The sequence below is a fragment of the Prunus mume genome, linkage group LG5, assembly GCF_029339155.1.
Source record: "Prunus mume cultivar Tortuosa linkage group LG5, ASM2933915v1, whole genome shotgun sequence".
In the NCBI taxonomy this organism is placed as follows: Eukaryota; Viridiplantae; Streptophyta; class Magnoliopsida; order Rosales; family Rosaceae; genus Prunus; species Prunus mume.
This window is the reverse complement of record NC_142702.1, coordinates 26,049,725-26,317,883: the sequence shown is the minus strand read 5'-3', so window position 1 is coordinate 26,317,883 and position 268,159 is coordinate 26,049,725. Positions and strand designations below refer to the sequence as shown.

At 38.0% G+C, this 268,159-nt stretch overlaps 51 protein-coding genes, 1 long non-coding RNA gene, 2 other non-coding genes and 4 pseudogenes across 74 annotated transcripts; 26 read left to right on the top strand and 32 right to left on the bottom strand.

Moving 5' to 3' along the window:
- Positions 1 to 4,487: 4,487 nt before the first annotated feature.
- On the bottom strand, positions 4,488 to 7,669 carry SYP31 (syntaxin of plants 31). The gene is made up of 6 exons (XM_008235510.3): positions 6,936 to 7,669; positions 6,144 to 6,394; positions 5,903 to 6,048; positions 5,730 to 5,768; positions 4,979 to 5,176; positions 4,488 to 4,860 (listed from the first exon to the last, which is right to left on the bottom strand). The coding sequence occupies exons 1-6, from the start codon at positions 7,153 to 7,155 to the stop codon at positions 4,701 to 4,703; spliced, it is 1,014 nt and encodes a 337-aa protein (XP_008233732.1). The 5' UTR covers positions 7,156 to 7,669; the 3' UTR covers positions 4,488 to 4,700.
- A 5,585-nt stretch (positions 7,670 to 13,254) lies between these two features.
- Positions 13,255 to 15,018, top strand: LOC103332756 (nematode resistance protein-like HSPRO2). The gene has a single exon (XM_008235509.3). It carries the CDS (start codon positions 13,351 to 13,353, stop codon positions 14,791 to 14,793), a length of 1,443 nt encoding a protein of 480 aa, XP_008233731.2. The 5' UTR covers positions 13,255 to 13,350; the 3' UTR covers positions 14,794 to 15,018.
- Positions 15,019 to 15,718: 700 nt separating this feature from the next.
- LOC103332755 (uncharacterized) lies at positions 15,719 to 18,729 on the top strand. Of its 4 annotated transcripts, none has more exons than XM_089053658.1 (3): positions 15,719 to 15,859; positions 16,260 to 17,928; positions 18,249 to 18,729. In XM_089053658.1, the coding sequence occupies exons 2-3, from the start codon at positions 16,514 to 16,516 to the stop codon at positions 18,502 to 18,504; spliced, it is 1,671 nt and encodes a 556-aa protein (XP_088909784.1). In that variant the 5' UTR covers positions 15,719 to 15,859; positions 16,260 to 16,513; the 3' UTR covers positions 18,505 to 18,729. The 4 variants fall into 4 exon arrangements, with proteins under 4 accessions (XP_088909784.1, XP_008233730.2, XP_016650080.2 ...); XM_008235508.3 differs by having other exon boundaries at positions 15,846 to 16,161; XM_016794594.2 differs by lacking the exon at positions 15,719 to 15,859 and adding an exon at positions 15,878 to 16,013.
- Positions 18,730 to 18,970: 241 nt separating this feature from the next.
- On the bottom strand, positions 18,971 to 22,563 carry EPC1 (Nucleotide-diphospho-sugar transferases superfamily protein). Its single transcript, XM_008235507.3, has 5 exons — positions 21,740 to 22,563; positions 20,750 to 21,146; positions 20,271 to 20,434; positions 20,068 to 20,138; positions 18,971 to 19,437 (listed from the first exon to the last, which is right to left on the bottom strand). The coding sequence occupies exons 1-5, from the start codon at positions 21,934 to 21,936 to the stop codon at positions 19,277 to 19,279; spliced, it is 990 nt and encodes a 329-aa protein (XP_008233729.2). The 5' UTR covers positions 21,937 to 22,563; the 3' UTR covers positions 18,971 to 19,276.
- A 4,814-nt stretch (positions 22,564 to 27,377) lies between these two features.
- Positions 27,378 to 29,164, top strand: LOC103332753 (aquaporin PIP1-2-like). The gene is made up of 4 exons (XM_008235506.3): positions 27,378 to 27,831; positions 27,968 to 28,266; positions 28,354 to 28,494; positions 28,744 to 29,164. The coding sequence occupies exons 1-4, from the start codon at positions 27,495 to 27,497 to the stop codon at positions 28,837 to 28,839; spliced, it is 873 nt and encodes a 290-aa protein (XP_008233728.1). The 5' UTR covers positions 27,378 to 27,494; the 3' UTR covers positions 28,840 to 29,164.
- A 3,108-nt stretch (positions 29,165 to 32,272) lies between these two features.
- EIF2 (eukaryotic translation initiation factor 2) lies at positions 32,273 to 35,172 on the top strand. Its single transcript, XM_008235505.2, has 6 exons — positions 32,273 to 32,603; positions 32,744 to 32,823; positions 33,315 to 33,544; positions 34,333 to 34,454; positions 34,532 to 34,645; positions 34,850 to 35,172. Exons 1-6 carry the CDS (start codon positions 32,379 to 32,381, stop codon positions 34,937 to 34,939), a joined length of 861 nt encoding a protein of 286 aa, XP_008233727.1. The 5' UTR covers positions 32,273 to 32,378; the 3' UTR covers positions 34,940 to 35,172.
- Positions 35,173 to 39,892: 4,720 nt separating this feature from the next.
- On the top strand, positions 39,893 to 40,848 carry WOX7 (WUSCHEL related homeobox 7). Its single transcript, XM_008235504.3, is given in 3 exon segments — positions 39,893 to 40,268; positions 40,429 to 40,455; positions 40,458 to 40,848. Coding segments are annotated over 3 exon segments (540 nt in total). The 5' UTR covers positions 39,893 to 39,922; the 3' UTR covers positions 40,625 to 40,848.
- A 675-nt stretch (positions 40,849 to 41,523) lies between these two features.
- Positions 41,524 to 45,507, top strand: RPN8A (RP non-ATPase subunit 8A). The gene is made up of 10 exons (XM_008235503.3): positions 41,524 to 41,951; positions 42,834 to 42,926; positions 43,007 to 43,088; positions 43,633 to 43,729; positions 43,875 to 43,950; positions 44,100 to 44,158; positions 44,242 to 44,364; positions 44,521 to 44,578; positions 44,715 to 44,800; positions 45,092 to 45,507. Exons 1-10 carry the CDS (start codon positions 41,765 to 41,767, stop codon positions 45,161 to 45,163), a joined length of 933 nt encoding a protein of 310 aa, XP_008233725.1. The 5' UTR covers positions 41,524 to 41,764; the 3' UTR covers positions 45,164 to 45,507.
- A 75-nt stretch (positions 45,508 to 45,582) lies between these two features.
- On the bottom strand, positions 45,583 to 46,394 carry LOC103332749 (Fasciclin-like arabinogalactan family protein). The gene has a single exon (XM_008235501.3). The coding sequence runs from the start codon at positions 46,248 to 46,250 to the stop codon at positions 45,660 to 45,662; it is 591 nt and encodes a 196-aa protein (XP_008233723.2). The 5' UTR covers positions 46,251 to 46,394; the 3' UTR covers positions 45,583 to 45,659.
- Positions 46,395 to 47,808: 1,414 nt separating this feature from the next.
- On the bottom strand, positions 47,809 to 49,639 carry LOC103332748 (HXXXD-type acyl-transferase family protein). The gene has a single exon (XM_008235500.2). The coding sequence runs from the start codon at positions 49,552 to 49,554 to the stop codon at positions 48,061 to 48,063; it is 1,494 nt and encodes a 497-aa protein (XP_008233722.2). The 5' UTR covers positions 49,555 to 49,639; the 3' UTR covers positions 47,809 to 48,060.
- A 10,224-nt stretch (positions 49,640 to 59,863) lies between these two features.
- Positions 59,864 to 61,164, bottom strand: LOC103333036 (Calcium-dependent lipid-binding (CaLB domain) family protein). The gene has a single exon (XM_089052725.1). It carries the CDS (start codon positions 61,147 to 61,149, stop codon positions 60,088 to 60,090), a length of 1,062 nt encoding a protein of 353 aa, XP_088908851.1. The 5' UTR covers positions 61,150 to 61,164; the 3' UTR covers positions 59,864 to 60,087.
- Positions 61,165 to 65,021: 3,857 nt separating this feature from the next.
- On the top strand, positions 65,022 to 69,881 carry PXN (Mitochondrial substrate carrier family protein). Its single transcript, XM_008235499.3, has 11 exons — positions 65,022 to 65,325; positions 65,414 to 65,491; positions 65,601 to 65,675; positions 66,599 to 66,729; positions 66,979 to 67,033; positions 67,348 to 67,458; positions 68,236 to 68,304; positions 68,372 to 68,479; positions 68,622 to 68,690; positions 69,223 to 69,277; positions 69,406 to 69,881. The coding sequence occupies exons 1-11, from the start codon at positions 65,245 to 65,247 to the stop codon at positions 69,585 to 69,587; spliced, it is 1,014 nt and encodes a 337-aa protein (XP_008233721.2). The 5' UTR covers positions 65,022 to 65,244; the 3' UTR covers positions 69,588 to 69,881.
- A 232-nt stretch (positions 69,882 to 70,113) lies between these two features.
- Positions 70,114 to 72,854, top strand: LOC103332746 (Microsomal signal peptidase 25 kDa subunit (SPC25)). The gene is made up of 5 exons (XM_008235498.3): positions 70,114 to 70,343; positions 70,428 to 70,579; positions 70,805 to 70,886; positions 72,187 to 72,329; positions 72,479 to 72,854. Exons 1-5 carry the CDS (start codon positions 70,242 to 70,244, stop codon positions 72,573 to 72,575), a joined length of 576 nt encoding a protein of 191 aa, XP_008233720.2. The 5' UTR covers positions 70,114 to 70,241; the 3' UTR covers positions 72,576 to 72,854.
- Positions 72,855 to 73,691: 837 nt separating this feature from the next.
- Positions 73,692 to 79,423, top strand: LOC103332745 (flocculation protein). Its single transcript, XM_008235497.2, has 4 exons — positions 73,692 to 74,366; positions 74,648 to 74,763; positions 77,461 to 77,704; positions 77,792 to 79,423. The coding sequence occupies exons 1-4, from the start codon at positions 73,992 to 73,994 to the stop codon at positions 79,163 to 79,165; spliced, it is 2,109 nt and encodes a 702-aa protein (XP_008233719.2). The 5' UTR covers positions 73,692 to 73,991; the 3' UTR covers positions 79,166 to 79,423.
- Positions 79,424 to 89,132: 9,709 nt separating this feature from the next.
- COI1 (RNI-like superfamily protein) lies at positions 89,133 to 92,802 on the top strand. The gene is made up of 3 exons (XM_008235496.3): positions 89,133 to 90,384; positions 91,056 to 91,527; positions 91,731 to 92,802. The coding sequence occupies exons 1-3, from the start codon at positions 89,912 to 89,914 to the stop codon at positions 92,541 to 92,543; spliced, it is 1,758 nt and encodes a 585-aa protein (XP_008233718.2). The 5' UTR covers positions 89,133 to 89,911; the 3' UTR covers positions 92,544 to 92,802.
- A 3,587-nt stretch (positions 92,803 to 96,389) lies between these two features.
- Positions 96,390 to 98,692, bottom strand: LOC103332743 (transcription factor DIVARICATA-like). The gene is made up of 2 exons (XM_008235494.2): positions 97,481 to 98,692; positions 96,390 to 97,094 (listed from the first exon to the last, which is right to left on the bottom strand). Exons 1-2 carry the CDS (start codon positions 97,870 to 97,872, stop codon positions 96,614 to 96,616), a joined length of 873 nt encoding a protein of 290 aa, XP_008233716.1. The 5' UTR covers positions 97,873 to 98,692; the 3' UTR covers positions 96,390 to 96,613.
- Positions 98,693 to 99,518: 826 nt separating this feature from the next.
- TRNAR-CCU (transfer RNA arginine (anticodon CCU)) lies at positions 99,519 to 99,591 on the top strand. The gene has a single exon. It is a non-coding gene; the product is annotated as a tRNA-Arg (tRNA).
- Positions 99,592 to 99,711: 120 nt separating this feature from the next.
- On the bottom strand, positions 99,712 to 102,789 carry LOC103332742 (laccase-4-like). The gene is made up of 6 exons (XM_008235493.2): positions 102,543 to 102,789; positions 102,194 to 102,345; positions 101,641 to 101,885; positions 101,421 to 101,549; positions 100,303 to 101,223; positions 99,712 to 100,189 (listed from the first exon to the last, which is right to left on the bottom strand). Exons 1-6 carry the CDS (start codon positions 102,639 to 102,641, stop codon positions 100,059 to 100,061), a joined length of 1,677 nt encoding a protein of 558 aa, XP_008233715.2. The 5' UTR covers positions 102,642 to 102,789; the 3' UTR covers positions 99,712 to 100,058.
- Positions 102,790 to 104,041: 1,252 nt separating this feature from the next.
- Positions 104,042 to 105,014, bottom strand: LOC103333034 (lachrymatory-factor synthase-like). Its single transcript, XM_089052440.1, has 2 exons — positions 104,965 to 105,014; positions 104,042 to 104,620 (listed from the first exon to the last, which is right to left on the bottom strand). The coding sequence occupies exons 1-2, from the start codon at positions 105,012 to 105,014 to the stop codon at positions 104,110 to 104,112; spliced, it is 561 nt and encodes a 186-aa protein (XP_088908566.1). The 3' UTR covers positions 104,042 to 104,109.
- Positions 105,015 to 105,432: 418 nt separating this feature from the next.
- On the bottom strand, positions 105,433 to 108,136 carry SBPASE (sedoheptulose-bisphosphatase). The gene is made up of 8 exons (XM_008235831.3): positions 107,791 to 108,136; positions 107,469 to 107,588; positions 107,188 to 107,373; positions 106,915 to 106,996; positions 106,558 to 106,779; positions 106,293 to 106,393; positions 106,105 to 106,176; positions 105,433 to 105,982 (listed from the first exon to the last, which is right to left on the bottom strand). Exons 1-8 carry the CDS (start codon positions 107,905 to 107,907, stop codon positions 105,701 to 105,703), a joined length of 1,182 nt encoding a protein of 393 aa, XP_008234053.2. The 5' UTR covers positions 107,908 to 108,136; the 3' UTR covers positions 105,433 to 105,700.
- A 1,464-nt stretch (positions 108,137 to 109,600) lies between these two features.
- Positions 109,601 to 110,799, bottom strand: SWEET9 (Nodulin MtN3 family protein). Its single transcript, XM_008235830.3, has 6 exons — positions 110,757 to 110,799; positions 110,606 to 110,642; positions 110,274 to 110,484; positions 109,985 to 110,146; positions 109,779 to 109,898; positions 109,601 to 109,669 (listed from the first exon to the last, which is right to left on the bottom strand). The coding sequence occupies exons 1-6, from the start codon at positions 110,797 to 110,799 to the stop codon at positions 109,601 to 109,603; spliced, it is 642 nt and encodes a 213-aa protein (XP_008234052.3).
- A 3,275-nt stretch (positions 110,800 to 114,074) lies between these two features.
- Positions 114,075 to 116,704, top strand: LOC103332739 (HAD superfamily, subfamily IIIB acid phosphatase). Of its 3 annotated transcripts, none has more exons than XM_008235488.3 (5): positions 114,075 to 114,230; positions 114,901 to 115,055; positions 115,377 to 115,821; positions 115,943 to 116,143; positions 116,315 to 116,704. In XM_008235488.3, exons 2-5 carry the CDS (start codon positions 114,989 to 114,991, stop codon positions 116,490 to 116,492), a joined length of 891 nt encoding a protein of 296 aa, XP_008233710.1. In that variant the 5' UTR covers positions 114,075 to 114,230; positions 114,901 to 114,988; the 3' UTR covers positions 116,493 to 116,704. The 3 variants fall into 3 exon arrangements, with proteins under 3 accessions (XP_008233710.1, XP_008233711.1, XP_088909214.1); XM_008235489.3 differs by having other exon boundaries at positions 116,320 to 116,535; XM_089053088.1 differs by lacking the exon at positions 114,075 to 114,230 and adding an exon at positions 114,492 to 114,619.
- An 86-nt stretch (positions 116,705 to 116,790) lies between these two features.
- LOC103332740 (Myb/SANT-like DNA-binding domain protein) lies at positions 116,791 to 119,583 on the bottom strand. Of its 5 annotated transcripts, none has more exons than XM_008235491.3 (5): positions 119,476 to 119,583; positions 118,657 to 118,703; positions 118,109 to 118,448; positions 117,435 to 118,031; positions 116,791 to 117,331 (listed from the first exon to the last, which is right to left on the bottom strand). In XM_008235491.3, exons 3-5 carry the CDS (start codon positions 118,424 to 118,426, stop codon positions 116,900 to 116,902), a joined length of 1,347 nt encoding a protein of 448 aa, XP_008233713.2. In that variant the 5' UTR covers positions 118,427 to 118,448; positions 118,657 to 118,703; positions 119,476 to 119,583; the 3' UTR covers positions 116,791 to 116,899. The 5 variants fall into 5 exon arrangements, with proteins under 5 accessions (XP_008233713.2, XP_008233714.2, XP_016650074.2 ...); XM_008235492.3 differs by lacking the exon at positions 119,476 to 119,583 and adding an exon at positions 119,016 to 119,452; XM_016794588.2 differs by lacking the exon at positions 118,657 to 118,703 and having other exon boundaries at positions 119,476 to 119,559.
- Positions 119,584 to 120,535: 952 nt separating this feature from the next.
- On the bottom strand, positions 120,536 to 122,292 carry LOC103333031 (Glycosyl hydrolase superfamily protein). The gene has a single exon (XM_089052937.1). The coding sequence runs from the start codon at positions 122,163 to 122,165 to the stop codon at positions 120,999 to 121,001; it is 1,167 nt and encodes a 388-aa protein (XP_088909063.1). The 5' UTR covers positions 122,166 to 122,292; the 3' UTR covers positions 120,536 to 120,998.
- Positions 122,293 to 122,861: 569 nt separating this feature from the next.
- On the bottom strand, positions 122,862 to 126,418 carry LOC103332738 (ARM repeat superfamily protein). The gene is made up of 9 exons (XM_008235487.2): positions 126,191 to 126,418; positions 125,581 to 126,115; positions 125,400 to 125,486; positions 125,070 to 125,260; positions 124,407 to 124,602; positions 124,031 to 124,095; positions 123,524 to 123,625; positions 123,330 to 123,429; positions 122,862 to 123,039 (listed from the first exon to the last, which is right to left on the bottom strand). Exons 1-9 carry the CDS (start codon positions 126,229 to 126,231, stop codon positions 123,028 to 123,030), a joined length of 1,329 nt encoding a protein of 442 aa, XP_008233709.2. The 5' UTR covers positions 126,232 to 126,418; the 3' UTR covers positions 122,862 to 123,027.
- Positions 126,419 to 130,129: 3,711 nt separating this feature from the next.
- LOC103332737 (LIM domain-containing protein WLIM2b) lies at positions 130,130 to 133,210 on the top strand. 2 transcript variants are annotated; one of them, XM_008235485.3, is made up of 6 exons: positions 130,130 to 130,271; positions 130,889 to 131,115; positions 131,596 to 131,695; positions 131,780 to 131,814; positions 131,933 to 132,022; positions 132,710 to 133,210. In XM_008235485.3, the coding sequence occupies exons 2-6, from the start codon at positions 130,981 to 130,983 to the stop codon at positions 132,926 to 132,928; spliced, it is 579 nt and encodes a 192-aa protein (XP_008233707.1). In that variant the 5' UTR covers positions 130,130 to 130,271; positions 130,889 to 130,980; the 3' UTR covers positions 132,929 to 133,210. The 2 variants fall into 2 exon arrangements, with proteins under 2 accessions (XP_008233707.1, XP_008233708.1); XM_008235486.3 differs by having other exon boundaries at positions 130,175 to 130,418.
- A 1,805-nt stretch (positions 133,211 to 135,015) lies between these two features.
- Positions 135,016 to 140,112, bottom strand: LOC103332736 (putative sugar phosphate/phosphate translocator At3g11320). 2 transcript variants are annotated; one of them, XM_089051661.1, is made up of 6 exons: positions 139,966 to 140,112; positions 139,219 to 139,436; positions 137,283 to 137,750; positions 136,568 to 136,671; positions 136,223 to 136,451; positions 135,016 to 135,542 (listed from the first exon to the last, which is right to left on the bottom strand). In XM_089051661.1, the coding sequence occupies exons 3-6, from the start codon at positions 137,721 to 137,723 to the stop codon at positions 135,396 to 135,398; spliced, it is 921 nt and encodes a 306-aa protein (XP_088907787.1). In that variant the 5' UTR covers positions 137,724 to 137,750; positions 139,219 to 139,436; positions 139,966 to 140,112; the 3' UTR covers positions 135,016 to 135,395. The 2 variants fall into 2 exon arrangements, with proteins under 2 accessions (XP_088907787.1, XP_008233705.2); XM_008235483.3 differs by having other exon boundaries at positions 139,729 to 140,063.
- Positions 140,113 to 142,789: 2,677 nt separating this feature from the next.
- LOC103332735 (large ribosomal subunit protein eL33w) lies at positions 142,790 to 144,804 on the bottom strand. The gene is made up of 5 exons (XM_008235481.3): positions 144,658 to 144,804; positions 144,514 to 144,549; positions 144,135 to 144,363; positions 143,992 to 144,034; positions 142,790 to 143,053 (listed from the first exon to the last, which is right to left on the bottom strand). The coding sequence occupies exons 1-4, from the start codon at positions 144,687 to 144,689 to the stop codon at positions 143,993 to 143,995; spliced, it is 339 nt and encodes a 112-aa protein (XP_008233703.1). The 5' UTR covers positions 144,690 to 144,804; the 3' UTR covers positions 142,790 to 143,053; position 143,992.
- Positions 144,805 to 145,659: 855 nt separating this feature from the next.
- On the top strand, positions 145,660 to 148,547 carry LOC103332734 (O-fucosyltransferase 28-like). The gene is made up of 8 exons (XM_089052530.1): positions 145,660 to 146,158; positions 146,305 to 146,381; positions 146,499 to 146,569; positions 146,657 to 146,745; positions 146,849 to 146,981; positions 147,063 to 147,292; positions 147,401 to 147,877; positions 147,959 to 148,547. The coding sequence occupies exons 1-8, from the start codon at positions 145,791 to 145,793 to the stop codon at positions 148,230 to 148,232; spliced, it is 1,719 nt and encodes a 572-aa protein (XP_088908656.1). The 5' UTR covers positions 145,660 to 145,790; the 3' UTR covers positions 148,233 to 148,547.
- A 138-nt stretch (positions 148,548 to 148,685) lies between these two features.
- LOC103332732 (uncharacterized) lies at positions 148,686 to 150,967 on the top strand. Of its 2 annotated transcripts, XR_016127040.1 has the most exons (4): positions 148,686 to 148,820; positions 149,883 to 150,131; positions 150,265 to 150,304; positions 150,789 to 150,967. XR_016127040.1 is itself a non-coding variant. In XM_008235478.3 (3 exons), the coding sequence occupies exon 2, from the start codon at positions 149,887 to 149,889 to the stop codon at positions 150,118 to 150,120; it is 234 nt and encodes a 77-aa protein (XP_008233700.1). In that variant the 5' UTR covers positions 148,686 to 148,820; positions 149,883 to 149,886; the 3' UTR covers positions 150,121 to 150,131; positions 150,789 to 150,967. The 2 variants fall into 2 exon arrangements, 1 of the variants encoding a protein (XP_008233700.1); XM_008235478.3 differs by lacking the exon at positions 150,265 to 150,304.
- A 310-nt stretch (positions 150,968 to 151,277) lies between these two features.
- Positions 151,278 to 154,243, bottom strand: LOC103332731 (proline transporter 1-like). 2 transcript variants are annotated; one of them, XM_008235476.3, is made up of 8 exons: positions 154,061 to 154,243; positions 153,671 to 153,926; positions 153,029 to 153,253; positions 152,830 to 152,924; positions 152,452 to 152,641; positions 152,182 to 152,306; positions 151,861 to 152,076; positions 151,278 to 151,774 (listed from the first exon to the last, which is right to left on the bottom strand). In XM_008235476.3, exons 2-8 carry the CDS (start codon positions 153,762 to 153,764, stop codon positions 151,397 to 151,399), a joined length of 1,323 nt encoding a protein of 440 aa, XP_008233698.1. In that variant the 5' UTR covers positions 153,765 to 153,926; positions 154,061 to 154,243; the 3' UTR covers positions 151,278 to 151,396. The 2 variants fall into 2 exon arrangements, with proteins under 2 accessions (XP_008233698.1, XP_008233699.1); XM_008235477.3 differs by having other exon boundaries at positions 154,044 to 154,215.
- A 2,247-nt stretch (positions 154,244 to 156,490) lies between these two features.
- LOC103332730 (lectin-like protein LEC) lies at positions 156,491 to 157,893 on the bottom strand. The gene has a single exon (XM_008235475.3). It carries the CDS (start codon positions 157,784 to 157,786, stop codon positions 156,722 to 156,724), a length of 1,065 nt encoding a protein of 354 aa, XP_008233697.2. The 5' UTR covers positions 157,787 to 157,893; the 3' UTR covers positions 156,491 to 156,721.
- Positions 157,894 to 159,558: 1,665 nt separating this feature from the next.
- On the bottom strand, positions 159,559 to 161,712 carry LOC103332729 (uncharacterized). Its single transcript, XR_514174.2, has 2 exons — positions 161,188 to 161,712; positions 159,559 to 160,068 (listed from the first exon to the last, which is right to left on the bottom strand). It is a non-coding gene; the product is annotated as an uncharacterized LOC103332729 (long non-coding RNA).
- A 6,326-nt stretch (positions 161,713 to 168,038) lies between these two features.
- On the bottom strand, positions 168,039 to 169,111 carry LOC103332728 (uncharacterized). Its single transcript, XM_008235474.3, has one exon. The coding sequence runs from the start codon at positions 168,986 to 168,988 to the stop codon at positions 168,221 to 168,223; it is 768 nt and encodes a 255-aa protein (XP_008233696.2). The 5' UTR covers positions 168,989 to 169,111; the 3' UTR covers positions 168,039 to 168,220.
- Positions 169,112 to 170,874: 1,763 nt separating this feature from the next.
- Positions 170,875 to 173,392, top strand: LOC103332727 (transcription factor MYB25-like). The gene is made up of 2 exons (XM_008235473.3): positions 170,875 to 171,310; positions 172,193 to 173,392. The coding sequence occupies exon 2, from the start codon at positions 172,360 to 172,362 to the stop codon at positions 173,176 to 173,178; it is 819 nt and encodes a 272-aa protein (XP_008233695.2). The 5' UTR covers positions 170,875 to 171,310; positions 172,193 to 172,359; the 3' UTR covers positions 173,179 to 173,392.
- A 1,178-nt stretch (positions 173,393 to 174,570) lies between these two features.
- On the top strand, positions 174,571 to 177,879 carry LOC103332726 (uncharacterized). The gene is made up of 2 exons (XM_008235472.2): positions 174,571 to 175,188; positions 177,262 to 177,879. Exons 1-2 carry the CDS (start codon positions 174,821 to 174,823, stop codon positions 177,497 to 177,499), a joined length of 606 nt encoding a protein of 201 aa, XP_008233694.1. The 5' UTR covers positions 174,571 to 174,820; the 3' UTR covers positions 177,500 to 177,879.
- Positions 177,880 to 180,757: 2,878 nt separating this feature from the next.
- Positions 180,758 to 183,480, top strand: LOC103332725 (replication factor C subunit, putative (DUF620)). The gene is made up of 3 exons (XM_008235470.2): positions 180,758 to 181,436; positions 181,690 to 182,064; positions 182,696 to 183,480. The coding sequence occupies exons 1-3, from the start codon at positions 181,137 to 181,139 to the stop codon at positions 183,353 to 183,355; spliced, it is 1,335 nt and encodes a 444-aa protein (XP_008233692.2). The 5' UTR covers positions 180,758 to 181,136; the 3' UTR covers positions 183,356 to 183,480.
- Positions 183,481 to 184,487: 1,007 nt separating this feature from the next.
- Positions 184,488 to 185,309, bottom strand: LOC103332724 (18.1 kDa class I heat shock protein-like). Its single transcript, XM_008235469.2, has one exon. The coding sequence runs from the start codon at positions 185,175 to 185,177 to the stop codon at positions 184,713 to 184,715; it is 465 nt and encodes a 154-aa protein (XP_008233691.2). The 5' UTR covers positions 185,178 to 185,309; the 3' UTR covers positions 184,488 to 184,712.
- A 2,309-nt stretch (positions 185,310 to 187,618) lies between these two features.
- On the bottom strand, positions 187,619 to 189,782 carry LOC103332723 (UDP-glycosyltransferase 76F1-like). Of its 2 annotated transcripts, XM_089052840.1 has the most exons (3): positions 189,219 to 189,782; positions 188,247 to 189,071; positions 187,619 to 187,978 (listed from the first exon to the last, which is right to left on the bottom strand). In XM_089052840.1, exons 1-3 carry the CDS (start codon positions 189,688 to 189,690, stop codon positions 187,965 to 187,967), a joined length of 1,311 nt encoding a protein of 436 aa, XP_088908966.1. In that variant the 5' UTR covers positions 189,691 to 189,782; the 3' UTR covers positions 187,619 to 187,964. The 2 variants fall into 2 exon arrangements, with proteins under 2 accessions (XP_088908966.1, XP_008233690.2); XM_008235468.2 differs by having other exon boundaries at positions 187,619 to 189,071; positions 189,219 to 189,781.
- A 776-nt stretch (positions 189,783 to 190,558) lies between these two features.
- On the bottom strand, positions 190,559 to 192,244 carry LOC103333028 (UDP-glycosyltransferase 76B1 pseudogene; annotated as a pseudogene). Its single transcript, XR_016127008.1, has 2 exons — positions 191,733 to 192,244; positions 190,559 to 191,633 (listed from the first exon to the last, which is right to left on the bottom strand). The product of XR_016127008.1 is annotated as a UDP-glycosyltransferase 76B1 pseudogene (transcript).
- A 942-nt stretch (positions 192,245 to 193,186) lies between these two features.
- Positions 193,187 to 195,193, bottom strand: LOC103332721 (UDP-glycosyltransferase 76F1-like). The gene is made up of 2 exons (XM_008235467.3): positions 194,402 to 195,193; positions 193,187 to 194,275 (listed from the first exon to the last, which is right to left on the bottom strand). The coding sequence occupies exons 1-2, from the start codon at positions 194,871 to 194,873 to the stop codon at positions 193,362 to 193,364; spliced, it is 1,386 nt and encodes a 461-aa protein (XP_008233689.2). The 5' UTR covers positions 194,874 to 195,193; the 3' UTR covers positions 193,187 to 193,361.
- A 3,916-nt stretch (positions 195,194 to 199,109) lies between these two features.
- On the bottom strand, positions 199,110 to 201,201 carry LOC148917439 (UDP-glycosyltransferase 76B1-like). The gene is made up of 2 exons (XM_089051771.1): positions 200,241 to 201,201; positions 199,110 to 200,136 (listed from the first exon to the last, which is right to left on the bottom strand). Exons 1-2 carry the CDS (start codon positions 200,698 to 200,700, stop codon positions 199,226 to 199,228), a joined length of 1,371 nt encoding a protein of 456 aa, XP_088907897.1. The 5' UTR covers positions 200,701 to 201,201; the 3' UTR covers positions 199,110 to 199,225.
- A 22-nt stretch (positions 201,202 to 201,223) lies between these two features.
- LOC103333027 (17.8 kDa class I heat shock protein-like) lies at positions 201,224 to 202,152 on the top strand. Its single transcript, XM_089051772.1, has one exon. It carries the CDS (start codon positions 201,448 to 201,450, stop codon positions 201,943 to 201,945), a length of 498 nt encoding a protein of 165 aa, XP_088907898.1. The 5' UTR covers positions 201,224 to 201,447; the 3' UTR covers positions 201,946 to 202,152.
- A 583-nt stretch (positions 202,153 to 202,735) lies between these two features.
- Positions 202,736 to 204,376, top strand: LOC103332719 (uncharacterized). Its single transcript, XM_008235465.3, has 2 exons — positions 202,736 to 203,136; positions 203,836 to 204,376. Exons 1-2 carry the CDS (start codon positions 202,863 to 202,865, stop codon positions 204,111 to 204,113), a joined length of 552 nt encoding a protein of 183 aa, XP_008233687.3. The 5' UTR covers positions 202,736 to 202,862; the 3' UTR covers positions 204,114 to 204,376.
- A 2,819-nt stretch (positions 204,377 to 207,195) lies between these two features.
- On the bottom strand, positions 207,196 to 209,565 carry LOC103332718 (uncharacterized; annotated as a pseudogene). Its single transcript, XR_016126935.1, has 5 exons — positions 208,976 to 209,565; positions 208,542 to 208,862; positions 208,094 to 208,451; positions 207,861 to 207,973; positions 207,196 to 207,771 (listed from the first exon to the last, which is right to left on the bottom strand). The product of XR_016126935.1 is annotated as an uncharacterized LOC103332718 (transcript).
- An 8,167-nt stretch (positions 209,566 to 217,732) lies between these two features.
- LOC103332717 (guanylyl cyclase 1) lies at positions 217,733 to 222,540 on the bottom strand. The gene is given in 11 exon segments (XM_008235463.3): positions 217,733 to 218,096; positions 218,469 to 218,544; positions 219,225 to 219,297; positions 219,683 to 219,744; positions 219,865 to 219,920; positions 219,922 to 219,954; positions 220,089 to 220,163; positions 220,602 to 220,713; positions 221,252 to 221,376; positions 221,510 to 221,810; positions 222,260 to 222,540. Coding segments are annotated over 10 exon segments (852 nt in total). The 5' UTR covers positions 221,672 to 221,810; positions 222,260 to 222,540; the 3' UTR covers positions 217,733 to 218,018.
- Positions 222,541 to 225,571: 3,031 nt separating this feature from the next.
- On the top strand, positions 225,572 to 229,258 carry ROPGEF5 (ROP guanine nucleotide exchange factor 5). The gene is made up of 7 exons (XM_008235461.3): positions 225,572 to 226,323; positions 226,600 to 226,716; positions 226,834 to 226,988; positions 227,301 to 227,375; positions 227,471 to 227,761; positions 228,049 to 228,405; positions 228,503 to 229,258. The coding sequence occupies exons 1-7, from the start codon at positions 226,002 to 226,004 to the stop codon at positions 229,058 to 229,060; spliced, it is 1,875 nt and encodes a 624-aa protein (XP_008233683.2). The 5' UTR covers positions 225,572 to 226,001; the 3' UTR covers positions 229,061 to 229,258.
- A 590-nt stretch (positions 229,259 to 229,848) lies between these two features.
- Positions 229,849 to 229,920, top strand: TRNAD-GUC (transfer RNA aspartic acid (anticodon GUC)). Its single transcript has one exon. It is a non-coding gene; the product is annotated as a tRNA-Asp (tRNA).
- Positions 229,921 to 230,080: 160 nt separating this feature from the next.
- Positions 230,081 to 230,787, top strand: MEE60 (maternal effect embryo arrest 60). Its single transcript, XM_008235459.2, has one exon. It carries the CDS (start codon positions 230,192 to 230,194, stop codon positions 230,723 to 230,725), a length of 534 nt encoding a protein of 177 aa, XP_008233681.1. The 5' UTR covers positions 230,081 to 230,191; the 3' UTR covers positions 230,726 to 230,787.
- Positions 230,788 to 230,924: 137 nt separating this feature from the next.
- Positions 230,925 to 232,137, top strand: LOC103332714 (uncharacterized). The gene is made up of 2 exons (XM_008235458.3): positions 230,925 to 231,872; positions 231,978 to 232,137. Exons 1-2 carry the CDS (start codon positions 231,533 to 231,535, stop codon positions 231,992 to 231,994), a joined length of 357 nt encoding a protein of 118 aa, XP_008233680.1. The 5' UTR covers positions 230,925 to 231,532; the 3' UTR covers positions 231,995 to 232,137.
- Positions 232,138 to 234,508: 2,371 nt separating this feature from the next.
- LOC103332713 (uncharacterized) lies at positions 234,509 to 235,269 on the top strand. The gene is made up of 2 exons (XM_008235457.3): positions 234,509 to 234,921; positions 235,084 to 235,269. The coding sequence occupies exons 1-2, from the start codon at positions 234,573 to 234,575 to the stop codon at positions 235,101 to 235,103; spliced, it is 369 nt and encodes a 122-aa protein (XP_008233679.1). The 5' UTR covers positions 234,509 to 234,572; the 3' UTR covers positions 235,104 to 235,269.
- A 3,079-nt stretch (positions 235,270 to 238,348) lies between these two features.
- On the top strand, positions 238,349 to 239,095 carry LOC103332711 (uncharacterized). Its single transcript, XM_008235456.3, has 2 exons — positions 238,349 to 238,729; positions 238,908 to 239,095. The coding sequence occupies exons 1-2, from the start codon at positions 238,381 to 238,383 to the stop codon at positions 238,925 to 238,927; spliced, it is 369 nt and encodes a 122-aa protein (XP_008233678.1). The 5' UTR covers positions 238,349 to 238,380; the 3' UTR covers positions 238,928 to 239,095.
- Positions 239,096 to 239,234: 139 nt separating this feature from the next.
- On the bottom strand, positions 239,235 to 240,748 carry LOC103332710 (uncharacterized). Its single transcript, XM_008235455.3, has 5 exons — positions 240,303 to 240,748; positions 239,975 to 240,217; positions 239,802 to 239,877; positions 239,641 to 239,702; positions 239,235 to 239,501 (listed from the first exon to the last, which is right to left on the bottom strand). Exons 1-4 carry the CDS (start codon positions 240,453 to 240,455, stop codon positions 239,686 to 239,688), a joined length of 489 nt encoding a protein of 162 aa, XP_008233677.2. The 5' UTR covers positions 240,456 to 240,748; the 3' UTR covers positions 239,235 to 239,501; positions 239,641 to 239,685.
- Positions 240,749 to 249,137: 8,389 nt separating this feature from the next.
- Positions 249,138 to 249,827, bottom strand: LOC148917438 (cucumisin pseudogene; annotated as a pseudogene). The gene has a single exon (XR_016126734.1). The product of XR_016126734.1 is annotated as a cucumisin pseudogene (transcript).
- On the bottom strand, positions 249,138 to 252,901 carry LOC103333026 (cucumisin-like). Of its 2 annotated transcripts, XM_089051740.1 has the most exons (9): positions 252,729 to 252,901; positions 252,190 to 252,290; positions 251,910 to 252,007; positions 251,565 to 251,808; positions 250,947 to 251,460; positions 250,755 to 250,858; positions 250,457 to 250,672; positions 250,256 to 250,367; positions 249,138 to 250,145 (listed from the first exon to the last, which is right to left on the bottom strand). In XM_089051740.1, the coding sequence occupies exons 1-9, from the start codon at positions 252,849 to 252,851 to the stop codon at positions 249,897 to 249,899; spliced, it is 1,761 nt and encodes a 586-aa protein (XP_088907866.1). In that variant the 5' UTR covers positions 252,852 to 252,901; the 3' UTR covers positions 249,138 to 249,896. The 2 variants fall into 2 exon arrangements, with proteins under 2 accessions (XP_088907866.1, XP_088907867.1); XM_089051741.1 differs by lacking the exon at positions 250,457 to 250,672 and having other exon boundaries at positions 249,882 to 250,145.
- A 2,468-nt stretch (positions 252,902 to 255,369) lies between these two features.
- On the bottom strand, positions 255,370 to 256,111 carry LOC148917437 (cucumisin pseudogene; annotated as a pseudogene). Its single transcript, XR_016127007.1, has one exon. The product of XR_016127007.1 is annotated as a cucumisin pseudogene (transcript).
- On the bottom strand, positions 255,370 to 259,172 carry LOC103333025 (cucumisin-like). 2 transcript variants are annotated; one of them, XM_089051738.1, is made up of 9 exons: positions 259,000 to 259,171; positions 258,461 to 258,561; positions 258,181 to 258,278; positions 257,832 to 258,075; positions 257,217 to 257,727; positions 257,025 to 257,128; positions 256,727 to 256,942; positions 256,526 to 256,637; positions 255,370 to 256,405 (listed from the first exon to the last, which is right to left on the bottom strand). In XM_089051738.1, exons 1-9 carry the CDS (start codon positions 259,117 to 259,119, stop codon positions 256,124 to 256,126), a joined length of 1,788 nt encoding a protein of 595 aa, XP_088907864.1. In that variant the 5' UTR covers positions 259,120 to 259,171; the 3' UTR covers positions 255,370 to 256,123. The 2 variants fall into 2 exon arrangements, with proteins under 2 accessions (XP_088907864.1, XP_088907865.1); XM_089051739.1 differs by lacking the exon at positions 256,727 to 256,942 and having other exon boundaries at positions 256,095 to 256,405; positions 259,000 to 259,172.
- Positions 259,173 to 261,316: 2,144 nt separating this feature from the next.
- LOC103344096 (cucumisin-like) lies at positions 261,317 to 265,100 on the bottom strand. Its single transcript, XM_008247724.3, has 10 exons — positions 264,932 to 265,100; positions 264,396 to 264,496; positions 264,147 to 264,244; positions 263,802 to 264,045; positions 263,183 to 263,696; positions 262,987 to 263,090; positions 262,676 to 262,891; positions 262,463 to 262,574; positions 262,139 to 262,352; positions 261,317 to 262,023 (listed from the first exon to the last, which is right to left on the bottom strand). Exons 1-10 carry the CDS (start codon positions 265,052 to 265,054, stop codon positions 261,485 to 261,487), a joined length of 2,265 nt encoding a protein of 754 aa, XP_008245946.3. The 5' UTR covers positions 265,055 to 265,100; the 3' UTR covers positions 261,317 to 261,484.
- Between the last annotated feature and the right edge of the window lie 3,059 nt (positions 265,101 to 268,159).

The window sequence follows — 268,159 nt, the reverse complement described above, 5'->3', positions numbered from 1 at the left end:
GGGAGGATGGCTTCACTTTTCCCCAACTCTTTACAATATATAGATTTATGTGTGAGTGGAATACACGTGGCATAAAGTGAATGGAAGAGGCAATAAGGAAAAAGTAAGAGAAAAGATAGCTCGCATTCCTCTTATTTAAGAAATAGAGAAGACAATTTAATTACCACAACACCATATTTATACTCTTCTCTCGATGTCTCAGTCTCTATGTTTCTATTAACTGTTGCATAAATCTTAGCTTCAATCAGTGTACTTACTGAGATTCATTTTTAGGGTTCACATGTTGCAAGCAAAATATTTATACCATGAACCGACAAATGTGCTGGTAATAAGTCCTAATTAAATTCAAATGCAAGGTGATTACAATCATTTTAGGGTTTGCTTAATCTCTTAAGAAAGCTCTAAGGGGCCCTCTGCAAGTCACTTGCTCAAGAGTAAAGAAGACTGAAAATTGTACTTATTTCTATTAAATTACACCTAATATTATTTAGTACGCAATCGTCCATCTCAGCGTTTCGTTTACTGTATATAACGTACCCTTATAACAAACTTCAATAAACTTTTGCAGATTGGTAACCATAATTTTCTTTTTTGAAATTGGTTTGAAGAGATTTGATTTTGATGATTGAAATATTTTGTCGAGAAAGTCTCGTTCTTTGAGAATTTGGTGAACTACTCTTTTAACATGCAGTCAAAAAGTTGGCAGAATCCAACCTTTTATTAGAGACTTTCATCTTCCTCTATCAATATCACAATTCATTAACGTCTTTTTTTCTTCTTCCTTTGTTTTTTTCTCCCTTCCTTATCATGAGATTAAATAATAAGCATGCTTAGTGGGTGGAGGGGCCTCCTCCTCACTTGGTTCCTCATCTTTACTTAGCTTTTCCATAATATGCTCCCTGTCTCCCTTTTCTCATCTGACTGATCTGACTCATAATTCATGTTAATTTACTTGCATGGCTCATTAATTTATTTTTTTAGCAACATTATCCTACCCTAATCCAATAGTGCCTATCAAATCAATTGCATGACCAAACTCACACATCTTTGCCATCTTATAGACTAAAAAGAGAATCATGAGGAGCTAATCCAGCTCTTGTTAACTTCTTGTTATCAAAGTAACCCTACCTTGTGTAGCTTTGCGAATACTAAAGCATATATATTGCACATCACGCGTGCCCAACAGTTCGAAAAGAAAAAAAACGTATTAATTTTGGGATTAGGGGAAGAATTAAGTTAATGATTAAAAAGGAGAGTTTAGTACACATCTGGTACAGTAAAGACAACTTTCAAAACAATGCCAGCTAGGACTTTATATATACTCACACTCGGCTCAGTGGGTATTTCATTCATTATTTGGTTGACTAGCATCCACACATGGAGAATATATACACTATTATTCCACGAATCTAGCACTGAATATATAACAACAAGATGGTGAATTGAAAAGGAAACCATTTTATCTCAAATCCAGGACAAATATCTAGATTCAACTTACCCTTTTGTTTAGTAATAGTTGTCTCGATTTGGTTAGAGAACGCCAGACAAGTTCAATTCACTAGTCATCCTGTTATAATGGTGAAGCTTTGTTGTGAATGTGCTGACCCGTTGAAAACAAGGATCAACACTAACGCACAAAGGAATCTTTTTTTTATCTTCTCGCATAATTCAAAATAAAAATATTAGGTCCAGCACTTATACAATCTTTGCAAATTGCACCCACCACTACATCTCTAATCATATCAGTATGACAATTTTGGGGGATGAAGTGGATGTTATTTGCCAAACTCATACGTAAGAGAAAGGGTCCAACCATACCATAATGATCAGAAGGAATTTATGGGGTTACCCCACAATAAAAGAATATTTCTTGAAATAAGACTGAAAAGGAAGAGATTGGATTTATTTGGCTTTTTTCCATATCAGCAAAAGCTTCTATTAGGATTTATTTCAGAATAGAAAAATATTTAAGCTCCAAGCTTTGCTCTTTATATCTTATTATTTTTGGTATTTTCCGTCACTTCTTTTTCCCTTCAGAATCTGTCTTATAGTTTACAAAGCATCCTAGGACATAATTTTTTAACCCCAAAAAAGGATCTTTAAAAAAAAAATTTGTACAAGATCCATTGCATTTCACATGTGTATATATATATATATATATACGCCAACCTTTTTAATACAATTACATCAATGGGAATTAATTATTAATTGTTAATGTAGGACCGAAAACTATTAATGCTGACTAAAACTTCCATCATTTCTAAACACATTTTAGAGTGCCTCACCGGGCCACACCACAAATCCATTGGTTTTATTTAAGAGTGCAACACACAACATTTTAATACAAAATCAATCATTGGTTTGGAATAATGCTAGATGTTTAATATTTCATTATGTTTAAGCTGCTACTCACACATTATGAGTGCTATTCTATATAAAATGTCTACAATAATAATAACAATTCCTCGAGGGAAAAGACATAGACGTTATAAGAAATTGGCTCATCTCATTCATGTAATATGTTTGGGAGTGCTTTTGGAAATGTTAAAAGCGCATCTGACAACATTTGATAGAAAAATTTAGAAGTGCTTATGGGTCATAAAAGTGCATTCTGATTCACAAGTGCTTTTCCACTAAGTATTTCGATTTCTTATGAAAATTTCAACGTATTTATAATAAAAGCGCTTATAAGCATAAGTACTTGCTAGAGAAAGTCACAAACTATCATTTATTAGAAGTAGGCGTGAAAATCTAGTAATCTTTGTTCTAATTTTCAGGTTAATTTAGATGAATAAATATTAATTATTAGGCCGACAATTTGTGCAAATAATTAGTGATGTTGGAACATTATTATACTTAATTACACATGTTTTTGTTAGATCATGATGATAATCATACACACTTACATACACACTAATCTTCTGCTCTGCGTAAACTTTGATTATGCTTATTTTATACTTGATTATTTCGTTTACCAACAAAAAGAAGATGATTAGTGAGCCTTTGGAAGCATATACTTTAATACCTATATAAAAGTTCCATACGAAACTCAACAATCCCATCTCAGTTATGCAACAAAATCAAGGAAAGATTTACATCAAACTAGGTTGGGGAAATCAAAGCAGACAAAGACATCAAAATGATTCCAAAAACTTCAAATCATAGTCAATAAGACCATCATGTCCTCTGCACTACAAGCAAAATCGATATTTTTCAGCCCTGAATATTTTTTTTTCTTTTTTGCACCACACTTGACACTACCATATTATGTATATTGTGTATGGTTTATCTCTATATGTCTGCCATGAATGAGCCTACTGCTGTTGTAGGCAGCTAGGCAATTAGGTCCACGAGTGTCAAATTCCACAGTTCATGTGTTAGTTTTTGCATGAGTCTTTTCAATGGGCACCTTCCACCACCTACCAAATCTCAATATATCGCGGCCTTCCAGACTTGACGACTTGATTGTTGGACTTGTGTCTGCCATTAATGGCTCCGTTGGTTTTGCAACTAACGCTCGCCGAAAATGCGCAGCAACAACTCACTTACCTCTGTCCTTTTTCTAGTTTTCTCTCTCTTCATTTGTTAGGCTGTAACTTCTGTTACTGTTCTTACTTCAGAAAAAAAAAACGCAATCAAAGTCTCAAAAAGAAGCAAAGGATTCACTAGTGTAGTGTAATGGTTTGAAGCAATTGCTTCTTTAAAAGGGTTCTGAGTTCGAGTTCTAACATTCATGTAATGTGTGTGAATTTAGTATTATATCGTCTCTCTTAATAAGAAAGGTCTTCAAAAAAAAATTATTCTCAAAGAGAAGTTCTTATAATATAGTATTTAAAAAAAAAAGAGGAAGAATCATTTCATTAGAACAACATTCAATTAAAAAGAGACGGATAGATGCATTAAACCTTTGGAAATGTAACCGCCCATTGAGACATACGTTACTATAATAGAGTTTTATAAGTGATTTTTTGGAAATGTAATCGCCCATTGAGACATATGTTACTATAATAGAGTTTTATAAGTGATTTGTAGTTCAAGTGATTAAAATCGTTCATAAATTGTTAAAAGGACCCAACTCTCAATTCTAATAGTTAACAGGTTAAGATTCAAATTGGGTAAACCCGTGAGTTTGCTAGGTGGGGAGGACTTGACTTGGACGAAAGCTAGACCATTGCTGAAGGTCATCGCTTCGCAGTGCAGCTAGTACCTAGCAACCCTTTTGACTATGGGGGAATTAAAGTTGCACATCCAACACCAAATTTTCAAGGATTTGGTAGAGAAGGATCTATCAATACAGCGAGTTCATCAATCTTAGTCGCATGTCAAGGGTTAGGTTGGTGGGCCAAAGTTAAGATTTAACCAATTCTTAATTTTGGTCCATTTTTCTTCTTTCCGATCTTCTTAGTTTAATCACACTCGCAAAGTTCAAATCACTTGTGCTTGTATATGCGCGTGTATTCCGGGCCAATTGGGGAAAGCAGAGCAAAGAAGACAACCAGAGCTTCATATCAATTTATCACGCAGGCAAACATACGCATGCTATAAAGAATGCTAATACTTGAGAACTGAAAAATGGGCATGCCCATTAAATATACAGAACAAAGAACCCTTTTCTACTTTCAATGATCAGCTTTGGGGAGGAAGAAGCCTGAATACACCATGCAGCAAGAATTCTACTGCTGGGTTTTCGATACCAAAATTTAAGCCACAAAGAAGATGAAGACAATCAAGAAAAATACCAAAATGGCAAATATCTTGATTATAAGCCACCTATTTGATGATATTCGGTTGAGATTCCTTAGTAAAGCGTTGTGTGCTCCCTCAACATTTGCCAGTGATTCTTCCATGTTGTCATCAATCCTGCTCACGACAACCAGCTTAGTAAAAGTGCATCCAGTATTCTATGATCCAACTTTCATCACACTAAGAGACTGAATAATAAAACATCACAAATTTACAAGCAGCAAAAAGAGAAAACCTGATAGCCAGTTCCCCTTGCTGTGCAACCATTGTAGCCAAATGTGTAAAGATGCCACTCAATTCGGAAATTGTAGATTCTACATTGTGTAGAGCAACAGCCCGGCTTTGTGTATAATTTTCTTGCCTTGGAACTACCTGCTGTAACATGGACATTTCCATTTGCTGCGATGGAGGGTTATCCACAGCTAACCTTCGTCTGTCTTGGCAATGTTTAAAACAAGCAGTTATTTTCCATCAACATACATCTATATACAGATATCAGAAAACCAAATCATTTAACACCTTATTTCTGGCAACTAAATAAAATATATCATCAGACATGTACCAGCACTAAAACATTCAGAATGGATAAATGAAAATTGACAAGTGCATCATCTAGTTTTTGTTGAGGGCTGACAATATGAAATATGAGTTCGATTGTAATAGCTGCATTCCAGATAATCATCCAAGTTGATGAAGGCCCTATGCGGCCTTCTTAGATGCTTTCCGGAAGTAAAGCAGACAGTGGTGCACTTCTAATTAAAAGGAGGGTGGTTGAAAGTATTGGTTATGGCCTATGTAGCAGATACAAGCATTTCAGGCACGAATAAAAGATGAATAAAACTAATACTGAAAGAACGTGTGCTTGTCATATTTATGATTGGAAGTATGTGCACATATGCATGCATAGTGTATGCAGCAGGTATTTGTAGGGAAATGACAAAAGGAGATGAATAAGAAATTTCCATTTTCTTTTGGAGCTAACATACCTCAGTTGGCTGCCAGCTTGAACTTCATTTGATGGCAATCTGGTGTGAGAGAGAGAGATGAAACGATAAATAAATTACTGGTACATGAACAGTGGAAGGCCTAATATACTACTAATTGACAAACATCAGAACATAAACAGACTTAGTAGATCTCTTTAATACAAAATACTCACGGTGACGGTTGCAAATTTCCAGGTGCACTAGTTGTAGTTGACCAGGGAGCAGGTTCGGTCACACTTTTTGCAGGTTGCCGGAAAGGGTTATCTCTTGATGCATTTGTAGAAAATATCTGTTTCCTATTCTCGTGAGCCTTGATATTCTGAGGGGACAAAAAACGTAGAGTTGTAAGGAAACAACCAGAGACATGGCCAAAAAAGACTTTTACCAAATGTACAAATCAAAACAAGCACTGACCTCTGTTCTAGTGGTTAATACATCTTGGAGCTGTTTGGTAGCCCTCATAAGTTTGCTTTTCAAGTCATCACAGACGGCTGTTGAATGAACAACTTTGTCCTGGGAATAACTTCCATCAGCTATTTCCATGCTTTGAATGGTTTGCAAATCGGTAAGAGCCACATTCAGTGCTGTAATGTCATTCTTTACTAAAACAGTTAATTCCTGAATTTCCATTATCGGATCATCAAACATAGACGACCTCTTTGCCACTGCAGATTAACACATGGCAAGCACAAGCTTTAGGTCGACATAACCTCACCCACCCAATAAAATTCTGAGGAGAATTCGAACTCAGTAGGAAAAGTGAACTCACAAATTACAATACTACGTTTTGTGAGCAAAATTTTAGGCCATGCAATACAATCAGTTGGAAACGTAAGTAATAATCTGAACACAAGTATAAGAAATCATATGTGACGCTTATTTTCTCCAATCATCGTCAATTATCAGCAACAACAAAAATCAGTAAATCAATCAGTATTTCAGAACTCTAAAACAGCTCCTTAGCAATATCAAAGATTTAGCTTTCATATGGCTCTCGTACTGAAATGCTTGAACAAAGCTCAGCTGAACTGTTAACAGTTTAAAGTAAACAAATGCATCACATTCGAACTTCAATTTTGTAATTTTCCTACATTTTCGCAGCCACCAAACAGCTAGGCATAAATACACAAATACAAGCACATACGTATATAGAGCACGGAAGATTCAATTTTGGAAATGAAAAGGAGAGGAGCAAATGCAAAATACACTGGGTAAGCCTTGAGATCTTCTGAGAGGTTTCCTGTATCCCCAACCCGATTCGGGAAGCCTTCTTGTTGAATTCGGATCCAGAAGAGGCGGGTCCCGGAGGTTTGGACGGAGATGAGACATTCTGAGGTTGATGAACGGCTTTGATTCCTCCGATTTTCTGGAGGGTCTCCGAGAGTGATCGGAACTCCGAGGTCCGATCACGGTACGTGAAGGCCATTGGAAACGACAAGCCTCAGATGGAAAATGGTCGAGAGAGAGAGAGGGAGATATAGGTATTGGTTGTTCGTCGGTGGATGGATCACCTGCAAACCGGAGGTCAGCAGCAACAGATTGCTTGCTTCCTAGACCTTGGAGTTGGGTCCTCTGACGCTCTAGGCCCAATCAACTTCCGCCGTGACAGCCACAAATGCGTGAAATTGTGGCAATAATTTTAATATTGAAAATGAAATTGGTTTTTATATTTTCCTCTTTTGCATCTTCACATTTTCAAATTTCATACATGAATTTGAGTAGAAAATTTCGTCTTAATTAATGATTTAAAATTTGTAGTAGAGGTGGGTATTTTAGTTGGATAAACCTACTAATCCAAGTTCAATCTCCATCTTAGATGGGACTAAGATATCTTAGTTCAAACCCGATAATTTGCACAAAGATGAAGAAATCTTCAACTCGAACAGCAACCTGAAGAGTTTAAGGGTATTGAACGCGCATGTAAATGAGATGGACACTGTACTTTAATCAACTAATCTAACCTACATATGCAAAGAGTTTATATGTTTAGTCACTCAACATTATATCTTATCAAAATCATATCCTTTACAATTGTTGCTCAATCCCTCGAATAGCTATTGGGTTAAATTTTTGTGTCCAACATGTTCAAGTCACTATGAATTTGGGCAAATTTGAGTTTCCAACCAGCCCATGCTCATTCGACCAAAAAAGAAAAAGAAAAACCAGCCCATGCTCATACCTCCTCTTGGGTCAAGCCTAATTTGTTTTCACAAATGCATTATCCTATACGCCTGTACAGCCCAGTTTCAATCTCTCTTAGATCACAGCCATCGGATCCAAAAACAACAAGAAAGGAAACCGTCAGATCTAGGTCTTCACAAAAACCCAAACTCTCTCTCCCTCTCCTCCACCCTACTCTATAAATCTCACCATCAGCCATTTTCATCTTCTACACCGATGATGCCCGAGTCCTTATGTGTAAAGATGCTCACCTAATGCTCTTAACCTTAGTCATATCTTTTTTTCACTTGTTCTCTTCCTCAATAAAATTTTATCGCTTCTCATAAATAAATAAAAATAATAATATTCATAACATCCGAGCATACTCTGAAACATGTTGACCTTAAAATGGTTCAAAACAGCATGCTCTTATTTTATATCTAAAGCGGCTCTATAAGTAAAACCAAGCTCATGCATCCCATGTTGTCCTTAACAAATAAAACCACACCACACAAACATATCATTTCACATTCATATTCTTGTCCGAAACAAACATAATCTGATAAAAACTCATAAAGTAGGTTAAGCTGCTCCTTTCATGCCTCAATATTTCCCACGATTTGGTCCCCCTGGTTCCCTTGGGCCCGGACTTAACAAGATTTATTGAGTATTTTAATGTCCTTTTGACTTGCAAAAGAGAGGCAAAACGGTGGCAAGCCTTTGAGTCGTCGCACGTAATGTCTATCCACTAAAACATCAAACTATATACAGGGGAGGCACGCTGGTCTTTGTTTTTGTTTAATTTAATGTTTTTATTAGTCTGCATGACTGTTTCTGAGTGTATTAAAAGAGCCATGAACCTTAATTAGTGCTAATATTTTATAAACTTTCCAAACTTGTGGTGGGGTAGGTACGTACGTTTTGGTTTCTTCAAGTTATTATCTCCCACCACAACTGATGCGCATGTCTAATTAGGTTTGTTCACAAGTCATGCGTCATGACGCAAGAATGGCCGACGAAATTATGTTGAGGCAACAAAACTCATTCTTAACCAAATCATGTTTGTTCTCTTAATCTCGGATTTGAGTGATTGATTACGTTGGCCTCCCATTTCTCTAACCTCAGATGAGTTTGAGTAGTGCACGTACGGTGTACAAAATATAATGTTCTTCTCTTGTTTTTTTATTTTATATTTTTCGGGGATTTTTTTGTGGTTTGCTTCTAGTGCAGTGCACTATCTGTGATGATTGATGGATAAGAGAAGCACCTGGAGAGGAAAATGAAATGGCTTGTGACGAGGGTTTGGAATAAATTATTATTCCCGGGAAATATCATCCAAACACGGCAAGAACAGAACAAACATACATTTTGTTTTGTAATTGGGGGGCGGGAGATGCTTTGATTGGTTTTCAGCCATCAGTTTCAGATAATGATGTCGTATGGTAATTCCAATATTGATTTCAAAGCAAATATTCTTCTCATCCCGACGATCAAAATGGCTGCACGATCGGCTTAAAAAATGGCACGTAATTGAATGGTGGTCCGTTCTTCTTTTTGAGTTGATTTCTAACAGTGCTAACTATATAATGGTATGGGTAGAATTCAAGTCACAAAACGCGAACTCGGCCAAATTCATAGAACATTGGTGGACCTAATCTTATATTCCCGTTACGTTTGGTAGTCTAATCACTTGTTAAAAGAAGATCAGCACAAAAACAATAGAATAGGGTTGATCGACAATGGTTTATGAGTGGTTCATAACCATTCATATTTTGTAACACTTATTTATATATATTAAGAATTGACAGTCGTTCGTGTGCGTCATTATATATTATTCAAGCTAACTTTTGAAGTTTACCCTCAATTTATCCAAAAACATTTCACAATTTTCTTACCATCTTATTAATTTTTTTCTAACGCATTTTGTTTTATATCTGAAAAGATTTTTTCTATCTAAACCCTTTGTTTGTTTTTATTTATTTTTTTTTAAAAGGACATTTCCTCTTAAAAGCCGATGGTAAGAAAGTTGTGAAATGTTTTTGGATAAATTGAATACATTTAATAAGTAAACCAAAGTTAACGAATCAACAAGTGAGATAAAATCGTGGTGCGAACAGAGACTCAATAGCATATATCTGAAAAGATACCGATTCAATCCTATCAACAAGTGGATAAAATCGTGGGAAAAAGGCAAGAACAAGTTGGGGCCAATCTATGGCATCCGGTGCATGATAGCCAATAATGCCCCACTTTCTGCCTCAAAACATGCTTCCTTGCTAGGAAACCACTCCTAGCCCACAATTGACTTTTCTCCAAAGTCAAATAAAGCAACAGACGGCCTTTCTTCCCCGGTCAAGTTTAATAAAAATCCTTCAAAGAAAGAAAGAAAGAAATGGGGTTACATGCGTCCACGACTGTAACCAATCAATCAGTTCATACCTGGTTTTTGTTCATCCCCGTCAAATATTTATTTTCTCATTAAAAACGATTTAAAAATAAGTTGAGTGCAAAATAAAAAGTACCCAATTTTACTTTCTCAAAAAGAAAAGAAAATAAAAAATAAAGCACCAAACTTTTTTATTTGGATTGCTTTTGCTTTGATGAGTCGGCATACGAATATATCCATACTACCATACACCTGCACGATAATTTACGGCTAAGCCAACTAACTGTTACCATCCCAACTGTCTCTAACTCTCCAAATGTAACAGTGTTTGTGAAACATGGCAGCATCGTGGTGGCTTGTTAGGCACCACCGGCGGAACAGTGATAAGCCCACGTGTAAACGGGGACATGTGAAGTAGATGGCGCACGTGATGCGCACGCCACGTGTTGGGAGGTGGGGGCATGTCACATGGTACCCCGCGTGATTCGTTGGCCAGAAAAGGGACGCCGTGTTGGAGGGCACTTAGATCGAGTCCCTTGCTTCGGTTGGGCAATGGAAGGAAGACACGTGTGGCAGTTAAAGGCGGTGGGATTGGCGGATGTTTGTTGCGGTAAACGCGGGAGTGGATTGAGTCCAATCCTCCTCCAACAACAAAAACGAGTTTTTTGGTTTGGGGTTCGGACGCCAACGACGTCGTTTCGAAAGAAGGCGAGTGAGTTGAGTGGGTGACAACGAGGACTTAAAAAGTTAAAAGAAGAGGCTTCTTCTTATCCAAAGCCAACGGAACCTGTACAGCGAGCAGTGCAGTGCCCATAATTTGAATGGAATGGAACGATGAAATGAAATGGCCGCTTGGGTTTGGTTCGATTAAATTATTGTTGTTATTGTCTGTCCGTCTGTCATATGGATAATGTAAATGCGAATGTAAAAGTCCGCCCCCATTTTGCTGCTTTTGTGCAAATCTTGGAAGGCAACAATGTATGAAATAACAACTTTTATTGCAAAGATCTAGCATATAATAACAAATTGGTTTTGAATGTTTCGCTAAAAGATAAAGCTCCGAAAAATCACCTTTCTCGTAAATAACATTCCTAGCCTTTTGAATATATATAGTATGGCTGAGTGAAACAAAACACATTAAGAACCAATTTGGGGCCTTATCTAGTTGCGAGGGTATGAGAGCTTGCTCCACATTTACGGCTTCACTTTGACTATAGTCATTTTCGTCTCTTGGTTTAATTTTGACTCGCGTTTAAATTGTGTGTTGAAACTTTCATTATTTGATAAATACTACTTTACAAATTTCATACAAATTAATGAAAGACGAAATGACGAATACCTGTATTATCCATACTATCGAATGTTTTCCTGTACAATATTCGATTGAAATAGCAACAAACTTATTCAATTTATTCCTCAAAAACATAATTAGCACCCCAACAAACAATACATTCAAAAATCAGGCATCCGTTTTGCCCTCGTATACTTGGAAAGAGAATCGTGGCCTTTTGGACTTGAGCAGCAAGTAATTATAAAAACAAACCTATAAACCCAATCAAGTTGCCTTATTTTATCATTGCATATCCAATATCAATGAGCCTTCGATGGCTCAAACACAAGATGAAACATTTGCAAGCTGTACAATCCTATCCAAATAACAATACCCAGTTGGCATTACTTGTTTTTTTCTGTTTGAGAGTAGCTAGTTTGGCTTCAATCAAATCTTTGAGGAGCTGATTATGAGTTGAGTATTGTTTTCCCGTGATGGATAATCGTAGAAAATTAGTTGTAATTTTGTATCTTCCATGTACTAAAAAATGCCATGTTTCGGTCGTTTTCGTACCCTAAAATGCCTGGACAGATTTTTGAGTCTCCTAATTCTAACCCTAGTTTACCGACAATGCCATGCTTCATAACTCATGTCACCTTCTTTATATTTTGACCGATTGAGAATTATACACAAACCGTTAGCTTCTCTAAATAAAGAAACACAAAATTATAAAAATGAATAAGAACGGATTTGAGAAGGGACAAAACGTGGAAAACCCAAGAAGCATCCTAGGCAAGCACACCAATAATTTGTCATTAAAAATAAACTACGACAACTATTGACCGCTCAAATTTTAATAAAAATTAAACTTTTAGAATTTTTGGATATTTTGAATTTGTATTTTGTTTTATATATGTATACATAGATGCATGGTCTTATCGAAGAGGTTTGGTAAAGAAAATTATAAGATTAGGAGAAACTTTCTTCTCTCCTCATTTGAGAAAGTAAAATTCTATGATGCAACATCAAAATATACGTAATTTTATTGTCGTTGTCCCTACAATTCATGAAAATTATATTTCAATTTACCGGTTGATAAATCCGTGTGAGCTGTTTAAATAATATTTAATTGCGAGACATATCCAAATTCTGCCAACTTTTTAGGATACACATCCAAGCATCAATCAGAGAAAGAAAAAGAAGAAGATATATGTCACCGTAAATTAAGAATGTAATTATAATCATTGATAGATTAAGTAAAGGGATTATCTATATAATTAGGAAGCTGGCTTTAACGTTTTATTTCCGTAGAAAAAAGTAAAAAAGAAAAGTCAGATGGAATGGAAGGCGGTATAGAAGATGGTAGATGGATGTGCTTGGTTGACCGCGGTCAAACTTCAATGGCTCTACTATTTAAGATTCCATTTCAAACAAAGGCAGTTTCCTACTTACGAAGCTACGTACAGTACATATACGACACGCCGTATTGATAACAGGCTAGTCGTTAGGTGATATGGATAAGCTTTGTGTGTCCATAAACTTCTATTATATAAAAATGAAAAGAAAGGAAAAATAACGTTTCTTTTTTTGAAAAAAATTTAATTTTTTTCAAAACCACGACTTTCAAATTCCTCGCTCTTCATGCCTATATTCCACACGCCTTTTCTTCTTTTTGAAATTTCCGTTGCCCTATAAATACCCCTCTCTCTCTTCCTTCCTTTGTTCAAAATATAAACAAAATCCAATTCACAAAGAAAACAGCCCTTATTCAAATTCAGTCATCATTTCATTTCTCTGCTAAAAACATGGTTGATTTGGATTGGAAAGCCAAGATGGTCTCCTCTGACATACCCAGTAAATCCCCAAAGCTCTCCAACAAGCTCCACGTTTCGATACCCGGTTCGTTTCGCGCCGCACAAGTCCAAACTGATATTTCGGAGGCTTCCGAAATGGCTTGCTCCACTTACGAGCACTACCTTCGCCTCCCGGAGCTCCGAAACCTCTGGAACTCCAACGACTTCCCGTGCTGGAGAAACGAGTCCGTTCTAAAACCGGCCTTGCAAGCTCTCGAAATTTCGTTCCGGTTCATCTCGACCGTTTTGTCCGACCCGAGACCGTATTCGAACCGGCGCGAGTGGAAGCGCCGGCTGGACTCGCTCACCACCAGCCAGATACAACTCATCGCGATGCTGATCGAGGACGACGAAGAAGACAGCGAGACACGTGGAGCCGCTCCCATCGTCGATCTGAGCACGTCGTACGGCGAGCTCGCTCGGAACGGGAGCTTAGCCGAGGTGTGGAGTTCGGGTGAGACGACGGTGGTGAGCCGCACCAGCGAGGCCAGCTTGCTTCCGCGGCTCGCCACGTGGCAGAAATCCGAAGGCATGGCGCAGAAGATCTTGTACTCGATCGAATGCGAGATGAGGAGCTGTCCGTACACGCTAGGTTTGGGAGAGCCGAACCTAGCCGGAAAGCCGAACCTGGATTACGACGCCGTTTGCAGGCCGAGCGAGCTGCATTCGCTGAAGAAGAGCCCGTACGATCACATCGACAACTACGAGAACCAGACGGTGTACACCACGCACCAGGTCCTCGAGTCGTGGGTGTTCGTCTGCCAGGAGCTTCTCAAGCGCGTTACGAGCCGAATCGAGGCGAGAGACTTCGAAAAAGCCGCCAGTGATTGTTACCTGATCGAACGGATATGGAAGCTTCTGGCGGAGATCGAAGATCTCCACCTTCTAATGGACCCGGACGATTTTCTGAGGCTGAAGAACCAGCTCAGCATCAAGACGGTGGACGATACGGAGTCGTTTTGCTTCAGATCGAAGGGGCTGGTGGACGTGACGAAGCTTTGTAAGGAGTTGAGGCACAGGGTGCCGTACATCTTGGATGTTGAGGTGGACCCCAAGGGTGGGCCCAGGATTCAGGAGGCGGCGATGAGGTTGTATTCGGAGAAGAAGATCGGGTCAGATTCGGACTCGGAGAAGATCCACGTGCTGCAGGCGCTTCAGGCGATTGAGTCGGCGCTGAAGCGGTTCTACTACGCGTACAAACAGGTGCTGGTGGTTTTGATGGGTAGCTTGGAAGCGAAGGGGAACCGAGTCGTGGTGAGTACGGAGATATGTGACTCACTGAGTCAGATATTCTTGGAGCCGACTTATTTTCCGAGTTTGGACGCGGCGAAGACGTTTTTGGGCGACAGTTTGAATCACGAACATGGAGGAGGAGGAGTCAGGAGGAAGCAGTGAGTACTGTTTGGCGCGTTGACTGGTTGGGTTAGGAGGTTGACTGGGTCTCCTCTTCTTAAATTGTGTGTGACGGAGACTTATAATTAAGAGATAAATTTTTTTGTACTTGTTATTTTGAATGTTTCCCTGGTGAATTTTTGTTATATGTTTGTAGGTCTTCATGTATGATTAAATCCTGTAAAATATTACCATTCTTATAAAATATTTAATTTGTTATTTATCCAAGGAGAATTGGAACAGCAGCACATGATTCTTTTCTCTTCCTCCTATGCTACATAACTGGACTTGATTGGTTCTCATGGTTCAACTTGTGGTCTGATTACGGAGAAAGGAATGCTTCTAGAGAGGAGCTGGTTCAAGGGAAACTTGAGCGCTCATATGCAAGCTCCAGGCCTGATATCCGAGAAGCACTTGTGTGAAACGAGAATATCATTGTTTTGTTAGCGGCGCATGAGTCTCCAGCAGTTAAGGGCTGCCAATGTGCTGTGTTGGGCTATGTTATCCGAACCCAGGCTTTTATCTCACCATTGTTTGTGAATTGGGCTCTCAAAAAGAAAATGGAACTTTCTAAACTAATGGGAGGAGAGAGAGAGAGAGGGAGAGTTCTCCTCAACAACATTCCACCTGCACAGTTACACGTGTCGATAGAAATAGACGACAGGTGTGTGAGCGAGTCCGCCAAGTGTCAACTTCAATAGTAATAGGAGAAAAAGGCGGTTCGTAGTTCGCATGTGACTCGGTACTACAACGACGTAGTAGTCCCACGATTTCAGAAACCTTAATCGTTGCGAACAAAATCTGATTTTATTTACCAAGCGAAAGAGAATTTGATTTTCTTTGTGATTAATACAATACAAATGGGGGTCTAGTGGACAGACGGTCCAATGGGGTCAAGTAGGAAGGCGAATTCATACACGGAAAGAAGTATAATTAGCGGAAGAAATGCTAATCGTGGCAGTGGATCGGTAGCATTTCTCCACGTGTGGTGCAAGTATCTCACCTGAAAATACCAAAACCGAAAATTTCTACCATTCTACGGCCTACAAACAAGCAAAGACCCTGAAAGGTTCTTATTCTTAACTTGCGTTGTATCTTTTTGCTCTGTCTCATTACAGTTTTCAAATTCGGGTCTCTCTCTCAATTTCCGGAGAAAGAGAATAACTCCAAATTTCAGCTGAATATTCTCTCCTCCATGGTAAAGGACTTTGTCACGTAAAATGGTGAGGGTGGGAACCCATTCAAGCCATGGTCATCAGCAATGCAGATCATTTCATGATTTCACACTTTTTTTTTTTTTATCCGATCACTCTCCTCTCTTTTTAGAAACAAAAGGGTTTTGTTTTGCAAAGATTTGAGGCGGTGGGTTGGGTGAGATATTGTCATGTATATATATGTCTTTATATGTATGGATTGGAGATTATGAATTTTTTACTGATTAAACGTGTTTGCCTTTTTACCCATTTCAGGTTGGATTGAAAGGGACTTCTAGAACCCAGTTAGTCTTTTGCTGCATCCAAAATCCAAAAACTTTGCAGTCCTTCGTATGAATATGATATGACACCCTTCTAGACTTTTTAGGCGCACGGGATTCGTGGGAGTGACTGCTTTTTCTCTATTCTACTCTTTATTTTCTTCAATTGTCAGTTGCTGCATCTGTGCCTCTGTTTTTGGGTTTTCTCTGTTTCTCATCGTGTAGCTTTTTTAGGGTTGATTATTAGATATGGGATCCGGGGTCGTTCATTGTTCTAAGAGTTTGGAAAGCATACTTCAGGTTTCAGTACCGCATCCACTTTTTTCTTCTTCTTCGAAATCATCGCATTCAATTTCTTTTCCTTCGCTGACAAAACCCAGTGGAAGCAGTGGAGCTTTGGCTGATGGGTTCGTTCATCGTTTGGTCTCTTCTGGGTCGAGTAGTTTGAAAGGTCGTAACTCGAAGCAACGTTGTAGGGCCAATTTTGATGATTTCTCCTACGAAGAATTATCGAAGCAGATTGAAGATTTGGCACAAAATTTCAACCTTTCTGAAGAAGATGATGAGGAAAGTGAAGAGGAACCACCTTTGGTTGTATCGAAAATCTCGAAAACGTCTCCGGTTTCCATGTTCCCAGAAGGTGAAAACAGCAAATCTAATGGCTTTTCATTGCAATCTTCGAGCTTGAAGCTCAATGCTTTAGAACCTTCTCTTCTTGGTATTCATCCAGAGCCACCAGACTGGCCAGAAAGAAATGAAATTGTTAGAGCCACCATTGAAAGAAAGGCCAACAGCCTTGAGTTTCCTATGTCTCTTAGGCTAATAAAGAAGAAGCATCGCCAATGGGAAGGGAGCCCCAGAGGAGAAGCAGGGGAGTTTACTTCTTGCTCTTTGAACAAGGCATTCTCTTCCATGGTGTTCATCGTACGCGAGCTTCATAGCAGCGCTTTAAGTATAAGGGAAAGTCTTTACTCTGAAGACTTGCAAGAGATCGTAGCTAAGGTGCAGAAGAGAGAAATGAACATGTCATTTGTGTGGTTGTTTCAGCAGGTTTTCTCGAAATCACCGACTCTCATGGTCTATGTGATGGTCTTGCTAGCAAATTTCTCAGTGTACTCGATGAATAATAATGCTGCTGTTGCAGCTATACCTTTGCCAGTTATCACCGAGATTTTGACTGTGACTGAGAAAAAGGAACAGCCCAATTCAAAATCCCATGATGCTTCCGAAGTCGACATATTTTCTGTGACTGATTCTAATGGAGTTGTGAAAAGGAGCTCGAATGAAGGCGTAAATGGTGGTGGTGGTGACAAAGTGAGCCCGATAAGTTCAATCAAGAATGCCATTGTTGATCCTGAAAAGATGTATGGTATTTCGTTGTTCAATCATGAGGAGTTCACAACCGAGGAGGAGGTGAAATTGTGGAACTCTGTGGTGGAGGAAGCTTCAAGGATGCAAGCAGAATTGAGGGATGAGGCCCTTGATCATGAAACCCTGCAACAATTTGTGTCGCCGGTGACGGTGAATGTCGAACCAGATTATTATGACGAATACTTTAGAACTGATGTTTTGTACCAGATAGGTTTAGCTAAGGAGCCAGATAATGCACTCCTACTCTCCAACTATGCACAGTTCCTCTATGTCGTGATGCGTGATCATGATAGGTGAGTATCATATTATCTTCTCCAATATGCTTACTGTTTACACTAATTCATATTTGTTTGTTGCCTTGTTTGCTTGTCTGAATCTAACTTTTACCAAGGAAATAAACCTAACCCATCATTTTGGTGAAGATGAGTAACACTAGCCAGCCATAGATGTTTAGGAATAATACATGTCCTTGTTTTGCAAGGTTGGACCATGGAGGAATTAATAGATGACTTAGATTTGGTTCTGTTTTCCGATATGAAAGCTATGGCAAGTGTCTGATGAGAGGACTTAATTATGTGGTCCAGTGTGTGATCTGTGTTTTTTGGGTTTGCAGGGCTGAGCAGTGCTTCAGGCGCGCCGTGCAAGGGGAGAAACCAGATGCCGAGGCCGTGAGTCGATATGCAGACTTCTTGTGGATAGTAAGGAAAGACCTCTGGGGTGCAGAAGAGAGATACCAGCAAGCAATGGCAACTGAACCCTGCAACCCCTACTATGCCTCCAAGTATGCCAACTTCCTCTGGAGCACTGGCGGCGAAGACACCTGCTTCCCCCTCGATACATCCTATGATAACTACAACCAAGTTTTGTAATTTGATAAATAAGTATGAGCTACCATTACCATCCGGCAGTGCCAGGGACGTGTTACTGCTCCAATTAAATTAAGTATCTATAGGAAAGAATTTGACCAAGAATGTAAATAAAAACCTGTCATTCTCATTCTAGACCAGATTGACTGCAGAGTTATAGCATATACCTAGTTTTGTACTCCAGTTTGATCGCAATAAGAAATGAGTTTGACATTGAGTTTTGACCAAGTTTCGGTTGTCTTTTTTTGCTTCTCTGTGTTTTTTTCAAGGAAATCAATTCAATTCCAAAAGATTGATTTACTTTATAGCGTCTAGTCCAAATTGAAATTCAAAAATATTACCATTAATTATCTGTTACCTACCAACATACACGATCATCTCCATATGAAGAAAAAAAAGTTACAAGGCCAAATCATATAAGGAGATTCAAAATAGAATCATCCGGACTGGAGGTATAATTTCTGGAATGTGGTAAATTCCTTGCGTGTCATTTAACCATAGATGCCAAAAACACAACACCGTACGTTTCTACAACCACCTGATACTAGATTTGGAAAAGACCTATCTCATTACTCATATAGCAACTGCCTGCCTCGTGTTACAAGGTAAGAATACAAGAAAATAAATCTATATATGGGCGTGCTAAATTAGTTGCTGTCACAAAATGGCATACATTTCCTAGAATCCAATATTATACAACTCAGGAACAAAGAAGTACCAGAATAACTCTAACAGGACTGAAGCAATTTGATTGATGGAAATGTAAGCTCCGGAATCACCAAAACCAGATGTTGCGACTGTCAACAGCCTTCACAGACGTCGGTACCAATGGCATTCGTCCAAACTCAGCAACAAATCTGTCGATGCAGTGGGTTCTTTTTTCACTGTGACCTCCTAAGCTACTGATTCCAGTTGAACCAATCTCAAATATCTTACCTGAAGAAAAGCACAGCAATACATAAGTACCAGAAAAGAAAATAACTGAGACAGAATAATGCGGTAGTGTATTGCAAAGCACTTCCTGATATACATCAAGCAAGGTGACAATTTGCTTTGGTTACAATGTTTACGAAAGTAAAAGGCTATGGGAGCAAGAGTTTGCCTTCCTCCCCAAAATCACAAGAGAAATTTATGGCATTTCCATCATTGTTATATTACTATTGGTGAAAGCTGTAGTTCACATATAAATGTTTATATTGGACTCAATTTAGCAGGGGTGTCCTTGACCAAGGCACTTAGAAGTTATAACAGGTATCATCTCAACATTTAAATGCTCTGAACCGTCATTCTAAGTTTCATCATTCCTGCTGCATTATTCAATTAAAACTTTATTTATGATCCAGAACTCATTATGGCTTGTCTGCAACTCTTGTAACATCTTTCAGTAGAAACAAAAAGTTATTTTTTTAAATCTCATTTCAATCTTATTCAGATTATAAGGACCCATAAATAAGCAAAATACCCATTCATTGCATGGCATATAATAAAACTACAATGCCGAACACAAAGATGCAAGGAAACAAAATTAAAACCAAGTATGTAAATTAGCATAGGATATGTGATTACCTTTCACCCACATTGGAGGAGCACCAGTTGCATTTGCTACGAGAAAAGACATCGCAATGTCTTCACAGTTCCTGGTGAAATCCAACCCAATATTGAGTTCTTTTGTACATTTATAAAACAAACATATGCACACAAACACAGCTCAATCGATGAATGCACAAAAACAAAGGTAAGCGACAAATGAACAAAGAAATAGTGAAAACCTGTTCTTGGTTATAAATTCTCTGATTGATGCTGGCATTTCATTTGTGTACAGACTTAGGTACTTTTTGTGGAAGAAGGCTGCCTTAGACAGTACCATACTGTATGAACCAGTCCACCAAACTGACCACCATCCACCATAAATGTAGCGATTCTTATCACCTTTCTGCACAGAGAGCATATTTTTATAAGACAGCTGACCAAGTGTGCCATAAAGAGTTTTCAACATTATGAATAAGAAATGAGTTTTCTTCACTAAATGGTAATGGTCTTGTTGTAAAGGTTGTCTAGCCTAAAAAGTATAATTTCGAGCTTAAATGGATCAATAAGAACTTGAAACATAAAACATAAATTAAGAACAATATTCCAACCAAGAAGCTTGAAGTATAGGGAAGACGGCAAGAACTCTGGTAATACTATCTCTACATGTGGACAAAATTTTAGAATAACTATTGCAGCAACAGGAGAAAATGAGACATACAGTCGGATCAACCCAGTGCATGCGAGGCACGAATCCAACCATCGTATCTGATGCACTTTGCCAAACATCGAAAGCAAATTCTACTGAAGGGCAAGGGAATATAACATCATCGTCAATTGAGAAAATGGCATCTGTTCTCAGATCCTTAATTTCTTTAAATCTGTTGTTCAAGCTGTCTTCGGTATTGATATCAAATTTCAGTTCAACTTGTCGCCCATCTCTAGTATTCAATTGTACAATGTGGTATAGAAATTTTCTCAGAGAATCTGAAGGAGGACTTGGCTCACTCCACACAATATGTATCGAATCAAGCCGAGGGCATCTAGAATAGTGAGAAATTGACTGCTTCAAAAGATCATATCTCTTCCAAGTGTTCATTACAATAGAATATCCTTTCCTGCATAGAGGTTGCACATTTCATTTCAGCATGAATACACAGCAACTGGTATCTCCAAGTAAGTAACAATACGCCAATCAATAGCATCCAGCAAATGATAATCTCTGTAAACACATTAAAAACAGTCTAAGAGTGTAAAATTTAGAGACGCATATGAGGGCAATACAGAGCCAACACTATCTTCCCAATCTTTCAATAGCTAATTTTCAGTTTCCATCGGAGTCATACCTGTTCCTAAGAATGATCTGATATGGAAATATTCTCAACAATCGAAAATTAGATTCATCAATTCATTTATCTCCATTAGACCATATAACAACTCAATTTCATCTTATATACTCCAAATCCAACAAGTTCTAGAGAAGTTTGGGATTTTATTGAATCTTTCCTAAAAAAAAAGTCGAAAAGAAAAATAAGTTTATTCACCAAACATCAAATATAAACCCCGAGCTTAATTATTTTCCAAAAAAAGAATAACTATCAGTGTGATGTGCAAGTGGATAGCTGCCTAATCCGATACTTAAATCTATAATTAGCGACTAACGCGGGAAGGATATGTGGAGCTGTGGAAATATCTAAACAACAGTACGAACCGTGAATCAGAGAACCGCTCCAGAGCAGCAGTGTGATTGGTCCATCCCATGAAGTCCGAAGCTCGGCTGGCGAGCGCGATGAGCGTGAAACCGATACAACAGCAGAGCAGAAGCTTGATCTTCATGGATCCAACGGTCGAGATCAACGCCTGCCGCAGCCTCTGTACCGTTCGACGGTTCCACAAGCTCCCTCTCATCACCGCGTGGCTTGGCGAACTCGGCTGTCGCGAGCTCGCGCGCCAAGCCCAACCCGATTTGCTTGCCCGAGTAAGAAAGAGTGTTTCAAGCACGAGTTTCGAACTCAGTCTCCGCCCTTCTGCAACTTCTCATTAATTAAAATCTCCCCGTTTTTGTGACTCGCCGGCAGAGATAGAGAGATTGTTATGGTGCGACGCGGGTGTAAGTACTATGGGGCAAAGCCCGTGCGACGACGAGAGATGGACGGCTGTGATGAGATTAAAGTTGGAGACGAGTAGCTGGTGCCGTTGATCTTATCATCCGCGCTCTAATTGACGTCGAAGCAACGTCCGTACTCACATTTTGGTCTCAGATCGGAGGGGCCGATGGGAGATAACTTGTTGTTTAGGCTCCTGTGAGGGGGCCGGAGGTCGGTTAGGGTGTGAGGTGGTAGACGGAAAGTTTGGTGCAAATGAACGTGTACGACATCAAATAGGTTGGCGTAACGGATTGTGTTCAGGTGATTGCTTCTGATTGATGAAAAAAGAGACTACCATCTTTGAAGGGAAAAATATTTATCCTTTCCGGCCGTTAAAGTGGACTAGGAGAACGAACCTCTTTGTCAATTTTCAGTGGGCTTGACGACGTCGTTTCTCGTCTCTTTGGGGGTGGATCTGCATGTATGAGGATTTTTTATTTTTTATTTTTTTTGGGTAAATGAGGTAACTGTATAATGTTGTTAGGCAAAAGAAATAAAAAAAGAAGGTAGCTATATGATGTTACTATCATTGAGCCACAAGTTAGGTTTGAGTCTTTTCTTTTTCCTTTTACTTTTCCGTTTGTAAGAGTCAATGATCATACAGGGAATTAGCCTAATGTCAAAAGCATTGTACATTTGGAACCAAAACAAATCCGATATTCAACTACTACATTTGAACAACAATAAGATTGATCATGATCATCGTTGATGCCTTTAAAACCCACCTACCATACTGGTCAAATTAAACTCACATATGCGTGTCATTAATTCTAACGTGACAATAACCGATGTAGATGTCTAATTCTAATATGCCAATTCATGTATTATGTGGTTTCGATTGACCACATATATAAAAGCATATAAGTTTTTGAGAATTATATTACACGTGTCGGAGGAAATAAAACACTTGTGATCCAAAATTGACAAATGAACTCTTTCTGTTCTTTCTTGGACAAATGGCAATCAAATTGGATCGATGACTCAGTCAATTTTAATATTTTTCCTAAAACGGGCACCCGAAGTCCAAAGGGGCTTAATTCTTTGGAGTCAATGGAAGCAAAGGTTTCGTAATTCACTTTGGTTTTTGCACAGGTTACTGTCTAGATCTCAATTGATTTGTGAATATATAGGGACACTTTGCGCAACGCTAATGGACATCTCACTTTCAAACTTCACGCTGACCCAATTCCAATTCGTGATCGTCAAGGCCCATGAAAAGGACTTATTAAATTATGGTCCAAAGTCCAAACTCGTGCTATTTTTGTATCTAGTATCTCGGTTCAATCAACTACTTGGGCCTCGTAGCAACTTAAACTGCTTCCGATTAAAAACCTTCATTATTTAGCCCATAAATTAAAAATAAAAACTACTCTCATTTTTTTGGGAGTACAAGCTAAAGTGATAATCTCCAAACTTGCACATACTTACGATGGTGTCATAGAGATAGAAGTTTGAATTTAAAATCACTAATCTGTAGAATTAATGTCATTTTTCACTGAGCTAAACCTCATTGACCATGCAATACAAAAACTCGCTCTGGTTGAATTTAACACAAATTAGCTTCCTTGTTTACAAAGTGCACTAATCACACGTCCCCACATGCACAACAAATTAATATCGCATTCGTGGGATAAAAATTGAAAGTCCTTGTGTTTTTGTTTCTTATTTTCTAGAATTTGTCGGCTATACGATCGGTGCTGTTAATGTCATATGTCGTTGTCGTATGGCAGAAAATCTAATTTTCTTTGTGCAATTTGTTACGTCGAAGGCAACAAACTCACGAAGAAGCTAAAGAAGATTTGGTCAAATTTGTCGTCACCTTTCGTCAGTGCTATATACAGTAGGAGCACTCAATAATGCATTTTAAAAACATGAACAATGCGCATCACAAGAAGAAATTATGAAACTGGGCGGTGAAAGTCGGTTGTCTTTAATTGCATTATTGCTCCTGGGATTTTCTTTTTCTTCTTCTTGTGAGTCGGTAAATTAAATTTATCATGGGAAGAGAAAAGAGACAGAAAGCCTCATTGATATAGACATCACAGAGTACAGAGAACCAAGTACATAATGAAAAAAAGCGCACCTAATACATTCTCTTGCCAGTCCCAAGGATGGATTGCGGGCAATGAGCCAATTAATAATCAAATTAAATATCTACATACGGTTAGCGAAAATGCTGAAATAGCTAGGCCGGTAAAATATAAAATTTGACCGTGCATCCAAGTTACCTATGCTATACATTCTCTTAATGTCGCTTATATTAAAAAGTTAGACCTTTACAAATCTAGGGTTGGATGTGAAATTTCAATGGTCTCCTTTTGATAAATGAATATATCATTTATTTGGTTACCAAATATTTACCTCTCTTTCACACCTCCGGGAGATGTAAATGTCATTTTTCCTCAAAGAGGATAGATGTAAATTGAAGATGTTAAAAAACATGAAAGGAAGTGATTTTATATCAAGTTGAAGCAAAAATATATTTAATGTATTTTGGTAACTATCTCACTTTTTATATGTTTGGAGCCCACCATTTTTGCATTATCTATCGTCCTTTTCAGTATGCGTGACCCAACAAATGAAGATGATAAATGTCCATTTTTTTTAAAAAAATTCAGCCCAAATGCTATATTTGCATTCATTTGCACCTCACCACTTGAGCAACTTTGGGCAAGGTGTAAGTGTCCTTTACATCTCCCCTTACCCTTGCAATGGAGATGCTCTTAATTTTAATGTTGACTTGGTTCATGCATGCGTTTTATCCGTGTTAGTATAGATATTAAAAAAATAAAAAATTTAAAAAAAGTTATTGTAGGAGGGAGAGGAGGCCAAAGTTTATTTCTAAGGAAAAAAATTAATTATCTGCAAGTTTCTTTCCTTCATTTGCTAAGAACAACTAGGATATGTTTTTAAAAAAAAAATTAAAAAAATAAATGAGATAAAGTATGAGCAAAAGCAATTTTATCTCGGTTGATATTACCTGGGTTCAGATTTAAAGAGCATGCTTTGATTATAATGTCTGCCACAACGGGAGTCATTTAATCTGTTGCTTGCAGCCAAAGTTTAAGTTCACAATCATCATTATATTGAAGAGTTATTTCTTCTCTTGTCTTTGTATATATATTGATCCCAGTGGATTGGTTGCTAGATAACTCCAAAACTGGTTTAATTATTATTTTTTGCGTTAATCCCTCTGTGTTAATTTAATAAATTATCCTTGACCCTTGCTAATGTTTGTTTAATGGGGCCTGATAGAAGCTAATTACCTAACCACCTGTTCATCATATTTCATCCGAATATGACAGAGCATCTCACTTTTTGGTTGCAGCTTTTTAGAATTATTTTTCTGTTTCTAGGGTTTTAAATACTAATCCATCTGGTTTATTGTATATTTAAATGCAGCAAAATATAAAGACGACCTGGTCAAGCTTGCTCCAGGAACATCATGTGCTGCCAAATCAGCAACGAGCAAAGCAGTGGCCCTAATCCACCGGGCGGCTGCAGCTACCAAATTATTAGAATCAAATATGCGATAAGCGGTTTGTCACCACTTAATAAAAGATTAACAACCATAATATTTGTTTATGGTTTTAAGTTGGGAATAATTGTCTCTTGTGTGTGTGTGAGTGTTATCCCACATGGTCTTCATTTAAACAGAAATTACGATTTTCCAGCCACTAAGTATTTTAGGTTAGGTATGGCAATTTACAGGTTAAAACTTTTGCTCATATCAATTTGTGAGTCCACTTGTAAAGCTGACTAGCGACTACCATGGTGCCCATGTGGTCCAGATGGCTCCACGACCCCATTGTAGTTTTCCTTTAATAATTTTGATGCCGACTCAATATAATCATTTTATGATACAAGTAATATTGACGGAGGAAGAAATTTAAGATTTGAATGTAAAGATAAATACGACATAAAAACTCCAGACAAGTATTTAAGTTAAAAAAGAAATGATGGCGTGGCGGGCCAGGCCATCCAAAGAGTCCCAAGTTCTATGTGGCCTATAATTCTGAGCCAGAACAAAACGAGGGAACATTTATCTCATAAAGAATTGGAGATGATGAAATACAACAGCGACGTGAAACATTATTTATCATTATCCAGAAATGTCATTGCAATTACAGATAACTATACTATAGTCTATTACAAATGCATTGACAAATTTAATTAATATATGCATGAATAAAAAAAATCCTATGATTCCATTACAACCCTTGTTAATTGTTTTCTAAGCAAAGCGGCAGCTGTCGGCATACAGAACAGCTCGATCCTGCGAGTGTTATTTGCACATTGAAGACGTGATTGTTCATGGGATAGGCTATAAAATTCTCATAATCAACCAAAAAAGAATCAAACTCATCATCACAGGATAAATGATTGAAGGTTTCTTAACCACCTGCCACCTAGCAATTAGCATAAAGCTCAATTCATTAAAATCACTAGCCAAACATGATCAGCTCTGCTGGAGCAGACTTATCATTGATCATGGTCCAGTCCTAGTTAATTGAAATTTTTTGGTGAGATAGTCTAACCACATTATCCGTGCAATCACTTCGATAAGAAAGAAAGGCAATCCGACCGCATTACATGTGCGATCACTTCTCATGAAAAATAAAGATTCTCAATCTTGAAGTCCAACTCAACTCTACACTGGTCCAATAGAGTTGGTTGCATAATATTATAGCATCATAAAAAACCTTACATGTAGCGAGTGCATATTTATGATAGCGTCACAAAAAGGAAAAGAAAAACATACATGTAAGTTGTATCGGGCCCAAATCTCTTTTCCATGTACACAGTATGTAAGCTTTTTCCTCATCCAACGCACATTCTTCAGCTCGCTGGAACCAGAACTCATGAAATGGACCCATTTCTTTGTTTAGTTCTGTCTCATCTCAGCACTGTGGCGGATGTGATTGGACGGTGCACACTATGCAGTATTATCTCATACATTCGTGAACACAATCGCGCCACGTGGAAAATAGTGGAAAATAATTTATTTTCCTTACGTATGACCCATTTCTATGAAAATAATTGAAATGCCTAGAAAATGATTGGTCGGCCACATGACAATAAACTATAATCAAATTAAAACACCCGTTGGGTCCCGCCACCACCCGCCCTCACTCCATCAGCTTCAAACACCGGCGCTACACTTTGCTATATATAATCGCACGCCATAACCCACTCTCCACTCAAACACCCACTGCTCTCTCTCTCTCTCTCTCTCTCTCTCTCTCTCTCTCTCTCTCTCTCACATCAAATAGATCAAACGGTCTCTGTGCTTGGTTTAGTTCTGTAATTAAAGCGAAAATGGAGGGCAAGGAAGAGGATGTCAAGTTGGGGGCCAACAAGTTTTCGGAGAGGCAGCCGATTGGGACGTCGGCTCAGACCCAAGATGAAGGCAAGGACTACAAGGAGCCGCCACCGGCTCCGCTGTTCGAGCCCGGTGAGCTGACGTCATGGTCGTTTTACAGGGCTGGGATCGCCGAGTTCATCGCCACCTTCCTTTTCCTGTACATCACCATTTTGACGGTGATGGGCGTCGTCAAGTCTCCGTCAAAGTGCTCGACGGTCGGGATTCAAGGGATCGCTTGGGCTTTCGGCGGTACCATCTTCGCCCTAGTCTACAGCACCGCCGGCATCTCAGGTAACTACACTCCCCAAAATGCACCGAACTGAGTTGCAAGTCAAGGTCTTTTTCACTGAGTCAAACTCCGTTGGCACCACCATGTGTGAGTTATTTTTTCATGATTAAGTTAATTAATGGTTGTTTAATTCGGCAGGGGGTCACATAAACCCGGCGGTGACGTTCGGGCTGTTTTTGGCCCGGAAGCTGTCGCTGACAAGGGCGGTTTTCTACATCGTCATGCAGACGCTTGGGGCTATCGCCGGTGCGGCGGTGGTGAAGGGCTTCGAGAAGAGCCGCACCTTCGAGATGCTTGGTGGCGGGGCCAACTCTGTAGCCCATGGCTACACCAAGGGATCAGGGCTTGGTGCTGAGATCGTTGGCACCTTTGTTCTTGTCTACACAGTTTTCTCGGCCACTGACGCCAAGCGCAGCGCCAGAGACTCCCATGTTCCGGTATGTATGCTAATTAAGTGTTTGATCATTTTCTAGCTGGATCTTGTTAATTGGTTGTTAATTTGAATTATTGGGTTTGATTAACAGATTTTGGCACCTTTGCCTATTGGGTTCGCTGTGTTCTTGGTGCACTTGGCTACCATCCCCATCACTGGAACTGGTATCAACCCAGCTAGGAGTCTTGGTGCTGCCATCATCTACAACAAGAAGCATGCATGGGATGACCAGGTAAGCCTTTCTGATTGATCCATTTTTCTTTTTAAAATACAAGCCGTAGCATAAACGGCTCAAAATTAAGGAGAGGAAACTCGAATTTGAGTGCAAGCCGACGCATTCACTACCCTAGTGCTAGATTCAAACTTAGATCCAATAGTCTTTAATTTCACTTTCCGGGAGGAGGGTCCATCTAAAAATTTGAGAGCAATTTAATAATTTTTTTTAAATGCTAATTTTTTGTATTTTAAAATAATGTTGCAGTGGATTTTCTGGGTTGGACCATTCATTGGGGCAGCACTTGCAGCTTTGTACCACGTGGTTGTGATCAGAGCCATCCCCTTCAAGTCCAAGTCTTAAATTTCTGTGTTAATGGTTTATGATGATCGTCAACATGATGCGTACGTGTACTTATCGAGCTCTCTCAAGAAGCCGATCGATCGAGTTTGTTTATTTACTTTTCTGTGTATGGTTGTTAAGTGTATTTGGTGGTATTTTGTACGTATTTCAGCAAGGGTTAATGAGCTGCAAAGCATGTGTTTGATTTGATCTGCTTCAAGAATCAACGGCCCTGGTTTCCTTTCTTTTTTAGGCGAAGGCCCCCATCTGATGTGAGTGCTCATTGTATGTAATTTGGCAGTGAAATGTGTCCTTTTCAATTCAGAAATAACACCGACCATTCCTACTCTCATCTCCACCACACACAAGCAAACAAATTGAAATTCTTTCTTTTTAAATTTTGAAAAAACCAAAAGAGAAAATGACAGACAGAGAGAGAGAGAGTTATTGAAGTTAGGTGGCCACCTAGCAACGGATGAAGATGTGGTTTGCTCTCTCTGCTAGGTTCTTTGACTTTGAGAAGCTCCAGTTCTCTCATCATCCTGTGCTGCATGTCAGCAATTTGCATAATTGTGAGACAGATTAAAAGAAATGAAATGTGCTTAATTATATATCTCAATAATTAATTAGTCTGGAAAAAGAAAACCCACATTTCATCTAACCATAGAGTTACAGGACCACTGACCTAATATCATTTAGACACGCCAAACTTTTGTTGAAGGTGTTGAAGAAAATTGAGGGTTGGAAACAATGCATTCTCTCCTTGGCAGGGAAAGAGGTCCTAATTAAAGCTACAACAGCTGTACCAACTTATTCCATGATGTGTTTTTCTTTTTCCCAAAGCTACTTGCAGTGATATTTGCAGTGATTTAGCAAAATTTTGGTGGGGAAAACCTGACAGTGACTCGAAAATTCATTGGAAATCATGGAAAGCTATGAGCCTAGCTAAATCTGAAGGGGGTTTGGGGTTTAGAAACTTACACGATTTCAACTTAGCCTTACTTGCTAAGCAAAGCTGGAGAATCCTCAACAACCCACATGCTTTATGGGTTTGGAAAGCAATCTGGTAGATTAGCACTCTGCCAAAAATCCAGTTGTTCATGTGGAGAATTGTCTCGAATGCGGTTCCAACTAGAATGAATTTATTTCGAAAAAATATTTGTGGCTCTCCTATCTGCTCTTTGTGTGATCAGTTTGAAGAAACGATCGAACACTTTGCTTTTTCTCTGCACCTAGACTCAGGTAGTATGGTTTGGGTCCCCTTTGTCATTTCGAATTGGTCAACAACGTTTGAGAACTTTTGATGGTGTGGTTTAATGAAATTTTGAGTATTCAATCGGGGTCTGCGCAAGACAAATCGGATATGCTTACCCTTTTAAGTTTTTTCCTTTGGGAGATTTGGAAAACCAAGTGCAAGGCTGTCATTGAAGGGAGTACCATTGACTCGGCCAAGGTTATTGAGAATGCACTAAGAGCTCAAATGGAGTTTACTGAAATTCGAAGGGTTCCTAGTGATGAAGTGGCCGTGAACAACATTTTCAATGTCCATCCTGCTTCATGGAACGCACCTTCAGGTGATTTTGTGAAAATAAATGTGGATGGAGGATGGATTGGTGACACTCTGAAAGGTGGCGTTGGTGTTGTTATTATAAATACTGATGGTCAATTTGTTGGGGGTTTAGCTGGTCCTATTTGCTGTGATTAAGCACTAGCTGCGGAAGCTCATTCAACAATTAGGGCTTGCTTTGTCAGCTAACCTTGGATTTAGAGATGTCAATGTGGAAACTGACTCAAAATTGCTTATCAATAGGATAAATGGTGACTTTAGAAACAAGGTGTGGTCCATTATGCCCCTTATTAAGGAGCTTCACAGAATCTGTGGGTCTATGCAAGAGGTTCGATGGAGCTGGGTGCATGGAGATTTAAATCGGGCGGCTCATGAAGCAGCCATGATTGGAGTTAGAGCTATGGAGCTGGAAAGCTGGGTCTCACGACCACCATTATCTCTGGTGCAAGTTCTGGTCTTAGATGGACTCCCATGTCCTCCTTAAGTTTATTTTTGCTTTGGGTTGAAAGTTTTTCTTTGCTGGGTTGTATGGATTCAGTTGAAAGGCTTTCAGTTTTGCTTTCTTTCCTTTATTATAAGCTCTTTTGCTGATTTTTCGGCCTTGGAATGAAGTAGACTCGACAAAAAAAACAAGGAGTGAAGGAAAAACTCTCAATTTGCATCTATCATTATTGTCTAACGTCTTATCATAGGAGCTAATAGAATCTAACCCAATAAAAAAAGACTTGAACTTACAAATTATAATCTCAAGTTCGATTCTCCATGACATCATAGCAATCACCTCAAGTTTTGCTTCTTTGGCAGCCTTCATGTGACTTCAAATTTGATAACCATTCATGCAATAAGCTAGTTTTCTTAATAGAAAATCCTAAACACATCCAAACTCATTTGCCTTTAGAGCTAATTATTCATCATTCTTTATACGCTTTTTGGAGTTAGTGTATTTTTTTCCGGATTTTTGGAGTTAGTGTTGGCAGCTGACACATCAACATGGGGGAAATTTGAAAAGGGAAATGGGCAGGTTGCAATGGAGATGGAGGGGAAAATAAAAAGGAATATAACGACAAACGCGTAGTTGGGATTGGACTGGTGAGCATACTTTTTGTTTTACTAATTTTCTTACAAAGCAACTTGAGCTAGAGCCTGTTTCGTGAGGTTGACAGAAAGTAATAAGGAAGAAGATGAAATATCTAATCAGTTCGCCCAAAGTTTAGTAACGGAAATTGTTGTTGACATTCAAAAATGGTAATAATGTAACTTCTCCTTTATTATTTAATAACTTAACTTTTTCACAATTCAAAGCTACAAGACTAGTAGATGATCATTTTGAAAAGAGTTAACATTATTATGCTATGAGCAAATGATCGTTGATATTTAATAAGTTTGATGTAATATTGGATTTGACACCACTAACTCCAGTCCGTATAAAAGTAATAGTATTTTTTTTGGTCGGAGTATAAAAGTAACTCTCTTTATTTTTGGGCATGTTTGATGAATTGGAGAACTTAAGAATTTGGGAATATGAAATTGAAATTGAATCAACTATTCCCCTAATTAATCTGATTCCTAGTTTTAAGAGTATTTGATTACAAATTTTGCTATAAAACTCCTATAATTTCTTTTATTATTCCGCACGTGTAAGTAACAAAAGAAAAGAAATTATAGGAGTTTCATGGTAAAATTATAGTTGGCCATATTTCTCTAGTTATCTTCTGTCTCTGGGCCTCTACTTACGTATTTGTTCATGTATGAATATGGCCCATTAGACATATGGTGACATGCTAAGCATTGGGCTTAAGTCAGCCTATTCACTGTTTACAGTTGAAAGGCCCACATACAAATTCTTTTCAAAAAAGGAAAAGGTAAAGTCCAATATCTCCTCTCATCTCTTCTCTATCCACCAAAACCCTAGTTGCTCGCGCCATCCTTGTGCTCCTTCTCTCGCAAACTCTCTTAGCCCCAAGCAAACCAGATCCATCAACGCTGAGAGAGAATGGCGGTGATCGAGCACACAGTGTTGCAGTTCTCCACGTCGTCGTCATCGAGCTTGTCGGCGAAGGTTCATCCTCTCGTCATCTTCAACATCTGCGATTGCTATGTCAGGCGTCCTGACCAAGCCGAGCGCGTTATTGGCACGCTCCTCGGCTCTATCCTGCCTGATGGCACAGTCGATATTAGAAACTCTTACGCCGTTCCTCATAACGAGAGCGCGGACCAGGTCCCCTGCTTTCCCTGATGTCTTTGTTTTTAATTTTGATTCGTGCTTGGTTGATGTGATAATTGTAGTTAATTAACCTAATTTTCTTCAAGATCAGCTGACTGATTTAGTAATTTTTTTGTGTGATGTCTACTTTGCAGGTTGCTTTAGATATCGATTACCATCACAATATGCTCATATCCCAGCAAAAGGTTAATCCAAAGGAAGTCATTGTTGGATGGTAAATGTCATGATGCCTTTTCTCTTATTTTAGTTTTCTTAGTTTGATATGCAAATTTTCAGGCAATTTTTGTTGGGAATTCTAACTATTTCGCGGGTAATAATAAAACTCATTCTGACTGAATGTTTCTTCATTAGTGTGATTTGTGTTATAATTCAGTGCGTAACACATAACTTATTGACATTTGTGGAGTAGAATAACTTTAGAAATTTATCAAGTTTTCTAACTCTTCCAATGGGATTTTCTTTAACTAGTGGTTAAGCTCGTTGCCAAATATTAAGAACTTGTAAAAACGAAAAAGGTTGTGGTGGAAAATTTGTTTAGTACATTTGTGGTGATAGCATGAAATCAATGGTCCCCGTGTTAGTTTCGTGAAATTTGAACATCTATTTTAACCTTATATATGCTAGTATAAACTTATGTGATGGAGATTTGTAATATTTCCAAGTTGGTTAACATGTTTATTGTTGTGGCTCTATGAATGCTTGTAGGTATTCTACTGGTTTTGGAGTTACTGGGGGTAGCGCATTGATCCATGAATTCTATTCTAGGGAGGCTCCCAACCCAGTTCATTTGACTGTTGATACTGGATTTAGAAATGGGGAGGGTACCATTAAAGCCTATGTTTCAGTGAATTTGTCTCTTGGAGATCGGCAACTTGCAGCACAGTTTCAAGAAATTCCTCTCGATCTTCGCATGGTTGAAGCTGAGAGAGTTGGATGTAATCTTCTAATCCCTCATTGTTTTTGGTATCATAGTTGATCCATGTTTTCTCTCATACACACACAACACCTTCACTTCAGAATCCTTGAATAATTTTTCTGAATTGAGTGAACAAAAGTAACTTGTTCACTAAGCTTTGGAGGAAACTCGAAAGAACTTGTTATTCTGAGCATTAGTACAAATACGTGATTACATGTTTCAACAACAGTTTGCTGACTTTGTGAAAATATGGGGGTTCTACTTGTCAAAAAGGAGCAGTTTGTTTGTGGTTGACTAACATTCTGTCAAGCATTGCGTTCTGAACGGTTATTATAGATAGATACACATGCATGTATAGAACCCATTCACACACAAAATTCTCTCTCTCCCATCCGTTGGATCAAATATGGCAAGCTGAAATGTATTTAGATGGATATGACTCCCCGTGCATCTGAGATATCTAGATTTGATTTGACAGTCGAAATACATGACATTGCTTGTGGAGTTCAGCAGAGAAGAATTGTGTGTATTTGTATATATATTAGATTACAATACTGATGAAAATGAAGGTGTGGTATAAAATAGGCGCTGCAGTGTTGCTTGTTTCTTTTAAGTCTGTTATATTTCCGTACTGCTATGTGCTTTTCTCATCAATCAGAAATCGCTTATGTGTCATGTTTGTCTTAGCTTTTATTCAGTTTGTTGGTTGAACTCAAGCTTTCTACTAAATTTTTTGCATATGATTGTTTGGGCATTTAAGCATGATGCTAGTCTGGTTTGAAATCATATGTTTTTCCATGATGGCAGATGATATTCTAAAGACCACAATGGTTGACAAACTCCCTACTGATTTGGAAGGAATGGAAGCCTCAATGGAGCGACTCCTAGCTTTAATTGATGATGTTTACAAATATGTTGACAATGTTGTGGTTAGTAAGGAGGTTTAACCTTTTTGAGTCAGTCTTGCTTGATTTTTCTTAAATTTGATAATGGATCTTGATTTCAGGAAAGTCGTGTTGAACCCGATAACAACATAGGGAGATTTCTCTTAGATGCAGTTGCATCTCTTCCGAAATTATCTCCTACAGCTTTTGATAAGCTTGTGAATGACAGCCTGCAGGTACTAGTATAGTCTGGTTCATTTTGTTGCATCAGGAAGGATTAAGTTTTAGTATATTTGTTGACTTTCTTCAATATGTTTCCAATTGATGTTCTTATATTTCAATCTTATAGAACCTGGAGTGGGTCTAGTTACTAATTTTGCTACCTGGTTTGCGGGAGATTGTCTGACATGAAACTTGTCCTTTTCTTTTGTTCCTTACAGGACAATTTGCTCTTGCTCTATTTGTCAAGCATCACCAGGACACAGCTCACCCTAGCCGAAAAGTTGAACACTGCTGCGCAGGTTCTGTAATTCCTATTTGCTTACAGAATCTACTGTCAAGACAATTCTACTTTTAAGAAGTCATCTGTTAGGGATATATGGCCAAGTGTGAGAACGTGGCCTTTGTTTCCAGAGAAGGTTGTAATTTCATTGAAAGTATAGGTAGGATTTTTCAATCATTTCAAGATTGCTTTTAACTGTCGGCTAGAAACATGATCATTTTTGGAGCTAATGTTATGGTTCATATCTCTTGTCTCTGTGCATTGGCGTGTGACGATTCTGCTTTATCTTTGTACCTTTACTACATCTAGAATAGGATGTTACCTTTTTGCTGCCGCTGGTCTTTCTGAATCCGTTATCCATACTTTGCTTTTTAGTAGCAGAACAGTAAACTGATCTGGGATTCCTACTTGGCTTGGTCTTGTATCCCGTAGAATGAGAAAGCATATGCCTTTATTTTCTTCCAATACAAATTCTCCACGGAAGCCTTCCCCGAACTGCTCGTGATTTTCAACTTTATGAAGGTGAAATCCGGAATATGAACGATGGCTGTTGTATTCCGTAAGCAATATGATAATCCTCATGTTTGGGAGAAACGAGTGGAAAACTTGAAAGTTAATTACTGTCAAATTAACTTATCACGGGGCATCTACAACTATATTACTTGCATTTGATAGTCGTACGCGATTTTTAATAAAGTGTTCTTGGGGACAACTCCAGTGTTTCCCGATGAATCTGTTGAAATTACCGGATGGGAAAATGTCACAGATCCTGGTAGTTACATAAAAAATCGATGCTATAGTAGAGTATTCGAACTTGAAAATGTTTTTGAAATTGTGAAGAGAATTAACTCTACTAAAAAAGATTTAGTGAGCAAATGCGTCTGGCCTAATGGAAAAGCGCCTTGACTTATGGTGTGTGTGAGAGAACAGAAGTGGCTACAATGAGGAGTTTAAAGTGATGAGGTTAATTCCACCATCAAAATATTTAAAATGTTTTAAGTCCCATAATTTCTTCACATTTGTTGATGGTGAGATTGACCTCCTCAGATAGCCTCTTCGCTTTAAACTCCTCATTATAGCATTCCCGGTGAGGAAACCCCTTCCCCCAACATCGCTTGTGTAAAAAAAAAAAAAATAATAAATAAAAAATCTAGTTGGTTATCAGTGGTAGCAACAAACAGAAAGGATGCTAAGTACATATGCAATTAACAAGTGGAATTATTATGATTATAGTGGGTTGAAGTAAGTGAGTTTGGCCTTTGCCCATTAATGAGATGCCAGCAGGCAGCAGCAGCAGCCAAGTATGATTGGATATCCACAACGTCTTAATCCCCCAAAATCATATTCTCTGCTCTCTTATAAAATATGAACGGTAAGTAAGTGGGGTGGCTTTTGGCCTTTTTCTCTGGATGATGGCGGTGAACCTTCCACTGCTGCTTAGTGCTTAATTATAAGCAGCAATGGAGACAAGAAAGTCGAAAAAGGAGGGAGATTTTTAGGGGGCGGCCTGGATTTCACGCGTGCCCTAATTCTAGCTAAGCCTTCTCGAATCTCACGTTTTCCGCATTCACCCTCTCCATACGCATAATAAACACATCTTTCTCGTTTCTCTCTCTCTCTCTCTCTCTCAAATCTCATGTCTCTCAAACTCATCTCATATATATATATATATATATATATATATATTTAGATTCACAGTCTGATATGAGTCTGGATCAAATACAGATTCTGAGTGTAGGAATGCGTTTAAAAACCTAGAACAGCTGAGTGTATGGAAGCAAAGCATTGCCTAATTCTAAGTTTTTTGACATGCCAAACAGTTTATTCTTTGACAGCGATTATTCTTATACGGCTTCCTTACTCTATTTAATCCTCTCTGGTTCTAGACCCCTTTTGGTAATCTCCCCTTGGTCTGAAAGTGGTTTGAGTTTTCTTGGTTTTCTTCCTTAAGGTTGACCCGTGAGTCCTTTTTCCAGAGTCCGTGGTAGGGCACGCATAGGTGGGCAGGAGACAGAAAATTAGGAAGATCACTGATAGGTTTCTTTCAGGATAAACAGTAAGTTTTAGAAGTTACTATTTATCTTCATTCTCCAGTCGCCTCTTTAGAACAAATGTAGTTCGAGCAGCTTCTTAGTACCGAGATATTATGCATTCATCGATTGGAATATACCTAAAGACCTGATAAAATTATATAAAAAAAATGGTCATGCTTTTAATACTACTACACATGTTCTGTAGAACATTAGCTGCTGGCTTGTCTTTCCAGCCTGCATATTGCTACAAGTTGCTGCTATGATATTTGCAAGCTATTCTGATGCTTAATGCAATCAAGTATTCAATCATCTTTGCAAACATTCATCTAAGTTTGACAAAACAAAATATTAAAACTTCTGGTTATAATGTTTTGCATGTTCCTCAAATATGAATTTTCAAGTAATGCCGTACACCTGATGCTAATATAAGTATCCCTGCTTCCTAGAGATTGGACAAAGTCTCAACCTGCAGCGTAGACATGTATTTAGATGGTACCGTTAAGATGGTATGTCTAATGTACAATTACAGCAACTGCCTACTCCAAGGCGTCATGGCCTGTAGAAATTCATCTGGCACTAACGAGCTCTTAGCAAAGTTAGAATCCCTAGTGCGCTTGTCTCCCCCTACGTCTCCTACTCAATCTGATTTCTATATCATATGTGATAATCAGTTAAAAGTCGTCACCACTCCAGCCTCGTAGAGATATATATCTCACTCAGGGTGTAGATGGACAATCACTCACTTTTACCACCTGCATAACATGTTCACATAATTATTAGCTGTTTAGCCTATATAGTTTATGTACAATCATTTCAATCATCTTAAAATTCATCTAAACAAAACAAAAGAATTAATTTCTGCTTCCAGTGTTCAAAGCTAGTGCCTTGTACTATATCATATGTGATCATCGTCACCACTCACTCACTCACTCACTCACTCACCTGCATAACATGTTCGCTAATTAGGTTTAATTAGTTTAGTACAAATGAATTAATTAGTTAAAGCTCCCAGGAGTTAGCCAGACCACATTCACAGACAGCAGTTAGCTAACTATTGTGCCAAGTGCAAACAGACAAATATTTTGCTCGTGAATACAAACATATCCTCGGGAATTGTTGAAAGTGCGCAACACAACTTGGGACTGCGCTACTGCCCTTCTCTTGACTACCTAATTACCAGATTTACTATTCAAATTCTTGAGAGACCAAACCAAACCATGCATGCTCCAAGACTTTTCTTGGGATTTTGTCACACGCTAAATATAACTATAATAAATCAAATGGATCAAGACCATTTTCAGATTCACAAGCAAGCATTCACAACATTTATTATGTTAGGAGAGATGTCGAGTTCGAATTCCACCTTTTCACGATAATACAATAACATGAATTGATGTTGTTTCCAATTTCAGATCTATAACGGATACTATATGCAAAGTCTCAATACCAAACCATGCACTAAACTAAAATATATCAAGACCCTTTTCTTCGTTTTGAAGGTATGTTTCAAGTTACTATCAAGTATATTAATGTTACATGTTATATTACAAGAGATTTCAAGTTCAAATTTCACTTGTTCATGATAATACGATAACATGCACCGATGTTATTTCCAATTCCAGATCTAAAATGGAAACTGCATGCAAAGTATCTTGACATGGCTATGCATTCAACCATTTATGATATATTCCCTATGTAGGGACAAACCCAATACAACAAAATATCACCTAGACTTTTGATCACTCCCAGAATCGTGTACCTACAAGCAAATGATAAGTGTGTTTAAAATTTGTTGTATATATATTTGAAGCTAAGGATGAAGCAACCAAGTGACTGGAAAAGGGGCATGTAGTTGCTTACGACAGGAGGCACATGACATAAGAAAATCCAATTTGTCTCCCTCTTTTGGCTGGTCATGAGTTGTCCCTCTCCCATATTTCAATTTGGTGGCTTTATTGTCGCTTTGTTTATGTTCCCACACACCCTTAAAAGGAGATTCAACCCCACACTATTTGACTGAGATGTACTTAGTCTTAGGGTCAACCTAACTCGGTATCTTTGTCAGTCTGTTGCGATCACAACCGTCCAATTTGGATCAGACAATGTGAAATTTTGACTTTCACTTGCATCGATCTTTCTTTTGCAAAATTACCCAATTAAGATAATCCATCAAATTGCACTCTTCTATATGATCTTTAGCAACACACCAACATAATTAAAAATGATGCTTGGCTTTAGTCACATGTCCTGGTGGCCTTGGACGTACTAAATTAGTCCACTATTCTAGAGCATGAGAATTACAAAACTAAACATCTTAGAATATGCATATGTATGAAAATTGGTAAATAAGTATTTATGTTAAAGACTAGCTATATATTTTTATTGTCGATAGTTGGATTGTATATATGTTGCATATTAAATCTACTAACACATTTAGTGAAAATAATCCAACAGCCGAGATTAGAAATACATAATAAATCATTACCTTAAATACTTATAGAAGAATCTCCCCGAATATATATTTTATTGCAAAGCACAAAAACCTTAAAGAAAATTATATATATATATGCATATGAACTCAAGGAAATAAAAAATGCTGTTAGTGAAAACTTACATATTGTCTGCTCGGCGACCAATGTTGAACAGTGGCAGCTTTCGCGCATGTCTCTCTATTTATATTTCTTAGCACAAAAAACTGGGAAAAGATAATTGAAACGAACAAATCCACATAATTCAATCTCAAATTCCCTAAAATCAAAGCAGATTAATATATAAACAAAGGGTTGATTTCAATAAAACAAAAACCTACTCCGCAAATAAAAAATGTAACACAAAAGATTAATAAACCAAAGTATCCACTTTATGGTATTATATATGCACACGGGTTCACACTGTTTTGAGTTCAGAAGCTCAGAAAGGAAGTTCTGAGGCAGCAGAGACTTGTTTCGTTTCTAGGCATTTGAAGCTGAAAATCAAATATGGATGAGGGCATGTCAGGGTTTTGCATTAAAGCTGCGAGTTTTCGCGGCAGTGGTGGTGGTGCCGGCAATGGCAATAATGGAACCAAGTGCGGGCGTTGGAATCCAACAACCGAACAGGTTAAAGTTCTAACTGACCTGTTCAGGTCTGGACTCCGAACGCCGAGCACTGATCAGATTCAGAAAATCTCTTCTCAGCTAAGCTTTTATGGAAAGATCGAAAGCAAGAACGTTTTCTATTGGTTTCAGAATCACAAAGCCAGAGAAAGGCAGAAACGCCGCAAAGTTTCCATCGATGACAAGGATTTCACTCGTCGAGATCAAGACAAGATTTCTTCTCCAAAACGTACGTTATTAATGGCTGTCAAAATATATTTTCTCTTTTGAAGTAACTGTTTTTTTATCTCTCAGATCACTTTCTCAAAAAACAAAAAGAAACTTTTCTTTTTACTCTTCTTTGTTTTTTCTGCTCTTTAGAATGTTTGATTTTCTGGTCGTCTTTGCAGAACTAAATCAAGTTTCAGAGCCGGCGAGGTGATAGAGACCCTTCAACTTTTCCCAGTAAACTCCTACGACGACTCTGAAGCGGAGAAGACGAGATTTCATGCAAACGAATACTTCAAAGAGGCTACAGCTTTTGCTTACAGGGTTGGGACAGAAATGGACCATCCACCATTGGATCTGCGCTTAAGCTTCCTTTAAATTACATGCTTCAAATGTTATAAGAAAAAGAAAAAACTTCTAGCTAGCCAGCTATATAGTGTAGAGCCATGGCTGTCATTTGTAGAATTTAGGGTTTAGCTGGTGGCAGGAAGAAGGGTGAACAGAAAGGGAGGGTGTGGGAGATAGCTAGGAGTGGAAAACTTTGTAGCTGAAAATTTTACGTAGTAGTGAAATTAATTTTAAAGTTGGTTTAAAATATTGGAAATTCTTGGACATTCTCCTCTGCATGTGCTCAGAAAACTTTGTTGTTATTAATTTCTCTGTGATTTACTCTGTTGGGTTCTTGTTTTCCACATGAATGCTTGGAATTTGGAATTTTTGCTTCCTCACATGAGAAGTGTCTCCTTGGGCTGCATAAATTGTCCATGCTATGCTTACACTTGGCCTTGGGTCTGCTTCCAGCTTTGAATTTCATGTCCTAATCTACTTCCCCACTTCCCCACTTCCCCACAGCCCTCATTTATCCTTTTACAAAGTAAAACTCATCCACTACCAAAACTATTATTAAGTAATTTCATTTTGAGATTCTAAACCTGCCCTTTCATAGTGTTGTAAAGTGATTATTCTTAAAAGGGCATCTTGAATCTGAGGGATGGAATGGAATAATTGTGATAGGAGCCAGGTATATGCTTTGCCTGTTGAATTAGAGAGGGGAGAAATCGAACACTAATTTTTAAGTGTATTAATGACTGCTCGTAATCACTTGAGTTATAAGCTTATAGCTTGCTTTTGGATCGAAGATTCTTCATAAAAGGTCCCAAAGAAAAAAAGTAACATATTTTCAACATGTTATCCTAATCCCCATTTTGACCCAGGCTCAAGCCAGTTAAGCGGGCCCAAAGGTAATATAGCTGTCCAGAACAAGGCCCATTAAGATTGAGCCCCTTTTTTCATAACTTGGGCTTTGATGCCCAACTAAGAATCCAGAAACGAACAAAGCTTTTCATAATATAAAAATGTATTGTTCGGTGAAAGCCGAGGGGAAAGCGAAACTGAGGAAGAGCAGCAAAGCAAGCAAGTTGAGTGGGAACACACCAGCTGAGGTTTCCTGGAGAAGAAGCTAACTCAAAATTCAAGCACAGAAAGAAAGAGTTCAGTTCAAGAAGAAGAAATTAGGAAATGGATGTGATAAAAACGCAGCAAATCTCAGCGAGGCCGATCGAGAAGGTGATAGTTCACCCTCTGGTTTTGCTCAGCATCGTCGACAACTACAACAGGGTCGCCAAGGACACTCGCAAGCGCGTCGTCGGCGTTCTGCTTGGCTCCTCTTTCAAGGGCACCGTTGACGTCACCAACAGCTATGCCGGTTCGTATATTTCTCTCCGTCTTTTAGTCCATCTGCTTCTCTTTCGGTTCCTCGGCTCTGTTTGGATCTCATTCCTTATTTACTTTTGAAATATGTTTATTTTATCTGGAGATGAATTTTTCCTATTTTGATCTGATTATGGTGGTTTTGATTTTGAATTTTGCTCCAATTGTGGTGGATAATTCATTGTTTCTATATAAAATTTTGTCTTTAGGTTATGACATTGTGAAAAATAAGGTGTATTTTTCTTAATTATTCAAAAAAATAAGTGTGCTGTTGCTGCTATGAGCTTAAACTTGGAATTGGCTTAACAAAGTTAAGTTACATTTTGAATTGTATGCTGCTATATGAATTACTACTTGTGTCAAATTTCAAATTTGCGATGTAGAAAAGTTAAAGTGATAACAACTGGTTGTGGCATTCTAGGCATGCTATTTGATCAGGCATTTATAATTTTAACTCAAGAGGTACTGAGGTTGTTGTAAATATGCAAATTTTGTGCTTTTATTTTCTTTCCAATTGTATAGACCTGCGCAGTTTGAAAGTGTATTAGTTTATTTACGGTACGGTGCACTTTGTATGTTAATTTCCTGTTGCATTGTAGGTGCTCTGGTTGTTAGTATCTACCACTTGTATTCATGTACTATTTTAAGTTTCTTGTTTATTGGTTTTCCAACAGAAAGTTAGGCAGTCTCAGCCTCAAATTCCATGATTGTGTCCTTAAATTTGACGAATTAGTTTAGATTTTGTGTTTGTCAGGTTTTTGTTATACTAAAATATTTTCTTATTTGGCCTTTTCTATGTTCTTGATTTTAAAACCTTTATGTTTCCAGATCAAGTGCATTACTTTTTACACAAATAATATTTGATCTCTATTCACAGTGCCCTTTGAAGAAGATGACAGGGACCCTAGTATTTGGTTTCTTGATCACAACTACCATGAGGCCATGTATGCCATGGCGAAGAGAATAAATGGTATTAGTCAAGAAAATTCTCTTATTTCCACATATGTACATTGTCGGTTATGATGAAAAATTGACAAATATTTTTTCCAGCAAAGGAGCATGTTGTGGGATGGTACAGCACGGGTCCAAAATTGCGAGAAAATGACTTGGACATTCACGCTTTATTTAATGAGTAAGTCAACCAACCCAATGCAAACCATCGCTCCTTGTACTTGAGATTGCATAGAAATATCGTGAATGTTTCTAACATCTAGTCTGTTTAACAAAATTATGTGGATGGATAACATTGAAATAATTTGAGTATTCTAAGGTTGACATTGTTCAAATTGAGATTAGAGAAACCATATTAAGTTTTTAACTAACTAAAAGGAGCAGAAGTGTACCTCTTTCTTTCTTTTCTCCGATATGCACTGTGGTATACCATTTTGCTGATCTAACTTGAAGAAATAGAAAAACAAGAACTAAGATGTCTGGGAATTTGGAAACCTTGTGGTTGCGTGTCAGTTTTCTACAAAATAGTGATGGTTGGTTATAAGGAAGCACTGTACCTTTAAGTGATATTCTTGTGCAGTGGTACAAAATGCTGCCTTTATGCCCCCCTTTTTGGTTTTCTAACATGGGGAAGCCTGCAGCCAACATGAATCTCTGTTTCCTTTCTTTGTCCTTTAAGTTTTCATTAATATTTCTTCCTTTCTCCATTCCGTTTGATTTTGCAGCTATGTCCCAAATCCTGTCTTGGTCATAATTGATGTCCAACCAAAGGAGCTGGGTATACCCACAAAAGCTTACTGTACTGTTGAAGAGGTTAAAGAGGTAGAATCACCATTTTTTTAATTAAAAAACTCCATTTTCTATTGTTCTTGTGTACTATTAGAAATGAAGCTCTATGGTTAGTGTTTCTTTTAACTTGAAATCCAGTTTCATGCAAATTTGAATTAACATTTTAGTTTGATTACAGAATGCTACCCAGAAAAGCCAGAAGGTGTTCGTTCATGTGCCTTCTGAAATTGCTGCCCATGAAGTTGAGGAAATTGGTATGCCGATGGGATGAATAACCGGTGCTATTAGCATTGAATCAAAACAACTCCCAACTTATTGCATGCACACATCAATTTCTTTCTTTCTTTCTTTTGTGGTTTGGTGAGAGTATCTAGTTTTGAGTTACCATGTTACCCTTTAACAGGAGTGGAACACTTGCTTAGAGATGTGAAGGATACAACCATCAGCACTCTCGCAACAGAGGTTTGGTTTTTACTTCTTATTCACACAGACACATGACAAGTCTAACATGAATACAACAAACTTAGTTTCCAAGTCTTGTACAGGTTACAGGGAAACTCACAGCCTTGAAAGGATTGGAAGCAAGACTTCGAGAGATTCGGGGTTATCTTGACCTTGTTATTGATGGAAAGCTCCCTTTAAACCACGAGATTTTGTACCATCTACAGGTTTGGTTTTGGCCTAACCTATATATAGTATAAGCTAGAATTGTAATGTCTCTGCCTTTTCTGAGGTTTTGAGTTCTTTCTAATTTTTGCCTAGTCTTAATATTTTCACCATACCACCTGTACGTTTTCTTATTTCTCTCTTCAAAATCCTTGTAGGATGTGTTCAATCTACTTCCAAATCTTAATGTTTCCGAGTTGATCAAGGCTTTTTCAGGTAAATAAACCTACTGTGTTTATTCTGCCTCTGTAGATATTTCATTGTTTAAACTTCTTTACGGTTAGATTTTTGATCCATGCTCAAGTGCCTATTCTGCTAAAATGTTGAATCATGTCCTTGTTGTTATGTGCAGTGAAAACAAATGATATGATGCTGGTTATCTATCTTTCTTCTCTCATCCGAAGTGTTATTGCTCTTCACAACTTGATTAACAACAAGGTGAGATGCATTTCCTTGAATGTGTAATTCTAATATTAGGATTCCTCGCCTTAGCAATTATTCCTTCGGTGTTTGAGGGTGAATGAGAAAACAAAAGGAGCATGAAAAGGCCACTATTCATTCTTGTTCTGTCCATTATGGTTCTAGCTTTTCCCCCGTTTCATTGAGCCTGGCTTGTCAAGCAATATGCATGGTGCTATAATATATTGTCACAAATATTTGGATCTTCCTTGGCTTTCTTTACAAACTTCACATAATGTATTCTGATTTGAAAATTTTGGAATATTTCAGATGCACAATAAGGAGCATGAAAAGGCAGAAGACTCGAAACAAGTTGCTGTACCAGCTGCAGCTGGAAGCTAAGAAGTATCTATATACGGTTTGGAGCTTTGAGGGGCGTCATCTGTTGACTAAGATAACTAAAATGCGTAGTCTCACTTCTTTCCAGCCTCCATGAATTTCAAGTTGGAATTGGAGGGATGCATAGGACATGGCCGATTTAATAATTACCCCTAATTTTTTGCCATGTCCCAGATGATGCTCAGTTTCTTTTTGAACATATAATTTACGGATTGTCAAGTGATGACGGACATAATCATTTTGTACTCTAAAACTTGGGTTGCTTTGCTTCCCATCTTACTTTGTAGACCCATTTCATCTGTTTTATTAACTTTATGACTCATTTATGCGATGTTGCAATTCTACCATTCTTGATTGTGTAAACAAAAAACAAATTCCCTTGCCTAAGAACTTTATTAGTATAATTGTGTAATAAAAATATCTAGAAAGAATTATAACATCTCATATATGTGTTTCTCCAGTAATCCAAGTACAATGTTACAAAAATTCACGAGTGCATTCAATCTTGTTCCTCAGGCTGAACTGATTGTTGGAACTCAGCATCCATGATCGCTCCATCCATGATATGCACAACGCTTCCCTTCTTCCTCAGATCCACTCTTTTGGATCGAACCCTGTTGACCGTCAACGCTCCATCTTCCTCTTTCGAGATATACAACACAAACCCAGATATCGAATCATACGACAGCTCCTTGTCAATCGGTACATTGACTGAAGCGAGCCTCCGAGGCACAGCCGAGAACCCCAATACTCGAGAGATTATTGCATACGTGTCGTCATTCATCTTCTCCCCCACTAAACTTTTATTTGGGCTGAGCCTCAGCTCGCGCTCGAAAGCTTCCTCTGAAGGAACAAACACAGTGAAGGCAAGATCTTCAGGCAACATTTCAAGCATCATCTTCCCAAACTTCCCTATCGATAAATTGTCATCCTCTGAAGTTTGTTTACTGGTTTTTGTCGTGGGATATTGCAACCCAAGCGGGATCTCTGGAAGCCTCAGCATTGAGATTGTAACAATTAAAAAGCAACAAACCAACACAACCCACCAAAAGAACGCAATCGGATTTCTCAGAATCCGGCTTCTGCTCATCGTCTTTGACGATCCTGAATCGCAGGCGAGCTTTCCTGCGCTCGGGATCTTCCCACGTGGCTCTTCTGCAGGCGTTGGAGCTTCACACTGGCGTGTTCAAGCACCTAGCGAGCCAGTTGAGGGAGCCTATGATTTGGGATACGTAACAGAGTTTCTTGCATTGCATCCAGGTTGGAACGACGTCGAATGGTTTCTGGGTTTCTGGACTCATTGAAGAGGCTAAGATGACCGCGGCCCAAAAAGTGGGCCTCTCAAGGTGGACAATATTATTTCAGTAGGCTAGGAATAAGCTTAATCTCAATTCATAATGTTTGTGAAAGGCCCAAATGAACATTATATTTTGCCTTTGTGTTTTGTGGTGCATATTCCAATATTAAACACATAATTTTGTTGGAATTTTTAAAGTCCTATATACTTGTTACATCTCCAGAAAAATTTCAACCCAAAAAATGATTAAGTTCCTCAACTTTTTTGAAATTTTTATAATCTCATTTCTATCTTTCAAAATCATAGGACACTCGAATATGAGAAAGATATGGGTTAAGACATGCTTGTACAACCTCATGAATCCTTGTAGGTTTCCTTACCATATGATAAGATAGGTCCATTTGGATTTTGACATCATAGGTCTCTTGTTTGGCTTTTCAAACTTAGAGATTTCAAGCATAAATTTGAGAATTTTCGAGTTCAAGTATAAAGTTAGCATTTTTTGGAGTCCGAGTATGAACTAAGCATTTTTTGGGGTTTCATGTAAAATTTTGTGGTTTTGATGTTAGATTTAGCTTTTTTGTCATTTTTGGGGTTTCATGTATGATTTAGTTTTTTTTTATTTTTTTTATTATTTAAGTGTTTTAAGTATGAATCAGGATCAGGGAACACACATTATAACACACATTTTAGAGTGTTAGATTAACGCACACTCAATGATTGAGATTGCATATATATATATATATATATATATACAAAACTCTAAAAAAAAAAAGCTTCATTCATAAAGAAAATGCCAAGATTTATACTCGATACAGCAAAATGTTATATGAAACCTTAAAAATACTAAATTCATACATGATGCCTCAACAAGCCAAAATCTATACTCAAAAAGGTCAAAATACTAAATTCATACATGAAACCTCCAAATGCCAAGATCTATAACTGAAACCTAAATATTCTAAAATCTACGCATTAAATCATAACAAATGCTAAGTTGATACGCAAAACTCCGAGAATTCCAAAATCTACCATTGGAACCCCCAATTGATCAAATCAAGACACGAATCCGAAAAAATACTAAACTAAGACACAAAACTCCAAAAATACCAAAATCTTACTCGAAACCAAAAAATGCTACACGAACCCATAAAAAATGCTAAATTCGTATATGAAGCCCCAAAATGACAAAACCTATATGCAAAAAAGCCTCGTAAATGCTAATGCATTATGCATACACGAAACCAAACCAGGTGACAAGACTAATTAATTTTGTTAGAGCGTTGGCCCCACAAAATCAGAAGAAAAGAAAATAGAGCTCTCAGCGAAAAAGAAGAAAACAAAAGAAATATACTTGAAAAAACAAAAGTCAATAAAATTATAATTCATATCTAAACCACACACACACTAGTAAAAACAAATACACAGATCAACATCCTCCCATATCCATTGGCCTCCGTTCAACCCAAGGACCCATACAATACAACGGTCAACACCAGAGTGCAGACATAAAAATAGGGACCTTGATCAACCGCACCCAACCATTTCCCCTTCGTCCACATCCCTTTTTCTTCTTACACAAAGTATGACATCATCCATAGGCTCAGCTCGACACGTATTGCATGAACTCAGAGTCCGTTTCAAGCAGAGCCATAGTGTCAGGCGCCAAAACCACCTCAAGATCAACGCTCCCAGCTCCTTCCCTCCCCGGAAACGCCGATATCTTTCCGTCAAATTTATTCGCCCTCCCGCTCCGAATTGCTAACGGTCTCCCCCACCCGAAATCGTTGTCGTACATCGGAAATCTCGGTGAGCTCCCCATCGTCATCGTCGCACCGTCCAAGTTGCCAAGCGGAAACACCCGCGGGTCCCTCTCCCAATCCTTTACGACACCTCGCACCTTGTCGTTGTCGTGCGCCTTCACGTTCTTGTTCAGCTGCTCCGCGCACCACCTTGTGTCGTTCGACAGCACCTCTCCCGCCGTCGCGTACGTCGGGATGCTCTGGATTGCGTTCCCGAAATAGTACGCGTCCAGCTTGGGCTCCAGCCTGTGACGGCAATTCACAGCCATTCTGAATGTCGTCGTTTTCGAGGAAGGCAATTTCCTCGCGCGCGTCACGGATCGCCAGAGGAGAGCGCAGAGCGACTGAAACGACGAAATTTCGGGTGTCGTTTTGGCGTTGGAGTTCTTAAACCAGTTTTCGATAATTGACGTCACTCTGGCGCCGTTTGAGTTGTTAATCTCGTAAGGGTCGTTGCTCTGCTTCCCGAGAATCTCAACGGCGCTTACTAAAGCGTCGTCGTTTTGGAATTCGGCCCATTTTTTACTGTTGGTTCGGGATTTGAGGTCTTGAATGGCTTCTCTGCTGAAGCTGAAAATTCGCTCGCGCAAAGGCTCGGTGAGGGAGAAGGTGACTTTAGGACCTCCTTCCGGGAACCGGAGCACGGCCGGCGATATGATAACGGAGCTCCGGCTGAAGTCGGGCTGCTTCGCGATGGTAAGTTTCTTGTTCTCATTAGATGATGATGATGACAGTCTGCAGAGCTCGGCGAAGGTGTTGAAGAAGTTCCAGAAGGAGGTGCCGTCTGTGACGGCGTGATTGACAGCGCAGCCGATGAAAACAGCGTCGCTGAGCTCGGTGACCTGGACGGCCAGGATTGAGTTGTGGTGGCCGGTGTAGCTGACGGTGCGGTCAAAGGGGAACAAGTCCTTGACGCAATTGGGGACGTCAGTGGGGCCCAAAATGTCTCGGGTGGAGAGACTGGGGGCGGATGCGTGGATGAAGTCGACGCCCGCGTCGTTGCAGGTGATGTGAACGTGACCGTCGGAGTAAGTGGTCAAGCGGCCGGCCAAGGGAGGGAAACGAGAGAGGCTTTGGGAGAGAGAGGCCTTGAGGAGGGGGACGAGAGAGTGTTGGATGGGGAAAGGAGGAAGAGGGAAGAGGAGGCCCTTCTGGATGTAGTGGCAGGAGAGCATGGGGAGGTCGGAGACTGAGAGCTTGAGGTCACCGAGTGTGGAAGGCTGGTTGGGGAATACGGTGGACTTGGCCACCACTTGAGTTTGAGTTAGAGACGTTGGCGAGTTTGAAGAAGGCATTTTGATTGAATGATGGGCCCTCTAATGGGTGTGGAGGAGGGTTGGAAATGTGAGTAGACACTGAGGAGGAGGAGTGAGGAAGGTGCGAGAGTTGGGAGTGGTATTTATAGGGGTTGGGTTGGGGATTTGGATGCATGAATGTGCTGGCGGGGGCTGGTTTGTTTCTTAATTTAGTAATTTATTGCTGATTTGGTTGTCATCGTTTATTTAATTACTTTAATTCTCTATTTATTAACGTTTCATGAAGAATATGCGGATGGATGGGTCGTGGGTTTGTATCTGATGATACATTCACTCTCTCTCTCTCTCTCTCTCTCTCTCTCTCTCTCTCTCTCTCTCTCTCTCTCTTCTGTCTGCATATGATTTCCTAATCATAATCATCATCAGCATCACAAATCGTAGCTCCGATTGGAAGCCGCGTGTTAGATTTCCTGGCTAGTTATGACATGCAAACTAATGAAATTACAACGATTGTAGTTTTATTAGTGGAAAACTAAAACTAATTAAGAGGCTAGGGTTTTTTTTAAGTAAATACATGATGAAAATTTGAGAGAAACTTGACGGAACAAGAGAAAACGAAAATTTCCAACCCCGGTTTGGGGGGGAGAACAATACGTCTGACCCCGACTCAATCAATCACATAATAGGCGTCCCAAATAAGAAATTTACATAAAAGCCAATGAGCTAAGCTCAGCATGCGGATATTTCAGATGGTTCTCAAAAGTCCTTTATCAAAGATAATATGAAGTCTAAGCACCACCATGCCAACTAAAAAATATTAAGCGTGTTGACGGTCGACAAGTTAAGCTACAAATTAATTATTAATTATTAGAGTTATTTACAATAACACCCTCTAAGAATTTCGGTTTTTTCCCAAAACTCCTTGAGGTTTTAGAAATTCCACGAACACCCCTAAGGTTTTAAATTGTTTTCACAAAACTCACTTTCAGTGATTTTTCATCCAAATATTGATAATTTTATACAAAAAAAATTCTCCAAATGACAAAGTTGGACCTGATATTATATTACATATACTTCATTGAGGTTAATTTTGGCATTTGGATAAGTTTTTTTTTCCAATGAAATCATCAATTTTTGGACAAACAATCAATGAAAAGGGATTTTGTGAAAATAATAATAATAATAATAATAACTGAAACCTCAAGAGGTATTCGTGTAATTTTTGAGACTTGAGGCAATTTTGTGAAAACATAAAAAATCTCAAAGGGTGGTCAGTATAAATAACTCTAAAAATTATCCTATAATTAAGGAATGAATATTGAAACGGCAGCGATGCATATTGGATTTCAGAGATTTTACTCACTCCAACAAGAATCTGTGAGATTTCCTCTCATATATTCAGAATCTGTGGAGATGAGATTTTCTAGTTGAAATCTCTCACAGGTAGCAGTAGACCCTCCAGCAGTATCCAATGGAGTCCGCCTTGAATTACACAATTCCCATACATAACAAGATACTCATGCCTCCCCCCACGCATCCAATTAAACACATTTATACTACTCGCACTCCTTTCCATCAATATACTGCACAATTTTCACTCAAATCAAATCATGACCATAAATCATATTTACACACGTGCAAAATTATCTTTTTCTTTGTAATTTTAATAATTTAATTATTCATGTGTGTTGGACTGTGATTGATATGACTCTTACTTATTAAGAGCCAAGGAATATTCATATATAATGACAATTGAGTGAAAATAACAATTTTAGTCAACGAGGGTTGGTTGAGTTGGTAAGGATCGTTTTCTTCGCTATCCAAGCCTAAGTTGGAGTTCCGCGACTAATAATTTCTCTTGATGGGTAATATGTAAAAATAAAATAAAAAGACTAAGACCCCCCATAATAAGGTAGCCTCCCCTCTCTCTAAACTTTTTATCATTAAAAAAAATAAAGATAACAATTTGGTTTTTCTTTTTTGTCCACTTGAACTCTATCTGATTGCATCCAAAGGGAGACAGGTTGGTTTTGTTTCTTCATCCCAAGTTGTCAACTAGCTAGGCTAGGGTGATTGATGTTTAATTTACTATATATTATTATTTTCTTATTATTATTTCGCTAGGAGCCTATGGTAATATATCTATCTTCTAATTAATAATATTGCCACAAAGTTTGCTTAAACAGCACTCACTCGGCAGTTAGCGTGCTATGAGATAAACTTTGTGAAGATTCCACGATAATCATTTTTTTTCTTCGTGCAAAAACTTAATTAAGTAATTAATTATCCATGTAATTAAGAATAGCGCCGACTATTTTCATTCTGTAGGTTGGCTGTCATTCTTCCGATCCCTAGAAAGGTCGGCCCCCCCCCCAAGAATCTCAACTGTTTAGTCAGCTAACCTTGAACTGTCCTCTGCAAAATTAATTAAGCTTTATTTGCCATATTAGTATTAATTATGTTGTCATAAGTATATTTATTTTTATTTATTTGTTTATTTATTTATATAGCATATGTTTGAGATTACCTGATAGAAATATGGTCGGTTAATTAAGTTATATGCAAGATTCTTCTAAACTAAAACCGTCAATTCTGATTTGTCGGCGTGTGCCAGGTTTTAATTGCTAATTACTATTTAAATGCTAATTAATCATAATTAATTGTATGTATGTGGCTTAATTAATTGTTTGACTTAGACCCCTTTTCTTATTTGGGTTTTAATTCTTGGGATCCATGTAGTTTTGGTTGCAGCCCCCGCTGATGTCTGCCACGTGTATGACAGACAGATCAAGAATGCCAATCACCAAGTCGACGTTGCAAGTGAACCTTGACTTCTGCCAGTTAGAACCCAGCTGCCACGCGAGCAAGTTGTTCAATGGCAAATTGGCCATGCTACTGCTTGCTTGTGGATTTGCCCCAAAACCACCATCATCGGGTGCCACGGTCCTTTCAATCTGAGACATTTTTATTTCAGTTTTGTTTCTTCTGGAATAAAAGTAAACGGTAAAATTTTGGTATAATTAGTTCTTAATTTAGTGGTTATTTTCTTCATAATATTAGAAACTCGAATGGAATTGGGTAGCATTATCTACTAATCTTTTAAAGAAAATATAATTGTTTTTTATATGATGGGTGGTGTAATTTGAAATAAAAATTTATACCCAATTGCAGTTGAAACTAAAATGCTCTCACTTAACTCCTAGAATATCTAGAAACTGCTAAAACTTTCTCACTTTACTATTTCTGTCCATTTTCGTCACTTAACCCCCATCGCACCTCCATTGCACCCCACCTACTCCCCTTCTCTTTCCTCTCTCTCTCTCTCTCTCTCTCTCTCTCTCTGTGCATCTGTTTCATGAGTAAAACAGTAATTAAGTCTATTGGGAAATACCCAACATGTCAAACTAGCATTTCTATTATTAAAAATTAGATATATATATATATATATATGTTCCTACCAACATAATTATTATTTTTTTTAAAATTTTTGTTTTGTTATGGGAAGAGGAATTCGACTCAAGTACAGAGTGGGGAGCACATTTAATTTAGTCAATTTTGTAACTTTTTAAAACTATTAAAATAAGGAGTTTCCTCCATTTCTTCAATAGAAAAAACGTATTGTGCATTGGGCAATATCATGGCCGTATAACGTTTGTGTTCCATTGAACTTTACGGATGATGACAAATGTGTCCACTAAATGTTTTTGGCGTTTCCAAGCAAGACATCCAGATTATGCTAATCAGTTTTTTTGTGGTTCAGATAATTTAACAACCCTCACAATCACAATGAGCAAAGGTCAAGTTTTGTCATATATTAATGTGCCAAAATTAAAAAATGGCGACTTCCATTAGAACCGTTGACTATATTATAAGAAGCTTTGATCAAAGTATTTAAAACATGTTTACTGTGCACCTTTTTTTTTCTTCTTCTTTCCTAACCTTCCTACTTTGTAGTTGTTACAATAGCCATTTTCTTCTTTACTCGTGTAACACCACATTAATTTTTTGGTTTTGGTGTTGCCCCGTCGTTCCATTGGTCACCGACTTTGTTTACATTGGCAAAATTTACTGTCCACCGACTTTGTTTACATTGACAAAAATTATTGGCAACACCATGTAATGAACACAATGATGTAATATGTGACTTATATGTGAGTAGTGACGAATCTATTTTTTACTACCGGTACATTATGGCCTTTGCTATTACAGGCCTCAGATCATCCGTCACTCGTTTTGAAGTTTTCTAGTAATGTATATATACATGTTCTCTTTATGTTGTTATGCAAACAAATGAAATTAAAACAATCGTGAAGCACAAACTGAGAACAAACCTAGGTATTTTCATCTATATTATAGGTATGTCATTTTATTTATTTATAACTTTTAGTACATGCATTTGACCAATGTAAAATGAAAGAGCAATAGACGTTGCGTTATTTAAGTGCACTTCCACATATGGTGTCACACTAAAGGATAACGGCAAGTAAAGGCAGATACTATTTACGTGAATAGTGCTTGGCTTAGCAATATTTTTTCCGCTTTTCCACTCATTGTCATGATAGTAACCCAAAGGCAATTACTATTCACATAGGATTAATTTTATTTTTATCTATGAGATTAATAATAATAAAATTGCTAGGTATGTATAAAAAAAAGATTCTGAATTTTTTGTTAAATTTTTTTTATAAAAAATTCAATTTGTTTTTAAAAGAAAATTTCTTCTCTGACATCAACGCCCTTAGGCAACAACTTGAGTTGTTCTTGTCTTCGGGCCTCTCCAATCTTTGTGGAGCCCACCATTTGCCCAGGCTAGATTTGTACGATAGAGTGAATTTCTTCGACCTTTGAAGGGACCTTTTGTCGAGACTAGACTATGCGGTGAAAGTGCTCTAACAACTCATGCCACCGACCTATTGGCATTTCACATGATGAAGAAATGAAGGTACATTTTTCTACAAAGAATCTATTAATGGCCCTTTTTTATGCTCAGTGACGTGACCTACTTCTTAGGTTTACTTTTTGTTTTTTATGCATGAGAATGACACATTGACAAAGGTCAAAATGTTGACAATACAGAATATATGAATATTATCATGTAGTGAGTAGTGAGCGTTCATGTATCTGGGTTTTGGACGACGGACAATGCAGCAGTCTGCATGAATATATTCGCGTTGACGTTCTTTGAATTAGGGCATAGCCTCCCAGGCCGGCCAAGCAGCGCCCATATTCTGAAAGGTTCAGCCCACCAAACTAATCCTGCCATGAAAAGTATTTTGTTATGATTGACGTTACGTTGTTTATATTTTTTTTACGACTATTATTATGCCGATCAGTGTATTTCTAAATCGATATGCTCTAATTCAAACAACGTCAATCATAATGAATTTATCTAGTTTGTCTAGATCCGTCTAGCGTCTTAAGTAGCATACAAAATGTAGAAAAAATGAATTGCCCATTTCCTTTTTATTCTTGATAATATATAACAAGGTCCTGTTGATGAGCAAATCCTCAGAGTTAGTGCATAAAAATGATAATATTGTTCTCACATGAAAGGTTTTGGGTTCGAGTTCTATTATCTGTGTAGTCACTAGTAGATCCATGATTTTTTTTAGCAAAGATGCAATTTTGGCCAAGATTTTAATAAAACAACAAGAAGAACGCTGCGCAACACAACACAGCGCATCAACAGACTAACTTCGTTTAGGATTTTCATCGAACACCTAGAGTGCACCTCCTAGGTTGAGCAGAGGTGCAATATGCAACACCTATAATGGCTTTTCCGGCAAGGGGAGGCACCTTAATAGGCCCTCAATGCGTGTAGTGTATGTGAGTTTAGTATGTCATATCTCATCTCAATAGGAAATGTCCTCAAAAAAAGTAAACATGAGCGATACCATATTATGAGACCTCATTAATCAGACTACTTGCAAGCCAAATTGTGAATTAATGTCCATAACTACAATTAAAATGTTAATTATGATAGAAAATGATTAGCTAGGTTGGTTGAAGAAGGTGGTTAGCTTAGGTAGTTTGGATATATATGATGATGAATATGGTGACCCGGGTTTGTAGGACAGCTTGTCCTATAACTCTAATTAAAAGACAAATTCATTTATTAATTGGCATTCGAAGCATAAATACGTACCCACGCTCTGCAGGCCGTGTAAGAGAGAGAAACCACAAAAAAAAGGTAATCAAATATTGATGCTCTAGACGTGGTCATTTTCTGTCACATTGCTACCTCCCTCCCATCAACTACTACTACAACTGCTGCATCCCGACAATCAAAACCAACCGCGCCTCAGCTTTGCCTTCGACATCAAAATATGTATGTATATTTTCTTATTGCCTTCATTATTACATCGTAGAAGAAACGAAGCATGATGTTTGTCCAAATCAAAAATATACATGTATCCACTTTCATGGGCAATAAATTTGTAGGGTTGGCGCACCACAACTATAATGGACCACCAAAATTTGTCTCGAGCTCCAATTTGTACAAAATTCATGTATAGTGATAGCCATGATAGTTTATACAGATATGGTTATTATGCCTGACCCAAATGCATGCACAGGGATAGGGGTAGGGCTATCTAGCTAGCATGCAGTGCTGGTGGTCCAAAACTAAGTAGGATGCTCTATTTGATAGAATGGTAACTTTTCCTCCTTGTCATCTGGTGGTAATTATTCAGAGCTCCAACTTTGCTTTTCTTGCAGCTATAACAGTGCTGGTTCGAGCTGCATGTTGTGCCTTTTTCCCTTGTCGTATCTTGTTTTTGTTGTAGTGTAACTCAGAGTTAATTACGCGTTAAAACTAGCGAGAAATATGGAATTACGTTCAGAAAAGAAGGAAAATTGAAATTCCAAATGCTAACATGTTTTGTTGGTGGGAGTGGTAGCTAGTAGGGCATTGTTCTATTGGAGAAGAATCAATTGCAGGAAGAATGTAATGAGAACCATTCCCTTCCACCCTAGCTAGGGTTTGATATATTTCCCCCTTTCACTTAATGTCCACCAAGAATGATGGTAAGTAGCTGTAGCCTGTGACATCTGCGCAAAAACCATTATAGTTTGGTGCTTGCCAACAAAATTATACTAGACAAGTTAAAAAGAAAAGAGAACAAAATTATTCTAGGCGTGCGTTGCTGCAGTTTACCCTCCTCTAGTTGCTGATTGCCCAATTTTAGTACCCTATATGTCACGTCAAATGTATATATATAGCCTCCTAATCTTTGTTTGATTCTTAATCATGATTTTCTTTTTTTGTTTTGTTTCCTGCTGCATTTCATGTTATATGGACTTGGTGCTTGCTCGAATATCTCTGCTTTCTGTGGATACCAAAATGTTCGAATTAAGAACAGATTACGAGTGTTGTGTTTCCTAACTATGAATTAATTGTTTTGTACCATATATATCTTTGTTTTCAAATTATGATTGCATTCAACTTGTTTTTTTTCCTAACTTGTATCGATTCACACCATGTAACTTGATTTGTGTTAAATTTCAGAGAGATGGGGCAACGATCCACTACTAGCAACACATATATTGTTCCAAACTTAACCACATACAAAGTCAGTATGTATAGGATTTTATCACAAAATACCTCGGTTATATTAGCTGTGGAACCATTCAGGACTTATCAACAATTTGTCATTCTTCTTGGCTCTAAAGTTGTCTCTGTCTTGGTCACAAACAACCACTCAAAGTCAAAGAAAAACCCAGCAATTGAAAATGAATCTTACGTATGTATATACATTGAAAGAGGCCAGAAGATGTTCTCATCACTCCGAGTGGATAAGCTAAATTTATTTAGTTATTGGTAATAATGCCTCTAATCTATTGGGATTTGTTTTTTTTTTTTTTCCAATTAACCTATTCATGTTTAACATCATTCATCCAATAATTTAGGGGGAAAAGTGAGATAAGTTCTTGACATCAAAGTGGATTGAAATCCAAATCCAAATCCAATTGAGCTTCCCTCCTAAGATGGATCCATGTCTATGTCCTTTGGGAGAAGTACGTACATTGGACATCATGATTGGATTTGTGCAAATGGTCCTGTCTCGTAATCCGTGCTCCACTCCTTTGGAATGAATAATTGTGTTGTGGTAGTCAAATTGAGTTCATTAGGGGCACCATGTTTCATTTTATAATTATTTTTTCTTTCCTAAAAAGCCTTGGTGCAAATCCAAATCATGTGGAAATATAGGGTTTTGGCACTTATTTGTGTTTGTTTGACGTATTTGTTTTTCTGTTTGTCGCTTTGCTTGGGTGCTTGTGCTTTTCCAGCGCTTGTAAACAAGGACAACACAAAAGTGGAGGCAGAGCCATGTAGAAATCAAAAGTTCAGTGTTTGTGATGATGAGCTTCTAATTTGGCAAGCGTGGGAAGAACAGTACCATTGAAGGCAGTAGAGGTTTCAAATTTGAACTATAAGACGTGGACAACATATTAGGTAACATGAGAGCACTTATGATCGTTGAGTTCAATACGTAAATAACCTTGATATGATACTACGAAGAAAGTTGTGATTTCAAGAAACTCAAACTCATTATAAACTCAAACTAAGTCCCTTAATTTTTAATATGAGACAAATAATCTCAACAACAACCATACCAATACAAATTTCAAGAAACCATTGGTCTGGTGTTCAGTCGGCTTCAATTTTAAAATGAGAAAAAAGAAAAGAAAAGAAAAAGTGTTTGTTTAGGTTGGATGGATATTGGGTTTGGGCTTTAGCAACGTATTGAGTGATAAGGCTAGATTGGACCAGTCAGTCTCAGATGGTTTCTGAGAGATCCATGGGTTATTGTTTGAGGAGTCTGCCTTCCATTGCAGTTCGTCTGCTTGCTAGTGATCAAGCCCATTTGAGAGGCCTCTGCTTAAACCCGTAGGAGTCTTCGGAGAGTAAGTAAAGATCCTCAAGCTTTTTTCTCCTTTAAGTAAGAGGATTTGAATACAACAGAAAACAGCACAAATTTTTAAAAAATAATATATATTGCCTTCTAAGATTGATGGATCTCCCAGTTCATCTATATCACTTTTGGTTTCATTCCACTCATTAAACTTTTGTCAAAAAACCAAGATCCCTTCAAGCTATCCAATCTTTTATTACTCGACTCCACTCCGACAAAGATAATAGAAAAGTACAAAACTGTGATTTCCCGGTCCTTCTCCATGAGTTTCATGTGCTAAGTAACCAGATGGCTATTTAACACATGAAACTCATGGAAACGGCTGGAACTATTCCTGTCGAGTTATACAAAACAAACGGTCTTGTTGCTTCTTCATTGTCTCCTCTATCGCCACACAAACCACTTTAAACATAGCAAAAATCATCATTTCATTCCTCAGAGTATCAATGACAGATATGACTCAGGTATGGAGGTATTGATTGGACTCCATAGGGTTGAAGCTTGGTAGGTTTTTACAGTTCCAGGGCAGCTCCTGGTTCAGTTCCAACAGTCTTAAGCATTGGGAAAATCCTTGTTGCATTGGAAGAGAATAAGGAAAGGCTTCCTAAAACCTTGAAACACACATCACTGTCTAATATAAAAAAGCATAGGAAAACCCTTGCTGCACCACACACAAGACAGAGGTAGAGAAGGCGAATACCTAAGATAACCTTTGAACCATACACACCAGTCTAGAATCACAGCAAAGATTGCAAGATACATTTAGCTGCAGTACAATCATCGTCGGATTACAGATATCCAACTTCCATAGTTGTGAATGTGAGCTAGACTCAAAGTTCAAACACAAAACCCGTTTCCCCAATTCGAAATTTCTTCTGCTCTCAATCATATCTACTAAAAAGAAAGCCTAAACTCAGAGCATGAATTCCCATCCCAGGAGTACACAACTCTCCGGCTATACAAGGTTGCTTTGAAGGGTACACAAAACCTTCCATCAGTCAAAAGCTCAAGTTGAGCTGCTCAACCATCCATTCATCTAAAAACTGCTTCAATAAAATCTATGCTTCTTTCTACCATTTACCAACTAACTCTCTTAAACAATCCAAAGAACCATATCCAGTTTGCTACATTAAAATGATGCCAAAACATATGGACTAACTTTCAACATCCTCAATGCTATTGAAACAAAACTCTTTAGCTCAAAACATCACCAGTAAACCAATCAATCAAACTCTGTTACTGTACCAAGTATTTGAGATCAAACATATGGACTAACTTTCAACATCCTCAATGCTCTTGAAACAAAACTCTTTAGCTCAAAATATCACCAGTAAACCAATCAATCAAACCCTGTTACTGTACCAAGTATTTGAGATCAATCATACAATTCATTCCAAGAAAACATATGCATTCGACAAAAGCGAACAAACACATTACAAGCTCCACATGAAATTCATTAATAACAAACCAATATTTATTCCATAATAAAACACTGATTTAACATTAAACTCTTGTCTTACTTCAACCAAACATCCATAAGCGCCAAGCTTAGATCAAATTCCACATAAAATATATATACATATACACCGATAAACCGCAAATTAACATTGCGCTTTAGTCATTAAACCATACCTCAACCTCCGATTGAATCAATCAATCAATAATCGGCACGATAGTTGCTGTAATCGTCACGCTCACGCAAGTCATTCTCAACCCTCTCCGCAATCTTATCTTCTTCGTACCTCAATCCCTCATCCAATGCCAGTCCACCTATACCTCCTGCCACTGCGCCCACAGCCAATCCCGTGCCCAGCCCCATCTTCCCACTCTTGGGCTTCTGATCATAATTCGAGTAGTCCAGTGGTGCGGAAGGCCCGCCAGGCCCGCCAGGACCACCCGGCCCACTGTAACCTGGTGGCCAAGGCCTCGGTGGAGGCGGAGGTGGGGCGCTGGAGTAGTACGCCGGATAGTAACTCGAGTAGGGATCGGAATACGAGCTGTAATGGTACGGCGGCGGCGGCGGTGGGGAAGCCGATGGAGTCGGAGCCGAAGCTTGTAGAGAAGAGTACGGCGACGGCGAGTATGACCTGTAGTCACGAACAGAGGGGGGAGGCATAGGGGCGCCTGAGTAAAAATAGCTGGGCGGAGGGGTCATATGGTAATCTGGCGGCAGAGGTCGTTCTCGAACGGCGAGCTTTACGCGGATCTTACCCTGTGGACGGCCCGAGGGGCGGACGAGCTGGAAGGTGCGGATTCGGGTGGCGTCGTCCGGGTCGGGCAGGTCCTTGAGTGGGACCCGTAGGGTGCCGACTAAGGGCTTGGGAGTGTCGGAGGGTTTGGAGTGGAAGATTTCGAGGGTGAGGAAGGAGTCCTGGAGGGGGAGTGTGAGTGGGACGGTGAACCGCTCGTTCCAGACCGGGCGGGTTGAGCCGGAGTCGTCAGATTTGGTGGCGAGTCGGCGGTCTGAGTCGACCCAGAAGACCGCGTAGGGCTTGAGGTCGCCGTTTTTCCAGTTGACGTTCTTTAGATGCTTGGCTGAGACGATCGTAAGGTCGAGATCGAGATGCTTCGGCGGTGGAGGGCGAGAGGTGGCCATCGGGGTTGGGCTCTCTGTGCTAACGTGCGCTGGTGGGGGTGCGGAGGGTGCGTATGATAATGGACAAGAAGGAGAGATGGAATTATTGTTGTGTTGGGGGAAGAAGGTAACGTTGGGCCGCATGTGAAATGACGATAATACCCTCTCTGTAGTAAATTACTGAAAGAGAAAGGGTAAGCTTTCCACGTCGGTTCAAATCCTTTGTGAAGGATAGTTTTACCTAATCACGGAGAGATTGACGATATTTATATTTGGTTTGTGTTGTGTAAAGTCCTTGTAGGTTATGGATTGTGAAATTGGTAATTCCTCAGAAGATTAGGAATCTAATTTTGGGTGACATAACATTCCTAATTTTCTTTTCGATTTGACCACACAAGAAGTGTTGATTTCCAGGGTCGGACCTCTAAAACCCGATTGGATTAGGAAATGTCCGATTTGAGTCATGGGATGTGGGCTTGTTATGGTGACTTCACTAGGCCCACCCAAATTTAATAAACCCAAGGATGTATGAGTGGAGTTTTTTTTTTTTTTTTTTTTTGGCCAGAACAAACGATAGTATATTTACAAGATATTTTTATAACGGTCAATATACCAACGCAACGCAATAGTCTAATACTCACAATAAAGCTACATTACAATTAAGTATTGAACTTATAACGAATTAATTTGAGACTTTTTTCAGCTAAGAGAAGACAAATATCATTAGACCGAAGACTAATTGGGTGTGTGGATTTTATATTGACTTTGTTATCGCTGCAAAACAGACGCATTATGCCCAACATAAAAACTCTCTTGAGTGAAGGTTGTCTCTAACAATAATATCGTTGATTAAATATTGCCGCAAGCAACAACCCGTTCCGCACCCAGTCTTGAAAGTTCTTTTTTTTTTTTTTTATGACGTCTTGAAAGTTCTTTGATGCAGTAAGTAATCTATATTCTAACCTGTTATGAAGAAAATTGATTAATTAGCATAAGTACTTAAGATGGAACTGAAAACAATTACTAATATATAAATCAATTGCATCTCATCAGAGACTTCCTAAATTATATTTAGAACAATCTAATGGTACCAAACAAAAACTGGGTGAAGAAATAAACAAAGAAAGAAACCAGGACCTAGTTAGGTCGTCTATAGTCTAATGATCAGCGTTCCCTCACTTTCATAGACAAAATTATGTGGCCTTCAGCCTTGACCAGTCCAGGCCCTTCATTCCTCACGAGTCCAAACCGGCCTTCCTTTTTCTGATTCATCTTCTTTGGCAGAGGGATTCTAGCCCTGCTCACGCTGGCTATGCCATCAGAGGTTCCTGGCTCGGTGTCGTTACTCCCCCTCAAGACCTCCACGTTCAGGTGCCCCCAACCCAAAAGGCTGGTCCTCAACGGAATTTCGCATTTTCCGTCCCATCTAGGGTCTGGTAAGGCACGAACAAAAGGAGTCCGGTACTCTCTGCCGGGTTCAACCCACACAAGAGCTCTGTAAATCCGATCGGAAGCACAGATGGTACTGCTACTTGGGTCGTCAACGCCGTCCGCATGGTATATGGTGACATTCAAAACAACTTGATGGTCTAAGTCACGTTGAAGCAATAAGCTTTTTCCTGCAGGTATTCTCGTGTTCCTCATCAGGGCTTTGCTCCGATGACCACCATTCTTCATGTTAGAATGGTCATGTGCCAATGCCATCCTCCCCATATATAGCTACCTATACCGGATACGAGAGAGAGAGAGAGAGAGAGAGAGAGAGAGAGAACCTTATGCAGTTAGAAGAGAGTTGCTGTGTTGAATCCTTATCGTAATAGGTGAGGATGCATGCTTAGACGTTGGCTAGGATTTATATAGGAAAGAGGCACCGGGAAGAGAGAGAAAACCCAAGCAAAGCTTTCCTATCCTATATAGGAACTACTTGCCTATTTTCTCTTCCACAAATCTAACACTATTATAATACAATTATTCGTATTAATTGCTATCTGTAAAACATCTATTAGTATTATCACTTTAAAAATATTTTAATAATTTATCGCTTTTCTTAGAATATATAAATATATATAATAAATAGTGTTGAACATTCATGGTCGACCATGATATGTCAAAAAACTAAAAACAAAAAACAAAAACAAAAAATTACAACGGAACAAGTAAAAAACAAACAAACAAAAAACACTTAACAAAGAACATTTCGGATTAATGCCTACTTAATCTTTACCATCATTCAAAATAGGAGCCGAAAAATAAAGAAGACATCAAAACTATGCAAACCCAAACATAAATTGTGGGCCGTAACAGCAAGATGTTCAACATCGCAATATTTATAAGTTAATGAAGTTACCAAAAAAAAGATGGACAATTAGATATTATAAGAACGTATTTGTGTTCCTTCACACAACTTTGAGAACTCGCTAACTCAGTTTGGGCAAGAGCAAAGGTAGAGTTGAGATTGGATTAAACAAACTTTAAAGGACAAATGGTACGCCAATGAGCATCCTTATTTTGATATGGCCTCATCACTTCTCCTCTCATTCAATATATCAGGTTAGTTTCCAATATTACCCTTTAAAATTAAAATCGCTAAAATAATTTATTTTCCTTCGCTTTATTGTTTGTCATTTTATGTAAATGAATCTTTCATCCAATTTATTTATTTATTTTTAGAATTTAGAGAGTTATTTCTGCTCAGACCAGAGACACATACAACCTGTTAGATGAAATGTGCAAGAGACCTGGTGCTGTGTTACTGTCTACTCACAGCGTGCGTTTTTATTTATTTATAAATATTTTATTTAAATGAAGCTTGGCCAAAACAACGTCATTTTGGATCAGGATTTTTTTAAAAAAAAAAAGAAAAAAAGAAAAAAAAAGCATAGAAACAGCTGGGCCATTTCATGGACTTCTATAGGGTTTTAGTTGGGTTTTTATAATTCCTTACTTAATTGGATTTTTATAATTTCTTACTTAATTGGGTTTTAATTAAGAGTTTTCCTTATTTAATTGGGTTTTGAGAATTCATTATCATCACCCAATTTCATCAAAGTGTGTATGCATCAAAGTCAGATGCATATATATATATATATCTTTTCTTAAGCAAACGCCAATTTTGTTCAATTTTTTTTTTAGCTTTTAGCTTTTAAAAATTGTACATCCGCTGAAAAATTCATGGGTCCGCAGCTGGGTGATGAGTTTTATATATTATAATTTGACTCTTAGGGCCAGTTTGGCATTCTTGTGATGTGAAAATAATTGTTGTCGATTTGCTGTGAGAGAAATTAGCTGTGAGAGAAAGTAGTTTGGCGTTTGGTAAATTTTTTGTTAAAAGTGTTGTTGGTATGGATTCCCATATAATTAAAAAATGATTGTTGCATAATCATTCAACCCAGCACCTCTTCGAAACTGATTCATGCATAATCAGAAAATGAAAGCACCTTATTAGCTGCTTTCTCTTATAACTTTCTATCACAGTAATTTTTAACAATAAGTAATTTTTTCATAGTTTACCAAAATGGTTGGCTTTCTCAAAAATTTTAAAAAATCACTTATCACCCTAAATAAGCAATACCAAACGGGCATCTAATAATGTTAAAAGTGTCCAAGGCGGAGTCCATTTTATCAAAGTCTTTATTTAAGAGTTTATTTATTTATTGCGATTTCTCACTCACCCACCATTGAAATGGAATTTAAAAATAAAAAGATTTTTATTATTTTTATTTAAGAAAAACACATTTGAAACCACAAGGTGTGGTGCGATTGGCAAACCGCCACCTCCAACGGGTGAGCTATCTAGTGCCTCAATAGTAAGGGTTCAAAACCCGTTGAAAGACTTTCAGAATCGCATGCCCAAACCCTGCGAATATTAATCTCACTCTTCGAGTGTGAGGACACCTAGTGATACTTACCAAAAAAGAAAAACGCACTTCACTAAATGGTGGATTGGAAGGACAAAAGGGTCCTAAAGCGAAAGCACCTACGAACGTCATATGCTTTCTTGAACGGAACAACTAAACCGAGGCAAAGTTATGGGACTTCTGATAGCGAGTGCCATCAGCGTGACTGCTCCCCGTTGATTGGTTTCGATAAGGCCAAAGTCAGAGATAGCCTTCTTCTCTCCCTTCCTCTCCAAAAAAAGTAAAAAGAAAAAAAAAAAAGGAAAGTAGATCTGTGATCCCTCATGGCTCCCTACACTTTGCCGAGAAAATAAGAAACCCCTGTATCTTTTCTCGAGAAAATATGTCGGACGCTTTGATCAATGGCCTGGCCGGAGCTGGCGGCGGAATCATCGCCCAGCTCATCACATATCCTCTTCAGACTGTATGAAAATTTATAGTCTGTTTTAATTGTTTCTCTTGAGCTTTTATTTTATTTGATTTTTGTTTAAATTTTGGGTCGTGATCTGTAGGTTAATACTCGACAACAAACAGAACGTGGATTGAAGAAGGAAAAGAGCAAGCTCGGAACTATTGAACAAATGCTTCAGGTATATATATAAATGTTCGCCGCGTTTGGTTGCTGAGAAAATGGACACATTTCTCTGTTAATTTCCATATATCTTATTATTAGGCGTGTGCGTGGTAATTGATGTGCAGGTTATAAATCATGAAGGATGGGAACGGTTGTACGGAGGTTTGGCGCCATCATTAGTGGGCACAGCAGCATCTCAGGTGAGCAAAGCTTAGCTTCTCATTCTTATTGTTACTAATACTATGATTATAAAATAGGAGGGAGGGAATGTGAAAAATATTTATGTGCTTCCGTAAAATTCAAATTCAGTGTTGTTAGCTGAGAAATTAAAGAAAAACAGAAAATTTGGAATCTTACAGCTTTTAACAGAACAGGAACTAATTTAATAAAGGAGTTTGGCCGTATATACAGATGTCTTTTATAATATCTCAGCGACACCTTGATTTGTGTTCTACATTGGCCAAAACCCTGAAGGAAAAAATGACAGAGAGCGGTGGTTGCTGGGTTTTTTTCTGTTACATTTTATTGGCACCCTTTTGCATTGATTTGATACAGTTATTCTCTTGATTAGTAACGGCTAGTGACTGCTATAGTGATATCCCAAAATTATCTGGCCTCCATTGTTAGGCTGTCTGCATGAAGCAGGCATGGCTGGCTTTTGACTCATGTATCAGATCACCTAATCAAAATACGTTGTGTGTATTGGCCCAGTTATCTTCTATTTTGTTAGAATTTTTAATTTGGATCCAGTCCATAAATCATGTGTTTTAGTTCAGAATTTAGATCATCTAAGAAGTCAACATTCACAGATCAATGCTTTCGTTACCTACATTGATCTGTACCATCAATGAAAAGTGAAACGAAGTATTTTGTTAATGTATATGCAGCCCTTTGAATAAAAAGTGAAACAAGGATGCCAGCTGCAATGTGCTTAATACTGTCTACCTAAACTTTAATGCTCTTCATAGTGCCTTTTTAGCCAGAACTTCCATGGTGTTACATGATGTAGGGCATCTTACATCCTTTTAGCTCAGAACTATAAACCTGTATTGCATAAATTTGCATCATATTTGTTTTAATTGGTTGTTTGGTTTCTTATGTAATTGCTATTTTATTGGTACAGGGTGTTTACTATTATTTCTATCAAATATTCAGGAACAAGGCTGAAGCTGCTGCACTTGAACGTAGGAAGATAGGGGTTGGTGATGGATCTGTTGGAATGCTATCTTCACTAGTGGTTGCTGCGTTATCTGGGTATTTTCTTATGCATTTGATTATGGCCTTAAGACATTCATTGTTTCATAATATATTCAAAGCTATAAATCATCATTTACTTAAATAGCTGCATTGGATTTTTCTGAGAACTCTTAATAAAATGCAAATATAGCTAACAAAAAAGATTTCTCAGCACTTACGGTAGTATTATTTTTTTTCATTATTAGTTCTCTTTCCTTGTTCATGTGATTTGCTGCTGAAAATCTCACCACAATTTTATTCTTGCAGGTGTGTGAATGTGCTGTTCACAAATCCTATATGGGTAATTGTTACACGCATGCAGGTAAAGATGAAATTCATTGAATCTCCAAATGTGAAAGTGACACCAAACTTTGTCTTTGCTGTCTTATTTGCGTATTTCTCCTTTTATTGTATCTATGTTTTATGCTAAAAGTGACCTTTGAAGAGCACTGTATTCCAGGATTTAGAACTTATCTCGGAATTTTGAAGTACCTATGATGTTGTTACCAATTTAACCAAATATTCTCTTCTTCTTATGTGTAGCTAATTTCATAAACTGTGCTTAAGCATCTCTGTTACTAAGTGTACAAATTTGATGTTATTAATTTATCGTTTGCTCTCTTTTTACACTGTTAGACGTATAAGAAAAATTCGAAGAAGTCCGAGCCTGGTCCGGAGCTATTAACTGCTCAAGATGAAGCAGTCCTTGCTGCAGCTGAGCCTCCTCCCTTTGGGACAACTCATGCGGTTGGTATTATGTTTTGTGGTACTCTTAATTCTTTGGCCTCCACCCAGGTGGGGGTATTGGGGTATTCATTTACTGATGAGTAACTCTTATATGGTTGCATATTACTGAATAAGTTGGCTTGAAATGTTATCAAATTTGTGCATTAAACATTATATGATTGCATGATGTATCTCTTTTCAAAAAAGAAATGATTGCACGATGCATCACTTGAATGAAAAATATTTTCACCACAGTGGAGGACTTTTACGTAGATGATAATATTAGGTTGATATATTGTGGATTAGCAATACTGTTCAGGTCCAACAGACTATCAATTGATCTGCAAATTGATTGATCACCCGATTGGTAACAAAATGGAACATTTGCATAAACTACCAACTAATTGTAAATTCAAATGTTTGAATTTTGAAACTAAACTGGTTGTGGAGCACGGTTTTTCCAAGAGATGGTAAACATGATTGGTCCTTCATCTAATACTACTGAAGGAAGAGCAACTGTGCATGATTGATAGTAAAGTGGGGTAAAATCAGACGGCGAAATATATACCAGGATAAATACAGTTCGGAATGCTGCTAATTAGCTTATTTTTATATGATGATGTTGTCATTGTTTAGACAATTCACAACAACTTAATTATTGAGTGGGCTGGATAGTTGTATCTCTATTGATTTCAATATTGAGTTTAGTTTTCTGATTCATGCTAGTTTGGCTTCAGTGCCAGATAATATTTTTCTTTTCCAATATTATTTCCTTAACTTTGTAAGGAATGTGTACAGATCCAGGAAGTTTATGATGAAGCTGGAGTTTTGGGTTTCTGGAGAGGTGTATTCCCGACATTGATCATGGTATGTAAGAAGTGTGTCTTATACAGGCTAAGGGGGTATGACTAATTGTTTCTGCTTTTGACCACAGGTGAGTAATCCTTCCATACAATTTATGCTGTATGAAACTATGTTGAAGAAGCTGAAGCAAAGACGTGCTTTGAGTAAGAAGGATAACAGTGGGGTTACTGCTTTAGAGGTTAGTTTCATGTAGATCTTAAACTTTTAAGCATCCCTAACCTAATGTAAAATTTTCATGATATATACCTTTTATTAGAGTACTTACAGTACGAGTACTATGTTTCTCCCCCTTGAGCTAATAAATTGCCTAATTCTGGTAGATATTTCTTCTTGGTGCTTTGGCGAAACTTGGGGCTACGGTCGTGACTTATCCTCTTTTAGTTGTGAAGGTGATTGACGTGACCTTATACAGATCTGTATTTGTGAAGCAATGCATACTTGAGTTGTTATGTGAATGGATTGCTATTGAAATGTGAAATGCTTGATCTAGGTCAAGGCATTTGAAGTTAACTTAGTGAACTGGAGTAAATGTCTAGAACTTTTAAGCTCCTCTGGATTGAAAAGACATGGATATGTGCCACCGTTTTAAATTTTGGCTGCTTGTTAGTTTTGATTTGAGCAATACACTCCCCCACACACCCAAAAAAAAAAAAAAAAAAATTGTGTAAAGAAAGGATTGGAGGACTTGGGTTGAGCTTCTGGCTAAGATTTGGTTAATGAGGGGAAACGAATAGTAAAAGATTGAGGAGATGACACTGGGAAGAGACAAGATAGTCTCGGTTCTGTATTGGATTTGGTGTCATTAAACTTATAAGTATATAAAGAAAGACTTTTAAAGTATATTGTGATCTCATCCATATAAATACTAGTGTTTTAGTGTAATTTCTTTTCAGCTTCTTATTGATTCTCTTGCTGATGCAGTCGCGGCTTCAAGCAAAACAGGTTACAACTGGTGACAGAAGGCATCATTATAAAGGTTTGAATATGACTATTTATTCATACATTGAGAAACTAAAATATCAAAACAACAATTCTGTATATTTGCAGATGAAAATATCTTGTTTGTGAATTATGATGTTTCATTACTTTTGGTTTTACGTTCAGGCACGTCAGACGCTATACTAAAGATGATTCGCTATGAAGGATTATATGGGTTTTACAAAGGGATGGGAACAAAAATAGTACAAAGTGTACTTGCGGCTGCTGTTCTGTTCATGATTAAGGAAGAGCTTGTTAGGGGTGCTCGGTTCTTGCTCACTAACAAAGTGAAATCAAAGCCTCCATAGTTGTGAACCTAACCTCTCTTTTTCGGCCACGCCTTCACCTCCCCATTCCCAATTGGTTTATTTCATAGTGTTATCGTTGCAAGATCAAATATTTATTCGAAATGTATTCGTCATTGTTGGCAAAGTGGTACATTGAATATAAGGGATTTAGGGGGATCAATTTGGGGTAATCTGGTAAGTTTACCCCTATTTTATTTTTAGACTTAATTCACCATGTGTATATTATACTGGAGACCCTAATTACCATGGGATAAGATCAACTAATAACATCAATAAGTTTGTTTTCAATAGAAAGTTTTGTCACTATGCCATTTTTCATATTACTGCATTTTGTAGTATGTTCGAATAATTTCACTATTTAACTCAGGAACAAATTTTTGTTTTTGTTTTCAAAATGGAAATGATTATTAGTACTTACAAATTACAATGCTTATGTGAATAAGACGATCATTTCAAACATCTATGAAATTAACCATAAAATACATGCAAAGGCAAGTATTTATCAAGAATTTTCTTAAGAAAAAAAAGAGCCTTCATTACTCCCACTGAAGCTGTGAAGCGTTCCCCGCTCTCTCTCTCTCTCTCTCTCTCTCTCTCGGAGCCATTTTCAGACAAAAGCCGTCAAACCCAGTTCTCCAAATCCCCACCAAAAAAATGCAAGACAAAAACTCAGAGTCGGCCAACAAAAACCCTAAGAAGGCCAATCTCTTAGACCATCACTCCATCAAACACATCCTCGACGAGTCTGTTACTGAGGTCAGTAGGAATTCCCTCGATCCGTTTCGGTTTCCAGGTTTTCCATTTTGTTCTATTTATTTATTGTTTTTGTAATTCGAATAGATCGTGACGAGCCGTGGATATGTGGAAGACGTGAGGATGAGCAATATAAGATTGTTTCTCGGAACAATTATAATCGTAATTGCTCTCTTCGCTCAGTTTTACAAGAAGAAGTTCCCTGAGAACCGAGACTTTCTCATCCTCTGCATCGTCTTATATCCTCAAAATTCATGACATTATGCTTTTGCTTGTGTTTATCTTCGTTTAATTACTGTTAATTTCTGTTTAATTGATGAGAAAACAGTTATTAGATTATTTAATATGATTTGATGCTCTTTTTGCTTGCTTTCATGGCTTAAAATTTAATGTGTATTTTACTGCTGTCGCATAGTTTTGGATTGATGTTAGCTTCAAGTGTGTTTGATCTTTGACTCTGGCAAGTATATAGTCTTCAATGGACTATTGCAGCTTATCATATACACAAAGGAGAAGAATGCCATCCTCTTTACGTATCCTCCAGCGGTACGTTTCTCTTCGGGATTGAAAATGTAGCTACGATGATTGATTACATGCTGATATTTTACTTGTAGGTTACTGAATTTTAAGGTGTTCTCACGCTGATATATGTCTTTTCTACTATATGCTGATAACCAAATCGCACGTAGGGGTGTGATTTGATAAACTCTGATATCAGTATATATACTAGGACTTACCATGCTTTCGATTCCTCATGTCTAGCTTCCTTTGTTATATCTACTATTGAATACATCCATACTCTAGTTTCAATATAAAATATTTTGTATCCTTGTCTTATATCCCATTCAAGGGTTAATTTTCAAAGTTTTGCCTTATGCTACTGAATAGTGGCTTTGTCACCTGCAATTTGGATTAGGGTGTTTGCTTGGTATTGTTGACTGGAGTTGAGTGATGACTTATCAAAGTCCGGGGGTTCTCGGGAACATTTTAGCTTTATACATGTCTACGTGTCTCTATTCATATGTACATATTAAGCTACTATACTGTAACATAAGTGATAAGCTACAGTCATCTCAGTTACTCTAGTAGAAAGTCTAAAGAACCCGAATAATTATATCTCCTTCTTCTGTGATTAGATGTATCCTCCCTCTTGTATATGCATTATGCAATTGGGACATGTCTTAGACATTAAGCTCAATCTTGTATTCCCAGTAGGGTGGAACATGAAGAGTTCTCTGTTGAAATGCCCATTAAGGGTTTCTTGTTCCTTCTTCGCGCCACCCCCCGGTTGACTGTTTTTGCCAAGCTGCCTATCCATGGTTGTTAGGTCACATGCGTTATGTGTGCAGAATGATGATTGCTTGATAATGGGGAGATTTTGACTTTTATTTTCTCTAGTTGAGACAACATGTTTATCCTTGTTAGGAGCAAGAATTAAAATAGTAAAATCCCTTTTGGAATTTTGTGACTCTCTTTTGACAGGTTTAAAGTAAAACAGAATTACTCTTTCTTTTATCAGACATGTGTTACACCCCATCTTTGTTTACCCGGTTGGTTTATAGGATCCCATTATTATTTTTTTCTTGTTTATTCTTACTATTTGGAACCTAACCCTATATATCAGCCATCTGCAGTACTCTTTCATGAAGAACTTTTATATTGAACCACAGATGCTGCACTAGAATTTTATGAGTATATAAAATATGATTGTTCCTACAAGTTTATAAGTTAGAATGATCAATATATATTGGTGAAACTTTGTCATTCTTATGACATAGTTCACACATCTAAATTTTTAACTCGTAAAATATTGCAAGTTTTATACAAAAGAGGATTATTCACGCAGGATTCCTTCACAAGCACTGGATTGGCGGTCTCTTCCCAATTGCCAAGATTCTCTGATATGTACACACTTGTGATAGCAAGTGCAGACCCCAAATCTATTTCCGCAAATCAACCAGTAAAGTTTACCAAGAGTGTTACTCAGTGGTCTCTCTCTCTCTCTCTCTCTCTCTCTCTCACACACACACACACACACACACACACACACACACACACACACACGCATGCACACACACGCACAAGAAGAAAATATGCACATGCATAATCAATTTTGGCAACATTTTGGAACATTTCAGGTTCACAAAGGATGGGATTTTGGTGGAGGGCCTCTTCTGGAAAGATGTTGAAGCTTTAATAAATGAATACCAGAAAGAACCAAAGAAGAGCAAGTGACAGGAAAACTGCTGAATAGCACATTTGATGGGGACGCTGATTGGAAGAGAGAGTTTCATTTAGAGCTGTCGTGTGATTATAGATGTTGCTCTTTGACAATGTGACTTTTTGCTCTTTAGAACCAAACCAGTGTCCATTATATTCCATCATTTAGAAAACAACCGACCGGATGAATTGATGAATCTTGAACAGTTAGCTTCTTATGTTACCCAACTTTATAAAGTCAAAGTTCTAGGACTGCCTAAGTCTGAATATATATTCAGTTCGGTGTTATTTGTCTCCCGTGACCTGTTTTTTTCTTCTGTTTTATGAAACTTTACTTTGTTTAATTGGAATCATTGCATTGGAATCTTAGCATCCCCTAACCCCAATCAACGGCCTAAAAAGGTAAAAGTAAGAACAGCGAAAAGTAATTGCCTCAATAAATACAAAGGCACCTACAATGAAAGACCTTTTTTCATGAGCTAACAAATGACATATTTACTTACTAGCAATCGATATCCAAAGATATATAATTTTTCCAATTATTGAACTAAATCCTAAATCCTTATGTTGATTATATATAATTAGTAAACAACGTAACGAGAATGACTTCATATACCAATTTCTTACTTTCCATATATATCATTTTCTTACTTTCCATATTCCTAAGTTTCTTTATGCCTTACTTTCTCATTATAAATAAATAAACATATCAAGTCCTCACAACCAATCTTTGGCCAGAAAAAAAAAAAAAAAGTTAAAGCGCCAATCAAATATACATTGTTTAGTGGATTAATTGTACTTTGCTTTGTTCGGTTGTTCCTCAACCATCAGCCTCCTTTTGTCCAAAAAAATTAAAAAGAAGCCCTCAGCCTCCAATGCGTGTGTACGGTACCAGCCAATCTCTTATCGGGGGGAACCCGTGGTGTGGTCCGTTGAGCGACTGACGTGGCACCTCCTTCAATGTTTGGCTTGACGGATAGTCGGGTCCCACAAAGAGATTGATGAGCTGACGTGGTGCCTATGCAGTCACGCCTCGGATCTGAAGACCAACACAGAATCGCATTTTATAGGCGGTTTTCAAGTCCGCCTCATATTTCATTAGTCTAGTCCCTTCCCAGGCCCAGCTGTATTATAAAAACCGACCCCAGGTACCATCCTTCCTCTTCCATTTTCGCAACAGAGACCAATTATTACCTGTGTGAGATATTTTCTTCTCTCTCTGAAAACCTCTTATCTCCTTCTCTCTATCCTCACCCACGCAATTCAATCTTCGTTCTCCGACTCGATCTCAATCTCAATCAGGTTCTGGGGCTTCAGATTCAGATTTGGAAACCACAATTTAAAAAAATAAAAAAATAAAAACGAATTAAATCGAATTAGGGTTTCGAATCTATCAAAGGCGATTTAACGGAAAATTCCCAAGTATTCGCGATGACTAGCCCTAGAAACCAAGATTTACATACGAATGACGAGATTGACGGCGTCGATCGCATTGCGGATCAATCAAACGGTGAAGAATTGGAGAACTCGTCGTCCTCGAATGGCGCTGAGAGCTTCGGCGTTGGACCAGCGTCGAGGAGTGAGATTGGGCTCGAAGAGCGATTGACGGACATACTTGTTGATGAAGGGGATGGAGATCTGTTGCTCCAGCAGAGCAATCGAGAGGACCGTGTTTTGCAGTGGCTACAAGCGCTCGATATGCAGGTTATGGGTGCGTGTCGTGCCGACGAGAGGTTGAAGCCCTTATTGAAGATGAATGCCTCGAACGACGTCGCAGAAGGTCGATTGTTAGCTCAATTAAGCCAGGTATGTTATAACCATGATCTCAAAGAAGTCAATGTAGAAATTCACTGCTTAAGCAACTTGATTTGAAGCTCTGTGTTGCCATTTACAATATTTGTTGGGGGTGCGGTTTCAAAAATTGGCATTGAGGCTACAAATAATTGCTAGATGCTTTGTGAATAGGCCGAATTGTTGTTGAACATCGGTCGAGTCGAAGTAGGGGATAATTTTTGGGATTGTGGTTTTTATTTATTTATTTCTGGTTTTGCAAAATGATGATCTTACACGTTGTGTTTGATGAACAGCATTTCGAGCCAGCAGAAGTTGGAATGCTAGCGAGGTGCTTCTGTATACCTCTTGTTTCTATTCGTGTGGGAAAGATCAACAAGCAAGGGACTCTCTTGTGCCCCACTGCTGCTAGGTAAATATCAGATTACTATATCTCTTGATGCACTTGTTTGTTATCTTCGTTTGTTTGAAAAGTTGTTTGTAATTAGCATTAACTCTAAAATCTCTTTTCATGTCTTGCTCTTTTGCATAGTTGAATAAGAAATGAACATAGCCTATCACTTAGAACAAGTAGTCTGTGCATTTAGATAGCTTTTCTGAAATCACCGACTTTCAAATTAATGGGTGTGCTTCTTTTTGCCCTCTGTATCCCCCTTTCATTTTACTGACAAATTCATGTGTGGCAATACCTTTTCACATGATGATGCTGCATTGGCGTTTATATCAATAAGTTTTGACAGAAAAGGAGAATAAATAATGTTTTTCATCATGTTTCCAAATTATTGAAGTGCTATTGTGCCAGATATTTCTAGTCTGGTCCCTTCCACTTAACGCTTTATTTTATATTGGGGGAGGTTATATTGATATGAAACAATCAATTACCATTCTAGCCTGATTACTAGGATTTTCCGGAATCACACTGGAATCTATTGTGCTAATGCATAAATTTACCTCCCTGCATTCCATGTATATATGTAATTCAAGCATGTCTTGGATGTGTTACTTGATTGCACTATACAGTCTTGCTTTTGAAATTTCATGCAGGCAGCTGGTTTAAAATATACCTGATGTTAGTAATGTTCTGATGTTTCGCAGTTAATCAAACATATTAATTTATGCCTGTAAGTTCATATTTGTCAATATTAATTTCCAGGTCCCCGTGTATGTAAGTATTGGTTGTTTGCTTGTGGATGTTTAATTTTTGTTCAAATCATTCGTCTAGCATTTGGAAGACTGGACTGCATTTCCATGTTGATTATAAATTTAAGAAAGTGATTTTCATCTTTATAGAATTTTTTTGAAAGGTTCACTTAAGATATTCCTGAATTTTTTATTGGGATTCATAATCGAGTAAGCTCTCTCTCGTATGGGTAGTGACATACTGTAGGTACTTGAAACACAGTTTGTTATGGCTTGACGAATGGGAATGGGAATGTGGTACGTCACCTTACTCTGAACATGGAACAATAAGGTTTGAGTGAAAAAGACTTGGTGTTCAGTTAGAAGTTTGCATTGAGAAGACAATCTTAGGTCAGATCTCTTTTTTGGTTTTGGCCTCTTCCGTAAGAAAACATCATAGTCACTAAAGTGTTACTTATCATGTTTTATTTCAGAATTATAAACAAGAGTGGTAGATGCTTGGGATCACCAGTCTTAGCATGTAATTGAAGTGTAATAAGAAGTTTGGAATGACTAATATTGTGGATTGTGAGAGTAGTAGCATATTATGGTAGCGATGGAAACACCCATTCATATGAATCATGTTTGACTAGTAGATTGTATTTGTTTGTTGTAAACATTACCACATCTTGATGTCACTTTGCACTGCATGGCGGTTTTTTGCAGTCAGACATTGGGAAGACGTTTTTGAGGTTAGTTAAATGATATCAGTTTATGAAAAGAATAGGACATTCATTTACCATATTTAAGCAGAATGATTTCAGCTGAAGCATACAGTTAACCTTGAATGCTCTTTGCTCAGTGTTTGTTTCTACTTATCTTTTACTTATTATTAGTCTTTTGTTCATAAAATGATTTATAGCTATTCTGATACTCTTTGTTGCTTTTCTATTATTAGTATCATTGACATTACTGTCATTAACTCGTGGGGGAGCATGAGTTCAGTGGGTAGAAAACTAAAAAAGTTAGTGGAGAGAGTTTCGATCTAGTATTGAGTTTGTGAACAAATGTAATGTTCTGGGGAGTGTATTGCGTGATTAATGTTTTTTGTAGGTCGTAGGAGTCCATTTTAGCTTATTAATGGTGACAATGTTCATTCTTCCAAGTAAATATGTCTTTTGACTTGTAGGTAATGTGGGCGTATTCTATTATGATCTCTGAATTAAGAGGAAGTAAAGGTAGTTTCATGATCCTATATTATATAGTTTGCTACTGCTTTTTAGCTATAAATGATTGGCATTATAATAGAAATTAAAATGGAGTGTGACAAGTTATTGTGTTTCTGAGTTATGTCATTGTCTGCCTACTGTCTTCCCGAAGTTTGTTTGATTGTACAAGCTGATTTTTATGTTATTAACATCTAGTTATTCTTTCCTTAATTGGAATTATTTTGCTACTCATATATCTAACTTTCTTCCAATTATATGGTGTATAGACATCCTGTCACTTGATTCTTTATGTTTGCTTCTACATCCATAGAAAAGAGAATCTTTGAGCATTGTTTGTATACCTTTCATTTATGCTGATCACTGGATGAGCCCAAATGTTGGAGGCAACTGTTTAGTTGTCATGTTTTATGATTGTTGAGTCAAAATTAGCGTTAGTTCAACTCTGAATAATAGTGTGTGGTCCTGCTTTGGTGATTTGTTCTCTTAAAATGGAAAACAGATATACAGAAGTTAGAGAGGGTTGTTGTGACCTTTGTCTCTGACCTTGTACTTAGTAAATTACTTGCTTGAATTTAGTTTTGATTACTGTCAACGGAAAAACCAGAAGAAAAAAGAATAATAAGGAAATACCTGTGGTTAGCGTAGAAAGAACAATTAGATTAACATTAAGTGATTGGGCCTCTTCAGTCGTTGAAAGTCACTTAGGTTTCTTGTGCTTTTTTCTCTTTCTAAGCTTTCGTTATCTTTTCACGTTGTCTCAGGGGTAATTTAAATCTTACAGTCTTGCCAACATCTAATTTACGCCTTTCATTCGTTGGGGATGATGGTCATACAGATAGACTTTTCACTTTAAGTAGCAAATCTCAGTGTTCTGCTGTAGAAGTCAATGAGATTCCAACGGACAATTCTGGCCGGTCTTTCCTTATTAAAATGCCAGGTGGCCGGGTTTTTTACTTTTGGTGCTCTGAGACATCCCGACTTTTGGGAATTGAATTGCTTGCAAAGGTATGTATGACTTACATAATTAACCTGTCTGGACGGAGCACTTGTTTGCTATTATAATTGCTAACTGATTCTTCACCCCTGTAACAGATGAAGGATCTGATCAAGAGGAAGCCCTCCATAGCTGAGTTAACTGGAATCAGTGAATCACGCCTTGGTTGCTTTGCAACTCACCTTCGTGCCTATCTGGTGGGATCAACAGTGGGTGGTAATGCAGGAAGTTCTGCAGGCTCCACATCTGATGGGGATACCACCACAGAGCTATCTGATACAGCTCAAGATGGACAATTCTCATCCGCATCATCAAAATCCTTGCGTTCACGGCATAGCGTCAATCAGGCAACGAAGGCAAATTCATCATTTCAGGGTAGCCTGAGCCCAAGACCAAGTTCCTTCAAAGAGGGCCTACCCAGAACCTTGTCTTCTTTGAGGAACATATCCAGGGAAAGGTTGAGGAGGCGAGGAGACATGTACCTTTCAGGCATTGACATCCCAACAATTGCTTCATCAATCACGGTTGATGCATCTTGTCCAAATAATACTGAAATTGACAAATGTCCGGCAGTTATTAGAAGTTGCTCTTTATCTTCTTCAGGTTTCCTAGAGTCACTAGGAAAATTGGCAGTCCCATCAACCCTGAACCCGGCATCACAAGTTCCTTACATAGTTACTCCTCTTTTATCTCCTTACTATTGTTGGTGCCCTCCAGGTTCATCAGATTTGCAGTTCTCACCAGAACCTCCTGAGCTTCCTGGCTCATCAATTGAATCAGCTTTGCTTCCACCACTTTCTTCTTTATTACAGGCCAATGTGCCCTCAAGCATGTTGACAACAAATCCACCACTCAATTTGGCTGATGCTCCCTTGGTCGATTTCCCTGCTTTTCTCCCAGACCCATTGGTCAGGTTACCAAGGCCAACTTCCCAGCAGATCCCAACTTTCACACCGTTGATGTGTGACCCAATTGTTCACATTCCAGTTATTGATATTTGCTCTTCGGGCCAAGGGTACTTAGTTAGTGCTGGTCCTGCTATTTCAACTGCCATTTCTCCTTTGCACCCGAAACTTGTGAGTATTCCCGAAACTGATACTATGGTGGAGAAGGGTGCAAGAGAGACACTGCGGCGACTGCTAATGAGTGGTTCGACCCAGAGTGGCTCACAACTGATAGATGTATTGCCTGCCATGCTGTCAAATGCACATGAGAATCGAAATATGCTGGTTGGTGGGAGCCGGGGTCTGTATAGTGGAACCAGGGACGTTGATGTAATTGCAAACAGCATTGCAGCCATGGGTCTGGTTTCACTGTCTGGGATATCTACCAGGGGAACTGGTTTAGATAATTGTAGTATCCACGGAAATTTTGATATGCAGGAAGAGGGATCCAGTGGATTGGATGGATCTTGTTCGGAAGATAAGGGTACCTTTTGTTCGGATTTTAGGGTAAAAAGGGCAGATGAATAAGAAGAAGAAGAAGAAGAAGAAGAAGAAGAATAATAGAATGGTGTCCGTTTGTTTTTTGTGTGTTGTTGTCCCAGGCAAGTAGGTATGTGTTTTTGGTTCTACTTACAAATGTAGATGATGATATAGGCGGCCGTAGTTTAGGACCTTTGGAATTGTAATTAGTGCTGCTGATCCCATCCTGAGGCTGTGTTCCATATTGTGCCGCCTCCATTGTTCTTGTTCATGATTAGAAGAAGATGAATGAAATTTGTTTTCGAATCGTGTTGTCGACATCCTTTGTCTACTTATGACTACTTCCAAATTCCGATCTTGATTATAGCAATTGACTGTTAAAATCCATTATTTTCACCTCCATAACCATCGAAATCAACACTTGTTTGTGGAAAGATAGGAGACTTCGAACTCATAATTAAATTAATCTAGTAAAGTTGAATCTGCCCAAATCAAATGAAGCAGCTTGAGAACAACACATACGAGCACGACGACACAGGCAAAGAGTCTTAGATCTAGATCCCTGACCCTGATGAGTATTTGAAGTAATGGACCAATATCATTTGAGGTGGTTAAAATTTAATAATTGATTTCTCATCTCCAAGCCTTCTTTTAGACTTTCCTATGGTACAAACGAGACTTTAGTAGTGTGTGAGTAAAGCTTAAGATATACGTTCTTTTTTTATATTTATTTAAATATATGGATTAGTGTGTTCCCTTGGAGGGTTCTGACACAATTACTCTTAGATTAATTCATTCGAATTTGAGTGGAGGAGAGGATTAATTAATTTAACAAACAGGATTAAACCATAGCTGAGCACAACAACAAAGTACATTGGCTGATAAATAAAAGGATTTGAATGAATCACCCAGTTGAGTTGTGACTAAAGAATAGCTGAGCCTCAGGTGCTGACCAGCAGACAAGTTGCTAGGCATCTAGGCATGAGAGAGTGGGGCCTAAATAGTTAGTTGTATTTTAATTCTTTATTATTATTATATGGTATTATTTAAAATGGAATTCCAATTAGGAGGAGCATGCCTGAGCATCTTCATGTCATGCCATGCCGACTCATAAAAGAACAACCAATGAGTCACAGAGTCAGTGACCAGTCGAGGAGATACATCTACGGCCACATCACCACCCTCACACTCAAAACCCTAATTTAATTTGGTAGCTGTCATCAGGTCGATATACTATAAACTAGATGGTTCAGACTATTGAAATACAGTGTCTATGATGCTTTTCAAATTACCGTACTTAAGAAATCGTTCAATCGAAGCTCTATGTATAATAATATATATTATAATTATATAGTACCAGGATATTTTTCACATAAGTGAACCGAAGCTGGTACTATCACTACTACAGACAATTACCAACTACTACAACTACTAGATTTTAAAATATTAATTTTTGAATTATGTATACGACATTATTTTTGGGCAGATTATATATATGACATTTACATGCAGATTTCAAATTGATTCTTCTTTTATTGGAGAAAAATATGTGATTACTAGACCGACTACGTACATACACCAAGAACCTTCCCTTTTTCTTTTAGGTTTTTTAGGTTTTAGACATAAAAAAAAATTTACTTTTGGAAAAAGCAACTGTCAACAAATCCATGCAAAATTTTCTCTCTCTTTGTTTCTTTTAAAAATTTTCTCTCAAAATGTCCCATTTTTCTTTTTTTGAACTTAAAACTATAATTTTATAGTTAAGTGTCCCCAGAAACCATCATCGTCGATCTCACATTTGAATTTGATAGATCCTAATTTTTATAGTTCCATTCACTGGCAGACTCAAATTTTTATTTTTATAGTAAATGTGTAATTTTGAAAGGTTAAAAGTTTTATTAAAAATACAAAAATGAGGGAAAGTACATCTGCTTCTTATTTCTCCTATGTATGAAGTTATATTTTCTTTCTTTCTATTATTAAAAGAAAAGGATGTGCTAATTAAGTCATGTTCTTTCATTATAAAAATAATTTACTGAGGAAAAAAAGAAAAAGAGTGTCTGCATTTGAGAAAAGCTGTTGAATTGCCGTCTTGAGAAAGAATGTTCATATTGGAAACTATCTCCATCCCATTAATTTAAGCCAAATGATTAATTTGAAAAGAAGAAAAAGAAAGCTTGTTAAAAGTTTTTTTTATAGTCCTTTATTATTTTTTAAGTAGCCCATACATAAGAGCTTGTTAAAGTCCACAAATTGCTTTTTTTTTTTCTTTTTCTTTTAAATCCTGGTCGACTTCGTTTTGGCCAAGATGTTTTTATAAAATTTTATAAAAAAATTGCTGCCCGCAACAACAGCCAAGGGTGCATCAATAGCAGCTCCTGCAAGCCTTGATTGAGGCAATTCGTCGAACACCTGGACCACACCACGAAACCTCAGCAGAGAGGCAATATGCAGCGCTTGAAAGAGACTTTTCTGGAAAACCTTTAATAGTTCCGCCAATGGTTCCATTAATATATTTCAGCTTTTTGGTCAAGGACTCATCATTTACGTTAGAAGAAAGCAAAGGAAAAAAAAAAGTTGAAAACGAAGCCCTTAAAACCAGAGGCGGCCCATGGGGTGTGCGAGGTGTGCGACCGCACATGGCCCCCCAAATTTAGGGGCCTCCAAATTTTTTCAAGTCAACCCATTAAATTAACTAAAACATGAAAATAAAAATGAAATATTAAATATCACCCCAAAACACCTCATGCAATGCACTAAAACCAAAATTGAATTGAATATTAATTATTAACAAATGCTACAACTTAGAGTTGAGGCCCTAATTTAATTCATTTTCCTCTTCCCAACTCTCACACTGCAACTCTTCTTTTTATTTATTTATTATGGTTTGAAAATTGTGTTTTCCTCTTCCCAACTCTTAAGTTGCAAAATCATTCTAATATTCTTTTCTCTTTCAGTAAGTTTTTCTCACTCTCCTCCATCAAAATTAAGTCATTTCTCTTTAATACCAGTGTACCACCCTCTTCCATCAAATTTGGGATTGTAAAAACTCAAGCTTTAGCCCTTTGCCCAAAATCACAGTTCTTTTCTCCCTCTCTTATTCACATGAGAATTCACCAAGCATTGATATTGGAAAATCAATTTATCAGCTCTGTGATTTAGAAGGGTGACTAAAGAAATTTTTCTGAGAAGCTCTTTCCGAATGTGTTCTTCCCGTGTCAGAAATTTTTGTTTCTATATGGATTTTTTTTCCTACTTGTATATATAGGGTCTCGACATCCATATTTGCACAGTGCCTCCAAAATCAATGGACCGGCTTTGCTTAAAACCTTAGTGCCGTGAACTTAAAGATCCATCCATGCCCACCAAAGTTTTGCTTACGTGTGTCAAAACCACAAGCTTTGTAAAGGAGGCCTTAATTCTTCGTTCAATTATTGGCCCCCATGATCTGGATTTTTCAATAATAATGGTGATGAGGGAAGGAGGATGACAACGACTAATTCCATTGTGTTGTTGATTTCCAAGTACACAACTGGACTGTTAAAGTCGCAGCAAACTCCTGCTTCCTCTCTCATCCACACTTCAAACAATTAAGCCATTTGTGTTTGTGAGGCCTGCGATAACTTGCTTCTCTAAACCACCCAACCATAATTTGTCGCTTCTATCCACCAGAACTAAAAAGTTGATGCATTAGTCAATGAGGTCTAACTTAATGAAAAATGATTTTGACTTAATTTCCGTCCTTCGGACTTATAAAACTTAATTGTTTTGTGACTTTAAATGGCTAGAGCAACTTCTCTTGCCTTAGATTATCGATATTATCAATATTTTAATTCTTACCAACGACACATTGATAGTATTCGGGTGAGAAACCTCGCTCCTTAAACTATGCTCACCAAAATATATAATCAACTGCTAATTTTTCTTTCAATTAGTCGCGTTAATCATGAATGTGCCAAAGAAAAGTAATTGCATCATACCTATAAAGCCTACTTGCTTTCGTGACTTAAATTGGCACCACTAAATGTTCCATCTTTGAATAGGGTTCTACATAGGGGTGCACAAACAAGAAAGCTTGCCACATAATTTGCAAACCCTTGTATGAACTGCAAAAACTAATTAGACTAATTAATTTCCATGGCAATAATTAATTAAATATGGAAAACCGTTAGGGTGTTTAATTTGGTGGTAGACCATCGACCACGACGACAAACTAGTGCAGCAAATAGGCTAATTAAGTAGCTTGGCATTATTAGTCATGAAGGGAAGTCACTGTCCTCTACATAGGTAAAAAAAGAGATTAATATATATATATATATATATATATATATATTTGGACTAAGATGCCTCATCCGAAAGAAATATAAACATATAGTATAATGCCCCATGGGACATGGATGATGAGAAATATATTCTCTACTTCAAATAATAATATTATTCTATCAATAATCACATACTCTGCACCATTGGTTAAGACATCTCACGGGTCAAACCTTTTAAGCACTGACTGCCCTCCGATTAGCATCTGCTTAATTCAAACACGAATGATCATCAGATTAATGGGTGCATGTACACCAACCAAGATTAATTACTTAAACAAGGGATTAGTTGACCACAACCAACATATATATTTTTTAATACAAGTGATCGTTCTAAACTATAAGAATGTTTGAATTTGAGATCTCTTATTTGTAAGTAAAGGCCCCTTCTCCATGAATTAGACCTTATTACCCATCCGACATATTATTTTTGTGGGGGATTAAGTTTTAGACGATACTGCAAGTTGTGTGTTGGATATTCGTATATTCTTGAAATGATCAATTACTTAAGATTAACACTGCTTTTTTGGTTTTCAACGGATCGAGTGCCTATTAAATCCAAAATGGAGATCATTGCCAAAACTATGGGCCATATATATATATATATATATATATATATATAATAATACTAGTCTTATCACATTTTTTATACCATATGAGCTGATGTGTATATACCACATCATGTAAAATATTAGTTTTTGTTTTTCTAATTTTATTTATTAAAATACACTTCATTTATTTAATTGATGTGACATATGCCACATTATATGGTATAGAAATGTAGGATAATAATGTGGTAAGTGTAGCATTACATATATATATATATATATATATATATCCTTTGCAAATTGCAATTAAAATATAAGATATAATAGTGTGTTTGCTCAAAATCTTTGGTGGAATGGAAATAAATTAGAGATTTTGTATTTAAACCCTACACTTCTCTTTATTTATTCCAATACTTAAATCATTAAGCTATAAGTTTTATTATTGTGTAAAAAGACAAAAAAAAGTCATCCAACTTAACACTTAACCCTAGTACATCTATACACACACCACACATACCTCACCACTCTTCATATTAAGTTTTAGAAAAATACAAACGCCTCTACATCGTATTGCCAGAGACGTAGAACATTGATGAACATGCCTCTTTAAAATCTGCGTGGGAGCTTATGGAAAAACTTGTTGATTGTTTGGCTGTAATAATCTTATTCTCTTCCCTTTGTTGATTGCTTGACTGTTCATTGCTTTTCTTTTTTGCACTCTTGGTTGTTTTTATTTTTTATTTCAAATTTATTGGTAAAGTTGTTCTCTTTCTCTACATATAAAACAGTTTAGCTCCTTTATCAGCAGATTCCCATGGCGACTAGAATGGTTGCAGATTAAACCTTGCAAGTTGTTCTCCACCCCAGATGCAATTTCTGCAAGGTGACAGGCATCCCGTATATGAGGACTTGTTTGAGCTCTTAAAACTTGTAGCATATCCAGAAACAAAGTAACTAAAACCTGTAAATATTGTGACATTGTTTTTCTTGAAACAGGATTTAGGAACCAAATGCAGGATGCATTAAAAATTCTCAATATCCGATCAAAATGGGATGTTGATAAATTCATGTGATGTTCATAAGTCATTGTTGATTCCTTTGGTTGTTGATTGCTTTTTTGTTTTTTTTTTGCACTCTTGGTGTTTTATTCCGACCAAAGTGCATTAAAACAATTCTCAAATCCAACCAAAGTGCCTAAAGTTTCAGTACATAATGTTTCAATGATTGAAAATTCTAGATGGCATTCGAGATACATAGTGCTTTAGTACATATGAAACTTCCCTTTGCAACCTCTTAATCCCATGTGTGTTTACGAAAAACTAATTTAACTACTTACTATTTCTCATGCGCGGAACATATCTCCGCCTCTAAGGGTAGCTTGTGGGGTTTGAATATAAAATTTATTTTATTTCTTATTTTTTCAGCTTGGAGTGTATTTAAGGATAGTTTGGGAAGATAGTGGGGTTTTATTAGAAATTGTAAAAATTTAAATTAAAAGTTAGGGTGAACTTAAAATATGGGGTGAACTAAGAGAAGTGTAGGGTTTAAATAGAAAATCTCATAAATTATTGTTCAGGGGAAAACTGCACGCATAGCATAGGAGGAGATTCTGTTGTTCCATTCATTGACAAATATTTGATGTGATTGACTAAATATTTTCTTGAATTCATATTTTCCACTCGAAAATAAACGATTCTTACCCTTTTTTTTCTTTTAATTAAAAAGTATTAAATTTGACGTTTTCACATGCAATGGAACTTCTTAGAGCAATTCCACCACTTTAGTTTGGCCTGAGCAAGAGGGGGCCCAAGCCCCAGGTCGCGCTTCTAGCGGGCTTCAGCAGCTGGACAAGAGGTGAGTCCTCAAACCGGGCAAGCCCAAAGGCAAAATGAGCCCAAGCTCGTGCTGGGGTTCTTGATGTCAGCAACAAAAACCAAAATTTTCAGAATTTTTTTGAAAATAAATACATAACCATATTCTTCATTTTCCACACCAAAACTATATACAAATTCATCTCCTCATATCTCATGTAAATAGTGATTATCCTTGGGTTGTCATGGCAATGGGTGAAAACACAACAAGCCTTTTGCAAAGGCTACTACTATTCACGTAAATAGTAGCATATATTGCCTTACCCTTATCCTTTGCCATGACAAATGAGTGGAAGTGCTCTTAAACAATACTAATAAACCAGTTGTTGTTCATATTTGTATAGTAATTAACAATAACAACAAGAATTAGAAAGAAATTGCTTTTCTTTCTCTCTTTTTTTTCCAGCTGATAAAGAGATGTTTGCAACTTGTTAAATAAATTATTATTAATTCACATTTGTCACATTCACTCCTACTACGCAAAAAAGAAAAAAGAAAAATAGGACTTAGACTTGGACTTGGCTACACAACTATCTTTTAAAAAATAAAGAAAAAAAGAATTGTGTAGCTAATATGGGAATTCATATTCATGGTCCATATATGACATTCTCATCATAAAACGACTTTAGAGAAGCATCCACATCTTCTTCTCCCTCGATCATCTAATAACAATAATAATACTTGAAAATTAGGCCCAGCAAAATACTACAGTGATTTGACATCGTCCTTTTTAGCTATCGGACACCCACGTCATGCTCAACTCCATCTAGACAACTCTTGGACCTAGCGCTACAATTTTGTCCAACACCATCTTTACATTAATCAATATCCTTGTAATTTCGTTCAACATTATACTATATAGTAATTACAAAAAAAGAAAAAGAAAAAGAAAAAGGGACATTATGCTATAATATTGTAACAATCAATTGTTCACGTGCATATGAGTGGTTTTTCAATCGTTTATGAATGTATTATACATGTGGGTGTAAGTATTATCATTAGCATCTCTTCATGTTGATAAGTAGTTAATGAACATTAAGCGTTTGTGGATGTGGTACATATCCGTGCGCAAACGATTGTAAACAACACCACTTTTTTCGTTTTGTATCACACCAACCACGCTAAGCAAAAATGAACATAACATGTTTATGATGTGTCACTTGTGTATACGTTAGTGATTGCCAATAACATTTTTATTGTTGTATCATGTGTAATGACGATAAATAGAAGATGGGATGTTACACTATAGGTTAAATTGAGGTGGTAAATACAAAAATTTACAATACAATGTAAATGTATTTTGTTTTAAAATAAAATAGCTAGTCTTTGACCCCAAAAAAAAACAAAAAACAAAACAGATGGAGAGCGTCGGCTAGTGCATACCAACAAGAAGTCAAGAGAGCGAGGTAAAACGCTGCGGATAGATGAGGCAACAGCGCAGACAAACCTCCAATCCCTTTCGCCACGTCATAATAATATTTCCATTTATTGACTTGGACACAGAAATCATCCTTTGCGGCACAGCTGTCCAACAAGATCAGGTTGCTGTGGCACAACCCCTTGCCACGTGGCCTCCCTCTCATAATTCCAAGGTTACTGCACTACACCATAACGTGGCTGTATTTTTTTGTAAGGAAAATACTGGCTCATTGTTTTAGAAAATATCCATGATTACTTTTATATTAATTACAGTTATTTAATAATTTATTTTTATGTTTGTGTCAAATAGGGCAAGTAAGGATAGGGTTTAAGCGTATAATCCATATATTTTCTAAATAAAACTAATGAATTGATGCGGGTTTAACGACTAAACATGATATTAACACTGCTTAAAGTTACACTATTCAGATGATTAGAATATAGTGCATGCATATCTCGACTTGTTCAACACTTTTAATTGCGTTGTTACCTACATAATAATGGTGGTTTCCCGATTTGATGCTAATGATCTATTGGGCTTGGATGGGCACAAAAACAAGACAAATAAAGAAAGAGAAAAGTTCTTCTACGACAGGTTTCATCTTTATAAAGATTGCCCACTTTATCCTTTCTGGATTTTTTCATGTAACAAAATCTAAAAAGTATATTGTTCTTTCAAATTATACTGGATTATGAACGTCATTATCAACCTATAAACTAATAAAATGATGAAAGCAACATGCTTGAACAAATGGAGAACAAACAAAGCAAAAACTTTTGCTTAATGCTAATGCAGATTTCCTAAAAGCAAAACAGAGTGCATATATATAAAGCTAAAAAACATTATGATTAAATTTCAAATGACCTTCAAATTGTCCTCATTTAAGGTAAATTTTCAAAACATAATAATTTCGGGACAAATATGTTAATAGTAATCTCTCTCTTTTTTTCTTTTCTTATAATACAAATGATATTCTATTTTTAACACGATGTGAAACCTTCATGAAAAATTAAAGGTTCAACCCGCACGATTAAATTTTCGGGTCAACTCACCATGAACCCGTTTAATAAACGAGTGAATTTTGAGTCAACTTACTAAAATTCCTATGTAACCCGCAAACTCTCTAAAAGACCCTTGTAACCCGCTAACCCGTTTCTTTGTTTATTCTTCATTTTTCTAATTGTTTTAGTTGCTATCACTTAGCGGGTTAACCCGATACACAACTCGAAACCCGCACAGAAATTTAGCAAGTTAACCCAACACCACGTTTATTAAAAGGGTAAGGTTTGGATTAAGTATTCTTGACACATATATGATCTTAGCACGACACGAACATGACACGACATGACCCATTGCCAATCCTAAACTATGGAGAGAGAGATTTGAACTCGGATGCATAGGGAGAGCGCATTCACTTTAGCAAAATTAACTAATCTCATGTTAATAATAACCTATTAGAAAATTCTTCAATAAGTATTTTATGTTAATGATTAGTTACATATTTATAATCTCGACCGTTTAATCATATATATATTGCATGTTAAATCTAACATGTCTAATGAATGTAATCCAAATCTAAAACTAGAAATATATAACTAATCATTAACTTAAATACCTATTAAAAAATCTCCCATAATCTGTTAACAACTCTTTGTATGTAAATATGAAATTAAAAAATTAAATAAAAAAAACTTTTTCCAACCATAGGAAAAAACAGAGTAGTCTGTATTTTTTTATCCTTCCCACTTACCTCACAGTTTTTTTGGTCAAACTTACCTCACAGTTTAACCACTATCCTAGACAGCATCTCCTGCAGTGACAGAGCTATTTGCATCACCTGACACCAACCTATTACACGGCGCCACGGTGCCAACTTTCTACTCCTCCCATCACTTTTCAAACGACGACGTTCGTTGGTTGCTTACATTTTCTTTTGTCGTTTTCTCTTCATCTTTTCCGTCTCCTGCCCGCTTTCCTTCACTACTCCCCTTTCGTTTTTTATGAGGCGCATAAAATTGAAGACCCCTAACTGAGTTCTGATCCAATCCCCCATCACTGTTCCAGCCGTCGCCGCCCGATTCCTTCCAGGAAGATCCCCACTGTCCGCTTCCTTCCCGGACGATCCTCACAGATCTTTCTTCTCAGATCATGTGTTTCGCGTCCACGCTATCTCCATGTTCCCTCGCTCCTCCATTGGTCGCAACCCTGCTCCGTCCTCGATCCGCTTGGTTCGTGTTCCGTGCAAACACCACTTCAGTCCCAACGAGCTCCTCGTAGATCGTGCCAGACCCGCGTTTCTTTTCTCTATTTCTGTCACTTGTCGCCGCTCGTTTCGCGACACGTTTCGGCGTTTCGTCTGAGATTTCGGATTTTGTAACGGCGGTGTGGCGTTGTCGTTTTGATTTTTGGATTGGATTAGGAAACTTAACGGTTTTGGGTCTGTTGGTTGGAAGCCATAGTTTCTATTTTTGGTTTTCGCTATTTTTGGAAATATTTCGAGCTGAAAGAGTTGGAGCTCCGAATTTCAACCCGATCTTCACAAAAGAGATTTAAATCTTCCACTCTACTCTGAAATTTTTGCCTTTGGTCACTAGTGTCCCAGTGGAGTATTTTCATTCTCTACGTTTCATTTGGCGATGGAGGATCGAAACGTGCGAAGTGGAATGTCCGATGTGGTGATAGGCTGCGTGATGCCGTATCTTCACGACGCTAAGGACCGCGACGCAGTGTCGTTGGTGTGCCGGCGATGGTACGAGCTCGACGCTCTCACGCGCAAGCACGTGACCATTGCTCTCTGCTACACCACGAGCCCCGATCGGCTGCGGAGGCGGTTTCAGCACCTCGAGTCCCTGAAGCTGAAAGGGAAGCCGAGAGCGGCGATGTTCAATCTGATACCGGAGGATTGGGGAGGCTTTGTGACGCCGTGGGTGAAGGAGATCGCTGAGTCCTTCAATCGCTTGAAGTCTCTGCACTTTCGGCGAATGATTGTTAAGGATTCGGACTTGGAGCTCTTGGCTCAGTCCCGTGGGCGCGTGCTACAGGCGCTCAAGCTTGACAAGTGCTCTGGCTTCTCCACCGATGGCCTTTTGCACATCGGCCGCTCCTGCAGGTATCAAAGTTTACAACTTTGGCTGAATAAACTTTACTTGCGTTGAATTTAGTTGTGGACTTTCATCAGAAATGATGGCTGCATTCATTGTTTTGCTAAAATTTGGGGAACAAGTTATGTTCTTTCCATTAGTTTTCGTTTGAGTATTGAATGATTGACATACATAGAGAAACCATTAAGTAAAAAACCAAAAAAGCAAAATCTTTATTGCTGTTCTCTTGACTTAGCCTGAGTGCAGCTGTCTGGTTTGCGTTTCTGATTAAAACTTTATTTATAGGGATTGATTCTGTTTCTTTCATTATATCTCATACAATTCATCACACTGTTTCCTGTGTTATTTGATCAGTGGAAAAGTTTTTGTTTCGGACAGCTCTTAGTACTAATTACCATATATGGTCCCAATCAACCTGAAAAATTAGACTTGTGGATAGCTTTTAATGTAGATATGGTTTTATGTAACTCTTATTTCTATTCAGAAGTAATTTCTGCAAGTTAGGGGTGGAAACTGTATTTTGGTTGTTTTGTATATGCAATTCTTATAGGAAAATTTATATGCTGTCTTTGGGAACTTTTGGGGGCATTCATGTTTGCAATCATTCTAAGCTATTGGTTCTGTATCTTTGATGCGGAGAGACATTATTGATGTTGTTTATCATTATATGTTTTCTTAGGAATTTGAGAACCTTGTTTTTGGAAGAGAGCTCCATAGATGAGAATGATGGTCAATGGCTACACGAGCTTGCTTTGAACAACTCTGTGTTGGAGACTTTGAATTTTTATATGACAGATCTTATCAAAGTCAAATTTGAAGACCTTGAACTCATTGCAAAAAGCTGTCGCTCCTTAACCTCTGTGAAAACTAGCGATTGCGAAATCTTGGAACTCGTGGGCTTCTTCCGTTCTGCAAGCGTATTAGAAGAATTTTGTGGCGGTTTCTTCAACGAGCAATCAGAGAGGTATTCTGTTGTATCGTTACCCCAAAAATTATGCCGTTTGGGTCTAACGTACATGGGAAAGAATGAAATGCCAATAGTATTCCCATATGCAACCCTTCTCAAAAAGCTGGATCTCCTTTATGCATTGCTCGACACTGAGGACCATTGCACACTAATTCAAAGGTGCCCCAACCTAGAAGTGCTTGAGGTAGTATTACAAAACCATTCTGTGTGCTTTTAATTTGTTGTTGTCATGTGTGCGTGCAAATGCACATGAGTGTGTGTCTGTGTTTGTGTGTACAACAATTACATATTAACTTTAATTTGTCATGTCTTTAATGCTTTTGTTTTGGAGTGGGAATAGTATTTGGAACTTACATATGAACTTTAATTTGTTTCTGTCATGGACAGACAAGGAATGTTATTGGAGATAGAGGACTAGAAGTTCTTGCTCGGAGTTGCAAGAGATTGAGGAGGCTCCGAATTGAGCGAGGTGCAGATGAACAAGGCATGGAGGATGAAGAAGGTGTTGTTTCACAAAGGGGTTTGATAGCATTGGCACAGGGCTGCCTGGAACTTGAGTACTTGGCTGTGTATGTGTCAGATATCACAAACGCATCTCTGGAATACATTGGGACTTACTCTAAGAATCTTTGTGATTTTCGACTTGTCTTGCTTGACCGAGAAGAGACGATAACTGATTTACCACTTGACAATGGGGTTCGAGCTCTTTTGAGGGGCTGTGATAAGCTCAGAAGGTTTGCTCTGTATCTCCGTGCTGGGGGCTTGACCAATTTGGGACTTAGTTATGTTGGCCAGTATAGTCAAAATGTGAGATGGATGCTTCTGGGTTATGTTGGGGAATCTGATGCAGGGCTTTTGGAGTTCTCTAAAGGTTGCCCTAGCCTGCAAAAATTGGAAATGAGGGGCTGTTGCTTCAGTGAGCGTGCACTGGCTGATGCAGTAATGCAGCTGACTTCCCTTAGGTACTTGTGGGTGCAGGGATACAGAGGATCTGCGTCGGGTCGTGATGTTTTGGCAATGACTCGGCCATATTGGAATATTGAGTTAATTCCCCCGAGACGAGTTGATGATCAGCAGGGGGAGGGAGTAGTGACGGAGCATCCAGCCCATATACTTGCATACTACTCACTTGCTGGACAAAGAACAGATTTTCCAGATACTGTTATCCCCGTGGATCCAGCATCTTTTATTACCTCCTAGAGTTCTGTATATACAAACCTTCTTACTTTTTTTTTTGTTTTTTTGTTTTTCTAAAGCAGTCCTTTTCTTGCCACGCCTTGTTTATAAATCAATGTAACTTATTTCTTTTTTATCAGAGGGTTTCAGTTTCAAATTTCATTTCTAGACTTTAGTTCTGTAATAAGTTGGTGTTTCCCTTCCCTGTGTAACTTAAAAGCACTTGCACTCTTTGAAGCGGTATTGTATCAGAGTGCCCTCTTTCCAGGGCAGTTAGCCTAAACTTCAACTCTCTGGTGGTGACTTGTATTAGCTAGTCTGCTGAGTCAATTTGCTGCAAACTATATTCTAGTTTTGGGAGCATTTTGTAGGGGATGCTGCAAGTTTTTGAATAAAATTGAAGAGTGATTTTGCTTGCGTTCTGTTAATGTTAAGTTGAGATTCTGATGATATGTTGTTCTTGCAAAATATATGATTTTGGCTAAACATCGAATGCCTTGGGACATACTTCCAAGTCCGATATGAAAGATAAAGATTCGGGGTCCTTTTGTCTCTGTGGCTTCTCGATATTGAGACTTGGTCCCGATGATTGGACCAACAAAAGCCCCTGAGGAGGAAAAATGGTTGTCAATGGGTCCCGATTATTGGACCAACAACAGCCCCAAACTCCATCAGTGCCCAAGAACGGGCCCTTTTGGAGTTAATCGGAGCCGAGCCCGGGCCCTTTTGGAGTTAATGGAAGCCGAGCCAGGGTGACTGCTATTGCGGCACATGTTTTAAACTTGAATACAAGAAGACGGACATATTGTCTTGACTAGTGACCTGATTCATGTTGGCATATCACTCCCGATCTCATCATAAGAAAAACCAACTTAAACATTGATCTAAATTCATAAAGAAACAAGTTTTGGACTATGATCAAGCTATTAGTCTTGAGGTCATAGACTAGCCCCAGTCATTCGATTTTCTATTAGTCTTGCGGTCATAGACCTAGCCTTATCATTCTCTAAAGTAGTAGAAATCATTCTCTAAAGTTTAGCTTATCATTCTCTAAAGTACTGGGAAATAATACTATTTTGCGTTATTTATCGGGAATAACAAAAAGTGCTATCCGCATTACATTACAATAGAAACTGAGAACATGTTTACGTGAAATGAGTATGTGGCGCATGACGGCAGTGGTTCTATGATGCTGACATGTGTACACGGTACTGGTAGGAATTCGAATATAATGCATTATTATTATTATGTCAAGAGCAAAACACAAGAGAATAAGAGAAAATCAGTACTCGAAAACTGTCAACGTATCAATTCAATACGAACATCATTATATGACTTTATGGCCAAGAAATAAAGAAAACCATAGAAGAACTTTTTATAGTCTTTCATCGAAAGGTGGCACTAGTAGTGGGTGGCTATCCTCCATTAAGATCAAGTCAATTCCAATTGATAATGGAAGAACAACTTCTCATATAACCTACTGCATTAGTTGAATTTGATAATGGAAGAATGAAAATACTTGCCTCCTCTCTCGGAAGTAGGAGCTCCTTTTATGCTAATTACAATTTTACACATAAATTTTTCTTTTTGTATTTTTTAGGAATTATTTATGCAAATATATATATATATATATATGTCAAACTTTGATTTGCAGGAAGTAGAAATACCTCCTTACTTGCAGTATCCATTGAAGAAGCAAATTCTCACAAATTTTTTTTTTCCAAGTTTTCTTGGCCGTTCACTTTAGACCAACCACAGCTTCTTCTCTTGGCACAAAAGATGGTGGCACTAGGTGCATCAAATTCTCCATTAAAATGGGAATGTTCTAATATAGACTTGTTTGACTTTATTTTTTTAACTTTTTGGCTTCGTTTTGGCTTTGATACAGTAGCTTAGTGTACTTTGTTGGGGTTAGTCTTTGCTGATATAATTTGGCAAATTGCAAAACTATAATTATGTTTAAGAATGGCACAGTGACCTAGTTTTATCCCCTCATACCATATTTATATATTATACTCTTATACCGCATTATGTGGTAGATAAAGTGTACAACAAGATTAATTATAAAGTGTCAATAAATTATAAAAAAAAAAATTAATTTAATTTAAATTAATGTGGTTGTACACATCATCTGTCACATAAGGTGGTACGAGAATGTAGTTTATAAACATGAGGAGAGTAGCATTAGATACGTGAGAACAAAAAGCTTTCTTGGCAGATTATCCTAAGATCCATGTGGACCAATGAAGACGTCATCAAAATTGGAGCCTAGTGCATGTGCCTTTGCTACACCAGAAGGATTTGATGTGAAAGATAATCAGAAAATTTAAGTAGTAAATTAATTGTTAAAAAGACAAAAAAAAAAAAAGAGAGCAAGGTGGTACGGTTTAGCCTTCTCAAAGGTTTGATTCAAATTAGAATAAAGCAGCTAGAATGCTTTCTCATGCAAGTTGCTGAAAGATGACTGATATTAGAAGAAAAAAAGAAGATTAAAGTTGATGGTTTATGTCACATACCGAAAGAAAAGAAAGTTCATGAGGATAATCATATTGCTCATGTTGCTTTGGAACTTTTTAATGCTCAGTGTGTGGTTTACAAAATGATATGTGCAAAGTGACAGTAACCCGCACTCAGTGTTTTTCACCAACAGTCCCAAGCAGCACACACAGCAATGGTTGGCAGAACACCAACCTAAAATAATACAAACACAGTGACAAAGCGCAGTAAATATCATAATTATTTATTATTTATGAAAAGCTGAGGAGGATGAGAGTTTGAGACCAAACAAAAGGAAGAATCCAAAAACCCATCAGAGTTCTAAGTTGAAGAATTCATTCTGCTTAATTTGCTCTGCAGTCTTGAAAATCCGTTGTTGGGTTTTTAGAAAAGCTTCAATCAAAGTAAAAGTATGATGCTTGCGAAGACTTAAAAAAATGGCACTATGCTGATGCAAAAGTCTGGCCACCATTAGCAGTGGTATTGGATGAAACAGGAAAAAATATCAGAGCACAGGCCAAGTTGGATTGGTAGAGGGAGGAAACGATGGTTTGAAAATTGTAAAATGCATTGGCATTTCCTTACGTGGATGATCCTACATCCTACGATGGAATGAAGCAGAGGATGCTTATCAAGTGGAATGCAAACTCAGCATCTACTAGTGGATGTGGAGAGTCACTCGGTCAATTTGGCCAAATTGGATGCATAAAGCAAATAATGGCGGAAAGTTTTTTTAAGAGAGAAAAAAAAAGGTGAAGCAATTAGATACTGTGGAATTTCTAAAAGAGTGCCAAGTGAGTCATCAGCCTGTTTAGCCACATCATCCAATGACATGGCTACTTTTCCCCAGTGGTTGCAAGATCATTCCACGTGCGAAACAACCATAATCAACCTCAGCCATTCCAAGTGCAAATCCATAGGGTGTAAATAAGACCACGCACCACTAGGAAACTGCCAAAAAAAATAATCTTAAATTCTCTCACCTGTAGATCTTTATAACTTTATTCTTGGTCTATGGTTATGCAGAAGTTTTGGATTCTTCTCAGAAACTAAATAAAACAGAGAAAATGATACTAAAATTAAGATCATGTGCCTGCCCGAAATGTACATAATAGTATGTTATATATGCACACATACAATCAAGGAAAATACTTTGACAAAAGAAAAAACAAAAGATCATTTCAGTCAGTTCAGTGCGTGCATGTGTGTGTGTCCACCCGAAGTTTCTTACAGTTGTCTGAGATATTTGTCCTCAAACTTCAAGCAGCTTGCTTCACTGATGTATGCATGTTAATTTCCCAGCTCAAAACTGCAGTTACTTTGTAATGCTTTCACAGCTAAACCATCCTGGGGGATTTGGACAAACTCAATTCCTGAGGGGAAGAGCAGATTTACCATTCATTTCAACTTTACAATTCAGACATTACAGTTTGAGGCTTTATGGGATTTTATCATAATGTAATGTTCAAGAACTATGTACGAAATCAAATCCTTATTACGCTACTCACACACAACCGTGATAAAGAGCCAACATTGAAATTCTGCAGAAAGTCATTTGCTTGGATTTTCAATCCAGGAGTACAACAAAAGGGGATGTTTTAACCATGTATCTGATGTCTTGAGGTCTGCATTAGATACATCGAATTTTGGGGTTTGGCATGAGCAGCAAAATTAGCACTGCTGTAGAGTTTTTGCAACTGTAGCTTAATCCCTTCTGCAGCTACATCATACGGAGACGACTCTAAAAGACTGCCATGAGTAGAGCCAAAAACCATGCCTCCTCCATCATCACAAGCATTCCAGTCAAGTAATGCTTTTGGTGATTCAGTGGACTTCTGCTCTGGTGGAGACTGGTCTAAAGGAGGCCTATTATTTTCTGATGGAGTAGTGCTTGTGAGGTTGACAGTCGTTATGTCGTGGATGCTTGGTCTTCTTTTATCCTTCCCTCCTGAGTGCTGCCTCATAAAGTATTTTTGAGCATGGCTTGCCACTTGTGTGGGAGTTTTTGAGATTACAAAATTCCTGGAAATATTTCTCCAGTCCCCTTTCCCATATTTTAGAAGTCCCATCAGAAACCGCCTGCAGGTCATTACCACACATTCATGTCAATAAAAATATCAAGAACACAGAGAGAGATCAAACTTATCAAGAGAGAGATCAAACCATTGGGTTTCATAACAAAAAGTTGGAAATTAAAGAAAACAACAGTTCATCTACATATTTTCCTCTGCTTCCAAAGGAAACGAAATGATAGGTATTGGACATAGTGATTTCCACAAATTGAACTAGACCTTTCATATCTAATAACCATCTTTTTCCTTAGCTATTATTTTTTCTCTTTACTGCAATTCAAGACCTACTCTACTTGATCACATATAAATCCAAAAAGATATTCGAAATAGTCTAACCATTTGAACTAGCAAACAATTATAGACTATCTAAGAAAAACAATGAAGGGAAGTCACCTGTGCTCCTCTTCTGTCCATGGAATTCCCTTCTTCCTTTCCTGATCAGAACCTCGAGCTGCAGAAGGCCTCTTTCTATTGGCATCAAAATTTCGATCATCTCCCAAGTCCAATGTGAAAGAAGATGTAAGGTACCCTGGAATTGGAAACCTCCCAGATTCTATTTCACTAACATCTTCTTCCAGCTCCTGATACTGCTTGATCACATCGATAACCGTCTTCCCCGGTATCATTGAAGCCACCTTCAGCCACCTGTCAGGCGTTTTCTCATCAAACATAGCCAGAGCACTCTCAAACTTCTTGTTCTCTTCTTTAGTCCATTCTGAGCTCTGGCTGTCTTGGATGAACCAGTTAGAATCAGCCATATATGAAGCTGGATACAAAGTCTCCATGCTTACAAGTCCTAATATCTGCAATAACTGCTTAAAAGTTCATGTCAAAGTTACTGAAGTAAAGCTTCAAGTTTCAGAAGTGATGGGAGACTGAGAAACAGAGAGCAGAGGCAGAGAGATTTTGAAGTCTTACAATGGCTTAAAAAGGCAATCAATTCAGAATATTTTACTGGGAATCAAGAATCTCCTTTTCTTAACAGCATAAACTAAAGAATCTTAAAAAGACCCACTTTTGGGAATCGAAGAGAATCTTAGAAAAACCTGAGAAATCTGATTTGGTTCCTGAAGGTGTAATCCTAGAAGGAGAGAGGCAAAACCCAGAGGAAATTTCGGAATTTGTATCAGAGAAGTGGAGGCTTTCAAAGAAATTAAGCGCAAATAAGCTCAAAGGTGAGGCCTTTATAGCACTCTGATAGCAACCCTTGGTTTAAAGAAGTAAAATTTTAGAAAAATTACCAAAAAGGAGACTGAAACATGAAGGACCCAACCCAAGAGCAAGAGGGTCGGCGAAGGTGGACAAAGCAAGACCCAGTTGAGGAAAAAGAGAGATTCTAGAGAATCACGGCTGAGAAAAGCGGGAAAACATTTACTAGCTTCGTTTCTTTGAGGAGAAGTAAGAGAAAAGATAAATGTATATATAGATGTATATATAGACTAGGAAAAGAGAGGGCCAAGCCAATGTGAGCAATCAAAGTATGAATCAGAACCACTTCACCAGTGTTCTCTATGGTGGCTGAGTATATGGAGAGTTCCTGAGAGAGAGAGAGAGAGAGAGAGAGAGAGAGGATGCGTGATAGGTGGCATATCCGGACTGGACCGTGGTAAGATGACTAGTCCACAGGTTCCCTCTTAATTCTAGAGAATTTTCTCACACCCGAAAAGAGAAATAAAATTAAACAGATCTTGGGTGTTTTTCTTTTATTTTTTCCTTTCATGGTGGGGAATAAAATCTTGGATGTTTACTTTTTCTTCTATGGGCAAAACTAAAGCTGTTTGTTATATTTATCTCCTAAGGTTTTGCCGAGTCTCTGGTTTTTTCTTTGATTAAAGGTGTCGGTCAGTGGTTAAGAAATGGGCTAGTGTTGTGTTGTGACTTTTATAAAACAATTTACGAATATGGTATTTATTTGTTCCATACTCATGTTGGTTTTATGAGTAAATTCCACAAATAAGATCCACACCTAGAGAGAGTTTAAGTCCCTTCCAAAAGGAAAAAATAGAATTAGAAAGTATTTTCTGTTAAAAATTGTTATTTCCGATCCAATAACGTTAAAACAAACGTAACATAATATTATTGAATAAAAAAATAATACATTGCAACTAAGTTTTTCTCTATTTGAACTTCAGGTAGCTGAGCTGCTGAAGTGTTTCGACAAAATAAATAAAAACTTCTGATCTGAATTTGTAAGTAGGTTAATATCAAGACATTGGCTTTAACTTAACTTTTTTCTCCGCAATACTTTCCCTATTTACAAGATGGAAGCCACGTAGTAGTTTTGGGTAAAAAATGATGCCGCGTATAATTGGTCCAAGATTGCGTCAATAGTTTGATCATTTGTCGCTCGTGCAATTTTTTATCATAGTTCTTTGGCCTTTTTCCACTTTCCTTTAGTTAAATAATTTTCAACCGCATACGTTATCAACAAGCGCCTGTAGCTCAGTGGATAGAGCGTCTGTTTCCTAAGCAGAAGGTCATAGGTTCGACCCCTATCTGGCGCGATAGTTTTTTTTTTTTCCTTTCTTTGTCATTTTATGCCCTAAACGTGTTTATCTTTTGGGCATAAGTCAAAAGTAGTTCAATGTTTACAGTGATTAAAGGGATAAAGAAGAATCTAATCATTTTGAAATCCAACAACTTGTTTAGATTAAGCACATACCAACAATTCATACACGACAAATCCTATGGTGTGTGTGTGTGTGTGATGCTGCTTTTACTTTCAACCCAAAAAATGACAAAGTAGGTGAAATTGAAATTATACAGTGCATTGAGTTTACCCTTTTTTATTCACTTCTTTTGAGAGCAGCTGTTTCTATTTGCTCCTCAAACCAACCAGAACCAGCCAACCATTTTCTTTGTTTTTTGCTCCTCAACTCAACTCAAATTCTCTAGATACCATGCACACTCTTCTCATGCCTTGAGCCTCAAGCATCCATTTTTAATTTTATAGCCGTTTGGATTGGAAATTCTAGCAGGTTGGAAGGTCAGCAGGAGGTGGTCGCAGAGTCTCATTTGGGCCTTTCCCATTTTCCACTAGAAATGGCATCTTAAGCCCCCAGGTTGTGTGAACTTCCAGGTGGCAATGCAAAAACCAAATGCCTGCATTCATTCACCACCACAAACAACAACAAATTTCCAATCAATTATAAAATTGTTAGCACATAATTTAGTTTTAAAGAAAAAGAAAATATGTGGCTGTAGAAATTTATTACCTGGGTTATCTGCCCTGAATCTGATTGCAGTCCATCCACCAGTTGGCACTGAGATTGTGTTCCTCTCAACAGGATCAACAAGATTGAATGTTTTTGGGTCCTTCGTTGGATCGAAGTTACCAATTCCTTTCCCAACCACAAAGAAATTAAAGCCATGCAGATGGGTTGGATGGCTCTCTGGTGCTATGACAGCAGTGCCTTGTAGCACAATCTGAACCGTTGAGTTGTACCCCAGCCTATATAGTCTTGTCCCATTTGTGGTCTGCATGTTAGCCGTAGTGTTGCCGGTATAGTTGAAAGGAATTGGTGGGTTTGCCGGGAAATCAAGTGTGTACACTCCCTTTATGTTATAGTAATATGCTTGAAGGAGGGCTATAGTTGGCATCACAAAGCTAACGTTGTTAAAAGCAGCCACTAGCTTGCTCCCATTGACACATGTAGCACATGGATTTACACCAACTGCAATGGTGAAAAAGAGTGAATGGTCTATAGTTAATGGGACATTAGCAGGGTACTGTTTCGAATTAAGGCTTCGAAGGGAGTCCATGAAAGTGTTTGTTACTGGCGTTGCATTTTGAGGAGGAATGCTGGTTAAGAAGGCTTTGGGGTTTGCAGGGGTTCCCTTGTAGCGCAATGAAGCAATTGAAGTCAAGTTGTCAAAGCCAACTGGCGCATCCATGAAAGGAGAGGCTGCTATTAAGTATTTGCCAATTCTCCGATTTGCAGTTAAAATTGCATTTGTAGTTTGGCCTGGACTGATGAATATGGTGTCAGTTTGGAATGGCTTGGTGTAGGAGGCATCAACTTCAACAACGGTTAGATTGTGCCCCGCAATCTTGAAGAACAAGTCATCGTTCAGCGCTGCGTTTATGATGCGTAGCAGGTAGGTCTTGCCACTTTCAACATGTAAAGTGTAACCCCCTGCAGATGTGCAAAACACACAACTATTTACATCCCATAACTTCACTTATATACAGGCAACTTACATGTAATTATAAGGTTAATTTTGGAACATCACATGTGTTTTGTATTCTTTTTCCCATGCAATGAAGCAAAACAAAAGGCCTATTAGGATTTTGAAAACAAAAAACAAAATTAAGTATACCCCATATCAGTACCCTGAGAAGAGCAACCAGGAACTGGTCCTGCATGGCCATTGATAGTGTGCGCATCTGAGATATTTGGTGGCAGGCCAGACTTTATAGACTGATTGACCACAGCTTCAACATCTGATTTCCACCATTCAGCTGCAATTCAAATAATAAAGTCAAATTACCAGTTTACCAATTTACCAAGCTGCAATTACCAAAAGCACCTCATTGAAAATTATCAATTTACCTAATATGACAGTTTTTTCCTCATCAGGTGTAGGAAAAGGGTAAGGAGTGCCTCTTTTAGGTAAGATGACAATGGCACCATGTAGAGTGGCCCTTAGCCAAGAGGTATGTGCATGCCAGAGAAGTGTGCCCCTTTGGCCTGTGAGTGTGAAATTGTAGATAAAGTTTTGCCCAGGCTGTATGGGGCATTGTGTGATGTATGCTGGTCCATCCGCCCAAGCTGTTCCAAGTTGCTTGACTCCATGCCTGCCATTACAGAATCATATGATCATTATTTATTAGTATTTTCTGCATAGTATGAGATTAAATGTGACAGAAGCCACATCAACGAAAAATAATACACCATATGGTATGCCATGTTGATGTAGTGTGTCGAATCCACCAAGTTGGGTTTAGGATTTGCGTATTAATAATAATAGTACACGTGTTATAAATTGGGTGAATTTGATGTACCACATCGGCATGTATCAGGTGGTGTCTCGGTTACACACAATAATCACTAGCTACAATTTCTTTTGGAAGTAACTAGGGTATGGGAGTAGAATAATTCTCACCAGTGAATTGTGAGATTGTGATTTACATGGTTGATGACCCTTACAATTACAGTATCATCTTCCCTTGCATACAAGGTTGGTCCAGGGAACTTTCCATTTACGGTGATGGTGGGCTTAGATGAACAAAGCTTTGTTGTATTTTTGAAGACCACCTGCACATGTAACCCAGCCATTTTAATGTACTAGTTGTTCATGGGTTTTTCAGTTATCTGTTGAAAGCAAAAGGCAGGCAGAAGGCCCTCTCCCCTCCTAACTTATGCTATCATAGATGACAATCGCTATTCTAAGGTCAAGTAATATGAGCTTAATTTGAAACAAAGATGGATATATATGTCCAGAATGTACTTACACTAAACTTATAGTGTCGAACCAAGGACTGAACGAATGCCGGGTGCAAGAAAACAACCAACAACAACATTGCTCGAAGGTGAAGCCTGCAGGACTCCATGTTTGCCAGATATGTGAGTTAATTGTTGTTGTGTTTTGAGCTTGGTCGGGCTGGATATGGATTATGCAGTAGTAACATATGAATGACTGACCACCTTAATCTTATAAAGAAGCAAATGATATGTGATATAATGTTATTTTAGGCCCCGTGGTAGGAGGTAGTGAATGAGAAATGTGAGCCAAATATCATATATATATATTTATGTATTATTCTACTGAAGTTTTCTTGCATGTTACACAATTGAAGTAGTAACCTGTCTACGTTGAAGCAATTTCCAGCACTTGTTGCCACTTTCATTGAAGGCAACCCGTGGGAGAGTTGAAACCTACTGCTCAGCTGCACAAACACAATCCTACAGCTCAGCTGCACAAACACTCTCTCTCTCTCTCTCTCTCTCTCTCTCTCTGTTTCTGCTCTGTTTCTCGAAGGTTTGAGGGCTTTTTACTTATCCCAAATATTTGGGCATGTATTACTAATATACTCGAACACCACTCCTAATTTTCTAATAATTTCTATTTGTATTGCTAGACTATTGCTGCTTATTAACTTTGCTATTTCTAAGTTTTTATATATGTTCTTTTGGTATATTGGATATCATGGAATGGAACCCATAACCTCTTGTAATCTTCTAGTCTTTTTTCCCATTTCCCCTCACCATCGGTGCTAGCCGGCCCTTGGTGGATTCTTCAAACTTGAATTGGAAGAATTTAACTATGTAAATTTTGTCTTTTGAAAATGAAACCTTTTTGTCAATGTACACCAGAGATCTAGACAAAAATGAATGAAACACATAGTCCATTCCATGATAGAACGTCCCACCCTTTTCTTGATTTTCTAATTAAAGCCTTGAAGACACAAATAGAATTTAGGGTTACGAATAATTTAGTGTATTCTATTCTTCTCACAGGGAGGTAGCACAACCCCGGTCAATCCGGTATTCCTATAATTACACATAAATACAAAATCAATTACAATAAAGAATAATATTGAATTGATTCACGCCAACATGAAGAAGCCAAGTCAAGCTTTTTAAGTAGATGTAGTGGAGTCTTGTACCTTTCCAGAATGGTATAGGATAAGTGTGGTGTGGAAAATGAACCATAAGTATATCTGCGTTTACAAAAACCGGAAAGAAACTAGTGGAAAATGGTTGAGGAATGGTTTTCATGGACTGCGACGGTATCTTGTCCTGTCCAGAAGCTTAAAAATATGGAAACTACAGATGGGATTTGTAGTAACAGCTCAACTTCCCCATCAATTTTAAAGATCACATCTTCTTCAGTATGGATTCCCAAACCCCTCTTTTTTCTCATTATGGCAGTCTCTCTCTTTCTCACCCTCTTCATAATTAGTGATTACCATGAGAATCTTACGTGCAATTCAAAATAGGTCTATCAAAATGAAAAGAAAAATAACAGATTGATTAATGAGTAAACACTTTTAACTAACACATGTAAAATAATGCTACTTAAACTTTCTTGGATGCTGCTTCTATAGCAGCCTCAATCCGGTTAATGCAAGATTTATAGAGAAATCCTAGATAATCTATAATGCTGTCCTCACATGTACCTTCCAAGGGGTTTACCTCAAATGACCAGTCAACTAGTGTTGAATCATTCCCATAATCTACAAGCTTTACTGAATTCACAGACCCATCTAAACCTACATTGCTGGCTTCCAATTTGTACACATAATTATGTCTTGATGAATCTATGGACACCAGCTTCTCCTTGATCCATGACCTGTCTCCATCTTCTTGTGGGAACATGAAGCCAGAGACTAACCGAACATAGCCCGGAACACCTTCATCTCCAGCTAAATCAGTGCAGCGCTCAACCATTGGCATCCATTCTGTTAGTCTTTTAGTTTGAGAAACCATACTCCAGACTTGGTCTATAGGTGCATCAACAATGCCACCGACTGATCCACGCCATTTTGCAATTCCGGCCTCAGATGCCTGAAGAAAATGGTAACTTTGACTTATATGATTTCACCAATAGTTTAAAGAGTTTCAAAAATGGCATTGGAATAAAATGATCTTAGGTTAGTATGTCGAAAAATGACATATTATGACGGAGACATAAAAATCGCCTTGCCTTTCATTTATCGAGAAAATTGAAAAGAAAATGTGGAATTCATACCATGCTTATCAGTGTCACGTTTACCACAATTGCAAACTAAGTCTGCAGATTCACCAAGATTACAAACAATTTGATTGCAGGAACTACCCTTCTAGGCATGAAATCATCCACAAGATGCCCAGCCCATCAGAAGGTTTCTCAATCAAGAATCCTATGTTATACAATAAATGTTTTGGATTTACCTATGGAAGACATAGGGGTTGGAGCTTAACCAGGGGATACTCCAAGGCATAACTTAGGAATTTACAACATTTGGGATTAATAATACCACCTTAAATTATATCTGTTTATCTAATTATTTAATTAAGTTCTCACTTTCTTGTTCCATAAATTACTGATTAATATATATCTGCCATTGAGAAAGATTTATCTTGTACTAAAAGATGTGCAACATGAACTTTGCTCTACAAACCATCTTGCCTAGACTAACTTTTTTAACCTTTGACAGCTGATTTAGACAACATCAGTTTAGTTAAGGGCATTGATTGAGCGGCTACAGCTAAGGAACATTAAAAACATGTTTGATGAGAACAACATGACTTGTTCAAACTGAAGCAGGGGTCAAAAGCCAGCAAATGGACTAACATACTTAACAGGATATTAATCATATGGAAAACATTTCTACTAGAGACAATTTAAAAACCTTGGGATGCTTTGTAAACACGCACCTACTTGCTATAATATTACGAATAAGGTGCACAATCTGCACATATACCTAACACAACTTTAACAAGTAAGCCTTTGAATCTGATTGTAATTTGAAAACCATAAATACACATGTGAACTAAAGATTAACTATAAACCAACTTGATTGGTCCATTCCATTGACAGACTTTTAACCTTGTAATTCTTCCCCACCATATTGGAAAATTTATGCACCATTATACAAACTTTTGTATGAATAGCAAACTGCATAGCTTAGGCTGCAGCTCCGACAGGCACCCCTGCCTTGAGCCTGGATGATCCGTATAGAATTTCTTCGAACCGGATTATCTCATTTTTGGATCCATAAGCAACTTGTGTTCTGTCATCCAGATTAACGATCACTTTGTCTAACACAGACTGGTGACCATCACTACTATAACCTCCAGCGTTCTCAATTAATAACCCCAATGGAGCTACCTCAAATAACAGCCTGAGCTTGGCTTTGGTAGTTGGAGATATCACATTTGTGAAAACTCCTTTCTCTTTTACAAGTATCTGCAGGTAAAGAAATCATAAACTTTTTAACTTCTTAAGAGTGCCAACCACAAAATATCGATTTTGGGTGGATGCCAATCTCACTAAAACTAGGAGACTGATTAAGGAGAAGTTGAGAGGACCTGATTGACATCTGGCACCATTCCTCCGGTGTATCTCAACGTGTATTTCTCTTTTACATAGTAGTTGATCAACTGTTGTTCATAAACAGAAGAAGTTCACAAAAATTAATGGAACTACTTGGTGGTAAATAATTTACTGATATAAGTACTGCAGTAGTAATGCAGTATTGCTTTAGAGGAAATCAAACCTTGTCATAGTCCGGGTTGTCAAATGTGGCTCTCAAATTTCCTGGGGAGAATAATTTCCCTTCACCAATCTCTGTTGTCTCCTTGACATGTTGCCACTTACCTGACCAAGACAGTGTGAGACATTGATTCATTCTAGGGTTAGCAGAATTGAGTACCTCATACTTATGATGAACTTTTTTTTTTGGGGGTTCATAGAAGGTTACAATGGCATACGAAGAACATTGGTTGCTTAAAGAAAACTTGATGACATTGTTACAATCTCACCTTCATCTAGAAGAAGAAATTCGTGGGTTCCAGGGAAGCCCTTGATAGCAAGAACATATGTAGTCCTAGGACCATAAATTCCCATGGCTGCAGCAACTTGGTCTCTCCCTGTTATCCCAGTTAACTTATCTCCTGGCCACACACCAAAGATAGTGCCTACAGTGAAGTTTGTGTCAACAATGCTGGAGCCGTCGAGTGGATCAAAAGCAACACTAAATCCACCTATTCAAATTGCAAAAAGTCCGATAATTAGGTCATCCTTTCGATCATCCTTCTTAAGAAGATATAAATTTTAAGATCATAGAGCAATTCATTATAAAATATGAAGTTTAATTGCATATGATAGGACTTGCGGACCTTCAACTGGGCCTCCCATGTCTTGGAGTTCTGGAACCTCTTCAGAGCAAGCATATTTGCAGAAATGTGAGTAGCTTAAGGCCTAAGCACCAAATATAACAGGCATTAATTTTATTGCTGACCCTGAAAATAAGGTTGTATTCTGATACATTTGAGGAAGAATGACTATCAAAGTTATGATATATATATGTGTGTGTGTGTTGTCATCTAAATTTCATCCAACCATAAGCATAAGCAGGATCAAAACTCATGGTTTGCTTGTTTGGTCTTTACCTCGAATAAAAGCTTGTCAGCGAGCATGTCCACCGCGAGCTGCTCATCCCCAAAGGAATTAATACAGGCCGTTCCTCCACAGGCAGCTGTTCTCACCTTGAAGGAAATAGTCCTTAATGCTTCTCCCATACTTATCAGCAACCTAATCAGTCCCTTATCTGGGGTTGCCTTTGCAAGGAACACTTCCTACAGCCACAATTCCATTTACAACTTCAGTGCTGCTTAGACAGATTAACTCTTAAGTTATGTGGAACAAAGCTGGTTTTTGTTATGTAACTCACCAGACTCTCACCAATTGCACATCTGGTGACAAGGGAAGACTGTTTTGTTTTTGAAACCTTGAGTGATGATCTTGGCACTTGTCGTAATGGTTCTCCGAAGAGGGAGCTTGATTTCAGGCTCTGCAGCAATCAGAAGGGTCCAATAACACCATGTAATAATTCAACTCACTCAGAGAAAATTCTAAAGAGAGCTCTCTTTGATTGGTAACATATTTTCTGTGTGCATATAATCATCAACATCTATAAGTGGTGAAAGCCTGGAGGTTTCATGATGTAAGTTTATATATTTGTAGAAATGAAATGGTGAGTCTAAATTACAGACCTTGGAGCTGAAGGATGGAGAGATGGAGGGTGGAGCCACAAGTGCAGTGGAATGCTGATGGGTTGAAACACCAGGCAGGAATGCCCTGGGTGAGCAGCAACCTATGCTGGCCTCCATGCTTCAGGCAACACAAAAAAAAATGTACTCAAAAGGAAGAAGTTAATTTATTAAGCGCAAAATAAAGCAAGAGCTAGCTGCTTTCTCTGAAAAGATTTGGTTCTGATCAACAACAACTGTCTTGTTTTGGGTGATACTAGATAAGCAGTAAATGGTGTTTTGCCAAGTGGTGGCTGCTGACAAAAGTGTTTCTGTTTTACGAGGTGAGGTTGATTAGGCATAGGCATGGCTCTCAATCTCAAATGTGTGGCTCTCTCTGCTCTGCTCTGCTCCTCCCAAGAGATAGATATATCAGATATGAAAAGGAGTCCCACTGTTTGTAAGTTTGTGCCCAACGGCCTTTGTTCTGCTTACGTACTTTTGCCATCTCGTCTGTTATTATTCATATAGGACCTCAGTGAAAGCGGATCCCGCCATATAATCACTACAATAGTGAGTATAAGCAACCACGTAATTTTAAACACGCACTACCAACACAGAAAATATAAGCACGCTATGCAACCCCTAATCAACAAATATGAACCTAAAAAGAACTCGATTTGCTTAAAAATATATATCATTTTAGCTAAAATACTTTTTAAATTAAAATATACATATAAGTTTCAAACATTCTCAGAACCGATATGCAATCGATATATTTTATTGATGAGAATAATGATATCGAAACATTGTGGATAACGAACCAACAATCTGCTCTTTATGTCCGAACTTCATAATTTTAACCACACCTCTAGAACAACCTCACTTAGATCATGATTGAATTGCACTAATTAATTTTATTTCTAGTTGTTTTTGGAAAGCAAACCTTTGGAATATTATTTATTTCGTCCTTTTTTTTTTTGTGGAACGGAAGAAACTGTGCCTTTCCCCCCCAATTAGACTCTTCGTTAAGCTCTTGGGTAAAAAAACAAAAGATGAAGATATTTTGCTTTTTAAGTTCTTCAACGAACGGTTTCTCTTTTTGTTTGTTAGTGAACGTGTACCCATCCCTTTGCAAAAAAATAAAATTAATTAAATAAATAAAACGTTTCCTTCCCTCTCAATGGGAACTATAATTCTTCTTCTGCAAAAAGATCGCGATCTCTCTTTTATTTTCCGTCATCTTCTTAATTTAATTGAAAATTTGTTTTTCTCCAGTCTGTATATCATACATTATTGTGATGATGGTATTATTGAATTGAATTCTGTATCTTAGCTTGGCTTCATTTATACGTACGTAATGTATAGATGAATTAGAATTTTGTATCTCATCTTGGATACGTTTTGACTAAGAAAATAAATTTGGGATTTTGACAGAAAACTGGAAGACTAAGCAGGTGCAACGAAGGTTTGCGGACTTCGTACTCATGGTGTAATGTACAGTACAGTGTATAACATGCACAATCACATTCACTAAAATTATTTTATGCAATTGAAAATTTGGGAGGATTATTGAGTGCCATGGTGACAGACACAATTATATATTGTTTGTATTACACACTATCGATATTCATATTATATCAGCAATAAAAAATAAAATTATAAGTTTCTTGAGCTTAATTATGCAGTAGGAACCATACGCGGCCGTCCGATTCCTGCTGCTGCTTGTTGCAGACATACGTAGGCTGCATCAATGTATTATCTGGTCTGGCAGTTGGTGATGCTCATGAACTTCTTCACCTATCTTGACTGCCTTATTTTCTCTCCATCATCTTTAATCCTTGTATTTGAAGTATAGGATCATCTGAGCGATGCCTAATAAGAATCCCAACACATTTGGAAACTTCCCGGCCATACAATGAGCACGTCAGATTAATATAGGATATGAAGTTAGTGACATATCAAAGACAAACCCAAGAAATGAAATTAGAAATTGGTACTGGTTTACTTACTGCAATGTAATAATCCTTTACGAAGAGCCCGTACAAGAACCACAAGGTGGCACAAATTGTCAGGGAAAATGACAAATAAAATGGCATGTATTCTACACTTTTAGTTTGTATCACTATTCTCTGCAATAATGAAAAATACATGTCAGCTGAGCTGATTAATTTACCGTAATGCAAAAATTTTGGAAATTAATTTGGACAAAAATTACCATGATGAGTAAAGGAGCAGCAAAGACAGCAACGCCAAACACAGCACATATCCATCCAACGGTGCTAACGCGCTTGTCTTCTCCTACAAGAAGGAATGTGACCGCCACCACCAACCCAAAGACCGCTACGTTCAACACCAGTATCTGTATCATTGTAGTAATCTGCATATGGTGTAGAAGCAGAGAATCTCCATCAAAATAGCCCTCGAATTGCAAAACATATTATTATCGATAACATCTCAACAACAAAATGTACAAGCGGAAAATCCGTCATTTTAAAGGCAGTGACCTTGTCCTTCTTGGATGCATATACAAAGTAGAATATGAGGTAAGTAATTTCTATAACGCATCCGATGACATTGATGCTGATGATCAAGGCAGCATTGGTCTTGAGGACACCATAAAACAATAACAGCATTGCACTAAGAAGGGCAACCACATAAGGTGTGGATTGGAAGCCTTCTGATGATTTGTTCTTGTATATTTTGTAAAACGTTGGTCTGAGAGAGAGAGAGAGAGAGAGAGAGAGACGAAAGAGTTAGCCTATAATGCAATTTATTCATAGAGATATGTGAAGTGCAATAACATTTAAGTAGCTTTTAAATTTCAAAAGGGTCTTACATTGGAGCCAAGAACACCATGACTGACACGATGTTACCTATGAATAATCCCAGGTTGGGTCAGAATCAGATAACAGGAATCTAAAATAAACCAACTTATAACTAAAATCACAAAAAACGGTTTACAACAAATTTAGATATACATATTATACCTATGAGACCAAATATGAAAGCCAGTTGTTCATTACTCTTCATTCTGCTGGTGATGATGACTTATCTCCTTTTCCTTCTTTTTTTGTTGAAGCTCTTTTCAGCGTCTATGTAGTAATTTTGAAGCTGAAAAAAGTTTTAAGCAATTAATCTCTCAGATACCTTCATTTTATAAGCAAGATAAATTGACTACGTAATATTAAGTGTGACAAATTAAACCCGATTTTATTATATTATTGTTAGTCTCTTTTGCATGTGCTCTTGCGCATGCGACAATCATTTATTTGTATCACTCATGCTATGCTACACGTGACTTAAATATGTGCATCAACAATAATAAATTACACCTCAAGAAGCATGCTCAACATGTTAAATCTACAAAAACAATATAGGCAGCACTAAAAACCAACATGTATCTATCTAACTCAAGGCACGTACGTCTTTGCTTCGCCTTCTTCAGCATATATATATAGTTCCATTTCATGCAGCATAATTTGTATGGAGAAGGATTACTCACCTCCCTTAGCCTCAATCAATAGACAAAGATCGTTGGATTGGACCAACAGTATTGCTAATCATCTAAGTCCAAGTCCTCCACTATGGTGAAAATATTATTCATTCAAGTGATGCATCCTGCAATCATATAATGTTTAATGCGCAAATTTGACAACGTTGTCGAGGTCAAAGAATTAAGAGTAACACAAAACATAACCGACGGCATTATGAGTCGTCCTAAAGGGGAGGCTCAGCAGGGATTGCCTCATCTTGAGCACTTGATATTGCTCCTGACCAGGTTGGGACTTGTTCGAGTTTTTTATGCGTCTAAATTAATAACATCAAAATTTGTATACTTAGTGAGAGATGCTCAAGCACATTTTGTGAAATTAGCTACACATGTACAGAATAAGAAGAGAATATATTTGGTTAAATTGTCATGATATTTTCAGCAAGAATAAAATTGTGATGAGATTTTCAGCACCAACTCACAATATATATATAACTAGGAATGAAAAAAGAAATACTTGAGATAGCTTAGATTTGCATTTTATTAGGAGTTTTCAGAAAAATCCAATGCAACTATTGAAGTAAATGATGCCCTAAAGATAGCATTCTGTTGAAAAATAATGCCCATTTGTGTAGTTCTAGAACAATCTTGAATATAAGAATGGCCCTGGAGTTGTGGAGAACATTACCAAGACTACGTCAACTAGACAATGATATTGAAGTTGGAAACTCTCTGAGCAAGAACACTCATGTTGCTAGACTACGGCGGTGGAGCATGATGGCTAATAGCCACAAAATAATATTATACAATATAGAAGTTTCTAGTAAAAGCCACATTAAAAGGGACTAGAAAAAGAAGTCCAAGTCGGCGGACTTGGTGATGTCGGCAAAGAATGCCTATAAATAGGCATGCAATGTAACATAGAAAGGTGGAGTGAACTAATAAACTCCCAAACTAAATGGGGAGTAAATAAGGCAACTCCCAAACTAAGGGAGCGAATAAGCTCACCAAGCTAAGAGAGAAAGAGGGTCAATAAGCCTATATAACAAGGAAGAAGGCCAAGAAGCCTAAACACTATTCATCACAGAAACCAACAATGGTATCAGAGAGCAACACCACTCATCACACACCTCCTAAAATCCAACACATTCCAACACATATCCATCACCAACCCCTACTACCTACGTTCAAGTGCAGCATCTTCAGCCTTGTTCCTGAAATTTTAAGCTTAATGAGAGATATTGATGACTTATGGACCTCTTGAGGTGGGACATAGCTAGTGTCATGCAAGCTTATTATTGCGCTCTTCTGAGTGAACTACTTTGCTTGTTTTGCAGATCGAGACTCTGACTCATGGCTATATATGTCAAAACCTTTTAATGTGAACATTGAGTTTACGGATTTTCTCTTATACAAGAAAAGTAATAATTTATTTTCTCTTATACAGGAAATGTAATAATTTATTGTTCATGGTTGCAGGGCATCAAGACTTCAGCTTCGGGCAGTTGGCGGTGCTCATGAACTTCTTCATCTCTGGACTGCCTTATTTTTTTCTCCATCATCTTTCCCTGTATTCTTGTATCTGAGGTATAGGATCATCTGAGCGATGCCTAATAAGAATCCCAACACATTAGGAGATGAAGTTAGTGACATAATTAGGCTCAAAGTCAAACTCAAGAAATGAAATCAGAAATCTGGCTTTACTACTTTACTTACTGCAATGTAATAATCCTTTGTGAAGAGGCCGTAGAAAGTGTCAGGAAAAATAATGACAAAGAAAATGGCAAGAAAAAGGATATAAGTCATCATCACCAGCAGAATGAAGAGTAATGAACAACTGGCTTTCATTCTGCTGTGCTGGTGATGATGACTTATCTCTTTTTTCTGTTGATAAACCAGGATCTCATCTTTTAAAATTTGTTATTTCTTTATTCACGAAAAAGGGGTGATAGAAAATTAGTGTATTTTAGTCAAAATTGGTAAGCCATTGCTGTGAACGCCTCCTATCTACCCCACTTTGATTACCTCCGAGTGTGTACGAGTGACCTACCTAGTACCCAGTACCTAGTATACCCCTCTTGGGGCATCAAGACTGTGGGTGCTCGCAGAAAAAGCGCTTATTGTGGCTGATTAGATAATCAGATATTGGCTCAATTCCTATTGAATTGAAGAGGAGTTTTTTGCGTGTGATCAATGATTATCCCAGCTTGTCTCTACAGATTATGACAACGGACAATTCTCACTACAAGAATATTCATGTTGACCTGTATATATATATGTAATATATTATCAATGATCATCCCAGCTTGTGTCTACAGATTATGACAAACGGCTCTCACAAGAAGAATATTCATGTTGACCTGTATATACCAGACAGTTGTCATACAATAATGTTTCTAAGCCGATAAGGTTTTCACGTTGTAATATCATCAATGCATCTTTTTTTATCTATATATCTATATATAAAACAAAATGTAGAGATTGATAAAACATTTAAAATATCAAAAAAGGTCATTGGTTAATATAAACACGTGAGATACAAATTTCTTAATCACTTAAGATACAAATTTCTTGACTTTTTTTTATGAGTTCAAAAGAGATTATGACTCAATTGGTCCACAAGAGATTACAGAGTTCAATTTCTTATAATAGTTGTCAACCCGTTGCTATAGAAAGGAATAAGAATTTCCATATTTTACGGGAAGATTTAACTTACTTTTACCATAAGTTTTTTTTTTCTTGTCAATAAAATCACATCGCTTTTTTTGGACAACAACGAAAATCATAAGTGGCCTCAACAGAAATTTGGGTTTTTGACCAAACTACCCTTGATTTTTGTAATCATGATGATATGGGTACTTTGTAGAAAGGAAGCTTCTTTACGAGAATTCGAGAAAGAGAGAGCTGGATAATCTACTCCTTGTTTGAAGACAACTCTCCTCCATCTTTCCAATGTATCTCTCCCGCTCAGGTATTCTCCATTTCCAATCTCTCTCTCTCTCTCTCTCTCTGTAGCTTTTGTTGTTAAAAAGCCATCTGATTTGACTTTGATTGTTTGTTGAGATTGACAAGATGATCGTCAGCTTGTATTATTGGTTTCATGACTTTAATTGTGTGGGGTTAAAATTCGAAATCACGGAAAAAGAAATAATATTGGATAAGATGATACTGGCAATTTTGTCAACCATTTGGTACTTATACTGTAAATGGATCGGATAGCCATTAATGATTTATCTTATTAGATGTGATTCTAATCTAATCAGTTGATGATCTTGTTGACCCAGCTCATGGTTTTATGTATTTTCATGGAATTAGGTCATCAGAAGGTTTAGATTTGCTTAAATTGATGCTGTTTATTGGGTATGGCTTAACTGGAGATGGTTATGATTTGAGTGGTAAATTTTTGAGTGATAGAATCAGCTGAACAAGCTGCACGCTTAAGTGGATCATGGATGCCTCTCAAAATTGAAATATTATATATCTATGGATTCTTGGGTGTTCTGGATCATTTACCTGTAGAAAATTGCGATTTCTTTTGAAACTTTTGTTCAGCATAATGTTGTAGGCATAAAATTTGAGAATCTGATATGTGCGTTTGGTAGCCGTTTACATGATGTTTGATGTCACTTTGTAAATTGCAGGTGACCCTTCTATTTCTATGGACTGGGAGGGGAGCTGGAGTTCTTTTGCAGACTAATTGAGCTGGTGATTGCTACTTGGATTATAACCATGTCTGCTTATGGCCATCAAATGGAGCAGCAATACTCTGCTCACAGTCTTTCAAGCAGAGGTTCTGGTATGTGATACCGTCTTGCAGGATTTTCCAACTTAATTAGGCTGTCCTAAACTACTGGTGGTGGTGTGGATTTGTTGAGAAATATTTAAAACCTTTTATCTGTGATCAGAAAATGGAAAGCTAGTATTAGCGCTTCTGTACAATGCTTGTGTTATTTGCTTCAAAAATAAACCTCTTGCTAAAATTATGCATATTGTCTTTAAACATGTTGCTCTTGAGCTCTTCTGCATGTTCTTGCGTGTTATACCTTCAGGCCATATAATCAAAGCATGTTGAGCTTAATTAATCAGCTGTGATCTTGTTCCGTTTTCTTGGACACAGGGAGGAGGCAAAGCAGTTATGTAATGGACTCAGGGTTCTACATGTCGTCTTTTGCTTCCACAATCTTCATTGGTGCACTTGTAACTGTTGGGGTAATATTAATCACATTGCTGATTGCGTTGACCGTAATGCTGCAGTCTTGCCAAAGTAGGAGCCATGGAGTCATTGAGATTGAAAAACCCAGTTATGATTACAATTACTGCCAGATCGTCTCTCTGCATGTGGAACTCAACAAAGTTGAAGCAGATCACTTCCCTTCAATTTGCAGGGTTGTTGCCCTTCAATACATCAAAGAAGGCCAATATGCAAGAGATTTAAATTCTACCGTGTGGATGATTCAGAATTATTTCAGTACCCTAAAACGTGATGGTGTGGATGTGGTCTTGATGGACATAGACGACGTTCTTTCTTCAAGTCCCCAGTACATTAAATTGTTAGTGGACCGGTAATTTTCCGTTTAGTCTCTGAGCACCTGTTCTTCTTATATGAATTTTCTTTCACATGTTAAAGTAGTTAGTTCAGGTTTTTCATGTACCTTTTTCATTACAAATTGTCTTTTTGCACAGAGATGATCAACATGGTTCTAGTGATTGTGTGGAAGAGGCAAAGCAGCTGAAGCACATATATATTTTGAGACTGTACATGAAACTTCATGCTAGCGGGTGGCCTTTGATTTTGCTATCAAGAAAGCCAGAGACGCAACTGAATTCCTCCATAGAGTATCTTATATCTGCAGGATTTAGAGCTTGGTCTTCATTGATTATGAGGTATTGTTATGTACGACCCCTTCTTTCTTTTATCTCTGTATATAAACTACTTACTGAGAGGCTTCAGATTCCTTGGAACTCCATTTGCCTTGTGCCAGTGATGTATGAATGAAGATTATTGTATTCAATATTTTGATGTCAACTGCGTTGATTGATATGGTTGGCTGGCAGATCAGAAGATGATTTGCAAATGGATAGTTGTGACTACTTCTCTAAACAAAGGGCTGCAATGCAGAGAAAAGGCATGCGCATAATAGGCACTGTAAGCAGTCACATGGATGCTCTAACAGGCACATCCTTAGAAGAGCGTATTTTTAAGCTTCCAAACCCAATTTATTACAGTTTTTGAACATCAAAGTTGAGGACACGCAAGTTGTTATATTTGTAGTTCATATAGATTCGTCTAGAGATTTTGATTTTGAAATCAATCCAGCCATGTAAATAGCATCGGTTCTGCTTTGGGTGTTCTGTAGAAAAAAAAAACATTATTCGTGTTATAATTGTTGTAATTATTCTTCATGACTTGCACAAGAGGCAGTAAATTGCCTCAGTTTTACTTCATTTTTACTTTTCTTCTGATCATATTACTTCACTGGTTAATACGATAAACGATATTTTAATCCGGGGGAGATAAACAATAGCTATGATAAAATCCACAATCACTTTGCCTTTGGCTTCCATTGAAAAGCAACTCTACTTGCTACCTACATAATAGCTGTCTAAAATTACAAGAGAAATCCAAGAGCTACAAGCACCCTAGAACAAAGGAGGACCAACAGATTGCAGCCGCTGCAACCATGCAATCCTTACGCTCGGCTTTTTCAGTTGAAGAAATATTTCCCTGTATTCCTTTTTCAGAAATACATCTAATGCAAACAAATAGAGCTCACTTCCTTGTTCTACGTCCTCCATGGCATCAAGACAGGCAATGCACTCCCCAATACTATAAGTTTGCTTGCCAGGCATAAAAGAAACTGTTACAGCATCAAGATGCTCAACGTCCCTCTCTCGGTTCACTGTGCCTGCTTCTTCTATATGTAAAAGAGATGCACTCAGATCATGATTATACTTCCTACGCCTAGCAGGGGGCTCTGTCTCTCCTGTAACTGTTGTTCCATCAAATATGGTTTCCAACTTGTCGGTGGATTGAGGTTCCTTAAAGCGGAATGGTGCAGCTTCTGGGTCTGTCTGTAACAAAACAAAACCAATACGATTTACCAACCCAAAAATCATTAAGAACTCCCTGGTTTTCAAATAGATAGAAACAGTTACTGTCAGTTGTATACAATACCTCTAAGTAGTTGGCCCAATCTTCATCATTTGCTGAAAATCTCCTGCTGTTTGGATTCCAACCCATACTAATTGTGCCAATTAGCTTACACCAGACTTTCCATTGTTCCTTGGTGATATCCCAGTGGTTCTTCAACTGTAACCTATTATACATAAGGCCAGTTTTTTGTTGAAAGGATTCAAGAATAGTCCTCCAACCGTCCTTGGTAAAATGTGTCCCAGGTTTATTCCCCTTTAATGCCTCTTCTAGACATAGATCAAGAAATACTTCATGGGTTGCAGGCATCCAAATGGCCTTTGTCTTTGGCTGGGATGAGCTAGATATACTCTGCTCACTTGCAGTTGTTCTACGGTGTTTAGACTGACCCATTTCATAACTCCTTAAGGGAATGGCATTCGAAAGATGCTCATCTCCCCCCTCCACAGTCACTAACTCTTGTTCTTCAGAGTGCAGAAGGGAGGTGTCTGAGCTATTACTTTGCCTCCGAGAATTAGAAGGTTCCATATCTTCAGAATCCATAGTTCCAGCAAAAACGATTTCCAGTATGTCAGGGCATGGGAGTTCTTTATACTGAAACTGTGCAGCTTCTGGGTTTACCTGTGACAAAGCACTTGCAATCACTAATCTAAAATTCATGAAGAACCTCCCTAGTATCTTTCTTCAATATAGCATACCTGTATGTAGTTAGCCCAATCTTCTGCACTAGCACCAAATCCATTGGTACTTGGATCCCATTTCATAGTAACTTCAGCAATTAGCTTAACCCAGACTTTCCACTGCTTCTTGGTGAAATCCCAATGATTCTTCATTTGTCTCTTACTATACCTTATACCTGTCTTTTCATAGAATGATTCAATAAGATTCCTCCAACCCTCCTTAGTGAAATGCGTCCCTGGCTTATTCCCTTTTGACATCTCTTCCAGGCAAAGATCAAAAAATATTTTGCGGTGCCCCGGCGTCCAAGTGGCTTTTGGGGTTGATGGGCTAAGCATCCTTCACTCAATTCCAATTCTCCTGCCATTTTTCATAGGCGTGATAGAATGCAAGATTAGTTGTTCATTATTATAGCACAATTGAAAACAAAAGTGTAGACTTCCTTGAACTCAAAACAAAAACACAAGAACACAAGGAGGTATTTAATATGAACTTCAAAAAATGGGGAAAACATCGAAAATAAATAAGAAGATGAACAAGAATTCTATATTGCAAGACAGCTAGAGACCTTGTTATTTTCCTGTTAAGTGTCCAACTGTCAACATCAAAGCACCACTGTAAGAAGGGCAGAAAACAAATGTCAAAAACCTTTGAATCATCAAGTTAACTTTGCAGTCCAAACATAAAATAAAAACCTTTTTACAATTACTACCGATTTGATATTGTTGTTGATCACTTGCTTGAGTAGAAGGATTAAAAGAGATGATCTGTATTGCCCCTTAAATTAATGATGCAAGTTTCTAACTTTATGTTGAGAAGATAGTAAATGAAACGTCCCAAATGCAATGCAATAAGCAGAAAACCAAAATGAACCCCCGACTCAAAATGCAATAACAATTCAAGAAAATAAACTACAAAGAAAAATACTTGAAATGAAAGGCTAGGCCTCTAAAACATAGGCGAGGAGGTTGCAGGTCGCGGGTGGCCGAGCGGGTGGGGGTCGCGGGTCGAGGCCTGGTGGTGGTGCTCTGTCGTGCCACAGAGAGAGAGAGAGAGAGAGAGGCAGCGTGAGGTAGGTTTTCAGTAGAGTCAGGAAAAAAAAGGACCCGACCCGCCCATAACTGCCCAGGCCGCCTAGGCGGGCGCTCTTCTGATTTTTCGAACACAAAAAATAAATAATACCCATTTGAGGCACAGGCCATAGACGAAAGCAGAGCCTCGGAAGGGGCTTCAAAAGCTCTTCTCAAGTCACATATAATTTACCATAATTCAGAGGCATATGCACAATTCGCATGTGAAAACAATCTCTGTAAATCTAATATAAAATTCAGCCATATAAATTACATAAATAATAAAAGGAAATTGAAACGAGGAGATATCCCCATACCTGGGATTTAAAAAGGGCCGGAATTGTACTTTCGCAGCAGAGTCCCCTCGAGAAGAAGACGACAGCAGGTCCCCTGGAGTCGAGACTCTGAGTGTCTCTGAAACGTAAAATAGACGGCCCACTACTAAGCCCAACTACATTAGAAAATCTTTTTATTTTTCTGGGTTTTGCAATAGGCCCAAGCCCATGTATATGGTCATCAAACAATTTTCCCAGTCCGCCCACCATTTTTTTTTCAAGTACAAACGATACAAATTACGATGAAGATTTCTACACACAGTCTAAATTACGGGATGAGGATTTCTACACACAACTATAATGCAGTGGGATTCGAACCTAGACCTTGGTCTAATCTGTAAGTCAACGTCCCTTTTCAACTAAGCTAGACCCCGTTGGCGCCCACCGATTATTAACACATGATAGGCTTTCATCTTTTTCAGTTTTCTGTTTTTGGGATCTTGTTTTTTTACTTATGAAAATAGCTTTTTTATTTTTCCTTATTGCTTAATTTTTACTACACTTGTAAATTTGTCTTGCTTGAACTGGCTAAATTATGTAGCAACCAAGATCCATGGTAAACAAGGCAACTTCAACTTTTGCTGGCATTCATTTAAAATGTGATATGTTTTGCTGCATTTCTCAAGTTTCTTGCACATCATGAGTTTGTAATATTGCATAGATTATAATTACCAACAAGTTTGCTTTCAACAACCACAGTGGCACTGAAAAAAAATAACCAATTTTTGCACTTGCAGAAGGAACCAAATCTTGTTCAGGTCTTTCAATTAATATTTTCATCGCTGGTCAAATGGTTAATTGTAGAAGGTGCATGAGTGGATCCTCCATTTATTTATTGATTCATCATGCCAAGGTGCATGAGTGTTTCTCAGTTTTGGTCTTTCTAAACTACAGAAAGAACAATTTTTGGAGGCAGCAAAAGCAACACACACACACACACACAAACAACAAACCTCAAATTAAACATTTCAGCCAAGCAAGATGCCAATTTTCAATTTTGAGCTCATCATTCAGACCATCCAGATAGGCAGTAAGTGAAACTCAAAGTAAACCATCTAACTGTATTTTCATAAAATTTTCTCTGCAAAAAACATGCACTGAAATCTGTTCACACCTCAAGGAGAATGGAAGTTCAATTGACTACATCACAGAGACTATTTCCTTTACAAAATACCCCTAATGACAGAGAACAAAAAGTAATTCCATTGGCAAAGCAGCAGCCCAAATTGAACATTTATGAAGCCCCAACACCATCTTCAAAAGGCTCATACAAGAAATTAACAACACTTTCTCCATAAACCCAATTGACAAAGGAGCCTCCAAATCCGACTGCTACTTTCTTGGCAATGACAGTAAGCAACTGAACCTAAATCACAGTCTAAGAGCAAAGACCGAGAAGTGCCCAACTTCCATGATCAGCATCTCAAAGAAACTTCCAAGAATAAAAAAACAGAGCTACCCAAATAATGAAACAAAGTAGCTGAAGCTTAATCACAGTCCACAATCTAGAGTAGAGAAAAGGATCCATTACCACGCAAGAAAGCAAAGACCAAGAATTGGCCAACCGCCATGATCAACATGTCAAAGAAACCTCTGCAATAGGACCCAGAGAACTGAATGTGCTTGTACTTGGCGGTCAGATTGGGGTAGAGTATCCCCCAATTGCGCCCCTTCCTCATTTGCTTATCAAGCAGCTCATATATGTACGTCTCGGACACCCCTTCTTTCCTTAACGGCGTGCCTTTCCCGGACCTCAGATGACACAGCAGACCCTTGAGGTACAGCTCGGCGTAAATCGGGTTGGCGTCAATTTCGGCCGGATCGGTACTGAAACTCGGCCACCCAGTCTCGGTCACAATCAGCGGAATATTCTCGTAACCGGCGACGGCCATGGCGCTAATGACGGCGTCGACCATCATGTCGAAGAGGTTCCGGTACCGGACGCCGGTGGTGAGGTCGTCACGGAAGCCGAAAGGGTGCTCCTGAAACAGGGGAAACCCGATTGGAATCTCGCTGCGGATCTTGTAGAGGTTGTACGGGTAGAGATTGACCAAGAACGACGAATTGGTGTCGCGGAGGAACTGGAGCAAGGGTCTGACGACGGTGTACAGGGCGGGCTCTAGAAATTGGGCGGAGGAAGGGGGAAACGGCGTCGTAATGATGCTGATGAAAGAGAAGGTAGTGGAGACGGAGATCTTGCGGATGCTGAGGTCGCGGAGGGAGAGGTGGAGGTTGCGGATGGCAGGAAGGAGGAAGGTGGAGAAGTCGGGGGAAGATTCTAGAGGGTCGTTGCCGACTGAGATGGTGGAGATCTTGGTGCGGGGGTAGAAGGGGACTACGTGGACGTAGAGCCAGCGGAGGGCGTTGGAACGGTTGGCGGCGAGGGGCGGGACCATCTGGTTGGGGATGGTGAGGAGGAGGGTGGTGTTGGAGTAGAGGAAGGCGCGGACCAGGGTCGGGTCGGAGGCGTCGAGCCGGAGAGAGCGGAGGCCGAGGGCGGCGACGGCGTGGGCCACCTTCTCTGGAGTGGGTGGCATGGCGTACGTGGCCGCGGTTCCGGCGGAGTAGGTGGCGCCGATGGTGGTGGCGGATGTGGGAAGCGAGGTGCTTCCGGGGAGGAGAGAGAGGGTGAAGAGAAGGGCGGTGAGAGAGAGAAAGAAGTAGGAGGACATGGTTATGGAGCTTTGGGGGGAGTTTCTTGTGGTTTGAATGGAATTGAAAATGAGGGGACAGAGTCTTGAAAGGTGTGATGTGGAAGATAGTTATTAGTTAGTTAAGCTGTTGGAGGAGAGCTTTGGCGCGGGAATTGAGTTTTTTGTGTGTGCGAGAAGGGAAAGGGGGGGGTAGTGCGCACTGGGTGTAAGTTAGTTGAGAGGAGGCTGTTAGTGTCATGCGCCCACGTGATTTGAGGCGGTGAATGGAATGCTGGGCTTGTTTGTATTAAATTGATGGACCGGATATGGCTTGCGGATAGACTTCCAACGTTCAGCCCAGGCCCAGTATCAATATGCATTTGCTTTAGACAAATTTTTCTTAATAAAGAATTGATCTAATTCCTAATAACTGATAAATGTTTTAGTTTCCTTATCATTTGATAGGTACTTCTCTTTCCAATATTGAAAGAAATCCGAGTTCGAATCCTCCAACCCACTAATAAAAAAGGACATCAATTAAATTGGTCGAGATTTATTTATTAGTTAAATTGGAATGAAATGTTCTTCCGATCTCAATTTATACATGGCATCACTCTATTGCCCCCGTTCTCTTGAGCTTACATGTATTAGCTTCTTATCAGCTATATTGTGAATTTCTCATTGTTTTTTGTTGAATTTAGCTCAACCATTTTTCGATCATTTGATTGAAGCACATTGCTACAAGTGATCAAGTGACGATTAAAATGGGGAGAAATTCAGGGGTCATATTCAAATACAATCCAACTGCCAATATAGACAATGTTGTATGTTATCAAGAGTCATATTCACATCTGCAAGTCATCTCCTGTACACAACAAGACTAAACTTTTCTCCCACATGATCATTGGGCAACCTGCATCACAAAACCATGGATTATAAACATTAAAATTCTTTCACAATGAGACCTCTACAGAGGAATTTAGGCGAAATGAATAGATAGCAGAAGCACAGTAAAGCACCGAGACTTGAGGGCAGCCCTACCCAAATTAAGTCCCAACTGTTTCACATAATATTATTGACTACCAAATTGGATCAAGTAGCCTACAAGGCATGGCTACATTGTTAAATTCTCTTTCACCTTGATCCTATGCTGAGAAGTGCGGTGAAATTATAGCATATCTGCTGCATGAAAAGGTAACTTACCCTTGTTGTTTTTGTTTCACCCAAAGAGGGAACAATGCTTGCCAAGTTTGGATCATCTCTGTGCTTACCCCAGACTGTTTCAAACTGCAGACCTTTGCATCTGGGAATCACAGGAATTTAAATAAATAAATGATAATCAAGGAGGAGGTTCATGTAATTGCTGTATGAATATGGGGAGAAGGCATAATCCTTACTGGTGGAGCAGGATCAGTATCCGAATAACAAGATTTCTAATTTCTTCACGAGACCTTTTCAATGCTGCTTCCTTGTACAAAGCAGCAAGTTCATCCACCAACCTGAAACCAAGCAATGAATTAAATAATACCCAAAATAAGGGATTCCATGTTTGATGTTAAAGATTACATGCATGGAGTCAAAACTCAGCAGCAAAGACAGGGAAAGGGTGAGTTAATAACTTGAAGCAGAAATGGCTGCAAACTGGAAGTGGAGTAGGTTCTGAAGCAGGATTTAAGATATTCAAACCCATCTTCATCCATGATCGCCAAAATTCAGGTTAATAAGAAACCAGTAACTAGCAAATAGCCTACTTGGAAGCCAGTCTATATTGAACTACCTTCCTCAACAACCTTCTAGACGGAACTAGTCTGACTCCACTCTTCCCCTATATGAGCCCTTGGTTTGGAAGAAAATAGAAACTATTACTATGGATTGTAAGAGTGTTCATCAATTGGCTTGTTTACCTTTCCACATACTGTGTGTTCCTAATCCACGTTAACTTTATAATTGTTTCAATCTGTTTGAGAACCTGCAAATAATAAAAAGAGGAAAAATTTCAAAATTATTAATATAAATTATAATTTCAAAATAACAGATTTATAGCAAGCCCTAGAATCAAAAGATCGGTGGGAGAAGCCATATCTCTAGAATTTGTGCAAAAGTGTAGACCAAGTGTTGAACATTATATTTAGCCTAGGGGTTAAAGCTTTCGCACATGGTACTGAAAGCCAATCCTAATTTATCATCAACCAATACTAACATTGAACCATAACTCACTGCAACAACCCATCAAGACATGCACACTAAAGATTATAATTTTGATGAGGAAGATGCTCTCACCAGTAAAACAGTCTCGTCATCATCAGCATGCATCCACTGAAAGAAAAGAGGGAAAATGCGCCTGAAATGAGCTAGTAACACCAGACCAACACCATTAAAAAGTGGCTCTATATGACGAAGCCATGCAACACGGCGCTCCTTGTTCCTAGGTTGGCGCTCCAAGTGACTTAACATCTCGTTTAGCATCCTATCAAACCTATAATATATTGGGAAGGCTATTTATTATTGTGATAAAACATGCAATAAGTTAATAACTCAACAATCAGAAGATGTAAAATGAAGTGTCGAGGTTGAAGTAACCAAGGCAGGTAATAAACACTAGCATTTGAACCATTTAACAACAGTTAAATGTATGACTCAATTACAACAACAGTGCACGAACTCATCAAATCCAATGTACAAGGGAAAAACTTGATAATTGCAGTTAGCTCGAACGAGATAGTTATCAAAACCAAGTGGAATCTCAAAGTCAAAAACTTAAACTAGTCCATTATTGGCAGCGGTGATATAGAGAATTTTTTATATGCTGTCAACTTTCTATGAAGATGTCACTGTCCATCAGAATGATTATAAACCTCACACATGTTCCTTCAGTTTTCAACCAACCTCCACAATAACAAAGAAACATGAACAATCACAAAGCACAGGGAAAAACAAGTATACCATGCACTACGAGGATTACTTTGCTGGGTACAAGTCACAATAAGTACGGACATCTCCACCACAAGATGCCATATCTCATCACTAGAAGCAATATTCTGGCAGCATGCATCAAGAATCACATCTTGATACCAACCAAGCTCAGCAGCATAAACATTTTTCGCAATATGTATAAAGCTAAGCATGCCCTGCCCCTGAAACAAAGCATAAAAGAGGAGCATCATCCATCTGCCTTAGCACACATATACTTGCTACATTACAAAGCAACTGATTCATGGAAGTTTAAACACAACGAAAATCGAAGCCAAACAGGAATGCACAGTAAACACATACTTTGATCTCAGGGGACCAGTGATCGAGAGCCGTTAAAGCACAAGGAATAACCAAAGCAGACAACTTTCCCAAATGAGGATAATCAATCTACAAAACAAGGATGAACCAATCGTATCATTAACAATAACAAGCGCCAAATTTTAATTCACCATCTAAAAAGAACAAATAAATGAATTCACACCTGTGTAACAAACCACCTAAACTGATAAGCAGCCGCAATGGCAAAGCCAACGGGCACTCTCGCTGAGGCCGCTGAGACCTCATCGCAATCTTCCGATTTATCGATGGAGCTCTCCTTAATCCTGTTCTTCAACAATGGAAGAACCTCAGGCATCAATTCTATCAGTAACCTCTTCTCCTCAGGAACCGAACCACAATTTAATCCCAATTCAGAAAGCTTCTCGTTATTCTTTTTACTGTAAGCCATGGAATATGCTTTTGAAAGTTTGAGAAAGGCCAAGTCTGCAGCGACCGAGAGGTGTATGGGGATCCATGAGAGGAGGTCGTGGACTGAGGATTGAGAGGAGGAGAGTAAGGCACAGGCGAAGGTGAAGTCCCTGATTGAGGAGTGGAGTTGAGTGTCGTTGAAGTTAGGGCTTGGTGGAGATTGTTTGTGAGGGAGGAGAGGTTCCAGTAGGGCTTTCAAGGAGACGTTGGTGCCCTCTGGTTGAGTGCACTGAGCTTTGCTCAGATATTCGGAGATTGGCTCCGATAATCTGAAAAATTACAGGCAAGCAAGGTTAGACAAAATTAATTAATAAAATTTGAGAAGGAGAGAACTTGGAGCTTACTGGATGAGAAGCTCGCTGAGGGTTGAGGACGATTCCGACATTTCCGACTCGGTTCGCCGTCAGAGCTCTCAACTATTTTACTTCCTGCTTCTGAATTAGCTTGATTGATTTCGGAGGGAAAAGGGTGCGACTCGACGTCGTTTTTCGGGTTTGTTCAGCAAACGGCATGGCGTTGACAAGCCAATGTCAAAGCAGAACGGCCATTACAAAAGTCGAGCTTGAGATTCCTGCAATTAAATTGAGAGAAATATCGACGAAAAGAAAGGTTGAGACAAATATCATTTGACCAAAGGGTAATTCCTTTAATTTGACCTCTCAATTTCAATTTAACCAAAAATTATTTAAAAATTGTTATAAAATTAATTTGACTAAACTCAACCAAATCAACTTATATTATTTTGAATCGATATATAATCCCTAAATTTATTGCCGAGTTTTATTATGATCTTTTAACTTTGTCATTTATGCCAACTTAGTTATTTTTCACATTTTTCTTTAATTTTAATTACGTGACGTATGTTTTAGGGGTAAACCCGAAATTTGAGTCCATTGCAAGCGATCAAAGGCAAAATTATGGCTAAATAAGGGTTTTATTGATGAATTATGGTTTGATTTAGGAGATTTTGGTGAATTAGGGTTGTAATTTTAGGGACATATAGGTGAATTGGGGTTTCAATTGGGAGAAATGGGTGGTAGTGAGCTGGTAAGTTGTTTTAGAATATACTTGTGTTATAGACATGGGCTTAAGCAAGTTGGTTAAAGCATATGTGCTCTCATTATGCACTCGAATTCGAATCTCTCTCCTCATAGTTTAGATTAGTTTAAAGTGACGGAGTGACTTAATTGACACAAATGAGAGAGTTGAATTACCAAAATGGCACAAAAATTAATTGAATGACCAAAATGGAACTTGGATGTAAATTCAAGGTATTGCATTAAAATATTCGCAGCACTTAAAAAAAATAAAAATAAAATAGAAACTTCATTAGATAAACTTTAACGATACAATCAAAGACATTTAAAATACCAATTTCCAAGAGTGTAACAATCTAACATGCTAAAAACAAAACTAACACAGACAAAAGTTGCACTAAAACTATCAGCCTACATCACCATAATTAACCATAAGTCCAAACAAACCCAACATAACCAAAACCCTAAAACAACTCATGAGCCTAGTGTTTGGGCCAAAATGACACATGAACTCTACCATAAGATTAAATCCTTATATATGTATATTGAGATTTTTAGAAGGTAATTCTCCAAGATAGATAAGCAAGTTACAATCTCGAGAGAATGATAAGCAGGAAAGAATCAAACTAACCATCACGGGCAAAATATCACACAAGTGATCACCTATCGAGAGCCTAAACAAGAAGAAGAGGAAAAGGGGAAAATATCTTTGCAATAAAAAACACAATCACCCTACTCAGAAGAAATTTTCCTATAAATACAAGAATGAGTGAACAGGTGAGGACACTCAAAAAACCAAAAAATCAATCAAAACAAAAACTCAAAATGACTTCAAAACATCAACAAAGCTCATTGAGCCAAGACACAAACAAACAACTCATGAAGCTCACTTGAATTCCAAGTGAAAACCACTTTAGATTAGAATTCCCAAGGTTACTTAGAAAATAAGTCATTCAAATGTGCTTACACAAAAGCTTACTTAGCAATCGAGTTGTCAACAAGAATGGAGTTCCAATTGTATCTTCATCTCTAGCATGAGTATTTATTGTCATAATTTTGTAAAAGCGATTACGCTAAAAAATTTAAATTCCATCAACCATTCTGTAAATTGTTAAAGTCCTCAAGGCAAGAAAAGAACTTAAGAGATATTCCTCACCCAAATTCACAATCGGACTCCAAACTAAGTTAGATGAACCCTACCATAAATACTTGAGCAAGCACCGTCACGGCCACACCCACCACCTTATTCGTAACATATTTGGAAAAAATATGATTTTCAGTTATCTACCTGTGCATAAGAGTGAACAAATAAATGAGACAACAACTTTGCCCAAAAACAATTGGGTGATTTGCAGCAACCTCCATCAAAGGTGATGTAGAATCAAATTTAGAGAACATGAGCGGCGTTAGGGATCAAGATTTGATTAAAAACATGGACTAAAAGGGTGATGGGGAACTTCAATCTAACTATGGCTCAGAAGAAACCACCATAATAGTTTTTTTTTCAGAACGCCCCAGTGGACTTATTCACTAGCCTAAAAGGAAAAGAGAAGAAGAGATGAGGGGTAGTGAAGCTTCTTCCTCCTCTCCCTCTATGAAGTTTTCCTTTATGACTCACAAGGGGAGAGAACGACTAGGGTTTCTTTGGACTAATATTTGTCGCACTTGACATTTCTCTTATTTATTGTTAAAACTTAAAAGTTAATACCAACAATTAAAATCTCTAAAATAATTGAATTTAAAGCTATCTTTATCAAAAAAATATATATTTCAAATAGTAAAACTTCTATCAACTAACATTTTAATTTACACCTTTGAGACCAATTATGATTGTCGTGGGTTGAGGTAATAATAAAAGGCCATAATGTTGTAGTTCAAGCGTGGCCCGTCCATCTTTCAACTCACCATTGAAGATTTTGTTAAAACAACAGTGTTAGTTGTGACTGAGAAGAACAATCCATGGACCCAGCTAGCTTATCCAACTCATTGGCCACCGCCAGCGAAGCTGTAAATTAAATTTTGTACCGAATAATTCCAGGCTACGAAAATTACCATCCACTCCATCGTAAAATGAAAAAAAATTAACAACTGACCTCAAGTATCTTTGAAAAATAATAATTATATGGGACATTTTGGATAAGTATCTTTGAAAAATAATAATTAATATAGTAGTTAATAGTTGTAATATTGAGGGGAAAGAAATCATGGAGTTTCGATCCTGGTGTCAATTAGAAGAAGAAAAAAACTACAACCATTGTAGTAACACCGCTGAATACCTCAAGTACGTATTTGATTATATTTCCAAATCTCATGTAAAATATTTTCTGAATAAATTAATTAAAAACTCTCAGATATAAACATTTTTTAACAGAGAGGCAATGGATCTTACATTCTCTTAGGAATGAGATGCTATGTTGATGCACGTAATTGGATAAATATTATGTTAGGCTCAGCTTAGAAAATTCGTTATATTGCCACCCAAAAAGTTGCTTTCTTCTGTTTTTTTCATTTGTTGGTTACCATTTTGTCCTTTACTAGTTCAGGCATTTTCTTCTGGCTAAATTAGTAGTTAAATTACGATGTTACCCAATGTTGTGGTGCAACAAGGGCCCCGTAAAATTATAAAAAGTTCTATTACGTTACTGCACTCAAGTACAATCCTAATTTATGCATTTAATTATCCTCTCTATTGTACTTAAATTCCATTTAAGTTATTCACAACAATTTCATCCACAAATTACTTTACTAAAAATGAAAAGTTTGCAACTTGTATGTTGCTATGGATACAGACTTTTCTGAAACAGAATAATACTATTTTGTTATTTTCAACTAATAATAGTATGATATGAATGAAAATATTTTCACGTGACATAGCATTATTAGCTATAAATAACAAAACAGTAATTTCTCCGTTGTAATTAAGTTGTTCTCGTTTCTATGGGGCACAATGTACCTATAGGTTTATCCTGTTATAGATGATGATAAATTAGGCTAGGCGCGTTGGCCCGAAAGGATTCTTTGTTACTTTTTGTTGGTTTTAGGTTCGTCCCACATAACAAAGAAAGGGCATATTAAGGGTGAAAGTAAATACTAATTTTAAATTAAAAGAAAAAAAATGGGACATGGAAAATAAGAAGAGGGGTCAACGTGTAAATTTGCAGCCAAAAGAGGGCGAAAAAAGCCGCGTAATTGAGTCGTTGAACTTGAACAAAGACAAAGTGGAGCCAAAGTGTCGCCAGCGCGGATATTTTTATTCCATTTTATTCATAACGCCTAAAAATCTCTAATTGGATTTGGGGGGGTCGCGAATATAATTTCATCGTCGTCATCCACCACTACGCTGTATCCGCTCGCTGCAAAAAGTGCTCGCCATCTCCTCCTTTCTCCAGTACGCCAGGACCCATTTACTTATTGTTCCTCTCATTTCATCTTTCAAAATCTTTTCTTTTTTCTGTTTCCATTTTTCATTTATTGAGATTTTCAAGCTCACTCAATCAGCCTTAAAGATCCACCATTTTCTCACTTTATTCAAAGGGTACGCTTTTTCCTGACCCATAAGAATTCTGTTGACTTCATTTCACCATCTCTGCTGCCAGATCCTCATTCATTTGTTCTTGCATTCTTGTGTGGGGTGTGTTTAAGATTGGATCAGAGATTTTTTTTCTTAAAATAAAAAATAAAAATCAGCTATTTGTGTTCCATGGGCTTTTAGATCGGTTTCTCAGAAAGTTGAGCAAAAAAGATTTGATTTTTTTTTTTGGTTGGGTTTTTCTGTAGATTTGTTGTTAAAGCTGCCAAATTGTGTAACTTTGAGGTTTTACCTCCTCCGAGTCAAAATAGTTGCGTATGTGGCTTCAGCTAAATTTTGACGTTTCAATGAATCACTGTAGTTTAAATTTTCATCTTTTATTTTATAGTTTCTCAGGAATCAAGCAGAGCTCATTTTATTCTCAATTTCACTTCATCTGACTGCCATTTTCCCCTCTGGTTGATTGTTCATTGCAGATAGAAGGTTGAGAGGAAAGCCAAAATCTGCGTCGAAGCCTGTGGTGATACTGGATAATAGAGAAGAATCAGATCTAAAAGCATAAAGAAGCATGTCTTTCATTGGCACCCAGCAGAAATGCAAGGCTTGTGAAAAGACAGTTTACCCAGTAGAGGAACTCTCTGCGGATGGTGTGTCCTACCACAAGGCTTGCTTCAAATGCACCCACTGCAAAGGGACTTTGAAGGTACTCAACCATCTATTGTGGCTCATTTTCTGCTTTTGTTGTTGATTTTCAGTCTGAGTCGTGTAACTTGGATGCATCATTTTGATTAGATTGAAATCAAATTGGATATGTTTTATCCCTTGTCTTCTGCTACATTTTTTCGCTGAGCATTATTGATTTACTGTTACTTCCTATTGGATAGGGATTGCTATATTCGAGGATTCTTAGAACAATGCAAATGAGTATAGTGAAAAATAAACAATAATCTCGTGTATGAACTAATATTTTGCTTTTTTTTTTTTTTTTTTTTTTTTTTTCCAACTTAATTAGAATGCCTTTTTTTTTTTGTGGGATTTTTCGTACAATACAAAGGGTATGGTAATATATAGGATTATTTGTGCCATAAAGCTGAATCCTTTTTTATTAAGATATGCAACTTATAGAGTTGTTTATGGAAGTTCCTTCCTTGTTGTTAAGCTTTTGCAATTTTTATGTTTACAGCTGAGCAATTATTCCTCAATGGAAGGTGTTCTGTACTGTAAGCCCCACTTCGAACAACTCTTCAAGGAGACTGGCAATTTCAACAAGAACTTTCAGTCACGTATGTCTTTCTCTTTTCACTGATGAAGTCCACCTTTGATAAATTTTTTTGTGGTTTCTTGATTACCATTTTAATGTGCAACAGCTGCAAAGTCAGCTGAGAAGTTAACTCCAGAGCTGGTAAATTTTTCTGACAACATTACATTACGTCAAACTTAATTTTGTGTGAACAAATATTTCTTATGCTGTCTATTGGTTGGTGTTAAGACTGATTCTCAAATGCTTGGGTTTGTTTCAGACTAGATCACCTAGCAAAGCTGCTAGCATGTTTTCTGGAACACAAGAAAAATGTGCTACTTGTGGTAAAACCGCTTATCCACTGGAGAAGGTAGTATCCTAAAATATGTCTTTTATTGATGATTATCCTTTATACTACTCTATTTTCCCCCCCTCTTTTCTCGTCCCAAACGTGAAAGAATTACTTTGGCAGTAGTGTCCCATTGTTGCTTTTTTAAAGTTTAGCACATGTTCTATGTAATATTCCTGTTTATAATCAGAGGTGTTGGAGGGTACACAAATTTTGCATGACCTCGGTTGTAATGAATGAGTTCCTCTGCATTAGTTATTTGAAGAAAAGGGACTAATTTCTTATATAACGTGCATGGATATGAATCTCAGTTATAGTGAGCTTGTTTCTTGGCTAGAATGTTCAGTATGTGTGGAAGTAGGATTTCATATTAGAAGTCAATTTCCAATGTGAAAATTTGGACAGAGGTGAGCAAGTTTAAATAAAAAATATGTGCTGATAAGCCAAATGTTATTTTGTCAGTGTCCACATGGAGGGGGTGATAAAATGGAGGGTCAAATAAATAATGCACAAATTGTTTTGCCTATATAAAAGAATTTTCTTTATGAAATGTTTCAATTCCTATACAGTAGTGATGTCTGCTCTGCATTATAGTTCCAATCCTCCATTGACTCCAAATTTGAAGGAAGAAAAAAACACACAAAAACAAAGCAAAATTGAAAAATCATGTGAAACTAATTTGGGTTTATTGCACCAAAATATTTGCAGGTGACAGTGGAGAGCCAGGCCTATCACAAGTCGTGTTTCAAGTGTTCTCATGGTGGCTGTCCTATTACTCCATCAAATTATGCTGCCCTGGAAGGCATTTTGTACTGCAAGCACCATTTCTCCCAGCTTTTCAAGGAGAAGGGGAGCTACAACCATCTTATTAAGTCTGCATCGATTAAGCGCGCAGCAGCAGCAGCAGCATCCATTCCAGAAGCATAAATGCCATACTTTATGGTTTGATTACATGGCTTTCTTTCGTTTAAGAGTGTTATATCCCCCTCAACCTATGCTTTCCATGGTGGAGTGAGAAACTTGATTCTTCTCTGTTGTCTCTTTGGCTCATCAATCTTGGGCATATTGTTGTGTTTTGCTTGATGTATGTGGTGCGATTCTGATAGTTGTAAAATGAATTTCTTCAGGACTTTATTTGCAGTAAGTTCATGTTGTCACCATTTTGTTCGACTTTTTACGAAGATATGAGGAGTCTATTTTTTCGTTTCATTTTTCTGATTCCCTCTCATGTGAACTAGAGATCACCTTATAATCACTAGAGAGCCATGTAATCAGGTTTTATTGATCCTAACTCTAGGGTCCTGGCTAATGTTGATCGACAATTTGTGTACTGAAACATGCCCTTCCTGTTACCTAATTACACCAATATAAACTAATGAAATTGAAAAAGACTGGAGCCTTTTGTCTGTACCCGTCTTCCCCACCGTAAGCTGGCTGAAACTTGAAATTCAGAATTAATGAGACTTCAAACGTGCTAATTGTAATCGTAATTGAAGGGAAAGTATAATACAGGACAGTCACACAAATACAGAAAAAATTGTTTTCGAGAATATTCAGGAAAAATTGAAGGACATTCGATGGCAATTCCATTAGCACAGTACATTTTCTTGATTAATTCGTTCTCTCTTTTTGTCTTTTTCTATTTTATCAACTTGGTTTGTGCGTATGGCTGGTTCTTGGGGATTGGCCTGCTTTTTAGAAGCGTTGTTTATACTTGCGTCAGATTGTGCTGTTAAAGAAGTGAACTTGATTCTGGTTTGCCTTTTCTGTTTCTCTTGCCTGAAAACTGGGTTTGTAAAATCAATGCTTGCTGCAGTTTTGTGAAGGGTGAAGTGCTCCACCAGAGGTGATATATTGGTCCAATCTTTTGCATGCAAAATCGTACTTCGGACGAGGTTCGTTTTCTCTCTTGTTTTACAGATTCATGTTTTCCTCCCAGAAATAGGTGAGAATAGGCGACTTCAACCGATCATGTAAGCATTGAATTGGTACTGAAATTCTAAACACAGAAATGTTTGCTTGTGTTGTAGTCTTCTAGCATAAGATGTTCACATCTAAAGAAGTGATCACTACAGAAATAGAGGAGCCGGTTAGTTTAAACTTTTCCCTAAGGTATTTGAACTCATCCACCAAGGCAACCCAAGTAAGAAACCAGCTGGTGAGAATCAGCGAAGGCTTTGGATCTGTCTGTTCTTGAGGATGAAGTTGCCAAGCCTGAGATGAGTTACAAGGGGTTTTACTTGGCTCCCAAGATAGAAGAGGAAAACGAAGCTCAAACAGATACCACACAACGAGTGGAGAAGAAGCCAACAAAGCTGAGCCTGTAGCGGATAGCAAGCCTGAATTGGAGAGAAGAAGCCAGAAGAGGAGAATAAGGAGGGTGAAACTCAATGCCACAGCAGCCACAACTGCGGAACAGAAAAACAAGCCTCAAGTGGAGACAAGCGCTGAAATTGAAGTGATTCATCCACTGAAAGTTAGAATGAAATTGAAATTGAGTCTGAAACTTAAATTGGAGCTAAACAGAAATTGAATGTGGATTTGAGGTTGAAGTTGAGTAGTTTCATTCATCTAATCAGATTGCCATCCTATTCCTACCTATTAGCTCATAGGCATCATTGAGCTTGTTTGTGATTCGGAGTTGAAGAGTTCCAGACTAGCTCATGATGCGAGTTCATCTTCTTTAACAACTGAAGCTATTGTCATCTTATATCTTAAATGAAGTCCTACTAGTGTAGTGGTTTGGAGTATTTACTCTCTCAGGCAAGGTCCTGCATTCGAGTCCTATAATCCGTGTAGTGTATGTGAATTTAGTATATTATTGCCCCTCTCAATAGGAAAGGTCCTAAAAAAAAATTGAAGACATTCTTTCTGATGTCATCATTGGCGTAATGATTTCATTTAGAGTTCATCAGAAAATGGTCAGCAAACAAACAATGCAGTGGCTCTTTTTACAAGTTGCAACTAACAAGCATAAGGCTTTAAAAACCTCGGTCTGGGATACAAGTACAAAATTGTGAAATTATGAATGTTTTCTTTCATTAATTAATCAATATAAGAAATGTTAATAACAGACTGATTGTGTGGAGACCAATTCTACAACCCTTTTCTGAAAGAATAAACGATAAAAATATATTTCCTCCGTAAACCCAAGCTGAGAATAATAGAGACCATACTAGTCACTTATTAAGTTTCCTACTTTTGACTTATCCTGCGTTGTTGCTGATACAAATGGAAGCCACTCACTGAGGCCTCCAGGGGAAAAATAGAATTCGTAGAGGCAAAATCCCGGCACCAACATGTGGTGCCAACTTGCCTCCAGGATGACCACCGCTGTTCTCGCAGTATGGAAAACAAAACATAGGAAGTTCCACCAGATGCTTTCCCAGAATCATCATTTACTTCGTTTCTTGGCTTCACTGTAAAGGATCACTCCAAAGACTGTGAGAGAATAACCCATCATTCCAGTCACGGAAACAGGGTTTCTAAAAATTAATATTGAGACCACCACAGCTACAGCTCCTTTAGCATTTCCTAGTACCTGGATAACCACAAAGTTCCATTTGTTACAATTGACCAAAAGAAAGTTCCATTTGTTACTAGCAACAAGACCAGGAAAAGAAATGTTAAACTTAGTAATGACAATACGAAAATGTGAGAACTAAATACATCATTCTTCAATTTAATCAAGCATAAACTGCTCAATATTTCACATTAAGCATGATCATTTCGTCTGAACATATTTAACCAAAATGGAGGAGACGGAGCTCCTTTCATCAGTCAACATAGCCATGCAAACAGCGGAGCCACTAATGATCCAATAAGAACATACCCAGCTACTTAGGGTGGCTACATGAACCAGTTTCTCAAGACCAACATACTTTTGGCCATACCCTTGGCCTAATAGTGCCTTAATCTAAAGCAAATTGGTCCCAGATTATAAATTCAGCTTATTATAGTGGTAACATCCCACTATCATACATAACTGACTATAAACAGAACTCGTCCCTATAAGTTAGGATGATTCATATCCTAGCAACAAAATTGAATATCTTTCACCAACTTAAACCCTAAAGATAGCCCTGCAACTTCAATACTCCCCAAACCATACTTGTTATTCATGAAATCTTCTAATGCTAGAACATTACAAGTGTTTAACAGCATTCATAATACATTCTGATTAACAATATACAAATGCCTGGATCAAGAAGGGAGACAAACCTGAAGAGTCAGAGCACTGGTGTGTTTTGTGACCAAGAAGTTGGTCAGATTTACAAAATATGCCAATGCTGAATTGAATAGTAGATACCATATGATCTTGACATCATCTCTTGCAAGAGCTAGTGTTATACCAACCACATTTTCTTCCATGATAAGTGTTGCAGGAAGTAGGAAAACAACAGCTATCGGAGCCATATATAGAAGGAGGTTCATGGAATTCAGCTTCTCCCTGGAATATAGAGGCAAGCCATTCAGTGCCCATTTTCAGTTTAGAGAGAATTTCAATGAAGAAGAAATAACTAATGCCATCAACTTTAACCAAATACAGAATGATAGAGCAAATACCCTTCGGAAGAAAGCAAAATCCCTTGAAGCACTGATTTAAGTGCCCTTGCAGCAGTTGCTGCGACACAAATTAAGAAACCAAACAGATGGAAGCTTGGTTCACCCTGTGGCAATGTAAAAAGATCAAAACTATTAGATGCATTGTGGTATGGTCGAATCAAACTGAAGGTTCATAACTTAAATTGAAGGGTCCACATAATTTTGTGCAATCCCACCTTTACTGGCTATATAAACTAGGCAAATAGGAAAAAGCCACCCACTTTCATGCACCCAACGGTAGTTTTAAATCAAAGATATTTATCTTCAAGGTTCCAAGACAGGAACTCACCCCAATTCAGCTAAAGTCTTGTGCTATCTCACGTTGACAAGAACTTATCAGATCTCAGGTCCTACCCAACTAATATCTCAGGTTCAAAATTTATGTTCCCATTTTGTTTTGGTAGATCTTCTCACAATTATTTTTCTCTCAACTATCAGATTTTAGTTTCCATCCAACTATAGGACAGCTAAAACCAATTGGAATTATACACAAAAAGAACAACCCAATTGCAAAACCTGCCACCAATCCATCCCAACCCATATCCTACCAATTCACAGACTGGTTGCTCAATTCTCATCCAAAGCAAACCCATTTCCAGAATTCACAGTAATTCTCCGTTATATACTTGAATTTGCAATAATAAAGCAGAAATTAACAAGAAGGAAGAGCTCATACCCCACTTGCAATGATGACCCCTGTAACAACAGGAACGAGGGTGAGATAGGTGAGCCAAGCTTCCCTTTTGAGAGTCATAAAGTAGGCAAAGACCGCAGTGAAGAAAGGCGTGGTGGCCCCAATAGCCTGGTTAAACGAGACCGGCAAATACCGAAGCGAAATGTTCCCAAAAACGACCGACACACAAAACACAAGGCTCAGCGCCGTGATCTTCAAGAATTGGACCCGGGATCGAATGGTTTGCATAGGAACCATCTTCATCCAAGCAATTGCTATGTAGCTGAGCAGAGAACAGGCGGTCATGTGGCACATGGTGAGGAAGATCGGGTACTTGAAGCCATAGTTGCTGAGTAAGTACTTGTTCAACAGCAGAACCCCAATGTTGGATGAGTACCAGGCGGTGACGAGCCCGATCGTGAACAAACGGCTCTTGCCCTTCATTTTATGAGGTGGGTCTCGATGGGACGGCTGAGATTTTGAGGCAAAACCAAAAAAGCGTTAGGTTCAGGTGAGGCGGGATCTGTTAGGGTTGGGGCATTGGTGAAACCCGGGTAGAGAATGACAAAGTGGGTTATATAGAAACATGGGTTGGCCTCCCATGGATCTGAGAATTGAGGTACATTGAAAAGACGCAGAATTTTATGAAATTTAAATGAAAAACAAGGCGAAAAATAAAGAATTTTTAGAAAGTAACAGGCAGAGAGAAAAGGGATTGAAAATGGAAATGGGTCTCTGTTAAAATTAAGAGAGGCTGCGTCGTTGGGTCAGAGTTTTGAGGACGACCGACGAGGAATGTGCCTCTTCTGCAAATAGGGGACGAGAGAGAGAGAGAGAGAGAGAGAGAGAGAGAGTTTTAAAGCAGCGAGAGGTAAACGCGTACGGGAGAATTCACTTCATTTCTTTTCTTTCTTTGTTGTTTTTTAAGTTATTAGTTTAATTAGTTTTTTTCGTTTTTATTTTTCTTTTGTTGTAAACTATAAGCAAAGTAGACTTTGACCATATTCAGTTTTTAACATAAATTAAATTTCTATATATTAATTTTAATTTTAATGACCATATAATTAAATTTGCTTCATTTTTTTCCCCATAAAGATTTTGACTTTTAAACTTCTTTTTTTTTTTTTTAATGGGAACTTCTATGAAATTTATTCCAGTTCATCACATTTACTTTTCCTTTAAAAAAAAAAAATTATAATGCGATCATCAAATTTACTTTGACCTTATTTTATTTAATGTTTTGGAATGCATTTTTATATCTTGACACAAATTAGAAAATTGGAATTACATTTTTGTTTTTATTAATTTGCTAAGAGTTTAAAATTGGAAATACATTTGGACCCTTATTTAGTATGAGGGAAGGCGATGAAGACAATGACGTGTATGGAATGGAAGTGTGGGATTAAGAATTGTCAACGAAGAAGAGCTTCTTCTACGGCCAACGCGCTAATTAGAAAATTAAAAGATGTTAGGCAGCATTTTAAAATAAGCATATGCGAATCTGGCCACCAATTGATAAAAAATATTCAAGCACTAGAAAATTGGACCATACTTCATGCAAGGGACTAAATGAACATTATCAGATGCTTGTTCTTGTTTGTATGTGTTGTGCACGAAAGATTTTTTGTTTGGTAAAACTATTGACTTCATTACATAATTTTGGTTCCAACTAATTGCCCTTAAATGGACTGCTTAGGTAAGAAAATTACTTGAATTGCTTGCTTAAACATTTTACCGATCACGCGCGCTGTTTGTGTCAGAATATATTTTGCAATACTGATAACGGAATCATATTTTTAAACCACATTATATGAGAGGTGATACTATATGTAATAAATGATCTTCCATACCACATAATATGATTTTTAAATGTGATTCACATAGCACCCAATCTTCGAATAAAGTAGTTAATAAAAGCAAATTGAGAAGAGAGTCCAACCTTCTTATCTGGCCATGTATAAGAAGAGCCCAAGGCTGGTAGTGGTTGACCTTCAACTACCTCTTCGAAGCCTTCATTACTAGCTGCTGCTGTGCTTGCACCCAATTCAAAGTTTCGAACTTTTGTGCTTCTAAAACTTGTGAATGATAGTGTAGAAAAACTTGCACATCTTCTTGAAGAACAGACAAGTACTGACTTACTCAGTTGCTTTGCACCACCTGAAAATTCCCAGAAATGTCAAAAACTTTCCCAATTGCCAAAGTAGCAGAATTTGTGTCTCTTTGTTTGGAATCTGAGCAAATTTTTGAAAATGGAAGAAATTGATCGTAAGACCGCCATTTGGGTTCACTTAGATAACCAAATTAAAGAACATTTTACATGTTATCCATGAATCTGGTGTCCTGTTTTTAAAAACTCAATATTATTTTCAGCAACCAAACTCCAGAATTCATCTGAAGTACCCAACAATTTAAAATAGAATTTTGTGCAATTAAGAGAGAGAGAGCATACAATTGAAGGGTACAAGAGGGCCTGAAGCAGTCAATTGAATCTGTGCCATAAAAGAGGAAAAAACAACCTCTGATTTTGTGTGTGTGTATTTAGGTACCAAAACCGAAAAGAAGAAAAAGAAGAGAGAGAGAGAGAGAGAGAGAGAATTTTAGAGAGAGGAAAGTGGGCTAAAGCCTAAAAGGGTTGTTAAATTTTGTTGAGTTGAGCAAGTGAAGGTGAATTTCTGTTCATGGCTACCTGAAACCACTGTTGTTGTGTTGTGATGAGTTGAGCAGGTGAAGTTGAAGGTGAAGCTCTCCTGGTGCTAACGTGGCATTGGTGGGTTTTGACCTGCAAAGTACAGAGAGCCGAGAGTGAAGTATATTCTGTTTCTACTTTAGCATTGGTCTGGATGGTGAGAGAATATCCAATACTATCCAATCCGATCCTCCCCTGCGTGACAATTGGTCCAAGTTTGATAATTTGTCTGGGTTTGATAATTTGTCTGGTTTTTACACCAGCTGACAGAGTTACCAAGCCATGCCAAGTGGTGCTTATTTTGTTTTCACGGATAAAGATTTTGGTCACAGTCAAACGCGCCTTCAAGCCGCAAACTACAACATAACATCATATAGGTCGTGATCACCCTTAACGTCGAGCCTAAAATATCTTCAATCAATTGTTTTCTTTTAAGGAGCGTTTAAGTAATGCAGTTTGATTACAAGGAAGCCATGTTTTTCACTCTAGTATTGACTGTTTTAATTTCTCATGTATTAAGATATAGAAGTTAAAATCAACTAACTCTTCATTTAGTAGTATTTATCTTCTTAAATGTTGAATGAAGTTACGAGTTTGATCGAATCATCGTTCCCTACTCATGACTCTTGATTTAGGGTTGCAACATATCCCGATTGCTGACTTGGATGGTGAATGAGGATGCTTGCTCACTTTGAGGTTAGGCAGTGAAGATGAGTCCAAGGTCCTCCAAATGGAGAAATTTGTACACAGAAACTTAGCATAATTCAGCCCATGTGAAAATGCTGAAAACCCGGGTCATGCAATGACAAATAATAGTACTAGTAGTATATTTCCACTGGTTTCCAATATATCTGCTGAAAGTATGCAATGTCCTGCCAAACTTATAGATAACCCTGATGAAAGATCATCCGCTCAAATCATTAACTTTAGGACTTTTGGATATTGGTGGTGCTGAGCCAAATGTTCTTAAATCGAGAATCCTATGCATTTTGATTCTGGCACTTTGTTTGAAGGAAAATTTTACGGGATCATCAATGGAAATGTACCCTTAACTTTGCAACCTTATAATAAGCCTTCCTTGGATAAAGAGGTTTTTTTTTTTTTTGGGGTCATAATTAGGAAGAGGGATGGGGAAAATTCACACATACGGATGCTACAGGAACTTGAACGCAATACCATTAGTAAGCATGCCAAAGGTGTGGACTAATCGAACTAACACCTTATTGGTCTTGAACAAAGAGTTGAAGAAGCCCATTTTTGTTTTAAATCTCTCTTTAGATTTTCTCAACAACGAAAAAATATCTCCGAAGATTTTCTGTGTTCTTATATTATTAGTCTAGTCAACCATCATCCTAAAATGCAAGAAAATGCAGAAGAAGAAAAAAAACAATTAATGAGATTAAATATGTTGAAATGTCACATCTTACATGAAAACGATGTTGCGCACCTCGATGCCTCAAACTTTGAAATGTCTTGCGCTCGAGGCCTGCACTTCAAGGAGCAACCAAATGTTTATTTGCCATTTGGCCTAACTTCACATTCTTACAAGGAGAAATGGGATTAGACTAACTAATTTTATGCCGTTAATCAAGTTAGCAGACGCTTGTCCCATCTGTTTGTGGTCAAACTCAGTTATCCACCTTCCTTGTTTACTGACACTGAGTTTGAGCATGCAACTAGAAGTTACTTTGATTACTGAATACTGATTAGCATACCAAACTCGTGATTAACACGGGTCGGTGTCGAATTAATTTGGCCATAATTGGTTTACCATGTTTTGCATATCTGAGTGGTGTGGATTTTAATGGACAAGTATGTTAAGAGAGACCCAAATGACAGATTTCTAAGGAACAAGGACAATAACTCAAACGGCACACATGGAGCATGAGCTGAAAAAGTGTACGCCAAAGCTTAAATCTTACAATTTTGATCATGTGGTTGGCTTGTGAACGTGGTCGACATTTGCCTACCATAAAGTTTTAAACAACTACTTTTACATCACATGCCATTTGATTACAAACGAAAGCAAAGCTCCACTCAAGGGTTTTGCATCCACTAATAGCATGCTTACAATTGTGTGTAACTGAAAAACAAAGGCAAAATGACCTAAACAACATGTTAAATCGCCACAGTTTCAGTGCCTTTTGTTTTGGCACTGTGCATTGGAGGGAGAGATCATCTTTCGATAGTTCTTTTAATGCCCCTTCGCGTAATTGCATTTTACTACATGGGTTTTGTTTATTTCTTTTTGGGCTTGAGATGCAAACATTTCTTGGTACCCTTCTTCGCACTTTGGTTTTAGCCAGGCCCTTTGCATTGAATTTTGCATCATCAATCAATTAGCTTCATGTAAATTTACGTCATCAATCAATTAGCTTCAGTTTGAGGGGAGCTTCTATAATGAGGGTTCAATCCAGCAGTTTAATAACAATTATGCGTTTGATCGAACGGCTATTAAAAACCCCATTATTATAACCCCTCATTGTAGCCTCCCTGCAGTTTGAGCCGTTTTAGATCGATCGGGGGACCAAATCTTTTAGAGTTTGATTCGTTATGATAGTGACCAGTGAGGCAATATGAGTGAACCAAATGCCAGGGCTCTACAAATCTGTCCAGGCATGTGTAAACAAACAAAGCATAACACAACCAGCACATTATTTTTCACAATCGTATATAACGACAAAAACAGGCATCATCGACAATGGCCACAGATAAAAAGGGTCATATGAAACCACAATGTGAACAAATGGGCTTTTTAAGGGATCGGCCGTTGCCCCTCATTGGGGAATTTTAATATAGCATTTCACAATATTAAAAACCCAAATTGGAGAAAAATAGCCAACGAGAGAATGCTGCTTCATTCAAAACTTTTAATTCATACTCAGTTTAATGAATATTCAAACACGAAGTTGAAATGGTCGGACGATGAGCATTAAAATTAGTGACTATTGAATGATGTTCTGCCATCCGAACAAACAAAACTGACTCCCCTTCAAACAAACAATATATCTAACTTGGCTCGTAAAAACCATATAAAACTAAGAAGCCTTCAAACGACGAATCTCTGTCATCTATAAGTCCTGAGCAACTGCAAGAAAGAAAAATGAGCATAAGGTTAGGACCAGGGTAGAAAGAGCTTTTGCTAGAAACTCAACAAAATCAAAAGAAGCACTGCACAATAAGATCATGTCATAAACAACAAGCATCTCTACCCTGAGAACTGCAATATGATCTCAAGTTTCCAGGACGAAATTTAAAATATAGCTAGAAACAAAACAAAATTGAAATATGCATTGCTGCAAACTAAATAATTTGGACAGCAAAATCCACAAGTACAAAGAGAAGGGAATCAAATCAACACTAGCTTAACGACTTAATAACCAACAACCTAGAGATTACAGGGAAAAACCTCCAATGTATCTCTACCAGGCATCAAAATGAGCACAAAAAAAAGATATCATGAAAATGTAAAGTAATTGATAAAGTCAAAACCCAGGCATCAAAATATGTAAACTAGTAAAGGCTCACTGGTGAAACCAACAGATAAATGAATGTATCAAATAGCAGTAAACATCTAGCATGTAATCAAATGGAGGATTTCAGAATCAATTGAGACAACACAGTCAAAGGTATTACCTTCTAGGCATATATAAATGTAAGCAACCAAATCCTACCCTACACTATGCTAAGCTAAAATGTCAAAAGTAATACATTAATCAGCCAATAATCACAAATGTAAATATATATCTGAATGTTGAACACAAAGCACAACAAAACTATTGCATTCTCCATAATTAAACCGCAAAATCTCAATTTCACAAAAACACAGACATGAGTTGTGTAACAACAAAAGGCAAAAACACATGCTGAAGTAGCATATTCATCCACATTGTATTGAGGCAAATCCAAAAAATCTTACAATGCTAAATCAAAACTTCAAATACAAACAGCCATGCACAACATACACTGCACAAAAATAACACTAGAACTAAAAATCAAAGCAAACAGAACTCAAAGAAAAAGTACCTTATATATTGCTGGGATACATGAATACCCTAACACGAGCACCCTACAAAGGAAGCACAGAAAAAAAAACACAATCAGAAATGGCATTGATAAAAAACCACTACACATATAGCACACTAACATTTTTAATATAAACACAATACCATGGATTTGGGTGGCAAATTGGAAGTGAACTTAGCACGAACGATGCCACTGTTACCATGAGGCCTGGAAACCTTGCCCCAAATGCAGCGGTAGTGGCTCCCATTCTTCTTCACCTTGGCCTTGTAGATGTACGCCAGGCGCTTTCCAGCATACCATGCCACCTCTTCTTTGGTGTTCACTCCATTGATCTGAATCAAGGAGGTGCTCGGGTACTGGTTTGACTTAGACCTAACCAAAACAATCAGTCAGCTCAAACCCTAGTCTCCATTTAGCTCACAACCGAAAAACAAAATCAAATCTTCTTCAATTTTATGGATTTATCAGTAGAAAAGAATTGCAGCCAAACAATAACAAAAAGCACAATACAAAATCAATTACCTTTTGTATCCGAGAACGGTGCCCCCGACGTAGAGTCTGATATAAGACATTAGAGTGAGAAAGTATTACAAATCTGATACATGTAATCGGATTAACATTTCCAGAAATTAGGGTTTTGGGGGAGGCAAGAAATGGATCAATTACCTAATTCGTTCTCCTTGGCGTTCCTTCACCATTTTTGCGTTTTGGGGTTTATGTCTCTACCAGTAAGCAACCACAGACGCCTGCGTAGAAGAAGCAATAAAACCCTAAATTGGTCTGCAAGAAGATTACAGTATTTATATAAAAGGAAGTGACTTTGTAGATGGGCCTAAAACCCTAAATTGGTCTGCAAGAAGATTACGGTATTTATATAAAAGGAAGTGACTTTGTAGATGGGCCTTATTATGGGTATGAAACCCACTATCGATTATAAGAAGGCCCAAGTAAGTATCTATGAGTCCAAGTAATCATTTCGGATCCTAGCCCAACCCAAATCTGAAAGCTTTTGTATTTTGATATATATATATATTAATTTATTTATTTATTTTTTTAATGATCATGCTTCTTGGTCTATTGTTATTTTTCTTCTCAGCCTTGGAAGATATCCTAAATTCAAATTATCCCTCCCCGATGATTGAAAAAAAAAAAAAAAATCTTTTATAGGTTTATAGCTGGAGTTAGGGATACCAGTGTAAGAGATTTATGTTCAAACTATTCAAATAATGTTATTTGTATCATATCTATTCATTATACTTATGTCAAGTAGGTTCCAACCTTGTAGAAAATATAGTGAGTAAACATGTTTATAAGTCAACCGGGTCTAACTTGTTGGAAAATGGTCTTGACTTGTGGACCGGTGGTTTCAGATTTAGCAAACCATTGTGTTTATGGTAATTCATTCCAAAATAACAAAAAAGGAAAAAAAAGAAAGAAAGATTGTTTGGTGCAGGTGGAACACCATCAACATTTCTTGTGTACGTTGGGGGTTTTGCTTTGGATAATATGTGGTGTTTGCTCTGTTTAAGTTTTGAATTACCAACACAAATTATATATATAGCCAATAACATCACAAACACAGAGCCTCATCCGCCTTATAATCCGCTCCCACTTTAAATTATAAACCCATTAAATAAAATAAAAACGAATTGAATTCACAAACTTCGTAACACTAACACAGGCCGTTACCTCCTCAACCCACTAAACTGTAATCTCCTCCCACGTTCCCTCTCTCTCTCTCTTTCAAGCTTCCATATCCCATTACTCTGCATCTCCTCTGTTTCTTTGTTTCTATCTCCATGTCAAACTCTGCTGCTGATCATCACAACTCATGCACCAGGTCAAGGAGACGTGTGCATGAAGCCATAGAAGAACAAGATACTCCTGTCAAGTCCGATGACGCCAATGTTAATGCCGTCTTTTTTCGCCGTAGAGTGCGCAGGTTGTCTGAATTCTCAAGAGGGTGGTGCAGATGGGCTTCCATGGTTTTGATGGTATTAGCTTTTGTGTCAGTTCTGGCCAAGTTTGCTTTGCTCAGTACGTTTCCGGAATTGAGGATGATGGAAACAATAGGTTTCATTCGACCAGGGATATCATCAACAATGCAACAAAACATGGTCAGTGAAGGTGGCAGCAATTATTTGACTCAAATACAGGAAAGTTCCAGGTCAGATTGTTATTTTTTTTCTGCATTTTTTTATCCTGTCATGAAGGTTAAGAAAGATATATAAGTTTAGTTAAATTTTCATAGTAGGGGTATCATATTTTAGTCACCTGAGATTGTGATCCCATCTTTTATTTGATTTCTGCTAGTCAGACTGGTGATATTTGGGCGCCACCAGAGAATGCTAATTATTACCAATGCATAAATCGATCGAAGAAGGAATTTCGTACGTCCCGAAAGTTTTCATCCCCAATGAATTATCTTTTGTGATACTACGTTGGAAACTAGTCATCACAAACAATATGAATCGTTTTAATTAAATTATAAGTTTAATTTGTAACAGGGAATGGAACAGCCACAAATGGCTATCTCCTAATTCGTTCCAATGGTGGATTGAATCAAATGAAGCTTGGGGTAGGCAACCAATTAAGCTAGCTTCTGTGTTTTGGGACTTTCATACTTTCCTTTCTTGGGTTTCTTCTGAATAAATTGAACTTGCAGATAGGTGACATGGTTGCCGTAGCAAAACTTATGAATGCCACTCTTGTTCTCCCTTCTTTAGATCACAAATCCTTTTGGACCGACCCGAGGTTAGGATTCTTAATTAATATTATACTGGCCCATAATAGATTAGGCTATTGTAGTTGAAAATTTAACATCCCTTCATTCTCTTTTTAACATTGATTTGTTCAGTGATTTTAAAGACATTTTCAACTGGAAGAACTTCATGGAGGTTTTAAGAGATGATATCGTAATTGTAGAGTCACTTCCACCAGAGCTTGCAGAAGTGAAGCCCCGGGTTAAGGCTCCGGTTTCTTGGTCGAAGGTATGGTCAAGATTGTTTTTAGCCTTTTTCAATAAAACCAGTGGGATTTGAATCTAACGATGTGTAACAATTTGTGACCAGCCCAGTTACTATAAACAACAGATGGTCTCATTATTGCAGAAGCACCGGGTGCTTAAATTCACCCTCACAGATTCCCGACTTGCTAACAATGTTGCTACCTCAATCCAGAGGCTCCGCTGCCGTGCTTTGTTTAAGGCACTGAGATTCACGGCTGAAATCGAACAACTCGGGATGAAGTTGGTTGACAGATTAAAGAAGAATGGTAGCAGATACATTGCTCTCCATTTAAGGTGTGTCCAAGAAATTAACAATGTACTTCACAACAAAATGTGTCAATCATATATTGTTTCTGTATAATTTTCTAACCAGTGACAAGCACATTATATTTGTACATGCAGATATGAGAAGGACATGCTTTCTTTCACAGGCTGCAGTCACAATCTTACCAAAGAGGAGGATAGAGAGCTTGAAACAATAAGGGAGCAGACGCCGCATTGGAAGCATAAAAGGATCAACGGCATAGAGCAGAGACGCTTAGGACAATGCCCCATGACCCCAAGAGAGGTTTCTGTGTTCCTTGAAGCAATTGGGTTTCCTTCAGATACAAAAATATACATAGTGGCTGGTGAGATTTATGGGCAAGAAGGGCTTAAACCAGTGCAAGACAAGTATCCTAATATATTTTTCCACTCAAATTTAGCAACTGAAGAAGAGCTACAACCATACAAGGACAAGCTCAATCAGCTTGCTGCCTTGGACTATATTATAGCAGTGGAGAGTGATGTTTTCATCTATTCTCATGATGGAAATATGGCCAAGGCAGTCCAAGGTCATAGAAGATTTGAAGGGTTTAGGAAAACTATCAGCCCTGACAAGTAAGCATCACTATTGCGCAATATATTAAACCAAATCTTCATTTAAGCTCTCTCTAATATTCAAACTTATGTGCCTTGCAGACGAAGGTTTGTGCGATTGATTGATAAGTTGGACAATGGGGTGATAACTTGGAAAAAATTCTCGTCCCGGGTTAAGAAGTTACACGAAAAAAGGATTGGAGGACCATATCGCAGAATTTCCAGAAATTTGCCCAAACTTGAGGAGAACTTCTATGCAAATCCTTTTCCAGGTTGCATTTGTGAAAGGTCTAGTGGCTCAGACTCAACATCAACAACAACAACAACCCAAAAGATCACAACAGGGAGACGAAAGTTAAGAGGAAGGGTGTTTTAAGTGTGGCTCGAGCTGTAAATATTCATGCAAAGATCATATCTTTAGCTAATTTAGCTATCTCAAATCATGTACATACAAAGTGTACTGAAGCAGCAGATGGGTTCTCCCTTAAATATCTGTTCTTTGTGCATTTGGTGAATCTTAGATAGGTAGAAAACTAAGAGAAGCTCATATTGGGAGATGCAGTCTCTAAGGTTACAGAAGTTTTGAAGACTGTTGGAGATTAGAATTTAGTCTGCTTCCCACTTTTGTCTAAACGTTTTGTCTAAACGTTCGTAAATTATGACACATGACACGAGAAGGTTTTTCTTTTTCCATTTTCTTTTTCCTCTTTTGGGTAAAGAAAAAATAAAATTAAAAAGAAAAGTTTAATTGCGACAATTATTACTAGGCGCTGGCCCAAACAAGGATATACATTCAGCAGGCTCATCAGGCCCAACACTAAACCAGAAATTTATTTATAAAAAAAAAAAAAAAAAAGTAAGCAGAAAAAAGAAGGGCACGTTCTACTTGTTCCTGTACTCTTCGTTTTAGCCATTTACACCTCCAATCCAAGTCTGTCTCTCTGAGATCAGGTGCTAGCATCAGGTTAGTGGGTTTTTATTTTCCTTCCCAATTTCTAAAATGGCACTTGTATTTTATCAATTTCCCATAACATTTGTAATTTGTAAGTTTAATATGTATTTCTCAATAACTGGGTTGTTCTTGCAACCATTTCTTCCATTGAAGCTGCCCGGGTTTATATTTAAGCTTTTACATCTTCAATCTGACTCGGGTATTCTTGATTTTCATCTATTACGCATAGATTTACATGTGTTTTGAGGTTTACCGCTCTATTTGAGGGGATTCGATTTCCTAGGTTGCTAGGTTTTGCGTCCCATTGTTGGAAAACGCCAAGTTTGGTACTCTGGGGTTGTCCCATTTTTGGAAAAGGCTAAGTTACTGTTTGTGGCAGAATGCTATTAGGTTTTAATTTTTCTGAATACTTTAGAATTGGTGTAAAATGTTGTTGTTTTCTGGGTCATCAGGCTGGTCATTGGAGCTTAGTTTTCAACTTATGAAAAAATCTCAATAACATAACCGATTCATCAAAGATCTAGGTAACAATCAGCCTGGAAGAGTTCATTTCAGTCCTATGATTTAGATAATGAGGTCCTAGTTGTCACCGGAATTTTATATATTCTCCACATCAAGGTTAGGAAACTGAGAAAGCACAAACAAGTGCTCTATGATTCGTCTACATGGTCTAAATCTACTTAGGTATTGTAAGCAATGTGGAATTTTCATCTACAAATAGATGTGGACTCTTGCATAGCCATCAGTGAATAGCTGATGACTTGGCAGCTGCATTTAAACAATCATCCCTGGATACTTTCATACTCGTTGGTGCAGTTGCCTGTGCCCATTTACCGACAAATGCAAATAGGACTGCATGTCTTTGAGACTATGGCAACTCCATTACAAATGTGAAATTAATTTCTCCGGAGAATCATTCTATGCTTTCATTTTTGCTGCACAGAAAAAGTTGTTGAACTGTTCTCCTTTTTCTCATTTATGTATTAGATTGAAGAGGGGATCGGGAATGGGGATTAAATGCCTAAAACTCAGAGGCATTTGTAGCTTATGTGAAATAAATTATTCATTTTTCAGGTAAATGGGTTTGATGACACTACTTGAAGGCTTTCTGCTTCTTGCAAATGCACTAGCAATATTAAATGAGGACCGCTTCCTTGCGCCTAGAGGATGGAGCCTCGCAGAATTCTCAGTGGGCAGGACAAAGTCAGTCAAGGGACAGATTATAGGTCTCATTTACGCAACACAGTACTTGAGAGTTCCTCTCGTACTACTCAATACCGTCTGCATTGTTCTAAAATTGATATCTGGGTGATGAAAAATTAGGTAAGATAAAGATTTCTATGTTTAAGGGATAATATCCTCTCTTTTTTCTTATTTGCATTTGTTTGTTAAATATTGTAAGATTAGTACAAAGTTCTAAACCCACACTCTTTGTATTCTTCTGTTTTCCCCTAGTATCATAGTGTCCAAACAAACTTTGTTGAGCTTTCGCTCAGGTGAGGTTTCTTTACTACTCTGATGAAGTGTATGTGTTAACTCTTAACATTTTTATCTGCACAGACCTGAGCTAATATCTCCTGGTTTGGTGTAGTATTATGCAGTTGATAATTTAATAGTATTTTTACAACATATGAAAATGCCATACTTTGCGTTCACCCTACAATAATAGAGGCGACGGAACAAGTGAAAATTTGGTTAATTAGGAAAGTATGTATCTCATATATATTATTCTGCCAAGTAGCCACAACTGGTTGCAAAGTTGTTCTTACCTTTGTATTGTGCACAGGAATATTGTTGAAACACTTAGATTTAATGTTCAGTCTAATGGAACACTATTATATCTATGAGAGCATTCTTTCACTCGGGGTGGTCTTCACCTGAGCTTGGCTTGGTTCTTTTCTGTGCTGGGAAAAAACTGCTAATGTCATAATTTTATCCATAATGTCATTGAAATTTTCTTTTCTTTCTGAATGGTTGCAGATTGTTCTGAAGATTCATCAAAGTGATATGGGAAATCTGCCAAATGGATCTCTGGTTTCTTGGAAGGCTGAAGCATTAGGTTGATTGATATTGTTTGATTGTTGTAATTTTGAAATAGCTCTTGCACCTCACTGTTCGGAAACTCTTTGCCAACATATCAATTGTGCATTTTAACATCACCCTCTCTGTCGCTCATCCTTCCTTGCCTTTCACTTTTCTATCTGTTAGCAATTAAAATTCCTTTAAAATTGATTCAAGGATATTGCTTCGAATGCATTGACGTTTCCAAAATATTAACTGATGGTCTTTTTGCTACCCTTTGTTCCTACTCTGATAAACCTTGAACAGTACATGGAGTAATTATCAAACATAAAGCTAAGAGAAATTTTTTTTACTTTTTGGATGTGATAAAAGTAATCTTTATCCTATCAGTATAATATCGTCCGTTAAGATGTCATGTATGCTACTTGACTCTGAAGGAAACAAATCTTTGAACAATTAAGCTATGCTATTAAATGCCTAAGCTTTCAACAAAAGACAGGCCTAACTGCCAAACGTGAATGAAATACATTTTGTGGGATCGAATGAAAAAGGAAAACCTAACCTAATCATAGATCAGCAAATACATGGTAAGTTTTAGAATCTACTGCTATGAGCCTCAAGGCTGAGATTAAAGCTGCAACGGCCAAAAGGGCAAAGAAACAAACATTTAGCCAATGCCAGAGCTTTTGCGCTGAAGTTAGTTTGTCCTTCTTTGCCACCAGGTACATGTGGTTTGCAAGAATAAATGTGAGAGGGAATGTGCTGATGGCTCCTGTGAGGCTCATGAAATCTCCAAGGAATGGCAGAAGAGCTGAAACCAGTGTGTTAATGGCTAAGTAGCCACCTCTAACAGTAATTCTGAATGTCAAGTTCCGAATTTTCAGTGGACTTCCTTTAATACCAAACTTTGTGTCCAGATACTCATACATTGGACTTGCAAATATCTACAAGCAGCAATAAGAACATGATATGAGATTTTCCGAAAGTAAGAAGCCGGGGGTTGGAAGAAAAAAAACAGAAAAAGACATACATGCAAAGCAATGACTGTTTGCAGGAAGGCAGCAATATTGGCCATTGCCTTCACCCAAATCGGCCCGTTGACATTGTTGAGCAAATAAGATGATGTTTTATTTCCATATGCCCAATACCCTACAAAACAAACGGCATACAGTGGCACAACTCCAGCTGTAAACTGAAAGTACAGAGCCTTCATCATGTTTTCAACAACTGGTTTCCTCACTGTAGCCTGTCACATAAACACAGCCAAACCAAAGAGAATTTGGAAAAATACACAATCATGAAGTTTCTCAGCTAAGCAACCAAAGACTTTAAAGATTTTAATTCCAGGTACCTGTATCTCTGGTAGCATTCCTGTGTTGAATGCAAAGACCAGGCTAGCAGCCGCTCCGATTGTGGTAAATATTCTGCTTATTTTTGTCCCCGGGATGTCATAACTCCTGGCCGGTGCTTGAAGTCCTATAACAAAGCACTAGAAATTCTTAATTTAAACATATTGAACAAGAAACTGGCATGTGCATGTTCCGAATTAAACTCAAAGCATGATAAATCCAGGCAAGTTAAATAAAGAAAATAACTCTTGTTCAAGAAATATGATTCTTACCATCTTGAAGTGACAAGACGAATGCTATAACAATATATATTAAGCTGAAGACTGTTGAAAACCCCAGCCAAATCCTGAGAGCTGACAAGTGTGGTATCCCTATAGCAAATACTGCACAAACAACGCCAGAAATGGCAATAAAATGCGGGAGCTTCATGGCGTGGTCATCCTTGAACAGAACATACGCAGCCTACATGGCAAATGTAACGGCTACAAGTTTTAGGAAAATAAGACATAATCTGTTCATATGCATATAGTCCAATCTAAAGGAAACAAAAAAGCAGGAAACTTATACTACTAGTACTGGCAAAAGATGAATTGGATATAATATGCAAATGTGACAGAAAAATGCAAGCCCATGTCCTCATTTGATCTCACCTTGAGGGCCTGACCAGCCAAAATGATAAATCCCGTGTTAATCATGAAAAGATTGACATATTGCAATCCCCATGTAAGTGAATAAGCTTTCTTGCCTGCAATCAAATAGCCCCCATCAGGAAACAAAACAAGGAAACATAAGCCACGAAATAAGAAAGGTATATTCAAGAAATGAATCCAACCAATACATTTACTTTACCATATATAAATCCTGCAAGATCTCTGTATCTGATGTGCCTAACCCCACCATATTCATGGAGCTTAGCAATAAGAGCGTTTGCATAGAGTGATATTGCAGTGGCTATAATTAGACCGATTACACCGCCTATCCAACCCAGAGGAATCATTACATTTCCAGAGTATCCCAGCACATACGCACTGTTGATACCGGTGGTGAGGACAAATCCCACTTGAAACCATGAATCTATGGAAACCAAAGAGGTAATATGAGCTCACAAACAATGAAAGCAATTTCAATATCAATGTCACTGCCACTGAGCTATTTGAAATCATTGCGCATTCGTTTATTACAAATCACAATTCAAAAACAATAATTTCATGAATTCCAATTAGGAACCAAATAAACAAAATCAGAAAAACGATTCATTTCCCCTATTGACAGCCTCAATTCCAGACAAAAACATTGCATGCATTCACTTTTCAATTCAAATACATTATGGGGTTTTGGAAAATGATTAAAACCAACCATTACCACAATCATTTCCTTCATCGACATGATTGAATTTTCAAAACAGAACAATCAAACATAAACCCAGATTAAAAAACAGGGAGGTAAATGACATGAACAAACAAAACTTAAAAAATGAAATGAAATGAAAACCTGTGCTAATCTGATGGGCGGTTTCTGGGATTTCGGCAGTTTCTTCCTCATGAAGCTTTCTAGAACCAGAATAGACTTCACTAGTAGCATCCATAGTCAACTCTTGATGTTCTCCTTGCCCCGCCAGTAGCCACAGCGTGCTCTGCTCTCCCTCCTCCTCCCCCTCTTCTTCTTCTTCTTCTTCTTCCCAAATGTATGTCACAGCCAGCGTAGCCCTAACCTTCCCTTCGTCCTCGCCTATTTATAGGTGCCTCAGCTGAAAACAAGCATAGAATTCCTTTCAGCCAGCAATAAGGAGGCACCCAATTTAGAAAATTATTAAAAAGTTGCAATCTTTTCACAAATTACGCTCGTAAAACAAACAACATCATACGTGATAAATACACTCACTCCATGTTCTTCCTTTCCTTTTTCTTCTCGTTGACCTCACCACTCGCATCGCTTTGCTGCTTTGTTGGAGGCGCGTGTCAGATTTTTGTGCATTTCGAAGACTCTTAAATTCTCATCCCGTGGGGTTCGTTATACATTTTTCCCGTCATAAAGTTGTCGACAACTGCCTTCACTGGGAAGAGTGCTCCAATTTTGACCATTCACTGTTATATTCAGTGTCTTTCTGCAATTGGGTTCTTTTTGGAATGTGGATCTTCAAGGTTGGTTATTGATCTGGCGGATCAGAAAGCGCCACGTATTCGTTGGTGTAAATGGTCGTATTCCCCTAATAATTATTGGCACGTTTTGGTGTTGAATCTCTCTAAGATTTTTATTTTTGTTTGTTCACGATATCTTAATATCTTAAAATCGATGGGCCACCAACCCACCGACTGTTTTGACATGTTGATTCGTTTAATTATTTCTTAATTTATTCCAATTTGTACGCATATGAGATCACTCAACCATTTTTTCTCAATTTGGTTAGCTGGGGAAGCCGCCAAAAGTTTTGCAACATCATGAAACATGAATTGTATGGTAAAAATTGAAACTTTTACCGTTACCCGCTGCCATATCTCTGTCTACATGAGAAAACAGGCCGGCGTCTCGCCATGGTTGCTGGTGGCCGGCCCTCTGTCTCGCATCGCACTTGTAGGATTCCGGAACTGAAGGGAGGTACTGTGTGCATAGCATAGCCATACTTATTTTCGTACATGTATCCATGCAACATCATAGTAGAACAATATGGTAAGAATAAGAATCGGTATATTATACCAACTCTAGTGATAATTCTTTGCACAGGTTCGAATCTTACCTTCATACTTAATGACACAAAAAGTTACTACTTTTCTATAGATATAGAAAACATTCTATGCAAATGCAAGAAACGCATATGCTTCAAAGCACCTTCAAAAAATTGTACGGTGCGTTTTAGACTAATGAGTGAGAATAATATGCCACTCATGTGACACTTTTGGAATTTTTATACAGTCAGTGATATATTTGTTTTTCATTAATAAATTGGATGTGCAAGTGACTTGTGATCTTTACACTTGAGGTTATGCGTTCGATTTACCTGTTTCGAATATACTTCTACAAAACGAAGATAAAAATAATTGAATGTCGTTATTCACAATGATTAGATGGATACAGAATCTCAAATCAAGAGTAATGGTGGGGTTTTTTTTATTAAACTATCTTTTTGACTGAAAATGACAGATAATAATGGTGGGTTAGTGACCATGAGAAAAATTTCAGAGCAAATCCATATTCATGGATTCCCAGAACTTGCCTAGGATTGGGCAACATAAAGAAAAGACGTCGCACTGAAACCCACTAGGGCTGTTATTAGGCATCTTTCTTTCTTTCTTTTATTTGCTACCACTAAAACTTGGTGCCCTAATAAGGCTGCTTTTATAATATCATTTTCCACTTATTTATTAGGTTTTGATGACTGATAAAGTGATGCCATTGCTTCAAAGCTATGATATTTTTGGTTCTCTGTGATAAAGAATTAGGAAGGAAGATGTCTTCATGCACCTTTTCTAGAAGCTATCCACACATAAAGTCAGTCATATCATATCAAGTCCCAAGTGCGCTTACACAATTCATACTAACTACATATTGACTGAAGCAGATCTATTGCTAGCTGATGAGAGGCCCAGAGCCAACAACAATCCTCTCAGTTTCGTAAGCCTACTTGGAATATAAAATGGCTCCTGACTTGCCAGACCAAGACATCCAGTCTAGCATTCATCAAGAACAACATTGTTGTAGAAAACTCAATCCCAGAGTCAGAGAGGGTACCCTACACCATGCCACTAAACCAATTTGGCATGGTTTTTAAAGAGGCTCATAATACCTTCTTCCCCAAGTTTCAAAAATACAAATTGTCCATTCAACCGGCAAATAGACACTGACAACAATACATCTCATTGACATGAACAGAAACTTCAAATTCTTTATTAATGGAACCATACAATGGGGAGCAAAGCTATGTCATTCAAATTAATGTGTCGATTTGAAAGTAGAATGTAGCATGGCTATCGGCAATGAAAAGGTCTTACAACAAGCTAAGGGTAATGCTGAGGAAGTTCCTACGAACTCTGCCCATAATGCTAATTAGACTAAGGTGAAGAAGGGGAAGGTGAGGAGACGGGGCCATGCTTGAATCAATACCTAGCCTACCATATCGAAAATTTTGTTAACTCTCTATTTCATTTCTTGAATGAGGTTCTACAAAAGTTGACAATAAAGCACCCTTCAGCTAAAAAGCAAAAACAAAAATCAGCAGGCTCGTCACTTGTGTTCCTTCTACTTAGATAACTTTCTCATGAGAGGACAATCACATAAAATCTACTATAGAAACAATATAGCCTTTCAAACTGGTAATGCAAATAATAAAATTTTCATGCTACATTGCACAAAATTGAGCTACATATAATGCCTGAAAAAGACAGAGCCATATATATACACGACATATTTGATCATCAGAGCTGATTGATCAAAGCTGACTATCTAAATGCACAACCATAACAACAGAATTCATTACGTTTGTTCGTTACAACTTGCAACAACATTAGCAACATACATTCAAAGCAAAAGGTGGCACCTTTATATGCTCTACTTCTTGACACTATCAGCATCCTTCTCTACAACTACATTGATCTTCTCATACCTGAAATCCACAGGCTTCACAGGAAACTCAGCAGGGAACACCGTGTGCCTACTAATGATAATAGCCCACAAAAACAGCACCATAAAAGCCACCAACGCTCCACAACCAGTCACGAAAATCATCCCAGCAAGAACTGTCAATGGACAAACACGCCGCTTATGCACACTCAAATGCTCACCATGCTCATCCAAATATCCCCTTGGATTCACTGGAAGAGAATGCATTGAATTTGGAATGTTTCTTAGCCTAAATGACCATGAATACACACTGCTAATCTGTGACGAATTGCCATTCGAATTCGAAGAGCTAATACCTACATACACATCCTCATTTTTCCACATTCCCAACAAATCAATTCCGTATGCCGTAATCGGATTGTAAGGCCTTGGTTCACCCAATTTACTTAGCCTAATTTCCAATCTTTTCGAACTAGCAACATAATCAATCCAAGATTTCAACTTTTCTCCACTGTTAAGCTCTAAATTCAATGAAGAAACATTACCAACAGTGAGAGATACAAAGCTACCCACATCGACCCCTATATGATTGGCATTTAAATCGTTTACATTTCCATTCATTTCGGTGTCAAATTCAATACCCAGAAATCGATTCTCACCGTTAAGCCCAAACGGGCCCTTACCCGAGAATGTGGACCCAAAATCTTTGGGAGCCAAAACCAGTAAAAGGCCGTCGCCACTGCCAGGCGTCATCGAGAAGGTGAATTCCGTGGAAAACGACGTCGGGCTGCTGAGATTGGCATCGAGAAATTTGAAGGGCTTCTGGCGAAGTAGAAGACCGGAGCTTGAGACCGATGGCCGGGTAATGTTGACATAGGAGCCAGCGTCTACGGGCTCGGCGTCGCCGAAGAGAGCAATTTCGGAATCAAAGTTGGGGTTGTTGTTTAGGGATTTGAGTGATGAAGAGGAAATGGGTTGTAGGGTCAGGAAATAGAACGAAGACAGGAGGAAAATCAAGGGGAAATTGCAGCTGAAAATGTTGAATTTCGCCATGATATTTGCAGAAACCGAGTCTTCGTCCACTTCCCGAATCAAAGCGGATTCACCATTTCCCTATTTATTTCATCAAGAAAACCATTTTTCTATATATGGTACGCATTTCCCATTTTCCTTTGCCCAAAAATAGTAAGAAACAAAGAATTCGCAACATATATAGGAGTAACGACGTCGTATCGCCTCCACACCCTGATCTTTCAAAAAGCACGAGTCAAAAGTCATGACCATGACCATGGTTTTTTGTTTGGTCAATTTCACCCTAATGTTTTTTTTGAAATTTTGAAATTTTGAAATTGCATTCATAATTCAGGTATAAAAAAAAAACACAAACTACAATGGAAAATTACAATAATGGAGTGATCTAACATCAAAATTAAGACAATCTTGTGCACCACCACTAACAATCACACAGGATCGAAAAAACTCTAACATAGACATCTCAACTAATATTGCAAACTTTACCAAAAAGATATGAACCTTGAAAAACTCAAATCATAGCAATACAAATAAAACTCTCACAAAAGAGGTGAAAACTACACAGAAAACCCAAAAAATCTTTATGATTTATTCCAAACATGAAGAAATCGCAAAAATAATGGTTGTGTAGATCCTACAATGAAACGTAAGTGGAGATCCGATGTCAAGATGCATCCGCCTGGGATGAGTGGAGGAAAATCATAACAAAACAAAAACAAATAGGAAAACTTTATGTCTATGAAAATGGAGAAAGAGAGGAGAATGGAGGAAGGGAGAAGGGAGGAAGAACAGCGGCGTCCTTCGCTCTCAAAGTGAATACGGCTCTAGAGTGTTTTTTGAGAAAGAAGGGATTAGGGTTTTTGAAGTGAGTTTTGTTTTGTTTTTAATTTTTTTTTAATAATAAGTTTTCTACTATTTTATCCCTATTACATTAATTTGTAGTCCATTAACATTTTAGTTAATGAATGGTATTTTTTGGGTTTCTGAAATTTTTACCGTTTGATTTGATGCCTCTGTCTAAATAGATTATATTTTGAATTGATTTATAATAGGTATGGGCACAGTCAGAATAGGTTCGGAAGAATATAACTTTTTTATTTTATGAAAGGGAGAATATAACATAATATAAATAAACTTTCCATTGTCTTCCCTTAAAAAAGATGGAACTTTGATAACAACTTAAGGCAATGGTCAACTTTATACACATCTCAATCAAATTCCCCAAATAATGAGGAAAAAAAAATCAAATAAAATCCTGCAGATCCCCAATACATGGCTGAAAATTGTGTTTCACAAAGCGCAATATTAAAAAGAGAAAAGAGAAGGAAGAAATTGGAGGGTATGGGTTTGAATCTAGAGGCAAGTCAAGCGTTTTGGGCCCCTCTGCAGTCTGCAGAGCAAGGAGCATCCAATTCCTTTCTGATCAATTGCAAAGAAAAATTCATGCACTCTGGTTTTCTTTTGGCAGTTTGTGTCCTTGACAAAGCTTTGTGTAGTGATAGAGGGAGACAATTGGAGTACATATCTTACAATTGAAGATAATTTGTGCATGCACTCTGGTGCCCCAACAATTCTTCCTCTGCTTGGACCCCATGAGCCCATTTGATTTGAATATTGATCACCCTATTTGTTTTAGTGAAGAATCAGATCATTACTATTGACTAACATAATGATGATCAATAATCACAGCGTAGACCACTCATATTCTAGTAGAAATTTGCTGATTTTCCTAACTTTGCTTAGATTTAGGAAGCTTCTGCAATGATGGAATTCTTTTATGCTTTTCTGCATCATCGACAAAACTCAACATGAGGCTCATTACAATTTACACATAGTAAATTCTATATACATGTTGTGAGAGAAATGTATGCAATCGACGCACACGTATTTTAAGTACATCTACTCAATTAATAATAATTAATTAAGGAAAGTGAGATGGTGGAAGGTTGTGGCCATGTGACAAAAGGATGGTGGGAGAGTGTTAGAATGTTGGGGTCATGTGGCATATGTATGAGGTATAACAAAATGACCCTTTATTTCAAATTAGAGCAATGGTGGCTAATTAAAAGGACTTTTTCTTAATTAAGGTCTCATCACATGTGTATGATGCCTTTGCCTTTGCCTTTGCCTTCGGTACACTCAATGTGAGGCCCAGGGTGGGAGAAAAAAAGGAAGTCTCTCTGAGTTTATATATATCTCATCTTCCACTGCCTTGGATTCTAATTAAAGTCTTCAAAAGCATGTGATTTATGGAGCCTTGACTTTGGGCCATAGCAATGTGTGGCCATGTTAGCTAGTCTGTTCTGTTACGACAAGCATAAAATAGAGTCAGCAAAACTTGGTTCATGCTAAATGAAAATGGATCCCGAGCCTCTCCCATCGATGCTAAATACAGAGGTAATTAGTCTCATACTATTTCTATGATAAAGTTACCTTTACAGAAGGTCAAAAAATTGAAAATAATCAAATTGCTGAGACGCACGCAATCATCAAAAGTTTCAGAAAATGGGGTAAATTGTAACCCAAGACACATGTAGAAATTATTATCATATGGCACTGTTTTAGTTGCAATGTTCATCTAGCTAGCTAGCTAGCTTCCACTAATTATCTGTTAATCATGACTCATGAACACGAACATCAAAACTATACTACAAATTTTTAATATGCAACCTTCTTTTATGTTTCGCTTTATACAGGTGTTTGAGTAAAAAAGTTGCAAAAGATCCTTCTGGTTTAATCAAACTCACCTGCATATATATATATATATATATATATATATATTGCTTGAGAAAATGGACACTGACTGCAGAATTTAACATTCGTATATCTTCACCGTAGATATGTAATCTGTTATTAATTTCCTTGGGTTGGGTTTTAACCTATCGTTGTTGACAAGCACATACACACTCACACACCGTATGCAAATAAAATTAACATCCATGACAACTATAAAGAAGGAGATTAAGATTTCTGGGTTTTAGCGCCCAGATGCATCCCCAGGGAAATCAGATCCAACGCGTTCGTATACCACAAATTACATGAATTTATGCACAACTTAAGGAATCTTAAACAGATATCACAATAAGAGATTGCATCAACATGAATTTACCACTATCAAAGTATATACGTACCTTCAAAATAAAATTACTAGCTCAAGGACAACACAAATCAGTTTACAAACCAAACTAGACTTGAATGTTTGAGGTGCATTTTTTTTTCTTCTTCATGTTCTTGCCAAGCAAAAAGCTATAGCTAGACTGGAAAATTTTGAGGCAAAGTTAATGAAAACATTCAAATGTTGGTTCTTGATGAAACTCTATGAGTTTTGAAAGCTAAACCGAAAAACCGAAAAGAAAACATGTATGTCTGGAAACAAGAGAGATTAATCATGCATAGAATATATATAGGTAAGTTTGAATTACCTCAAAGGCAAGAAATCCGATGAACTCCTTGATTATCTATAGTTGTTGATGCGCATGATATATATATCTAAAAGTTTGAAGCTGCCAAAGGAGATATCCAAAGGGATAGCATGATCCAAATTAAACCATGGAAGACATAGCTAGTTGGGATCAATGCGATCCCTTTGGATGCTTCCTCTAGTTGCAGTATAAATGAAACCAACTCAACACTAATTTCTTCCTTCAAAACTCTCTCTCTCTCTCTCTCTCTCTCTCGTGGAGAGGAAAGTGGAGTTTGGGGGAGCCTTCAATATAAGGGGAGAAGAGGGAGTGAGTGCTGTAACAATGACCATTACTTCTCTCTTTTTTTATTTTATAACCTCTTCATCTTCCATGTTACTATTCATTGTTATTTATTTATGAAATTAATCATGAGGAAATGTTGAATTTCCAAAGATATTTATATAATTGTAGACCCCATTCTCAAATAAACCAGACATATATAAATTGTGTGTCAACAAGTTGGTACAATAGTATTAAATTTGTAGTTTTATTTCTCATATATTCTCCTCATCTAAATCAAGGTCTGTGGTCCAACCATGTTCCCTCTCACACCAAACTCTTTATATATATATATATATAGCTTTCTTTCACAGAGTATTACATTCTCATTAATTTATTATTAATTAATATCTAATCTATATTCCAAATATCTGTCAACGATAGGACCCTATGATTGAATCTGAAATTAATACGTATTAGCTAGTGGGATCCACAAGTAATTTAGAAATTTCATAACATTAAATTAATTATGTGGTTCATCAAGATATATATAATTAATCAAGGTCCACACTCCACATCTTTGTTTTAATTGTCAAATGCAATTCATTAAACTAACAAATAATCCATCAGTTTCATTAGACGGATAAATTCGATCTGTCTGCTTAGCATTTTCCTCTTGAAAATAGCTACAACGTTTACAACAAAGAGGAGAAGTTACGTCGTTTTAATTAGAGGTTGGAAAATCTAGTCCAATCAAGTTTCTTTCTATCTAGTACCAATTAAAAAGGAACATTTACCTACCAAAAAGGAAATGAGATAATAAAAGCAAAAAGGGAGGTCGGCCTATTCTTCTTATCTTTTTTTTGTTGTTGTTCACACACATTGCCAACGTCAGGGTGTTATGGAGGTTTGAACGTAAGACCATTGGTCCATAAATTAAGGTATTTTTTCACTAGACTAGACTAGACATTGTTGGTGGTGGACTATTCATTTTTCTTTTATTTCCTTCCTACACCAAAGCAAAGGGGGAGGAGGACCATTACTATTAAGAGCTATATATAAATGATGCACATGCACATGGATAGGCACCACAAAAATAGCAGGGTATCAATCTTACCAACATGATTAGTTTCCCAGCCGCGCACTCACCACAAAATAGGGTATCAGTTTAAATAATAAGTAAATGTTCGATAAAAAATAAAAAGTAAAAAAGATGAGAAGTAAATGAAGTAATTTTACATGTTACCCCATGAGCATTGTGCATAATATTAATATAATATGTGTGTGTTTATTTTATTTTATTTTGGTCAACAACAAACAACGTATGTGTGTTTATTGGATTTCACCTTTTTCCTGAATCTGGCAACCTTTTAAAAACTCCCCATTTCTTGTTAGTTGATAGTTCCTAACGAGAAAGTAAGAAACTGGTTCCATACCAATGACTTGTCATTACTTCACCGTCCAAATAGGGTCCAATACATACCTGAAAGGGGAAACTAACATCATTCTAGTGCTTGCTAAAACATCGTGCTGCTTCTCGAGAAGTCATCTCAGCCGTTCAAAACGTAGGACCCACATCAGGATTGCTCAGTTGACCACTCCAAGATCATGATGAATGGTGCTAGATCTTGTCCACACTGGTGAAGCATGGATGGACCACAGCCACAGAGCAGGCTTTGTCCATGGTGCTCTCAAGACCCTACCACCATGCACATATTTACCTTCCCGCACATAATATATGTGTAGTGGGGTAATTTTTGTGGTTGGCTTATACTGTCTGATGTGATTTCAAAATAGGGTTTGGTTCACCTCCGACGACAGATGTCCCTTATTACAGGAACACATAAATTATTTTCTCTCAGGCATTGGAACCCTGTTGGAGCAACAGGACCTTGAATGAAAGCCAGCTGCCAATTGGTATTTGGCATGTTGCTGCCCTATATAATGTTTCATGTCTTCATCTCCCACTTAGTGCCAACATCTCCCACTCACATTTTTTTCTTTTCTTGTTGAATTAGATTCATTTCATGGGATTTTGGGTACTAAGTTTACTAGGTGCTAACATCATGATGATAGGGCATATCATTAAGGTAGTGAGTGAGTCCGTCCTCTTGCACCCAAGTCAATCCCCTTTTATATAGAAAAAAGAAAAGAAAACAAAAACGACATATATATATATATATATATATATCTAGATGAATGGATTTCTATTTTCATGTTAACCGTCAGAAGGCTTTCATCTTAAGTAGAAGTTTTTCAATTAGAATGAGGCAGAGCTGAGCTTTTGCTTGTCTTATTAAATATATAAATACATGAACATTAACTGGAGTTATTTAAAATCATCTCTTGGGGTGGTCCTACATTCAACTATTTCTTTGTACTCTTTGTTGGATGTGGGAGGTTTGGACCACAAGCATTGGCACCATTATGAATACCCAAGATGAGAAAAAAAACTCTGCATTCCCATCCATCAACTTGTATGAATGCTCAAGGACAAGAACATAGATCAAGACATGTGGTCTGGTACTGTAGATCAAAAAAGGTTTTCTAACTTACCCCTAAGATTATTGTCCTGTATTATTATTAGAAAGCTAGAAAAATCAACTGGCATTCCATTACACGTGACAAAAGTTGAGTTGGTGCGCAACGAATATATGATTTGATGATGTAGTGTCAACTTCTTTAACCTAATTTCTGCAAACACGACATGATCCAAGACCCAGAAACAAAAAAAGTTAAACCAAAATTTTGAATGCTGCTCATCTGAATCCCATCTGAAACTGAAAGGCTATATATAGCTTGCTAGGGTTCCACAGGCTATATATATATTCCATTGTCATGCTACAGCTATGTAGCAGGTACCTAGCTAGAATATAAACAATATTGGGTTTAATTTTCAGACGTACACTCCTGTTTGTTTGTTTTCTGACGATACCCATAGCTATAGTATATCTGGCTCTCTCCACATGGATTTTGAATGTCACATGGATTGCATTAGGTTAGGATGGTCTTTAACATAAAGGACAGATCAATCTGTGCTTAGGACACCATCCATGCCCCATGCCCCACGCCCCCTCTGCCCCTGACCCAACTTGTTTGGCATCATAGTCAATAGCGCTTTCAATCTGGTTTCTGTGGGACTTCGATTTCCTAGAGACAGCGTCTGGTAAGGAATTAGGGTTTTGGACCCTCACATGCAGACGATTATATAAATTTCATTATTATAATTAATTTATTTTGCTCGCTGCTGGGAACGGACGTGATGAATTTCAAACTTTGGAGTGGCTGGCTCTCTAGTTAGCTAGCTGTCACATTGGATCCCTTTTTCTCATATTCATGTGTTTAGCATGCTTCTCATTTTTCTGCAATACCTTCTTCTGTGCTAAATTAGAAAGTTCGACCTGATATTATATATGGTGTTTGATGTGTAGAGTCTTCTCATCTGCAGACTGCAGCTGTATCTGATAATCAGAATGTGATGACAGATAATAAACAAAAAAAATAGTAAATTTGGCTTACCCGCTCCAAATTGAATTTTCTTTAACTGTAACTCATCGCATTTTGTTCCTATTAATAAAACTCATTTTTTATCAATAAAAACCCATGACTAGGATCCAATTCATAAAGTTAACTTATCACGTTCAAGATCTGATTTATTATAATTTTTAGATGACCAAAATACCCCCACGTCTTTACAATTATTGTTTTCTCCGTTGGTTGTTATGAATATACTTTGAACATATTTGATGCTATTCAATTGTCATTACTTTGAACATATTTAATGCTATTCAATTGTCATTAATATTCAAATAGTTTTTTTTTTTTTTTTTTGGTTGAAATGAAACGATGATATATTATTACTCATTATTAATGCTAGGAAATGATTGCATTTGATTAGAAACTAAAACATCAAATGGTGTTTTAAATTGGCTTAAATTTAGGAAATTTCTGGGGTAAGTTTTAAGTAAGTCACGATTTGGGCCTATTGAATCTATGAAGAAACATTTAACATACCTATCACCTTTTTAGCATGAACTAATGTACCTATGAGGAATGCTAGCAACCTTCTTCTAACCTTCTCCTTTGGACCTTCTCCATTTTTTGCTTGACATGTGTCATTCTTTTTACACTTAAAACAATGTCATTAATATATTATACAAGCTAACTTTTGTTTTCCAAGTTTACCCTTATTAAATGTATTCAATTTATCCAAAAAAATTTCACAACTTTCTTACCATCTTATTAATTTTTTTCTAACGTCAATTAATTTTTTTAAAGAAAATATATGCTTTTAAGAGGAAATGTCCCCTTTTTTTTTTAATAACACAAAGGGTTTAGATAGAAAAAAAAAGAAAAAGTCCTTTGTGTTTTTTTAAAAAAGGGGACATTTTCTCTTTTTTGAAAAAAGCAAACATTTTCTTTAAAACAATAATTGACGTTTTAAAAAAAATGGTAAAAAAGTTGTAATTTTTTTTGGGATAAATTGAATACATTTAATGATGATAAACTTGGAAAACAAGAGTTAACTTGCATAATATATTAATGACATTGTTTTAAGTGTAAGGAGAATGACACATGTCAAGCAAAAAAGGAAGAAGGTCCAAAGGAGAAGGTTAGAGAGAATGTTGCTATCATATTGTTCTTATGAATAATATACCTATTTTTTTTATGAACATATCTTTTGTAAATGTACCAATAAATAACATATCTATTTTTTGTTACCTAAATACTGTACTTACTTTTTTTTTTTTTAAATGTATAATCTACCTATGTTTTTATATAAATAAATACCTCTTTTTTGTGTGAATAATCTACCCTCTTTTTTTTTTTTTAAATGAATAATCTACCTATAATGTACATACCAATTTTTTTATTTATTAATAATTTACCTTTTAAAAAAAAAAACACGTTCCTTTAAGTTAACTTTATTAACTGAGTGGAAAATTTGTAGAATTAATCTATTATAAAATAATTTATGGATTTGTTTTTGTCTAAATTTTAGGGATTTAATGAATATTGCTATGCTAGAAATAAGGGAGTATTAATTAGAAATCAAGGAGTTAATGACATCCTTCAAAATATAAAGGTAAATGACATACAATGTAATTTAGTTAATAATACTTGGACATATCTATCTTACACGGCAACGTATGTCAAATTTGGGTTTTAGTTAGAGGTTTAATTGTAAGTGGATTTATGTCTGGGATATAAGAGTTGTAAGGACCTATATCGGCTAAAATTCTCAATTAGGACCTGTATTGTTTAGATCAAAAGTTAAATTCACACAATTGTTCTCCACCACACAGCGTCATGAGGTGAATATCTGAGTCACGTCAAGGAGATGGAGCACCAGAAATTCCAGCCATCTAAATCCTCGTCACGAATTCGTTTGCGGGGCATTTGTGTCGGCCTAGAAAAAGGTCATTATTCGGAGATATATCTTTGGTCTTTGGTGATGCATGCACATGCTTTTGATGCAGTACTAGCGATGCATACATATATATGTATGGATCCTTTTGAATTTGCAGACCTATATTTAGCAGAGCAGGTAACTTGGGTTGGTCGGTCCATTCACTTTGAATTGGTGGAAAACATGCACATCTTAGTTTGGTGTTCGATCGTCATTGTCATCATCTTGCTTCGGCCATTGATGTTGCATGCTTTGCCTTTTGTTCTTCTCTCTAGCTTTGAGAAAAATATATGCTTCTGTTTCTTTCCATATGGAAAAAGGGTTGCAACAAAAATAGGTAAAGTAAGTTTTTGAATTGTAAAATCAATGTCGTCGCCGAAAGAGGGTCCATGTGATGAGTCTAGTGGCAATAGAATAGATGCTCTTCTTGCATTGGCAAAGTTGGCACCCAACATGCGATTGGCCACATGGAATGGAACAAATCTTTTATTATTTGAACACATGTGCATGACCAAGTGTAAGAACTTTTAGCTACTAATTAATATAAACAGTTATTCTCCTATGCAGACGTCCGTATGTTATTATTGTGCATATGTTGTAAATATAGATGAAAGCAGGGAGGGATAATAAAAAATACATGACATCTGCACAGTAATAATGCGTGGACGTCCGCATAAGAGAAAAACTATTAATATAAATATGTAAATTAAAATATAAATGTCACAAGTTTTTCAAACGAAAAGCACTGATTGATGCAATAATTTTATGGTGAATGCCTTATATATGGCCCTTAAGTGAGGTCTTATTATTATTATTGGATCAAATTGATTGGTCATTGGATCAAATTGGTTAGCTTGATCCAACGGTTAAGAGATAAAACCTCACCTAAGGGTCCATATATAAGGCCCTCACTATAGAATGACTCATGATTGATGTTGCATGTGGGCAACATATGAAAACAAAACAAGATAATGGGCTAAGAGCTTATTTATATTATGGGCCTGTTGCACGGCCCTAAACTTGGGTCCAATATGGGCCTGGCTCATCAAATGGGTTGGATTGGTTAAGGTTGACTGGGTTTTTGTCCACCCCTGACTCCCTAATTGTGTCCAAAATAACTTGGTCACGGTATATTGTATTGAACGTTCCTCTATCATTTGTTTATTAAAAATTGCTAACCTTGGTCAATATAAATCATTAATGATTATCTGAATTTGACTTGAATTGTTCGCTAGCTAACATTGTTTTTGACTGGTAAACAAACGACGACATGTACAATAAAGCTTAATCCAGAATCGAATCCAATTTATGGTGAATCCAGCTTCTCAGCATAACTGAATCACCAGACAAATTAATTTCATGTCACAAACTTCTCTGGTGAACATGTTTGCCCAAGAATCTGTGGTTACTTTTCGGAGAAGACATGAGTTCCTGAGTAACTGCCATGTTTTTGTCACTCAATCTTCTAACATAGTCTTTCTTCTTTGCTCCCGTTGTTGCATTATTTGAGCTCTCTTCCAGCATTGGAATTGCGTACCAACAAACAGATGTGCATAATATTGCAAATGACCGCCCAAACAAAGCCAACAAAACCAAAATGAAGATTATAACCAGTGGCAGATAATAAGCCGGCCTTCTCCACTTGTCCGATTTCATGTTCCAACGCCACAATGCCCTCTGCTCACTCTGTTTTTCAGGTTCCAATTTTGGTGGCGGCTTGATCTCTTTCACGGCTAAGGACGAAGGATCAATATTAGGGGTTGCATGCTTTTCTTCGTGATCAGTTAAAGTCTTGGTTTTGTCTTCCTTTTTGTCCTTGAGCTTAACCACGATTGGAACTGGAAGACTTGTATCAGTCGAGTCCTTGTACACAAAGCGGACGAAGCTTATGTCTTTTGAGTCCGGTTGAGCGTAAATCTTCTGTCTCTTCTCTTCAAGATCAGCTAGAAGTGCAGAGAACTTGTCAAGGCCCCGGCTCGAATACGGGTTCTTGGTGTCCTTGCTATGTCTTCTGTGAAAGCCAGTGCTTCTTGATCTTGAAGAATTTCTTGGTGGTGAAATCATGGGTTGGTCATCATCTTCATCAACTTCTTGGTGGTGGAAAGTGGCACAGCTGAAAGGACTGAACATGTTGGTGTGGTGTGGTTTTCAAGTTTGAGGGATTTGTTTTCTGAGCTGGTTTATTTGGTTGTAGTTGGAAGAGAGGAAGAGAGAGAGGCACATATACTTGTTGAAGGGCTTGCTCCTTGCTGAGAAGGGCATATCCAAACAAACAAGCCTAGTCAATTTAAGGGTTTGAAAAAATAAAATCCTGTAGAAGCTTCCCATGCCTACATGGATTTTGGAATTTTTGTGCCGTTTGACTTCTTGGGGAGGAGGCAAAATTAGGGATATACATGTGGAAAGAATGTTAGACTGAGGCCAAAAGACAAAAGGAAAAAAATAATGAAGCATATATATCTAAAAAGGATTGAATAGGTCCAAAGTTAATGTCAATATGATTTACATAAGTTCTTCCATACGGCTACGCGCATACATTTTTCAGAATCTTAAACCCAATAAGTAAAATAATTTCTAGAAGGGACACTAAACAATTATGAAGGTTGAAAAAGGTTGCAAAGGTTAGTTGGTAGGGTTAAAAAAAAGTGTCTATAATTTGGGAAACTATAGATAATAAGAAAGGCGAATCACTTGAATATGATGAGATCATATCATATGAGATGAGAGTGTGTATATATCTCATATGAAGCATGTGATGTTTGGCCGTGTTGACAAGTAATCGAAGGGGAGGTGTGGACTATGACCAAGATTTAATTGCAATCATTCATCTACTTGATAAGTGTCAAAACACCATTTGTTTTGAAGACGAGCTCTTCATCGGTTTTAAGAATGTCAAGTTTTTTTCTAATAATAATACACGCGTTAGTACCTCAACACACATCAGAACAGATTTTTTTTTTTTTTTTTTCTTTCAGTGTGGAGGTAGGGCAGAATATAAATAAGAAGGCTGCAGCTTATACACGCTTACCTCAAGACTGCAAAGACTTTGAGTCTCTAGTGTAACAGAGACGTTTTACATCAACAAGTCAAGAATATAACGTCCTCCTCCAGAAGTCTACAACTTAGACATCTAGAAAGAGAGCCCACAGGGCCATTATTATTTACTCTAAATTATCTGAAAGAACCTTCTCACCTAAACCTAACCAAAATTTCCTCTCTCTCTCTCTCTCACAATTATTTTGAAAAGGAATAAACTCAAATGACTAGTGACTAACTAGAAAATAGAGAGTGAGTTGGATTGTCACTTCATGAAATGTAACACTTGCACGCTGAGCCTCTCATTGAGTTTCTAAAATCTTTTTACCTTCTGCTTCTGCTTCTGGATTTAGATTTCTGTGAGTATATGGGCTTTCTCATATTCTATTTTCCAGGCAGCCCAATGTTAGTGGCCTGTCACAAACTAGACTACCTGGAAGAACCCATACTCTCGCTCAAGATGGGCTATGTTTGCTTACATGCCCTACAAGTTGGGCCTTTTTTAAAGTGCCTTTGGAAGAGTTGATTGATGTTATGTCTTTTAAACTTTTCAAAAGCACTTTTACTAAAACCATGAGAAGAAGTGCTTCTCAAACAGTGTCAAAACAATCTCAACATTTTCAGTGCTTAGAAAATTCTTGTGAAGCCCAAAGTTTTTATGAAGTTTCTGATTTTACAAAAAGGAAAAAAGAGTTTTGGTGAGAAACGGTTTTCATTTATCTACCTACCAAAAGCAGTCACGCTTAAATTGCCCATAACATCTACGACAACAACCGAGACGTCGTCTAGTAATTGCGTCCTCCCTTGAGAAAGTGAAAGCCCAGCCAGAGTCAACCAAGTCAAAAGAAGTCAAGTTCCAAAGTTTCGGAACCACGCGACGTCGACGTTTTACTAGGACACGTCCGTCATTTAAAAAAAACCGCCGTACAAAACCGGTATCCGAAACGCTCGTAATAAAGCCCAGTCGCACATTAATCGCTTTCCCATTTTACAGTTAAAAAGGGAGGTTTGCTGGGTTGGTATTTTTCCGCTTGCTGCTCTCTGCTGCGCTTAAAACAAACCAACCGAACCCCTAACCAACCAACAACCCCCTCCCTCCCCATGACAGTCCCAAACGACGCCGTCTCCAAACAAGCCGACGACCGCCCTGCCGAGTCCGAACTCGTCCGCGGCACCGAGGCCGAGTTGATCGAACTCGGCGACGCCACCGAGTTGAACGAGGCCGCGCTGTCGAGCGGGAAAGTCAGGGGCCGTGGTCGCCCGAGGAGGACGCGGTGCTGAGTCGGCTGGTCAGCAAGTTCGGGGCCAGGAATTGGAGCCTGATCGCCCGAGGAATTCCCGGTCGCTCTGGGAAGTCGTGCCGGCTCCGATGGTGTAATCAGCTCGACCCCTGCGTCAAGCGCAAACCCTTCTCTGGTAATTTAATCACCGCCACCACCACCATTATCGCTCTAAGCTTTGCTCTTTATGCATATGTTTATTTGTGTTTGGAATATTGGTTTGGGTTTTGTTGTACGTTATTTGTCGATTTTGTTTGTATTTGAATATCTTTGATGGAGAGACAGTTATAGAGTTTTGAATTGGGATGATTAATCAAAATCAAGTGGAAATTTACCTGAGTGTTTCGTCCTGCTTGCTTTGCAATCAACTTCCAGTAAATGTATGTTGTATACAAATTTGCAACTTGCAATTTCGGAATGGTTTCGAACTGTTTATAAACTAGCTTATCGGTTTTTGGTTACTTGCATTTGTGGAAATGCTTAGTGTTTTAATCAAAGTACAAGTATAAAGTTTTTAGAAACTTAGAGATGGTTTTAAGTAGCACAGGAAGGGAGATGGGGTTGATGAATATAATTTGGTAACTGAGTTTAGTGCATTCCTGTGTGCTTGTTTTTATCTTTACTGCACAAAATGTAGCATTAACATGGAGAAGTAAGATAAATGTATGTGGGTTAACTTCAATTTTTGTTGTTTGAGAGAGAGAGCCATTGAGATTTTGCATCTTGTTGGTTCTTGATGATTGAGGTTCTGTTTTATTTCTTCCATCTATAATGCCCTTGTCCCTCTTTTCTCTTTTTCTAAAATATTGCCATTGAGTCAGTCAGATTAGTGAATGAAATAGCTGAAAGTTTTGTACTTGAAAACTTCATGGTCTTGTTTTTGCTTGGTTTGGTTTTGTTGCAATGACACAAAGAGAAAGAGGCTAAATGAAAATGATAGTAGCATACTCTTCCATCCACTGTTGCACACTTATTTTCTTTTTCTGAAGTCTTTCCTGTGTAACTCTGTTTACTGCAGAAGAAGAAGATCATATTATAGTTTCAGCCCATGCTATCCATGGTAACAAATGGGCAGCAATTGCAAGGCTCCTTCCAGGTAGAACAGATAATGCAATAAAAAATCATTGGAATTCTACACTAAGGCGCAAGTGCATTGATAGAGGAAAATTCAAACCGGAACCTGACATGATGGAAGATGCCAGCTTTGACAGAACAAAGGCATCTTCAGAAGAAACCCTGTCAGTTGGGAATATTAGTTCATTCAAGACTCCTGAAGGAAGAGAGGTCTTGATGGACAATAGACTGGACCAGCTAGATGAAAGAGTTCAAGCAAAGGAGGGTTGTGGTGTTGCCGAATCAAACTACCATTCTACTCTTCTTGCCGGATCAAGAGGCCATCCTACTCTTCTTGGCGAATCAAAAGAGCAGTCATCCCTTTGTCGTCCAGTGGCACGTGTTAGTGCTTTTAGTGTTTATGACCCTCCGAGTGGTCCGGCAAATACCTCTACATTTTCAAGGATAGTCCCAAGTCATGGTCCTTTGGTCCAAACTTGTAAACTAGATTTTGGCTTCGGCAACTTCCTTGAAGGTGTTTGTAATGATCCTATGGTTCCTCTGCGTTGTGGCCACGGTTGCTGTGATCCGAGCGAGGGGCCTTCTCAAAGCTCGCTATTGGGGCCTGAGTTTGTCGAGTATGACGAGCCTCCCTCTTTTTCTAGCCACGAATTAATCTCCATCGCAACAGATTTGAACAAGATTGCGTGGATTAAGAGTGGCCTTGAGAATAATGGGACCTGGATAACAGAGAATGCTGCAAGCCAGAGAGTCTCTCAAGGGGCCACTACTACCTTGCAAATGGGATTATCAGTACACAACTCGACGAATGACCAAATGCGCTACGAGGAAGGACGTAACAAGTTGATGGGAATGATGACAGAAGTGCTCTCAACCCAGGTGCCTAGACAAACTTTCGCAATGCCAACTGAAGTTGAGGGATTAAGCTAGAACTCATGGCTGGTGTTCCTTATTTTGGGGGTATTAAATTATGGCAGTATAATTTATGTAATATAGGAACACGTTGTTTTCACAGCATTTTAAGTTAAAGTCTCCAAGTCACATTTAGAAGACTTTTAATTTTTGGCTGTCTCATTTAAGACATTAAGAGGCCTTTTCTTTAGGCATACATACATGAAGATATATTTAGTGCTCTTTTTTTCCATTTCACTTCTTTTACCATTTTTTATAAACCAGATAATGGAGGGAAAAAAAGAAAAGGGTTTCCGGGCTACGAGCTGCCTGGTCTATGGCCTGTGAAAAATGGGCCAAACCCTTCAGTTACAGGCTGAACAAGCTGATCCGAAATCGATCTTGGGCTCAAAACAAGCTCCAAGCTTGAGCCATACCCACCAATCCAATTTAGAAGACCACTTTTTGAAGACGATAATGTTATATTATATCGGGTTCCTTTCCAATGCATTATAAAATTAAGAAAAATTAAAAATTACTGTTGCTGCTGCTGCCGCTGCCACTGCCGCTGCCGCTGCTGCTTTTGCTTTGTTGTCAGTCACCATATTTTACGTTTTGACTAAAAGCTTGATTTAGGATGTTGCCGAAACTTAAGGTAAAAAAAGAAGAAAGAACAACTTGAGATTGCCTCGAATAATCATGCATAATGATGGAACAGCTGTTGGTGTGGCCCGTACCTACCTATCTTCTTATATTAATCACAATGAAATCCATGTCCAACCATACTGTTACACAACATATTATATTCCAAAAGTCAAAACTACCCTTCACATAACCGATGATTTGGATAAAAGAGCATGGGCAACCGTGACTTTCCACTAGTTAAAGTGGACTGGCCTCAGAAAACAAAAGACTGGGGTCTTCATGTCAGTTACGCAAGTGAAACTGACGTAGATGATAAAAGAAACAAGGAGGAGCAGTGAAGAAGACAAAGAGAAATCTGCTTTTGATGCATACATTTTCTGTGCTCTGTGGAAAAAAGAACAGTATTTTTAGTCACCTCAATCGCTATTTTCTCCCAAAACCTCATCATCACTGTCATCACCTTTTTTTTCTCGGCTACAATGATTAAGCAAGCAGCCCATGATGACCCCCCAAAGAAATTAACAAATTTCGCACACTAATCTCGCTCATCACTTGTTTAACCCAAAAAGCCAAATTGAATTTGCAATGTCAATTGATTACTATAAGACACACTAATCTGGTTAGTTTAACCCCAAAAAACAGAGCCGGTCAAAAGTCCTTTGGCAAGGACACAAAACTCAGCTTATATGTTTCACCTGCTCACTGCAAACATTGTTTTAGTATATATATATAAATATTGTTTTAGTATATATATATAAATATCTTTCTTGATCTTTTTCCCTCCTCAAATTGATGTTCGGGGGGCACTGACACACCAAGTAGGAGAGATAGGCACACAGAGAGAGAGAGAGAGAGAGATCACCTATCAGCACAGTACCCAGTTGCTCAAAATCTAAGAAAGCTGCTCCTACTAGTTTAAGCTGTGCTGCTTACCAAGGTTGAAAGAAGTGACAAGAGCTTCTTCAACCTTTGTGGGCATTTATGATCTCGGCCTCACAGAGCCATTACATGAAGATTCTCTCTTTGGCTCTTGGAAATGGCAGCCATAGACAAACCCCACGTTCTTGTTGATGTGGAAGAAGAAGACGGGGTTCACCGCCGGAGGTCCGACGCCAGCTCAGACGGATCAGACGAGGAGGAGAGGTGTTCAAGTGAGTCTGCGTCTGAGATTGTGGAGAGGGAATCCTCTGTGTCAGAGAGTTCAGTGGATCTGGAATGTGAGGTAGCTGAGGTTAAGATGCACGTGGCAAAGGTGGAGAGGGACTGTAGGATTTGTCATCTGAGCATGGATGCAACCAATCATGAATCTGGGATTCCTATTGAGTTGGGCTGTTCTTGTAAGGCTGATTTGGCTGCTGCCCACAAGCAGTGTGCTGAGGCTTGGTTCAAAATCAAGGGTAACAAGTAAGTATATCCAACTAAGTAATAAAGATGATATCTTTCTGTCTTTTGGAACTACCCAGATGTTGGGTTTTTGCATATATGGATTTTTGGTTCATGGAACTTGATTAGTGTTAAATTTGTGTTTAGCATTTTGACACCCAATTTTTTTTTAGTAGCAATTTCAGGAGTAAAATGATATGGTGATGTGATCATAATTCATAACCAAAATGCCAGATTAATTGTTATGTTGTTCTTCTGCAGATTGTGAAATTATGGAAATAGTTTTCCATCTCAAGGTGTTACGAATATTATTTGGGGAGATTTTGCAGACAAAGTTGTCCTACTTAATGCAAAATAAAATTAGAATAAAACCTGTACAGCTTTAGAAGAGTAAAGGAAAAGCATATTAGTGTAAATCAACAGCATCAACCTTAATAAAGCAAAAGATGAAGCACCAGCACTTGCATGGAATTCCAACTGTGCAAATATTCTTGTCTTGTTGGAACACATACACGTTGCATTTCTCTCACTGCTTTCCGACTCTTTTTCTACCTTTCCGCTTAGACATGCTGGTTGGCGATGTGTGCTTTATTGAAGTCAAATAATTTGGTTCTTGCAGATTCTTCTCATATGAGATGTTGACTGAAATCACTTTGACTCTATTCAGTAAACTTTTAATAAACATGTATCTATGTTTTACACGCACATTTATCTTCATGATGGATGTTTTGAAAGAGGCAAGTGCTTTTACCCAGTTTCATTTTCCTGATATGGACATACTCTATGAACTTTCCAACTTCCCGGCACGTAGTGTTGTAAGATGCAGTCTTATGAATGGGTTGTCTCTGTCAGAGGCACCACAAATAAATTGGAAACTTGTAGTTCAATGGCCTGGGTCTTAGTTGGCATGTCATTGGAGAATGCTCAGCATTTTTCCTTGTATTACATAAGTGAGAGGAAATTTCTTCATTTTCATTCACCAAATGCTTATTCGATCAATTTTGTAGGTTTATATAGTTTTGGTAGAATCCATTACATGATCAAGTATGAGGAAACAATCATGTCATTAACACCTTTATGCATCTCAGGGTCATGATGCTAGAGTTTATGCACACATCAAAACTCTGGCTATTTTTTATTTAGACATTTTCCTTTGTCTGTTTTATTTGTGAATATGAATGTTTGCACAAGCTATTTTGGAAAAAAATTCACGATTATGTCCATTGCTTCCAAGTAAGCATATTTATATTCCTTTATTTTCCTCAAGCTATTCCGAGGGTTCTGTTGCATATTCTGTTCTGAAACCATAACCTAGTATTGAATTTCTTCTTTGTGTTTGAAGGTTTCCTAAGGTTGACTTTTCTTTTTCTCATTTTACCATCCTTACTTCCCTTAAGACCAAGCCTTTAAGTTGCACGGTGCCCTTGTACTCCTGTAAATAAGCTTCCTTAATTCATTAATAGCCCTTTAAGGAGCCGCAAATAATCTTCCCTTCTTGTGATCAGTGATTATTTTTTCATTTTTTAGAAATTTCACTCCATATCTAATTTTGGTGTGCTCACTTATATGGATAGAGATGTCTACTGGTACATTAATCATCCTCATTCTTGGAGTTCGCAAGCACTTTGATATGATTGTTAAAGTTAATCTTTACATGCTTTTCTGTAAACGAAAGAAAAAGATAAAGAAATTATCGTGTTCAGATTTACAACTGTACTTACTGGTGGTTCCATTTGATCTATTCATAGACTTTGAATCCACTATGGGCGTCAGATTGCTAGTTGTGGCATAAGAAATTTGACAACTTCTAATCTAAACCTTCTTATACTAGACAGAGAATGGCTTCTCACGGTAAAAACCAGTTGGGATGCTGATTGGCTGGGGGCTCTATCTACCTACTTTCTTCTATCTTATCTTCGAAATAGGAAATATATTATATCCAGTAGTATCAAATTGATTTAGTTCAGATTGATTAACCTGCAGCACTTTGACAAAAACAAATGAGTTGCTTATGACACGCTTCTTTTGGGTAACATTTGCATATTTGGGTTTATGTTATGTTTGCTTAACTTCATACCACGTATACAATTGCAGGACCTGTGAGATCTGTGGATCAACTGCACGTAATGTAGCGGGTGTGACTGAAGCTGAGTTGGTGGAGCAGTGGAGTGAAACAAATGATACTGCAATGGCCACATCAGCAGCTGCCCCTGTGCAGACAGCAGAGAGCCGGAACTTCTGGCAGGGTCACCGGTTCCTGAATTTCTTGCTAGCTTGTATGGTCTTTGCTTTTGTCATCTCTTGGCTCTTTCACTTCAATGTACCCTCGTGAGAAACTGTTATAAAGTTATGCATTTATATTCGGTGATGATAGAGGGATAGCAAACAAGAACTGGGAGGTACTATCCTTATTCCCTAGGTTGGAGTTAGCTGTTTCTCTGTCTGCTTGTTGTTTATATATTAGTAAGCCAAGCTAGCTTGAGCAGGTTGTGTAATGTATGTTTTCATTTCTAAATTCAATTTGGACCACCAAAGTAGTTTCTTGTACCGTAGTAACTTCAGATGCTTTATTGGGCCAGAAAAGAGAAGCAACCAACTTATAAGATTTCTGGCAGATGCTTCACTTTTGGAATTGGCGTTTGATGTATTAAGCAGATACGATGGATAGTGATGTAATTTAAGTTCATTCCAATGAAAGCAATGTTGTGTCTATTGATGTTGAGTTTGATGTACTGCAGGCAACTTCAAATGATTACAAGATTTCTCGTTCAAATTGAGACGGTTGCTTCAAATCATTTGACATTTTGACCGTAAGGATTTCCCGTAGGCCTTGGCTAATGGTTTGCATGTTTCTCAGACAGTTAAAAACAGTTGGTGACTGGAACAAGGCTTAATCTGACTTTGTTTGCTTAGCATATGGTTAATTGAACCTTCCCAAAGCATAAAACCTAGTGGGAGGTTCCTTATTCTGCAAATAGGCATTTGTATTGGATTTGAAGGGAAAGTTTTAAGTGGAGACCTCAAGCTAGACTTTTAATTCTTGAAGCATCATGATGGAACTGGTGAAAACGTTGACTCCACCACCAGCAATTGTATGCTAGGGTGACTAGTTTAGCGTTCTTGCCATGATTGGCTATTGGAATTGAATTGACCATCCAAAATGTCAAACATATGTTATGGTTGACATTCAAGCTATGCTTACTGGTTGGATTGGAATTTAGACCCCTGAAATGTGGTAAGAGTTTGACGACTTTTATACCCCTGCAAAAGTTGGGTAAGTATGCTTGCGTTGTGCTCAAACTTGGCATGCGTTAGCAAAACCGTATTAGAATTTTATGAATGGATAATACAGACGAGGAATGCTAAAGTGAGTCACACGTGATCACTTGCTAAGGTCAGTCAGTCGTGCATGATATGAAAAAAGGCTCAAGCTCACATGCAATTTCGGAAGAAATGATACTTGATAAAATGACAAACAATGTGGGTGCGTGACTACTGACAGCATTAGGCATAAACAAAGAAAGAAGAGAGAAATTGGGGGTGAAGTTCTAGTTTTAGGTGTATGCACGAGTTGCTGCAAGGAGGGTGCCGTGATTGGCGGTGACAATGTTAATAGGCCACAGACAGAGAGCTCGTGGTAGGAACTCACTCACTTTCTTTCTTTCTTTCTTATGATTGATTTTATCCATAACCATAACTTAAACTTCATTAATTTATGATAATGTCATCATTAAGTGATTGCCTCCAAAATAAAATCTCTCTCTATTTTTTTTTAACCATATTAGAACAACGTAGGTGAATAACACGGTGCGTCGGACTATTTTTTTTTTTTGAAATTAGCTACTCACACAACCATCGTCATGACAGACCCACAATTTTAAGCGAAAAGACTTACATGTGACATCCAACCATCAGCTGTCACTAATATGAATTTATGTAGAATATTACAAATTGCGAACCAACTTACATGGACCTTTTTCTTCCGTGGTGTGTTGGACTTTTTCTTTCCTTGTATAACTGAGTTTTCAACCCACATCCAATTCATTGAAATTCTCCTTCTTTCTTTCTGTTTTTCTTTTCCTTCTTTTCAATGATTTTACTGGCAGGCACAAAAAATTTCAACTGCACCATTAGCTGGCTCATGACTTACGAATTGGACTTACACTCCATGAATCATGATCTCAAAAAAAATTATTGAAAAAAAAAAGGAATATATAAATAAAGGGTAAAAATTCTTCTGAGCTCTGGCCATATAAAATGCACAAGAGATGCCTTTTTGTGCTTTTATATATTTTGTTCAGATATGATTCTATTTGTTAAAACATTAAAAATAAAGCAAGACAGCAATGCATATCTCTTGAACATCAGTTTTTTTGTCATCCCTTAGAATGTCTGTAACAACAACAATACTGTTACCTTACCTCGTCAGTGTCACCGCTCGAGTGGAAAAAAGGTGATCTTAAATTAATTATATAAATATAATTGTCTTCAATATTCTATTTATTATTATTAGATTGAGATTTCATAAGAACGTGCTGGACATGATTGATGAGAAGAACATCTTAGGCTCCTGGTTCAGCAGCCATTGCCAACACGTGTCGCAACCTCGCAGCGACATTCGGTAATCTAATGCGTATAATTCAGGAGCACGTACAGATACAGCTAATGTAATTTGTAATGCAGCAATATTGTCAAAAATTTGAGACAGAATTAGATTGAGTGTCGTCCCAAGCAATCAACCACCACCATGCTCAATTTGCAGACTCAATTAAAATGTCGGTCGCATGCTCCGGGATGGCATCCAATGAATCATAATTAATCACTTGATTATTATTAATATTGTTAATGATCTTATCTGTTTTAATGCGTAAAAGTTTTTGCGTCAGATATGCTGCTGTTAAAGGCAGCAAAGTGCCACAGCCATATGGGGACATACTCTCTTTGTCACAGCAGGAGGAGCTGCCTCTTTTGCTTTATCCTTTTGTCTCTTTTTCCTTCTTATGTGTATTGTGAATGAGCCTTGTTTACTGTATGCTGGTCAAGCTGACGCTTGGTGGCCTAATGATGAAAGAGTGAGCACGAAGCCAGGTTTAAACTACGGACATCGAAACACCGGAGTTTTACCTAATAAGCGTATTCATATATATTGTATTGTTCTTTATTATGGAGGTATTTATAAAGAAGTACAACAATGTTTTAATCCTAAATATAATATGAAATAAATCTAAATTACAATAGGAAGAAATATCAATTATAATAAGACTAAATAAATGAGTAAGGAGCAAAATCCTAAGTAAGTAAGGACTCGTCAATAATTTGTATGTATGTTGTCTTTATTCTAAGACTCTTTTTGTATGTCAAAACTTAGTTGTTTTGTGTACGAAAAAAGAGAAGGAATGAGAAAATGAGTAACGAGCCTCATATTTGATTGGTTGAAATCAAAGTCACACTCTAGATATAATTAATTGCTTTAACACTACTTCTACTTTAACCCAATTTTGATTCTAACATACCCGTTTTGTTTGGACGAGTAGTTTACTCCATTGGATTTCAATTAGTATCAATTATAAAATAAGCTAAGAACAAACCAAGTTTCAAAGAGAGAGAGAGAAAGAGAGAGGGAGAGAGAGAGTGAGCGTGCAAACACGACATAGACAAAGTGAGCCACGTTAGAATGAGAGCCATTGGTCGGTTGTTATAATGTTTAACAGCTACAGAGTGCAGAAACACCCTCTCTATCCTCCTCCCTCCCTTTGAATCAAAGACTGAACAACAACTTCACACCCACCTTAATTCCTCTTAGTATTCTTTCCTAGTCCCACAAAGTTAGCTCTGTTTCCAACCAAAACCCAACAGTCCCAAATATATATATAGTACAATCCAATACTCTCTCCTCCTAAACTCTCCCCTTTTTCCCAATTAATATCCGCTCTGCTTTCTTCTGCTCTGCTCTGCTCTTTCTCATCATCATGAGGAAGCTTTGTCCTAATTTGGACCGTGAAGATGGGCTTGAAACCGTCCTCGAGGTCCCAATCCCGGAAGAGATGTTTGATACCGACAATAACAAGAACAACAACACCATCTCATGGCACAACATGAAGTCGTGGATGAAATCATCCAACACCGATCGATCACAGATCAACACCGTCTTTGGGAGCAAAAACTCTGAGGTCCAGCTCTTGCTTGGTGTTATTGGAGCTCCTCTCATTCCCCTTCCCATTCCTAAGGACCACCAACCCATCAACCGCACCATCAAAGACCAACCTATCGTAAGTAATTTACATATATAATCAAATTAGGATAATATTCTCTTACACTACTTATGTTACAAGATTGTGAATTTTAGTTACACGTTCAAGTAAAATTCAATATGATGGTGAAGATACAAATATTTACAGTTTGATAAGATAAGCCAAACAAGAGATTAAATTAGAGTACTTATGGACATGAAAATTTTGTTACACATGAAGTTTGCTTCTTAATAAATAATTACTTATTGGGTATTTTATGATTAATTTGTAGGAGGCTTCAATGGCTAAATACATAGTGAAGCAGTACATAGCAGCGGTGGGGGGAGAGAAGGCCTTGAACTCACTAGAGAGCATGTATGCAATGGGGAAGGTGAAGATGGCAGCGTCAGAGTTTTCCACCGGAGAGAGGAGCTTGAACAGTAACAATAACAAGGTGAAGAGCTTGTTGAGATCAACTGGAGGTGGGGGCGAGATGGGTGGGTTTGTGCTGTGGCAGAAAAGACCTGAGCTTTGGTGCTTAGAATTGGTGGTGTCTGGTTGCAAAATCAGTGCAGGAAGCAACGGGAAAGTGGCTTGGCGCCAAACTCCATGGCACCACTCTCATGCCTCTCGAGGCCCTCCTCGTCCTCTCAGGCGTCTCCTTCAGGTACCACCCCACTCACCTATCGTTCTCGATAGTTATTTATTTTTTTAATAATTTTTGGTGAATCACCATTAGAGAACTCATCTAGATGATTAAATTTGGCAAAATCATGGGCATTTGGGAATTTTTGCCACTCACTTTGAAGGTGATCATGTGCTTTTGGTGGTGGGCTTCCTTTAATGAGTGTTTTTTGTGTTGAGAGAAACTCTCAGGATAATACTTTTTGTTATACCTAACTAATAACAAAATGACGCGTATAATAACTTTTTTATGTATAATTGTGTTATTAATTGAATAGCAAAATAGTGATATTCTATTACAACCGGTCTAATAACAAAGCCTCCTTCATTATAAACTATCGTTAATATCCCTCATTACACCCTCTCGGTCTAGAAAAGATAAAGCTACGCAGAGTGTCTCTTTTGGGTTCTTTTGACTTGGCCGTAGGAAGCCCTGACTTCTATGTTGGTCTGTCCCCATCAAATTATATGGCCCACATTGCACGTTTGTGGGGCACTCTCTACCGAATAGGCTTTGAGAAAAAGTCACAACAAGATCAATGTATATAAAAATATTTTTGGTTTTAAATATGCACAAAATACTCATAGTGGAATATAATTGTTGTACTGAACAGGGTCTTGATCCAAGGTCAACAGCCAACTTATTCAGCAACGCAGTTTGCATCGGCGAGAAAGCAATCAACGACGAAGACTGCTTCATCCTCAAGCTGGAAGCCGATCCCTCAAACCTAAGAGCACGAAGCAGCAACAACGTGGAAATAATAAGGCACTCAGTGTGTGGCTACTTCAGCCAAAGAACAGGCCTCCTCGTCCAGCTAGAAGATTCTCACCTCCTCAAAATCATACCCCCCTCAGGAACCGACAGCGGCATTTTCTGGGAGACCACCATGGAGTCTTACGTCCGAGACTACAGAACCGTGGACGGCATCAACATCGCGCACGGGGGCAGGACGTCTGTCTCCTTGTTCAGGTTCGGCGAGAGCTCAGAAACGCATTCCAGGACGAGAATGGAGGAGGTTTGGGAGATTGAGGAGGTTGATTTTAACATCAAGGGCTTGTCCATGGACTGCTTCTTGCCTCCTGGTGACCTAAAGAAGGAGGAAGAAGAAGCAAAATGTGGCGCCAATGCCATGGTGATCAGTGCTCATTCAAAAATGCCGTTTAAAATTCGATCTGCTTCTTGGAGAATCAGTGCTTCTAAAGTTGTTGCATTAGATGATGATGTTGAATATGATCCGGACTATAGTGAAAGCAGCAGCGACCAAGAATTGTAAAAATTCGGATTCAATTTTTGTACATAGCATAATTACTAAGTTTAGATATGTCGCCTGTCACACTTTTTAATAAAATTGGATTGTGGCATGGGCTTGGCCGGGCCATAATGATATTTTTGACAAAATCCATTGACCTATTATGTTATTTATGGTTCTTGTTGTTTTTCTAATTTTTCACTTTAGTTTAACTATCATTAGCCCATTGGGCTCAATGATATTTTTGACAAAACCCATTGACCTATTATGTTATTTAAGAAAAGGCAAATTATCACCTTTCGTCTTTCTTGTTTTTCTGACTTTTCACTTTAATTTAATACAAATTTATAAATAAACTTAATTCTAGACATATATTTATAAAAAAAATTAAATACTATTTAAACATAAAAACACACCCAAAATTAACCCCAAAATCAACAATGGTATATTTTTTGAGTGTGTTTATCAATAAATTTTGAGTATGTGTAATGATAAATTTTAAGTGTGTTTATAAAGTATTTTGAGTGTTGAATTTTTTTATAATTTCAACCCCTATTTTGATTGTTTTAGTGAAACTCCCTTAATTTAATCATCACTTTAGTTTATGTTGTTTCAATTTTAACACGTAATTTATTATTTGTGATTTCAATTCTGATAGTAATTTATTATTTGTGATTTCAATTCTGATAATTTGACGTATGTTGTTCAACTATCAGTCCTAATTTCTCTTCAATTTATTGATGAAAAAAGAACATGTCTTATATGAAAGTATTTTGGACGAAATTGTAGATGTGTGATTCAATTCACTTATAGAGTATAGACTGATCTCAATAGGCCCACTTGTCAAGGATCCTAACACATACCCGGCCCCAAACTTGCCATCCCTAAACCATTCTTAAACGCGAGAGTGGATCAGGTGAAGGCTGGGATGGAAAATGGCGTGCTCTTCACAGTTGCCTAAGGAGGAGGCCAACAAGGTCGATATCAGGTCCATTGAGATTTCTGGTTAATTTAATTTAATTTAATTAAGTAACTAATTAAGCTTTTCTGTATGGTATTATGGTCCCACCGTGAGTAAATAAATGTAGCTTAAATTGGGTATTTTGGACCGTCCTGCTATGTAATGTACTCGTTTTAATCCAAAATTAAGCAATAATTTTAACAAGCAAACAAAATAAAATTTTATTATATTTCAGAACAAGAAACCGTACATGAAAAATAGCACACTGTCACTCAACTCTCACAGACAGACACAGAAACTTAAAATACAAGCAACGAAACACAAGAGATTAACAAAACAAACCACGCTTATATAACATAATTACGATTTAGCTCAAAGGGGAGGTGGAGTTGAGTTGATTGAGGTTGAGGAGGATTTAGTTTAGCCAGATATGTCAATGGCCTTGACCTGTGGCCGCTTCTCCTCCTCCTTGGGCACAGTCACGGTGAGAACCCCATTCTCCATGCTAGCTTTGACCTGATCAATTTTCGCATTCTCCGGCAACCTGAACATCCTCGAAAACTTGCCGGTGCTCCTCTCAATCCTGTGCCATTTGTCGTTCTTCTCCTCCTCCTCTCTGCTCCTCTCTCCGCTGATCTGAAGCACCTTCCCGTCATCAACCTCAACTTTCACTTCCTCCTTCTTCAGCCCCGGGAGGTCAGCTATGAAGATGTGGGCTTCTGGGGTCTCTTTCCAGTCAATGCGAGTGCTGGCGATGGCAGTCGTTTCGCGAGCAGAGGGTGGGATGTTGGCCAGAGTGCCAAGGCCCTCAAAGGGGTCCCAGATGTCAAGAGAAAACGGATCGAAGACGTTGCTTCGTCGGCCACCAAAGATGCTGAGAGCCATTTGGGTTGAGAGATTTGGGTTGCTTTGAGTGAAGGGTATTAAGCTTTGGACGATTGATTCTATCTGATAAGGATGGTGTGGAGTGAGATATATATATATATATATATATATATATATAGGGTGACAAAGAAGGTTCAGGCACCTTCATGGTTCTTTTAGATCTACAATAATAATTCCAATCTAAAACAGAGAGTTCTGTAGTTATCCAAAATAAGAACAAAAAACCAGAGACTTCTATAAACTTCTACCGACTTCTACCAACATGCAGAGCCTCTACGTGTCCTGCGGCAAACCCTGGTGTCAATTTCGATTCTTTCCAACCCAAAACAAAAGCCCGGTGCTCTTTTTCATCTCCAAGAGTTGGGTTGGTTTTGGTTGGGTTGGGCTTTACAAAAAGTTGGGTTAATTCTATTTCAGAGACCATGCCACATAAATTTTACATGCTTCAAGAAATCAGCTCAAAATGTGTAAATGTGGTTGTTCAGAGATGTTGATCACAAGTCCTGCATGGTACAGTTCAGAATTGGTAAATATAAGATGCATGGGAGCACGTAGTTCCAGACCTCATAGTTTATAAGTTTTCAATGGAATTGGATCAAAGATCAAGTGGTCCTCATGTTCTCATCTTCCCTTTGCCATTGCAAAGTCATGTCACTACAACGCTCGAGTTTGGAGAGCTACTCTGCCTTGCCAACTTCCACATTACCTTCCTCAATTCCCACTTTGTTCATTATCGCCTTCTTCGTCACACCAACATTCAATCCCACTTCGCACGATATCCCAGATTTCGTTTTGACACCATCACCGACAGTCTAACAGATGACCACCCACGTTCTTGTGCTCGATATGCTAGAGATGGTTGATTCTGTAAGTTGTGTGACCAAACCACTATTCAGAGAAATGGTGCTTTCTGCTCAATTGGGCTTGGACTCTTGGCCTGTGTTGTGGTTGATGGGATCATGAACTTTGCAACTGACATTGCCAAAGAGATTGGACTTATGAGCATCTCTTTCCGTACCATAAGTGCTTCTTGCTACTGGTCTTATTTTTGTATCCCAAAACTCATTGAAGCCAGTGAGCTTCCCTTCAAAGGTAACATATATAATACATACATATAATCCTATAGTTTAGTCCCATGTAATATATTTACATTTGATCTATGAAGTTTGTTAATAGCTCATACTATCACTGTAAGCCAAGCCCCTCGGAAGACACCTCTTATACCGAGCTGAGCGTATATGACTACGACAAAGAACTCCTCAGGGAGAATGTGACAGATCATAATGAGACCAGTGATTGGGTGTTCAAAGACCGACCCGACCACTACGACACCATGTCTTAGCTAGAGATGCATTAAATAAAACAGCCTGGCAGACAGGAAAGGTCGGTTGATGCGCATCCCATCCTTAAGTAGGTGTCGCCTTACCCTTCGATCTCTGAGAAAACATGTTGGTGATAGAAAGAGAACATTTAATACACCTCACATCCTTGTTCACCTGTCACTTCGCCACCTGACCCCTGTCACAAAGTAGAGTGATAAAAAACAGAGCATTAAATGTGATTCAAACTTAAGGGAATAAAGAAAAGATCTATCCCATAAAATATCTGGATCTCTCATTCTTCCCCCTATAAATACCCCACCTATCTCTGGACAAAGGGAATAAATCCTCTCATGATAAAAACCCTACATTCATTCTCTCTCCAGCTCAAGTTAGTTTCTGACTTAATCATCGGAGAGGGTTAGACTGGATCAACCCCAGTCCGCCCTTATTATGATATCGTTTAAAGTGTGCAGATTTTCCTTTGGAGATACTCAAAGGTCCAGTACCGGCCCAAACCCCAGATAGGGCCCGAGTCATCTATACAAGAAGGATACGCGGTTAACAAAGTTATGAACAATCAATTTATTTGAACATGTTTTTAGAAAGCGAAATGGATATTCTGATAACATATGTGCCAGGAATGGAAGACTTTTTGTGGCGGCGGGACCTCCTAGGGTACATGGTGGGTTGGGCACCACAAGAGGAGGTCTTGAAGCACCAGGCCATTGGTGGGTTCTGGACACACAGTGGTTGGAAAATATTGGAGAGCATAGTCGCTGGGGTGCCAATGATGTGTTGGTCTTATTTTGCTGATCAAATGGTGAACAGCAGGCTTGTGAGTGAGGTGTGGAAGCGGGGATTTGACATGAAAGATAGGTGTGACAGAGTGATCCTTGAGAAAGTGATTAGGGATTTGATGGGGGGAGAGGAAGGTTGAGTTTATGAAATCAGCAACAGAGATGGCAGATTTGGCAAGAGCAAGTGTGAATCAAGGTGGTTCTTCTTATTGCAGTTTAGACCGTCTGTTTAGAAAACAGAATACTCAAAATGCCAGGATCAACAGCGCAGCTTCTCAATGCTCAAGCAGCCAAAATGATCTCACATAAAACTCAGAAAGAATAGAGAGAAAAAGCTGAAGCTATCTCACAGATGAGTTCACATTCAATAATAATGTTTTTGCTACAACTCTCATTACAAAATAGAGACAACGTCTCTTCGAGAGACAGAGACTTTTCAGCAAAAAGAGAGAGAAGTTGCCTAGAGACATCAACCGACAGCATGCCTCATAGAGTAATACAAAATTAGCTCATTTAGCCAATAAACAAAGCATATCCAGCCGACAACATGCTCTCATGCTTTCACAAAATGGATAAAATATTAAAACTTGGCTTTGGATTCGTTTGGCTCGGTTTAACTTTCAACAGTCTGATTGACGACATTCGAAGGAGGAGCCTGCAACAAGCCTCTACTTGCGAACTTCTATAAACAAGGCCAAGATGATCAGTTTTTGCTTAAGAGAAGAACATAATGCATAAATCAAAAGCTTGGCTGTAATAGAAATCATGTAGTACAAAATGGAGTAGAAATGATATTATAGTTGGAAATCTACATAGTGGTTATTAGATAATCTAGTTCAATAACCCAAACACCAAATTGTGGATTCACCGACTCTGAGTTCGAAAAACAAATGGTTCTAATGACAAAATGTGTTTAACCAATCCATCCAAGGATTGGCATGACGAGCCACCTTGTTTGAAGCAAAGATTTGCCTTCTCCATCAGCTTTAAGGCTCTGTCTCTGATCTCTTCCCCTTCTTTCTCCAACATTAGTTTTCTTATTGTTTTCTCAATCATAAATCTCTCCATCCCATCTTCTAACTGCAAACCAACCTTCCAAACATCACTTGCATATCTTGCATTCACCAATTGATCAGTGAAACATGGCATGCAAATCATAGGGACCCCCTCACAAACACTCTCCAATGTAGAATTCCAACCATTGTGAGTCCAAAAGGCTCCAACTGCTGGATGAGCCAGTACTTGTTTCTGTGGAGCCCATTGCACAATGTGACCCCTCCCATTCAAACTCTCAACAAACCCACTGGGAAATGGTTCTGATCCATGGACGAATCCGGGTCGAACCACCCACAAAAAGGGCTGGTTGCTGTTGGCTAGCCCCCAAGCTATCTCCAAAAACTGAGCTTCCTTTATTGCAGCAAGGCTCCCAAAGCTAACATACACAACAGACTTTGGTGCTTGAGTGTTTAGCCAATTAATGCAACTCTGGTCTTCTGATAATAAGCCACTAGAAGAAGAAGAGGCTGCAGGGAAAAACTTGTGAAATGGACCTATTGGGAAAATTGGAACATTGGAAATCTTTTGGCTTATTGTGGCCAGTGCATGTTGTTCAAGGTGTTCAAAAGTATTAAAGATGAGCCCACATGAGGCTTTGGCTCCATTTGACAGGCCGGCTACTAGCTGATTATAATCCTCTGAGGCACACCTGTTGATCAAAGGAAGGTCTTTGATTTTGAGAGGTGGAAACTCTGTCACCGGCTCTTCTAGTCGAGACTCTAATGCCAAAATAGAAAGGAGGGCAAATATTTTAGTTGTCAATGATTTAGATGAGCTCAACATTAGGTAATAGCAATTATGTGGTACCAAATTTTCCTAATCTAAATCTAATACCTACCATTACCAAGAAGGAAGGAAAACCAAACCTTGTATGGGGAGGTAACCTTTTTCCCTCAGAAGTGGAAATGCAGCAAAAACAGCAAAGGAAGCAGCGCCCCCGGTTCTTAGCACAAGCCTTGGGAGTTTAAGGCTGTGAGCAACAGATTCAGTGAAGACATGGAGAACATCAGAGATCAAGCAAGCAACAGGCTCCTCTGAAACATCAGACAACAAGCTAGACAAGCACTCCCTCAAAGGCTCAACACATTTAGCATTTAGAAGGGAGAGAAGAAGGACAAGATCCTTTGTTGAGGCTTCACTTTCAGATAAGCCATCAGGGATTGAGTGTAAGGTGAAGTGTGGATGGGTTGATGGGTTGAGAGAGTTGAAGGTTGTGTGGATGATGGTTATGGAGAAGCCTTTCAGGTGCAGAAGATTGGCCAGCTCAAGCATGGGGTTTATGTGGCCTTGCAAGGGCAGTGGAAAGAGTATCAATCTCCTGTCCTTTCTTTGTTCCATGACTGCAACTTTTTTTTTTTGTTTTTTTTGCCCGTGTTATATATTATTAGAAGTTTTTTTTCTCATATGTAATTTGCAGCATTTGCCCGTACCTACCTACCTACCTACCACCACCACCACCACCACCCCCACCCCCTTCTTCTCTCTCAAAACCCAACACACACCGACATTTTCAGGCACAACCCAACAACATTTTATGATACAAAATATGGAAATTACCAGCCTAAATTATTTCGAATGTCAAAATTACCACGCTGAATTAATTTTTCAGCTAATTTAGTTCCCGTATTAAAGTTATTCTCCAATTTCGCCCATGACGTTAGTTTTTTCACAATTACATCCAAATGCCCGTCAAATATAAGGGTAAATTTGGCATTTTACAAGGTACATTATTAAGAAAAATAAGGAAAATGTAAAAAAAAATACCCAACCACCACCTCCAATTCCCTTCCTCCCCCCTCAATTTCTTCTCCCCATTCCCCAACCCAAAACCCAAAATCAGTGCCCCTCCCGATTTCTTCTCCCTCATTCCCTCATAGCCTCCTAGAACCAGCGCCTCCACCCTCGATTTCTTCTCCCCCATTTCCTAACCACCACCCATAGACCCATCCCCCCTCCTCCCACCCCCCTTATATCTCCCTCATTCGAGCTCTTTAAAGAACTAAGAAAGAAAAGAAAAAAAATTTGATCCAACAGTGAAGCATATGCCTAACATGATACTTTTTTAACAGAGATTTGGATGGAAATTGCCAAAAACTAATTGTGGGGGTAAATTGGCAATAAAATTTAGTATGAGGGCTAAATTGACAGGAAAAAAAGTTCATAGTGGAAATTTTGACAAGCGTGATAGCTCAGGGTATTCCGCAGTTTACCCTTTTATTAAAATGCAAAAGGCAACAAAACTACATTCCATAATAAAGGAAAAGGGAAACAGAGCCTCACTTTCAATCTGTTTGCTGTTCGCTTCTGGTTTTGTAATACAAGGACACATACAAACAAATTCATGATTTAATTGAAGGGGTTTGAAAAACGAGACACTCTGCCTTCCAAAAGCGAAGGATGTTATTGATAAAATATGTTTAACCAGGCTGTCCAAAGATTGGTATGAAGAGCCAGCTTCTTTGAAGCAAAGAGTTGCCTTCTCCATTAGCTTCAAGGCTGTGTCTTTGATATCTTCTCCTTGTTTCTCCAGCATCAGCTTTCTGATTGTTTTTGCAATCTCATTTATCTCAACCCCATGCTCCAACTGCAACCCTACCTTCCAAACATCGCTTACATATCTTGCATTCATCATCTGGTCAGCAGAACATGGCATGCAAATCATAGGGATCCCTTCACAGATGCTCTCCAGTGTAGAGTTCCAACCATTGTGACTAAAAAACACTCCAACAGCTGGATGGGCCAGCACTTGTTTCTGTGGCGGCCACTTCACAATGTGGCCCCTCCCATTCAAACCCTCCAAAAACCCACCAGGAAATGGGTCTGGGCCATGGACTAATCCGGATCGAACCACCCACAAGAAGGGCTGGTTGCTGTTGGCTAGCCCCCAAGCTATCTCCAAAAACTTAGCTTCGTTTAGGGTTGCAAGGCTCCCAAAACTAACATAGACCACAGATTTTGGTGCTTGAGTGTTAAGCCATGAAATGCAACTTTGGTCGTGTGATAAACTTAATAAGCTGCCTGAGGAAGAGGCTGCGGTGAAACGTTTCTGATAAGGGCCAATTGGGAAAATTGGAACGGGGAATTCTTGTCGAATTGTGGCAAGTGAATTTCCTTCAAGGTCTTCAAAAGAGTTGAAATGAGTCCAGATGAGGCCTTAACTTCCGTTTTCAGGCGGCCAGCTACTAGTTGATAATATTTTTCTGGATCCAGCGTATGGATTACAGGAAGGTCTTTGACTTTGAGAGGTGGAAACTCTACCACTGGCTCTTCAAGTCGAGAATCTAATGCCCAAAATAGAAAGGTGTTCAAATGTTAGGTACAAGTTTGAAGTTTGCAACCGATTAACCAAGAAATGAAAGAATTACTTAGAAAACACACACCTTGCTTGGGGAGGTAGCCCTTTTCATGCAGAAGTGGAAACTGAGTATAAACAAGTAAGGAAGTGGCACCCCCAGTCCTTAACAACATCCTTGGGAGCTTGAAGCTTTCAGCAACAGATTGAGTGAAGTGAAAGCGGAGGTCAGCGATCAAGCAAGCAACAGGCTCCTTGGAAACATTAGATAGCAAGTCAGCCAAGGCTGCCCTGAAAGGCTCAACGCATTTAACATTAAGAAGAGAAATCAGGAGGACAATGTCCTTCGTGGAGGCTTCGCTTTCGGATAAGCCATCGGGAATTGAGTGGAAGGTGAAGTGTGGATAGCTTGAAGGGTTGAGAGAGTTGAAGTGGGTGTGCATGATGGTTATGGAGAAGCCTTTGGAGTGTAGGACGCTGGCCAGCTCTAGCATTGGGTTTATGTGCCCTTGAAGGGGCAGTGGGAAGAAGATCAATATCCTGCCCTTACTTTGCTCCATTAATTAGAGAGTAGCTTGAATATGTGATCTCTGGCCACAACTCTTTATTCATAATTGCTCTTTATTTAAATAAAATAAACTCAATATTATATAGCAAAGGCATGGCATGCAAATCATGTGTTATGTACACATTTGCTCTTCTGCTTGTAAACGAAATAAAATAAACTCAATATTATATAGCAAAGGCATGGCATGCAAATCATGTGTTATGTACACATTTGCACTGCTTGTAAACGCAAATGAATTTCCACAAAGAAGAAGAGGTTGCAAGGGCAGTGGAAAAAGTATCAATCTCCCGTCCCTTCTTTGTTCCATGACTGCAACTTGTTTGCTGTCTTGTGTTTGTATATATATTATTGTCATTTTCATACAGGACCAAGAAATTGTTTTCTCATATGTAATTTGCTAGGTTTCCGTACGCCCTCCCCCCCGACATTTTCAGGCACAACACAACAACATTTTATGATACAAAAGATGGACCATCATTTATTAAAACGCAAGGCAGCAAAACTACATTCCATAACAAAAGGAAAAGGGAAGCCTCACTTTCATTCTGTTTGCTGTTCGCTTCTGGTTTTGTAATACAAGGACACATACAAACAAATTCATGATTTAATTGAAGGGGTTTGAAAAAAATACAGAAAAGTTTATATATATCCAAATTCCTATTGAGAAGTTGGTTTTAATTCTCGAAGTTAGTGACTTTGATACTTTTGTGCCACATAGGATTATATTCCTTTTTAAATATTTTATGATGTAATCTTTTTCTTTTTAAAAAAAATCATTTTTTGTTCCAATCTTTTTACCTAATGCATAGGTGTATAATTTCATGTGGGTACTTACCGAACTGATTAGTATAATATGTGAGTCTTTACTTTTATTGATTAAATTATATTTTATACATATATTAGGTAAATATTCACAAGGAAATAATTCAAAATTTACATTATGAAATTCAGTTACAATGAAATAATGCATTAAATTTGGATTTTCAATGTGTTTCCTTATATTATTTACCTCAAAGAGTGAAATCAACACAACAACACAATAATAAAAGTCAAAGGACCTGCATCTAAAACCAAAACGGCGAAGACTTAGCCTAATGACAACTAATCGTTTTGGACCTAGATCTAAGAACTCCTTCAAAAAACGAAGGATCATTCACTCTGCTTTGCAAAAGCAAAGGATTTTATTGATAAAATATGTTTAACCAAGCCATCCAAAGATCGGTATGAAGAGCCACCTTCTTTGAGGCAAAGATTTGCCTTCTCCATTAGCTTCAATGCTCTGTCTCTGATCTCTTCCCCTTCCTTCTCCACCATTAACAAATTAATGGTTCTTTCAATCTCAGCTCTCTCAATGCCATGCTCTATCTGCACCCCAACCTTCCAAACATGGCTCACATATCTTGCATTGGCCATTTGATCACTGAAACATGGCATGCAAATCATAGGGACCCCCTCACAAACACTCTCCAATGTAGAATTCCAACCATTGTGAGTCCAAAAGGCTCCAACTGCTGGATGAGCCAGTACTTGTTTCTGTGGAGCCCATTTCACAATGTGGCCCCTCCCATTCAAACTCTCAAGAAACCCATCAGGCAATGGTTCTGATCCATGGACTAATCCGGGTCGAACTACCCACAAGAATGGGTGGTTGCTGTTGGCTAGTCCCCAAGCTATCTCCAAAAACTGAGCTTCTTTTACTGCAGCAATGCTCCCAAAGCTAACATACACAACAGATTTCGGTGCTTGAGTGTTTAGCCATGAAATGCAACTCTGGTCTTCTGTTAATAAGCCAGTTGAAGAAGAGGATGCTGCAGAGTCACACTTGTGAAATGGGCCTATTGGGAAAATTGGAACATTGGGGTAAGAATCTTGGCGAAGTGTGGCAAGTGCATGTTGTTCAAGGTCTTCGAAAGTGTTGAAAATGAGTCCAGATGAGGCCTTGGGTTCATTTGCCATGTTGGTTATCAGTTGGTAAAAACTCTCAGGGTCACAAGTGTCCATTCTGGGCAGGTCTTTAACTTTGAAAGGTGACAGCTCTGTCACTGGCTCTTCTAGTCGAGAATCTAATCAATGTCAAAAACAGAAACCGAATTTATAAGTGCAAGCAATTTTAAACATTAATTTTGTTGTCTTGATATATACAGGCAAATTGCAATGAACAAAGAAAGAAAGAAACTTTGAACTTGTACCTTGTATTGGGAGGTAACCCTTTTCCTTCAAAAGTGGAAAAGCAGCATAAACAGCAAAGGAAGCGGCGCCTCCAGTCCTTAACAGAATCCTTGGGAGCTCAAAGCTCTCTGCAACTGATCGAGTGAAGTGAAGGAGAGGATCTGAGATCAAGCAAGCAACAGGGTCCTCCTCTGCATCGGATAACAAGGTAGCCAAGCATTCCCTGAAAGGCTCAACACATTTAGCATTTATAAGACAAAGAAGACGGCCAGCTTCATTTACGGAGGCCTCAGATTCAGATAAGTCGACAGGGATTGAGTGGAAGGTGAAGTGTGGGTGGCTTGAAGGGTTGAGAGAGTTGAACTTGGTGTGGACGATGGTTATGGAGAAGCCTTTGGAGTGAAGAAGGTTGCCCAGTTCTAGCATTGGGTTTATATGGCCTTGAAATGGCAGTGGGAGAAGTATCAATCTCAGGCCTCTGCTTTGCTCCATTAGAATTCAGACTCACTGACTCTGTTTGCTTGGCTTCTGATTCTGAGATTGTTATACTTTGCTACTTGTTGAGTTCTTATAGGCAATATATTTTTCTTTATTGTGAGATTTCTATGACTGGTCAACACAGGCAACCCACACCACAACCCATTGTGATTGATGGGTCAGTGGAGGGTTTGAATTCAAAGTATGATCTTTTTCTCAGCCACCGAACTCACGACTTAACTTGTATTGTAGATAAGAATAAGAAGACTAAAATGAGAAATTAGCAGAGCACTGGAAATTGCTTACTTAATAACATAAACAACACGCACGTGACCACATATAGCGACACCCGTGTATATAAGCAGACAATCACTGTACGTAGCATGATGGCAATGTTTGCTAACACCAAAGTCACCGAGGTGGAAGAATAGAAGTTGGCTTAGTCCAACGGGATGAAGGTAGTTGAGGAATTGCGTTATCAATTCTCTTCCGTTATGATAAATTATTCTCTTTGCACGCACTTCCGTATTTGCGAGAGACTTTTTTTAAAAAAATTTAATTTATTTTAGAATTAAAAAAAGATAATAGGTAGTTGTGTTTCATAAAAATAATATCAATTATCTGATTTTTCTTTTAATTTTTCTTAATATAAAAAAGTGTGAATTTATCATATGGTGGAGGAGGTTGGGATGGGACGAGTGTCTGGATTTGGAGATGGGTGGCCTGAGTAAGCTTGGGTGGTGGTTAGGGTGGCTGGGGGCTAGGAGGAGAGGAGAGAGTTTTTTTTTTTTCATTTTTTTGCATTTTTAAATAGTGATTTAAATATTTTTAAAAGTAGATAATTTTTTATTATTTGTTTTGTTCACTAGGAATCCATGTTATTAAAAAATGGATCCCATATTCGTCATGTCAGATTTAATGATTCACTAACGGTTTGGCTAACAGAGGGGGCAATTTATAGAGTTTCTAGTAGTTTGAGTATATAATCGTAAATGTCTCTAAAATTGAATATAAACTTGAAAATGACCCCTATAGTTTGAGAGGTTTTATGCAGTTTGTCCTAAAAGTTAACAAGCTTCCTCAACAAGCAAACAAGCCCCTTTCTCTCCCCTCCGTTTTTCTGTTTTCTCTCCCCTCCGTTTTTCTGTTTCTTTAAGTCATTGGTGATGTGAAGTTGCTTTTGTTTGGGTTATGCATTTCCAATCTCCTTTTTTGTGTTTGTAGTTTTAAGATTGTCCTGTTTCTGAACTTCTATCTATCACTCAACCTGATTGTTTCTTGCTCTTATGATGCCAATTTTGGAAAGTTGAAGACTAGCTGAAGGCAATTTTGTGAATGAAAGTTTTCTTCAACTACATGGCCAATGCTTAATCTCAATGTATCTTGTTTGCCATCTGAATTCCATCAAAACAGGGATCTTCTTTTGAAGGTTGATGACCGGTTCGGGTTGTGTACGCATCAATCAATCATGGATGTTTTTGGGTTTAGTTTTTCTTAACAAGAAAATCAGTTGTTGGTTCCTTACGGTTATATGGACGATAAAACATTCAGGGTGAGCTTAGGTGTTGGCATATGTTCTTGTCTTGTAGTGATTGCTCTCTGTCTTGTATAATTGCATATATGTTGATATTATGTGGACAAATTTTGAAGGGTTTTCTTTGGCCATATATCTGATGTTCTGTTTGTTCTGGTTCCCTGTCTGCTTTACTTTTCAATTTATATGTTTCCTAAGAAAATTCAACAATAAAACTTTTCTTTGAAAGACTTATCTGCTACCCTGAACATACAACTCTAGAAATCGTCCAGATGATGGAGTGAATATTTGGGAATTAAGGATGGGTGGAGTGATAATTTGTAAAAGAAATGTAGAGCAGGAGGGAGATGAAAATATTTGAGTCTTTATTCATTCACTGCTGTGCAAAACCAGAGAGAAGATTGGGTAACTAGTCCATTTAACTTACATTCCTTTTCTTTTTTTCTGCTTCCTCTCATAATGTGATGCTGTCTCCTGACAGAAGGTTTGGATTTAACAGAGATTGCATTTGACTGATTTATTCTATCATGCTACTCATCTGGATAACTAAACCAGTTCTCAGTGAAAAAACAAAAGCCAGGTTGGAGAACACAGCTGAAATTTTGACATAATAGCTATAACAGAAAGCTGCAAATGCCATCTCACGAGGCCAGACCAAATCAATCATAGCAAAAACTGTTAGTGGGAATGTGTTGTTTTGGACCTGTTGTTGGTAGGTGTGTGTGGTGCCCCCACCTACCAATTCAACACAAAGAGGCTCCAGTTTCAAACATTCAACTGCTGTGACAAAAAGTTGGAAGGGCTCTCAAGTTGTCCCTGAACAAAAGCAAAGCATGGAAGCAAAATACCAAGACAAGATTTCTTTATGCGCAACGCTTCTCCTCAATAATGCCTTCTCACTTTATATTTTCTCCAAACAATGGAAGCAAGCAGTAGCTTTTTGCAGCTTTTCGTTTCAGTGCATTGCTGCCTATCTTTTGTAAGTTGATTAATCTTAAACATTTGGGACAGAGCAACAGATAATAATAATAATATAAACCCAAGCACTTGGGAATATTACCAAAAAAAGAAAAAAGAAAGAGGTGTATTTGTTTTCTTCACCTGCATTAATAATCCATATCCATCCAAAGAAACTCTAATTTATAAAGGAAGCCATGTGCTAGCTGATAATGCAAATGCCAATGTATTTATTTATTTTTCTCCTCTTGGGCCCAAAAACATATTTCTTTAAGTCATGGCTGAGTGCACTAGGACAACTCATTGGCATTGCTTTGCAATCTATGCACATGGCTACGGAAATTTATATTCTCTGACTGCCCTTTAAAGAAATGGGGTGTTCTTTTCCGTGCGTTGTAGTTGTTGGAAATGCCTTATTTTTTATTATAGAGAAATGTGATAGTATTTCATTGATAGGAGAAAAATTAACTAGTACTTTAAACGAGTTATATCGTTGGAATTAGGTGAGTTTTTCTACACATGTGAACTTAGTTGTCGGCCTAACTAGAGAGCCTTATTTTTATGTTTTTTCAATTGTGCCTTTGGCCAGAGAGATATCAAAGAGGAGATGGGCAATCCAAGCAATTCATTGGTAAGAGAAACATTGGAGAGGGTTTAAAGAGAAATAAACAAAGAAGACATTAGAAGAAAGTTGAAATTAGAACCTAAAGATATGGGTGGCATAATATTTAAAAATAACATCATCCTATATATCAAAAGTGTTGATACGTGAATACAAGACACTTATAGTTCAAATGGTTAGATTCCGCATTTTATGTCTTATAGTTCAAATGGTTAGAGCCCACATTTCATGTCTTTAGGTTCGATTTCTCCTCTCGCAATATCACTTGTATCAAAAGGTATTTTAATTATTTTAAATAAAGGTATATATGTGAGGTGGTTATAGCAATTTGGGCTTCTTTCTCTCTTGGGCTATTTCCCCTGGTTTTGTTAACTTTGTTTTTTTTTGTTGGGCATTCCCGTTGGGCTTTAGCCTCCAGTTTGTTGCCTTGTTTCTTGAATATGGGCTGGACCCTTATTCCACAACAGTCAACAAGTAAAAAGTCACAATAGCCCCTATATTTGCATGTAAGTGGATCTTATGCCACTTGTCTCTGGATTGCTATAACCACTACACATATATCTTTTTTTTTCGCCACGACAGTCAACAAGTAAAAACTCTCTGGATTACGAAAATGCCCGTGTCTTCTCCCTACAGATTCCTCATCTTCCCTCCCAACGTACCAACGCAGAAGAGCAATTAGCCAAAGCAATTCAAACGAGTTCAATTAGCCAACAAATCAAACACTCTTTCACTCACAAATTCAGAATGTCTCTGATTCCAAGCTTCTTCGGCGGCCGAAGGACTAACGTCTTCGACCCATTCTCTCTCGACATATGGGATCCATTCCAGGACTTCCCGTTGATCAGCGGCGGAGGCGAACACGCGCATCAACTGGAAGGAGACGCCGGAGGTGCACGTGTTCAAGGCGGACCTTCCGGGGCTGAAGGAGGAGGTGAAGGTGGAGGTTGAGGAAGGAAGGGTGCTGCAGATCAGCGGAGAGAGTAGCAGAGAGGAGGAGAAGAACGACAAGTGGCAAAGGGTGGAGAGGAGCAGCGGCAAGAAGTTGTTTTCTCAACTGTAATTTGCAGCATTTGCTAGGTTTTCGTACGCCCTCCCCACCGACATTTTTCAAGCACAACCCAACTACATTTTATGATACAAAAGATGGACCATCATTTATTAAAAGGAACAGGGAAACAGAGTCTCACTTTCAATCGGTTTGCTGTTCGCTTCTGGTTTTGTAATAAAGCACACATACAAACAAATTCATGATCACTCACTCTGCTTTCCAAAAGCAAAGGATTTTATTGATAAAATATGTTTAACCAAGCCATCCAAAGATCGGTATGAAGAGCCACCTTCTTTGAGGCAAAGATTTGCCTTCTCCATTAGCTCCATTGCTCTGTCTCTGATCTCTTCCCCTTCTTTCTCCACCATTAACAAATTAATGGTTCTTTCAATCTCAGCTCTCTCGATGCCATGCTCTATCTGCACCCCAACCTTCCAAACATGGCTCACATACCTTGCATTGGCCATTTGATCACCGAAACATGGCATGCAAATCATAGGGACCCCCTCACAGATACTTTCCAATGTAGAATTCCAGCCGCTGTGAGTCCAAAACACTGCAACAGATGGATGGGCCAGCACTTCTTTTTGTGGAGCCCATTTCACAATGTGACCCCTCCCATTCAAACTCTCGAGAAACCCATCAGGCAATGGTTCTGATCCATGGACTAATCCGGGTCGAACTACCCACAAGAATGGATGGTTGCTGTTGGCTAGTCCCCAAGCTATCTCCAAAAACTGAGCCTCTTTGACTGCAGCAATGCTCCCAAAGCCAACATACACAACAGATTTCAGTGCTTGAGTATTTAGCCATGAAATGCAACTCTGGTCTTCTGCTAACAAGCCAGTCGAAGAAGACGGTGCAGAGTCACACTTGTGAAATGGGCCTATTGGGAAAATTGGAATATTGGGGTAAGTTTCGTGGCGAAGTGTGGCAAGTGCATGTTGTTCAAGGTCTTCGAAAGTGTTGAAAATCAGTCCAGATGAGGCCTTGGGTTCATTTGCCATGTTGGTTATCAGTTGGTAAATACTCTCAGGGTCAGAATTGTCCTTCCCGGGCAGGTCTTTAACTTTGAGGGGTGACAGCTCTGTCACCGGCTCTTCTAGTCGAGAATCTAATCAAGGTCAAAAACAGAAACTAGAAATTATATAAGTTTGTCAAGTCCATGCAATTTGGCAATGAACAAAGAAAACCAAGAAAGAAACTTTGAAATTGTACCTTGAATTGGGATGTAACCCTTTTCCTTCAAGAGTGGAAAAGCAGCATAAACAACAAGGGAAGTGGCGCCCCCAGTCCTCAGCAAAATCCTTGGGAGCTCAAAGCTCTCTGCAACTGATCGAGTGAAGTGAAAGAAAGGGTCTGAGATCAAGCAAGCAACAGGATCCTCCTCTGCATCGGATAACAAGGTAGCCAAGCATTCCCTGAAAGGCTCAACACATTTAGCGTTTAGAAGAGAAACAGGACGGCCAGCTTTTTCCGATTCAGATAAGTCGACAGGGATTGAGTGGAAGGTGAAGTGTGGGTGGCTTGAAGGGTTGAGAGAGTTGAACTTGGTGTGGACGACGGTTATGGAAAAGCCTTTGGAGTGAAGAAGGTTGCCCAGTTCTAGCATGGGGTTTATATGGCCTTGAAATGGCAGTGGGAGAAGTATCAATCTCAGGCCTCTGCTTTGCTCCATTAGAATTCAGAATCACTGACTCTGTTCACTTGGCTTCTGATTCTGAGATTGTACTTGTGAGTTCTTACAGGCAATATATTTTTCTTTATTGTGAGATTCATATGACTGGGTCAGTGGAGGGTTTGAATTCAAAGTAAGATATTTTTCTCAGCCGCTGAGCTCACGACTTACAAATTTTAGGTCCTTAGATTAATACGTATGGCAGACTTTTGGATCAATTTGAGAGCCATACTTATCCTTTATAAACATTTAGTCACCCACAGATGGCAATGTTTGCTACCACTTGAATAAGTCAACGAGGTGGAAGAATACAAGTTGGCTGTCAATTCTCTTTCGCTATAATAATTTTTTTTTAAAACATCCTTCTCCTCCCGCAATTATTATAGCGATATGGGCTTCTTTCTCCCTTCTTCTTTCTTGAATATGGGCTGGATCCTTATTCCACAACAGTCAACAAGAAGTCACAGTCGCTCCTTTATGCCACTTGTCACAATCCAGAAAGGTCTCTCTCTGTCTCTGGAAACCTCTTCCCCCCTACAGAAAATACCAGACACTTCTCTTCGCTCCCTCCATCCTCCTGAAATATCAGGAAGGGACGAGGGACAGTAACACAATTACGAAAATGCCACTGTCTTCTCCCTATAAATATCTCATCTTCCCTCCCGACGTACCAACACAGAAGAGCAATTAGTCAAAGCAGTTCATACCAGTTCAATTAGCCAACAATTCAAACATTCTTCACTCACAATGTCTTTGATTCCAAGCGTCTTCGGCGGCCGAAGGACTAACGTCTTCGACCCATTCTCTCTCGACATCTGGGATCCATTCCAGGACTTCCCGTTGATCAGCGGCGGTAGCAACGCAGCCTTGTCAGGCCCGCGGTCGGAGCTGGCGAGCGAGACGGCGGCGGTGGCGAACACGAGGATCGACTGGAAGGAGACGCCGGAGGCGCACGTGTTCAAGGCGGACCTTCCGGGGCTGAAGAAGGAGGAGGTGAAGGTGGAGGTTGAGGAAGGAAGGGTGCTGCAGATCAGCGGAGCGAGGAGCAGAGAGAAGGAGGAGAAGAACGACAAGTGGCACAGGGTGGAGAGGAGCAGCGGCAATTTCCTGCGGCGGTTCAGGCTGCCTGAGAACGCGAAGGTGGATAGGGTGAAGGCTAGTTTGGAGAACGGGGTGCTGACTGTGACTGTGCCCAAAGAGGAGGTGAAGAAGCCTGAAGTTAAGGCCGTTGCGATTTCTGGCTAAGAAGAAGACTGGACAGGGGCTTCTTTTGAGTAAAAGTATTATCGAGTGTTAATTAAAAAAAGTAAAAATAAAAAATATGACAGGCTTGCCATATTGACGTGTGTGGTGTGTTTATCTGATAAGAAGTATTGAGAGTTTGATGTATTCTCAGCTGTGTAATTGAGTTTTGGATCAGTAATAATAAAATCGTTTTTGGTTTTTTTTTTCTTCTTTTGTGTGAAAAGATGGAAATTTTAATTGATAATAATTGGAATGGAAAACATCACCGGCGAACAAAATACGAATCATTCTGCTTTAGATGGTCAATTGTTAAATTATACTAACTAATTTGATTTAATGGTTAATTATTTTTTATTTTTTATTTTTTAACTTGTAAAGAGTTACGGTGGCAAGTCTGGTTCGGATTAATTGATCAAAGCAATGTGTTAATTTTTTTGTACTCGAATTTGATCTACTTTCTTGTATATTAGAATAGTTAAAGTATCGCTTGAATTTTCAAACAAAAAGGTTGGGTAGGGTGTGCTGATTAAATTGTTGGGTGGATGCTAGAGGGAATAGAATAGAAATGGGTTCTGAAACTTGATTTGAAAATGAAACCCAAAAAAAATATAAACCGAACTGGGTGTTCTGACTAAATTGGTGGGTGTCTAGAAGAATGAATGTGAAGACCATAAAGCCGGCCCAAGAAGCGTCCTGGACGCGTCCAATTGATATTCGCCGCGTCCAATCAATTGATAGATTCTTAAGCACCAAGGCAGAATGGGAAAGAGAGACCAACCGCGTCCATAAATATAGGGAAATAAAAACGATATTTTTCATTATAAAACAGGCGCGTCTCCTCCTCCATATCTACATCTTCTATTACTTGCTTTTTCATTTGCTCTCAAGTTTTCAACTGAAACAACAACAAACAGAACATGGGTGGTGGCAAGGATAAGCATCAGGACGATGAAGCTGACAGAGGGCTTTTCAGTCACCTTATACCTGGACATGGCGGTCAACACGGCTACCCACCTCAGCAGGGCTACCCACCTCAGCAGGGCTACCCGCCGCAGCAGGGATACCCTCCACAGGGCTATCCACCGCAGCAGGGATACCCTCCACAGGGCTATCCACCGCAGCAGGGTTACCCGCCACAACAAGGCTACCCACCGGCTGGATACCCTCCCGCTGGCCATCAGGGCTCATCTGGTAAATTCGTTCATTCCCAAATTCTCTATGTTCATGAACTTGAAAACTATGTGTTGGGTTGGCGTTGACCCTACAATTTTAGGGTTTCGTAATTGAGATTTTATGCCTGAATTTATTGTCACTAAATGGATCCCTCACTGAAATCATGGCTGAATTTTGTGCCTGATTGTACTTCGATTCTAGTTTTTCTCTTTTGGAGATTCTCTTGTTCCTAGTTCACGTTTTGATTTCTCGTCCAAATTAAAGTAAAATGATATCACCATTGGATGACAAAACCCTTTATGAATTATGATGCATCAAGTAGGAAAGCCGAAAGTTTTTATTTGGTTTCTTAGAAGATTAGAACAAATCTTCTTAATTCGTGATATGGTGTCATCTGCAAAAGAAAAAGAAAATCCTTACAAATTAACCGGAATTGGTTTTCATGGTGTTTCTTAATCCCCACGTTGCTGCAAATTTATTCAAAGAATTGTTCTTTTAATGTCGGAATTATCTTAATTAATCAATTTCCATATGCTCATATGGAGTTTGCTTAGCTTGAGGATGAGGAGCTGTTCTCTCAAGTCTCAAGTTATATTTGTATATAATATATATTTATATTAGTGATGGCTTGGTAATGTTAAAATTATAGCTGCTGTGCATGTGTTCATGTGCAAGTATGATTTGCTGAGTGGTTGTGTTGTGTTATTTGATCTTCAGGGCACCACGGCGTAGGGGGATTGCTGGCTGGTGGTGCAGCTGCTGCTGCAGCTGCTTACGGTGCTCACCATCTTACTCACGGATCATCTCACCACACTCCTAGCATTCCTGGCATTCCTGGCGGTTATGGGGGTCATGGTGCTCACAATGTTGGCCACGGTTCTCACTTTTCATCACATGGCGGCGGCAAGCATGGCAAGTTCAAGCAGGGGAAATTTGGGAAGCATAAGGGCAAATTTGGCAAGCATGGTGGGGGCAAGTTCAAGAAATGGAAGTAATCCCTATCAGTCTGCACAAACTCATCTGAAGAATTGCTGATCCTACATATATATTATGGACTAAAGATAAATAAATCAGCTATCAATTACGACATGTAGTTCGTTGGACCTTGTCATCAATTTATTTGAGCATCTTTCACTTGTGTATTTTAATTAGAAGTTACCATCTGTTTTTAATTTCTGACTCGAGTTCTATGTTGCCGCTTGATCCTTGATCTTGGGGAGGTTTCAATGTCTACTCACTATTTTAATTTCTCCCCCAACTATCCTTGCCACTGTGAGCAGCTAACCCACATGGTCATCATTCTGGTTCTGGTTTTGGAGATGCAATTGTGTAGGGGTTTACTTGAAACAAAGTGACACTTGTGTACATCTTAGTTTGGTCTTTTCTTCTTCTTCTTACTCCTCTTTTCTTCTCTGGTTTATTTTCTGTACAAAATTTATATAATTCAGATCCTTGACTGCATTCTTGTAGGGTACATAAATTGAAAATTATATAGTCTGTGAAACCCATTTTACCTGTTCTCTTCCTCCTTGTTTCAAGTTAAAGATTGAACAAGAAGGGAGAACAACTTTTTTTCTCAATCTTTCGTCTATGTAAAATAAAGACATTACAATTCTTCTGCTTCTTCGTTTCTGTTTTTGGGTGGTTGAAGGTAGGCCCAATAATATCAAAACAAACCCAAAAAGAAACGCCCATTGGGACGATACATACAGCAACCCATGTCTAATTTGATGTTTATAAGGACTCACCTAATCATGTCCAATCATATATCACATCTCCTAGGCATGGCCTTAGCCAACTTTACTAAAGCGAATGTGCTCCACAAGGCCTCTCTCTCTCTCTCTCTCTCTCTGCTTTGAGTTGCTGTATTATGATGATCTGGGTTAACAACTTTACTTCTGTGTCAAACAGTAAAGCTATGATTTAACCAGGAAACGTAAGAGCTTGAATTTGAAATTTTGTTTTCCTCGAACATTTCGCCTTTTCTTTTGCATCAAATAAATATAACAATCCTTCGATTACAAACTTTCAAGAGTGATAGTATACTAAACACACACACTATACGGATACTAAGATTCGAACCGAAGACTTTGTTTGAGTGAGTAAATACTCCAAACTACTACTTGAACTTGGCAAGAAATGCGGCCCTTCAGTTACAAACTTAAATAAATAAATAAACAATTCTTGTATATTCATCATCAACGCTTAATTATATTATTGAGGATTAAGGCATATCAAGCACCATGATTAGCAAGTAGCACGCCACTAATAATGGCAAACTGAACAAATGCATCACAGACGGCATCAACGTGAATGAATATGAAGTGTGAACCTCCCTCCATTGTCTATTTTGTTGTTTGAAGATCTTTCACTTGTTTATTTGTTTTCGAGTCTCCGTGGATTACAGGATTAGAGAAACACACTTCAAATTAGACTACTAAGATTTTTCTTCATGCATTTGATTTTTTTTTTTCTAATGATTGTGATAAGCAAAGCATTAGTGTGTTGTGTGTTTGAAGCAAAGATCATAATTCATAAGTGTCATCAACGAGAAAAGAAATGTAAACAAATGCTGGAGCTGATCCGGCCCAAGTTGGACCCATCAGAACGTGATTGACGGCCAGAGATGGGCCAGGGATCAAGAAAGGCTTCTTCTCTAATAAATCAAATATAAACTGTAACAACGTCACTGTCTCTTCGTTTTTTTTTCTTTTTTTTGGTGGCTTGGAGCTCGTCTGTCAAAGATTTTTTTTTCATACTATATTTCCTTGTATCTTTTTTATAATATTTTCTTCGAGAAGGTGTTTTGAACCCACCATGTGCTGACAACCCCTCTAATTCCATGTTCCTTGATTGGCTTGGTTGGTTGCTGAGTAAACTCAAATGCGCTTCAGAGAGTATATCAAGGCTTTCCCCTAAAAAGAATCAAATTAAAGCACCAAGGTCTCCCATCTATCAAGTGCCTGGTTTATTTTTGTATGAATAAAGTTGTCCATCCATACGGTGTTACACATGTAGTTAATTTTGAAACAAGCGATGTAGAGAGAGAGGGAGGATTTGAATACAAGACCTCGGTACAAGAAAAATAACTGAACTACTTGAGTTACAAGCCCCTTGCAAACATACAGCTAATTAGCAATAAGATAGACACAAGGTAGGTTTTTAAATCTTTTTCAAATAAGCAAAACACAAATTTCACCTGTGCTATCACAGCATCCAATGCTAGAACAAAACCCTACTGCATATGTTAAAGAAGTTGGTTACCTAAATTGTTTTGTTTGCTTTTGTTTGATGATTGGTTTGGTCAAACTAAAGTAATAAAATTAAGCTCTTTCACTGTGTTAATCATGAAGGGGATTATAAAAAAAAAAAGGTGCCTTGGATCTTGTAAAACAAGGCATGGCAGCATGGCATAGTTTGTTTACACTTGGAGGCAGGCTTTGTCTAACTCAAAACTGTACAAACACGAGAGTGATTATGAACCAGGCAAGCTGGTTCCTTAATATGAAAGCTAGTGGGTCTAAATTTAAACTCACTGGAGGAGGCAAGCTTTTTACAACTCCTTTTTTTGTAAGGTATTGATATCTTTCCCCTTTTACTAAAGTGAGAGGGCATTCGGTTCAAATTTAAACGAAAACGAAAGAGAGATGGGAGTCGTGTGTGTGGGGGCCATAGAAATCACAAATCTGGAAAATAAAGTGCATCAAATTTTCAAACCTTCATGCAGAAGCAAAACACCATTCCGCTAATATTTGACTGAATCGTGGGTATAAAACCAAAAGATACTTATGGCAGAATGGCAGGCCATCGCCAGCAAGGACTTGTCCCTCATTGCAAGCATCAAGCATTAGAAATTGGCTTCAATGGCTTCAAAATGGGTTTGGGGCAAATGTGCTACAACTGTAACCAACTATAGGGTACAGCTTTATCATCAGGGCCCAGTTTTGATTTGCTTAGTGTTAGATTAAGAAAGACCCGTGATTAGTGAAGTAGTTAAGAACCAAAGTCTTTTTAAGCCTTTGACTGGTTGACCTAATATACACTTATACAAAACCCAGCATCACAAATAAGTAATAGTTAACAGAGTACTAATCACTTTCTTATTAGTAAAATCTTACTTCCCCAAGGGGTGATAATACAAAGAGGGTTGTGAATTTCACTTACAGAACAAGGAATTTAATCACCCTCACCCTAAATCCTTTTCCCCCGCATAGAAATTTGGAACAATTAGCCAAATTTATTACAAAAAAACACCCAAAAATAAAAACACATTCTTCCTACCTACTAATAATAATACTAATCTTCCTTCTTCTTTTATGTTCCCTTGATCTAAAAGCTATTAGCTTTAGCCCCCCACAGAAGCTGCAGCATCATCCTCCAAAAAAAACCCTGGATATCTTCTTATTTGCTCCTAATCTAATCTCACATGCTTGAATCTCCATCATTATAAATAAAATAAAAAAACCATATATCAGAAAATCTACTTTCTTCTATAATACTTGCTTGTTGCCTTTGGAACTGAAACTAATCTGAGTTTGAGTCAGTAGGTCCACTCCTGAGGCAGGCGCACTTCATAATTCAGTGGCCCCTCTGGCCTTAGTCCCCCAAGCCTTTGCTGAGCCAGCAGTGCATTTCTTCTGGCCAACAGAGCCTCTGCAATATTCAAAATGGAAAAAATTTATTAGACTGATAGATAGATCTGAAACACCAAACGTTACATAAATGGAAAGAATGGGGCATACCATGGTCTGGGCTAAACCGGAGTTGAAACGCGGCGGAGCTTGACTGTTCATGTCCTCAAAGTTCAAGTTGAGGGCCTGAACTACCTTGGCTGGGAGCAGAACAGTTGGGCAACCTGTAATTTAAACACAGCATGTTAAACAAAATAGTTCCAAAATGAAACAGAACGGTCCTAATCACAAATAGTTGAGTTTCAGAATCTCAATTTCAAAATTCAAAGAGTTCCCATTAGTACCTGCTTTCTTGCGAGGCTCAGGAGCAGGGTTGGTGTATCTGCGAGGTAAGAACACGCCTGTTCCTGCACACTCCCGTTTGATATTAGATCCGTTGGGCAAAGTGGGACGCACGGATGCATTGTTACGCTGTGGATGTTGATTTTGGTGTTGTTGAACTTGCAGAGGCGGCCATGCAGATTGGGGTAAACTCACACCATGCCCACATCGACCACTCTCATACCCAGGAATAGTTCTCCCTCTGCTTTGGATCTGTTGCTGTTGTTGCTGATATGCTGACCAGGGAAGCTGGCCTTGTTTTGCCCAAGCTGCAGAGCACTGTGGCTTGTTGAGCACCTGGTTCTGCCTCACATGCTGAAACTGCAAATGCCCAAAATACCCATCATGTTAGTTCACAACACAAGCGCACCAAAAAGCTCTGTTTTAGCACAAAAATGAACTGGGTTTTACCTGATTGAAGCTCTGGTTAGAGCACAGCCCAGGAGCTGGGTTTTTCACACAAGGCAGGGACGACGGACTGGGGCTCCGAGGTGGGCCCAGAAGTCCTCGGCTATGGTGGCCGAATTTGGTTGCTCCTTCAACCCCATTGGTCATCTTCAACCTCGCAACTTGCCCAGCAGCTGCGTATATCAGATCCCAGGTGTCGTTCTGAGCTCCAAACGGCGTCGTTGGTGGTGATGGCACCTGGGAAGAAGGGCCTGTCGGGCTTCCGTTGCTTGACCAGCTCCCGATTCCGCTCAAAGTCGACTGAGGCGAGCCGGCCATGACCCACTGAGTCAACACAGTAAAACTCGGTCACTCAAAAAAGCTCAAAATTCTAAACAAACAAGAAGAAGAAAAAAGAGTAAAACCTCTGGTCAGTTATATAAGCTGCGAAAGCCTACCTCGGGCTTGTCTTTGTTGAAGTTGGGGACAGAGAGCTTCTGAGTCTGGTGAGTCTGCTGCAGCGAAGACTGAGCGAGGCGGCGAGTCAACCCGGAGAGGAAGTCCTCTTCGTCGCTGCTCTCAGTCTCAGTGGAGCCGACCACGGACTCGACAGGCGAGCTGAGGGCTGAGTTAGAGTCGGAGGAATCGAACTCGTACGGGAACTCGGTGGGAAACCGGGCGACTGATCTGACGCCGTTTTGGTGGAAGCTGTTGTCGTCCATGTTGTGCAGAACGACGTCGTCTGTTAGGAAGTGGGTTGGGAGATAGAACTCGGGATCGTCCCGTGACTCAGCCATATGAGCTAAAACTGAAAAGGGTCAGTATAAATGGATGAGGAAACTGAAAGCAGAGAGAGAGAGAGAGAGAGAGAGAGAGAGGATGGGTTTTGAACTTTGTGTGAGAGTGGGAGATAGTGTTGCTGGTTGGGGAAGATTTAATAATGAGAGCCCAGTTTTGAGTTTGCAGGCTGGGACCCAACAAAAACAACAGAGACAGAGGGAGAGAGAGAGAGAGTGAAGGGATGGGTTGGGGCTTGAGGACGAAGTGGAAGACAAGCTGCCTTTATTAAGGTTTCAGGGTGTATTTGAGACACTGGAAAATATACAAAATAAAATAAAATAAAATATGAAAATTAAGTGAGAGAGAAAGAAGGCTCGCTCGCTGGGATTGTGCTAACAACTGGATGACTGGCCCAGTGGTTGGATACATTTGTCCTCGTATGTAAACCCCACCTGCCTTTTCTCTAATTTGCCCACCTTTCTTTTAATAAATTACACATTTCATTTCAACTGAGGACTCTATATATATACTTATCATAAAAAATGTTCATTCAGTCAGACTTTTTCTGCTTACGCTATATATATGATTGGAAATTGGAATGAATTGAGGAGGAGAGTCTGCAGAGATTTGTGGGTGCTTGCTTTTTACTGCTTATATAAATCAATAATTTGGTTTTTTAGATTCTTATTCTTTTGTTCAAAAAAGTTTATGGGAGATTCGCTAGTCTCACTATCAATGTCAGGTAGACTCATAACTTCGAGTTGAAAGGATTTACGCATGGCACTCAAGTCTAGTTGCCACGGATATAGATTTATATAAGAAATTATAGATTGCACACTAATAAGAACTACTGGCAGCAAGACTCAAACATTGATAGAGCTACGCACTATGCAAAAACCTTACCAACTGTATACAAGTAAGCCATTGGCCAAAGGATTGGGTTTATACTTTGTTTTAAGGGGTTTATCTTAAGACATGCAATGACACAAAGAAAAACAAAATGAAACAACAAAATAGCATATTGGCAACACTTTCTACTTGATTCTATTTATTGACTTGTTACTAATCTCAATCATTATGAAGTGACCTCTCTATAATTAATTTTTATTTTTATATTATAAATGATATTGGAGAATCGGAAATTTGATCGCATAATCTAAAGAGTTGACAAATAAATGCTTTTAATCACTTAAATTACGAACTCATTGTATTTTATATGTATTTGTAAGATAACATCAAAACCCCAACATTAGATTTTGTGTCGCTATTAAGACGAGGGATACCAAAAGTATCATTGCAATGAAGTCAACTGAGGTTGTTTACAAAATACCTTTTTTTCCCCCCACTATTGTTGATTAAGAGCCATTAACCAGGTCCATTAACATTAATGTCAATCTCAAAGACACTAGTCGCTAATTTACTTGACTGGCTGTTGGTAGCTAGAGATGGCAAACTATATACAAATACAATAGGTCATGCAATGTCTTCTCTTAATTTCAACAGCTACAATATGTCAATTCTTCCCAAATTAGAGACCAATAATAAGTGATCACCTAAGCAACTACTAGCTACTTCCAAGTTCAAATTCAACTCAATGGCATGAAGAATTCAAAAGTTTCTCTCATAATAATATTATAGAAGATTTGCATAATTCAATGAATATTTGTCCACATATATTATGAATTTACAAAGTAACGCAACTGATATTAAATGTATCGAGATTTGATCGTTATTGATTTTACATAATCTCTTCTTCGTTATATTACGAAGAAATTAAGAGATTGATACTAATTTTTCAGAAGTAATATTTCTCAGTGGACGATCCCAATGCAAATCGGATTCAAATCTCACTGACATTCAAACCTTAAATCCTTTTCCTTTTGCTGCTTTAATTACCTTTTGTTGTTGATTAAGATGATTTAGCAGTGGAACCCACGACGTAATTTTATCCAAAATTTTGTGTCCTTTGGTCACTGCTCTGCTGCATTTTTCCCTCTTTTTCTTTTTCTCTCTCGACAAAATTAATTATTCAACTTTGTTGTCATTAATTAAAGTAGTAGACATAATCATTTAATTAGCCTTCTAATGTTCATGATTTGCTATTATTATTTTGTTTTCTTCGCCTTTACCTGACATGATCAACATCTCTGCCCAGTAATTTTTTTTTTTGCTGCCATGCCAAGATCCAAGGTTTAATCCAATGGAGAGTGATGCTGACCTCACGACTGCTTTTTCCTTGCACATCCAACATTGCAAGTGGCTGCAATCGATTTAAGGTTGTACAATACAACTATTTTGGGTCCATCATGAACAATTTGATTCACTGTAATAACCAATAGCGGAATTAGGAGTTTTAGATTCAATGAGAATTTAACATATGACTTCGAATGTAAACAAACACAATGACATATGCAACTAAGGGCTATTGCACCCCCCCACCCCAACGCTTCTATGATACATAATCTTGTCCATGCTATATACGACCTTTTTACATACAAATGAATTAGCCCCACAAATAGCAAAACTTAGAGGGACATTTAAACTGTTTTTGTCTGTTTCCTCTTCCACTAATTATGGGTTTGCTTTGCTTTTTATTTGTATGTTTATGTTATAGTTATTAAATATATATATATATATATATGTCCCCTTTTATTAAGGGACGCCTTTTAGGGTATTTTATAAAAAAAAATTTCAACGATCAAAACAATCTATTTTTTAAGTCTACATTCATAGATAATCCTTGTAAAAAAAAATTGTTTTGACATCCAATTGTATCATACAAAATCAATGGATTAAGAAAGTACTAAAATTTCAATAACAATTGAGTGGTCAAACGATATCGGATTCAAATGATTTTTTGTAGAGATGATCTCTCAAATAAGCTAATTTGGCCATATATATTCTTACAAGTTATTGTAAGCAATTTCACCCCTTCAAAGTTAAATTATGAGTTCGCTGTAAAGGTAAATACTTTTAGCCCCTTCACATCAATACTAACATAATCATTTACTTAAGGAGACTTTGTAGTTTAGGATAGAGCTAAAGCTATACCTCCAGTGACCGTGGCATTAGAGCATTTCTAGCACACCCCCCAACCCGGGCAAGAGAGGGCCTAGGCCCAAAAAGCAGTTCTTAGCGGTACAAAACGGCCCAGGCAAGGTGTGGGATCCACCAAGTCTTGGCAGGCTCGAAGGTAAGAACAGCGCGAGCCGTTGCTCGAGGGTTGTGACGAAAAAGATATAGAAAATAGAAAAAAATTAAGAAAAAGACCAAAAATTTCAGATTTTTTTATTTTATAAATACTTAGCCATAATTTTCAATTCCCATATGACAACACTATACAAATTCATCTCCTTATATCTTATGTAAATAATAGTTGTCATGGCAATAGGTGAAAAACCAACAAAAAAATTGTTCGGGTAGGTAGTGCACTATTCATATGAATAGTAACAATCTTTGCCTCACCTTGCCTTTTAACATGATAAATGAGTGAAAATGCTCTTCCTTGGCATCCCAAGCTCCCTTTTTACAACCCTAAAATACTAAAAACAAAGCCAGTCACCAAGATTATTGGTGAAATACAAAAGATTGGTAATTCAGTAAAACCTAACCTTGGTGAAATACCGAAGATTGGTAATTCAGTAAAACCTCATCAACAAGTTTTACCTCATACAACAGAGAATCCGTGACTTGTACGGTAACAAAAGCACAACCCCTGAGTTTCGTGACGTGGCACAAGCACCGAGTATGAGTCGGCAGCTTAACTGTCAATCTGTCCTGCTCCACTACCTTATATACATAATAATACAGAAATAAATAAATAATAACGGAATCCACCGTCTCCGTCTCTTCGTACGGCTCTTTCCCACACATCGTGACGTTTCCACAATCAAAGAGATAAAAAAAAAAAAAAGTGGTAACGCAGTTATCACGACGTTTGCTTTCCCCCCAAAGGATAAAGAATAAAGGGACCCGGAGCCGGACCCAAACCCAAACTCTCAACCGAATTTGATAAATTTCCCGCCATCCTGTTTCCTCAGTGGACAAAACCCCGAAAATAAATACGTATATTTCTAATTCTGGAAATAATTCAAAAGGAGATTTCTCGTGGTGCGGAGTGGGGACAAAGACGAAGCTTTAGTACCAGCCAAAATGGACAGCACACAGCACCCCGTTTCTCAAAATTGCGGGAACACTTTTTTGAAAATTAAACTCCCACCTTTCAATTTTCATTTTCATGCAAAATAGAATTTGAGATTTTTTTTTTTTTGTTTTGGTTGGGTCTGCAATAAATTTTTTGATTTGATTCGACGGGAAGGACGCTTCGTGCAAACCAGCCCAAACCAAAAACAGGGGAGATATTTTCTTACAAAAACTGACATATCTTTTGGCAGAGTGCTCGTGCCTCATGGTCGGAAGTGGGTATTATTGTCTTTTTGTATGAGGTCTACGTGAGTGAGCTGCCGCAGTCGTAGAGTGAGAGTGAGAACCGAGGTAGTCTGGTCGTTTCGGACATGAGGATAAGATCAGGCCCCACCCTCGCCAAGTCACCGTCGAAAATGACGAAAAGAACCCTCCTGTACGTTAAATACACATCAAATTAAAAATTAAATGTTTAATGATTTAAATTAATGACCTGATTAAGCGATTAGGCCGTAAGAAATTGCCAGCTCAGCCGCGTGTTCCCGCCAAACGTTTCGAATTTCCCGCCTGGAGATTCAACTGCTGCGTCACTGTCAAATGTCGAGGAGTAAGTAGAATGATGTTGCAATATTTTTATTTATCGTCGTTCGAAATTTGAACTCAACGGCCAGATTTCGCTTCCATCCATCTGTTTCTCAAAGTCCATTTTCCCACTAGCATCCAAAACCCTCCTCCTCCTCCTGTTTGGTGGACATATTCTTCCGCTGCCTCGTATCTTGGCCTTTTCTCTTCCTTTTCTGATTCGTTTTTTATATATTTAAATTTGAACACAAATGAAAATCACTGTCCGTCTGCAGTGTTTGAAAGCTCTCTTATAAAAAAGTGACCCATGTTGTTGAGTGACAGCCTATTTTAGTATGTTGTTTGAAATTAGGTCAACTTGAGTTTGGCAAGTTGGCAACCAACTACACAATTATTTGACCTTTTGCCTACGGGGTTAACACGTCGGTCAACTTCACATTCCATTCTTTTGTTGTCTTGTCACTATAATTTGTCAAACCAAATTCTTTGTTGGCATAATTATGGACATGATTGACTCCATAATTTCGAATCACAATTCGGTTATTACCATGTCACACTAATGTGATTGCATGCATGTATTAGAGAAGCGCGTACAAAAATAATATATGGTATGAGATTACTGTATTCTTAGTGGCGTACCAAAAGGAGTAATTCAGATATTCAAAAGAGAATGAATGGAGAAAGTGCGTTATAATGAGTCTCGACTGCAGTAATAACATTAAGATTGAGACAAAGACTTTGAAATATAGGTTCAAATTTGGAAAATGGAAAGTCATATATATAAAAGAATATGCTGGGTAGGTTCTTAATGATGGGGATTTATAAGGAGAAGGTGAATGTGGGTGGTGCTTATAATTAAGGGCAGCTACCTCACAAACAATTGGAGTAAATGGTAAGCCTTCTTTCTTCAAAGCAATTATGAGAGATCAACCACGTGTCCTCTCTACCTCTGCGCTGGCAATTTCAATAGCAGCTATGGGGGGCCCCCCATATGTATACAATGCAAAATATACGAGTAAACTAACCCCAAGTAATTTGTTTTCTTTGGTATTTAAAGGCCTGGGTTTCCTTTTTGGTGAAAGAGACCCACGCCGGAGGAAAAACAAGAGCCCCAGAGGGAGATTTGTTTACTCTCTCTGTCTTCTGTCTTGTGTTCGTGTTCATGTTCAAATGGTGGTGTACGTACGGCAATGCATCATGGAGTGTGATGGCGACAAGTGGCACCCATAATGCTGTCCTTTTTAAGATTTTGTTGCCTAATTTTCAAAATTCGAATAATTGGATAGACTAGGACCCGCACCACCACCACCCACTCTCTCTCATGTCACATGCATGCTATGCTATTTTGATTATATTCAAAGATTCAAAGATTTGTGTTAGGAATTTGAAATTATGACGGACAAGGGAGGAAGCTACCATTTCACTCAATCAAGGCAAAAGGAAAGCACCAGGAGCAGCATCACGATTCACATGCCCTGGTCAATGGTCAAACCATGGGAAGCGTGATGGACTTAGTCCAATGGTGCACCACACCATACGGGTCCGGATCTCTCTTTATGTCAAGTAAGAGCATTCATTATTGGCTCTCTAAGTTGGATTGGAGAGTATGATTAGACTTAAAATTTTATAGAGACCTCTTAAAAATAGCTTTTATATGTTTTTGGCTAAGTTTTAACTAAAATTTGTCTTGCTTATGTGTTTTCTTAAAAGGTTTATAGTTTTATACGTTGTCAAAGTTCGACTCTCGTTTTCTCCTTCGTCCATCTTTTACCTTTAGATAAAAAAAAAAAGAAAAAAGAAAAACAATTACATGTAAGTAACTAGCTAGAGGGTGAAGCTAGCACATGCAAAAGTTGTTACACTATGATCCACCTTCAAATGGAGTGGGCTAGCAGCCAAAATAAAAATATGAAATGACTCACCAGATCACATGCTCATACCCGTCACTTTAAAAGATAATAATAATAAGCATTGCGTTATTGCGGGATGAATGATCAAACCTTCCAAACAAAGATTCTTAAATCATTTTGGGTCATCAAAATTGCATAAAAGAACCCACTGAAAAAAATTGATTCGTTGAATTTGGGTTTGTGATGAGAATTTGCTGAAACTGAAATTTGGATAGTCAAAAGAATATGAAAGTAATTATTGTGGGTATTGACATTGAATTTGGACCTTAATTTATCACAAGGCGAATTTTTTTGATCTGAAAACTTGACGGTGCGTGCCTGATGTGAGACAGGAATGCACGAGAGCGAACGCACATGCTTTCTTTGTACCTTTCGAATAGGCAAGCACATTCCCTTTGGACTAAATAAAAGTGTCCCTAGAGAGATAGAGACCAGCTCAGTCTCGGTGGGCAACCTAGGCACAGCTGTGCACACCTTCATCTGCTTTGGTTTTGGTTTTGTTGTTTTGTTTCGTGATTGTCATCTTCTTCAGACTAAACAAAGAATTCAAGATTACAAACCCTTCAACGCATTTAATTTGTATCAGAGTCGTATAATTCAAGTGATTAAAAGTATTTATACTTATACCTATAATCGCAGTCAAAATAAAATCAATCCCCGATGATTGTCTGAGCTTAAAACCTATACTCGGGAAAAGAAAAATATTAACATAGAATATGTGACTATATTGTACTTTCTAGTTTGACCCACATAGTTGTGGCTTGGAACTAGATAACAGCATGGGTTGCCATTCTTTTTCAAAGGAAGGAAAAAGAAGCACAGCTGGCTAGACATAGAATAGAATAGAAACCATATTGCCGTAAAAACTGACACAGTGACACAAAATACCAAGTTATGGGGTGTGGGTATAGACTATGGAGAGACATGTTTCATTGTTCTCCGGGAAAAGCCTAATCTGTCGGGATCTTTGTTTTCTCGTATTCTTGGAACTATATGTGTGTATATATATTATATATTTGCCAGTGCACTTTTGCATCACCTCCGTTTGACCTAAATTCAATCTTCCATGTCTCTGCAACATATTCCATTTTCACCCTAGATTAATCGAAGGCACTTTGTTTATAGGGTAGTGTTCGTTTAGCCTCAATTATTAATTCAAACCGTTGTTTAAAGTTGAGTTTATTAGGACAAGACATGGGTAAGTGGCGTCTCAAATGTTGCAAATTAAGTATCCTAAATCGAGGATTAAACTATAAAACACAGCTTGGATAATTGGTTTCTCTGCGTGCACACGTGCGTGCGTGTGTGTCTTCCCAGGTCGGCAGGCACTTTCACATATTGTCTAGAACATGCATGATGCATTTAGGCCCACACCACAGGAGCATATAGACATACATGGTCACACGAAGTCCACATGAAACTAGTTTATGGCTCAAGCATGCTTTAACTTGAATAATAATTGCAGGGCTACATTTACAATTCTGACGAGGAGCGCATGAACTCAGAAGAACTAAGATGAAGTTGACACGAAAACGATGGCTACATGAGTTGCATGCGTGTATTAAAGCCAAGTGCCTCCAGCTCCAGAAAAACTTACCTATCCCTTATTTCATATTATGAGAGAATTATATAAAACATGTTACATGAAAGTTTTACTCCTCCAGCCCCCTATGACTATGGCCTAGAATTTTGAAAATTTGCAGTTGAATCACAACACAAGTAGAGGCTGAAAATTTCAAGTGCATCCAGTCCATTATGGTCGTTTTTCTTTTATAAAATTATAACTTGAAATAATAAAAATGAAGACAGAAAACCAGGAAGGGTCCTGTGAATTTCATTTATTGAGCCTTGAGAATCTGTTTGGAGAGGGCTCGAAATAGAAAATACATACATGTATGTTACATGATATACAATTAATCGGGGCGTATACGTGGTGTGCACGTTATCTTAAGTGCACAACCAAATCCTCTGCTCAATAATACTGAGAGAGTTTTCAATGAATAATCGACTAACAATTTCCCCCCCATTTATAGTACATGTTATACGTGAATCAACTTGTAATATATAGGGGATCTAATAATAGTTGTCAACGGCAATCGATATTGTCACGAGCGGGACGTTGAATTAAGGGGCTATTTTGCTTCCCACTCCTCTTCAAAGATATCTGCATGGAAATCCCATACGAAATTAGTGATTGAGAGTATCTTGCCATTATTGGGGTGCATGCAAAAGTGCTTTCATTAGAAGTTTCTTTATATGAATCTTGTGATCTACAAAACTTCCTGAGTTGACTTTTTCAGGATATCAGCAGATATTGGCTCTGTAAACGGGTGGAAAGAGTCATCACCATAAAAGGTTTCACCGGTGCATTATGGAAAGAATTATGGATTCATTACTAAAATGGATGTAACGGGTTTCCTACAAATGTTAGGTGCCCATCTCCATGTTTGAGCCAACAACCTAGCGATTTAATAATCTCAATGTACTTAAATGACAAGGAAGACACACAACAAGGTCAAGGCTGATTTCGGATTACCAAGAGAAGATCCTCATCAGTGCCAAACGATTTCCTTGCTTCTTCTAAGCATGTTGATGACACCCGCTCATGTTTCCTGCACAGTTTATCCGAAGGGGCGCTTATATAAGCTAAAAGAACTTTGGACCACAATAAAACATGAGATTAGTAATTGACAGCCAAATAGAACAGTTCAAAAGTTCACCCAGCCTAAAAGAATGCACATGTAAGCAGAGACTTGTGTGAGTAGATTTTTTTATCAACGACTACTCCCATGAAAAACCAAACTCATTGACTTCTTCAGCACTATCAACTATATTCAAGCATTATACAGCCTTTCTGATTAACATTTGCAGCTTAATGTACATAGATCTTTGTAACTGTTCTTATGATGAACTTAGTGTAAACTTATTACATGAATTAACATAATTTTTGTAGCTGGACATTAGAAATCACAGATGCTGGATCGTTAAAGAAGCCTCTCTAAGAGTTTGACAAACATAAGGAAGTTTCTACTTTTGACGCCTGTCTTACTGGAAGAAATTTGTTAGCATGGCATGTTCTTAACGGCATAATATCCCACAAATTTCAAGAAGTTTTTGGAGTCAGATAATCACCAAATTGATAGGTCTATCATCATGATTTATACTCCATCAGAAATTTCAACATGAATGAGGATGGCCCAAACGCATGAATAGAAAGATAACATAACAGCTTTTCTTCTTCTTACCCACACCCCGGGCCCCCAAAAAGACAAAAGAGTTGCAATGAAGATACCTTGAACAGGCCGGATCTCTAATCTCAAACTCATCTGTAGCAGAGTCATACCCACATATGATGACATAGTGACCTAACAAAAACAATAAACTATCCAGCAATTAATTCATCTAAACATGCAACCTTCTTTAAAAAGTGGTTGGGAGCAAAAATGATTAATCACGGGATGCATAAAGAAGATCTTTCATCCCAGCAAAAGCACTTCTTTAAGTTAAATTATGATTCTATAAAAGTATTTATGTCCACTTTTTCTTTCTTTTGCCCAAGTTATGCATGTACAGCAGATCTATCCATCTCCCCCCATAAAGTTGAAAATAAAAAGAAATCACAACCCTGAAGCACCTTCTTTACATTGTCACAAACAAAAGGCACAATCATGTCAGTCTCAACATTGTGCAGGGAAAGAAGTTTAATTCAGATTCTAACAGAACCAGTGTAACCAAACATGACAGTCCTACCTGTGTAACCAGAGTTGCTTCCATAGAAGTCTGAGACAAAAACATCGTCCGAACAAGACCGACTGTGACACAATTTTGACAGAAATATTTAACATTAGCCCAGAACTTCGATTTTTAACATGTATCTCATACATTCCAATCAAGGGGAAAAAAAGAAAGAAGAGAGTACAAGAAATTTGAACCTCAATTTAAACTGATCAACCAATACAATGGCAATGTACTTTCCACACAAAATCAAAGAAACAAATTTCTTCTCGACTGATTGACCTGCACTGTAAAGAAAAAAAGGTTTATTGGAACATGAACATTATGAATAAAAAGGATGTCCGACTCTTGATTTGGGAAGAGATCAAGAAGAGCTGAAATTATGGTCTATATGTTAGCTTTTTGCGGCTAACAATTATACCTGTATACTAACTCCAGCTTCTCGTGCTTTCTGAAATAGTGTATCCACTCGCGCCAGATCATTAGGTAATTGCTCCTGCAGAATAAATGAACCGGAACTTTGTGTATCAATGTGTGAACAAGTATATGAAAGAAGAAAAGTGAAACAACATGATAAGTTCATGTTCTTTATATCCAAAACATTTTCTTTGGATAAATAAAATGAAATGTCCAAATTCTCATTTATTTTACATACCAAACACAAAAAGTAGCATTTGCAAATCATCCAGAAATAGGTGGCACCCATTGCTAAAGATTAAAATTTCAGCTAATACCAGGAAATCGTGACAGCTAAAGATCTTGCTTACGCAGTTTGGGTCCTCAAGTCATATGATATATGCATATATAATTAATAGACAATTAAGCTAAGAAGTGCATTCTGGAACTTGAAAACAGCCAATATGGTATAGTTCACACGCACCAGCAAGAAATACTGTCATTTAAATACTTCGTTATTTTAAATGCAGAAAATCACCTTGTAAAATGTCTCGCCAGAATAATTTGGGTTTGCTCCAAATGTCACCGTGTAGTAGGAAAAACTGATAGAGAACTTCTGTAATAAATATGCTAGATCAACGGTCCAAATGCTGCAAACAATATGTTAGCATGCAGATATATCATATAAGCTTATATTGAATATGTGACTGATGTATCAAGTAGGAATCTACCTGCAACTTTTAGCAACAAGAAGGTATCAAGCATTCTTATGATACTCCATACCTATTCCAACTTCACAACAAATTTGTATGAAAATACAAGGGGGGAGGGGGGAACATTCAATCATCTGTTGTTTGAAAATTGAATAAAGGAGGACAAGTATTGCTTGTTACCTCATTTCTGCAAGACAATGCATAAGCTATAGCCTACAGCATGCCCTTATGTAAATAAGATCTTTTAGGAAAGAATAAATTAATCTAGTAATACACGTAAGAATCTAGCATTTTAAACACTAGGTCGAGACTCGAGGAAGGGCTTTCATTCGTCTACACTTTATATCTTTGCCAATCTCAAAAGTCAGAATCCTATAATCATCAATCAAATTCTTACGAGCAATACTCAAAGGAACGTATATAACAGACTATCAGAGAAGGAATTGAAGTTCTGACTCTGTAAAGAAGGGAGCACCTAGTTGTGCAACATAGTTCTGCCAATGTCTGAATATCGCAGCTGTCTATGCCAACAGTCCGAAAAACCATCACAAGGCAGGCGAGGCCACAATCCCAAGAATGTAGCTGATTAATGTGTGGGACCTGTAAGCACCAAGACACGTAAACAAATTAAAACTAACACTACACTTTAATGAATTTGAATCCATTGGTATCAGAGTCCAGAATGAACAAGTTATCAATAAGAAAGATAGGGACAGAATGGCAATGCACTCACTTCAACAAAGTGTGAACATGGCAAGGCAGCAACATGGCATTTACCATTACTCGATGACTGCCCACATGGGAATGATTCAACTAAACTTGAATGTTCTCCATCTGATTCTTCTTCATCTTCCGCCTTAATAATATTATTGAACAGTAAACATGAAGGCCACATGAATGACCAATTCAGCTATGGTTTTTCACCACCACACTAATGCTCAGACATTTAAATACTCAAAGCGGTTATTTCACTCGGTAGCCCTGTAATGTAGTTCCCCCAAATTATTTAAAGGGTGTATATATATCTCTGCAACCTGTTCCAGTTTGAACATACAAAAACATCAGGTTTCTGGACTAAACAACAAAAAGAAAAGCGAGATCAATTTCTCCAACTGTGAAAAACATGTCGTAATCAAACAATATGCATTTACTATTTCCAGGGAACGACTATGATTTGAGAGCTTCAGTAAGACTATTTAGTTCTAATACAATTGAGAATCTGAGACAGAATTAAGCTGAGTTTGGACATCCATGAACCAATATTGGGTCGTCAGCATACAGAAATTTTTGGCTCTGACACTTTTTTTTACAATCAACTATTCAATTTAAACCCAAAGGTGAAGCTGATACACATCATTCAGAGGGGGAACTCAGGGTTTCTGATATTAAAATGAAGCTAAAGGAGGTTCACAAGAACGTATCTTTACACACTCTGAACGAGTTAGATAAGAAATCATCAAATATAAGTTATAGAACTGAAAACCTGCACGAAATCGATTGAATTTCCACAATCAAAACGGTCGAAAAATTGAGCAAAGAGCTCAACTTTTACATCTAAATCAACCAATTGAATAAGATAACAAGGAAATGAACAGCATCAACAATAATAGAGCTGAATAATTCATCAAAACAAGACATCAAAGCTCAATATTTTGCAATCCAAGATATCAAAATGAAGGCGCTGCTGGTAGGTGAAGTAATTCAGCTACAGCTTCATCAGATCAAAATCCAATCATTTCTGAGAATAATAAATTGTACAGCAAATGATTAAAAAAGACAAAACCTTTGCGGAAAATATACAGAAAGAAGGAGAAAGACGCGATCCACACTTCGGATTCCTTGTCTGGCTTCTGTCCCTGTCCGATTGGATCCAGCCTGGAAATATTCAGATTCTAAATTCTATGTGTCCTGTTTTTTTTATCTTTTTTGGAATTGTTAAATATATTTTGGTTTTGTTTGATCGAAAGAAGAAATTTTGGTTTTATTTTTCGTTGTTTCTAAAAAAATCATAAGTCCATTTTGGGCTGACGGATATTGGGTTTGGCGGCAAGTGGACAAGTAGGACTGTGGAAGAGAGAAGATGAAGAAGGCCCAATGACGTTTATTTTGTACTCAAGCTGATGGGCTATGAGACGAAGGGGAGGACATCGCCTAGTGTGATTTTGCATAAAGACATCCAAATTGTCCTAATTAATAGAAAGTTTCCTAACACAACTCTTATAATTTATTAGTGTAGTGATTTGTAGCAATTGTTTATTCAGGAGAGTACTTAAATTCGAGTCTCATCCTTGAATAGAAGAAGAGACTACTAGCTCATCTTGATCAAATGCTGATTCCTAACATCGTGTAGTGTGTGTGATTATTACCCATCTCAATATGAAATATTCTAAAAACCAAAAAATATGTAAAATAATAGCTTATTATATGTAAATAATTAAAAAACCAAAAAGAAATAAAAGTCCATGTGTGACAATTTTTTATATAAAAAATACATGGATATAAGACGAAATAAAAAATATATAATAAAAGAAACTGATTGACACCCGTGATTGCAGCGGAGAAGCCAAAAGTATTTGTTCTGGTTTTTCTTGTTTTGTAAGTACATGCTATTTATTCAAACCACCAGAGAGTCCGGTGTATATAAATGAGACAGGCTCCTAACTTCCCCAGCCTGCAAAGTCTGCCACTTGCAGGCCTATTCAAATTTAAACTGTTTTGAATGTTATGGCCCAAAAGAAGAAAAAAGAAGGGAAAAGAAAAGCCTCATCTCTTTTGCACATGAACATTGGCCTCATGGCAAACTAGCTTTGTGAAATTAGATAAGCTCAACCCCTCCTCCCTCTGATTCTATAGTTTTAGATGTTTTTTTTTTCTGGTGTCTCAGAAGTTAGTTTTAAAATTTGAAACTGTACGAGTATCTGTGAGGGAGGACTGTACATTACATTTACATGCTAGTATGCTACATGTCTAATGTCAACACTCAACGTTGAAAGAAAAAGGAGGGAAATGAATGCGCAAAGAAAATGCAGCAACTGTGGAAAAGCAACCAGTACCATAACATAAAACCAAAAGTCAAAGATTTTAGCTTGTTGCTTTCGCCGTCACAAACGGCTATATACACAATGCATGCCATATGCTTTTTGCTTTTCTGAGCTCATTGGTTTATTTTTGCAGTTGGGGGGTCTTGAATTTTCAGTCCTCTTGCTCCTCCTGCAGTGCTCCACTATGCAATCATCATACTTCATAAACACTTGTGGGTCTTTCTTGCCCTGAGGAGGCCCTTTCACCCTCCTTTTTTTTAAAAATTAAAAAAAATCTGTTTCTGTTGGAAGTTGGAAGTTTGAAGTTGAAATTCAAAATATAAATATAACTTAAAAGAGTTTTAATAAGAACATGAAAGCCTCCCGACTCATCTGAACAATTTATATTGTATTAACTTTTCTGCACATATTTAACTTTTCTGTAAGAAGATGGGCCAACTTTTCTCAAACACAAAGATGAATTTTGCAGCTAAATTAATCTCAACTGTGGGATTTTCACTTTTTACTAAAATTCAAGCATAAAGTCCAAAAAGATGGTTTAGAAGGTGATTAGAATAGTACCAGGGAGAGAGATTTAGTCATATTCTACAAGGTGCTTTTTGCAACAGCCGATGGACCATTCGTCCTACACGACCTACCCTCCCCTCCCTAAAACGGCTACCTATTCAAATTTCGATGATGCTAAATTACCGAACCACCCTCCATCTGCCTTCGCTCAATACTCTGCCCTCACCTAATTACACAATATTTGTTTATAGAAGGCAGTAACCATGAGCATTATGATTTCTAGCCATTAAAAGAAATTCATAAACTTTACTGATTAATATAAATATAGCAATTATATTTGCGTTTTGGGCAGTCCATGGTGGTGGCCTATATCATCAATCTGGTCACCATTAATTGAACATTGCTATGTGATTATGTGGGTTGGTCACTTGGTACCAATACTACTATGCAAATGAAGAAAAAAAACACCAGAGATTAAAAGATACCTGTTGGGCCAGGTTAGGTCTGGTTTTTTTTAAGGCTAAGAGCATCTTCAAGGGAGATGTCAAATATCAAACATTAAATTTAAATTTGATGGTTGATGTGCAATTTGACATTTACATTTTATACTCCACCCGATCTGTTAAATAAATAATTTTTGTAACAGTCAAATCATTTAAGATAAAGAAGAAAAAAATAAAAAAGGAAAATAAAAAATGACAATTACAACCATCTGTTTTTAAAAGATAATAAAATATTCATTTGACATCTTGTTTATGGAATGTCAAAAATAATTGAACCTCCAGCCTTCATTTCACATCACTTTGACAATTCGGTTGGAGTGATATGAGATGTTATTTCTAACCGTTAAATGTCATGTGACACTTTTGACATATCGATAGGAGATGCTCTAAAGCAACAGACTTCCTTCCCTCACTATTAAACCCCACTGGTTGATTTGATGGACTTGGAAGGACAAATGCAAAACCAGGCATTTAATTAAGATCATCAAATTTCAATCTTGAACTAACCCACCTGTTCCATTTAATTTCATGTTATGATCTTCATTTTTCCATTTTATTTTTTATAAGAAAATTATGAAAACAATGCACATGATCTCAATAGTACAAAGCTATATATAAAAGAAAGACCATGCGGAGGCCAGAGGGTGAGTTTGTAATTTCAAATTCACAAATCCGTACGCTGTCATTTACATGGTCCTATATTTTAATAATATTTTTTGAACGTATTCTGTCCTCAGAGAGTGAAAGACAAAGAGAGAGAAGGATGGAAGAAAAGAGACGTTGGTATGGCATGTGACAATTGGCAGTTACCCTCATGAGTTGTGAACTTCAAACTCAAATCAAATTTAGAAAGGAGAGGAGAATAAAGGCATAACAAAGAGAAAGAGACCCCATATCCCCTCCTTGCAGCTTGAGTGGTTCCATTGCAACCTCTGTTACTGTTACTCTGTGGCTAGCAATCATGACCACTTCAGTTCCTGAATAAATCCTCCAAAAATTCAAAACCCATCTCGCAATTCTTCTGTAAGCTTCAATTGTACAGCTCAAAAGTCTAAATCTATGCTGGAACAACTTGGAGGATCAAGTTCATAACTAAAGCAGCTGAGCTAGCTACACACTGGCTCAATTTATTTGCTTTCCTTGCGCAGCTCAAGCATTTTCAGAAGTTGAAAAGATGGAAGCTTTGGTCAAGAAAAGGGAGAATTTACAGAAAAAAAGAACTGGGTTCGTCAAGTCTTTGGCTGATAATGGGGCTGGAAGTGAGTCACTCACCGATTCGAGTGGTGAGTCCAGGGAGAGCAGTTCGAGTAGATCGAGCTCCGAGACTTCCACTGAGGAAGTGAAAAGAAAAGGGCCTTCTTCACCGCCTCTGTTGGGCTGGCCTATAAGAAAAGCTGAACTGTGCAAAAATTCGGTTGCTGCAGATGTGGGTGAAGCAGAACAAAAAGCCCATGCTGATGATTCGAAGTTTAAGGATTTGGCTTCGAAAATTGCAGGTTAGATTTATTTTTCTGCAATTTGTGCTTCACTTGGTTGCCAAGAGTTGTAATTTTTTTTTTGAAACAGCAAAAATTTGAAACTTTACTATGTTTTCAACCCCACCTCTTTTCTTTAGCTTAATACAACTTCTTTAAAGAAAAAAATGCAAAAAGTATATAACTTTTTCCTTTATATTACTAGCAACCAAATAAAAGGTTATTAGAATCCCATGTGACTTATTATGCTTATTTTTCCTTTTTGTAATCCTTCTGCGTTGTTGAAAATTCAAACAGAGATGGATATGATGAGAGAGAGATTTTCAAAATTGTTGCTTGGGGAAGACATGTCAGGGTCTGGTAAAGGGGTTTGCACAGCGATGGCTATTTCAAATGCCATTACCAATCTTTGTGGTATGTTCATCCTCTCAGTCCCTGGAATCGGTTTATAGCACAGTAGGGTTCAATTACTTCATATTGCAATTTTTTTTTTTGGTTTTTCAATTAATTCAAATTTTATACGACATGAAGCTTCCATTTTTGGGCAACTGTGGAGATTGGAACCCTTGCCTGCTGAAAAGAAATCAATGTGGAGAAGAGAGATGGAATGGCTAATTTGTGTTAGTGATCATATTGTCGAATTGATACCCTCTTGGCAAACATTTCCTGATGGAAAAAAGCTAGAGGTAATCCTTCCTACAGTCTTAATTCTGCTCAGAATTGTGATTATAAAACATCAAAGATATTGCTTTATCTATCCTGCTTGTCAGGAAGACAGAAAAATTAAAATTAATAATTTGAAGCTTTGATGTTTCACATCACTAAGCCCTGAGAATAATTCTGCCTTGGTCTTCAAATTCAATTACCAAACTTTCTCGTATCCCCATTTCATTATGACTTGGTAAACAAATGTGCAAAATCTCAAATGGAAAACCGGTGGCAAAAACGTGACAATCAATCTAATGTTTCTTGTTTCTTACTGTTGGTGCATTCTGTAGGTCATGACTTGCAGGCCCAGATCAGATCTTTTTATGAATCTGCCAGCACTGCGTAAGCTAGACAATATGCTTCTTGTGAGTTCTAACCTTGATTGTTTCATAATGTACTGTTTTCATTTTTGGAAGTCATTATGATTTCAAGGAGCCTTTTTTTGTCTTTTCTAATGTAGGACATATTAGATAGTTTCACCAATACAGAGTTCTGGTATGTCGATCAAGGAGTTATAGCCCCAGAAGCAGATGGCTCATCCTCTTTCCGCATAACACTCCAACGGCAAGAGGAGAAGTGGTGGCTGCCTGTACCTCGTGTGGCAGCCGATGGTCTCAGTGAAAATTCAAGAAAGCAGTTGCATCACACACGGGAATGCACAAATCAAATACTAAAAGCTGCTATGGCTATCAACAGCATTACTCTAGCAGAAATGGAAGTTCCAGAGTCGTACATGGAAACTCTCCCCAAGGTTTGCAAACCAACATTGGATTATACTTTTAAGTGAAGCAGAAGTTACACAGTTATAGTGTATTTGAATTGCTAAAACTTCATTTCTTAATCTTGCTTTATCTTACAAGATTATGCTTAATAACTATAGAGGTGACATACACATATGAATCTAGGAGTTAAAATGTGCTGCCTGTCACCACTCTAAGATAATAGTTGATAGACATTGATCATGATGTTGTGTGAACCCTTGAATTGATGAGCATGAAAGGATTATCTTACATTGAACTCTTCATGATTTGTAATCAGAATGGGAGGGCCTGTCTTGGGGACATAATTTACCGGTATATTACATCAGATAAGTTCTCCCCAGAGTTTCTGCTTGATTGCCTTGACCTGTCCAGCGAACATGTTGCTCTCGAGATTGCAAACCGTGTTGAAGCCTCAATATTTGTCTGGCGTCGAAGAGCTCACTCAAAGCCTCCGCCTAATCCAAACCGCTCCACTACAAAGTCATCATGGGAGATGGTCAAGGACCTAGTGATTGATGTGGATAAGAGAGAACTGCTGGCAGAAAGAGCTGAAAGCCTCCTGCTTTCCTTGAAGCAGCGGTTTCCTTGTCTTACCCAAACTATCTTGGATACGAGCAAGATTCAGTGCAACAAGGTTAAATTTTACTTCTTTCAAAAAACTCTTTCCTCCACTCTTGTTTTCCTTACATCATGTTTGTTATAACAATAGAACTTGTTTTCATACTATTCAGGATGTTGGGAAATCCATTCTTGAAAGCTATTCAAGAGTTCTGGAGAGCCTGGCATTTAACATTGTGGCTCGCATCGATGATTTACTATATGTGGATGACTTGGCTAAACAGACTGATAGATTGTCATCAGTGGCTACAGTCAGTGTAATTACTCGCAAGAAGGTTCCAGTCCAGTATTCGGTGCCTCCCTCAAGCACTCCTCAGAAAAGAGCTTCTGCTAACTTTTCACCTGTACCTTTAATTAGCCCTGCAAGGGGAGAAAGGACTCCTTTTCTCCACACTAGTAACAACAGGGACAAGCCTCCCCGTCGCGGCTTGGGAGTGAGAAGAGTCTTGACAAATTATCTTGGCGTTGAAACAAAAGCAAGAATCTGCAGCAACACAATGGAAGGGTCTGTTTCAATACCAAACTTACAAGGCACAGAAAATTTGGATCGTCAGAAGGACTCATCACACCAAAATGGGAGAAAATCACAACAAGTCAGGTTTTGCCTCTTAACTTATGGTCGTCTCTTGAAGTTCTGGAGGAAAAAAAGTGGAAAGAAATGCTATAGTTAGGGGACTATAGAACCTCTTGGTGTAACTAAGTATTGACGCTTATGAGTTAGGGGAGTTTAATCTATTTGTTAAAGTTCCTGGTTTGCATGTTGTTTGCATTTAAAATATTGTAGCTAAAAGGAGAGAGAGAATAGAGAGATTAGATTGCTTGTTGAAACTTCTGCAGAAAGAATATAGACATGAGATTGCTAGTTCAAATTAATGACTTATACTGCTCATACTAAAGAATTTCAAAATTGACTTCAATGGAGAATGGAACCACTAGCACTCTAAGCAAACAAGGTGCCAAAAGAAGAGTCGTTTAAATAAAGTGAACAAATTGTCAAAACAAAACAAAAACAGAAGAAACTCCTTCAAAGATTAAAACTTTTGAACTCAATCGATATAGTGTCTTATATAAAGAAAATTTACAAGTTTATCATCAATAACAAAAATACAAATTAATAAATAAACCAAATCCTAGACATGTATTTATAAAAAAACTCAAACACTATTTAAACATAGAAACACACCCAAAATCAACCACAAAGTCAACAATTGTATATTTTTTTGGGTGTGTTTATAAATGAGTTTTGAGTGTGTGTAATGATGAGTTTTGTGTGTATTTATAAAGTGTTTTGGGTGTTGGGTTTTTTTATAATTTCAGCTTCCATTTTGGGTGTTTTAGTGAAACTCCCTAATAAAAATCACTTTTGGAAGCAATTTTCAAATAAAAGATTTGAGCAGAGCGTTTCGAAGCCATATGGTTAGCATTTATTTAAAACAATATGGTAAAATAGATCAACAAGGTCGTTGTAGTATAGTGGTAAGTATTCCCGCCTGTCACGCGGGTGACCCGGGTTCGATCCCCGGCAACGGCGCAATTTTTTTTAACCTCTCGCTAAACACCGTTAAACTAAAAACCCATTAAAGTCGTGACACGTGCATGTAAAGTCCACTGTTACTGATAAAACGTCCAACTTTCCGTCGTTTCACCAACGGAAGCTTCCTTTTCTTTTCAGTTTTTAGACGAAAGAGAAAAAAATAATAAGAAAGAAAGCAGACTCGGCCGCTTGTTGTTGTCTGCACAAACACTTCGCAAGTTTGCAACTTTTCCAGCTAGTCAGTGAGATAGTTTCCGAAATCCCCAAAATGCCCTCCCGCGGCGGCACCAGCGTCCACATAGTGGCCCTAGACGGTATCGTGAACGTGAACTCCCTTTTCACCTTGGCCGTCTTCATCGGCCTGACCTGGGATCCCAACGACCCGAACAACACCCTGATTGAGGTAAACGACCCCACCACCTGCCGCGCCGGGCCCCGCGTCGCGGAGGACCTCGTGGCCTTCCACGTGTACTCCTTCAGCTCCTTCCTCTTCTCCAGCCTCGTCGCCGTCGCCCTCAAGCAGGCCATCCGGATCACCCGAACCCCGTCCTACCACCCGGCCGAGCTCCTCGCCCGGGTCAACAGCTCCGCCCTCCGGGTCGGGATGCTCGTCTCGGGTGCGGGTTCGGTTTGCGGGTGCGTGTTCCTGATGCTGGCACTCATCAACGTGGTGCAGATCAAGCTCGGGACTTTGGGTTGCGGGAGCTCCCACACTTTGGCCGCCGTGATCCCGCTTGTCATCTTCGTCCCCGTTGCGCTCCTCATCTATGTTTGTATCGTTTTGTACGCTTTTACGCGCTAGAGCTTTTGTATAATTCCTTCTGATTTTGCAGAATTTTAATGCATGGTTTGTGTTTCTTGAAATTGAAGTAGTTGAATTCAATTGAAAGAATGGAAAAGCTTGCTTCTTTGCTTGATTTTTTTTGTTTTTGTTCTCCTAGTGGTAATGGTATAGTGGTTTGTGATAATTGAACCCAGGAAAAAAAACAATCTTTGGTGGATTGGGAAATCAAATTAATGCTTCACAGATTTGGTGAGATGAAATTTATGGATGAGTGGTAGTACAGGTGGGTAGAGAGTGCTGATATTCTAATGAAATTGTTCATGTAGCAATTATTCTTTTTGTTCTGTATGGATTGCTGATGCTATATGCATCAGGCTATCATCATAGAGCAATATTAACTGCTTGGTGCTTTTTGTTTAGCTGGTCTTTGTGATTGGGTGGTTTAATACTTAAATGCCATGTTTTGGGTGGGAGATTATGAGGGGTTTAGAGAAACAAGATTTTCTTAGTTACAAGAGGGAACTGAACCTAGACTCTACAGAAACTAGATTGAGGTAGCATGCCGCTGTGGAGAAATGACAAAAGTATAGGAATGGTGGCAAGCACTTAAGCTAGGGGCAGTAATTTTTATTGGCTTAAAGTTGCCAGGTAGCCCTAAACCATTTCTGAAGGAGTGCAATAAACAAATTGAATTCCTCCTTCCCAGTGCTACCTCCACTATGTCTTGTGGGTCTCATTTGTGTAGGTAACTAAGTACCTTTTGAGCTGCTTGGTGTAGTATATAAAGCGGGAAGTTGAGAAGTGTTTCTACACTGCATTGAAGAAATGGAATCTACAATGAAGTGTATGTGCCTTCTAGCGTTTGTTGTGATTCTGGGCATCAATCAATTCGATGGGGCTTACGGGGCTGGCGAGTGTGGAAAATCTAGCCCCGACAAAGAGGCCTGGAAGCTGGCTCCTTGTTTAGAAGCAGCACAAGATGCAAATGCTGCAGTTTCTGATAAGTGCTGCAGTCAGGTAAAAAGGATAGGCCAGAACCCAAGCTGCCTCTGTGCTGTGATGCTTTCTAATACTGCTAAGAGTGCAGGAATCAAACCAGAAATAGCTCTTACCATTCCGAAACGATGTAACATTGTGGATCGTCCTGTGGGTTTCAAGTGTGGAGGTTTGTTGACATATCCCTAACAATTTGTTTATCAAACCAATTGTTACTGAATGCTTCTTCCATATTCATTTGCAGTTTATTAACACTAGCTATTCTATTTTTCAGCATATACATTACCCTGAAGATCATGAAGTCACTTATGGTGCCAGCTACAAGGACTGTCAAGGAGTGCTGGAGATTGTATCTCTGTAACTAGTTCATCTAGCTTTTTACTATGACATCCTGATCTAGACACCTGAATATTAAATAAAATGTTTCTGTTTAACTGTCTTTGCAAAAAATTTCACTTCATGTTGCCATTGTTGCGGCCAACCATAGCTATATTGGTAACCAAAAGGAAAGAAAAGATGGGAAGGCGGATAAAGGGAACATTGGACTATAAAAGAAATGCATCTATGACTAAAAATGAAAATGGCAGGTTCATTAATTTCAAAACAAACGAAGATGGGAGGCTCAGTTCATAGGCCATATATATTACCTCAAAAAACAAAAGGAAAAATTTCATTATAAGGAATGCTTGATGACTTTTTTGGAATGTCGATATGGGCTCCCTATATAAAATGTCAATATCAGCTCCCTATATAAGTTGTTAATTCGAAAATGATAAAAGTTAAATATCCATTCATTTATAAGCTGATAAAAAAGTTCCTTGACCCCTCTTAAGGTTAAGGAGCTAGGTAACAAAATGTGGTCATTGAACACTCACTAACCCTCCCTCTCGTTGGCCTGAGTGAGAGGCCAGGCAATGCTCAAGGAGTGAGTAGGTGCTGCACTCCAAAGCCTGCAATAAACAAAGAGAATAATGTGATCTCCTCAGTCTAATTTCTACCTGCATCCATGCCGTGTCTTGTGGGATGAGTTTCAATTTGATCTTTGACCCAAAAACAGAAGCTCCATTGGATCAAGCTGCCACTTTGAGTATAAAAAAACCCACCAACACCAAGTTGGGAAATTGGAAGCCATTGACTATCACATTGCAAAAAATGAAGGGTCCCATTAAGAGCTTCTGCTTTCAGGCCTTTCTTCTAACAACCATTGCTGCGTTTGGTTGAAGTGCTTATGGGGTAGGGGAATGTGGCAAAATCACAACTGAGAGGGCAGGCTGGAAGCTGGATCCATGCATAGCTGCATCAAAGAACAAGAACGTGAAGGTTTCAATCAAGTGCTGCGCGCAGTTGAGAAATATGATCAGAAATCCGAGATGTCTTTGTGCCATTGCTCTTTCTCAAAATGCCCAGCAAAGTGGAGCCACCCCAGAAATTGCTCTCACCATACCCCAACGTTGCAACATTCCAAACCGTGTCAAGGGTTACAAGTGTGGAGGTCAGTGATATAATTCACATTGCAATCTCAGCTTCTAATTAATTAGCATACTAATTTTGATTGCTTCTAATGTAATTCTGGTTTCTGGGTTGCAGCTTATACAATGGTTTGAAGACTGAAGAGCCTGAGCTGACCAAGGGTTACAAGTTCATCTATATTACACACACACACACATATTATGTGCAGTTCATTTCGATATTGGGTTAAGTAACTTATTGATATGTACAAATTTGTTGGTGTTTAATTGATTATTTGCATTCTGTAATGCCAAAGTCTTATTGATATGGTTCCAAAACAGAGTAATCCAAAAGCACTGTGAAACTTCTTAACATTAAGTATACTGTCCGTCAGCTGATTGGAAGGCAATCAATTAATATCCAAGTTCATATGTCATTAGTGTTGAAGAATACACGAGTTCCACATCGAAAACTTAACAAAATAGAAGTCCCATATAATAACACTATTAAATAAAAGTGTTGTCGTTTTAATACTTCTGTTCTAGGTAATATAGATAGCCCATCTATTATATTTAACAGAGTAGATTTTTGTTCATTATTTTAATTCAATGTGTACTCTCATAATCTTTCTTAACACTTGACACATCTCCATAAACATAACTATAATTCCAATAACAGCAGTATTCCAATACTGGGTCAACTGAATAATTCCATGGCAGTCAACTACTAAGCACAATAGTTACTTTCAATTCCAATAAATCAAGCAATTCCAACAATAGTACTGATATATAGGACATTGCCTCGCAATTTCTCTATCAAAATTCAAAGGATATTGATCATGTATAGGAGATTGTCGGGAGACTTTGAATTCAAAAGCAATTTCTGTAACCCGTCTTATTTTAATTTAAACTATATCTTAACTTCCAGCAAAATATATATAGAAAGACACATGATATTCATGAGAAAGGCAATTTCTAAGTCATACTTACAATAGACGTAGCTAACTAGTAAACCTATACGTATCAAAGGGTGCTTATGATTATTGGCTGTTTAATTAACTTAAAACAGGCGTTAATACTAAGCAAGTAAGAAAACCGTGTACTGAACGGGTGAAAAAAGATCTTGATTTGCAAATTTGTCGTTAACTAAATCCAACATTCAAGTGGAGATAATAGTGCTTAAACTTGTATTCTAGTGGACATGTTTGAAAAAATTAATCTAAGATATAATTTATTTGTTGTGGTGTCACTGGTGTGTAGTGGACGACTTAATGGTCGCCATTTCAGTCAACTGAACTTTCATTGAATAATTTGCTATATATATATATATGTATATATATAAGCTCAAAGTGGAGAAGAAAGAAGTCGTGCATACATATTATTCAAGTCATGCATTACAGAAGAATTGTATAAATAAAAAAATGGGAGGAGGCTTAATATTGAGGTACATGTGGATGGTGGGTTTGTTTGCAATTGTAGGCAATAATTTGGGGTTCGAAATTGAGGGGGTGGAGGGGGCTGGGGAGTGCGGGCAGCTGGACCCGGAGGTGCTGATCTACAAGCTATCATCTTGTGCAGCCTCCGGACAGGATAAGAACGTGGAGGTTCCTCCCAAGTGCTGTGGTCTGATGCAGAGGGTCCGCACAAGCTGCCTTTGTGCCATCATCCTTTCTAAAGAAGCCAGGAGCCTTGGGATCAACCCCGTAGTTGCCGTCACCATTCCTAAACGCTGCAAAATTGCCGGACGTCCTAGGGCTTACAAGTGTGGAGGTATGCATGTCATCTGCATTTTATTGTGCTTATTAACTTAATTAACGGCTCAGATAGTTTAACAATTTACGACGGCCAATTTAGTCTGACTTTAAAATTCAGTCCTGGCAAAATTCTCGATTTTGCTGCTGTTAAATTTGTTTCATTTTTGGTGATTTGCAGCTTATGTGGTGCAAGCATGACCAAGAAGACCATTGGGTCATGGAGTGCGGCATCTATGGTTCTAAAGTAACTTATAGACAACACTCTTAATGATATGCTAATCTAGCTTACAATGTTTAATTAGTATAATTAACCTTGAAGAAACTTACTATTGATAAATAAAAGGCAAAAAGCCACTTTATGTTTCATGCGGTTTATCACTTTTGTTACTTAAAATTACTGTGATCAATTTGATCATTTTTACCTTTATTGTTTTCAATTTAAAGTAACTGTTGTTACTTTGTTGAGGGACATTTTGGTCCAAAAATAAAGACCGGAAAAACAAAAAAGAAAGAAAAAAATAAAAAATAAAAAGAAAAAGAAAGGTAAAAAGAGGAGAGAGAAGCCCTCAGCCACACTGTTTTAGCCCGTTGTTGTCCAGTGGAAGAGCCATGAGTCACCTTTCGCATTGTAGGGATAAAAGCAATCAAACCCATTAATAATTATATTGATAATATGGTTATTATCTTTTATTGATAATATACTTTTTTGGGGTATTAAGCTTAGACTACACACAATTACTAATTTCATGTTGAATTAAATATAATTTGATGACCAAATAGACATAGACAAGTTATTTCATAAGGATAACAACATCTAAGTACTAGTATATAATAGTTTTCAAAGTTTACGATATGAGTTTCAATTTTGAGTCAAATTTAATCCTTCAAATGGTTGGGCATCTCTCTATTTGACCTTAACAGGGGGAAAAAAAAAAAAACTGCCCCACCGCTTCAGCGCCGCATCTTGGATAGGGAGGTGGTCTGCCCCTCCTCCCCTTCCTTCATCTTCCTCCTTGAATCACACTTTTTTCCTTCTCCCCTTATTTTCCAATCTGGTGGGATGAAGACCATGGACATGATTTCCCCTATCACCACCCTCTTTACCCTACGGCCCGTTTGGTTCATGAGAGATCAATTGCTTTCCCATGTTTGATAAGTCTAGGCATGGAAAATCGTTGCCTGGTCCATAAAAAAGTAGGGGGGAAAGTGAAGCCATCCTCCCAACTTGGGTTTTGTTTTTCCTCATCATGAGAAAGTTTGGGAAAATGAGCCAATATTAAATAAATATTTTTCATGAACATTTTGTCCCCATTATCAATTTAGAATTATAATATATCATTAAATGCATTCTTTTTTTATTTGATTTAATATGGGATAATTGAAAATGTATACAAACTTTGTTTTTCATTCCTACTCAAAACAAACATGGAAAATGAAACAAAGTAATATCTCCCGGTTACTTTCCTAACATTATCAAATGTGAGAAATGAATCTTCCATTTCCCATTCATTGAGAAATTACATGGGAAATAGTTTCCCAAATTGCGTTCCGTGAACCAAACGGGGCATGTGGGTCCTGCTCCATATCGACCCAAAATCCATGGCTCATCCAGATTCCTTCACCTATTTTTTGATCTGGCCTCATCCTTGGTCTGTAGATGCAAATTTCAAACACGTTTTGGCGCGTATTTATTGGAAGGTGTATAGAGCTCATGCTCAGGTGCTTGTGTCACCTCCTTCCAGGTTCTTGGTACTTTTTCTCCCGACTATGGAATGAGTTTCTCATTCTTTTTTTGCTAGCTGCTGTCTTTTGGATGTATTGGTTGGGTTAATTCTGATTATGTTGGTGAATCTCGGGTGGGCTTGTTTTGAGGGCTTGGTTTGCTAACCTACGAGTGTTTGGTTCTTCATGGTGGTGATTAGTGGTTTGTCCATCTACAATCGTGGAGTTTCTTTTTACTGGTGGCAACTTGGAGTTTCTCTTTGGTTATGGCGGCTAGGTTTTCTGTGTTTTATTTTATGTATTTTATGTTTAATGTGGGCTTTGTGTCGAATGTGGGTGTAACGCCTCTTTGTGGCTATATACCTTTATGTGGGCTAAATGCCTTTATGTTGGCTTTTGCCATTTTAGTTTTTTTACTCGGGAACATAATCTTTATGCTATACCATGATGGTTTTAGCTAGATTTGTTCATGTTTGTTTCCAGTTGGTTTTCTGGCGGTGTTTTTGCCAGGCTTTGTTTGTATCTGTTCTCCGCCCTTTTGGGGGATTGCAATGAATTGGAACTTTGACCCAAAAAAAAAAAAAAAAAGTTGGTCACGTTTAGAATGTTCAACTAGTTTCCAAAATTTTCCAATAAAATTCCAAAATATGTAAGTTCCAAAATTTTCCAATATTCCGAGTTTTCTGAATTGGAATAGAAATATAAATTTCAAAATTTTTTGGAACGAAATTGGAATAGGAAATTTTTTTGGATCAAAATTGGAATTCCCTGATTCTGGTACGATCCATTTGAAAATCAGCCCATGCCCGTTAAAAAATGGAGTCATTGATATGCTATAAATCAAGAAGTATTAATTAGAAACGAAGGAGTAATAACATGCTTGAAAACCATTGGGTTGACTTATCTGAAGTTTGGTGGCAAACAATGTAAATATGTAGGTAATAAGAACTAATCTTACACGTGGACAATTGATGGGGGGAGCCCTCGGCACCCTTGCTGATACAGAATCAGCAGGTTTTAAAAGGCACAATGTTCATTGGACACTTGGCATATCCATAGTGAATGTCTACAGTCCCACATCAAAAATCTACACAACTTGCACACCTCTCAATGTTTATAAAAGAAGCACAATTCCCCAAAATGGAGGTAATCTGAACTTTCAGCATACTGCCTCTAGAACTGTTCAATTTTCTTACTAAATCCGTATTTACTCAAGCATCGGAGAGCCTTCAGCCGGTATCACACCGGTGCCCTAGGTCTTACTGAGCGTTTGTTGTCTTACAGATCGCACGCTCTACCGAGGCCCAAGCATCTACCGAAGGCCCAACATTATTAAGTTGCGCGGGAAAATGCGGAACCATTTTTCTGCGTCAACAGGTCTATATTAGACCAGCCCTTAACAATATTGAAACTAATTGCACAATTCTCTTCAAAGCTTCAAGATTGAGGATATATTCATTGAAATTACCTCATAGACTTGTTCGAAATAATGGAGATCAGCACAACCAGTGGCTTCTGAAACATTCAAGTGAGATAATACCTACCCTTCGGAGGACTCAGTCAGCCTTGGAGTGCTTACATCGAATATATTAAAGTTTTATTGTAATGGACATGTTTGAAAAATTAATCTAAAGATATAATTTATTGTTGTGGTGTGGAGGACGACTTAGTGGTCGCCATTTCCAGTCAACTAAATTTGCTATATATAATATGCACAGAGCATTCATTTGTAGAAGAACTGTAAAAAGAAAAAATGGAAGGAGGTGTAATATTGAGGTACATTTGCATCGTGGGTTTGTTTGCAATTGTAGGCAATAATTGGGGGTTCGAAATTGAAGGGGTTGATGGGGCTGGGGAATGTGGGCAGCTGGACCCGGAGGTGCTGGCCTACAAGCTAGCACCCTGTGCAGCAGCCGCACAGGATAAGAATGTGGAGGTTCCTCCCAATTGCTGCTCTCTGATGCAGAAGGTCCGCACAAGCTGCCTTTGTGCCATCATCCTTTCTAAAGAAGCCAAGAGCCTTGGGATCAACCCTGTAGTTGCCGTCACCATTCCTAAACGCTGCAAAGTTGCTGGACGTCCTAGGGGTTACAAGTGCGGAGGTATGTATGTCATCTGCATCTTAGTATGCTTATTAACTTAATTAACGGTTCAGATTTATAGTTTGACAATTTACAACAGCCAATTTAGTCTGACTTTAAGATTCGTTCTCTGCTGCTTAGCTTGCGTAATTCTTGATTTTGCTGCTGTTAAAAACTTTTCATCTTTGGTGTTTCGCAGCTTATGTGATGCAAGCATGATGAGGCGTAGGGAAGAAGACCATTCGGTCATGGCCCGCGGCAGCTAATGTTCTCAAGTAACTTTTATAGACAACACTCTTAATGATGTGCCAATCTAGCTTACAATGTTTAATTAGTATAGACCTTGAAGAAACATAACTATTGGTTAAAAAATGTTGGTCCATGAAACGCCCATCTATATATGTTCTTTTGATTTTGTTGATATAAGCGATATTGAGGAAGGGGGAGTTTTCTCACACACACTGTCAAAGTGGCAAAACGTTTCTTGTTATGGCTTCATATCATAGATCGATTGCCAGAATTAGGATTGAAATATTAAAAACAGAGTGTCTAAATTAAGTAGATGAAAGTTCTCTCTTACAAAACAAAACAAATTACATGAAACATTAATTAGCTCGTATATATTACATAACTTGCCCAACTGGGATAAAAAGACCCAACAAGCTAAGTTTCTGGATCAGTCCTGGCTCTTCTGCACTATATCTACCATGCTATATATGTACTCTATATAACACACACCATCTTATTTTCCATACATAGTCTTTAAGGTAGATGTTCATACTGAGATCTCACCCTGCAACATAACAGACATTAAATTTTTCAGAGTCAGATGAAAAAGTAACAGCTAGTATTGCATTGCATGCCAAGCAGAAGCAAAACATAGGATTTAATTAATCACCATTAATTAAGGGGGATGAACTTGTGTTAATTACCTCTGCTAAAAGGTGGCGAGTTCACATAAAACGCACAGGAAAGAGTTAGTAATAAAGTGAACCTGGACAGATGAGAAGTATAGATATGAATTAATATTGTAGACTAGATTAGTATAATTAATAATCTTGATTAGTAAACATAATTCCATTAAAAAACATACCCTTCCACCAGTTTCCCCTTGAAGCACCATTTGAATTATTCCCATTTGCATCATCATCACTCCCATCTTTCTTAGACTGAAGAATTACACAATTAATATCAGCAGAGTTTACTTCATAAAAATCAAATAATAAACCACCAACCCCCAAAAAAACCAACTTGGTTTGCACTTACAAGGTGGTGCTGGTGGGATTCAGTGGTCGTCCCAGTTCTTGGACTATAATTTTCTTGGCCACCATAGTAGATTGAGGAGCTGAAGTTGCATGGCTCCACAGCTTCATTTTGATATTTCATGGAATCTTTGCTTGCGCCTTTCGTGTTTTGGCCTTTCGTGCTTTCGCCTTTGCTACTGTAAAACCCTTGGCTCTGATTATCCAAAGCGCTTGGATTTCCGTACTTGCCACTGCTCCCAAGTCCCTAATCAAAATTTAAATCCACAGGTCATTTAGACTTGTACCCAAAAAAACAAAAAAAACAAAAACAGGGCAATAAACTCACTTACCGCTGATGGTGGTGGTGGGAAAATAGAGCCAAACAAGGAGGATGAAGAAGATGAAGAAGAGTCCTTGGGGCCAAAGAGATGATCCAGAGTCCTGGAAGAAGAAGAAGAGGCATGGCTTGAACCACCACCACCCACCTGGTTCTTGTTCTCCATAGTAATATAATTAGTTATGTATATAGAACTCTTGTATATACTAGCTAAGTAGTTATAGTGTTTCACAAAAGCTGCTTTCTTTGTCAGCCAAAACGAACAAAATTAAACTACTGCTGCTGCTTCTGATAGCTGATAGTTTATCTCTTAACGGTCAAAGACCCAGAAGCAGAAAATTGGATAAGATTTGCAGAATATTGATGAGAAGAAATACAGAAACAAACAAGTTAAGAGACAAAACTGGTGAAGGTAAGGGGGGCCAGAGAGAACACGTGAAGATTTGCAGATGTGGAGATAGTGAAGGCGTGACAAAGGTATTTATAAGCCCAAAAATATATGGAGATGGAGTTAGCTGCTGGTTGGGATACATGGATGCTAACCTCATCCCTTCTCTGGTCCCCATGTGCCCTTCAACTCTCCCCTGTTTTTTGACACATGGGTTGCCTCAGTTTGATCCAAGTGGACATCTTGCCAACTCTAAGCCCCTACTGCCACGTTTCTGAGTGGGACCCTATATAAATCAATCTTTGACAAATACATAGATGTTCTATTATGTGCTTTTGCTTGAGTTGGTCGACATTCAGATTTTTCTTCTGTGAGAGAGATGAGAGGTGAGGAGATGAGGAGATCTGTTAATGTCTTAAAACGGATAAGGTGTTGATGCGGATATGCCCGTTTACATCAAATAGTTGACTCAAGCCACACTAGATGCCATGCAATTCATATCAAACATATTGCATGTGTGCATGTCTTCCTTGCTCTTTCAAGAATCGGTACCAATACATGCCATCAAATATTATTATCTTCGAATGTAACTTTTGAATGATTTTTTTTAATCGAGCACAATTTGACCTATAGTAACTTATAAGAAGGATTTAGTCATTAGGGGATATAAAAAAATAGATATTCATCATCATTTCAAATTATGTTAACTTGTAAACATTCTTCTATGTTGTTAAATTACAGTCTCATACATTTAGCTGTATATTTTAAATCAAAACATATCTCATTATTTAAAGTTATGGAATGAAAAGATAATATTTTTCTGTGTGTGCCGCCAAGGATGATATCAAATTTCATTTAAAAAAATATACTTATATGATCAAAAAAGAGTACGTCGTGATCAACATGGCTACTAGCAAAGATGCCACATGGTCAAATGGTGCAGTGTTATTATGAAAATTCACAATGAAATGATACCTCAAGGTTCTCATCCGCGTGCCTTAGAACATATTCTAATTCAATTTAATTAAAGTAAATCCGTGTCAGCTCCGTCAAAGAGAACTTCAATCAGATGATTAGTTGATAACCAATGCGGGGCTTACAAGTAATGTTTAGGCGGCTTATAAGTACTGTTTGGATACTATATTTAAATCACATTATCTTGAAGATACGGTTTCATCTCACCATAGCTTTATGTTCCTTTTGGATAGCTTAGGATAAGCACTGCATTTCGACCAAATAAAAGGATAAGCACTGCATCTTCCCATTACATCCATATCACCGCCACTTTCCCGGAAACAAAAACAAGGCGTGACAATTTTTATTTATTTATTTTGTTGGCAGAGCAAAACTTTTCCATTTCTGCATGTAGATGAAATGGAATAACTCCATATCAAGTTTCCGATACGGGACTTTATTCTTCAACATATCTATGAACCACATCCTTTTTCCTTCATTTTCGAGGGAAAGTTGTTCTGACTCGACAAGGAAATGGAAAATTTCTTTTTCCCACTTCTTGGATCGATCTAAGTTTGGTCTGGTGGGTTTTGACACAGCTTGGATCTCAGATTGTTGCAACCCAACCCAACTCAACCCAATTCTTTTTTCACTAGGAAGGTGAGGCTTGGGCCCATTTCAGATAAAAAAGAGAAAAGAAAAAAGTGGTTCGACCCAGCTAAACTTGCTACTTGATCATGCATGTGGAACAAGTTGAGATTCCCGTAACCAATTTACAAAAAGTTGTGTGTACGAGTCATTTTTGTTCATTCTTTCTGGTTGTATCCATGGAGGAATGAATGTTGTAAAAAAAAGCATATCAATTTGCCGTGTCATTTTCAAGCCCAACTTTCCATTGGGGGTTGCTTGCTTTAGAAGAAGGAAAAAGCTTTAAGAGAAGACCTGTAAATATATATTGTTCATCTTAATTATATCATCACCTCATCCAAATGCCATCTATATCGAAAGGTCAAAGCCTCAAAGGTTCAGGTGGGCCTAAGACAGATAATATGTTTTTGGGTTATAATTGGTGTCGGTCGTCTCCTTTTCAAGATTGTATGGTCCTATACAAAATGTAACAAAAAAGGAAAAGAAAAGCCATACGCCAAATTATGATAAGCGTGCATGTGATATGGATGATGAAGATTAAAAGTAGTAGTTATATGCTCAAACAAGTCAGAAGTGAGAAAAAGGCTACGAATATTCCACATTCCAATTTCCCACCACTCACCCCTCGATGGCTATGTTATGTGGGTGGATTATTGTCCTTGGCGCAACTTGCATGGTAGGTCGTGCATTGTACGTATTTGATGTGCCAACATCATGTGTATGTGTTCATTTCCCAATGTTTCTCTCTAGTAGTGGAGAAAAATTATATATCACGAGGATAACATTGTTTTGTTATCCTAAATTTTATTACGCGCGATAAGAATTCTACATGACGGAGCATAATTAGATAAGGATAGCAAATCAATGCTATCCCGGTGACATATAACTCTTTCTCCTTGTAATAACAACAACGACTGAAAACTAGCCATCAATCAATCATTCTACTGTGAAGAGGAGGGGGTCACTTAAAAGAGATGGGCCAAACATCGTCTTCGGTTTAATTCTCATTCTCGCCTCATTAAAGCATTTTCAGTGGGAGGGGCTAGCTTGGGCAAGAGGCCCCCTAGGCCTCTAATCCTGTTTTTAGCAGCCAAGGCTTGCCAGGGCAAGCGCTGGCTCCATTAGCCTGGGCAAGATGACTTAATGCTGACGTCATTGTGACGTCAGCAGCCAATTTAAATAACCAAAAAAAAGAAAAAAGAAAAAGAACAGGGATAAAAATACCAAAAATTTTAGATTTAAAAAAAAAAACCTAGTCATATTTTTTACTTTCCACACCAACTCTATACAAAGGCAATGGGTGGAAAACCAACAAAAAAATTGCTAGAGCAGACATTATTCATGTAACTAGTAACAACCATTACCTCCCCTTATCTTTTGCCACGACAAATATGTGGAAATACTCTTAATAATCTATTGGTTCTGGAGAAAAATTTGGACGGACAACTTCGTGTCACATGGCAAGTACCCATTTAAAGTTTTCTGGTTGGTCTCTTCTCGTTCTTAATTAAAGTATGAACAAGGAGGGATGTGATTTGGTATGGGAATGCTACCTACGTAGCTTTCAATTTATTGTCCATACATATATACACCTATCAATTGGGGGAAAAATTCCCTTTCCCCACTCCAAGAATGGACAAACAAAGTACATACTTGGATTACATGGCGGATCCAGAAATTTTTTAGCGGAGGTGCAATATTGACTTAAGTATGAAAATGGTTTTGGAATAATCATTTTCTCAAGATAATTTTTGGCGGCTTTTATTCCTTATACATCAAATAAGAAAATTTGATTTTATGAGATTTTAGTATGAAGTATATATTGACTTAATGAGCCATCATTTTTAGCCTAAATCGTATTTTGCACTAAAACCGAATTTTCATATTTTGATTTGGTGGGAATTTGATTTTCTTGTATTTTTATTTGAATCCAAATGGGAGGTACTTCCTTATTTACATTGTAAACTTAAGTAAATGGAGTAATATAAAAATAAATAAAAGTAAAAAAACAAAGACATTTACTTAAATGTTGAAAATGGAAATAAGGTAATTTGTACACCAGTTGAGCAAAGGGGCAATTTGAAGCACCTACAATGGTTTTTCAAGGGAGGTGCAGCTGCACCTCCTTGCGCCTTAATAGATCCGCCCCTAGAGTACCATAAAATAATCCTTGATAAAGGATACATTTCAAGTTTTTGCATCACAGTAAAGCCTCACCACTCATGATGTACATATATAATACATTTTTATAATCTGGCATTTTAATCCTCCGCAAAAGTTTCAGCAACTTGCCGTTTCTTATTGATACATCAATACATGATTACATGGTCATGCACCTTTTTAAATTTCAAGATATACAACAATGGGGCTCCTCAATTGGAAAGTACCATCATCACACACCAGAGAAGCAGAGATTATGGTTTTGTTAATTAATCACCGAGTGTTCCATAATTATTTTTTGATGAGCAGCTACTCTTGTCCCTGCTAATAATTTGCAATAATTTGGTACCATAGCCTTGTGCACACAAAAGATTTACGTAGTCACTTTCTGCAGAGATTTTTCTTTTGGTGTTTTTAATGAATTGTTTTTGTATGTGTCAAACCTTGATTTGCAAGAAGTAGTCTCCTTCCCCTTGTATGGTGATGGTACTACTCTGTCATCTTCTTCAACATACTAAATAGGGACATTTTTGGAGGCCATGCTGCTAGACTAGAAGCTCCCGGAGCAGCTAAATCTGGCTGCAACATAACAGGAGAAAAAAAAAAATCAGAGATGAAGTACTGCGGCCCAGCTAATAATATAAAAGACTCTCGAATGTTCATCAAGTTATTCTTTAGGAAAAATCAATTCGTAGCTCATGTTATTGGGTGTCTTGAGTAAATTTCCCCAAGGCCAATTGATTATTAATAATAATTATTATTCATGCAAAATCCAAAACCAAACCTTATAGCCTAGCCCAACAAGCACATCTCTCCAAAGTCCACCACACAACACAAACCAAGAAAGTGCTTTGTTTGAAAACTTGAGGTTTCGCAATGTAGGACAAGAACCCAAACCACACCATTTTGCTTTCAGACTCCAACAGTTATTACCTTGATGAGAAGGATGTCATATGGGGACAGGGTTTATCAATTAGCTATAATCATAAATTAGGTTAGCTAATTCTCTGTTGTAGCTTAGAAGTTAGAACTATTTTTTTTAAAAAAAACCTTTGTTGAGCTGATGTAATGATAAATACTGTTGCCACGCTGAGAAGGAGAAACGACCATGGAACTAAAGCCATTATGGGGTTCAGGGTCACTACAAAACCTATAAACGTGCTTGGAAAAAGGTGGGCAATCTCATCCAAGAACATCATGTATTCATACTATGATTTAGCCATGCGTTTCACACATGTTTGGTTTAATCCTAATGATTCACATTTGATCCCACGCACATTCAAAATGCACTACTCTTTTGTTCACACATACTTTTTGAATTTGTGATGTATGGTTAAGATTAAAAGGCAAGTAAATGACAAGCACATTAGAATCCGCAGAGGATCCGAATCCGAAATTTTGTAATCATAGTCTTCCACGCACTCAAACCATTTCTTCCCTAAGTATAACGCTTATATCTAGCTGACGTATTTTCATCAACCCCTATAGCTTAAGGGTATATTGAGGTAAGGTAAGGAATCAACATGTGCAAGAGATTAATAAGCTGATCTCAATAAATTTACTTGTCGTTCATTGTTTAATCTCCAACCTCGTGAATCACATATTGTTATTCCATGGTTACGTCAATTTGTTTGCGTCATAATGATGAGATCTCCATTTCCATTTCATTTCAACTAGGGTGATCATGATTTTTTCTTTTTGTCAAGAAGACGATCCCGGTTCGGTTTGGTTACAATTATAAGTTAAACCGAGCATGTCGATAATGACTTGGTCCCCCATAATGATAATGGACTCACTAGTGCATCCCAGCTCAACTTTCACTAACAAAGCAAAAGCAATTTTGCAGACGCCCTAGAGAAGTGAACGATTGGATTTCTCAATTGACCCATTACTGTGGCTGAAAAAGATAGCTTCTGCCCAAGAGATGTGAAAGAAGGAACGCTTGGATTAGCTTTGATTTCAATTGCTTTTGGTGCACCGATAACTGTAGCTTCATATGTCGATGTTGGTGACCCAACATTGGGGACAGTTGATTTGGATGCTGGGTGGAAATCACAAGGGATGGTTGGTTTAGGTGATCACTGAGTACATTTCCATCGTTAGATTCTGATGAGCATTGGCTGTTATTGTTCTTTGTTATCATCTGCAACAATTTGGTGGTGTAGCCATGTGCACACAAAAATTTGATGTAATCTGTTTCTGCGGCATCATATACCAAACCAGGATATGGAGCCCTGATAGGGTTTATCTGGCCAGCTCTATATGCAAATTCGGCATCAGAATTAAGATTGGCACTCATGGCCCATGGGTTTAACTTAAAAATAAAGAAAAATAGATATTTAGTCATATACCCATTCTTAGCACTAGTGATATATAGATAAACTGAAACGACCTGACCCAATTTTCACTTTGGAATTCGGGTCGAAACATTTAAATCGACACTAACTATGGGTCGTAAAGACCAAAATGCCCTGAAAACAGAACATAAACCCCGAGCCCCTACTGTGGCTGCGCTTTGATAACTATAGGCTGCCTACGTACCCTTCTGAAGGATCAAGCCACACGTTGTTCTTTCCTCCGACTGTAACTGGTTTGTTTTATTATAAACCTCACTTTAGGGCTGACATTTCTGGAGTATCCGAGACTCCGTTTTAAGATCCGTCAAATGCTATATGATTCTAAAATTACCTAGATCAACATACTGGAACATGATTACGATCCAACGGTTCACACCTGCTGAACCCGGGAGTCACCCACTAGGCGAGATCCGTTCGGGGTTCAAACGTTATCCGAATTGATATCCGTGAATTCCTACGAGCTCGTGACAACAAGAGGATCACATTGGGACACAATGCCTCACTGCTACAGTGCCCACGCGCTGGCAGCGCGTGGTTGCCCGAAGCGATAAAGCTTGGCCGAAAAATCTCAACATCTCGGCTCAAGACTCCTATCCTAGGTAAAACACCCTATTTGGAACCACTTTTGTTCTTGGACCTACCCCAAAAACGGGTTGGAAGTAGCCGGAACAGTGACCCGAAAGTGGCGAACAGTGACCTGAAAGTCTGCTGAAATCTAACTTAAAAATCGAACGATCTACGCTTGAAATCTCTAAAATCCTACCCAACCAGCAGTTAGAGCATGGAAAATAGCTAGAAAACCATACCTCACTCGTTCGATTTGGTGGCCGGAGGTGTCCGAACGAGCTCTGTGAAATTCCATCAAAAACTGTTCAGACTGCCCTGTTTCGTGGCGGTTTCCGGCGACCACGACGGCGAATCGAGGCTGGAATGGGCTGAGACTGAAAGAGGGGAGTGAGGTGGTTCGTTTGGCACCGGTCTTGCTCGAATTGGTGCTCGGAGCTGAGAGAAATCCTCTCCTAAAGTCGGCTGGTCGAGTTGCCGACATAGGAGAAATCTGGGTTTTTAAGAACTCAACTTCAAAATATTTACGATTATGCCACTGAACTTCGTTTGATCGTAACTCCTTCGTTACAACTCCGATTTGAGACCACTACGTGTCTACAGACTCATCTCGCTGCGCTCTACGCAACGGTATAACTGAAATCCTCAAATTCCTCTCCGGTCAAAAAGTCAACTTTTAAATCATTAAAATATTCTAAGGGTATAATTGTCTTTTACTAGAATAAATTAATAATTAAATATTAATTAAGGACCGGGTTGTTACATAAACCCTACAACATTTAATTTTTATAAACAAACCCTAAAAAAACCTAAAAAAGGCTAGCTGACCCTATTGATTTTAGGGAGACTTTGGAAAAACACAAAGGAGAGAGAAATTTTGTAAAAGAAGCCAAAATGGACAAAATTGCCCTTATTTATTTTTGGATTTCCTAAGGAATCCTTTACATTTGCATGTCTTTGATTTGAAAGTTGAGAGGTTTTTCTGTCTTTTTTGAAAAAGCTTTGGCTTTTTCCAAAAGTGAAAGTTTTTTTATGGCTAAAACTTAAATTTACTTTGATTTTAATTTTAATTATTAAATTACTTTGATGTCCTAGTGAAGGTTTTTTGAATGAGATTTTGGGGTTGAGCTTGTTTTAAGAAGTTGATGTTAGTTTTGTAATTTATATGAAGTTTGAAGTCTCTTTTTTATGTTGTAAATAGGCTTTGGGTGTGTTTCTAAAGTCCATTTTATATAGAGTGTTTTTATAATTTGGACTCATATATTGGATATAAGTGAATCTCCAAAAAAACAAATTGTTGGAATCATTTTTCATACAACCCCAATGAAGTCCCATGACCTTGTTGTGTGGAGCTGCTTAACAGACACAACATCATCCCCACTAACCATCTTTCGTGCTTCTTCCGCTGAGGGAGAGCGACACTGTTTACTTTTTCCATCTTGAATCTCAATTTTGAATTAGTTATTTATTTTTTATATAAAAAAACTAATGAACTAGCTCATTCAACATTCAATATCGCAAATTTGAAATAGATTATTTAAGCATAAACAACAACAACAAATGACTCACTAGTACAGTGGTTTGGAGCAAATGCTCCTTCTTAGGAAAGGTCTTGGGTTCGAGTCATAGCATCTGTGTAGTATGTATGAGTTTAATATGTTATCACCCATCTCAATAGAAAATGTCCTAAAAAAACAAAAAGAAGAACAACAACGAGGGTGGGATTTGCATGGGATCACTCCAAACAAGTACAATAAAATAAAAGATACATTTCAAGTTTCTGCATCATAGTAAAGTCTCATCACTCATAATCAATAGATATATTAAATATTAGAGATGTGGCATTTGATCCTCAGTAGTGCAATTTGTTTTTTCTTATTCTTACATCAATACAGGATTACATGATCCAATGCACCACTTAATAATATATAGCATAGACAACAATGGGGCTCCTAACTTGGAAAGTACCATCATCCCACACCAGAGAAGCAGAGACACTGGATTTGTGATGAATTGACCCTTTTACTGTGACCTGAAAGGATAGCTTCTGCCCGAGAGATGAGAACGATAGAATGCTTGGATTAACTTTGATTTCGAGTCCTTTCGTTGCACCAATCACTTTAGCCTTATATATGGACCTTGGTGATCCAACATTTGTGGCTGTCCTATTGAAAACCCCACTGATGGAGTTTGGATTAGAGGAGGAAAGTGCAAAAGAAGGATAATTCAAATTATCACTGAGTGCTCCATAATTAGTTTTTGACGAGCAGCTACTCTTGTGCCCGGTAATAGATTGCAATAATTTGGTACTATAGCCTTGTGCACACAAAAATTCTATGTAGTCCAGTTCAGTAGCATCATATACCAAACCAGGATATGGAGCCCTAACGGGGTCAATTTGGCCAGCTCCGTATGCAAATTCGGCTTCAGGGTTAAGATCGGGACTCAGGGTTTTGCTGCAAAATCGTTACAAATAATCCAAGATATACATGGTTAGGCCATACTAAAATTGTAAGTAATTAAAATAATTGTTCTTTCATAATAACTTATCACGTTTATACACAGCCCTACCGGTGGTGATAATAGCGGATTGGATAGCAGCAGGAGACCAATTGGGGTGAAATGATTTGACGTATGCAGCTACCCCAGTGGCATGTGGGCAAGCCATTGATGTCCCTGAGACGAAATTGTATGATGCTACTCTGTCATCCCCTTGAACAAACGAAACAGGGGCAATTGGAGGAAATGCTGCCAAAATAGAAGCTCCCGGAGCAGCTATATCTGGCTGCAACATAACAAGGAGAAAAATTAAGGAGAGATGAAGTGCTGCAGCCTAGCCTAGCTAGCTAAATCTGTCTTGAGTGTTCATCAAGTTCCAAGTAATTACGTACGTACCTTGAGAATGTTAGGAGTGACTGGATTAGGACCCCTTGATGAGAACGATGCCACATATGGGGACAGTGTGTCAATATCCTCAGTACTTTTAAAAATTGTTGCAGTTGGGTTCCTACAAATTAATCATTACAATATTCAAAATTTATTAACCTCATTCTGATCTGGTTTAGCTTAAAAGTTGCAAATAATATTTGTGTTTACCTTGTTGAGTTAATGTAATAGTAAATGCTGTTACCACTATCCAAACCAAGGCAAGAGGCAGGCATGGGAAGAGGGTCAAGCACATCTGCAACAGGTCGGCTTTGCAAAATAACTCCAACTGCACCTGCAAAATAAGCCCCATACCCAGTCGTCCCATCGCAAAGAACAATCTTGCCCTTCACCAAATTGTGGTCTAACGTGCCTGGTTCGCATGTCCTGTACGGTACCACCATACATATTATTATCAGACTGAAACTATATCCCATAAATATTACACAACGTGTATAATTGTATTTACTTAGATGTAGACTCGTCGTAGCCTGCTGTCCTATTGGGTGCGTCTCCAGCATATATCAGAGGATAGAACTTGCCCTTGAGGTCAAATGTGTTTGTTACAATTCCCTATATACCCCAATGAAGCAAATTAATATATTAATTCAATTGCTTTGGTGAGGACAGGTTAATTAGCTATAGATTCTATTAATTGTACCTCATAGATTTTTTGGTTACCCAATTGGACCTTGGTAACAAACTCCCGATCTATGGTGGTTGCAGCCACAGAAAGAAACCATGGCGCAAAGTTTGCGATGGTCTTGGGGCCTGGACCGTCATTCCCAGCAGCGGTGGAAGTCAGAATTCCTTTTCTTAAAGCGTGAAAGGCTCCAATGGTAATTGGTGTCCTGAAATAATCGTCCGGAGATGCGGGTCCGAGGGAGACAGATAGTATGTCGACACCATCCGCAATCGCATCATCAAATGCCGCTAGAATATCATCGTCACTACAATCACTCGGCCAACATACTTTGTACACCGCAATACGTGCTGATGGGACCCCTCCTCTTGCTGTCCCTGATCCCAAACCAAATAGGCTTGCTTTGCTAACTAAGTTTCCTGCAGCCGTTGATGCAGTGTGAGTTCCATGACCACCCGAGTCTCGTGGAGACTTGATATCACCTTTGACGAAGGGTTCACTATTGCGGTAATACCGTGCTCCAATGATTTTACTGTTTCAACCATAGCAACAACACGTCAATCAATTATCACATAAAACGGATAATTTTTACATTTATTATCTAGCAACATGACAGGTCTAGTATATTAGCCTTACTTGTTGCAAGTAAAATTGGATGAGCCTTGGCATGTGCCTTTCCATTTTTTGGGTGGTGGACCGAACCCGGCATCACTGAAGCTTGCAGATTCCGGCCAAACTCCAGAGTCGATCACCCCAACGATGATATCGCTTTCAACAGTGCTTCTCTTCACGTTTTCATGAAACCCGATGAAGTTCCATGACCTTGTTGTGTGGAGCTTCTGCTTCCCACTAGGGAAAACAGACACCACACCAGCCATTCCTGTACACACACACACACACACACACAAGCTTCCAGTTAGATATAAACTTATAATGATCAGTACTTTTTATGCAAATTGGAAAGAAAGCTAGATCCACAACCAGCCATTTTCTGAGCTTCTTCCTCTGTTAGCTTTGCAGAAAAGCCATTGAAGCTTCTCTTGTAGCTGTGCAGTAGGAGAGGTTCTTGTGCAATATTGCTGAAGATAAACTAACTCAAGTTAGGAGATCTTCTTCTCCTGTTAGCTGTAGTTTACTAAATTGCAAATCATATCCTTCTAATGTTAATTAGTTATATAATTGTCACCAATTACTCATTTAGAAAACTAGTTAATATTAACAAAAAAAGCAGTAAACTTATATTATATATGTGATAATTAACCTGCTGCCAACTACGTTTTGAAGCATGTTTACATGAAGAGGCAATGTGGTAGTGGTTGGAATGTCGAGCTTTGGCTTGTCGCCCATGTACACAATATAAACCTGCGATTAATATAATCATAATTAACGTTATTAATGGTCCGTTTGATAACCATTTCAATTTTAGTTTTTAATTTTAATTTTTTGTGATAGAGTATAGAGGAAAATGAAAGTGAGAATGAGAGTGAGGATAAGATTGAGAGAGAGGATGAGTGGGAGGAGTAACAAAAGTGAAAACAATTTGAAATAGATTTCAGTTTTTAGTTTTTATTTCCACTTTACTCCTCCCTCTCATTCTCTCCTCTCAATCTCATCTCCACTCTCATTCTCACTTCCATTTTCCCTCTCTTTCCTCTATACTTTGGCACAAAAAATAAAAAATAAAAACTAAAAACTAAAATTGAAATTGTTATCAAACGGTCCATAAGTATATAGAAGCCAGTTTTAAACTAAAATGGATATATATATATATATATATATATATGGAGGAGAATTGCATGCCTTTCTGGTATCTGTATGAGCAGCAGAATGAGTGACGTCTACTAGAAGAGTACATGTGAGGATGAGAAGGAGAAACCACACTACATGGGAAAACCCTTTTCGCGACCATGGGACTAAATCCATTATGGGGGGTCTCACTACAATACCTAGAAAACGTACTACTTGGAAAAGATGGGGCAAGCTCATCCAAGAACATCATGTATATTTATACTAAGAAGTAGCCATGCGTTTCACATGTTTGCCTCGATCCTAGCCGTGCATTACAAATCTAATGAATTCGTACATTTGATCCCACCCATATCCAAAAGTGCACTACTTGTTCACACACCTTTTGAATTTGTGATGTACAGTTAAGATTAAAAGGCAAGCAAAGGGACAAGCGCGCATTAAGAACTGGTAGAGGATCTGAATCCGAATCTGAAATTTCGTGATCAATGTCTTCCATATGCACTCACACCATATCTTCCTTACCTTAACTATACCACTTCTTTAATGTTGGATTCCATATTTGAAGCACCTGACTTTACTCAAATACTGCAGATTGATTGCATTTGGCACAGCATAAGGCAAAAAAACATGCACTTTTAACAGAACATGTTTTGGTATATTTGACTATTTAGCTCAAAATATTGAGTTTTCAAAAGAGAAAAACTAGAGACTGAAAGAAGCTAGTTTTGACTTATCCGGAAATTGATGGGTTTAAGCTTTCCAAAACTAACCTAAACCCTTTTCAAACTCCGCACAGAAATTCCAAGAACATTTCACATGTTTGCTTCGATCCTAGCCATGTATTACAAATCTAACATTTGATCTCACGCTCTTCCAAAAATGCACTACTCGTTTTTTTGTTCACACAGTTTTGAGTTTGTGATACACAACTAAGATTAAAAGACAAATAAATAAGAAACATATTAAGAATTTATGGTAAAAAATCTGAATCTTTAGTTATTTATTTCATTCTAAATTAAGTAGACTTTTGATCTTGCTCTTCCATCCACTCACACCCTCATCTTCCTTGACCATAACACCTTTTAGAGGCTGTCTGAAAAGCACTTTTTCAAAACTGTTAGAGGCTGTTAATTTTTGGGGTGTTTGACTATTTGTTAAAGTACATTCATCCTTCATGTAGCTAAAAATTTAGTTTTCAAAAAAGAAAAGCTCAGATTGACTTAGGTGGGCATTGATTGATTTAAGGTTTATTCATTGTAGTATCTTCCGAAATTTTGGTTTAGTCTTACTTAACCCCTCAAAATTAAAGTAATCCCTTGGTCATAATTTTGTGTTTCCCTACCGTTTACTCCGTTCACAATGGTAATGGACTCACTAGTGCTTCTCAGCTCAACCGCACCACTACCAAAAAGCAAAAGCATTTTCATAATAATATTGAGCCTATTGAAAGTCCTATTTGTTGTTGAAATATATATTTCAAAAGATGAAGAACAACAATTGGATTCCTTTGAAATTCAAGGCACATGGATAAATTTGTATTTGGAGAAGAAACTAATTCATATAAGGAGTTTGATTCTCAACTGGCATATTCTAATCTTGTTTATGGAATTAATTATATGATTATTCCATCCAAATATGAGCAAGTCCAAATTCTACAAATTGTAGAGTTTATCTGCACATCAAGTTCTATGCCTACTCAGGTTCATTTTAACGAGAAGTCGAGGTCGAGTTCTTTACAAGTGAAGGGGTCTAATGTGTCACACCCCGGATCGGCTCCGTCGTAGCACGATATTGTCCGCCTTGGGCCCTCTCTTTGCACTCATGGTTTTGTTTCTGGGAACTCACGAGCAACTTCCCAGTGGGTCACCTATCCTAGGATTGCTCTAGCTCCAACTCGCTTAACTTCAGAGTTTCCATGACTCCAAAGCTAGTGAGCTACCAAAAGGCCTCGTGCTAGATGGAGGCGGGCATGTACATATAAGGTACATCACCCCCTCTCCGTTGGTTGATGTGGGATGTTACATAATATAGGACGAAATATGGGTCAATTACAGTGTGAAAAATTAATTAAAATAAATTGGCTCAAAGTTGGAAGGAAATCGTGCAAGAGAGGAAAATTCCAATTAAATGTCAATTATGGCTCTAGGAAAAGAAGGAAGGCGTATCATTGAGATTTTCTAATTGATTGAGTAAGTTTGAAACAATTATGATTCTGTTAAGATTTGTATTTAATTTAATGTTTTATTTTATAGTTTGAAGAATAAGTTATCTATTAGGATATTATTTTCCTAATATGATTTTTATTATTTTCTTGTTAGCTAAGTTTAGGAATATTCTAAAACCTAGGGTTTCCTACGGTTTTAGGGTTTCTTTGTTTTCTATTTAAGCCAACTCATGGCTTTGTATTTGTAAGTTTATTCATCTTATTTTCAATCAATATATTTGAGGTTTACTCAATTTCTCTGGTGGATTCTAGTTTGTTGGTGGATTCCGACATTGTTACTTGTAGGGTTATCGTTCGATCTCCTTATCCCTTATATCTCGCTGTGTCAGAAAGGTCATGGGTTCGAGTCTTAGCATCCGTGTAGTATGTGTGAGTTTAGTATGTTATCACCCCTCTCAATAGGAAATATCCTAAAAAAACAAAAACAATAACAAGGGATGAGATTTGCATGCTATCACTCCAAACAAGTACAATAAAATAAAAGATACATTTCAAGTTTCTGCATCACAGTGAAGTCTCATCACTCATAATCGATAGATATATTAAATATTAGAGAAGGTGGCATTTGATCCTTAGTAGTGCAATTTGCTTTTTCTTATTCTTACATCTATACAGGATTACATGATCCATGCACCACTTAATAATATATAGCATAGACAACAATGGGGCTCCTGACTTGGAAAGTACCATCATCCCACACCAGAGAAGCAGAGACACGGGATTTGTGATGAATTGACCCTTTTACCGTGACCTGAAAGGATAGCTTTTGCCCGAGAGATGAGAACGATAGAATGCTCGGATTAACTTTGATTTCAAGTCCTTTGGTTGCACCGATCATTTTAACTTTATATGTGGACCTTGGTGATCCAACATTTGTGGCTGTCCTATTGAAAACCCCACTGATGGAGTTTGGATTAGAGGAGGAAAGTGCAAAAGAAGGATAATTCAAATTATCACTGAGTGCTCCATAATTAGTTTTTGACGAGCAGCTACTCTTGTGCCCGGTAATAGATTGCAATAATTTGGTACTATAGCCTTGTGCACACAAAAATTCTATGTAGTCCAGTTCAGTAGCATCATATACCAAACCAGGATATGGAGCCCTAACGGGGTCAATTTGGCCAGCTCCGTATGCAAATTCGGCTTCAGGGTTAAGATCGGGACTCAGGGTTTTGCTGCAAAATCGTTACAAATAATCCAAGATATACATGGTTAGGCCATACTAAAATTGTAAGTAATTAAAATAATTGTTCTTCCATAATAACTTATCACGTTTATACACAGCCCTACCGGTGGTGATAATAGCGGATTGGATAGCAGCAGGAGACCAATTGGGGTGAAATGATTTGACGTATGCAGCTACCCCAGTGGCATGTGGGCAAGCCATTGATGTCCCTGAGACGAAATTGTATGATGCTACTCTGTCATCTCCTTGAACAAACGAAACAGGGGCAATTGGAGGAAATGCTGCCAAAATAGAAGCTCCCGGAGCAGCTATATCTGGCTGCAACATAACAAGGAGAAAAATTAAGGAAAGATGAAGTGCTACAGCCTAGCTATCTAATTATATATAAAATAAAACAGCCTTGAGTGTTCATCAAGTTACATGTAATTACGTACGTACCTTGAGAAGGTTAGGTGTGACTGGATTAGGACCCCTTGATGAGAAGGATGGCACATATGGGGACAGTGTGTCAATATCCTCAGTACTTTTAAAAATTGTTGCAGTTGGGTTCCTACAAATTAATCATTACAATATTCAAAATTTATTAACCTCATTCTGATCTGGTTTAGCTTAAAAGTTGCAAATAATATTTGTGTGTACCTCGTTGAGTTAATGTAATAGTAAATGCTGTTACCACTATCCAAACCAAGGCAAGAGGCAGGCATGGGAAGAGGGTCAAGCACATCTGCAACAGGTCGGCTTTGCAAAATAACTCCAACTGCACCTGCAAAATAGGCCCCATACCCAGTCGTCCCATCGCAAAGAACAATCTTGCCCTTCACCAAATTGTGGTCTAACGTGCCTGGTTCGCATGTCCTGTACGGTACCACCATACATATTATTATCAGACTGAAACTATATCCCATAAATATTACACAACGTGTATAATTGTATTTACTTAGATGTAGACTCGTCGTAGCCTGCTGTCCTATTGGGTGCGTCTCCAGCATATATCAGAGGATAGAACTTGCCCTTGAGGTCAAATGTGTTTGTTACAATTCCCTATATACCCCAATGAAGCAAATTAATATATTAATTCAATTGCTTAAGTGAGGGCAGGTTAATTAGCTATAGATTCTATTAATTGTACCTCATAGATTTTTTGGTTACCCAATTGGACCTTGGTAACAAACTCCCGATCTATGGTGGTTGCAGCCACAGAGAGGCACCATGGCGCAAAGTTTGCGATGGTCTTGGGGCCTGGACCGTTGTTCCCAACAGCAGTGGAAGTCAGAATTCCTTTTCTTAAAGCGTGAAAGGCTCCAATGGAAATTGAGTCCCTGAAATAATCGTCCTCAGGCCCTCCGATGGAGACAGATAGTATGTCGACACCATCCGCGATCGCATCATCAAATGCCGCTAGAATATCATCGTCATTAATACCATCCGACGAACCTACTTTGTACACAGCAATACGTGCTGATGGGACCCCTCCTCTTGCTGTCCCTGACCCCAAACCAAATAGGCTTGCTTTGCTAACTAAGTTTCCTGCCGCCGTTGATGCAGTGTGGGTTCCATGGCCATACAAGTCTCGTGGAGACTTGATGTCATCTTTGGCGAAAGGTCTACCATTGTGGTAATACCTTGCTCCAATGATTTTTCTGTTTCAACCATAGCAACAATACGTCAATCAATTATCACATAAAACGGATAATTTTTTCATTTATTATCTACCAACATGATTGGTCTAGTATATTAGCCTTACTTGTTGCAAGTAAAATTGGATGAGCCTTGGCATGTGCCTTTCCATTTTTTGGGTGGTGGACCAAACCCAGCATCACTGAAGCTGGCAGATTCCGGCCAAACTCCCGAGTCGATCATCCCAACGATGATATCGCTTTCAATAGTGCTTCTCTTCACGTTTTCATGAAACCCGATGAAGTTCCATGACCTTGTTGTGTGGAGCTTCTTCTTCCCACTAGGGAAAACAGACACCACACCAGCCATTCCTGTATAAACACACACACACACACACACACAAGCTTCCAGTTAGATATAAATTTATAATGGTCAGTACTTTTTATCCAAATTGGAAAGAAAGCTAGATCCACAACCAGCCATTTTCTGAGCTTCTTCCTCTGTTAGCTTTGCAGCAAAGCCATTGAAGCTTCTCTTGTAGCTGTGCAGTAGGAGAGGTTCTTGTCCAATATTGCTGAACATAAACTAACTCAAGTTAGGAATTATATAGGGTCTAGCTATAGTTTAATAAATTGCAAATCATGTCCTTGTAATGTTAATTATAGTTATATAATTGTCACCAATTAATCATCCAGAAAACTCATTAATCCTAACAAAAAAAGGCAGTAAACTTATATTATATATGTGATAATTAACCTGCTGCCAACTACGTTTTGAAGCATGTTTACATGAAGAGGCAATGTGGTAGTGGTGGGAATGTCGAGCTTTGGCTTGTCCCCCATGTACACAATATAAACCTGCGATTAATATAATCATAATTAACGTTATTAAGGGTCCGTTTGATAACCATTTCAATTTTAGTTTTTAATTTTCATTTTTTGTGATAGAGTATAGAGGAAAATGAAAAGGAGGAGTAACAAAAGTGAAAACAATTTGAAATAGATTTCAGTTTTTAGTTTTTATTTCCACTTTACTACTCCCTCCTATCCTCTTCTCTCAATCTCTTCTCCACTCTCATTCTCACTTCCATTTTCCCTCTTTTTCCTCTATACTTTGGCACAAAAAATAAAAACTAAAAACTAAAATTGAAATAGTTATCAAACGGACCATAAGTATATAGAAGCCAGTTTTAAACTAAAATGGTATATATATATATACATATATATATATATATATATAGAGAGAGAGAGAGAGAGAGAGAGAGAGAGAGAGAGAGAGAGAGAGAGATTGCATGCCTTTCTGGTATCCGTATGAGCAGAATGAGTGACATCTACTAGAAGAGTACATGTGAGGCTGAGAAGGAGAAACCACACTACATGGAAAAACCCTTTTCGCGACCATGGTACTAAATCCATTATGGGGGTTCTCACTACAATACCTAGAAAACGTACTACTTGGAAAAGATGGGGCAAGCTCATCCAAGAACATCATGTATTTATACTAAGAAGTAACCATGTGTTTCACATGTTTGCCTCGATCCTAGCCGTGCTTTACAAATCTAATGAATTCTTACATTTGATTCCACCCATATCCAAAAGTGCACTACTCTTTTGTTCACACACCTTTTGAATTTGTGATGTACAGTTAAGATTAAAAGGCAAGCAAAGGGACAAGCGCGCATTAAGAACTGGTAGAGTATCCGAATCTGAATCCAAAATTTTGTGATCAATGTCTTCCATATGCACTCACACCATATCTTCCTTACCACTTCTTTAATGTTGGATTCCGTATTTGAAGCACCTGACTTTACTCAAATACTGAAGATTGATTGCATTTGGCACAGCATAAGGCAAAAAAAATGCACTTTTAACAGAACATGTTTTGGTATATTTGACTATTTAGCTCAAAATATTGAGTTTTCAAAAGAGAAAAACTAGAGACTGAAAGAAGCTAGTTTTGACTTATCCGGAAATTGATGGGTTAAGCTTTCCAAAACTAACCTAAACCCTTTTCATACTCCGCACAGATATTCGAAGAACATTTCACATGTTTGCTTCGATCCTAGCCGTGTATTACAAATCTAACATTTGATCTCACGCTCTTCCAAAAATGCACTACTCGCTTTTTCGTTCACACAGTTTTGAATTTGTGATACACGATTAAAATTAAAAGACAAGTAAATAAGAAACATATTAAGAACATATTAAGGTAAAAAATCTGAATCCGTGGTTATTTATTTCATTCTAAATTAAGTAGGCTTTTGATCATGCTCTTCCATGCACTCACACCATCATCTTCCTTGACCATAACACTTTTTAGAGACTGTCTGAAAAGCACTTCTTCAAAAATATTAGAGGCTGTTAATTTTTGGGGTATTTGACTATTTGTCAAAGTACATTCATCCTTCATGTAGCTAAAAATTTAGTTTTCAAAAAAGAAAAGCTCAGCCTGACTTAGGTGGGCATTGATTGATTTAAGGTTTATTTATTGTAGTATCTCCCGAAATTTTGGTTTAGTCTTACTTTATCCCTCAAAATTAAAGTAACCCCTAGATCATAATTTTGGGTTTCCCTACCGTTGACTCCGTTCACAATGATCATGGACTCACTAGTGCTTCTCAGTTCAACCACACTGCTACCAAAAAGCAAAAGCATTTTCACAATGATATTGAGCCTATGGAAACACCTATTGTTATTGAAACATATATTTCGAAAGATGAAGAATAATAATTGGATTCCTCTCAAATTCAAGGCATGGATAAATTTGTATTTGGAGAAGAAAATAATTCATATTCTAATCTTGTTTATGAAATTAATTATATGATTATTCCATCCAAATATGAGCAAGTCCAAATGCTACAAATTGAAGAGTTTATCTACACATCAAGTTCTATGCCTACTCAGGTTCATTTTAACGAGAACTCTAGGTCGAGTTCTTTACAAGTGAAGGGGTCTGATGTAGGACGAAATATGGGTCAATTATGGTGTGAAAGCTTAATTAAAATAAGTGGCTCAAAGTTAGAAGGAAATCGTGCAAGAGAGGAAAATTCCAATTATGGCGCTAGGAAAAGAAGGGAGGCGAATCGTTGGGATTTTCTAATTGATTGAGGAAGTTTGAAGCAATTATGATTCTGTCAAGATTTGTATTTAATTTAATGTTTTATTTTATATTTTGAAGAATAAGTTATCTATTAGGATATTATTTTCCTAATATGATTTTTATTATTTTCTTATTAGCTAAGTTTAGGAATATTCTAGAACCTAGGGTTTCCTACGGTTTTAGGATTTCTTTGTTTTCTATTTAAGTCAACTCAAGGCGTTGTATTTGTAAGTTTATTCATCTTATTTTCAATCAATATTTGAGGTTTACTCAATTTCTCTGGTGGATTCCAGTTTGTTGGTGGATTCCGATATTGTTACTTGTAAGGTTATCATTCGATCTTCTTATCCCTTATATCTTGCTACGTAAGAAAGGTCCTGAGTTCGAGTCTTAGCATTCGTGTAGTATGTGTGAGTTTAGTATGTTATCGCTCCTCTTAATAGGAAATGTCCTTAAAAAACAAAAAACAACAACAACAAGGGATGGGATTTGCATGGGATCACTCCAAACAAGTACAATAAAATAAAATATACATTTCAAGTTTCTGCATCACAGTAAAGTCTCATCACTCATAATCGATAGATATATTAAATATTAGAGATGTGGCATTTGATCCTTAGTAGTGCAATTTGCTTTTTCTTATTCTTACATCTATACAGGATTGCATGATCCATGCACCACTTAATAATATATAGCATAGACAACAATGGGGCTCCTGACTTGGAAAGTACCATCATCCCACACCAGAGAAGCAGAGACACGGGATTTGTGATGAATTGACCCTTTTACTGTGACCTGAAAGGATAGCTTCTGCCCAAGAGATGAGAATGATAGAATGCTTGGATTAACTTTGATTTCGAGTCCTTTCGTTGCACCGATCACTTTAGCTTTATATGTGGACCTTGGTGATCCAACATTTGTGGCTGTCCTATTGAAAACCCCACTGATGGAGTTTGGATTCGAGGAGGAAAGTGCAAAAGAAGGATAATTCAAATTATCACAGAGTGCTCCATAATTAGTTTTTGATGAGCAGCTACTCTTGTGCCCAGTAATAGATTGCAATAATTTGGTACTATAGCCTTGTGCACACAAAAATTCTATGTAGTTCTGTTCAGTAGCATCGTATACCAAACCTGGATATGGAGCCCTAACAGGGTCAATTTGGCCAGCTCCGTATGCAAATTCGGCTTCAGGGTTAAGATCGGGACTCAGGGGTTTAGCTGCAAAATCGTTACAAATAATCCAAGATATACGTGGTTAGGCCATACTAAAATTGTACATAATTAAAATAACTGTTCTCTCATAATAACTGATCACGTTTACACACAGCCCCACCGGTGGTGATAATAGCGGATTGGATAGCAGCAGGAGACCAATTGGGGTGAAATGATTTGACGTATGCAGCTACCCCAGTGGCATGTGGGCAAGCCATTGATGTCCCTGAGATTACATTGTATGATGCTACTCTGTCATCTCCTGGATAATCTGAAACGGGGGCAATTGGTGGCCATGCTGCCAAAATAGAAGCTCCCGGAGCAGCTATATCTGGCTGCAACATAACAAGGAGAAAAATTAAGGAGAGATGAATTGCTGCAGCCTAGCCTAGCTAGCTAAATCTGTCTTGAGTGTTCATCAAGTTCCAAGTAATTACGTACGTACCTTGAGAATGTTAGGAGTGACTGGATTAGGACCCCTTGATGAGAAGGATGGCACATACGGGGACAGTGTGTCAATATCCTCAGTACTTTTAAAAATTGTTGCAGTTGGGTTCCTACAAATTAATCATTACAATATTCAAAATCATATCTAAATTAGCTTAGCATCATTCTGATCAGGTTTAGCTTAAAAGTTGCAAGTAATACTTGTGTGTACCTTGTTGAGGTAATGTAATAGTAAATGCTGTTACCACTATCCAAACCAAGGCAAGAGGCAGGCATGGGAAGAGGGTCAAGCACATCTGCAACGGGTCGGCTTTGCAAAATAACTCCAACTGCACCTGCAAAATAGGCCCCATACCCAGTCGTCCCATCGCAAAGAACAATCTTGCCCTTCACCAAATTGTGGTCTACCGTGCCTGGTTTGCATGTCCTGTACGGTACCACCATATTAATTATTGCAACATATTATTATCAGACTGAAACTATATCCCATAAATATTAAACAACGTGTATAATTGTATTTACTTAGATATAGACCCGTCGTAGCCTGCTTTCCTATTGGGTGCGTCTCCAGCATATATTAGAGGATAGAACTTCCCCTTGAGGTCAAATGTGTTTGTTACAATTCCCTATATACGCCAATGAAGCAAATTAATATATTACTTCAATTGCTTAAGTGAGGGCAGGCTAATTAATTAGCTGTAGGTTCTATTAATTGTACCTCATAGATTTTTTGGTTACCCAATTGAACCTTGGTAACAAACTCCCGATCTATGGTAGTTGCAGCCACAGAAAGAAGCCATGGCGCAAAGACAGTGATGGTCTTCAATTGTGGACCGTCGTTCCCAGCAGAAGTGGAAGTCAGAATTCCTTTTCTGAAAGCGTGAAAGGCTCCAATGGTAACTGGTGTCCTGAAATAATCGTCCGGAGACCTCGGTCCGAGGGAGGTAGATATTATGTCGACACCATCCGCGATCGCATCATCAAATGCCGCTAGAGTATCAGCGAAACTACAACCAGTCGACCAACATGCTTTGTACACTGCAATACGTGCTGATGGGACCCCTCCTCTTGCTCTCCCCGACCCCAAACCAAATAGGCTTGCTTTGCTAACTAAGTTTCCTGCCGCCGTTGATGCAGTGTGGGTTCCATGGCCTTCTGAGTCACGCGGAGACTTGATCTCACCTTTGATGAAGGGTTCACTAATGCGGTAATACCGTGCTCCAATGATTTTACTGTTTCAAACCATAGCAACAATACGTAAATCAATTATCACATAAAATGGATGGTTTTTACATTTATTATCTAGCAACATGACAGGTCTAGTATATTAGCCTTACTTGTTGCAAGTAAAATTGGATGAGCCTTGGCATGTGCCTTTCCATTTTTTGGGTGGTGGACCAAACCCGGCATCACTGAAGCTAGCAGATTCCGGCCAAACTCCAGTGTCGATCACCCCAACGATGATATCGCTTTCAACAGTGCTTCTCTTCACGTTTTCATGAAACCCGATGAAGTTCCATGACCTTGTTGTGTGGAGCTTCTGCTTCTCATTGGGGAAAACAGACACCACACCAGCCATTCCTATATGTATATATATACACACACACAAGCTTCCAGTTAGATGTAAACTTATAATGGTCAGTACTTCTTATGCAAATTGGAAAGAAAGCTAGATCCACAACCAGCCATTTTCTGAGCTTCTTCCTCTGTTAGCTTTGCAGCAAAGCCATTGAAGCTTCTCTTGTAGCTGTGCAGTAGGAGAGGTTCTTGTGCAATATTGCTGAACATAAACTAACTCAAGTTAGGAGAGCTTCTTCCTCTGTTAGCTATAGTTTACTAAATTGTAAATCCTATCCTTGTAATGTTAATTAGTTATATAATTGTCACCAATTACTCATCTAGAAAACTCGTTAATCCTAACAAAAATTAACCTGCTGCCAACTACGTTTTGAAGCATGTCTACATGAAGAGGCAATGTGGTAGTGGTGGGAATGTCGAGCTTTGGCTTGTCCCCCATGTACACAATATAAACCTGCGATTAATATAATCATAATTAACGTTATTAAGGGTCTGTTTGATAACCATTTCAATTTTAGTTTTTAGTTTTCATTTTTTATGCTTGGGTATAAAGAAAAATGAGAGTAAGAATGGGAGTGAGGATAAGATTGAGAGAGAGGATGAGAGGGAGGAGTAACAAAAGTGAAAACAATTTGAAATAGATTTCCGTTTTTAGTTTTTTTATTCACTTTTATTACTCATTTCTCCCATCCTCTCCTCTCAGCTTTCCTCTTAATCTTATATCCACTTTCATTCTCACTTCCATTCTCCCTCTTTTTCCTCTATACTTTGGCACAAAAAGTGAAAAATGAAAACTAAAAACTTAAATTGAAATGGTTATCAAACTGACCCTAATTATATAGAAGCCAATTTTAAACTATAATGGGGTATATATATGAGAATTGCATGCCTTTCTGGTATCCGGATGAGCAGCAGAATGAGTGACATCTACTAGCAGAGTACATGTGAGGCTGAGAAGGAGAAACCACACTACATAGAAAAACCCTTTTCGCGACCATGGAACTAAATCCATTATCGGAGTCTCACTACAAAACCTAGAAAACGTGTTTGGAAAAGATGGGGCAAGCTCTTCCAAGAACATCATGTATTTATACTAAGAAGTAGCCATGCGTTTCACATGTTTGCTTCGATCCTAGCCGTGCATTACAAATCTAATGAATCCACCGATATCTAAAAGTGCACTACTATTTTGTTCACACACCTTTTGAATTTGTCATGTACAGTTAAGATTAAAAGGCAAGCAAAGGGACAAGCACGCATTAAGAACCGGTAGAGGATCCGAATCCAAAATTTTGTGATCAAAGTCTTCCATTTGCGCTCACACCATATCTTCCTTACCTTAACTTACCACTTGTTTAATGTTGGATTCCATATTTGAAGCACCTGACTTTACTCAATACTGAAGATTGATTGCATTTGGCACAGCATAAAGCAAAAAAGCATTTCACATGTTTGCTTCGATCCTAGCCATGTATTACAAATCTAACATTTGATCTCACGCTCTTTCAAAAAATGCACTAGTCGCATTTTTGTTCACGCAATTTTGAATTTGTGATACACAAGATTAAAAGACAAATAAATGAAAACATATTAAGAATTTATGTAATTATTTATTTCATTCTAAATTAAGTAAGCTTTTGATCATGCTCTTCCATGCACTCACACCATCATCTTCCTTGACCATAACACGTTTTAGAGGCTGTTTGAAAAGCACTTCTTCAAAAAAAAAAAAATATATATATATATAATTAAACTAATTCCCTAAAGTAGTTGTAAGATTGGATTTTGAGGATTTTGAGGAATGACGGGCTAACATACAAGTCAAATACAAGTCAAATGTACCTAGGAAACACAACTCTAGGTACTTGAGAAACATAACTCTACCTAGGAATCACCCTGTAGGTAGGATAAACATAAATAGCAATGTTGTAAAAAGGAATGAGAAAGAAAAATAATTCAGACAAATGCATTTTTTAAAATTTTACAAATATAGTAAAGATGAGGAATGGAAACAAAAGAAAATTCATCACACGAAAAGTAGAAAGGAATGCGTGCACAGAGAACATAAGGGAATAAAGGAATTAAGAGAGAGTGCGGCAAGTTTGACATAAAGGGATAAGAGGTGAAACCAATTTAGGACACAGAGAAAAGAAAAAGAGAGCATGGGCAAGTTTGAATTTCAAAGCACCATAAAAATAATAAAATAAGAAATGGGGAAGAAAACCACGTGGGACAGAGAAATAATAAAAAAAAAATCATCACAAGAGCATAAATACCATGAAGGAAATTGAGCTTCTACCTCAAAATCAATTGGCTATGGAATGAGTAGCCCAACTCCTTATAAATACAGACTAGGTCCCTTAACTTTTCAATGTGGGACAAACACTCTCAAAACACCCCCGCATGTTTGGTAAACTTTGAAGCCTAATACATGGACAACACATATTGAATGATGTGGGAGTACGTAGTGCCGTTGGACCCAACACGTGAAGCCTTGCTCTGATACCATGTAGAAACTGATTTTCCCTTAGTCATTCATATGATCATTGTACACAATATATATATATATATATATATATATATACAGAGAGCTTCCATTGAGGGATCCATCAAATAAGCTTATTTGAGGGACACCCTTTGTAGGGCCCACTCCGGATTGTATTTCACTAATCCAAACCGTCTATTTTGTAGATACACATTCAAAGATCATCTCTACAAAAAATCACTTGAATCCGATATCTTTTAACCATCCAATTGAGTTATTGGAATTTTAGTATTTTCTTGAAGCACCGTGTTCATTGATTTTGTAGGACACAATTGGATGTCGAAACGGTTTCCGATTTGTCTAATTTTTTGTAAGGATGATCTATGAATGAAGACCTAAAAAATAGATGGTTTTGATCATTGGAAAAAAAATTGTAGGGTACCCTAAAGGGCATCCCTCAAATAAAATTATTTGAGAAATCCCTCAATAGAAGGGGACTGTATATATATATATATATATATATATAGAGAGAGAGAGAGAGAGAGAGAGAGAGAGAGAGAACAATCTACAACATTACTGCAAGTCATTATCATAAACAGAAATACAGTAAGCCATTATATATATATATATATATATATTAAACTAATTCCCTAAAGTAGTTGTAAGATTGGATTTTGAGGATTGGCAAGAATTTATTATGATATGGGATGAAAATAGACTGTGAGGTGGTGTTTACACATAGAGACTTTTCCCTTTGGTTGTAAGATTGGATTTTTCTTCTTCTTGTTACTGAGAGACTTGGTTGGTTCCCTCTGTTTACTTTTCTCTCGTCTTGTGGCTTGCTTGCTGCCTTCGTTCTTGTCGGTGGCTGTATTATCTTTGTCTTTCATTGAAGTTTCACTTATTAACAAACAAACAAAATAATATTTTGCTGAAATGGGAGATGATTCTTGTACAGCCCTGAAAAGAAGAAGGTAAGTTGCAGGCTTGACGTTGAACTCTTTAGGGTTAGTAATTATTATTAATCATTAAGTGTGAGACAATTATTTTTGTTCATTTATTTCAATGTGATGTGTCAACTCTCAAATCTTTGGATGAAATGAGGTGGCGTGTAGAGTAGAAGTTAAGTAGATCGTGGCAGAGAAAAAATAACAATTTGCTTCAATGATTCTTTTGGAATATTTGACTATTTGTTAAAGTACTTTCTATGGAAACTTATTTTCCCTCATTATACAACATATATATATATATATTTATATATATATATATGTATGTATGTATGTATGTATACAACTCAGTAGAGAACAATCTACATTTACATCAAGCCATTATCATAAGCATAAATATGGAGTTATGGCCTAATAATAAGGTAACTGACAACTAAATCACTTCCTATCATTAGTAGGATTAACTATTGCAACTGAAATACTACTGTAACTCTAACACTCCCCCGTCAACCGAGCGCGCACAACATAGCAAGATTTGAATGAAGGAACTACATGGTGATGGAGATGGCGGCAGTTATTGGCTGTAGTAGTCCAATAAGGGGAATCAAAAAAGAACTCCAATCTCCAGAGTTGCAACAACGGCATGAGAAAAACAAAGTAAACATAATGCTCATTGAAAGTCAAC

Excerpts from the sequence above, each read along its gene's own strand:
- SYP31 (XM_008235510.3), bottom strand. The coding sequence starts at position 7,155 with ATGGCCTTCACGTACCGTGATCGGACCTCGGAGTTCCGATCACTCTCG. Across the intron at positions 6,395-6,935 it reads GATCTCAAGGCTTACCCAGT|TGGCAAAGAGGTCGTCTATG; the intron begins GTATTTTGCATT and ends GTTAATCTGCAG. Across the intron at positions 5,769-5,902 it reads GGAAATTTGCAACCGTCACC|ATTGCCATCAAATGAAGTTC; the intron begins GTGAGTATTTTG and ends CTCTCACACCAG.
- LOC103332756 (XM_008235509.3), top strand. The coding sequence starts at position 13,351 with ATGGTTGATTTGGATTGGAAAGCCAAGATGGTCTCCTCTGACATACCC.
- LOC103332755 (XM_089053658.1), top strand. The coding sequence starts at position 16,514 with ATGGGATCCGGGGTCGTTCATTGTTCTAAGAGTTTGGAAAGCATACTT. Across the intron at positions 17,929-18,248 it reads GTGATGCGTGATCATGATAG|GGCTGAGCAGTGCTTCAGGC; the intron begins GTGAGTATCATA and ends TTGGGTTTGCAG.
- EPC1 (XM_008235507.3), bottom strand. The coding sequence starts at position 21,936 with ATGAGAGGGAGCTTGTGGAACCGTCGAACGGTACAGAGGCTGCGGCAG. Across the intron at positions 20,435-20,749 it reads TGCACTGGGTTGATCCGACT|AAAGGTGATAAGAATCGCTA; the intron begins GTATGTCTCATT and ends CTCTCTGTGCAG. Across the intron at positions 19,438-20,067 it reads TCCTCCAATGTGGGTGAAAG|GTAAGATATTTGAGATTGGT; the intron begins GTAATCACATAT and ends GCTTTTCTTCAG.
- LOC103332753 (XM_008235506.3), top strand. The coding sequence starts at position 27,495 with ATGGAGGGCAAGGAAGAGGATGTCAAGTTGGGGGCCAACAAGTTTTCG. Across the intron at positions 27,832-27,967 it reads CAGCACCGCCGGCATCTCAG|GGGGTCACATAAACCCGGCG; the intron begins GTAACTACACTC and ends TTAATTCGGCAG. Across the intron at positions 28,267-28,353 it reads CCAGAGACTCCCATGTTCCG|ATTTTGGCACCTTTGCCTAT; the intron begins GTATGTATGCTA and ends TTTGATTAACAG.
- EIF2 (XM_008235505.2), top strand. The coding sequence starts at position 32,379 with ATGGCGGTGATCGAGCACACAGTGTTGCAGTTCTCCACGTCGTCGTCA. Across the intron at positions 32,824-33,314 it reads AAGGAAGTCATTGTTGGATG|GTATTCTACTGGTTTTGGAG; the intron begins GTAAATGTCATG and ends GAATGCTTGTAG. Across the intron at positions 34,455-34,531 it reads AATATGTTGACAATGTTGTG|GAAAGTCGTGTTGAACCCGA; the intron begins GTTAGTAAGGAG and ends TCTTGATTTCAG.
- RPN8A (XM_008235503.3), top strand. The coding sequence starts at position 41,765 with ATGGATGTGATAAAAACGCAGCAAATCTCAGCGAGGCCGATCGAGAAG. Across the intron at positions 42,927-43,006 it reads CATGGCGAAGAGAATAAATG|CAAAGGAGCATGTTGTGGGA; the intron begins GTATTAGTCAAG and ends TATTTTTTCCAG. Across the intron at positions 43,951-44,099 it reads CCATGAAGTTGAGGAAATTG|GAGTGGAACACTTGCTTAGA; the intron begins GTATGCCGATGG and ends ACCCTTTAACAG.
- LOC103332749 (XM_008235501.3), bottom strand. The coding sequence starts at position 46,250 with ATGAGCAGAAGCCGGATTCTGAGAAATCCGATTGCGTTCTTTTGGTGG.
- LOC103332748 (XM_008235500.2), bottom strand. The coding sequence starts at position 49,554 with ATGCCTTCTTCAAACTCGCCAACGTCTCTAACTCAAACTCAAGTGGTG.
- LOC103333036 (XM_089052725.1), bottom strand. The coding sequence starts at position 61,149 with ATGCGGCCCAACGTTACCTTCTTCCCCCAACACAACAATAATTCCATC.
- PXN (XM_008235499.3), top strand. The coding sequence starts at position 65,245 with ATGTCGGACGCTTTGATCAATGGCCTGGCCGGAGCTGGCGGCGGAATC. Across the intron at positions 65,326-65,413 it reads TCACATATCCTCTTCAGACT|GTTAATACTCGACAACAAAC; the intron begins GTATGAAAATTT and ends CGTGATCTGTAG. Across the intron at positions 67,459-68,235 it reads CCTTTGGGACAACTCATGCG|ATCCAGGAAGTTTATGATGA; the intron begins GTTGGTATTATG and ends GAATGTGTACAG.
- LOC103332746 (XM_008235498.3), top strand. The coding sequence starts at position 70,242 with ATGCAAGACAAAAACTCAGAGTCGGCCAACAAAAACCCTAAGAAGGCC. Across the intron at positions 70,580-70,804 it reads CTCATCCTCTGCATCGTCTT|GTATATAGTCTTCAATGGAC; the intron begins ATATCCTCAAAA and ends TGACTCTGGCAA. Across the intron at positions 70,887-72,186 it reads TCTTTACGTATCCTCCAGCG|GATTCCTTCACAAGCACTGG; the intron begins GTACGTTTCTCT and ends TTATTCACGCAG.
- LOC103332745 (XM_008235497.2), top strand. The coding sequence starts at position 73,992 with ATGACTAGCCCTAGAAACCAAGATTTACATACGAATGACGAGATTGAC. Across the intron at positions 74,764-77,460 it reads TTGTGCCCCACTGCTGCTAG|GGGTAATTTAAATCTTACAG; the intron begins GTAAATATCAGA and ends ACGTTGTCTCAG. Across the intron at positions 77,705-77,791 it reads GAATTGAATTGCTTGCAAAG|ATGAAGGATCTGATCAAGAG; the intron begins GTATGTATGACT and ends CCCCTGTAACAG.
- COI1 (XM_008235496.3), top strand. The coding sequence starts at position 89,912 with ATGGAGGATCGAAACGTGCGAAGTGGAATGTCCGATGTGGTGATAGGC. Across the intron at positions 90,385-91,055 it reads CACATCGGCCGCTCCTGCAG|GAATTTGAGAACCTTGTTTT; the intron begins GTATCAAAGTTT and ends ATGTTTTCTTAG. Across the intron at positions 91,528-91,730 it reads CCAACCTAGAAGTGCTTGAG|ACAAGGAATGTTATTGGAGA; the intron begins GTAGTATTACAA and ends TGTCATGGACAG.
- LOC103332743 (XM_008235494.2), bottom strand. The coding sequence starts at position 97,872 with ATGGAGACTTTGTATCCAGCTTCATATATGGCTGATTCTAACTGGTTC. Across the intron at positions 97,095-97,480 it reads TGGACAGAAGAGGAGCACAG|GCGGTTTCTGATGGGACTTC; the intron begins GTGACTTCCCTT and ends AATGACCTGCAG.
- LOC103332742 (XM_008235493.2), bottom strand. The coding sequence starts at position 102,641 with ATGGAGTCCTGCAGGCTTCACCTTCGAGCAATGTTGTTGTTGGTTGTT. Across the intron at positions 102,346-102,542 it reads TTCGACACTATAAGTTTAGT|GTGGTCTTCAAAAATACAAC; the intron begins GTAAGTACATTC and ends TTACATGTGCAG. Across the intron at positions 101,550-101,640 it reads GGAAAAAACTGTCATATTAG|CTGAATGGTGGAAATCAGAT; the intron begins GTAAATTGATAA and ends TTTGAATTGCAG.
- LOC103333034 (XM_089052440.1), bottom strand. The coding sequence starts at position 105,014 with ATGCCTTGGAGTATCCCCTGGTTAAGCTCCAACCCCTATGTCTTCCAT. Across the intron at positions 104,621-104,964 it reads AACCCCTATGTCTTCCATAG|TCAAAGTTACCATTTTCTTC; the intron begins GTAAATCCAAAA and ends AAATCATATAAG.
- SBPASE (XM_008235831.3), bottom strand. The coding sequence starts at position 107,907 with ATGGAGGCCAGCATAGGTTGCTGCTCACCCAGGGCATTCCTGCCTGGT. Across the intron at positions 107,589-107,790 it reads CTCCATCCTTCAGCTCCAAG|AGCCTGAAATCAAGCTCCCT; the intron begins GTCTGTAATTTA and ends TGATTGCTGCAG. Across the intron at positions 106,177-106,292 it reads ACAACCCGGACTATGACAAG|TTGATCAACTACTATGTAAA; the intron begins GTTTGATTTCCT and ends TATGAACAACAG.
- SWEET9 (XM_008235830.3), bottom strand. The coding sequence starts at position 110,799 with ATGAAGAGTAATGAACAACTGGCTTTCATATTTGGTCTCATAG. Across the intron at positions 110,643-110,756 it reads TTTCATATTTGGTCTCATAG|GTAACATCGTGTCAGTCATG; the intron begins GTATAATATGTA and ends GATTATTCATAG. Across the intron at positions 110,485-110,605 it reads ATGGTGTTCTTGGCTCCAAT|ACCAACGTTTTACAAAATAT; the intron begins GTAAGACCCTTT and ends TCTCTCTCTCAG.
- LOC103332739 (XM_008235488.3), top strand. The coding sequence starts at position 114,989 with ATGTCTGCTTATGGCCATCAAATGGAGCAGCAATACTCTGCTCACAGT. Across the intron at positions 115,056-115,376 it reads TCTTTCAAGCAGAGGTTCTG|GGAGGAGGCAAAGCAGTTAT; the intron begins GTATGTGATACC and ends TCTTGGACACAG. Across the intron at positions 116,144-116,314 it reads TGGTCTTCATTGATTATGAG|ATCAGAAGATGATTTGCAAA; the intron begins GTATTGTTATGT and ends GTTGGCTGGCAG.
- LOC103332740 (XM_008235491.3), bottom strand. The coding sequence starts at position 118,426 with ATGCTTAGCCCATCAACCCCAAAAGCCACTTGGACGCCGGGGCACCGC. Across the intron at positions 118,032-118,108 it reads ATTGGGCTAACTACATACAG|GTAAACCCAGAAGCTGCACA; the intron begins GTATGCTATATT and ends GCTTTGTCACAG. Across the intron at positions 117,332-117,434 it reads ATTGGGCCAACTACTTAGAG|ACAGACCCAGAAGCTGCACC; the intron begins GTATTGTATACA and ends GTTTTGTTACAG.
- LOC103333031 (XM_089052937.1), bottom strand. The coding sequence starts at position 122,165 with ATGTCCTCCTACTTCTTTCTCTCTCTCACCGCCCTTCTCTTCACCCTC.
- LOC103332738 (XM_008235487.2), bottom strand. The coding sequence starts at position 126,231 with ATGTCGGAATCGTCCTCAACCCTCAGCGAGCTTCTCATCCA. Across the intron at positions 126,116-126,190 it reads CTCAGCGAGCTTCTCATCCA|ATTATCGGAGCCAATCTCCG; the intron begins GTAAGCTCCAAG and ends GTAATTTTTCAG. Across the intron at positions 124,096-124,406 it reads ATGACGAGACTGTTTTACTG|GTTCTCAAACAGATTGAAAC; the intron begins GTGAGAGCATCT and ends TATTATTTGCAG.
- LOC103332737 (XM_008235485.3), top strand. The coding sequence starts at position 130,981 with ATGTCTTTCATTGGCACCCAGCAGAAATGCAAGGCTTGTGAAAAGACA. Across the intron at positions 131,116-131,595 it reads ACTGCAAAGGGACTTTGAAG|CTGAGCAATTATTCCTCAAT; the intron begins GTACTCAACCAT and ends TTATGTTTACAG. Across the intron at positions 131,815-131,932 it reads AGAAGTTAACTCCAGAGCTG|ACTAGATCACCTAGCAAAGC; the intron begins GTAAATTTTTCT and ends GGTTTGTTTCAG.
- LOC103332736 (XM_008235483.3), bottom strand. The coding sequence starts at position 139,777 with ATGGCACAGATTCAATTGACTGCTTCAGGCCCTCTTGTACCCTTCAAT. Across the intron at positions 136,672-137,282 it reads GGGTCATCATTGCAAGTGGG|GGTGAACCAAGCTTCCATCT; the intron begins GTATGAGCTCTT and ends ACATTGCCACAG. Across the intron at positions 136,452-136,567 it reads ATTTTGCTTTCTTCCGAAGG|GGAGAAGCTGAATTCCATGA; the intron begins GTATTTGCTCTA and ends TCTATATTCCAG.
- LOC103332735 (XM_008235481.3), bottom strand. The coding sequence starts at position 144,689 with ATGGTGAAGGAACGCCAAGGAGAACGAATTAG. Across the intron at positions 144,550-144,657 it reads CGCCAAGGAGAACGAATTAG|ACTCTACGTCGGGGGCACCG; the intron begins GTAATTGATCCA and ends GTCTTATATCAG. Across the intron at positions 144,364-144,513 it reads ACCGTTCTCGGATACAAAAG|GTCTAAGTCAAACCAGTACC; the intron begins GTAATTGATTTT and ends TGTTTTGGTTAG.
- LOC103332734 (XM_089052530.1), top strand. The coding sequence starts at position 145,791 with ATGTCAAACTCTGCTGCTGATCATCACAACTCATGCACCAGGTCAAGG. Across the intron at positions 146,159-146,304 it reads CAAATACAGGAAAGTTCCAG|TCAGACTGGTGATATTTGGG; the intron begins GTCAGATTGTTA and ends GATTTCTGCTAG. Across the intron at positions 147,293-147,400 it reads TACATTGCTCTCCATTTAAG|ATATGAGAAGGACATGCTTT; the intron begins GTGTGTCCAAGA and ends TTGTACATGCAG.
- LOC103332732 (XM_008235478.3), top strand. The coding sequence starts at position 149,887 with ATGGGTTTGATGACACTACTTGAAGGCTTTCTGCTTCTTGCAAATGCA.
- LOC103332731 (XM_008235476.3), bottom strand. The coding sequence starts at position 153,764 with ATGGATGCTACTAGTGAAGTCTATTCTGGTTCTAGAAAGCTTCATGAG. Across the intron at positions 153,254-153,670 it reads CGCCCATCAGATTAGCACAG|ATTCATGGTTTCAAGTGGGA; the intron begins GTTTTCATTTCA and ends TGGTTTCCATAG. Across the intron at positions 152,642-152,829 it reads TGGCTGGTCAGGCCCTCAAG|GCTGCGTATGTTCTGTTCAA; the intron begins GTGAGATCAAAT and ends TTTGCCATGTAG.
- LOC103332730 (XM_008235475.3), bottom strand. The coding sequence starts at position 157,786 with ATGGCGAAATTCAACATTTTCAGCTGCAATTTCCCCTTGATTTTCCTC.
- LOC103332728 (XM_008235474.3), bottom strand. The coding sequence starts at position 168,988 with ATGTTCAGTCCTTTCAGCTGTGCCACTTTCCACCACCAAGAAGTTGAT.
- LOC103332727 (XM_008235473.3), top strand. The coding sequence starts at position 172,360 with ATGATGGAAGATGCCAGCTTTGACAGAACAAAGGCATCTTCAGAAGAA.
- LOC103332726 (XM_008235472.2), top strand. The coding sequence starts at position 174,821 with ATGGCAGCCATAGACAAACCCCACGTTCTTGTTGATGTGGAAGAAGAA. Across the intron at positions 175,189-177,261 it reads TTCAAAATCAAGGGTAACAA|GACCTGTGAGATCTGTGGAT; the intron begins GTAAGTATATCC and ends ATACAATTGCAG.
- LOC103332725 (XM_008235470.2), top strand. The coding sequence starts at position 181,137 with ATGAGGAAGCTTTGTCCTAATTTGGACCGTGAAGATGGGCTTGAAACC. Across the intron at positions 181,437-181,689 it reads CCATCAAAGACCAACCTATC|GAGGCTTCAATGGCTAAATA; the intron begins GTAAGTAATTTA and ends ATTAATTTGTAG. Across the intron at positions 182,065-182,695 it reads CTCTCAGGCGTCTCCTTCAG|GGTCTTGATCCAAGGTCAAC; the intron begins GTACCACCCCAC and ends TGTACTGAACAG.
- LOC103332724 (XM_008235469.2), bottom strand. The coding sequence starts at position 185,177 with ATGGCTCTCAGCATCTTTGGTGGCCGACGAAGCAACGTCTTCGATCCG.
- LOC103332723 (XM_008235468.2), bottom strand. The coding sequence starts at position 189,690 with ATGGAACAAAGAAAGGACAGGAGATTGATACTCTTTCCACTGCCCTTG. Across the intron at positions 189,072-189,218 it reads AGGTTACCTCCCCATACAAG|AGTCTCGACTAGAAGAGCCG; the intron begins GTTTGGTTTTCC and ends TTTTGGCATTAG.
- LOC103332721 (XM_008235467.3), bottom strand. The coding sequence starts at position 194,873 with ATGGAGCAAAGCAGAGGCCTGAGATTGATACTTCTCCCACTGCCATTT. Across the intron at positions 194,276-194,401 it reads GGGTTACCTCCCAATACAAG|ATTCTCGACTAGAAGAGCCA; the intron begins GTACAAGTTCAA and ends GACATTGATTAG.
- LOC148917439 (XM_089051771.1), bottom strand. The coding sequence starts at position 200,700 with ATGGAGCAAAGCAGAGGCCTGAGATTGATACTTCTCCCACTGCCATTT. Across the intron at positions 200,137-200,240 it reads GGGTTACATCCCAATTCAAG|ATTCTCGACTAGAAGAGCCG; the intron begins GTACAATTTCAA and ends GACCTTGATTAG.
- LOC103333027 (XM_089051772.1), top strand. The coding sequence starts at position 201,448 with ATGTCTTTGATTCCAAGCGTCTTCGGCGGCCGAAGGACTAACGTCTTC.
- LOC103332719 (XM_008235465.3), top strand. The coding sequence starts at position 202,863 with ATGGGTGGTGGCAAGGATAAGCATCAGGACGATGAAGCTGACAGAGGG. Across the intron at positions 203,137-203,835 it reads TGGCCATCAGGGCTCATCTG|GGCACCACGGCGTAGGGGGA; the intron begins GTAAATTCGTTC and ends TTTGATCTTCAG.
- ROPGEF5 (XM_008235461.3), top strand. The coding sequence starts at position 226,002 with ATGGAAGCTTTGGTCAAGAAAAGGGAGAATTTACAGAAAAAAAGAACT. Across the intron at positions 226,324-226,599 it reads TTTGGCTTCGAAAATTGCAG|AGATGGATATGATGAGAGAG; the intron begins GTTAGATTTATT and ends AAATTCAAACAG. Across the intron at positions 227,376-227,470 it reads AGCTAGACAATATGCTTCTT|GACATATTAGATAGTTTCAC; the intron begins GTGAGTTCTAAC and ends TTTCTAATGTAG.
- MEE60 (XM_008235459.2), top strand. The coding sequence starts at position 230,192 with ATGCCCTCCCGCGGCGGCACCAGCGTCCACATAGTGGCCCTAGACGGT.
- LOC103332714 (XM_008235458.3), top strand. The coding sequence starts at position 231,533 with ATGGAATCTACAATGAAGTGTATGTGCCTTCTAGCGTTTGTTGTGATT.
- LOC103332713 (XM_008235457.3), top strand. The coding sequence starts at position 234,573 with ATGGGAGGAGGCTTAATATTGAGGTACATGTGGATGGTGGGTTTGTTT. Across the intron at positions 234,922-235,083 it reads TAGGGCTTACAAGTGTGGAG|CTTATGTGGTGCAAGCATGA; the intron begins GTATGCATGTCA and ends GGTGATTTGCAG.
- LOC103332711 (XM_008235456.3), top strand. The coding sequence starts at position 238,381 with ATGGAAGGAGGTGTAATATTGAGGTACATTTGCATCGTGGGTTTGTTT. Across the intron at positions 238,730-238,907 it reads TAGGGGTTACAAGTGCGGAG|CTTATGTGATGCAAGCATGA; the intron begins GTATGTATGTCA and ends GGTGTTTCGCAG.
- LOC103332710 (XM_008235455.3), bottom strand. The coding sequence starts at position 240,455 with ATGGAGAACAAGAACCAGGTGGGTGGTGGTGGTTCAAGCCATGCCTCT. Across the intron at positions 240,218-240,302 it reads TCCCACCACCACCATCAGCG|GGACTTGGGAGCAGTGGCAA; the intron begins GTAAGTGAGTTT and ends AATTTTGATTAG. Across the intron at positions 239,878-239,974 it reads AATCCCACCAGCACCACCTT|TCTAAGAAAGATGGGAGTGA; the intron begins GTAAGTGCAAAC and ends GTAATTCTTCAG.
- LOC103333026 (XM_089051740.1), bottom strand. The coding sequence starts at position 252,851 with ATGGATTTAGTCCCATGGTCGCGAAAAGGGTTTTCCCATGTAGTGTGG. Across the intron at positions 251,809-251,909 it reads AGAAGCTCAGAAAATGGCTG|GAATGGCTGGTGTGGTGTCT; the intron begins GTTGTGGATCTA and ends GTGTGTGTACAG. Across the intron at positions 250,859-250,946 it reads GTAACCAAAAAATCTATGAG|GGAATTGTAACAAACACATT; the intron begins GTACAATTAATA and ends TGGGGTATATAG.
- LOC103333025 (XM_089051738.1), bottom strand. The coding sequence starts at position 259,119 with ATGGATTTAGTACCATGGTCGCGAAAAGGGTTTTTCCATGTAGTGTGG. Across the intron at positions 258,562-258,999 it reads CTCATACGGATACCAGAAAG|GTTTATATTGTGTACATGGG; the intron begins GCATGCAATCTC and ends TATTAATCGCAG. Across the intron at positions 257,728-257,831 it reads TCCAATTTTACTTGCAACAA|AAAAATCATTGGAGCAAGGT; the intron begins GTAAGGCTAATA and ends TGGTTGAAACAG.
- LOC103344096 (XM_008247724.3), bottom strand. The coding sequence starts at position 265,054 with ATGGATTTAGTTCCATGGTCGCGAAAAGGGTTTTTCTATGTAGTGTGG. Across the intron at positions 264,245-264,395 it reads CAAAACGTAGTTGGCAGCAG|CAATATTGCACAAGAACCTC; the intron begins GTTAATTTTTGT and ends GTTTATGTTCAG. Across the intron at positions 262,575-262,675 it reads TATTACATTACCTCAACAAG|GAACCCAACTGCAACAATTT; the intron begins GTACACACAAGT and ends ATTAATTTGTAG.